The following is a 288,358-nucleotide window of genomic DNA, read 5'->3' as shown; positions in this document are numbered from 1 at the left end:
TTTCTGCCTCTCCTGTTACCTTTGTGTTAGTCACTGTCATTAGCCCCCACTTCACCCTACCCCTAACCTATCTGAGAGGCACCGTACAACTCTGTGCAGCATCTTTGCTCCACCTTTATCTACAACAAAATGCTTATTGCCTCATCGCAGGTATGTGTATGGAAGTAAAGACCTAAAGTACACATTAATAAAATCATTCCTCTTCCTTGGTATTGCATTACTTTATTTTTTGAAAAAACTTTTTTATTTTTAAAACATGTTTATTCTATTACAGTTGTCTCAATTTTCACCCCTTTTCCCCCCTTCACCCATCCCACCCCTACCCCCAGCTCCCATAGTCAATTCCTACTCTGTTGTCCATGTCCATGGGTCATTCATACATGTTCTTTGTTTACTCTCTTCCCCTTCTTTCCACCATTGTCCTCCTTCCCCATCCCGTCTGGTCACTTTCAGTCTGATCTATGCCTGTGGTTTATTTTGTTTGTTAGTTTATTTTGTTGAATAGATTCCAATTATAGGTGAGATCATATGGTATTTTTCTTTCACCAACTGGCTTATTTCACGTAGCATAATATTCTCCAGTTTCATCCATGCTGTTGCAAAAAGTAGGAGTTCCTTCCTTACTTCTTTCTTTTTAAATGCAGATTTATTTATTTATTTAAATATAAATGGAAGCATATACTGTGCTCATGGATTGGAAGAATTAATATCATTAAAATGTCCATACTACTCAAAGCAATTTATAGACTCAACGCAATCCCTATTAAGATACCAGTGACATATTTCACAGAAATAGAACAGACATTTCAAAAATTTATATGGAACCATGAATGACTCCGGATAGCCACAGCAATTTTGAGAAAGAAACACAAAGTAGGAGGGATCACAATACCGGACATCAAACTCTACTACAAAGCCACTATTCTCAAAACAATCTGGTACTGGCACAAGAACAGACCCATAGACCTGTGGAACAGAATAGAAAGCCCAGAAATAAGCCCAGGTCTCTATGGGCAACTAATGTTTGACAAGGGGCAGAAGCATAAAATGGAGCAATAATAGCCTCTTCAACAAATGGTGTTGGGAGAGCTGGACGGCTACATGCAAAAAAATGGAATTGGATCATCAGCTGACACCATACACAAAAAGAAACTCAAGATGGATAAAAGAGACTTAAATATAAGTCACAACACCATAAAAATCCTAGAGAAGAACACTGGCAGGAAAGTCTCAGATATCCCACGCAGCAATTTTTTTCACTGATATGTCTCCTAAAGCAAGGGACATAAAGGAAAGAATAAACAAGTGGGACCTCATCAAAATAAAAAGCTTCTGCATGGCTAAAGGAAACGTCAGCAAAATGAAAAGGGAGCCAACCGTATGAAAAACATATTTGCTAATGATACATCAGCTAGAGGTTTGATCTCCAAGATATATAAAGAACTCACTTGACTCCACTCCAAGAAGACAAATGATCCAATCAAAAACTGGGCAAAGGACCTGGGCAGAGGCTTTTGCAAGAAAGAGATACAGAGGGCCCAGAGGCATTTGAAAGGATGCTCGGCATCACTAGCCATCAGAGAAATGCATATCAAAACCACCCTGAGGTACCACCTCACACCGGTCAGAATGGCCATCATAAACAGATCCACAAACAACAGGTGCTGGCGAGGCTGTGGAGAAAAGGGAACCCTGGTACACTGTTGGTGGGAATGCAGACTGGTGCAGCCACTGTGGAAAGCAGTGTGGAATTTCCTCAGAAAGCTGAAAATGGAACTGCCTTTTGATCCAGCAATTCCCCTGCTGGGACTATACCCTGAGAACACCAAAACGCCAATACAAAAGAACCTATGCACCCCAGTGTTCATAGCAGCACAATTTACAATAGCCAAGTGTTGGAAGTAACCTAAATGCCCATCAGTAGATGATTGAGTCTAAAAATTATGGTACATTTACACAATGGAATACTACACAGCAGAAAGAAAAAAAGAACTACTAAACTTCGTGAGCATGGATGGAACTCGAGAGCATTATGCTAAGGGATATAAGCCAGGGGGGTGAAAGACAAATACCATATGATCTCACCTAGAAGTGGAACCTAACCAACAATACAAAGATGCAAGGAAAATAAGACCAGCAACACTGAAAGGAAAAGAAACCAACAGAGAAAAGAGGGAAGGAGGAAGGGGTGGGCGGGGGAAAAGGAAGGGAAGGGGAAAGTCAAGGAACATATAGCAAGGACTCATGGACAAAACCAAAGGGGACGGGTTAAGGGAGGGAAGGGGAGGCAAGGGAAAGTGGTGGGGGGAAGGCAGAGACAAATGTATTTGAAAAAATAAATTGAAAAATAAATAAAAAAATAAAAAACCATCATAAAATATTTAAAAAATTTAAATACATTGTAAAGTATCAACAATTAAAACAACATGACACCAGCACAGAAATAATCCAGTATATCAATGAAATACAGTGAGCATTCTAGAGACAAACATATATATCTCTCTAAATATGTAATATATGATTAAATTGATATATCAAATCAATGGAGAAAATAAGGCTTATTCAACAAATAAGGTGCATGGGCCACTATTACTTGAAATAAAACAAAAATAGAGCCCTATTTCAAACAGTATACACAAAATATTCAGGTGAGTTAAAAATCAATATGTAAAAATCTAAGGACTTTTAGGAAAAAAACACAAAATAATATATTTCTTGCCCTGAAGTAAAATATTCAAACCCAGAAGCTATGAAGTAAAATATTGACCATATGACTATATTAAACATTTAAGACTGTACAGTAATATATCTATAAAAAAAGTTAGAGGACAAGTAATAGAATAGGAAGGTATTTGCAACACATCTAAAAAAGGGTTAATAGTTTCTGTTTTTTTAAGGGAAAAAATTCTACAAACCTTTAATCAAAAACTGGATAAAGAATACCAAAAAGTCATTTAAAACTTTGTAAAAATAATAGAAATAGGCAAGAAATATACACAAACAGGTTTAGTTTCAACAAAAAATAAAGGAACAACTAAAATAACACATCACTGACACAATCAGATTAATAAGTATTAAAAGTATTGGTAATATCAGGTATTGGTGACTGAGAAAAACCAGGTAATCACAGACTCTTTTTCTTCATCTTCTTAAAGCAGTTCCTTTAGCATATTTTGCAGTGCTGGTTTGGTGGCGGTGTAGCCTTTTAGCTTTCTTTTGTCTGGGAAACTGCTTATTTTGCCTTCCATTTTCATTGAGAGCCTTGCTGGGCAGAGCAGTCTTGGTTGCAGGCCTTTGCTTTCCATGACTTGGAATATTTCTTGCCATTCCCTTCTGGCCTGGAGTATTTCTGTTGAGAAGTCGTCTGCTAGCCGTACTGGGGCTCCCTTACATGTTACTACCTCTTTCTTCCTTGCTTCCTTTAGGATTCTCTGTTTCTCTTTGATATTTGCCATTGTTATGATGATGTGTCTTGCAGTGGGCCTCACTGGGTTCCTCTTGAATGGGGTCGTCTGTGCTTCCTGGACTTGTGTGACTTTCTCTCTCCTCCAATTTGGGAAGTCTTCCATCATTAGTTTTTTAAACGGGTTCTGTGTCCCTTGCTCCTCTTCTCCTTCTGGTAACCCTAGTATGTGGATATTAGTACATTTCAGGATGTCCTGCATTTCCCTCAATGCCTCTTCATTCTTTTCGGGTCTTTTTTCATTTTTCTCCCTCTTTCTGGGAGCTTTTTTCTACCTTGTCCTCCAGCTCACTGATTCGATCCTCTGCTTCACCAAGCCTGCTTTGGATTCCTTCTACTGTGTTCTTCGAGTCAGAAATTGTATTCTTCATTTCCTCTTGTCTCTTATTGATAGTTTCTATGTCCTTTTTCATGCTGATATAGTTTGCAGTATGTTCCTCATAGTTTCCCTGTAGTTTTTGGTAATTCTCTCTGAGCTCACTGAGCTCATTGAGCTTCCTTAGAACCATTGTTTGGAAGTCAATATCTGATAGTTTCCTTGCCTCTATTTCATTTAGCTCTCTTTCTGTGGATTCTTCCTTTCCTTCGACTGGGGAGTGTTTCTTTTTCTTCCCCTTATTTGTGAGACTCTTCTTTTTTGCTTCTGCTTCTTAAATTGATCTGTCTTGATTTCCTGACTTTGTGGTGTGAACTTCTACGGTAGAAGACTGCTGTTTTTTCTTTCTGGATCTACCTCTGATGATGTCAGATGTGGACCCTGTCTGACCTTAGGCAGTCTGTTTGAGACTTCCAGGAATCTACTATCTGTGGCTGTCTCCTTCAGCTGCTAATCTATTCTCTGCACTCAGCAGGCCATCTTAGAGACACCACAGGGTGGGGCGGAGTCCCTCCTGTGGGCGGCACTATTGGGTCCTTTCACGCTGCTGCCACTCAGGGGAGTGGGCTGCCTGATCCAGATGGCTGGTGCCATATGGGGGAGGAGTCAGCACTGGGATCCTGCCAGTCACTCTCTCTGTTCTCTCCCCAAAGCCTTCCTCTCTGGTCTCTCCTCAAGTGTCTCTAGACCACTCTGTGCCCCCTTTAGCCAGAGATCTACTATCTGTGACTGCTGCTTTATACTCAGCAGTCAGGTTTGTGCACCACCTCTGGGCCTAGCCTCCTGGGGGTAGAGCTATTGTGTCCTTTCATGCTGCTACTGCTCAGGGGAGTGGTCTGCCTGAGCCAGATGGCTGCTGCTGTCTGAGGGAGGAGTCAGCACCGAGATCCCACCCGCTACTCTCTCAGTTCATCCCCCAAAGCCTCCTTCCCCAGTCTGTCCTCAGGCGTCTCTAGCTCACTCTGCCCCCACCTTTGCCTGAGACCAGAGTAAGGGGCTAAAAATAAACATTTATATGTTGACCCTTTAAGCAGCTCTTTGTGTCCCCAGCTGCCCATCTCTGGCAGAGAGCAATCCTGCCGCTTTTCACAGCTGGCTGTTATTTGTGTACTTTTTGGGCTCTGGTGTTGTAGGCTGGAGATCCCTGCTTATGGTATAGACCCCACTCTTCTCAGGGGGATCCCACTGGCCCTCTCACTATCCTCTGGTCTTGCCACCTGTGGGTTCCTTGCCTGCCTTCCCGTGTCTCTACCACACTCCTTACCAGTTAGGTTGTGCTAAAGCTGATTCTTCAGTCTGTCCGAGGTTATAAGACTCATCTCTTGCTATTGTTCAGTTGTTTGTTCCAGGTGATTTCTCCTCAATTTAGTTGTAATTCTAGATTGGTCCTGGAGGAGGTCAGTGTGACTTCTACTCACTCCTGTACCATCTTGATTCTCTCTGGGTATTACATTACTTTCAAAGGAGAGCTCATTATGCCCAATGGATGATTATGGTTGGAAATGTGAAGGCAGAAGGGAAGATAATTTGGGAAGTATAACTGCCTCTAATATAAGAGATCTATCATTATGGACTTAAAATTAGAGAATTCTTTCTCTGCCACACATTACTGGGTGCTTATTTTGTTCCAGGTTCTGTGTTAAGTATGAGGAAGGAATGAGAGTAAGGAAGGGGGCTGGAAAAATAACACAAGTAAGCTCACATGGAGTAGGGCAGCTACCCATCTTAATTTGTAATATTACAATTATTAAAAATAAAATTAAATGATTGATATAAAGTGACTCTGAATATAATATATATAACATTGAAGTGAAATCACATAAAAATAAACTATTGTTAAAGTGTGAGAAAAAGAACTAATTATAGTGTAAGGGTAAAAGATGTGTCAGCTAAACAGCTCCTCATGGAAGCACAAAGGGAGGGCATGATATCTTTCATCTAGGCAGAAGAGTCAGGAGTCATGGAAGTCTGCACAAAAGAGCTGGGATTTGCATTCTACTTAAAATGCTGAAAAGGATTTTATTTAAAATAAGGGAGGGAAGGAAACAAATGAAGGAGTAAAGGTGTAGAGGCTTGAAAGTACAGAGCATGTTTGAGCTTTATGATTGGAGTATGCCAAGGAGGACAATGTAGATAAAAGTTTAAAGATAGAAGTGGAATAGAAAGGATGCCTGTAGCACCAGACTAAGGGGTTTGGATCCTATCCAGGGGGCAATGGAGAGCCATCAGTACATTTTAAGCAGGGGAGTAATATGATTATTGTTTGTTTGTTTGTTTGTTTGTTTTGTTTGATAATTATAGAAGCAGTATGGAGGATTAGCTAGCTGGAGGAAGAGAGGCCTAGAAATGGGGAGACCAGATACAAAAATTTTAAGGTCAGAACTGAGTCAGTTGAATAGATAGGAAAGATATTTAGGCACTAGAATGAACAGAATCTTGGTAATATTCAATTGAGGTGTTTATCAGTCAGCTTCTGCCATACTAATGATACCTAACAATCACAGAATCTCAATGTTAGATAACAATAAGAATTTATTTCTCATTCCAATGTCTGCAGATCATCTGTGTTTTTTATTCATGTGGTCTGGGCTTGTCTTGCATTGACTATAGGGATGAGAAGACACGTACAATGCATAATGCCTAGCTTCAAAATTGGCACATTGTTACTTATGTTAACCTTCCAGTGGTTGAAGAAAATCGTATAGCCGGGCCTGGAGTCAAAATGAAAGGCACTATAATGTTACATGCCAATGGGTATGTATAGAGGGAAAGCTGAATAATTAAGACCATTAATGTTCTCAGTCAACTGCAGTAGGATCTGAATGATAGAGTGAAGTAGGAGAGATGGGAAATAACACAGGACATTTGAGAAACTAAAACATAAAGCTCGTATAGATGGACCACAGTGAGTGAGAGGGGAGAGTAGTGGGATAAAAAGCTGGTAGGGTCCAGAGAAGGGTTTTCATCTTTATTGTGAGAGCAAGGAGAAGCCACTGTAGAGTCTAAATCAGAGGAAGAATAATCTCTAGAATTTTAGTCTAAGCAGCTGGATAGATTATGGTACCATTCATTGACATAGGTAAATCTAGAAAAGCCTGGGCCCTTTTCCAGCCCAAGAGCCAAAAGTAGGTATATGGTAGATCTTGATAAGGCCCTACAACAAAGAATTATCTAGCCTAAAATGTGAATAATACTTGGGGTTTAGAAACCCTGGATTATACTGTATGTTGCTTTGTATAATGCAATCTTGTTTATAATGCATATCCATGGTTTTGTGTGCATTATACACGGGGTTATTATGCACATGGTATGCAATCATTACACCCATGTATAATGCATGTCATTATTTTTCCCTCAAAAATTTGGACAAAAAAGTGTGCATTATACATGGAAAAATATGGTATAAACCAGGGTTTCTAAGTCCCCAGGATTATTCACATTTTAGGCTAGATCATTCTTTGTCATGGGGCCTGTCCTGTGCATTGTAGAATAGTCAGCAGTATTTGTAGCCTCTCTCCACCAGGTGCCAGTAACAACAGTCTCCCCAAGTTGTAACTAAAAATGTCTCCAGACATTGTGAATTGTTTCCTGAGGGCAAATTGCCACTTGTTTAGAACCACTGGTCTAAACTAATCATGATGTTTTCATTTCCTTTGCCATTGATTGGATGGGAAGTAATATATTTTTCAGAGGGCTGGTAAACATCCAATACCCATTCTCCACTTCTTCCTTAGCAATAGAGTGCTAATTTGTAGCTTGGACATTGCTGCCAGATATATTTTTAAAGCTGTTTGTAGCAATGACAGTAAGTTTTGGCCAATGATATTTAAGTTAAAGTGTTATATGGGACTTTTGGAAACACTTTTGAAAAGGGAGAGGATGTATCTTCTCATTTATTTATTTCATCTTCCTTCAAGAACATGGATGTAATGACTATATCACCATCAATCATTTGGGACCAAATAGATATGGGGAATTCCCTAAAGATAACAGAACAGAGGCTAGAAGGATCCTGGATCTCTGATGACTTCATGAAGCCTCCACATCAGTCCTGGAATGCCTGTCTCTGTTCTACACAAAAATACAATTTTTATCATATTTAGGTCATCTGTTTTTTTTTTTTTGCTTGTATTTGTACTGTGTTGCTGCTAAATCTAATCCTAACTTCTAAAGCATAAAGCAAATGATGTAGCTCTTACCAATGACATATAAGAAGTCTGTTGTGGAGCTTCTTGGAAAAGCTTTTCCCTCTTTAAAAAGGATCAAAAGGGAGGATTGTTGTGTCTTTTAGTCTTTGGAAATGATTGTATGAAAACTTGACATTGTGCACTTCCACAGCCATCAAAAGGTGTATAGAGTAGACATATAAAGGACCTGGATCCTTGATGTTATTAAGCCACTGAACTGAACAATATTATAACTAAGCATCTCCAGATTATTTGTTAAAGACAATAAATGTTTATATATTTTATCATAATTCAACCCATTTTACTTAAATTTCCGTAACTTGCACCTTAAGGCCTCCTAAATGATACAAATTGGTTAGGAAAGGAAAATGATGAGTTAAGTCAGAGTATGTTAAATTTGGAAAAATATGTGACACATCTAGGTTTGTAATGCCCAACAGGCAGTTGGCTAAACAGTCTGAGCCCAGAAGATGTCATGAGACTGGTCTTAACACTGGGGAAGGAACTCTGGTCTTCATTGTAAGTGGAGGTTTGGCTATCCACTATGACCATCCCCTCATTTTTTAAGCCTGATATATTGGCAGAATCATAATAAGGGGACTCCACAGAGCTTCGGAGAAAGAACAGCAAGGAGCTACAAAAATGGGACTCAGCAGAATCAGTGATGATGTCTTCAAGGTTGAAAATTTGTTCTTGCATCAGCTAACCTCAGAATGCGATGGTAATACTCTCCATTTGTCACCCCTCACAGACCACATTCTGAGTCTACTTTATAGCAGTAGCTATGAACAAAATCCAAGCACCCTGTGGGATTTCCATTGAATCTGCTACCTGTTGGTCCCTGTCTCTATACTGCCATTAAAGATTGGGGCCTCCAGCTAAGGTCCTGTACATGTTAACAGCCACCAGAGGACAGTACAGTCTGGAACAAGCCTTGTCAGCCAGCAATGCAAACCAGTCTTCCTGGAGTAATTTATTGCCTGAATCAGAAGCCCTCTTACTATTTCCTTTAATTTTTGCTTGGCACCAAATGGTACTAGGAAAGGAGCCCAGAGGGACTGGGTTTTGAAAAAAAGCTCAACCACCTTGCCTTTCTCTTTTTACTCAGTTTCAGGCCTTGTGATAGAAGAAAGAACTCCCCATACCTCAGAGTATCATGAGTTAAAGCCAAAAGAAGCTGGAAGCACAAGCCAAGGGATATATTTGGAAGGTTGACTCTCCTACTCTTCCTCTGGAAGGGGCAGGCAGACCTTGGCTTTATGCCCAGATTACAGAACCACAGACTCAGAGCCGAAAGAGCCCTTAGCTATCATGCAGGGAATCTTAGCCTAGGAGCCTATGAGTCTCCTGAAATGATACACAAAATTGTGGCATCTGCAACAATTTCATCAGATTCTCAGAAGTTTGTGATCCAACAAAGATTAAGAAGCAATCCAATCCCTTTAAGATACAGAGGAGTCCCTGAGAAGAGTGGTGGGCAGGGTGGGGGGGGACTTTCAAATCCACAGAGTTGCTCAGGAACAGAATTGAGGCTAGAACTCAAGCCTCTAACACAAGAGCAGATACTCTTTGTACTATGCAATGATTTATTAAACATTTCTCTTCAAACTGTAGTTTAATGAGTACATTGAAGAAGTAAAGAAGGAAATGACAGTGGTAAGCTTGAGTAGGGCAGTAAGTGAAGCTCAGGCTATATTTGTAAGACATAGGACAGGCTGGAGAGGAGAATACAGTCAGTGAATCAAAAAATATGATGTGAAAATTACCAGAGTGCCTTATCCATGTCTCTCTGAGAACTCCCTTTCCTCCTTCCCTGAAGCTTCAGAATTGTATCTGCCTACTTCTCCTGACATTATCAATGAATAAGTTTCTTGGGGTTCTACTCCCATATACCCAGTTGAAGTTTATCTGTGGATTTCAACATGATTTTCTCAGCTTCTTCCTCTTTTTGCTTTCCCCCAAAGTAAGCATACAGGAACTTTGGATGTTGGTATTACTACTTTTGGGCCATGGGAAAACTACAATAACTAAAAATCTTACAGAATTTTGTGATTAACTGGCTTAGTTCTGTTACTAACATCAGAGGCTCATAGAATGTCAGAGGTGGGAGAGATCTTAGAAAGTTTAAGTCTAACTCCTTGATTATATTAATGGGGTTCTGTGACCCAGAGAGTAAAAAGAATGAACCTGCCATCACAAGAGTTAAAGAACTAGAACTGCACCCCAAATATATACGAATCCTAGCTCCCTTTAACATGCTAAACAGCTCCTAACTTTCTTTTGCCCTTGTGGGATGGTGCTGAAAGATTCATTATGAAGCCCTGGCCAGGAGGCAAAACTGTTAACTGGTGGTTTCTTAGGCCTCATTACTCTTCCTCATCTTGTGCCCTAATACAGGACACTCCCTCCTCTGCCAACAGGTAAACAATATAAGTAGAAAACACACACACACACACACACACACACACACACACACACACACACACAACCAGAGAAGTAAAAAGGAAAAATAATTTTCTAAAAATGAGGATAGTTTAAGGGACCTTTTGGACAACATGAAGCATAACAACATCAACTTCATATGGGTACCAGAAGAAAGAGAGAGGGAGAGCAAGAGATTGAGAACCTATTTAAAGAAATAATGACTGAAAACTTCCCTGACCAGGTGAAAGAAACAAACACCAAGAACTGCATTCCAGGAAGTGCAGAATAAGAGGATGAACCCAAAGAGGTCAACACATCATAATAAAAATGGCAATGGCAAAGAATGAATCTTAAATGCAACAAAAGAAAAACAGTTGGTAACCTACAAGGGAGCTCCCATGAGATTGTCAGCTGACTTCTAAACAGAAATGTTTCAGGGAAGAAGGGATTGGCATGAAATATTCAAAATGATGAAATGCAAGAACCTACAACTGAGACTACTTTACAGAGCAAGAAGTTTGTTCTCCAAACCACTATAGTATTATAAGAAATGTTAATGGGTCTCTTTGAAGAAGAAGAAGGAGGAGGAGGAGCAGGAGGAAGAGGAAGAGAAGCAGCAGGAAAAAGAGGAGGAGGAGGAGCAGAGGATGGAGACAGAGAAGAGGGAGAAGGAGAAGAAGAAAAGAAGAACATAATTAAAAGAATAAAATGGCAAAAACGTAAGTACCTATCAATAATAAATTTGAAAGTAAACAGCTTAAATATTCCAATCAAAAGATATAAGGTAGCTGAATGGATAAGAGAAAAGGACCCATATATATGCTGTCTAAAAAAGACCCACCTTAAAACAAAAGATACACACAGACTAAAATAAAGAGATCAAAAAAGATATGTCATACAAATGGAAAGGGAAAAAAAGCTGGGATAGTAATACTTATATCTGAGAACATAGACTTTAAAACAAAGTTTATAGTAAAAGACAAAGAAGAGCACTACAAAATGATTAAGGGAGCAATCCAAGAAAAGGACATAACCCTTATAAACAATTATGTAACCAACATATGTACCTAAATATGTAAAACAAATCTTGATGAACATAAAGGGAGAGATAAACAGTAATACAGTCATAGTTGAGGATTTTACACTCCATTGACATCAACAGATAGATCTTCCAGACAGAAATTCAACAAGGAAAGAGCAGCCTCAAGTGACACACTAACTAAGATGGATTTAATTGATGTCTTCAGAGAAATTCACCCCAAAACAGCAGAATATAAATTCCTTTAAGGTACACATTTTCTAGAATAGACCACAGTTTAGAACAAAAAGCAAGTCTCAATATATTTTAAAAGATTGAAATGATATCAAACACCTTCTCTGGCCATAATGATATGAAACTATAAGTCAACCACAGGAAAAAAACTGAAAAACACACAAAGACATGGAGGCTAAATAACATGTTACTAAACAATGAATGTGTGAACAACATGATCAAAAAAGAAAAAGAAAATACCTTCAAACAAATGAAAATGAGAGCACAACAAACAAAAATCTATGGGAAACAGGAAAAGCAGTCCTAAGAGGGAAATTCATAGTATTATAGGCCTATCTAAAGAAACAGAAAAAACCTAAAATAAATAATCTTACACTTAGAGGAGCTAGGAAAAGAACAAGAAACAAAGTCCAAAGTGAGTAGAAGAACGGAAATAATAAGGATCAGAGCAGGGACAAACAAAATAGAGTCTGAAAAATACAAAAAATCAAAGAAACCAAGAGCTTATTATTTTTTAAAAGAACAAGAAGATTGAGAAATGTTGAACCAGACTCATCAAGAAAAAAAGAGATAGAAGTCAGATAAATAAAATCAGAAATAAAAGAGGAGAAATAACAAGTGTCATGAAAGAAATACAAAGAATTGTAAGAAAATATTATAAACAACTATATGCCAACAAATTGAACAACCTGGACAAAATGGATAAATTCTTAGAAACATACAGTCTTTCAAAACTAAATGAAGAAGAATCAGGGAATCTGAATAGACATATTGCACCTAATGCAATTGAAGCAGTAATCAAAACACTCCCAAGAAACAAAAGCCCTTGACCAGATTGCTTCATATGTGACCAGTGAAATTGAAGCAGTAATAAAAACAACTCCCAAGAAACAAAAGGTCTGGACTGGATGGCTTCATATGTGAATTTTACCAAACATTCCAAGAAGAACTAACACCTCTTCTTCTCAAACTATTTCATAAAATTCATTTTATGAGGTCTGCATTATGCTAATTCCAAAAGCAGATAAAGACACTACAAAGAAAGAAAATTATAGGCCAAAATCCCTGATGAACATAGATGCTAAAATTCTCAACAAAATATTAGCAATCCAGATCCAGCAATAATTAAAAATATATACCATCATCAATTGAAATTTATTCTGGGAAGCAAGGTTGGTGCAGCATTCACAAATCAATAAATGTGATACACCACATTAATAAAATGAAGGATAAAAGACACATGATCATATCAATAGAAGCAAAAATGCATTTGATAAAACCCAGCACCAATTATAAAAACTCAGAAAAATGGGAGTAGAGGGAATACACCTCAATGTTATAAAGGCCATATACGAGAAACCCACAATCAACATAATACTCAATGGTCAAAACACACAAGTGGTTCCCTTAATATTGGAACAGGACAGGGATGTCCACTTTCACCACTATTTCTTCGGCCCGCAGAAATAGTGAATCCCTGGCCGAAGGGGTCACAGAGCTGCCCAGAGACTCTCAAGGAGAAACTGGAAACAGAGGCGTTGGGTAGTCCCGGTGCTGACTCTTCCCCAGTCCATGATCTCCATCTTGCTCAGGCAGACTACTCCCCTGAGTGACAGCAGCCTATAAGGGGACAATAGTCCCGCCATCAGGAGGCACTGGTCTGCCCTGTGGTGCCCAAGCCTGACAGACAAGGACAGAGTGACCAGATTGACAATCACAGGAGACAGACACAGACAGTAGATTTCTGGAAGGCTCAAACAAATGGTCCAAGGTCAGATAAGGTCAACAACTGACACCATCAGAGGCAGACTCAGAAGGAAAAATAAAGGGAAAACAAATAAACAAAAAGACCCACCTACTATCATAGAAGTTTAATCCATAAAGTCAGGAAATCTAGACGGATCAATTGAACCCAAAGCAAAAAAAAAAAAAAAAAAAAAAAAAAAGACTCTCACAAAAATGGGAAGAAAAAGAAGTTCCCTCCAAATGATGGGAAAGGAGGAATCCTCACAGAGAGAGCTAAATGAAATAGAGGCAAGTGAACTATTAGATATTAAATTCAAAACAATGGCTCTAAGGAAGCGCAATGAGCTCAGCCAGCTCAAAGAGAACTATGAGAAACTATCAGAAACTTACAGCAAACTATATCAGCCTGGAAAAGGACATAGAAACTATCAAGAAGACTCAAGAGGATATGAAGAATGCGATTTCTTATTTGAAGAACGCAGTAGAAGGAATCAAAAGCAGGCTTGATGAAGCAGAGGATCGAATCAGCAACCTGGAGGATAAGGTAGGAAAAAAAAAACTCCCAAAAAGAACAAGAAATGGAAAATAGACTCAAAAAGAATGAAGAGGCATTGAGGGAAATACAGGACAACCTGAAACAATAATATCCACATAATAGGGTTACCAGAAGGAGAAGAGGAGCAAGGGATAGAGAACCAGTTTGAAAAAGTTATGATGGAAAACTTCCCCAATTTGAGGAGAGAAAAAGTCTCACGGGTCAAGGAAACACAGAGGGCTCCATTCAAGAGAAACCCAATGAGGCCCACTCCAAGACACATCATCATTAAAATGGCAACTATCAAAGACAAAGAAAGAATCCTAAATGCAGCAAGGGAGAAACAGGTAGTAACATACAAGGGAGCCCCACTATAGCTAGCAGCTGACTTTTAAACAGAAACACTGCAAGCCAGAAGGGAATGGCAAGAAATATTCCAAGTCATGAAAGCAAAGGTCTACAGCCAAGGCTGCTCTATCCAGCAGGGATCTAAATTAAAATAGAAGAGTAAATAAGGAGTTTCGCAGAAAAAAGATGGCTAAAAGAATACATCTCCACCAAACCAGCACTGTAAGATATGCTAAAGGGACTGGTTTAAGAAGATGAAGGAAAAGAGTAAGAAAGAGAAAAACACAGGTACAAAGAGGAAAAAATGAATGTTTCTATCAGTAATAACTCTCAATATAAATGGAGTAAATACCCCATCAAAAGACACAGGATAGCTGAATGGATAAGAAAACATGACCCACACATATGCTGTCTACAAGAGACCCACTTCAGAACAAAAGACCCACACAGATTGAAAGTAAATAGATGGAAAAAATATTCCAAGCAAATGGGCAAGAGAAGAAAGCAAGGGTAGCAATACTTATATCAGACAAAATAGATTTCAAAACAAAGGCCATAAAAAGAGACCCAGAGGGACACTTTATAATACTTAAAGGAAGAATTTGTCAAGAAGACATAAATATTGTAAACTTACATTCACCCAACACAGGGGCACCCAAATATATAAGGAGAATCTTGGACAACTTCAAAAAAGATATAGACAGCAACGCACTGATAGTAGGGGATTTTAACACCCCATTGTCAAAAATGGACAGATCTTCCAAACAAAATATTAACAAGAATATTGTGGAGCTGAATGATGCACTGAATCAAATGGACTTAACTGAAATATATAGAACCTTACATCCCAAAGAAGCAAAATACACATTCTTTTCAAATGCACATTGAACATTTTCAAAGATAGACCACATGATAGGACACAAAGCAAGCCTCAGAAAATTCAGAAAAATTGAAATAATATCAAGCTTTTTCTTGGACCACAAGGACTTGAAACTGGAAATCAACCTCAAAGAGAAACCTCAAATACATTCAAACTCATGGAGACTGAACAGTACACTATTAAACAATGAATGGGTCAATAATGAGATAAGAGAAGAAATCACAAAATTTCTGGAAACACATGAAAATGAACACACAACAGTCCAAAACCTATAGGACACAGCAAAGGCAGTCCTCAGAGGGAACTTCATAGCAATACAGGCTTACCTAAAAAAGATAGAAACATTTCAAATAAAAGACCTAACACGACAACTTCAAGAACTGGAGAAACAATAACAAATAAATTCCAGAGCAAGTAGAAGGAAAGAAATAGTCAAGATTAGAGCAGAACTGAATGACATAGAGATGAAAAGAACAATTCAAAGGATCAACCAATCCAGGAGCTGTTTCTTTGAAAAGATAAATAAAATCGACAAGCCTTTAAGCAGACTCATCAAGAAAAAAAGAGAGAGGACCCAAATTAATAATATCAGAAATGAAAGAGGAGAAATAACAACTGATACCACAGAAATACAAAGGATTGTCAGAAACTACTATGAACAATTAGATGCCCAAATAAGTAATATGAGAAAAGAAAGAGGAGAAATTACAACAAATAGCACAGAAATACAAAGGATTGTATGAAATTACTATGAACAATTAGATGCCAAGAAATTTGAAAACCTCGATGAAATGGACAAATTTCTAGAAAAGTATAATCTTCCAACACTGAAGGAGGAAGAAACAGAAAGCTTGAAGAGACCGATAACAGCTGGGGAAATGGAAGCAGTCATCAAGAAACTCCCGGCACACAAAAGCCCAGGGCCAGACGGTTTCACAGGAGAATTTTACAAAACATTTAAGGAAGAGCTAACCCCTGTCCTTCTCAGACTATTCCAAAAAATTCAAGATGAGGGAAGACTCCCAGACTCTTTCTATGAGGCCAGCATCACCCTGATCCCAAAACCAGATAAAGACCCTACAAAGAAAGAAAACTACAGGCCAATTTCACTCATGAACATAGATGCTAAAATCCTTAACAAAATATTGGCAAACCGCATCCATCAATACGTTAAAAAGATTATCCACCACGATCAAGTGGGATTCTTCCCAGGGATGCAGGGATGGTTCAATATACGCAAATCAGTACATGTGATACATCACATAAATAAAAGAAAGGACAAAAACCACATGATCATCTCAACAGATGCAGGAAAAGCATTCGATAAGGTACAGCACCCATTTATGATCAAAACACTCAGCAAAATGGGAATAAATGGGGCATTCCTCAATGTAATAAAGGCCGTATATGAAAAACTTACAGCCAACATCATACTCAATGGGCAAAAACTAAAAACTTTCCCACTAAGATCGGGAACATGACAAGGATATCCGCTTTCACCACTTCTTTTCAACATCGTATTGGAAATCCTAGCCACAATGGTCAGACAAGAAAAAGAAATAAACGGCATCCAAATAGGAAAGGAGGAAGTAAAACTATCATTGTTTGCAGATGATATGATAGTGTACATAGAAAACCCTATAGACTCCACCAAAAAACTGTTCAACCTAATAAGTGAATTTGGCAAAACAGCGGGATACGAAGTCAATATTCAGAAATCAAAGGCATTTTTGTACACCAGCAATGAAATAGAAGAAGAAGAAATCAGAAAAAACATACCATTCGGTATACCAAGAAGAAAAATAAAGTACCTAGGAATAAATTTAACAAAGGAGGAAAAAGACCTGTACACAAAAACTATATAACATTGAAGAAAGAAATTAAGGAAGACACAAATAAATGGAAGCATATACCGAGCTCATGGGTTGGAAGAATTAATATCATCAAAATGTCCATACTACCCAAAGCAATTTATAGACTCAACGCAATCCCTATTAAGATACCAGTGACGTATTTCACAGAAATAGAAGAGACATTTCAAAAATTTATATGGAACCATGAATGACCCCGAATAGCCGCAGCAATTTTCAGAAAGAAACACAAAGTAGGAGGGATCACAATACCGGACATCAAACTCTACTACAAAGCCACTATTCTCAAAACAATCTGGTACTGGCACAAGAACAGACCCATAGTCCAGTGGAACAGAATAGAAAGCCCAGAAATCAGCCCTGGTCTCTATGGGCAACTAATATTTGACAAAGGTGACAGAAACATAAAGTGGAGTAATAATAGCTTCTTCAACAAATGGTGTTCGGATAGCTGGACAGCTTCATGCAAAAAATTGAAATTTCATCATCAGCTGACACCATACATAAAAATAAACTCAAGATGGATAAAAGAGACTTAAATATAAGTCGCAACACTATAAAAGTCCTAGAGGAGATCAGTGGCAGGAAAGTCTCAGATATCCCACGCAGCAATTTTTTCACTGATATGTCTCCTAAAGCAAGGGATATAAAGGAAACAATAAACAAGTGGGACCTTATCAAAATAAGAAGCTTCTGTACGGCTATAGAAAACATCAGCATATGAAAAGGGAGCCAACCGTATGGGAAAATGTATTTGCTAATGATACATCAGATAGGGGTTTGATCTCCAAAGTATATAAAGAACTCAAATGACTCCATTCCAAGAAGACAAATGATCCAATGAAAAATGGGCAAAGGACGTGGGCAAAGGCTTTCGCAAGGAAGAGATGCAGAGGGCTCAGAGACATTTGAAAGGATGCTTGGAATCACTAGCCATCAGAGAAATGCAGATCAAAACCACCATGAGATACTACATCACACTGGTCAGAATAGCCATGATAAACAGATCAACAAACATCAGGTGCTGGTGTGGCTGTGGAGAAAAGGGAACCCTAGTACACTGTTGGTGGGAATGCAGACTGGTGCAGCCACTGTGGAAAGCAGTGTGAGATTTCCTCAAAAAGCTGAAAATGGAACTGCCTTTTGATCCAGTGATTCCCCTGCTGGGACTATACCCTAAGAATCCCAAAATGCCAATTTAAAAAAACTTATGCACCCCAGTGTTCATAGCAGCACAATTTACAATAGCCAAGTGTTGGAAGCAACCTAAGTGCCCATCCGTAAATGATTGAGTCAAAAAATTATGGTACATTTACACAATGAAATACTACACAGCAAAAAGAAAAATAGATCTACTACACTTCATGACAGCATGGATGGAACTTGAGAGCACTATGCTAAGCGAAATAAGCCAGGGGGCAAAAGACAAATACCATATGATCTCACCTATAAACGGAACCTAACCAACAATACAAAGATGCAAGGAAAATAAAACCAGCAACACTGAAAAAAGAAAGTAAAGGAACCAACAGAGACAAGAGGGAAAGAGGGAGGGGTGGGCGGCGAAAAGGAAGGGAAGGGGAAAGTCAAGGAACGTTTAGCAAGGACTCATGGACAAAGCCAATTGGGGAAAGATTGAGGGAGGAAGAGAGGAGGGGGGGCAAGGAGAAAGTGGTGGGGGTAAAGCGGAGACAAATGTATTTGGAAAAATAAATAAATTAATTAAAAATATAATTAACACCTTCATTTATAAATAATAATAAACACCCCTTAGTATAAAACACATGTTTTAAATTTTTATTTATTTAACAAAAATTGATTAAATGCTTACAAGTACTTATCATGCTACGCTATAGAGAAATATGATGGACAAAAGAGATCTAGTTCCTGTCATCCTGACGCTTGCAATTTAATGGTCTATTTGTCTTCCTAGATTCAGATCCTGGAGGTGGAACTACTGAGTCAAGACTGCTTACAGAAAGAATGCAGTACTTTATACCTTTCCTAATAAAATACTAGGTTGCTCATTTTTCTGTATTTTCATCAACACTATGCCTTTTTGAGGTCTGAGTGGTCTCCTGATAATTTTGCCAGGAATGTGGAAATAGGTAACCACGAAAGCAAATTTGGGAAGGTACATCGTCTCTAGAATCTTACTACTGCTTTCTAGATTTGGTCGTGGCCTCTAGTCTCTAATTTATTTTTTGTTAGATGGTCCTAACAAATAGTTTCTTTTACCTTCTGTATTGTATACTGTGAACACTTTTGTTTATTAGTTTATTCATTTATTCACCCATTCCTTATTCATTACTTGGTAAGTGCCTATTTTGTGCCAAGCCCTTATCAATTTTCAGGAATACAAAGATGGATAAGACAAGGTACCTATCCTCCAAAGCTCCCAGGTTATTCCTCACAGGTCCTGGGATATAGTAAGTCTTTGACATTATATGGTCAACTTAAGTTTCTTGATGCTGCAGCTTGTCAGGTCTCTGCGCAATCTCTGTGATTGGGACATTAGTTTTGAAGCTCAGAATGTGTGTTGAGAGAGGTGGTTGAAGACTCGTTGCCTCGCTGTGGACCATCCAAGAAAATATCAAAGCCAATGTAAAGAATATTTCAGATATGTCTGGAGTCACTAAATGAGCACACTCACATAGTATGTATAAATAAAATCTTTCCAGATGATACCTTTAATAGTTTGCCACAACTCATTCCTTCCTCAAGCTTACCTTATTATCCTGTTCAATATTTCACCAATTGCTTTGTTGGGGAACTAAACAACATGCCAATCAAAATCACATGTGCCAAGAAACTGGGAAAGGGTGGGGTCAAGGGACAAGAGGAAGACATTCTCAGTCCAATGGGTTGTTGTGTAGACTTTGACCCTAGTTTACAGGTAACAAGATGCATTTATCTTATTCAAGTACAAAGTTGTGCACGTCATCTACAAAACCCTCCTGTAGAAGTCTATTTGACAACAGATACTGTCACAATGAAAACCTTGTAAGGAGCCATAGAAGTAGTTAGGGAGAGAGAAAATTATAGTCCAGTGTGGTAAATGCTACCACAGGGATAAATACAGGGCATTACATTGAGAAGGGAGAAAACTATATCCAGGTGGAAAGGTCGAGGGAATGTCAGGGATATGGCAGTAAATAATAGACAAAAATAATTGCTTTCATGTAGCTTACATTCCAGTAGAGGGAGACAGATAATAAACACAAAATAGTATATATTAAATATGTTATGGTGTAAATTAAAGCATGAAAAAGGCTGAGATAAGTGGGGGTGGGAGTGTAATTTTATATATGGTGTAACCACTGAGAAGGTAATATTTCAATAACCAGCTGAAAAAAGTTAGGAAGAGAGTTATGTAGTATCTGGAGGTAAAGAGTTATAGGCAGACTGAGTGACAAGTACAAGGACTGACACAGAGTTGTCATTTATCCACTTTACATAAACTGATTTGACTTTTCTTCCCCACTTGCTCTTGTGCCAGGAACTAGAGAGACAGAGATGAAGCAGATTAGGACCTAGCCCTCTAGGAGCTCCAAGTTTGGTAATAACAAGAATAACAGCAACAAAATAATCATAGCTACCATTCATGGCTCTTACTATGTGAAAGCATTTGAGCATTATATTTATGTATATCTTTCTCCAGCCTTTTACTTTTTACTACATCCTTTACTTTTAACAAGTCTTTACAATTAAGTTGGTTTTCTTGTGTTTTTTAAAGATTTTATTTATTTATTTTCAGAGGGGAAGGGAGGGAGAAAGAGTGGGAGAGAAACATCAATGTGTGGTTGCATCTCATGCACCCCCTACTGGGAATCTGGCCCACAACCCAGGCATGTGCCCTAGACTGGGAATCGAACCAGCGACACTTTGGTTTACAGGCTGCTGCTCAGTCCACTGAACCAAACCAGCCAGGTCTTTCTTGTATATTTTTAAAAATCCATTCTGAACATCTCTATCTATTAATTGATGTATTTAGGCCATTCACATGGAAAGAGATTATTGATATAACTGAATCAATATCTATAATGTTTGTAACTGTTTTCTATTTGTTGCATTTATTCTTATTTTCTCATCTAATTTCTTTTATTTTAGCAACTTTGTTTTTTATTTTTCTTGTATTTTTCCATTACTATTTATCCCTTCTATATCCTCTTCCTCCTCCAACAATGCCACTCACCCCTATAATCTCCACACTGTTGTTTGTGTTCATGAGTTTTTTCTTTTTTGCTAGCTCCCTCTACCTCCCAACCCCTCTCCTGAGCTGTCAGCCTGCTCCCTATCTGTGAGTCTGTCTCCATTTTGCATGTTAATGCAGTTTGTTCATTAGATTCCACAAACGAGTGAAATCATATGGTATTTTTCTAGAATAGGCCACAGGTTAGGACACAAAACAAGTCTCAATAAATTTAAGAAGATTGAAATCATATCAAGCATCTTCTCTAATCACAGTGCTATGAAAGGAGAAATCAAACACAAGAAGAAAACTTAAAAATACACAATGACATGGAAACATGTTAAACCATGAACAGGTCAACAATGAGATCAAGGAAGATCAACAGATACCTTGAAACAAATGAAAATGAGTACACAACAACCGAAAATCTGTGGGACACAAGGAAAGTAGTCCTAACAGGGAAATTCATAGTATTACAGGCCTATCTCAAGAAACAAGAAAAGGCTCAAATAAAAACTCTAACTTCACACTTAAAGGAATTTGATAAAGAACAATAAACAAAGCCTGAACTGAGTAAAAGGAAGAAAGTAATAAATATCAGAACAGAAATAAACAAAATGGATTCTAAAAAAAAAACAATACAAGGGATCAATGAATCCCAGAGCTGGTTATTTGCAAAGATAAACAAGATCAACAAACTTTTAACCAGACTTATAAAGAAAAAAAGAGGACCCAAACAAATAAAAACAGATGAAAGAAGAGAAATAACTGATGCCAAAGAAATACAAAGGATTGTAAGAAAATATTATGAACAAATATATGCTAACAAACTGATGATGTGGACAAAATGGATAAATTCCTAGAAACATACAATTTTCTAAAACTAAATTAGGAAGAATCACAGAATCTGAATAGACAGGTTACACCTAGTGAAACTGAAGCAGTAATAAAAAAAAAATTCCCAAGAAACAAAAGTCCTGGACTGGATGGCTTCATATGTGAATTTTACCAAACATCCTGAGAACTAACACCTCCTTCTCAAACTACTTCAAAAAATTCAAGAGAAGGGAAAGATCCTAAGCTCATTTTAAAAGGCCAGCATTATCCTAATTCCAAAGCCAAAGACACACACACAAAAAAAGGAAATTATAGGCCACTGCCCCTGAAGAACATAGATTCTAAAATCCTCAACAAAATGTTAGCAAACTGAATACAGCAATACATCAAAAAGATCATACACCATGATCAAATGGGATTTATTCTGGGAATGCAAGGTTGGTACAACATTCATGAATCAACAAATGCAATTCACCACATAAACAAAATGAAGAAAAAAAAACCCAACATGATCATATCAATAGATGCAGAAAAAGAATTTGATAAAATCCAGCTCCCATGTATGATAAAAACTCTCAGCAAAGTGGGAGTAGAGAGAACATATCTCAACATAATAAAGGCCACATATGACAAGCCCACTGCCAGCATCATACTCAGTGGGCAAAAACTACAAGTGTTCCCTTAAGAATGGGAAAAAGGCAGGGATGTCTGCTTTCCCTTCTATTAAGTATTTTCCTATGGGCCAGGACTATTTTAAGTACTAAACATGGATGATCTCATTTAATTTAATCTTCACATTTATTGGATTCAAGATATTATCTCTTCCTCATAGAGCTCTCACTTTGATGAGGGCAGGGAGACCACACTAACGCGCCCTGAGTTTTGGGCAAGTGAGGACTAATTACTTGGCATTGCAAACCATGTGATCCTGAATAGAGGTTCTTAAAAGGACCCAAGTTGGGGAAGGTGGACTATAGACCCCCCTTGATGGCGTAGAGGAGACAGCTTGGGGTTTTGACAGAAAGCATTATTAAAAAGGCCAGAGAGACAACTTGGGACAGGAAAGAAGAGGTGAGAAAAGAGGAAGAGAAGGGAAAAAAGAAGGAGGGAGAGGAGGAGTAAGGGAGAGAGCTAGTGTCTTCCTAGCCAGTGTGTAGAACTGGGTTGTCAACACATTCTCCTCTATAGCCTTTAATTTCTTGAGGCCCACAGGTATCCGGTGACTTGATTTAGAACACAACTTAATTTATGGGGTCAAGGTGAGAGTCAACTCCATCTCCATCACCCCTATATAGTGACCTCTAACTAATGTGGGGACCCCAGGAGGCTGAGAGAAACAATGAAGATAGCCTGCAGATCAGAAGCTTCATTTCTTTTCAGTGCCCTGAACTTTTAGTAGCCAGTTTCATCCTATATGACATTACCATCAAGTCCCAGTTGGCTGTCAATCAGTTCTTCCTATGAGGCCTGCTAATGAACCTTAAATTGTTCCCTTAACCCCTCTCAGATTACCAATAGTGTAATTTCAGGCTTTGGGTCAGGTGATGGGGAGATATAATACATGATCTGGAATGATATCATACAATAAAAATGGCACAATTCCTGCATTCAGTGCCTGTGTACAAATCACTAATTGATTATACCACTCTCTTCTACAGAACTTATGTACTGCCTCAGAATCATCCTCTGCCAATGAATAAGCATTCGAATAAAAATTTATTTACAGCCCTGCTTATGCCTATCACATCATATTAAGTAGGCAGTTATCTGCTTCATGTATGCAAAATCCTGTGGTTGAAAGCTGCATTCAGTCTATGGGGGTTCATTCGGTACATGTTCTTCTACCTATACTGAGCACTATCCTAGAAAGAACCAAAAGATATCACTGAAAATGTACTTAGATATCATTTAGTGTAACTGAGGCAATTATACTGCTTACACTGAGTTTAGTGCTTGAGCTTCCTTGATGCTAGAGGAAAAGGGGGAATGTAAGGGACTATATAATTTCTGTATTTGAGAAAGAAAAATGAGTTGTTTAGAGGAAGCAAAGCTTATCCTGGATTAAATGGAAAGGGAATTTATGCAGGAAAAAGATCTTGCATGCTTCTTACATTTTGATATTGTTAGGCCCCTTGACAAGCATTATTTCCTTTCAACTTGGTAAAGATTCTATGAGATAAGAAATATTAGTTTTATTCTGACGATGATAAAGTTAAAGATCAGAATGGTAAAGAATTTTATTTGAGGTCAATAGCTACTAAATGGTAGAATCAAGATTTGACCAAGATTTGATCAATTTAATTCTAAAGGACCTTTTCAATAGAACATGTTGCCTTCAAAAGTAACACAGAATGATATATGGAATTCCATTTATTCTACAAATATATACTCAGTCTGTCTTATGTCCTGGACCTTGTTCTAGACACTGTGAGAAACAAGATAGATGGTTTTGGGTTTTTTTTTTTATTCATGAAGTTTATGGTCTGGAGGCCAAGAGGTTAAGAGGGACACAGGCAGTACTCAAATTATTATTCAAAATATAATATAGAAAATTATGAAAATGTTCATAAGGGAAAATACAGGGAGCTAAGAAAGCATATAACTGAGGGAGTTTAATGTAGTCTGGGAGGTATGAGTTTAATCTATAGGTGAAAGACAGTAGGGAGAGTGCTACAACATTCCAAGCTGATGGAAAAGCTTGTGCAAAAATCCTGTGATGAGAAGACCTGAAAAAATGACAAATACATCAGGAGCACAGAACAAGAAGAGGGTAATGATGGGTGAAAAAGGCCCTGTAGGCCTTGATGAAGACTCTGTATGGTGAGCACACTATAAATTACATAGTTATCTTATTATAATTTATACACTTGAATTTTATGTAATTTTATTAATCAATGTCATGCCAATACATTATGTTTAAAAATAGTTTGGGTTTTATCTTATGAACAAAGGAAGCCATTGGAGAATATAAAGCCAAGGAATGAAATGATCCAATGTAATTTAAAAAAATAATTTTAGCATTATGGTGTATGGCAGGTATGCAGAAAGCTGCATAAAACTTATTTGCGCAATTCAATAAATATGTATAAAGTCAGTAAAAAACACATTGCCAAGACCAAAGAAACACTTTCATATGACCTTTCTTGATCATAATCCTCTCCTTTCTCCCAGAAGTAATAGCTATCCTGACTTCTGTGATATATATTTTTTGTAAACTTAAACTTCCTATTTTATGCTAATTGTAGATTTACAAGCAGTTGTAAGAAATGATTTAGAGAGATCCCTTCATCATGTTTCCCTCAATAATCACAACTTGCAAAACTACTGTACAATATCACAACCAATATATTGATATTGATACAGTCAAGATATAGAACAGTTTTGTCAACACAAGTTCCCCCGTGCTGTCCTTTTATAGCCACACTCACCTCTTTGTCCCCTGACCTGAACCCCGACAAACACTTATCTGTTCTCTATGTTCTCCATTTCTCTAATGTATTTCTACTTTAAGAATGTTATAATGGAATCATACAGTATGTCACATTTTTGGAATGGCTATTTTCACTTAGCATAATTCCCTGGAGATTTATCCAGATGGCTGAGTGTATCAATAGTTTGTTCCTTTTTATTGCATTCTATGGTACAGATATAGCACTGTTTGCTTAACTGTACACCCATTGAAGCACATGTGGGTTGTTTCCAGTTTGGGGTTATTAAGAATAAAGCTGATGTCCTGGCTGGTGTGGCTTAGTGGGTTGAGTGCCAGTCTATGAACCTAAAGGTCACTAGTTTCATTCCCAGTTAAGGCACATTCCTGGGTTGTGGGCCAGGTCCCCAGTTGGGAGCATGCAAGAGAAAACTGATCAATGTTTCTCTCACACATCAATTATTTCTCTCCCTTTCTTTTTCCCTCCCTTCCCCTCTCTCTAAAAAATAAAAATAAAAACTTTTTAAAAAAGAACAAAGCTGCTGTACGCATTAGTGTACAGGTTTTTGTATGAACATAGTTTTAATTTCTTTGTGATAAATACACACAAGTGCAATTTCTGGGCTGTATGAGAAGTACATATTTAATTTTCTAAGGTATTTCCAAACTCTTTTCCAGTGTATAATTTTTATTCTCACCATAAATGCATGAGTTATTAAGTTTACCATGTCCTCACAAGCATTTGGTGATGCCTCTGTTTAGTTTAGCCATTTTGATAGATGTGCGGTAATGTTTCATAGTGGTTTTTATTTGCATTTCTCCATTGTCTAATTATGTTGAACATCTTTGTTTGTGCTTATTTGTCATCTGTATATCCTCTTCAGTGAAGTGTCACCTCATGTCTTTTGCCCATTTTAAAATTGAATTGTCTGTTAACTATTGGTCTTTAGAATTCTTTATAGACACTACTTCTTGTCAGATTATATATATAATCATTTGAGTTGAATTTAATGTTGTTTTTTGTATGCTAATTGTTCCATCAATCTCTGACAGTAGGATGTTGAAGTTCTGTACTACAATTGTGGGTTTGACTATTTCTCCTTTCAGTTCTACCTTTTATTCTTGCATTTTGTGTTCTGATCTGCACACATTTAAGAATATATTTTTTGGAGTTCTGGCCAAGATGGAAGCATATAGATAGATATGCTTCACTCTTCACAAAACCAAAAGAAGGATAACCAATTTAAAAACAGAAAACAACCAGAACTTCCACAGGATCAAAATGCATGGAAATCAGATAACCAAGAGTTAAGGAAGAAACATTCATCCAGAGAGTGTCACAACTCAGTGAAGTGGGTTGCCCCACCCTGACAAATACCTAAAGCTCTGCCCTTTACAATGTAACAGCTGTGCCAAGACAAAGAAATATGGCTCAAATGAAAGAACAGGTCAAAACTCCAGAAAAAGAAAAAAGCAATGACGAGACAGACAACTTATCAGATGCAGAGTTCAAAACACTGGTAATCAGGATGCTCACAGGAATGGTGGAATATGGTCACAAAATAGAGGAAAAAGTGAAGGCTATGCAAAGTTATATAAAGAAAAAGACACAGGGAACCAACAAGTGAAGGGAAGAAAACCAGGACTCAAATCAACAATTTGGAACAGACGGGAGAGATAAACATTCAACCAGAACAGAACAAAGAAACAGGAATTCAAAAAAATCAGGAGAGGCTTAGGAACCTCTGGAACAACTTTAAATGCTCCAACATGCAAATCATAGGGGTTCCCGAAGGAGAAGAGGAAGAGCAAGAAATTGAAAGCTTACTTGAAAAAATAATGAAGGAAAACTTCCCCAATCTGGCAGAGGAACTAGACATGCAAGCCCAGGACGCTCAGAGAGTCCCAAAGAAATTGGATCCAAGAAGAAAACACTCCAAGACACATCATAAGTTACCCAAGATTAAAGATAAGGAGAGAATCTTAAAAGCAGCAGGAGGAAAGAAGAGAGTTGCCTACAAAAAAGTGCCCATCAGACTATCAGCTGATTTCTCAAAATAAACCTTACAGGCAAGAAGGGGCTGGAAAAAAAGTATTCAAAGTCATGAAAGGCAAGGATCTACATCCAAGATGACTCTATCCAGCAAAACTATCACTTAGAATGGAAGGGCAGATAAAATGCTTCCCAGATAAGGTAAAGTTGAAGGAGTTCATCATCCCCAAGCTCTTATTATGTGAAATGTTAAAGGGACTTATCTAAGAAAAAGAAGTTCAAAAACTATGAACAGTAAAAGGACAACAAACTCACAACTATCAACCACTGAACCTAAAAAACAAACTAAACAAACAACTAGAACAGCAACAGAATCGCAGAAATGGAGATCACATGAAGGGTTATCAGTAGGGAGGGGGAGAATGGCAGAAAAGGTACAGGGAATAAGAAGCATAATTAGTAGGCACAAAATAGACAGGAGGAGGTTGAGAATAGTATAGGAAATGGAGAAGCCAAAGAACTTATATGTACAATCCATGGACATGATCTAAGGGGTGGGGGATGCAGTAGGATGGGGGTGCAGGGCAGAGGGGTATAAAAGGGTGAAAAAAATTGGGACAACTGTAATAGCATAATCAATAAAATATACTTTAAAAAATATGTCTTTCTAGTGGACTGATCCATTTACCATTATGTAAAGTGCTGTTTTGTCTGTAGTAAATTTTTTACTCTGAAGTATACTTTATCTTATATCAATATGGCTTTTCCTGCTTTTCAAATTAATGTGTTCGTGACATCTTTTTATCCTTTTATCCTTATAATTTTAATATACATTTCTCTGATGATTAGCAGCATTGATCATCTTTTCATGTTTATTGGTCATTTCTATGTCTTCTTTGGAGAAGTTCAGGTCTTTTGCCCATATTTTTAATCGGATTCTTGTTGTTGTTGAGTTGTTTGAGTTTTTCATAAAATTTGGATATTAACTACATATCAGACATATCATTTGGGAATATATTATTTCATTCAGTGGGTTGTCTTTTCATTCTGTTGATGGTTTCCTTTGCTGTGCAAAAACTCTTCAGTATGATGTAGTCCCATACGTTTATTTTTTGTTTTGTTTCCCTTGACCAAGGTGATATATGTCTGAGATTTGACTGCCTATGGTTTCTTCTAGGATTTTTATGTTTTTGAATCTAACATTTAAGTCTTCAATCCATTTTGAATTTATTCTTGCGTATGCTGTAAGAAGGTGATCTAATTTATTTTTTGCATGTATATGTCCCATTTTTTCCACACCACTTATTGGCTCCATTTGGTGGTCAGTGGTCACAGCCCATCCTTGCAGCTGACTGACTTAGTTGAATTTCTCCCATTGAAGAGCCAATAGCAATCAAGGCTCAACTACAAGAGGACAGTGTGCTCATCCCAAACAAAGGGCACACTTTGAGTACTCAACTATGGTGAGAGGGGAGGATATTCCATGGACCGTACAGGACACCTATTACATTAGGCCATACTACTAAGACAGGGAGTCATAGCAGTTCTCCCTAATACATAGAAACAAATGCAGGAGGGAGGGGCGATCAAAATGAGGAGACAAAGAAACACAGCCCAAATGAAAGAGCAGATCAAAACTCCAAAAAAAAAAAAAAAAACTAAGCAAAATGGAGATAAGCAATTAATCAGATGCAAAGTTCAAAACACTGGTTATTAGGATGCTCAAGGAACTTAGTGAGGACCTAAACACCATAAAAAAGCTCCACTCAAGAAAAAAAAAAGAAATGAAGGAAACACTAATTGAAATAAAGAACAATTTACAGGGAAACAACAGTAGAGTGGATGAAGCTGAGAATGAAATCCATGATTTGAAACATAAGGAAGCAAAAAAAAAAAAAACCAAAACAAAACACAAAACAACCAATCATAACAATAAGAAGAAAATGGAATTAAAAAACAAAAACAAAAATGAGAATAGTGTAAGAAGCCTATAGGACAACTTCAAGTGTTCCTACATTCACATCATATGGGTTCCAGAAGGAGAAGAGAAAGAAATTAGAAATCTATTTGAAAAAATAGCGAAAGAAAACTTACCTAATTTGGTAAGGGAAATAGACATGAAAGTCCAGGGAGCACAGAGATCCCCAAACAAGATGGATATAAAGATGCCCACACCAAGACACATACCAATTAAAATGCTGAAGGTTAAAGAAAGAGAATCTTAAAAGCAGCAAGAGAAAAGCAGTTACCTGCAGGGGAATTCCTGTAAGACTGTCAGGTGATTTCTCAAAAGACACTTTGCAGGCTAAAAGGGAGTGGCAAGAAATATTTAAAGTCATGAAAAGCGGGGACCTACAGCCAATATTGCTCTACCCAGGAAAGCTATCATTTAGAATCGAAGGGCAGATAAAGACCTTCCCAGACAAGAAAAAACTAAAGGAATACTTCATCACCAAACCATTATTTTTTAAAATCATGTTTATTCTATTAGTATTGTTGCAATTTTTCCCTCTTTTCTCTCTTCCATCCATCCCATCCCGCCCCCCTGTCCCACAGCCATTTCCTACTCTGTTGTCCATGTCCATGGCTCATTCACACATGTTCTTTCCCTCTGGTTATGTCCAGTCTGCTCCATGTTTCCATACCTGAGGTTTATTTTGTTTGTTGGTTTATTTTGTTGAATAGATTCCACTTATGGGTGAGGGTGAGATCATATGGTATTTGTCTTTCACTTACTGGCTTATTTCACTTAGCATAATATTTTCCAGTTCCATCCATGTTGTCACAGAAGGTAGGACTTCCTTCCTTCTTTCAAAAAATGCAGATTTTATTTATTTATTCTTTAAATGTCAAAATCCATAATAAAATATTAAAAAATTAAATCCATTATAAAGTCTCAGCAATTAAACCAACATGACAAGAGCACAGAATAATCCAGTAGATCAATGAAATACAGTGAGCATTCTAGAGACAAACATATATATCTGTCTAAAAATGTAATATATGACTAAACTGATATTTCAAATCAATGGGGAAGATAAGGATTATTCAACAAATAAGGTGCATGGGCCACTATTACTTGAAATGAAACAAATATAGAGCCCTATTTCACACAGTACACACAAAATATTCAGGTGAGTTAAAAATCAATATTTAAAATATAAGGACTTTTAGGAAAAATGCAAAATAATACCTTTCTTACCATGAAGTAAAATATTCAAACTCAGAAGCTATAAAGTAAAATATTGAAAATACAACTATATTAAACATTTAAAACCGTACAGTAATATACACATAAAAAGTTAAAGGACAAGTAATAGAACAGGAAAGAATTTGCAACACATCTAAAAAAGGGTTAATAGCTTTTTTGTAATTTTTTTAGGGAAAAAATTCTACAAACCTTTAATCAAAAACTGGATAAAGAATACCAAAAAGTCATTTAAAACTTTGTAAAAATAATAGAAATAGGCAAGAAATATACACAAACAGGTTTAGTTTCAACAAAAAATAAAGGAACAACTAAAATAACACATCACTGACACAATCAGATTAATAAGTATTAAAAGTATTGGTAATATCAGGTATTGGTGACTGAGAAAAACCGGGTATTCACAGACTCTTTTTCTTCATCTTCTTAAAGCAGTTCCTTTAGCATATTTTGCAGTGCTGGTTTGGTGGCGGTGTAGCCTTTTAGCTTTCTTTTGTCTGGGAAACTGCTTATTTTGCCTTCCATTTTCATTGAGAGCCTTGCTGGGCAGAGCAGTCTTGGTTGCAGGCCTTTGCTTTCCATGACTTGGAATATTTCTTGCCATTCCCTTCTGGCCTGGAGTATTTCTGTTGAGAAGTCGTCTGCTAGCCGTACTGGGGCTCCCTTACATGTTACTACCTCTTTCTTCCTTGCTTCCTTTAGGATTCTCTGTTTCTCTTTGATATTTGCCATTGTTATGATGATGTGTCTTGCAGTGGGCCTCACTGGGTTCCTCTTGAATGGGGTCGTCTGTGCTTCCTGGACTTGTGTGACTTTCTCTCTCCTCCAATTTGGGAAGTCTTCCATCATTAGTTTTTTAAACGGGTTCTGTGTCCCTTGCTCCTCTTCTCCTTCTGGTAACCCTAGTATGTGGATATTAGTACATTTCAGGATGTCCTGCATTTCCCTCAATGCCTCTTCATTCTTTTCGGGTCTTTTTTCATTTTTCTCCCTCTTTCTGGGAGCTTTTTTCTACCTTGTCCTCCAGCTCACTGATTCGATCCTCTGCTTCACCAAGCCTGCTTTGGATTCCTTCTACTGTGTTCTTCGAGTCAGAAATTGTATTCTTCATTTCCTCTTGTCTCTTATTGATAGTTTCTATGTCCTTTTTCATGCTGATATAGTTTGCAGTATGTTCCTCATAGTTTCCCTGTAGTTTTTGGTAATTCTCTCTGAGCTCACTGAGCTCATTGAGCTTCCTTAGAACCATTGTTTGGAAGTCAATATCTGATAGTTTCCTTGCCTCTATTTCATTTAGCTCTCTTTCTGTGGATTCTTCCTTTCCTTCGACTGGGGAGTGTTTCTTTTTCTTCCCCTTATTTGTGAGACTCTTCTTTTTTGCTTCTGCTTCTTAAATTGATCTGTCTTGATTTCCTGACTTTGTGGTGTGAACTTCTACGGTAGAAGACTGCTGTTTTTTCTTTCTGGATCTACCTCTGATGATGTCAGATGTGGACCCTGTCTGACCTTAGGCAGTCTGTTTGAGACTTCCAGGAATCTACTATCTGTGGCTGTCTCCTTCAGCTGCTAATCTATTCTCTGCACTCAGCAGGCCATCTTAGAGACACCACAGGGTGGGGCGGAGTCCCTCCTGTGGGCGGGACTATTGGGTTCTTTCACGCTGCTGCCACTCAGGGGAGTGGGCTGCCTGATCCAGATGGCTGGTGCCATATGGGGGAGGAGTCAGCACTGGGATCCTGCCAGTCACTCTCTCCGTTCTCTCCCCAATGCCTCCATCTCTGGTCTCTCTTCTATTATCTCTAGACTAGTCAGTGCACCTTTTAGCCAGGGATCTACTGTCTGTGGCTGCCACTCTACACTCAGCAGTTAGGCTTTAGCACTACCAGGCAGGGCAGAGTCCTTCCTAGGGGCGGGGCTATTGTGTCCTTTCATGCTGCTGCTGCTCAGGGGAGTGGTCTGCCTCTGCAAGATGGCTGCTGCCATGTGGGGATGAGTCAGCACCAAGATCCCGCTGGTTACTCTCTCAGTTCATCCCCCAAAGCCTCCTTTCCCGGTCTCTCCTCAGGCTCCTCCATCCCACTCTGCCCTTGCCTTTGCAGGAGACCAGGGTAAGTGGCTGCAAATAAAAATTTATGCATTGGCCCTTTAAAGGCTCTTTGTGTCTCCAGCCTCCTGTCTCCAGCAGACAGCAACCCTGCCGCTTTTCGCAGCTTGTTGTTATCTATGTACTTTTTTGGCTCTGATGCTGTAGGCTGGAGATCCCCACTTTTGGTAAGACCCCGCTCTTTTTAGGGGGATCCAACTGGCTGTTTCAATACCCTTCTGGTGCTGCCATCTGTGGGTGCTCCATCCACCTTCTTGAGTCTCTACCATACTCCTTACCAGTTAGGTTGTGCTAAAGCAGATTCTTCTGTCTGTCTGAGGTTATAAGGCTCATCTCTTGCCATTGTTCAGTTGTTTGTTCGAGGTGATTTCTCCACAGTGTAGTTGTAATTCCAGACTGGTCCTGGAGGAGGTCAGTGTGTCTTCCATTCACTCCTCTGCAATCTTGATTTTTTTTTTTTTGGTTGCTCTTTATTTAGTTCTTTTAATTGTAAGGTTAGGTTGGTTTTTTTTTTTTTTTTGATATTTTTTTCTTTCTTGATTGGGGCATTTAAGCCATTTACTAATTTAGTGCCATTTTCTTCTTTTAACTATGTTTCTCTGTTTTTTCTTTTTCTTCTTAATGAAGACCCTTTTACATATTTTTTGTGATTCTGGTTTGTTGGTAATGACCTCCTTTAGTTTTTCTTGTCATGGAAGCTCTTTATTTCTCCTTCAATTTTAAATAATAGCTTTGCTTGACAATATACTCTTGGTTGTAGTTTTTTGCTGCTCATTACTGGCTATTTCATGCCAATCTCTTCTGGCCCGAAGTGTTTTTGTTGAGAAATCAGCTGACAGTCTTGTGGAAACTACCCCGTAGTTAACTGTCTTTCTCTTGCTGCTTTAAAGAGTCTTTGTCTTTAATTTTGCCATTTTAATTATGATGTTTCTTATGGTTAGCCTCTTTGGGTTCCACTTGTTTCGAACTCTATGCTTCCTTGGCTTGTGCGTCTTCTTCCTTTATTCAGTTATGGAACTTTCTGTTTTTATTTCCTCAAACAAGTTCTCATTCCCCTGCTCTTTCTCTTCTCCTTGCACTTCTATGATGTCAATATTGTTATGCTTAATGTTTTCCCAAAAGTCCTTTAAACTATCCTTATTTTTTTCAAATTATTTTTCTTAATTCAGGTGCTGACCAGTCTAAGTAGAATTTGCCTCATTGGGGTTGGGTACCTGCCAAGATTTCCCTTTGGATATGCTATTGGTGAAGCTAATTCAATCTTGCTTTTATATTGTCTGTTACTGACCACTGTCTGTGCTGGTTTTGAGGTTTATGGAGAGTGACTCCAGTGCAGTCCAATACAAGATGCTGCCTGTGACTGGATCTGGGAAATTCTTTGTAGCTACAAGGCAATCCACAGTTTCTGGCTACCTTTGTTCTGCCTGGCTGTGTTTGGGTAGGACCAGGCAGCTCACCAAGGCCAGTGTACTCTAGCACCAAACCTAGGGGCAGATCAGCAAAAGACCAAAGACACCACAAGATTAGGCTCTGCCTGCATTGTCCTGCTGGCTGCCTATTAGGGCCAGTCACTGGAAGAGCCTCTGGCAGCACTCAAGTTGCATGAGGAAATTTCTCAGTAAGTCACCAGGTAGCAGCAAGTTGCATTCGTGAGATTGATAGAAGTTCAAACTTGGTTCCAGTGCTAAGCCTGATGCTACTTAATAAAAATCCCAAGGTGTATGCAGACCCTTATTTTGGGGTGGCATTTCTGGAGTTGTCCAGGTTTATCAGGCTGAAACAGGCAGAGATTTCACTGTGTGAAAGAAGGTCTCTGCACCTGTCTGGCATGCAAGGGAAAAAGGACCCTTCTCTAGAACCACACAACTCAGTCTGTCCAAGAGTCTTTCAGGAACCTGACTTCATATTGGCAGGTTGCCAGCAGTCAGGAGACTGGGGCTAGTGGATCTCCTGCAAGAGGGAGGCACAGGTCTGGAGGAAAGTGAGAGTTGTAGCTCCTTCCAAAAGTCGCACAATTTAGTCTCTTCCAGATTCTTCTCAGACTTCCTTCCCAGGGAAGGGCCACCAGGTGTCAGAGGGGTGAGAACCTGGAGGGTATAGCTTGCACACCTCGGGTTCATGAAAAAAAATTATGACACTAGCTCCCACACCACAGCCATACAACTCAGTGACTGACATCCCTGAATTGGCTCAGACTTCTCCCTGGCCTAGACAATTGACTCCTCAGCAAGGCATGGGCTCCTAAGGGTAAAATGACAGGTAGACTAGAGTTTGGGGTTATTGCATTTCCCCCAGGCTGATGGTGTAATAAGAGTGTTCAGCCTATGAAAGATGACATCTGGGATGTGGGAGAGTGACTCAGCATAGTGATTCCAATGGTTGACACTTAAGCTTTCTCCTCAGAGCCACAGATCCCTGTCCCTCCCTACAGGACTCTAGTCCACTCTACACTCCTTCTGCTGGAGCCCAGGGTGAGTGGATGAAAATGAGATTTTATGTGTTGGTCTTTTAAGATGGTGCCTGTACCTTTTTCAGACCTCTGTCTCTCCCTGGCAGACAGAATCCCCACTGATTTTCACAGCCAGATATTATGTCGATGCATCTACTTGCCTCTAATGCCCTGGTCTGGGGATCTCAGCATTGGGTTGATACCCCATGCTCCTCAGGGGGAACATTTGCAGCTGGCATATCCCTTTGAAATCTCAGTGATCCATGGGAGCAGGGCCAGCCCTTTCATGCTTCTACCCTTCCTACCAGTCTCAACATGGTTTCTTCTGTAAATCCTTGCTTATAAGACTTCTGTTCAGCTAGTCTTCAGTTGGTTATTGAGGATAATGTTTATATATTTTAGTTGAAATTCCAGTTTTGTCCTCTGCAGAAGTGAGTGTACCTGCCACCTACCCCACCACCATTTTGGATTTCTTCGCCCTTCTTTATGTTTTTGATGTCATGTTTTATATCTTTTTTGCTTTATGTATCTCCTGATTATGTATTGTAGTTGTAGTTAATTTTGCTACTGTTTTCTTTTAACCTTCTTGTTAACTTTTTAGGTGGTTGATTCACTGTGACTACTGTATATTTGCTTTACCAGTGAGATATTTTCCCTCTCTTGTATTTTCTTATTTCTGGATATGGTCTTTTCTGTGTAAAGAAACCTGATAACATTTCCTGCAAGGCTGGTTTAGTGGTGGTGAACTGCTTTAGTTTTTATTTGTCTGAGAAATTCTTTATTTTTCCTTCAATTCTAAATGATAACCTTACTGGATAAAGTATCCCAGGTTGTAGATTCCTTTCTTTGAATACTTTAAATATCTCCTGCCAGGAGAGAGATTTTATTTATATGTTCCCATTACCAATGGACAAAATGAACTCATTAACTTACATTTTGAGCTCATTTTATGAGAAAAAAAGGCCCACAAAAAAGAGATTACAATCAAGAGAGGAATTGCCATATAGTTTATTGATCTTATTTTCTACTGGCATAAATAACTAATGCTCTAAATGCTATGTTTAACAGACATAAATAGGTAGTAGGTAGGTAAGCAGGTAGGTAGATAAGTAGATATATAGATAGAAATAGAGATAAAGATAGATGTTCTATAAATACATAAATTCATAATTATCCCCAGAAGAAAATATTAAATGTTTAAATATTCACAGTACAAAAGACAGGGAAGAAAACTCAGAAGTTAGATAATAATAAAATGTTAGGGTAGTAGGGCATCTAGACACCATCTGGCCACATTACAGATAAGGGCATTAGAGACTTAGATAGATTCTAACAGGGAGTGGGGCACAGCAACAGGGCCTAAGTCCTTGTTTGCTAAGGGATGAAACACGTAAGAAAAATTCTAGAATTACTTTCTTTTTGTGGCGTGGTGTTTCTTTACATTATTATCTCTAAGAACTCTTTCATCAAAGCCTTAGCAAATAAAAGTTAGAAAGTCTTCTACTTTAGGATAATATATTCAAGGAGGATTGCAATGTTTTGGGGAGATTCTGTAACAAAGAGAGGAAAAAGGACTTAAGAACATACCTGTAGATCTAGAACCCATGTCTCCTGACTAAAAGGCCAAGACTCTGTCCAGTCAGTCCTCGGTACCTGCATCTACTTCCCAGTACAATGGATCAGGAAAGCTATAATCTGAACTGGTTTTCTGAATTTCTCAAGGCTGAGGAACTCCTTCAGCTCAGGCAGCTTGGCTCCTCCATCTGGTTTCAGGTTCATTATTGAGCTCAGTACTGGTAAACTTCCCAGACCTGTCTGCAGCTCTTGGCTTCCCTACTTAAGAGCTCAAGGGAAAGGAGTAGTGAATCCCTTGGGGCGGCTTGGATTTGCAGGCCATATAGGAGGCCTGTTGGAAAGCTTGTTCCTAACTGGCCCTGGATTAAAATAAAAGAAGAAGGAGGAAGGGAAAATATAGACAAAGCAAAGAGGCAGAGAAGCAGGGGGTTGGTTTCTTTAGCTGCCCCTCCAAGCAGGTACTGGCCAGGACCATTAGGTCCAGCTCTTGTGGCCTCAGGGCGGGCAGCGATCTGAGGATTGCTTGCTGGCTGGGTTTTCTTTCTTCCCCCCTTATTTCCTCCTTCTGCTTCTTGGGTTATGATGACCCAAAACGTCTCTCACAGTGAGTTCTGAGGCGGCAGTGTCTGAGAATAACTCACAGAGCAACAGCAGTTTTCTCCACCCTTTGAAAAGACAGGCAGGGGAAAAACTGTGGCATATTCTGCCCACCCTGCCTCTAAGTGAGTTGGGAGCTGAGCATTGGGGTTTGGGGGAATCATGACCTTGTGTTCCTTGATGTTATTTGATGTTGGTTTTGGCTGCATTCAGGGAGTTAAAAAGCACATAAAAATGAAGCTAATAAAACTGCAGGGTTAGGGAATGCACCAGGCACAGGCTGTGGTTTCCCAGAACAGCTGTGACTGAACTCTCAGGCCTGGCTGGCCTATAATCCTTCCAAGGTGCAGTTTTGGGCCAGGCCACAGCCAAATGGCAGAAATTAGTCGACTTTGGTGGCCCATCTTATTAGAAACCCTGACTAGCTTCATACAAGGAAAGTGATGAGGGGTATATAAGGTGAACTTTTAGTTTACATTTCTGGCATCCATGGGTACAGAACTGAGGTTTCTTTCCTTGTAGGCATCATTTACTTCATCCAGGCTTGAACAATCAGGGTGCTTCTGCCAGTCTTCCTATCATGAAACTCAAGGCTAAGAATTAGAATGAGAGCTGGTCTTACCAGAGGCTAGTGGCATCAGTGTGGGGATAAGGAAATAGGGGCTCTGGTCCCGGGTCTCTGATTCAGGCAAGGGAAGTTACCTTATTTAGGCAGATGCTGAGATACTGAGGTCAATGAAAACGGGTGTCATAAGTACATGTTCCCTGATTACCTGAGGTGAGGCATGGTAACTGAAAGAATGGCTAGTGTGTGTGTGAGTGAAAGTCACCTGTAAATGTCTCTTCATTTTTACCACACATAGTGGTCTACATATATGTGAAACCAGAAGGGAACCTTTCCACACAGACCTGACTAAGGTGGAAGAAGAGAGTTATGCTTTCCCAGAGTTGTTCATAGTGGCAAGGACATTGGATTCGGAGCCAGAAAGCCAAAGTCCTGACTCTGTTGCTTCTTAACTACGTGACTTTGCATGAGTACATCACCTTCCTTTCAGCCTTAGTTTTCTCATCTGTAAAATGGTAATAGGTCTTTTGCCCTGATTAAATTAGATACCAAGTGTAATATATTTGGTAATGTGGCCAACATATGTTTAGCAGTTAACAAATTCTGGTGCTTGCCTCCTTGCATTTATTAAGCTAAAAGGACAAGTAGAGAGGTTTGAAGCCATGCAAACATGCATCCTTCCTAATATGACTATGAATGTTAGTACAAAGAATGGAAATCTGGAGACCTGGCAGAGCTCCACAGAAGATGGTTCCCATAGCTATTCTAATGAGTGGGAACAGAGGCAAAGAAGAGGAATAGAAGGAGACAAAGATTGCAGAGGGATTTGAGCCAGGTGTCAAGAACCCTAGAGGACTCAGAGAGAGATTGCTCCCACATGAGGGAGGTCAAAGACATTTTCTATTTCAGTGTAAATAGTGGTAAAGATGGGGAGCCATTGATAGGCAACCTCTCAGTTGCACTGGACATTCCTGTAGCTGCAATCTCTCCTCCACCTCAGTTTGAGAATAACCTTAACTATGGTAATTTTCAGTTACCCTGTCATCTATCCTATCCTCAACCTGGTCAGGGTCACCAGACCCTTGTTCCACTTGTCTAATAGAGGAGTAAGCATGCCCAATGCCCAGACAACCCAACAGCAAAGGGCAGGTGGTCCTATACTCTTGGGATTCAATGTATCTGCTCTCTAGTGGACAGCAGCAGAGAGTCTGAGCTTCATTAATTCACTTAACACTTGAGAAACCTCAAGGACAACATTGTGATATTATCTTCAATTTTCATAAGGGTGAAGTGAGGCTCAGAGTGATAGAATGACTCACTTACAGTCATCTGGTGATTAAACTGGGACTGGAACTCAGGTATGTCTGACTATAATAAAGACTTCTGTGGTGTCCCCATAAGAAATTAAATGGTGGGAGAAGCCCCCCCCTCCCATTTTGTATTTAAAACTTTCCATTTTGCCAAAGTTTTTGTGGGAGAAGTCATGGCCTCTATTACTGAAAAGGACAAATTCTTTCCTTGTAGTGACTCATAAGCACTCACTCTGTTAGAAAGTTCAGACCAAACTTCTGGATATAAAACTCAAAAACAAGTGTGCTTTCTCATTCCCCTTATCTCTAGTTGATTGTTGAGTGTGGCTCACTCTTTCTCTTTCACTTTTAAAGAAACATGGTTCCTTCTGGTAAGTTGGGATGCCACTACTAGAGTTCTGGTTACAACTGCTCCTCAGACAGCTCTTCCAACTCTGATTTGTTTATTACCCTTTCCAGTCCCCATGCCTGGTGTTTCTCCCAACACATGTCTTTTCAGACACCTGTACCACTATTTCCCACACCATTCTTATCTCACTCTTGCTTTAACCAGCATTGTTAAAGGCTTACTTTTCAGCCTTTCTTACTGGAACTCGATTCATTTCCTCCCCAGGGATTCCCAGTTCTCTCCCCTCAGCTGTCTTGATAACAAACTCTGTGCCCACCCCCGCCTCCGCTTGTTGGTTTGTCTTCATTCTAAGAAACATTTACTCCATCTAGACTGAAATGATCAAGGCGCTTCTGCCAGCTGACCTTCCAGGGGAGTTTAGGCTAAAGACAAGGCTCAATGACTCCATTATATTTGTAAGGATACTTATGCATTTACAATGTATACACGGAAATACTAACTTGCTATCAACAAAGCTCCCCCAAGTATATATGTACACGGGGAAAATGATATTCTGCAGACCTTTATGGAGGAAGAAGACAAACACTTCTAGTACTCTGGGACACTGAAAACAGACATAACAGGGAGCTGGGCCCTCCAGTGATTGACTCTCAGATCATGGTACAAGTGGGTGTGTGGCAATTACTGCAGTATGAAGTGTGTGTGTTGGAATCATTATGTTTCAAAATGAAATATTTGTATGACATTTTTGTCCTATTTCCAATAAAATTAAGAGCTTTGGGGTCTAAATGCTATAACCTTCAAGAGATACAGTCTGAGCTCAGCAGTGTTTGTCTATGCACTGGAATAAAGCTTATAAATTAGAATCTGTCAGTCAGAGTTCCCCATGGAAAGGTTATGCTGTACCTGAAAAATGTGTACTACCTAATTAATTATAGTCTGCACTGTGGCTATAAAAACAAGATAATGTGATGGTGGAGGAGACCAGGCTTAGGCCTTCCTTTAAGACTAAACTTGGATTTCTTCAAAATTCAGTTATAAAGGTTCCAGGCTTCCCAAAACCTTGGTAACATGGGTCTGGTGTGGAGAAAACAGCCTGGGGAAGACCATCTTGACTGCAATGTTAGGGCACAGTAGATATAGGTAACCTGGCAGGAGCAGGACAAGGCAGAAAAGAACTTCAGGCTACCTCACCACTTGCAGGGTGGTGATGAGGGATCTGGCTGTGGGTAACAGATGGAAGGTGTGGAAGGTTTAGCAGTGGAACCTTCTGCTTCAGAAGAAGGTTGAAGAGGAAGATGGCAATAAGCATGTGTCCATAACCCCAGGCCTAGAGCTACATGAAGCAGGATAACTAGGCAGGAAGCCAGGTTTACACACAGGGCGAGCATGAGGTGAGGGGAGAAAATACTGAGACTTAACTCCTACATTGATGTCTTTCTCTCTTTCCTCACCCACAAAGTGTCAGAAAAATGATAGAAATAATACAGTAACCCTATATCAAGTCTCAGGCCTGAGCAATGTAACTTCTTGCCAGGCTGCATTAACTGGAGGGGATAAAAATTTCTAAGATTCACTCTGTCTTGGTCAAAACTGTCTCAGGACCTGGGGCAGGAAAAAGTCTCAGAATGAGGTCAAGGGGATGGCAAATTTGGGTTGGAAAATTGGGCTGGAGGGAAGCTGGAGCTTATACCACCTGGTCATTCCTCTCTCTTACAATCCCTCCTTACACCCACCCCCTGCTTCTACACTGGATTTTAGCTCTAGGAGTAACTATTAATCATTTCCAGGCTGGTAGAGTAATAGCATAGACTTTGGAACAAGACACAAACCTTATTTATACATCTTCCTAGTATGCAACTTTAGTCATAATCTGTTTCCTTCCTAAACCTAACCTCTGAGTTTAGTTTCTTTGTAAAGTAGGAATAATAGCTCCTTCTTCTTACTTTTTTTTAGTAGGTTGTTGTCAATGAAATTAAGCACAATAAAATCAAGCATAATGTCAGATACATGTGATTGTTCTATACATATTTGTTGTATTAGAATATTTGAGGCAAACTTTGGGATTTATTTGAGGTAAATATGGTTTCTAGTATGATTCAAAGCTAACTATGTTCTTTAGATGGTTTGGCACAGGCACCTAGCAGGAATTGGTCAATGCTTAAAAGACAGAACTAGGAGGGCTCAGGGCTGAAAGCTGAAGATTAGGGGAAGGAGGGAGGAAGAGAGAGAGATTGGAGGGAAGGTGAAAAAATCTAAACTTGGAGAGAAAAATGGGTGTAGTAGAAATGAGAAAGAACAAGAGCATCAAGAGAAAGGAAAGCAGCCCTGACCAGTGTGGTTCAGTTGGTTGGGTATCATCCAGCAAAGTGAAAGTTCTCCTGTTTGATTCCCAGTCCCCTATAAGGGCACATGCCTGGGGTTAGGGGAAAGCAACACAGAAGTAAAGAAAAAATGGACAGAAAGAATGAAATGAAGGAAACAGGAGGAAAAGAAAAAGACAGAAAAAACAACTGAGAGGGAGGGAGACAGAAATAGGAAAGAGAAAGAGACAAAGACAGAATGAGAGAAAAATGAGAGGAAAAGAAAGATAAAGGAAATCAATGACTGCTTAGAATCAACCAAATTAAGTTTCCATTTGGCCATTTCTTACCCTTAGACCTCGAGAGGAGTTGGATGGCAAGTGAATCATAAGTGGTATTTTGGCAGAAGGTATAATGTAAGGTTCTTATCCATATTGTGATGTAACTTGGTGGTAGTAATCAAGAGAATGTGTTGCTCGCATAAGGACAAACATATAGAGCAATGTAATACAACTTAGAGTCAAAGAATAAATATTTATATTGAGTGATAATTGATTTTTGACAAAGGTGCTAAGAAAATTAATGGAAAAATAATAGTCTTTTTATAAAATGGTGCTGGGACAACCAGACATCCATATGCAAAATAATAAAGTTGAACTTCCACCTCATACCATATAAAAAATTAACTCTAAATGGATCAAAGATCTAAATGTAACTGTTAAAACTGTAAAGTTCTTAGAAAAAATATAGACTTAAATATTTATGACCTTGGATTAGGCAATGATTTCTTAGATATGACTCCAAAGACAAAAACAACAAAAGAAGTAATAAAGTGAACATGATCAAAATAAAGGACTTTTGCACTTCAAAGCACACCATCAAGGGATGGTTACCAGAAGGAAGGAAAAGGGGTATGAGTGAAAAGAGGATTACATTTGTGAGTTATAAAAATGTAGAATCACTGTACTGTACACCTGAAATATAAACAATATAAGATTGTATACTTACTATAGCTGTATATATTTTAAAAAAGAAAAAAAAAGAAAGTGAATAAGATATCCTACAGAATGGAGCAGGGGGAATTTTGCAATTCATATATCTGATAAAGGCCTTATATCTAGAATATATAAAGGATATTATATATATATATATATATGGCACAATAATAAAAATACAAATAACCCAATTTGAAATGGGAAAATAATCTGAATGGAAATTTCTACAAAGAATATATACAAATGGCTGAAGCACATGAAAAGGTGCTCAACATATAAGCCATCAAAGAAATGTAAGTCAAAATCACAATGAGATACTACTTATACCCATCAAAATGGCAGTGATCAAAAAGATAATAACAAGTGTTGGTAAGGATGTGGAGGAATTGGAACTCTCATACACTGTTGGTGGGAATGTAAACTGTTACAGCAATTGTGGAAAACAGGCTGGTAGTATCTAAAAATTTTAAACAAAGTTACTAATCTGACTCAGCAAATCCACTCTTAAATATATATTGAAAAATAATGAAAACAGATGTTCACACAAAATCTTGTACATGAATACTGATAATATTATTTATAATAACCAAAAATTATTTTAAAAAACCAACAACTGAGGGATAGATAAACAAAATGCATTATGGCCATACAATAGAATATTATTTAGCAATAAAAAGAAATGAGGTACTGATACATGCTACAACATGGATGGACCTTGAAGACATTGTGTTAACTGAAAGAAGTCAGTCACAAAAAACAAAACTTAAAATTCTATTTACATGAAATGTCCATAATAGGCAAATATATAGAGATATAAAGTAGATTAGTGGTTGCCCAGGGCTGGAGGAAATGGGTATGGGGAGACTGAAGGGTGATAGCTAAGAGCTATGGGTTTCCTATTGAATTAATAAAATGTGCTATAATTAACTGTCAATGGATGCACAACTCAGTGAATGTACTAACAGCTACATAATTATACTCCTCACATGACTTAAATGTGTGGTGTGTAAATTATATCACAATAAAGTTATTGAAAAATAAAAATCAGGCTGCAGGCTGGATTTTGCCCAAATGCCATAATTTTCCGACTCATGGCCTTAGCATATGGATCATTTCCAAAAATATTCTATATATACTTTAAAAAACATGTACTCTCCAGTGTTGTGTCTAAAGCTCTGCATATGACAAAAAAAAATACTTGCTTAATTTTGTTATTTGACCTTTTATTTCATTATTAATTTTTTTGATCTCCTTAATCTATCAACTCCTGAGTGAAATATGTTAACACTTCCCACTATAATATCAAGTCTGTTAATTTTTCATATATTTCCACATTACTTTTTTATATTTTGAAACTTTGTTATGAGAGGCATACAAATATAAAGTGATGTTATCTTTCTGGTAAACTAGGATTATTATTATCACAAACTTATTATCTATTTATATTAATGCTTTTAGCCTGAAGTTTATTTTTATGTTATTAATATAAATATACAAGTTTGCTTTGCTTTGTATTTGCCTAGTACATATTTTTACATTTTCTGACCTCCAAAATTTCTGGTTATTTTAACAATATTATGTACATATTTAAGTGTTATAATGCAAAATTCAACATCCATCCATGATAAAAGCTCTTAACAAATTAGGTATAGAAGGAATGTATCTCAACATAACAAATTCCATATATTAAAAACATATTCCCTACAAAATGAACCCACAGATAACCTCATACTCAATGGTGAAAGATTGAGAGCTTTTCCTCTAAGCTCAGGAACAAGGTAAGTGTACCCACTCTCACCATTCCTATTCAACACAGTACTAGAAGTGCAGAGCAATCAGTCAAGAAAAAGTAAAATAAAAGACTACTGAATTAGAAACAAAGAGGTAAAATTGTCTCCATTTCCAGATGATATAATTTTTATATAGAAAATTCTAAAGGCTCCACCAAAAACTTTTAGAGCTAATCAATGAATTCATAAAGTGTGCAGGACACAAAATTAACACACAAAAATCAGCATTTCCATATGCTAACAACAAATTATCTGAAAAAGACATGAAGATAATGATCCCATTTATAGCACCAACAAAAACAAAGATATTTAGGTGGTGAAAAGTCTCTACACTGAAAATCACAAAGACATTGATGAAAAAAATCTAAGAATTAATCTAAGTGAATTTATATATGTATACATATTTCCACATATAAAAGAAAGAAACCCTGATATTTGTGACAAAATGGACGGGTATTATGCTAAGTGAAATGAGTCATACAGAGAAAGGCAAATGCTGTAAGATCTCACTTACATATGGAATCTAAATAAAACCCCAAACTCCAAAACCAAACTCCTATGAGCAATCTGATTTGGAGGTACCAGGGGCAAGGAATAGAGGGTACTGAAATTCATTTGAGGTGTTCAAGAGGTACAAACTTCCAGTTATAAGATAAATAAGTATGGGAGATCTAATGTGCAACATGGTAACTATAGTTAACATTGGTGTATGGTATACTTGAAAGTTGTTAAGAGAGCAGGCTCAAAATTTCTCATCAGAAGAAAAATAATTTTTTTTCTTTTCATCTGGTATCTGAGATGATGGATGCTAATTAAACTTAGTGTGATATTCATTTCACAATATGTGAAGTCTAGTAATTATGCTGTATACCTTCAACTTACACTGTGATGTATGTCAATATATCTCAATAAAACTGGAAAAAAATAAACAACTGGATAAAAAATAAAATTAATGAATACATTTATATTTTTCCTTATCTTAATGACTTTACTTTTTAACTTTAATGACCCCTGTCAATATATAAGCCATTGTCAAATTCTTTAATTCTCTTATTTCCTCACATATTAGATAATACTATTCTTTTGTATATAGTTAATACATGTTTAGATTTACCCACCTGGTTACAATATATTTGCTCACTATTACCCATTAAAATAGATTTATTCTAACTTTAAAGATAGTTCTGCTAGGTAGAGAATCCTCTCAGTACATAAAAATTAATTTTCTACTGTCTTCTGCTATCATTATTATTGATAAGTTAATCTTAAGTGTAATAGCTACTTCTCTGTATATAATGTTTTGTTCTTGTTTTCCCCTCCTTGCTGACTGCTTTTATAATATTTTTGTTTTTTGGTGTTCTGTAAAATCACTATGATGTCTCTAGTGTGGATTTATTTTATTTGTATAGCATGGGATTTGTCATGATTCCAGGTCTTAAAGATTAATATCTTTCAACACTATTTAAAAATGTTCAGCTATTTTGTCTTTGAATACTGTCTCTTTCCTATTCCATGGCTGTGCTCTGGAAGTCTAGTTAGATATAGTAGATCTATATATCCTACCCCCATGTCTCTGAACCTCTAATATTTCCCATTTTATTGTCTTTCTGTGCTACCTCATGAATAATTTGTATCTATTTTTAGTTTCACTGATTCTTCAGTTTTGTATTTTATGTTTCTGTTTACCAATATATATTTAAGTATACTACTCTACTTTTTAGTTACAATGATTCTATTTAACTTTTTGAAATTTTTGATTGTTCTTTAGAGTCTCTTGTTCCTTGTTTATATTTCAGGCATTTTATAAGTCTTTTTAACTTTTGATAAAGCTAACTTTATATTCTATGTGTGATACTTTTACATTTTGTAGTCTGTGGGTATGATTATGATGTTTGTTGTTTCTATGGCCTTGTACTCAGGGTGTCTTGTTTCTTTCTGTGTTCTGTAACGTTTGACCATGAGATGCTCATTTTCTTTGGATCTTCATATATAGGAATTTTTCAGACCTGCATGAAAGTTGCATTCTTCCATAGAAAATTTGCCTTAGCCAATCACTTGTGGGAACTGCTAATCTGGGATCTCAGCTTTGAGTTTTTCAGACTGCGTTAAATATTTTTGATTAGGACTTACAAAACTATGAAGACCACCTATGGTTATTAATTCTGATGAGAATCTTATTTTTCCCTTCTACCCAGAGCCAAGTTTACTTACTATATCTCATTTTATGAGACAGATTTAATTCTTCTTCATGCTTACATTGAGAGTATGTAGAAGTCTTCTATAAGACTTCTCATCTTGGGCAAGCCTTAGTCATTATCTCCTTCTTTCCTCATCTCTTAGAATAATCAAAGTAGAAATTCAGTCTCCCAGGGTCTGGTAAAATCTTCAGAGCAAAATTTGGATTTGTCACTGAAGAATTTTGGCTTTCACTTCTGTTTTGGCTATCGAGTCTTTATTTTCATAGTAGTTCATCAATGAACTTTAAAATTTTGTGTTTTTATTGGAAGGGTCATTTATGGTATCTAGCAAGACATACTGCTAGAAATAGAAATCTCCATCCAACTTCTAAAATAACAATGCTTCTCTCCTGTCACATATTTAATTTGGATATTAATAATTCCTTCTCTGCTCTTCTTATACTGTTCCTGTGAGTTTCCAATGAGATAGTGGATATCATAGTGCTATAAAGTATAATGCTATATGTAAATGTCAGTGAGTCACTATTATAACTAACTGTAAGCCAAACTAGTGATTTGGGCTTAGGGGAAAGAGAATCAAAATTTAAAAGAGAGAGAGCTTATTTCCAATTGAGGCAATCAGTGAAAACATCTTGGAGTTTGTTTTTTAGTTAAGCCTTAATGGGTTGGAAGGATTTGTCTAGGCAGAAATGGAGGGCATTTCATATGAAGGTTACCACATAAACAAGGGGTAATGGAATGTATTGCCTTGTTTTGAAAAGGAGGCCTTTGATCTGCTCTTTTCCATTAGTGTTTCTCCAGTAGCATTGCCTATATGCTGGGTCTTGACCTACACAATTAATAAAATCCACACCATTCCCATCTGAGAGATTCCCCAAGAAGGCACAGTTGCCTATATTTATTTATTCTGGATAGGAGATACATCTAACAGGGTCTTTCGACCATATAAAAATTGTCCAGGTACAAAATGGCTCAAGAAACATTAGTATAAATATACTCTTATCGAGATTGAGAGGTGTGTATGAATGGTAGATGAGATGGCACAATTTTGGGTGGCAGCTGTTGTGGAACAACAAGCAATGAAATACTGGGTGTGTTGTCAAGGAGACTGGTGTCTCAACATTTTGAAGTAGAGCAAGTTCTATCATTAGTTTTTCTTTTACAATACATATTCTAAATTTTAGGAATAAAATTACTATAGTTTGGAGATAAAGCTGGAAATATGCAGATTGACAAAATTCTTGTTTTAGGAAAAAGTTTCACCGAATTTAAGAAGACATGTTAGAATAAGAAGAAACTAGCCCAGCTCATATCTCCCTTGTTCTATAAGTGAGGAGACTGAGGCTCAGAAAGGAGAAGGGGCCTATTGGTCAGTGGCAGAAACTGGTATCCTGATTCCTGATCCAATGCTCCTTTCCCTGCCTGACTTTATGGACAAATATAACTATAAATTCTCTGAACATTTGGTGAGCTGTTGTAACCCAGGTACCTCTAACCAGAGACAGGAAGGGAAAGTAAGACTTGGCAAGATTTGGTAAGATTGTATTGCTGGAGAAGACCATTTTTTTTCCTTCCAACATGACTTCTCTAAAATTTGGCGAGGAAGTGGTTGCTCTGTGGAAATCATTGGCTCATGTAAACCAGGCATTACTGTCACTCTTGGAGTGGGTGGTAGTGAAGACAATTCCATTGTGATATAGTTCCTTCTTTATTTCTATTTATAATGCTGCCTGTTTTTGAGACCCTTGGGATTCTTTGTAAAGATTAAGAAATTCAACCAGCTTTCCAAAAAATAATATATAGTGCAGTGATCAAAATTGTAGGCTTTGGCAACAAACATACTTTAGTTTGAGTTCAAGCTTTATTATTTAGAAGTAATCTTGAGTTTGAGCCAAAAATAATGCTGAACCAGAGCCTTAACTTCTTTATCTATATAATGGGAGTAACTGTGCTCAAATCATAGGGTTGATGTAAGGACTATGTAAGACACAATACAAAGAGCTTATTTTCAGTATAACCTGGCACATAGTAAATGCTCAATACATTTATTTTTTATTATTATTCCCTTGACTCAATCTCTGTGTCACACTTTATTATATTCTTATACAATATGTTTTAGCATAGCTTCTATTTCCCAAAACTAGTTGTGTTACAGCTTTGTTAAAAATAAACCATAATTACCTCAGCTGGTATAATGTAATCAGTTGTGAGGTATGGAGAGTAATTTGTTGGTAATATCTTAAACATTGAAGTTGGTGGATAATTTTCTTAAAATTATACTATAGGAGGTGCAGATTTTTTCTTTCAATACTGTTAGTCTCACTTGTATTCATATTAAGTGGGAGAAAAGGGGGCAAAGTGATAGTTGTGTGTCAGGAGTTGCATATAGCCCTGGAGGTCCCCTTCAAAGCATGTCACACATTACCATTATCTTTCACATGTGGCAACTGGGAATGATGGGCCTACAGAAGAAATTCTGTTTCTTATCACACAAACTTTTTACAGTGGGTCCTAGTCCAGACTAATTTTCAACTCTTTGTACCAAAGCAGAAACCATATTCTTTCCTGCCTCTTGGGCATTTATCCATGCTCTTTCTTCTGCTTTGGTTGCCTGCTCAGCTACCTTTCCCTCCTGTGCAATTTCATGTCATTGTTCAAGGCCAAAGTCTGATGTCAATGCTGTCTCCTCTAAGAAGATGTAATGTTGTCTCTTCTTCTCCAGCCTTTTTTGAACTCCTGTTCTGATGAAAGAATGAGGCCCCACAAACACAGAGCACCAACTTTGCTGGCTTCACACAGTCTGCACTACCTCTTAAGATGATGCTACTGCTCCTCTCTGGGATGCCCTTTTTACCATCCAGGAACCCCATGCTAGTGAGAGTCAGTTAAAAGCCATGGCAGGTACAGATGGGATAGTATGCTGTCACCACAAAGACTTTCAAACGCATTCCAAGAATTGTGCCAGATCCCGAGGTCTTTGATAAATTGGTCTAATGTGAGAGGCCTGAGACTGTGGATGAGGAGATTCTGGGCTTCCCATTTAGACGTAGGGCTACTAACTAACTATTCAGGAACAGCCTTTGGGCCAATTACTTTACCATGCTGAGTCTCAGTTTTCCTATCTGCATAATGAGCTTGATCCCTGGTCTGCCTGCCTTTTCAGGGTGTTATGAAGTTCAGATGAGATCATGTGTTCTGGGAATTGAAATGCTGGCAATAATTTCTATGGCTCCACATTCACCTTGAGATAAAGGCCAAACTCTGTTTTGTGACACATGCCTCACTGGCTTTGCTTGTGCCTCCTTCTCTGCCCTCCTGTTTTACAGGCACAGTCTTCTTTAAACATTTCCTTCAGGCTAAAATATTTGTAGTTTTCTCTACAAGGTTGCTGTCTCTTACCTAAAAATGAATGCTTTTCTTCCCACCTCAGCTTCATTTTCATTCAACTTAGGTCACAGATTAGACTTCTCTAAGAAGCCTTCCTTGAACTAAGCACTAGGCTATGCTAGACATCCTTCTTCTGCACTCCAACAAAACATTGAACTTCTTTTACCACAGCAGCAATTACATTATAATACAATTGTCTGTCTCTGTCTGTCTCTTCCCCTAGACTGAAAGGTCCATGAGGATAACAACCATGTCTGTTTTGTTTGTGTGTGGGATACATAATGGTTGCAGAAATAGTTATTGAATAAAAGAATGAACAAATGAATGAGGGGATGATTGGCTTTTGTGCCCATGTGAGTAGTCCCTACAATTTTTTGAAGTGGTGGGATTCTCCTACAAGATTAGTTCGTCCTTGGCTTTACCCATTCTTGGCATTGTGTATAAACATTAAAAGGGCTTGCTTCTTTTAGCGACAAGTGTCACTGTCCGGGTGGTAGGCAATGGTCTCTCAGAGCATCTGCCTGCTCTGCTGGCCCATTTTCTGCTCTGAGATTTGAAGTGATTCAGTGGGTATTGGGGGGACGTTTGCATACAGTTTCACTTAGCTTATTTGATATAGCCTTGCTGGTTGGCAGTCAGACCAAATTCTTCAAATAGCTTGCTTGCTTGAAGTACCTGGGAAAGAAGTTGAGGGAAGAGGGAAAAGTTGTGGCTTAAAAAAATAAAGCATGCATGGTAGTAGGAAAATCTAAGGGCTTGAATCATTTTCATCTGCCTGTTAAGTCAAAACATTGTTTTCATACGTCAGTGTGCTTTCTAAATGTTTCTCATTGTTTCTGTAATCTCTGATTTCTCTCCTTCTCTCAACCATTCTTGAAGTGGCATGCAAAAATCCTCTGGGAGTGGGTGGTAGGTGAAGTAGGTGCTGTGGGTGCTGTGTTAGGAGTAGAGATCTTTGGGCTGTATACATGGAAACCATAAGTGAGAAATGGAGACTCTCTCATCAGGGGTCTGGGCCAGTGTGCAAGTGTATAGTAGAGGTTCTCATGTGCTCTGCCACCATAGCATGCCACCTGCAGGCGCATAAAGGGTCCACGAGCTGAATGGTCTAGGGCTCGTCCCTTACTATGGGTCTTAAATTCACAATAACATTCAACAAGCTTTTTGGCCTTGTTTCCTCATGGGAAGAATAAAAAATTTGACTAGATGCTAAGATCCCTTCTGGTTCTAAAAGGCATCAAGAATGAATCAAAGGTTATTCCAGTATTGCCTGATGGATGGCTGTGATAGGTTGAAATCCTGGACTGCTTTGATCTAACACATTTAATAGGCTAAACTCACTGAAAGAATAGATTGTGACTTATTTAACTCCTATTTACCTCTTGTATTTTTGAGGTCATTTAAATATAAACAAATTATTTCATTTTTGAGCATTATCTCCACCCATGAAGAGGTTGACAGCATCTATTACAGAGAACTCAATTGTTGTTTTGACCCTGTAGGTGTTCAGTAAATTTTTGTTGAGTACAAACATGTAGATTTTAGTTTCAAAACTGTATATTCCAGGGATTAAAAAAAAGGTACTTTTCTTTTCTTTGACTGTCAGTGATTAAGAAAGGTGTTGCTGTTTGTAATAGCCATGGTGTCCACAATGAAAGGGTTTCCCAACTCTTCTAGTCTTATTCCATACCTTCAGATACTCATTTCATAAATGAGAAAACTAAGGTCCAGAAAAGGAAAGCGGGTTTCCCAGCATCATATCAACATGTCAGAATTGTAGTTATACACTAGAGTTCACATACAGGACTCCTACTTCTAGGCTCTTTTTAATCCACTAGGTGTCCTTGTCTCCTGGACCTGTGTGCTTTGCTACTCTTTGGGAAATCTACAGTGGATGCTAACTACTTTTTCAATTTCAGCAGGGGCTGAGTGGTAAATTAAACGAAGTAGGGTGGCTGTTAGGTCATTGTCAGTAGATCCAAGAGACGAGAACATAAACAATGATGGTCAGAGGGGCTCCTCAGCTGGCAGGCTCTACTTATACACACTCTCTCTCTCTCTCTCTCTCTCTCTCTCTCTCTCTCTCTCCTCCCCCCTCCCTCTCCTTTACTTAGACACATACAAACACATATGCCAAGGACCTCGATTTCCTCTGTCCATCAAGCACTGTTCTCAGGAAAATTTTGAGAAACCCATCAACTCTGAGGTGGTCAATGACAAACATGGCTCAATAAGGGATCCATCTTGGGGATTCCAGCATTTAAACAGGGAGCAGAGCCAGAAAAGTAAGCCCACCAGCTGGGTCACATACATTCTTACTGAATCCTCAACCCAGTCCAGCAGAAAGACAATGTGACAACCTCTATTATAGGTGAGGACACTGAGGCATAAAAAGCTTTCATATTATTCTTTAACATATCATATCTGTCTTACCTAATTGATGGCCTATATATCAAGCTCAGAAATTCATTTTGGAGCCTCATAACTATTCATACTGAGATGAAACAGGAGGGGACCTTGTTTGAACTTTTGGAAACCCAAAAGAATGCTGTCCCAAGTTGTACCTGGGTGGTCCAGGATGACATGACCCCTGAAAAAGAGTGAAGATGTGGACATGCCCATTCCTGATCTGAAGCTTGACAAGAACTGGGCAGTGAAGCCCGTACACATTTTGTACTCCCAGAAAGATGAAAATGGGGTGAACAGCTGGGTTTTGTGTGGCTTTTCCCTGGTTGGCAAGCTCAGGGTTTTTGATAAGAGGTTGTAATGGGCCACTTGTGTCCATCAGTACTTTCTAGCTCAGACCCTTTGATATTTAGTTGTCCTAGATCAACCTATGCTAAGGCCAACACAGATCAAATTTATAAGCCTTGTGCAAAGATTTTTTGGAAAAGGTGTATATGAAAATCAAAGTAGTATAAAAGGTAACTGGGCATGATACCAACTCTTGATTTCAATAAAGAGAGCCAATAAAAACAGCAAATTAAAAGAACTCTGATGACATTCATCTGAAATTTCAGATTGTTTTATGTTTTAACAAATTAACGATGGTGATAAGAGGGCATTAGCAGCTTTTCTGGAGTCCCTTTGTTAACAATAACTCGAGCTTGTATCCACAACAGGGGCTGTGGCCAAGTTTCAGCTGGCAGACCAGCAAGTCAGTATTTCACACAATGGATGACATTTCTGAAAGCCGACACAGAGACAAATCCAGAGTCACACATGTATTCCAACAAACAAGTTTCTGCCATTTTTAATTATATTTAGAGCAACAAAAGATTCCACGATTACAAAAAGAGAACAGAACAGTAACGCTTGGGGCTGGTCCTCCTGCCCTGTGGAGGCCAAGTGCTGCTGTGAGAACTGAAGCTCTGTTGAAACAAGTTTCAAGCAAAATCAATGTTTCTTTGGAAAAATCTTTATATGATGCTTTTTCTCTGTTTTTCTTGTTTTCCTCAATATTAAAATTAATTCTTACATCTGGTTATACAATCTGCATCCCCCTGCTGCCCAAATTAATCTCAAGGACAGGACAAGAATGTCATGTCTGAGGCACTCCCTAATCAATGTTCCAGTCTAGGAGAAAGCAGAAGGGTGTCAATGGGTGCTGAAGGGGCTCTTTTTTAGCTTGGGCCATCCCAATGGAGACTGCTCTCAGCACCTGAATGGCTTATGGGATAGGACAAGCCCACAGGCACCTCACTACTGGAAAGTTAGCAGCAAGGGATAAGGTTGAGAGAGACTGAAGTCTTGCCCTTTCTGTTGGGCAGGAAACACAGTCCTAAAGTATGAAGCATCCGACAAAGACGACACCACCTGAGAAGCAGCAACATTCCAGAATTTTCTGTAGGGTCTGTGTGTGTTCTGCTCTTTGGTGGCCAATGGAACCTGCAGCTATATGACATCCTTGTTAAGTAGTGCATATGGGACCTATTTTAGGCCACAAGGACCACTTAGTCCACAGCTTCTCATTTAATTCCATAAAAAGCTAAGGGACAAGTGGGATTAAGAATGGAACCAGTGCCCCTGCTATACTGAGTTGGGGCTGGAAACCAGTCAATATGTGTTTTTACTTTCTGGCCAAACCAAAATGGGGATAAATTGAAGCTGAGTCAAAGGGTGTTATCCCTTTAAGACTCTACCTGCTCAATTCAAATACTTACGATTCACTTTGGTGGACAGGAAAATTTCCAACGTTTTGTTATCTCAGTTGAAGTGTCTGAAGAGGGGTGAACAATGTGGATTTTTCTGCTTTCACCTAGAAATGGTTAAGTGTTGGGAGCCTCTGAGCAATGGACCCCAGTGTCAATCTCTGAATTGAAGAAAAACACCCCTACCTGTGGGCAGAGACAAACCTGTACCTACAGACATATTACTTCTAGTACATTATCAAATTGTTAACAGAGAAAAACAGATTTTCATTGTCAAAATCTTTATAGAACATACCCAAACCATAATCAAAGAACATAGACACCCAGTAGCAAGAGCACTTCAGTCGCAGGTCGGTAAATTATATGAAAGATGGAGCACTTGCCCCAGGTTCCCAAGTGTAGTAAACTGTCCTTTTCTCACAAGGATGGTGAAGAACAAAGAATGTCTTCCCTTATTCCAACTGCTCAAGTCCCATTAGGGGGCCACTGGCTAATTATTTTGGTGGGCCTTTGGCCTCAATTCTGGGACTTCCTTATAGTAAATCCCAGTCAGCTCCAATACCTTTTCACCATCCTTTAAACATTCACTAGTCTCAGGCTAGTAAAGTGCAATATATCATGTACCCTACCATTCCTCCCACCCTTGCTTCTTTGCAAGCCCTGTGGGTCAGACCCCAATAGGGACAGAGAACTCTTAGTTATCTGATTAACCAAGGTGTCTTTTACATTTTGAGAGCTTCCAAAATGTAACTGCAGCCTATCTCACAAGTACATGGTATCATTTGTGACCTGCAATGAAATATAAAGGTGCAGAGAAAGGTAAAGCTATCAGAACACATAATATTTATATACATAATTCAATTTTGAAACATGGATACAAATACTCATTTACAATATATTTCAACTGTCTTCCTTAAACCACAGAGGACTTTTTGTGTCTTCCAAAGTGGGCAGAAATGAAGATTTCTGCCTGCTGTCTTTCTAATGAGAAATCTAGTCCTTTAATGCTCCCTTTCTCAGCAAGGTATTCACATGTTCAAATAAGCTAACATGGGCACTAGCAAACACAGTGGCTGAGACAGCTCCATTTCCAACCATGCAATGGTGGAGCTTTAAAAATCTGCTCAACAACTACTGGAGAAAAGGAAAGCTAGTTCTGCTTATAAAATCACTTAGTGAAGAACCCATAATCTCATTTAAAAAAATACCTTCCACTCTTCTAAACATGTATATTGTGGTGGGGGGGGGTTGTCCCACAGATCTGTTATAAGTTAGTCACCAGCCAAGTCCTCTAATCTGTCTTTGGATAGCTTACCAAAGAGGCACTAATGTTTACTCCCTCCCTGATCCTAAAAATTTTCGTATCTTAGCAGATACAGTGTAATCTTTGGTTACATAATGTGATGCTCTCATCTCTTTGTCTTTTTTTAAACATCTTTCAAAGATTTTCAAAGAGATTAGTGATGAGAACAGAACTGCCTATAAAAGGCAGCAGGGGTAGAAAGTTCCTTTTACAAGAACTTGCACATGCAAAATGGCTTATTTTGACTTCAACTTTGGGATTCGATCCTGTGCTTTAGCAATCCTGATTCCCATGACTCCCTACAGGGGGTCAAGCATGAAGGCCACTCCCTTGGCTCAGTGCCTTTTCATCTGGACAACTGGCACAGGATAATTAGTAGTCAACCTCTTGTTTTCCCAGGGCTATGCAGGAAACATGCAGGAATAGTTACTGAGTTGTCTGGAGAGAATCTTATAAAGTGCAATTGTGGCACAAATTTGGAAAGGGGTAAAGGGAGTAGCTCGGGCTTTTGTGCCCTGCGAAATATCAAGGAAGAAAAGAAGGCAAGGCCAGGTCTGTGCTATGCCTAATGAAACAAACAGAAGCTACTTGAAGCTCTAAGTTAGGTCATTTGTGTAATGTCAATATCATGTGGATGGCAAAACTACTTTCTCTTGAAAAACAAATAGAATTCTTCTTGCTATATATGTATATATGCATTTAGAAATAAAGTATGGACAGAGAGGGACTCTCGCATCAGCACATTATTTCTCAACCCTTAGCAACTATCCAAAGGACAGAGGGACAGAGCAAAACTGTTTTTTTTTTCCTTTTTAGTGCCAGTGAACATATATAAAAATATATGTATTACTGATTTTTTCAGAGAGATATGACAGAATCCTTCAAAAAACCCCTTTCTCATTAAAAAAATAATAAGCTTTACAAGAAAAATGGCACTGTCTGCGGCATTGAAAAGCTATGGAACAAAGAATCCAATCACCATTTCAGCTCAGAGGCCACGCTTGGGCGAGCTGCCCAATGAACAAGAGCTGAAACTGCCACACGACTCTTTTCTTTGACCACAGCATTTGTGACCCTGGCAGCTGTCCACTGTCCACACAGACAGGGCCTTTTCCCTGGTGTTCCTTTTTTTCTCTCTCTCTTCCTCACTCTCCATCCCCATTGAGCACTACAAATCTCTTTGGAGATAGCCACTGTGACATGTCTGGTGAGTGATCTTCATTTTCCAGCTCACCAGGTGAGTGGTTCTGGGTAGCCAATCCTTCACAGGTAAGCACAGGGGACCAACCGTGTCAACTCTAAAGTTTCTAGAGCAGAGTGCATACAAAATGAGACTTCTGTCATTTACATTTCCTGGAACATAAATGGCCAAAAAAAAAAAAACACAAAACAAAAACAATTCCTTCTTTCATCTGTGGGAGAACAAAGCCAAGCTAAAATAGTTCTCATAGAATCCCCAGTGCAAAAACAGTAGGCCTAAAGCCTTCTTTAGGCTGTTTTTCCCTAGTCTTGCCATTTGGAAATGAGGAGTAATCCAGTTGTTATTTTTAATTACACTGATTTTTGGCTTTCACAAGTAAAAACATATATATATTCATATTCATAAGGACAAGAGTCACAATTAAGAAATCTCTAAAGATGAAAAATTTGGTAGTGAGAGAAATGGAAAAGAAAGACTCTAGTCTTTCCAAAGAGAGGTATTAGAATGATATCATGAAATCCATGTACCACAAAAGATTAAAATCATTTCAAAACAGATATAAAGGAATTATTAAAATGTAGCCTAGTTTAACTGAAAAGAGTGGTGTATTTTTTCTGTTTAGAATAGCTAAAAGTGATCCTGTGAGCTTATATGTCAAATGGCGTTATAACAAAGAAAACCATAATTTGTCTATCTTACGCCAGAAACAGAACCTGTCAGCTTTAGTTTTATCCAGCAGTCTGGGATTGGTATACCACGCATCTTAGGTTCCCCTCTCCCTTGTTATTTAAAGAAGCTGTTTTGCAAGTTCTTTTGGCTATTAATATCAACACAGAAATCAGGGGAGGAAACCCATGTAGATCATATCATATCACTCAGAAACTATCTCCTCAACAAGTAAAGTAAACCAACTGAAATGGGCAGTTTGTTGACTGCCTCCTAATTTCTTGAGTTTAGCAGTTGAATTTAAGAGCTAAGTTAGGAGGCAGCAGCTAAGATGAGAAACTAGGTGAACATTCCCTCTGTTCTTAGGTTTGGCGGACGAAGTCAACAGAACAGAGGTGTGCCAAAGGACTATATGAAACCAGTGTCCCAGGAACACAGCCTGAGTTCATGGGTGGCAGCCCACTGGAGCCACATCAACCAGACCTTTCCAAAGGAGGTCATGGTTCTGTAGTCTCAATGTTTCAGCTTCCCTCTGGCTGACAGGCAGCAACATAGGTGGGGAGTCTGAGTGAGTATGGCCAAAGTGAGAGCCCAGAATCAGCAGCAGAGGAGGAGGATGAGTAAACTCACCAGATGGCACCCATCTGGCTTTAAACTTTGCCTCTGAAGACTTTAATTTAGTAGTCAGTCTCCTCTTGGTTTCTTCTCTCTTCTTCTCATGACTTCTGCAAGTGGATATGCTGGGTGTCAAGGAAAGCACTTATAGGGTTTCTGGTTCTAGTGCCTTCATTCTTCCCAGCCTGGTAGTTGAAGTTTCTCTTTAACACTAATCTGGGTAGCCCTGTTAGCTGTTCTGAAGGAGAAAGTGGGCCTTTATCCACTTGGTAGGAAAGTACCATCTCTGGGGGACAAGGGCAAGTCGCCCAATTTGTCCAATCAGGTTGATGCCTTCTTTCCAGTTTGTCTAAGGGCTCCAGAGAAGATCTGATAGTTAATGAGAGATACTTGGTTAGAAGTCTTTGAGTCTATTTGCATCTAGAGATAAATGTTAAGTCTGCTTGCTTGCTAGCCTTCTTGGTTGTGAGGGCTCTTAGCAGAGAGTCTGTTTGAACATGCTAGAGAAGTAGACAAGCTTCACCACTGTGGCTGGTGAAGTTCAGGCCCACAAAACACTCAAGGGAGGTTGGAGGGATCTTGCAGCTGCATGGAGTCAGGTTGAAAGCATTCAGGTCTTTAAAAGATGTAGCAAAGTAGGATCAATTCTTCAGTGTCCTAAGTAGAGAAGAGCCAAGCCACCCATTCCTTTTCCTCTGACTGCAGCCCCAAGCTCCTCCTTGGCCCATAAATGGGAAAGCATACCTGTATCTTAATGGGGCCTTCCCAAGGGTCAGATCTTTCCTCTCCCTCGCTGGTCTGACGCTTCACTGAAAATGGCCAAGTTTTAGCTAAAGAGAACATGTGTTCAAAGTTCTTAGAAAAGCTATTGAAAGTCAATTTGAGGGTGGATGCAGAGGGTGAGAGAGAAAGAGATTGGGATGGGGGAGGCATTCACATGCAGACAAGTTTTCAAACAAGAAGGACATTTTCAGCACAATGAATTGCACTGAAGTTGAATCTAGATATCAGAGACCAACACTGTAGTCAAGTACTGGTGATTTAGCTGTCATCTTTGACTGTCTTAAATCTGTCTCTCCCCTCTCCCCAGCTCAACTCTGGGGTCACCCTGCCCTCTAATGGCAATAGCTATAGGCAGAAAATAAAGTCTGGGAGGAGGGTTTGGGAAAAAAGCAGTGACTTCCCATGGTCTTGTAATATTCACCTTATTCTAGTCACTGTTAGTTTCTTTTGGGGGTTTGTTTTTATATTTTTAAGAGGAAAAATATCCTAGCAAGGTTTTTTTTGTGTGTGTGTGTGTTTTTTTTTTTAGTTTTTTTTCTTTTCTTTTTTTTTTTTAGTTTTTTTTTTTAGTTTTTTTTTTTTGGTTTTTTTTTTTTTGTTTTAGTTTTTGTTTTCTCAGATACTCTTAGCTCTCTAAACTTCCCGTGGCATTAGATGAGTAAACGTTTGTGTGGTTGGCACACAGCACAGTGTGCACTTGCAAGTATAGCACTTGCTATAAACAAGTACAACTTGACACTGGGCCACATGAGGATCATCACAGATTTAAAGAAATACAACACCATTCAAAACACAGATAAGAGCCATGGCAGGGAGCAGAGTCTCAAAGTGCCATGGGAGGGTTAGACAGGGAGGGAGAAAAAAGAAAGAAGGAAAAGAGAAAAAAGCCTAGCAAATAGAACTCAGAAATAGGCTATACATCAATAGAGGGAATTCCCCAAGGCACAGCAGAGAAGTAGTGCAGCGTTATAACAGGCAGAAAATATCTGAAAAGGGAAGTGGGGTTGGGTGAAGAAATGGGGGCTTCCAAAGCTTCACTGAGTGTGGAAATAGATGGGCTTGACTTTTCCAGAAAGGATCTTGGGCACTTGCACAGAGATGATCTCTGCCATCATTTCTGGGAAGTCCACGCTCACCATATGAGACTTGATTAGCAGGTCAAAAGTGAACTGGTGCAGCTCTCGTGCAATCTGTAGGGGGGAATAAGAGAGGGAGGATACAAGAAAACAGGGTTGTCAAGGAGTTGGCTTAATCAGGCTCTTATCCCCACCTTTGATTTGCTCTTCTTTCCCTGTCTTTGGTCATGTGCATGCGCGCACGTGTGTGTGTGTGTGTGTGTGTGCACTAAATGGCCTACAGGGAGTCAGTGAGGGCTCCCAAGAGATCACTTACATGCCTGTAAGCTCTCTGACTCAGGACTGGGTATTCCTTTCCCCTAGGGCTCATGCTCCTGTTTGCCTTCTCTCTCTCTCTCTCTCTCTCTCTCTCTCTCTCTCATACACACACACTCACAAACAAGAACTGCTCACACACACAAACACTCACACATACAACTCAAGGAAGAGCAGAATAACATCTAGGTGTTTTGTCTGCTTAGAGAACTTATCTGCTCTAAGCCCTTTCCCTAAGTCCCAACTGCTCTGTTCTCAACTCCTCTACCTCTTTCCCAACATCCAGCTGGGACATTGTGACTTGTGTTCCTTTCTTCTCCCTTGCATTTTCTTCCTGGACCACATTCACGGACAGAAGATAATGGAAGCACCTCCCAACAGGTGGTGCCAGGCCCTAGAAGAACATATTATCATTTGGCTCTATCAGGCAGCTTTCTCTGACAAAGCACCCTCCATCATTTGCTTACAGGCTGCACAGAATCCAGGAGCTTGGTGAGCTGGTAGAAGCGCCTTGAGCAGGATGTGGGATTTTTTCTCTTGCATGCAATGATACGATCAAGTTCCTTGATGTAGTTCATTCGAAGTTCATCAAAGAATTTTTGATTTTTCAGCCCATCCACTGGAACTGATGTAGGATGAAGACAGAATGGGGAGGGGAAGCATGCCCACAAGGGGCATTAGACAAAGCACCAAGTTTTCTGACCACACACTTGACCCCCACCCCCACAGGGAGGGAATCATCTACTTGGTTTCCTGCAGTTGAAGTCTGAATGTCTTAGGGAAAAGGCTAGCTGGACTCAACTTGAAGGGCATCAAGTAAATACAATTTACCGAGCCTTCCTTTTTTCTAGTCTTCGCACATACACATTTCCTAGGAACTATGATTTTAAATTGTTCACAGTGCAGCCCTGATTTAGACAATTAACACACATGACTTTGAATATCAAATTTTGACTTGTTTTTCCCTCATAGAGGCTAACAAACCACTCTGCTTAGAAGAGATGTTAAAAACATTCCTTGACTGCTAAATAAACCCTGTATGAGTTACTTACATATACCTTCTCCTGTTGGTAGAACAGGAAGTTCCTTCTAGGAGGCAATCCCTTCTGCTCTACAAAAAATATAATGTGGTCCTTGTCTGTTTCTATGATAGAAGGTCCGAAAAAATTCAGAGGTCTGCTGCAATCAGCCAAAAAGGCTTTGTCCCAAAGGGAGCCTTGGGGTAGATGGAAATCTAATGGAGGATGAATTTTAGCAGTGAAATTGGTCTGTGGCTAAGAAATGTATCCTTGTTAGGAAAAATGATGCTAAGGAAGAGGGGAGCAAGAAGAGTGAATGAAGAAGGGCAATGTCCAGGAGCTGATAACCCTTTAATGAAAAAAGTGGCTCTTCTCTGAGATCCTAAGCCCCCAGGAGCATTCCCTACCCCTCTGGCCACTTACTAATGCTGAAAAGGAGCAGGGCCTTCATGCACAGGAATTCCTGGGGGGTGATTTGGAGCCATCCAAATTCTTGAGAGAGGTGCCTCATTCTAACACACTGGCTGTACATCCGGGACTTGTGCATGCGATACCTGAGAAAGAGACACACAGAGGAAGGACAGAAATGAGGGAAGGCTTACAATAAGCCCAGAGGATGTCTCTGGTTGCTCTCTCTTCCCCAAGTTCTCAGAGAGGAGCTTAATGTTTCTCTTCTGGTACTTCAGTGACAAGAAAAAGGTACCCCCTCTCAAATCCTGACATTCTGATAACTACTCATCTACCCTGGCCAGGATATGGGTTAGCACATGGAATTTCCAGGTCCCCCTGTCCCTCCTGTTTCCTGAGACAAGGACAGGAATGTCTAACCAAATGAATACAATGGGTCTGGCACATGGTCTCCCTGACTACATTTCTCATATCCCAGCTCCAGCCAGAGCCAGAACCTGCCTCCCAGGCATTCCAAATTGGAGGATTTCTAGGAGATAGGCATTAGAAATTAACACTTACGGGTGCCAGGATTCCCAAGTGACTACAGTAGTTCATCCTGTCAATTTCCTTGCCTCTTGACTTGAATGCCATTTCTCACAGTAGAAATTTAAATATTTCTTTAAATGATTCTAAGGAAGGAGATTCCTCATTGTCTCTTCCAAATGACTTACAATGCTTATAAAATCATCTGGGAAGTGTTTCTGAATGTCCAATCTAAATGTCCCCTGCTGTAGGGCAGCCTATTCCCTCATATATTGGCTGTTCCTTACTACAGTTTGGGAGTTACAGTGTGAGCTGCTTTCATTATAGTGACTTGTGAACTATAAATCACCATATTATCGCCTATAAATTATATAGGGAAGTGGCCAAGCCTTGGACAGCTTCTTGGGGGGAGCCAACTTTCTGTTCCTTGATGGGCTATAGCAAGTCTCTAAGAGGAGATACAACATCCTCCTGCTAGTAGTCTTTCCTGGTTTTCAGCATTTCACAAATTGTGTGTGTGTGTGTGTGTGTGTGTGTGTGTGTGTGTGTGTGTGTGTGTATAAAAGAGAAAGAGAGAGAGGGAGAGAAAGAGAGGGAGAGGGAGAGATAGAAATTGATATTATACCTTGTGGAGAAAGAGAAGGGAATTTGAAACAAAAACCTCCCAGATTGGGCATGAATGCTGTGGTTTAACATTTTGGTTCCCAAACCACTAGTGTAGTCCACAGCCTGAGCAGCTCTGGCACTGTGTGAATGGAAGCTCAACACTCTATCTCAGAGAGATCTTGGCTGGCCTGAAGAAAGAAGGAAGGAGGCAGATGGTGTAGAAATATTCAATTCAGACTGGAGCTCAACTGGAAAAAGGAAGTATTTAGGTAGTATCACAAGTCATTAGACCAGAACAGCATTGCTTCAAGCTCTTTCATCCTAGAGAATTTTTGAATAACATCTGCTGACCCTGAGGCCTGGGCCTGTTCTGGTTTCTGTTGTACTTCCATGCCTCTGTTGATGACAACACTGCAGTCTTTTTACTTACCATTGAAATCATACTCCTGACATGGAGGACTACTGTAACACTGCTGTAGGCACCAGGGTCAGAAAAATTAGGGAAAGATGGGGAGAAAACAGAGAAAAGCAACAGAAGAAATTCAGAAGAAAAGTGAACATGAAAAGGCAAAAAAATAGAGAGTTTCAAGGAAAGAAAGGGATTAGAGAGTGGAAGGTAGAAAATAAGAGGGCGGAATAGAATTCAGGAGAACAGAGTTAGATGGGAATAAAGGAGAGTAGATAACAGGGGAGATGAAAATTGAAGAACACTTAGTACACTGCCTGGCACATAGTAAGTGCTCAATAAATGACATGTAAGACAATGCCATTATCGTACTATTCATCATTCAACAGATGAGAAGATTGATATTCAAGAAAGTAAAATTTTTACCCAGGGTCATACAGCTAGAATTCAAGCTCATTACCCTCACATGTGTTTCCCTCAAAGAAGCCAGGAAGAAGGAAGAATGCACGGCTGATGATAGGGTTTGGTGTCAGAGAGATCAACAAATGGGTTGGCTCAGAGTTCCTGTCTCTCTTTTTGGGCTTCACTCTCTCCATTAGTAGTACCTTAGAAAGGTTAACAACAATTAGTGGCTCTCAACTGCAGAAGTACTGCCTCCCTATGGTGTGCTAAAAATATGTCAGGGCAGTTTAGGCTGTCACAGTGACTGGAATTCTATATGGTATTAAGTGGACAGGTGCCAGGAATGTTAAACATATTCCAATATGTGGGCACTTCCTATGCAATGAAAAACTATTCTTCCAAAAATGTCAACAGCATATCTAGAGAAATATTAGATGTTTGTAAGAATGCAAAGAGCTCTAACGTAGTGGGTTTCTACAGAAGAAGGGAGCACCTGTTGTTTCAGAAGCTCTGACACTTGGTGGGTCTAGGACCCTGTGGGCAGTCCTGTGGTACCTTTTGATGAAATCCATGAGAGTGGGCTAGAAAGCTGAGGGGTACCACATACATATGCAGAGTCAGAAAAGGAAATGAGAATTTAGAAACTACCCAATTATAATTTTACAAAGGTCTTAGGGCATTGGATGGGAAGGGTGTTGCAGGTGCCCAGGAAGTTGATTCAACCACTGGAGGGCAGCAGGAGGATGGGGGTGAGAGATGAATAGGAATGGGGTTTTTTAAGGCCTGCCCCAGAAGACAGCATCATGGGTAACTCTTTGGAGATCTGGAAACCACAAAGCAGGTCGTGCCAAAAGCCCAATGGTTATTCTTAGCTTCTGGCTATTAGGGCTGGCTGAGTTGGAGGAGGGTAACTGGGGATGCTTATTTTGCTCCACATGGCACTGCTGTACTAGAAGGAACTACTGGCCTGTAGAATTTATTTTAAGGTTCTTCTCAGTTAGAGGGCTGGAGGGGAGGGAAGGTCAATTCTTGTCCTGACCAAAGGGATTCTCTGTGGCGAGACTAGTTCAAGGTCCTTGGCAAGATATTTCTGACTGGATCCATTTACAATGCCATCAAGGGACCCCAAACAGAAGAAGTATAGAAGAATATCACCATTAGAGAGAACATTCGAAAGGTACTTCTTTTTTTTTTTTTAACTTATTGTCCATTATGGGCCAGATATTTCATACTCATTAGCTCCCATTTGAGCGATCATAACAAACCATTTGAAAAAGTTCTATTTTATTAACAGATGAGGAAACCGAGAGTCATAGAAATTAAAGGTCCTGCCCAGAGACAATGATGTAAAAAAATAACAAAACAGATTTTAATTGAGAAAAATGTAATTTCAAAATCTGAGCCCTTGGACAAATTCATCAAGGATAAATAGAATTGGTGGCAGAACAAGTATTAATTAAACCTGGGTTTAAGAGACAATAAGTGTCTGGGCCACAGTCACATGGTCAGCAAGTGGTGGAGCTCCTCCCCATCACTAGCTGCCATGAAGCAATATAAGAACTGAGAGACATATTTTGAAAATTGTCAGCAACATGTACTAGCTGTGTGACCTTGGGAGAGTCACTTTATTTTGTTGAGCCTAATTTTACTCATTCACTAAAATATTATCTATAAAAAGGGGAAATCAAATTTTCATGAGGACTCAATAAGAAAGAATTTAGAAAGTAGTATAGTCCTAGCATAAAGGAGCTGCACAACAAATGGTGACTGGCAGTAGCCCTTGATGTAGCAAAAGGGACCAAATGAACTTCAGTCCTCATAACTATAGTCTCTATGACCATTCCTTATGTTGCTCAGAGTGAAGAGGAAGTACTTTGATATGAAATTTTGAGATAAGCTACAAAGCAGGCCAGAAACATGGCTAAAATACCAGGGTTGGATCTTGTAGGGAAAGGGATAGCCTCAGGACTGAATCTCCTGACTGCCTACCAGTTAGCCTTCTGGTCAGGTAAAGGCATCTTAGATTGTACCGGCTCACTGGGGCCTCTACTGTCTTACCTATAGGTTAAATGGTCTAACCACCACTCTTATTACCATCATTACCATCAACCAGGTCTGGGCATGATGATGAATTAATGTGAGTTCTGGGCCTATGAGCACTTACTCATTGAAAACAAGGTCAGGGGCAAAGTAGAGCATCCTGGAGTTGACATTGGTGAAGGATCGCCAGCCCATGGCAAACACCATAAGCCCCATCCATGAGTACTGAATGACTGCCATCTGGTCATCCACGTGCAAGTTGCGGAAGCCTGCAGATAAGGAAGAAACAATAGTTAGACTGGGCAATGATGGGTTGGGTGAAGTCTGGACCTCTGCTGTCCTGAGAATCTCTGGCACTTGGGCAACCCAGGAAGAACCCCAGGAGCCCTCACTACATGGGAGCAGGGGGAAAACAAGCTATATGGTGGGAATAATATTCCTTGCCTTCTCTACCTCACTGAGTTTCTCAAATGAGAAGATAATGGGGGATAAGAAGGACATTGTCACTTGGAAAAGAATAATACAACACTGACTGCTTTCAGTGAATACACTCTTTCTAAGCATGTTACTTATATTAACTCATTTAAACCTCACGACAATCCAATAAAGTAAGTACTATTATTATCCCCATTCTGTGAATCAGTAATAGTGAGTCACAGAAAGGTTAAGGAACTTGTCTAAGATCATAAGGCTAGCAACTGGCAGGCCAGGGTCCAAAACCAAGCAGTCTGACTCCAAAGCCTGTGCTCAAGATCTCTATGCCTTTCTGAAGATGCAGTGTAATAATTATTTCTCTCACATAAACAACACCATTCACTTCACAAAGCTCTTTTCTAGTAATAATCTTTTTGATGCCCTAACTACCCTGGGAATGAGGTATTATTACAAAGCAGCATATGGTGGAAGTGTTTGACAGCCACTGCCTTCTTCATACCACTTTCAGGCTCTCTTTTCTCTGACCTTCTTTCTGCCTCCCACTTTCTCTCCATTATTTTTTGTTCAGCAAGTACCCTGGCCCTGATAGTTTCTGACTCTACTGCCATTCCTGTCCTATTGCTGTTATTACACACAAACAGGCTCTTCACGACCTGCTTCCTTAGACTAATTTCTTGCCATCTGCCTTCTCATAATCTAGGCTCTACATATTCTGAAAAACTTATAATTTGCTGAACACAACATGCTTTCTGATGTTTCTATATCTCTGTACAGGTAGTTGCCTTTGTCTGGAATGCATTCCTCCTTCCCTAGGCTTCCCATCTGATAAACACCTACTCAGCATTCAAGTCTTTACTGAAAGGCTACCTCCTCTGTGAATATTTTAACTCATCTAAGCAGAAAATTTAATAATTTTTCTTTTACTTTCTAAGTGAACCTTGTGGAGCCCCACCTAATTATAGTACTCATTACACAGTATTGGAATTTATCTATATACACATCTGTCTCTCCCACGAGCTGAAACTTCTCGAAGACAGGGATCATCTCTTATTCATCTTTTCTTCCCTAGTACATAGCACAGTTCAGATATTTGAGCAGGCATTTCAAAAATATTAATTAATGGACTAAGGACTATAATTTCTTTTCATTTTATAAGGTGGGATGATCTCTAAATTACCTCCCTTAAACTCAGGAAACAAAGTTTCCCAGATGCTACCTCTACAATACCACATAGGTATGACAGATATGGTTATGTTCTCCTGGAGGTCTCTGAAGAGTTGGATGCTTAAACCATCATCTCGGGGCTTGTCCTCTACCAGCATCACAATTCTATTCTCCCTAACAGATCCTGGATTATCTGTCTTGCTATACTTCGTTAGGAACGCTTCCATGAATTTTGATAATGCTTCTAACTTTCCTTTTGATAACCTTATCTGATCCTGACAAGAATCCTAGAGAATAAGCGATGTGACACTTGTTTTGGCAACAAAGGACCTGACGGCCAGAGAGGTTAACTGACTTCCCCAAGGTCATATATTTTATATATGGCTGAACTGGTACTGGTATAGAGGTGCTCTAATTCTCTTGTCAAGTGTTTATTCCTCTACTGCTGAAAGACACAGCTCAAGAGCTACCGAGCGCATGAGCTTTTCTTAGCCATAGACTCAGGCCTAAAGTCTACAATATGTAGACACACTGTTCTGTTTGATTGGTCCTTGCCCATTCACATACGCCATTTCCCTTTTCTTTTAGGTCCCAAGCCTATCAGACATCAGGTATTCTAGAGTCTGTCATATCACCATCCTTGGCTGCAATCTTAGCTCCCAGGCTTGTGTCTCCTGTCTTCCCTGTAGTGATATGCTGACAGACTAGTTGGTAGAGGAGCCTCAGATCCCACAGTGTTTTCTCACTGAAGCCCTAGGACAGAATTCCTGGTACTGACTCTTCCCAGTATGACATAAAATGCAGGGGCCAATTATAGAATATCCAGGGATCTCTTCAGGAGCGGACTTGAGAACTCAAACTCTGAATCTCTGGGGTGGGAGGCAATGGGAAACAAGTAAAGCCATGTCTGGAGAGTGTGTGAATGCAAAGATGAATAGGGGAGATGAGGATCAATCTGTATAAGTATCAAGGAAACCGTCTATACTGATGCTTTTTTCCTTCCCCGAGGTGCCAGAGAACTAACAAAGAGGAGAGAAAAAGAAAGCAGTTTAACACTCAAGTCTATTTACTGTGTGTGTACCAGCAATGAAGTAGGCTAATTTTCCTATAGGTCTGATCTGATTATAACACCTAACTTTGTTCTCTAGTGTCTAGCTTTTGAAGTAGCCTGCTCAGAGAGCATAACTATCAAGGGATGACTTGAGGAAACAGTAGCTCCAGCCTATAAGTTTCCTTCAGCACCTACACACTCAACACCTATTTGGCATTGTGTTAGGCTATTCTGAAGAAATACAGAGGAGTCACTTTCAGGTTTTAAAACACACAAAAAAGGTTTGAAAGTGAAGGCACTTTCTTTGAGACTCTGTTTTCTCATTATAATCCAATCAACATAATTTCTTAGCAATCTGGAGTGGTAATCTGTAGTCTCAGGTCTTGTCAGGGACCACAAGACCTAAGAAAGGCCAGTTAGGAAATCTATGCTGCTATAGTGAACTGGACAACCAACATATTCAAGGAAGACAATTCATCCTTGGGACCCATGCATGAGCTACTATGCAAGGCTGGTGGCAGCTTGAATTGATTTTAGTGAAAGCAATGGCTTACCACTCAGGCCTCACTGTAATGACCAACCATTTACAGAGCATCTACTATGTTTCAGATACTGTACTAGGTGCTCTTTATACAAAATTTCTATGTTGATAACAATTTTCAAGGTAGAGATTGTTCTACCACCTCTACAAATGAGGAAACAGAAGCACATGTAGGCATGTGATTTGATCAAAGTCAAGCAACTAGTGTATAGCTAAGATTTGAAACCAGATACACCTGATTATAAATATACTGTATACACATTATCTACTCACCCACCCTCAATCAATACTTATCATTTATTAATGTTCTAGGTACTCTTCTAGGCAATTTACATATATAACCACCACCACGGAAAGCTTACAACAAAATTTATCTGAGTAGGTACTCAGTATAGTGCCTTGCACAGGACAGGAACTCAATCTGTTGAATGAACAAATAACTTGAACTACTAGGTGATTACTGATAATATAACTAACAGGTCTTATGAACATGGTAACTGGCTTTTTCAAAACTATTCTTTTAAATGACTTAGGATCAGATATTATTTCATTGGATAAACTAGATGGTGAAGTGATATTGTCTTGCAGACTTGTTAATATTGGAGAGAACTTCCTATCCTGGGGGTTGGGCTAAGGAAAGTCAGTGACTCCTAATTATCCTAATTATATAAAATCTGCCAAAATAATTTGCACTACATTATTGTTAAGACCACCAAATTAGAAATCGGAGAGTGTGAGCCCAAGTTCTGGCTCTATTTGTTAAGCAACCAAATAGAACAAGTTAGTTAACCTCTCTGAGCCTTGTCATTTGACATGGAAATAACAGTCCCTATGATTCACAGGATTGCTATGAGGATTAAGTAGAATCATACATAGGACAAGGTTCTGTATCTCATAAAATTGGACAATTTAGGTGTTTGGCAACTGCTTGGAAAGATTAAACTGAATCTCTGTTACACAAATGACAACCAGCTAAATAAGTGAGAATTAAAGCAACTTTCTCTTCTTTTATTGTTGATCAATTACAGTTGTCCCTATTTTCACCCCATTGCTCTCCCCTGCCCCACCCCACAAGCTCCCTCAGTCAGTCCCCACCCTGTTGTCCATTACCATGGGGACTTTATACATGTTCCTTGACTAGATCCTTCCCCTTCTTTTCCCCATTTTCTCTCTCCCCCCTCCCCTCTGGTCCCTGTAAGTTTGTTCCTTATTTCCATCTCTCTGGCTCTATTTTGTTCATTTGTTTGTTTTGTTCATTAGGTTCCACTTGTAGGTGAGATCATATGGTATTTGTCTTTCACTGCCTGGCTTATTTCACTTAGCATAATGCTCTCCAGTTCCATCCATGCTGTCATGAAGGGTAGGAGTTCCCTCTTTCTGCTGCATAGTATTCCACTATGTAAAGGTACCACAGTTTTTATTTTTTGTATTTTTTTCTCCTTGTGTGAAAACTCTGTTTTGGCACAGTACATACACAGCCAGAGTCCTTGAGCCTTCTTCCCAGTGATCTTATTGGCTAGTCAAACTCAGCTTCCAGCTTCCCAAGCTGGGAAGGTGTTAGGGATGGTCTGGTGACTGCAACTGGGCCTTGTGAGTTGCAAAAACAAAATAGGGATTTGGTGACTAACATGCAATGTCTTCAAAGGCAGTTAGTCTACATTATGATCCAAGTGGCCTTGGACAAGGCCTTGGCCTCTCACTGTGAAGCCCAGGGTTACAGAAGTACAGGAGCACAACATTGACTATGGATGGAGTGGGATGAGGAAGGGATTTGGAATCAGGAGGGGACCTGGGCTCAAGTTCTGGCCCTGCTACTTTCTGACTGTGTACTTGTAGGCCAAGCATATCACTTCTCAGGGTCAGTGTCTTTTATCTATAAAATAGGGGGGGGGTGGCAAATCCCTACTTTATGGGATTTTTATTAAGATCAAATTGGGTAATGCATATGAAATTGCTCTGTTTTCTATAAATTTCCACCTGAATGGCAGTTATTATTAGAAGGCATGTTGATCTTTGATTCCATAAGAATTGGATTGGTTGTTGATGTTTCAAAAGAATCTTTGAATCATAGGACTTTAGGATTAGGAGAACTCTGGCAGAGCTTATGTTTCCACTGGTTTCCAAACTGTGTTTCTTGGAGTACTAAGATTCTGCAAGAGTAACTCAAGGCTTCTCTGGGGTTAGCGAGGGAGAGGCATTAGTTTTAAATCAACTAGCTCCATTTGTATCTGTGCATGATGTTTTGAGAAATAAGTTTGGTTGCTAAAGGAAAGTCTGTGAACACTTGGAGAGAGGATTGTTGAGCTCTAATATTTTAGTAATCAGTCCTATTCAAATAACAGATGGCCTAGGTAGGAAGTGAGTTCCCCATCACTGGGAGTATCCAAGCAGAAGTTAGACAAAAATTTTGTATTTCTTTGATTACCAAGGAATTCACTGAATATTTCCTCTTACTATGATTCCAAGGTATTTTAAAGAGCACTAAAGTTCTTTAAAGCAAAATTTGAAAACCATAAATTTAGTCAAAACCACACTTCACACATTATACAGATGGAGAAACTGACACTCAGAAAGGGAAAGGACCACACAATGATTTACAGGCAGCACTAAGACTAAAAGCCAAGTGTTCTGACTCCCAACCACATGTTATTTCTACCATACCATATCATATTACTCTCATTATATCGCTCCGAAAGGTAATATTGAATACAGAATATCAGTCAGGCTCAAAATTATCTTTGGGGTGAGCATATGTGGGCATATGGAGAAGAGCATCTTAAGAAATATAAAGGTTATATCTCTGTAATCTGTGATTATGGGAAATTTTTCACACTACATCTGTGGATTATACATGGTCACTGTGTGCCAATGTAAGATATATGGGACACTGTATAATGCTGCATTTCTGAGTTTCCTTATTTTTAAAGTGGGGATTATAGCATTCTCTACTCCCATAGGGTAATGGTAAGAATTGCATGAGTTAATTAGCAGGAAAAGACCAGACATGGTACCTGTCTGACTCAGGACATTCACTAAATATTATCACCCTTATCCCAATGTCCCCACTTTGTTTTCCTTACCAGGCAAGGCCTTGGCCCACTTTACTACATGTACAAGCTGCCTTTCACCCAGTTCATTGAGGCTAGACAGCAAGGCTGCGAAGGAGTCAGGCTGGTTGTTGTCATGTCCAGCGCACACCACGCCTGGCTCAATGGCTTCCAGGACATTCAAAAAGATAGGCTGACACTCATAGCCTTCAATATGTGACACTGACAGCTTCTGGGTTGGCTCCTCAGTGGGGCTGGTGGCGCTGGAAACTTCCCCTTCCTCCTGTAGTTTCAGATTACCAAGTTTCTTCAGCTTCCGAGCTATTGGGAAGAAAGGGAATCTTCGATTTATTATCAGTGGCCAAAAACACAAAGCACAGCTACCCTGTTAGAAAATCTACCTGAGCTAAGAAAATAAGGATGTTCATTCTCCCTGGTCAGAGGTTCTAAACTCCTTAAGGACAAATGCTCAGTTTTACCCTGGTTGAATAAATGATCCATCATCCCAAATCCCTACTAAACTCAAATTTCATATCTTGCTCTCTCCCCAGTCCCCTTGCCAGATAGACCTAGTATATCCTTGGATTGGGCTCTGCATAAATGCAGTCTTCAGTATTCATACCTTGAACCTTCAATTACATCATTTACTAATATAGTCACAATTCATTCATTCATTCAACAGAGATTCAATGTTCAGCCTTTTCTTCTGTGTGACAAAAAGGACAGAGAACATAACCCTGTCTGATACAGGAGAAATTAATACTCACAAGCAGTTAAAACGTCAAACCAGTAAATGTTACAACAAAGGCATTAACAAAAAAAGACAATAATCTCTCTGCAGAGGTGGGGTTGAGAAAGGCTCTATGATATCATTTGACCGGGACCTTGAAGAATGGTGACTGTTTCACCAGGCAGAGCAGAAAAGAAATAGCATAAACAAAAGCACCAAAGAGTGTTTGGGGGAAAGTTAGAGATCAGTGTGGCTGAATTATATATTGCATGTGTAGAGAGAGAGAGTGGCTATTTAGGAGGCTGAAAACAAATATGGGACCTGATTTTTAAAGGGCATGTATAACACGTTATGAAGTTTGGGCTTTGCCTTGGAGATCCCCAGAGACTCTGCCCCACCCAAGTTACAGGCCCACACAAGCTGCTTTTCATTATGAATGGCTGGTCTTGGCTCATACTGCATAACTTCCTAAATCCTCTCAAACAAGCAACAGCTGGCCTCAGTGAATCCCAGGCCCAGCACTAGCAACAGCCGGACTAGATTCACAGCTTGGCTTTGCCTGGGAATCTCCAAGCCCAGAACAAGTAACAGCCATCTCAGATTGCTTTACAGCTCAGGCAGGGTGGCCTGGAGCAAAACACAGGTTGGGGCTGACCTTGGCCTGCACCACCCAGGAAACCCCCCAGCACACCTGGTGGGCAGCTACAGACCATGCCAGAGCACCACCACCCTGCCCCTGCACAGCTGAAACTTCACGGAGGGCAGAGGTTGGTGGTCAACGGCCACAGTCAATCCTTAAAGCTGACTGGTCTGGGTAAATCCCTCCCATTGATCTGCCAACAGCAACCAAGGCTCAACTAAAAGAGGAGGGTGTATTCAGCCCACACAAAGGACGCACCTCTAGTATCCAGCTTGGAGAATAGGGGAGACTGTGCCACTTGACCCTATAGGACACCCACTACATTAGGCCACACTACCAAGATAGGGAGTCAAAGCAGCTCTACCTAGTACATAGAAACAAATACAGGGAGGCTGCCAAAATTAGGGGACAAAGAAACATGCCCCAAATGAAAGAACACATGAAAACACCAGAAAAAGAGCTAAACAAAATGGAGATAAGCAATCTATCAGATGCAGAGTTCAAAACACTGGTTATAAGGATGCTCGAGGAACTTAGTGAGGACCTCAACAGCATAAAAAGGACCCAGTCAGAAACAAAGGATATGCTAAATGAAATAAAGAACAGTTTACAGGGAAACAACAGTAGAGTGGATGAAGCCAAGATCAAATCAATGATTTGGAACATAAGGAAGCAAAAAACAACCAATCAGAGCAACAAGAAGAAAAAAGAATAAAAAAAAATGAGGATACTATAAGCAGTCTCTGGGACATCAAGTGTTCCTACATTCACATCATAGGGGTGCCAGAAGGAGAAGAGAAAGAGCAAGAGACTGGAAATCTATTTGAAAAAATAATGAAAGAAAACTTCCCTGATTTGGTGAAGGAAATAGACATGCAAGTCTAGGAAGCACAGAGAGTCCCAAACAAGACGGATGCAAAGAGGCCCACTCCAAGACACATCATAATTAAAAGGCCAAAGGTTAAAGATAAAGAGAGAATCTTAAAGCAGCAAGAGAAGAGCAGAGTTACTTATAGGGGAGTTCCTGTAAGACTGTCAGCTGATTTCTCAAAGGAAACTTTGCAGGCTAGAAGGGATTGTCAAGAAATAAGTCATGAAAAGCAGGGACCTACAGTCAAGATTGCTCTATCCAGCAAAGTTATTATTTAGAATCAAAGGGCAGATACAGAGCTTCCCAGACCAGAAAAAACTAAAGGATTTCATCATTACCAAACCATTATTATAGGAAATGTTAAAAGGACTTATTTAAGAAGAAGAGGAAGAGCAAGAGCAAGAAGAAGAAGAAGAACAACAACAACAATGAAACTATGAACAATAAAATGGCAAAAATACATATCTATCAACAACTGAATCTAAAAAACAAACTAAGAAAACAAGAAGAACAGAGACAGAATCATGCATACAGAGAGTGTTTTGATGGTTGCCAGATGGGAGGGGGTGTGGGGGAATGGGTGAAGAGGTGAGGGGATTAAGAAGTACAAATAGGTACTTATAGTATAGCCATGGAGAGGTAAGTACAGTATAGGAAGTGGATTAGCCAAAGAATGTATATAGGTGACCCATAAACATGAACAATAGTGTGGGGATTGCCTGAGGGGGTACTGTGTGGAGGAGGGAAATGGGAGAATCAGGACAACTGTAATAACATAATCAATAAAATATAATTAAAAAAAGAAGTTTGGGCTTTATCTTACAGATAATAGGCAAATACAGAATGTTTTAAATCAAGAGAGGGATGTGTTTTGTCTATGTCTAGCATATCTAGCAGATTTCTAGGTCAAGAGAATAAAAAGGCACACATAAGTCTAGAAGAACTAGACTTATATTTTTGGTCCCTAAGGGTACCAAAAAGTACAGTGACTTGGATATTAGTTCTCTCTCTGTCTACACACACACACACACACACACACACACACACACACACACACTTTGATAGTTAAAGCTCTCTGAACATGGAATGGTTGCTAGGCACTCCTGGTGTTTATTAGAGATGATCGAGCAGAGACTACATGCACAATGGTTAAGAATTCAAACATGAAGTTCAGATGGGAATGAGTTTTTAAATGGCCTTGAACCTCTCTTCCCATCCTCAGACTACCAAATTCTAACAGCTCATGTTTTTGCTAAAGAAATAGGAATTTTCTGGAGTTGCAGCATTTCCCACTAAACTCTGTAATAGCCTCAGATATTGTCAGATATTACATCCATAGTGAATATACACTGCAACACATATTGATTTTCTTCTTTAGCAAAGGGGTCAAGGGGAAGCTGAAGAGCTGAAATCTCTAACAGTAACAAAGAAATAATAGAATTTTCTTGCCTCTAATCTGTCTGTAAAATAGGAACCATGCTAGGCGGCAACCACTAGAAAGAATGATAAAAATAACATTATTTAAAACAACAATAATCCAAAACTCAAACCTTATAAACCATCCTTCCCCCATGCTCACACACACACACAATTTAGAAGTCCTTGGGCATCCTAATGTTTACCTCCCTAGCATTTATACTGGCACAGATATAAATAATTTAAGAGGCCATAACTCTGAGGCCTAGTGTAGGCAGATGCACTGGGGCAGACCATAAACCACTTTATCTTTAATCCCTTTAAAATAATAATAATAATAAATTCAAAAGGATATAAAAAAAGTGGATTGCTCGATTTAAATGGATAAATACAACAAAACCTGCTGCTGATCTCTTTCTGGCTCCTGTGGAAAAAAGTACTTATCTGAAACTAACTTGCCGGTCTAATTAGAGAAATAAGTCCTTCAATGCAAATTCCAATCATAGTGTAATTCAATTCAAGAATGGATCACATGTTTGGATCAACAACTAGGAAAGAGGACGAAAAATGGTGGAGTTGGTGGTTCAAGAGGAGCATAGAGTAAACTTAGGATAAAATAAAATAGTAGTCTGGAAAATCAACCCAAAGTGCAAGATGACCTATTGCTGACATGAGTTCTTGCAGGCAGCTCTACAGACTGGTAGTGCTTACTGGATCTGCCACCCTGGCACAGATTCTAGAAGCGGACCCCGTCTTTCCAATTATTGGCACTTTCTGGCCTTGAGATCAGGGATTGCCTGATCATTTAGTCCTTTTCAAGTCTGGGAGAGAACAGAGACACAATTAGCCCTATGCCTGAGGTAACAACAAGAAATAAAGATAGCCACTTTTTCAGGGCTTTCTATGTGTCTCACTCCATGAACACATTACATCATTTAATTCCACAATAATCTTCAAAGGTTAAGGACATTTCCAAACCTTTTTTTTTTACAAGTAAGTAAACTAAGGTTAACACAGCTAGTAAAAATTTGAACCTCATAATCTGAACCTGGTCTGCTGACTATACCACCCATGTTCTTTCTAGAATCATGCTGCCACTCCAAGGTGTATGAAGCCCTGAACCTTACCTCTAGCCTTAATGACAGAGTTGAAGAATAAGGCTGGGGTTATATCTTTCCTGCTTTCCATCCTCACCTTTTACTCCAAAATTCAGTAACTAGCATCAAATCTAGAAGAGTAGAGGGAGGAAGCTATGAGAATACTTTAGTCATGTGTCCAAATTAGAAACAGGTTTGGGGCACTATAATAGCCTATATATTCACAGCATGTCAAAAGAGGAAGAGTCCTTAGAAATCAATTCATCCAGGGGGTCACAGATTCAATATACCTTCAAGATCTATACAGATAATACAGTGTGTGTGTGTGTGTGTGTCTGTGTGTGTGTATCTGTGTGTGTGTATATGTGTCAGGGAGAGAGAGAGAGAATGGTGGGAACTCTGGTGAACTGAAGTGAATGCCTTAGTGCCTTCTTGCTCATGCTATGTACTTGCATGTACATACACTCATACACAAACCCATACAAGGCATTCATATAATATTTAAATAGTTTTCTGAAACTTATCTGTATTCTAAAGTTGAATTTAGTCCTAGTCACAATTTTGGGACTTCTGACATTAATCCAACCTTTCCAAAGATAGGGAGGCTGAGGCAAGACAGAGTGAGGTTCCTATATCACATCAGTTCTCTTTTTGACTGATTTCTATTCTCTCTTAGTAACTGCCCTCTGACCTCCTTCTATATTTGTACTGTCCAACACAGTAGCCACTAGCCACATGTGGCTATTTGAATTTAAATTAAAGCTAAATAAAATTTTAATTTCTTAGTCTTACTAGCTACATTTCAAATGCTCAGAGGCCACATGTGGCTAGTGGCTATTACATTGGACAGCACAGATATAGAACATCTCCATTATCACAGAAAGTTCTACAGAATAGTGCTGTGAATCCAAACTCCTCTGGGACAGCTGTCCCATTTGTCAGGACTGAATCATGCTATTGGTAAAGAAGAAAAGCAGCCAAAGAATTTACACAGATGAATCTCTGAGTTTTTCTAAGAGGCAGACATAGAGCAATTGGTGGTGGTACAGTTAGTGAAGTAGGTTCTGTCACCTTGTCTGTACCACCAATAACTCAGATCTCAGTGGGGCGATGACTTGTGGACCTAAACAAACTCATTACAAGCAAGACTAATATGTGCAGAGACTGGGGAGAATCCATCAACATGAAATAATTCCCTTTCTCTGCATAGTGCTAATGAGAATTTGGCTGGTATTTTCACATCCTCCTCCTCTTAGACCTATGTGGCATCTGCTTAAGGAAGAGAAGCTGCATTCCCACTTGTCTCCTGGACCTGGGTAGTGTGTTATTCCTGTGGCCACCATAGCTCAAACGGCACCAGGTGCTCTGGCCTCTCTGCCTGACGAGGGTAATTGTACTGAACATAAATGAAATCAGATTCCATTCGTTCTGCTGGGGGATCCTCTGTTCTCTCTCTGCAGCAAAGGCCAGCATGTTGCTAGACGGCTTCAAATGCTGGACAATGAGGCTTGCTATTCTTAGCTGTTATTCAGTGCCCAAGACCTTGTTTTCTTCTATGAAGGCCAGCCCCACACACCCTTCTGCCTCGTGCACCTGAGCCCCAGAGGCAGTTCTAATTTTTCATGTGATATACAGGCCTGCTGGCCCCTGTGTTGTGGCAGAGACCCATTAGTTTACTTAAATTGAGTGGTGAGGCCAGGAAAAAGGAGGCAGTAAAGGTGGACAGTTCTAATAGTGTGAGTTTGCATCTCTTCTCTGTCTTTCAATCTCATGTCAGAGCAGTGATGAGAAAGGGCCACTTTCAAGGTACTTCTCCATTCCTACTGGCTCTTTAGGGGATTGGAGTACCTGGAAAGATGCCTGGATCCTATGGGGAACTCACTTTTCAGTTGTGTGACATTAGACCCCTGTGAAGGTTGCCTCTATAGCACCAGAGAAGATTTTTCAAATTTGGATTCATGATGCATCCTTAAGGAGAGTTAGATGTGATTAATCTGTAAGTTTTAGAGCCACTGTGACTTTCAGGCACTGTTGTAGCCCCATTCTTTACCACCTCAAGATACAGGCTTCCTCATCCATAGCAGGAGAGGGGGAAAGGTGAAGCGAAGTTTCCAAAGTCTTAGAAAAGTTGAATCCCTCTCTCTAAGGTCAAGGATGTTCTTCTTCCTCACGTGGAGCACAAAGGAATCTCTTTCTGTGGTAGGTAGATTTCTAAGATAGCCTCCAAGTTTCCCATCCCATGGCATGCAAACACCTTCCTTCAGTTATTTAGTCAAATGTTAATCAAGGAGCTGTTATGAAAGAATTGGGCAGATGTGATTAAGACCACAATTCAGTTGAATATTAAGGTTTCTTATCCTTGATAGGCCTGACTTAATCACATGAACATTTAAAGGGAATTGGACTTTTCCTAGAAAGACATTCATGGAGTCAGGGGGATTTAACATAAAGAGGATTTTCTGTTGTTGGCTTTGAAGGTGGGGGGTCCACATGGCAAGAAATAAGGGCAGCCTTGAATAGCTGAGAGCAACTGCTGGCTGACAGCCAGAAGGAAACAGGAGCCTTAATCCTACAAATGCAAGAAACTGAACCTTGCCACAATCACATGAGCTTGGAAGAGGACACTGAGCTCCAGATTAGAATGCAGGTTGGCCAATACCTTGATTTCATACTTGTGAGATACTGAGCTGAGAATCCAGTCATGCTGTGTCAAACTTTTGACTTACAGAACTATGAGCTGATAAATGCGTACTGTTTGAAGCTGCTAAATTTGTGATAAATTGTTAGGCAGCAATAGAAAACTAATACAGATCCTCATAGAAGTGTGGTATAGGGCTTTGGAGTCAGAAGATCTTGGGTTCAAATCTTAGCTTTGTTAGTTAACTAAGTTAATAACTCTGAGCCCTTTGTTTAGCTTCTCCGAGATCTAGTTTCCTCATTTGTAAAATGGGGATGCCCCCACATAGCTCTTAGAATACTTTGGTGAACTAAATAAGAGAGAAAGCCTGGCAGATAGTGAACTATCAAAATGGTTTCTTCACTCTCCATTCATTTCTAAAGAATAGACAGTGAGTGGCTTGCAGGTGACCTAACTCAGGCATGGGGCAAAGGGGACAGCAAGATTAACAGAGAACCAGAGAGAGTAGAGAAGGGAAGGGAAAAGTAACACATTATGAAATGAAAAACAGTAACAGAGTTTCTTCCGGACATAGCTGGCTATAAAATTGAATTCAGATCATGAGTATAATTTTAAATATTACCTGAACATAAAGGTATGTATGGTGCAGGGCTGAAAATACTTTGTAAAAACAAACTAGGCTGTGATTATGTGAATGTACATGAGTATGTGTGTGCAGGTGCTTATATAGTATAATGCTTAAATCTAGGGGTCATAAACTCAATACCTTCATTAGTCGGGCAGATATGTAAATGAGTAAAAGTGCCTAGTGAACACAAACAGAGTGGGCTGCAGACAGTAAAAGTGATTAAAGTCCTGCCTAGGAGCAGCCTATGTCAATTTTCTAAACAACTGTGCTGGACAAATAGAATTTTGCAAGTGAATTTTGGCCTGGGAAAAGTCAGCATATGGTTCTGGTTTGAATCATGTCAGCCATCTTTTCACCCATAAGGATTAGACTCAGGGCATATCACTGTATAATTTAGGCTTAGAAAGTCAGAAGAACACTGGATTAGGATCCAGGGGAGTTCACTGCATGACCTCAATATCATCTCTTTCCTTCTTTTGCTCTTAATTTCCTCATATATGTTTAAAGGGTATTAGTTAAAAGAAAAGAATCTGGAGTTAAACTATCTCGGTTGTGAGCTAGGCTCCACTGCTTAGTAGCTGTGAGAATATGAGCAAGACTTACCCATTATCTATCTCAATTTCCTTTTGTGAAAAGTGGGGATAATTAATGAAGATGTTAACAAGGAATATAGACACTATGGAGGTGTCTGAAAGTACAGGGAAGATTCTACACCACCAGAAGGACTTTCTAAGACTGAAGCGTAGTGAAAAATGCACTGAACTTAAGGGAGCAAAGTGTGATAATGACATCAAAGTTCTAAAATATTACTCACAATAAAGAAAAGGTGGTGGCATTCAGTGTTATGGGATGCATGGCCTTGAACATATCCTTTAATTTCTCATAAACTTCAGTTTTCTCCTCTGTATAATGGTGACAGTCTGGCCTGACTACTGTGTAGGACTATTAGTAGAAGGAAATTAGATGATCTCAGTTAAAGTGCTCTGAAGTCTGTAAAAGTGTATGCCAATGGGAAGGTTGTGATGTTTTCCAAGAACGAATCTCTAGCTAGAAAACTTTCTGAAAAACTGCCTAAACTGGTCTGAAGCTAAAGGTTGAAGTATAACTGACAGGTTTCAGAATCATAAGATAATAAGATCTACCTCACAGAGTTGTTGAAATTTTTTCCTAAGAGAATGTTTTATACTTAACATAGAACAAATTCTGTAGGTAAATAAGTGATGTCTCTTACTCTTGCTAGTTGCTAAACTCCACACTGTTCCACTTCATCCCCTTTATCTTAAACAAGTAAACCTCTTTCTGGAAAATCTAACTGATGAAACATATGATTTTCACAGGAGTTGAAATTAATTACAGGAGATAATCAGGGTAGGAGGGTCTCCAGACATTAAACTAGTGTAGTAGTAGTGCCCCAAGAGTTCTACAAGTTTCTTTAGGGCCCCTGAGAAGAGATAAAGTGGGCCTGAATGTACACTTCCAATAGCCCCACCTTCTTTAAAACCAGAACAGCAGTGCTTTATATTGTATGTACATTTGGGAATGTCAGATTTCATTTGAAGAATAGGTTACATTGTCAAGAAAGTGTTTGAAGGCCCCAAATCTTGTGTATTCTGGATCTTCCAACCAACCCAATCCTTAAACAAGATGAGTAAGCTGAAGGCCAATGCTAAGTCTTGCCCAAGTTCACACAACTAGGTAGTAGCAGAGTAGGAACTAGAACCAGCTACCCTGACTTCTAGGGCAGTACTCTTTGCACTTCATCAGGTTTAATAGCATGTTAGTGGGGAAAAGGATCAGTTAGAGATGAGTGTTGTAGAACTAGGACAGAAACAGGAGACCAGGAACAGAGCCAGCTGTTGGCATGTATGGAGGGAGACATTAGTTAGAAGTACACTGAAGTCTAAGTATACACTAATAAGTGTAGGTCAAATTCTCTCAGGCAAGAAGGCTCCTTGATCTTCCCAACACAGCCCCATTATCAATTCTGAGTCAAAGGAATAGCCAGGGAAAAGAATATCAAATTTTATCTTTCAAGGTTTATGTTGGACTATTTAGTCTAATGGTTTTTAGTTCATGGAGTAAATATAATTAATAATAGAATGATATGTGATGTTGCATATTCTTGCCAAAGCACAGGATCTGGCAGAAACTATTTCCAAGTCTTTCTCTGACTACTGAGCCAGAGAAAAGGGGCTTACTGTCCAGATGCCATCCTGGGTGAGGGGCAAATGATCATTACCAAAAACCTTGGAAATGCTTTCACATACTAAGCTTTTCCACTGGAAAAAGTAACTTCATGAATTTAGAGCATACATGCTTTTACAATTACATTTAAACTGACATAAAAAACAAATGTGAAACAGTCTAAGCTGAACAGGTCAGGATGACCTGGAAAGCAAATGAGAGGAAAAAAAAAAGAAAAAAGAAAAATAAAAAGAGGCCCAATGTTAACAGCATTAATTCTGTCAGTCTGTTGTAAATAAGAAAATACCATTGGTGTATTAATGGTTTTATTAAAGGAAAATCTACTAGCAGAAATATGCAACATTCAAACAAATAGAAAGCAGTTAAAAATAAAACACATTAGACTTTCTATCCACCTTAGGGAAACTCTTGCTGGCCTAGAGATTAAAATTCTGCCCCTAAGAGGGGGACTTCCCTTCCTCCTGAAGTCCTTTCTTGGCTTTTCTGCAGAATGTTACTAAGGAGAAAGAGAAGGAGAGAGGATAGAGGAGAGAGAGAGAGAGAAAGAGAGAGAAAGAGAGAGAGAGAGAGAGAGAGAGAGAGAGAGACGCTCTGTGTGTGCGTGCGTGTGTGTGTGTGTGTGTGTAGACTGGAGAGAGAGGGTTGAAAATGCAAGCCCCAGGAAAGGCAGGGAAAGTGCTTCTGACTTTTATATTTGACTACCTCTGGACTTACAGACTCCATGTACACTAGAATGAAACTGGTTTTATTTTTTTAATTTTTATATGTTTATTGATTTGAAAAGAGAGAGATGTGAGAGAGAAATATCGATCAGTTGCCTCTGATGCGTGCCTCAACAACGAATTGAACCTACAACTCTGATTGGGAATGAAACCCCCAATATTTTGGTGTATGGAATGACACTGCAACCAACTGAGCAATCCGGCCAGGGTTGAAACTGGTTTTAACATGGAGGTTCTGGGACAGAGACAGTGTAGCAAGCTATTTCAAATTCTAAGTGCCTCTCCTCTTATGTCAATGCAAAGTTTGAGTCTGGCTTGGCAGAGGAACAAGGCCTCACACCTGGTGGAGAGGCAAGTATATGATATGAGTGAACATTGGAGAAGTATGGAATTATGATAGCTAGAAACAAGAAGTAAAGCCCGATCCACTTTCTTCCATCATCCTAACTTCAATAGGAAACAAGAGAAGTAGGCATTAGTTCTTAGATTTTGCCTTCCTCTATCTGAAAGGGCCAAGTGTCCTTTCATATAGAGGAAGTGTCCAAAACAGAGCCATCCTGACTTTAGGAATAGTGGGGGAAATCCATCTGACTCTAGTCTCCTACTTTGTTTCAAGAGGGCTGGCTGGCTTCTTGGGGGGGAGAAATGGGGCTCTTGTTTACTTGACTTTTGCGGACCAGCTATTACCTTCAGCTCAGTGATGGGGCCTGAGGTTAAGATCTGGGTACTTGGCAGTGGTCCAGCAGAATGAAGGTAAGGGGAAATTCATGTATTGCCTAATAGTCAAGTGAAAAATGGTCACAGGAGCCTCAGATAGGCTTCTTGTTAAAGGTAATACCTTCAGTTCCATCAGCAAAGGTTCTTCCCAGCAACACACTGTGGAAAGCAAGCAACTGAGCCACAGCTTCACTGTATTTACTTGAGTCAGTGTTTGGCTGCCATTAAATATGATAAAGAACAACCAAAAAGCACTCTACTAACACCAAATCATATTACAGAAAACAACAACTGTGATACAACTACATAAATGGTAATTGCCACTACTTCTAGAGCTAGTCCTTAAAACATCCCTGTGAGGTACAGAAACACCATCAGTCCAATGGGGGAAAGTAATCAGCTAAGAGGGTAGCCTCCAGCGCGAGGTTGTTTCTGGGATAGAAACTCTAGAACCTTCATTCTTCATGAGGCAGATTGCGTTTCTTTAGTGTCTGGTCATTTTAACATTCTGACTGTTGTCAACCTGGAATTTTTCTAACATGAAAAAGAAACTGTTGAAAGTAGCAACTTAAAGGTGGGCTTGCACCTAGAAGGCCTGATTACCAGATGCATGAGTCAGTTCCTCTGAAAGGAGACAGCATGCAAAGCTGGGGAGAGCAGGTGGCTGCCATTTTGGATTGAGGGTTTCCTGTTCTCTTTCCTACCTACCTATAAAGACAGAGGTGAGATGAGGTATGGAAAATTCTTTACTTGGAGTTGTTTTCCCATTTTTTTCTGCTTTATTGACAAATATACTACAGAAATTGCATATATAGTTGTGTTTGCCTCTCTGTATACAGTGGGTAAGAATTAGGCAGGGAGTGGGGAGAGGAAGGATGTGGATGAAGAGAAGGAAGGTAGAATTTAACAGTCTCATTATAGACTCTCAGAGCCCAACAAAGACTCTCTATTTGGTCTTCTGAATTTCTTACAGCAGCCAAACAATCCCATAATATTACAAGCATTATTACTCAGCTTGGAGATGAGAATGCTTCAAAATTAATGTCTGTGTGCCTAACAGCTCACTAATCAAAGCTTCCATGCCTCATTTTCCACCCTGGGGAGAGTCCTCAGTCTCTTTCAGTTTTATTGTGGCCAGCATGACATACCACACTGTGCAGGCCGGGGCTGGTGACCTTTTGTCTTGGCCAAGATCCAGATTTTCTTCTTAGTTCCGAATGCCAGTCCAAGTTTTCTGCAGGTGATTTCTTCAGGATTGGTGCTTACATTTTTTGTAATTGCTGACTGCTAGAAGGCTGAAATATCCCTCAACAATCAATTTTCATGTCAGCCACAGAACCACTTGTCCAATGGGGGTACTAAACAGGAAAAAAGACATTTCTATGCCTAGCTTAAGAGATCTAAAAAGTATAGCAAAGATTAACTGGACTGAAGAGAATGGAACCTGATTCCAAAAGAGATGATTCAGGGTAGCAATGTCATTTCCAGTTTACTTTCTACATATATCTTATCATGGAAATATTATCAATAATAAACAATCTGAAAACTCTACTGGTTTCTGAGTGGTTGTATATTTTTCCCTCTAGTTCTACTTAATACAAACATACTCCCAGAGAACGTGCAAAAGTCTCTATAAAAGCATCTGCTCAGGTAAACTGTCTACATGTAAGTTCAGTATAGTAAAAAAATGTTTTACACACGTTTGTGATCTTAAGGAATACATCCTACTATTTGTAATAACAGGTGGCACACTTCTTAAATCAAAGTAAAATGTTTTTAAACAGTTCAAATGAAGCTTTTTTCCCTGAATTGTTATACGTGGAAAATACTTGCTTTTGTATATATGACCTATTGTGTGCTGTGTACTTTTAGCTTTCTGCCTACTACCTTTGAAATATATTGCCTATGATATCATTTTACTCTTTCAAGAGCAACTAAGGGATTGTGGAGCACTCACAGCAAAAGTAAACAACCATAAAATATTTCTGATGCAATTACATTTTAAAATCTCAAGGATTTTAACAAGCAGGATACTCAGTCAAGTACATGATATGGGGTAACATCAATTTTGAGGATTACAAGAAACTATTTACCTCTAACCATAGTTCTCTGAAAGCACAATCTCAGAAATATACAACAACATATATAATATGCTATCCAAGATAGTTTGATTTGGAGAAATTAAGAGATACTCTCTCTATCTTTCCATATTCAAGTTCACTTGACAACTACAATTAGAGAAGTATACCTTTTTCCCTATAATATGTCATCAGATATGTACATAACCAACTGGAGGATGGTGATCTAGAGTTGATTCAAGGCTGATTCAGAGACTATAGAACAAAGAATGAGTACCTAAAGTCATACTATAATAGCAGAGAGAGAATAGGTCCCAGTGGTGACTGGGAGCATGCATATGACAGTGACCAAAGGGGAGGGAGGAGGGGGATAATGGGGGAAAGAAGGGGAAGGGTCAAGGAACATGTATAAAGGACCCATGGACAAAGACAATGATAGGGGGGAAGGATTGAATGTGGGGGTGGGTGGGGCAGGGGAGAACAATGGGGGAAAATTAAGGCAACTATAATTGAACACTAAAAAAATTAAAAAAAAATTTGCCACAAGCACTGGCTAGTAGGGGGCAAACTCTACTGTATTACAGAAAAAAAAAGTGGTGGGAATAATGATGTCTATTGTATGCCTATATATATCAGTTTTTTTACAAATTTACAAGACTTCAAGGAAGATTTAATTATTATCATAGTGTGGTTGGAGAAACTGGAGTAACAGAGATTTAATGATTTGCCCAAGGTAACCCAGATAGTAAGTGGCAGAGCCAAGACTAGAAAAAAGGCCTATCTGTACTCAAGTCTATCATGGTATTTCTATTATACAACAGGACCTCTTTTTTAAAAACTCAAAATAAACACAAAAAACAGAGGTTTTAAGTGTCCACTGACAGATGAATGGATAAAGAAAATGTAATATATGTACATGTACACACACACATGCACACACACACGATGGAATATTACTCAGCCATAAAAAGGAAATCTTGCTATTTGCAAAACAAGGATGGGCCTAGAGGGTTTTATGGCATGTGAAATAAGTCAGACAGAGAGAAAGAAAAATACAGTATAACCTCACTTACATGTGGAATCTAAAAATAACTGAACTCATAGAAACAGAGAACAGGTTTATAGTTACCAGAGGTAGAAGTTAGAGGCTGGGTAAAATGGGTGAAGGTGGACAAAAAGCACAAAATTACAATTATAAGATAAATTACATTTTAAGGGTGCTATGTACAGCCTCTGACTATAGTTAACAATATGGTATTGTATACTTAAAAGTTGCTAAAAGAATAAACCTTAAAAGTTCACATCTGAAGGAAAAACCTTTTGTAATCATGTATAGTGATAGATGTTAACTAAATCTATATTATTGTGGTGCTATATATATATGTATTTATGATGTTATATATAGTGATATATATATATAATTATTATGTTGCATATCTTTAATGCAATGTTATATGTCATTATTTTAATGACAAATTAATATCAACCAGATATCAAATCCACAACCTAGGTATGTGACCTGACCAGGAATCAAACCCACTGCCTTTTGGTGTACAGGACAACAAGGTGATATTCCAATTATCTGAGCCACCTGGCCAAGTCCAATTTGTACTTCTTAACCCTTTCACCTTTTCACCCAGCCCAAAACCCCCTCTCCCTGGCAACCATCAAAATGTTGTATCTATGAGTCTGTTTGTTTTGTATGTTTGTTTCTTTTGTTCTTTACATTCCACATATTTTTCATTGAATTTATTTTTATTGTTGACACTATGCAGATGTTCCTATTCCCTGCCCTTTGACAACCTCTACCTAGCTCCCACCCTCAGGTAATCACCACACCATTTCCTGTGTCTTTGAGTATTACATACATGTTCTTTGCTTAATCCCTTCACTTTCTTTCATTAAGTCCTCCATCCCCATTCCCCTCCTACAGCTGTCAGTCTGTACCATGTATCCATGCCTCTGAGTCTCTTTTGTTCATTGGATTACACGTATAAGTGAGATCATATGGTATTTGTCTTTCACTGACTGGCTTATTTCACTAACACAATAGTCTCCAGGTCCATCCATGCTGTTGCAAAAGGTAAGATTTCCTTTTTGACATGCACATCTGAAAAGTGGATGAGCCAGATTAGATGTATTGTCTGCCTAGTATTTATATATACCCAAGTTTTCCAATATTTATTCCAGAATGCAGTGCTTTTGTAGGAGATTAACAGGTATTATGTGAAAAAAATGGTTCTGTGGTTGAATTAAATTTGAGAATCCTGATTTACTAAGCTCCTCACTTTATTGTGGTACTTGAGGTCTGTGAAATGCAAACATGCGCAGTAAATCTTCTTAAGAAGGAGCCTAATATTCAAGTTTTCCTAATTTATTTGACCATAGAAATCATTTTTTGTGGACCATGTCATGGAACTAGTTTTCTCAGAACCCACATGGGGAAACACTGGCCTATATCAAGGCCAAAGGCTTATATAAGGGAAGGATTCATGTAAATGGTCAGTACTTGCAGGTATCAACACAAATGGAGAGAACTTAACCCCAGGACCTAGGGCTGCAATCCCAGGTGTTTAGCAAAGTTAATGTTACAGATTTCTCTGTCTCTGCCTGCCTCTCTCTTTCTCTCCCCCTGCCCCAGCCAACTATCTTTTTTTCTAAAATTCAGTCCCTCACATATACAACATTCATGCTACCATTAATTATCTTTAAAAACAAATAAGCAAGCAAATAAATAAAATGATATGTGAACATGTCTTTCCAATGTCATAGATCTTCAACTGCCTGAAGTCCAAACTTTTTAGTATAATAACCACATCCATTTTCAATGTGGTTTAAGCTTGTTTTCTCCATTTCCAAGATCTAACCATTTTCCACTTGCTATTCCTCAAACCTTCAATGCATTTTTTATGTTTCTGCACCTTTATTGAAACTGTGCCCTTTGCTTTGAATGCCATTTCCTGTAACTCTCAAACTCAATATCTTCTAGTCAATAGATTAAGCTATATTAAGATTAAGCTATATTCATTATCACTATCTTTCTTCTCTTGTTTAACTTTAAGATTAAACTATATTCATTATCACTATCTTTCTTCTCTTGTTTAACTTTTTGAGGGCAGGGATCATATCTTATTCATCTCCAATCCTCCAAAATGCCTACTATCATGTCTAGCACATAGTTGGAACTCAATAAATATTTGTTGAACAAGTACATAGATGAATGACTAGATGGAAAAATGAAAGGACTACCTTGTTGGCTTGTTAGAAGGATGGATGGATAAACAGGTGGATAAAAAAATGCAGTGAAACTTGTCTGCTGAACAACCGTTCCATGAATAGTACTTCAGCATTGGAATCACTCTCTTGTGTACAGGACATGTGATCCAGAAGTATCAATACTGGCCTGCTCTTGAGCGTGGAAAATGATGAAAGGGCCGATGCCAAGACTGTCTTTAATATTGGGAATCAAAGTATCCATAACAACATCAGACCATGGCCAAGGGCTCTCTAAGCCATACTCTCAACTAGAAAATCGTGGAGGTTGTTAAAACCTGCAGACCTGTTCACAGGTTTAAATCTCAGATGTGGAGTTCAGTCTCCTAGTAGAAAAGACAATTCTCAAATATCATAGAATAACCCCTGAAGAAAATGGTGCACACATCAGATTATCACATGATTTAAGGATCCATGTTTCTTCTCCTATTTTGGGGTTTGGCTGCCGCCTGAACGTTTTAAAGTATCTACCTTTTTCCTTGGTCCAAGAAAGGAGAAAGTGGCAGGGACCAAATACCATTTATTGAAGGCTGAGAACACAGGTGTTGCAAAACACAGAAATAAATAGTGTGGAGAGGGGATTAAGAAGGAAAGTGAAAAGGAGGGAAGGGTCAGGGGAGAAGATGGCAGATAAGACCAATTCTTTCTTTCTCATCCCATCTTGGAAAGTGAGAGCACATCCTTAAGAAGTGCAGAGAAAAGTGAGAGATGGCCGTGCATTTATTCTAAGTATAGGCTGTGAAAAAAAACACAACTAATTTACTGGAGAGAAGGTCCTTTTCAATACAGTTGTATTTATAACTATTTTCTTAAAAGAAAAGTAAGCAAGGGGGTTAGATTTTTGAAGGAGTTAGGAATATATGATTTTTCAAAGGCAGCCAGCAATGAACTATGTACAGAGAGGCGTGTCCTTGTCATGGATGGGCAGCTGAAAACCTGGAGGTAGTCTTCAAGGAAACCACCCTGAGAATACAATCACCTCTAGGTTCTTTTTTGAAAAAAATTTAAGAAGATTTTATATATTTATTTTTAGAGAGGGTAAGGGAGGGTGAGAAGAGGGAAAGAAACATCAATATGTGGTTGCATCTTGCGCGCCCCCCTACTGGAAACCTGGCCTGCAAACCAGCCATGTGCCCTGACTGGGAATCAAATCAGTGACTCTTTGGTTTGCAGGCCAGCACTCAAACCACTGAGCTATACCAGCCAGGACCACCTCCAGGATCCTTTCATAAAAGTCAATAGGTACTATGAGAAAAAGCAATAAACAGGTAGATAGGCCTAGAAGCAGGAAGGAAAGGGCTATGTGCTTTAGGTATTTCTGAGTTTCAGAGATCTCATCACCAAATAGTAGACAGAACATTTATAGAGAAAACCAGATTAGAGATCTTGAGTCCTGAAGACCAAGTAACCATCAGTTGCAGAGTACCAGACACCCTAAAATAGAATGACAGCCCTTCTGGTTTCCACTCCCTCAATAATCTATCCAGTTTACTCTTAGACACATACTATATCTTATTTTGGTATGACTTGAGGTAGCTAAAATTACTCTGCAGGTTAAAGCACTAAAGTCTAGACTATCTATACTTCTAGAAGAAGTTACTAGACAATCCAAACAAAGAGCTAATAAACTTAAAATCCTTTCTCTGTGACTTAATCACAAATGGTAGTGACAGAAAGGTTCCTGGTGAAGCCCACTATGTCAATTTTATGATGGGAAAACTAAGTCTCAGAGGAGAGAAGAGACTTATCCAAGGCCACATCCCTAGTTGCCATTTTGGAATATATTATACAATTTAGAGCTGAGTGATGGTAATAATAAAAAAGAATTATATCACTTCTCCTTCAAGGTGATCAAAATGTCTATGCTAAATCCAAATATTATAAAAAATGAAGTCTATTGCTAAACAATTTAGAAAGGCGACTCTGCATTTGTGGTTTATTTTTTTCTATTGTTTGAATAAAGGTGTGATATACACTGAATTTGAAAGTTAACACTAAACAAGTGTTTGCAGGAGGGAAGCAAGGAATGTAGACAAAAGTTTAGCAAAGTGGAAGGGTTTGTTTTTTCAAACAATGGTGTTTAAGAGGGTAAACACTTGGGTTCTTACTGCATGGTATTTGACCATAATATGAGGTCTGTCCAGAAAAAATCCAGCCATTAATACAATGAGAACAATTTGTTTGGCATTAATGTAACCAACAGCCAAGGAGAGTGAACTAGAAGGCACACGCATGAACAATGATGACTTCACTGTACTAGTCAGAGGGGGTGGTAGACACTGTTGAGTGAGCATATATACTGTATGGCCACTGCATTCAAAATGATTGAGCATGTAGAGCAACGAATCTGCATCCAGTTTTGCATTAAGCTTCAACATACCTCTTAGGAAATGATTCGGATGACTCAGAAGGCCATAGCTATGGGCAATTGGTGATTGGCAGCTTCATCACTACAATGCACCAGCTCATGCATCCCATCTTGTGCAGAGATTTTTTGTGAAACATCAAAACATCCAGGTGACTCAGCCGCCCTACAGCTCAGATTTGGTGCCCTGCAACCTCTGGCTTTTCCCCAAACTAAAATCACCTTTGAAAAGGAAGAGGTTTCAAATTGTCGATGAGATCAGGAAAATACGAAGGGGCAGCTGATGGTAATTGGGAGAACTGTGTGAGGTCCCAAGGTGCCTACTTGGAAGGAGACTGAGGCAGCATTGTCCTATGTACAATGTTTCTTGTATCTTGTATCTTCAATAAGTATCTCCATTTTTCATAGTGCGTGGCTGGATACTTTCTGGACAGACCTCATCTATGTTTCTCTTAATTACTAGAATCACCTCCAAAAAATCTTATTGGTACTTTTGGTTTGAAGTGATCAAAGAGTAGTAATGTTCTGCCTGTTGGAGCTATTACATATCATAGGACATGCCAAATAACTCAGAGTAAAAGCCAACTGGGAAGTTCTGTGAACATCTTTACAACATAAATCACTAGTAACCGCACTGTCATAATAAACCCTCACATTTGTCTAGCACTTTGTCATTTACCAAGGATGTTCACATTTATCACTTCATTTGATACCCATTATAGCTCTGTGAGAGTATTTCTAACATTACAGATGAAGATATTGAGGCTTAGACAGGGTGCAATAAGTAACGGAGCTGGGCCTTTAACTTAGATATGCCTGACTCCAAAGACAAGGCCATTTACATGACATCAAGAATCCTTGTATCTTGTAGACATCTTTTGATGTTTGCCAGCCTGAAGCTCTGTTGTCTAACATGATGGCTTGTACATAGCAGAAACACAGTAAATATAGAAATGGAGCTGAAATGAAATCCACCACAGAGCTTTTCAGCTTCTTTTCATTGTGTTGACCAAGCCTATTCAAAGTTGAGGACTCTATCCAATAAGTCAATCTGTAAATTTACCATACTGCTCTCAGAAAAATTTATAGATTTATGCCTATCTATTGTAAGCAGTAGTAAAATGACCTGTGATACACAGACTCCTTTTCAAAGGGATTCACTGTAATCATGCCATAGTCTGCTTTATACTGGAGGATGTTGGCTGAGACATGAAACTAATTTTAGTATTTGGACCCAAATGTTATGAGGACTTGGTTTGCCATTAGGCTTTACCGGCATCAAAATGGGCATATAATTCATATCAGCAGATGGAAAACCAAGGCATTCTCTACCTTGAGCCCCCATCTCTTACACACAATTCACAGCTAAATAATTGAGAGTTCAGCATATCAGAAACCTCACATGGGGTCATAACATTCGTATGTAAAAACTTCCTTTTGTCAATCATTTTGGCTTCCCTTCTGCACTCCCCCACCCCAGTCTTATTACTTCCTCCCCACTACAATTGTGATTTATCTGGAGTAAGGCAAGCAAACAAGAACAAGGTTGATTTTTTTTTCAGATATTTGAGTTTCATTTGATGTGGCTGCCTGGAAAACCACTCACAGAACATCTGTGTGCGATGTCTGGGAATACTAGACACTACTTGAGATGCTTCTGTTAAAACCATCTCAAATTGAACTTGGGTCAATTTATTTGTAGTACTTTGGTCTGTTTAAGGACTATTACTGGTCTATAAGGAGGGGAGGATACAGTTACCCACATGAACACCCAGACATGGTTAGAAAACAAGTTGTTTTTTATACATATGCTCATAGGCAGACAAGATATTAAGCATGTTGCAGAAAGCCAAAGATGGACAAGTGCTTTAAATTAGCCTAGAGATGGGGAAGGGAGAGGGCAGGATTCTAGGTGATTAGGTTTTCCAGGCTGATAATGGGTAATCAGGTATGAAGGTACAGTTTTAGGCATTCAGAAATAGGTTTGTCTTTCCTCAAGTTCCATTTTGAAATCAAAGTAGGCTAATGAGCTTGCTTTTCTCATGAAAGGTGCATCTTTCTGGAAGCTACAGGCAGCACAGAGGACTCTGGCATTAAGCTGATAAAAACATGAAAAAATGAGAAATATTCTTTTGGGGGGGGGAGATATAAATGTTAGCTAAGCCTTTCTGGAATGGTGACAGTGCTCATGATAGACACTGACTAGGGAACAGAGAGCCTTATGATGGGGTAGGGTCACCCTTGAAAGAGCTGTATCTTACCTCTGTCAAGCTACTGTGCTACCAAAAAAAGCCTTTGGAAATGATCAATAGATTTGCAAAGAAAAGGAAATGATTAAAAGGCCTGTTCATCCCTAGGAGACGTGGGATAGGAAATTGGCTCTGCTTGGCAGCCTAGTCATAGGTTCCAAAGAGAAGCAGCTTCTCTTTCCAGGTGGCCAACCCTACAATATTGGCAGCAGATAACTGAAGGATATTCTTGGGTGTTCAAAGCCAGTCTGCGCCTGGGTCATCCTGCACCTGTGATTGTTCTGGATTCCTTAGTTTTCTCATTCTAGCCACTGTTTATCAACATAAGGCCAGTACCATTATGTCCTCTGGGGAAGCTTTTATGGTCAAGTCCACACTCACTCACCCTCTGATGGGTCCTGATCTCTGCTTCACATCTCCTGCTCCTATGCCTGGCCCCAGAGTGGGATATGGCATGGTTAATAATAAAGAAGGGCACCAGATGGCTGATGGTCATGTTGAATATGAAGGGGTCAGCCTCTATCTAGAGCATGGCTGGCCTCCTTGGAATGATCAAAGAGGAAAATCTAGTTTAAAGACAGAATGAGAAAATGAGAGAAGGAGAGGGAAGAGAAGAAAAAGAAATAAAAGTATCATACCTCCCAGAGTCATCCCTGCTTCATAGCATTTCCGGAGGCGACAAGATGGACAATTTTTCCTTCGGAATTTATCGATGGTGCAATCATTTCTGCTGGCACAGAGGTACTTCTGTTTTCCTGGGAGAACAAATATAAGAATATATAGCCCCGTTAACGTCTTTCCAGAGTCTCTCTCCTTAAGTATTTGTAGGCAGAAAGGGCATGAAGATACACCCTGACAGATGAGAGAAGGAACAGAGAATGGCACCAAACAATTTGATCATGCAGAATATAACTATTAAACCAAGCTGATTTAATTCAATGCTATAATGTTTACTTTTAATAGGGATGAACAATTCAGGGCCTGATAATATCTCCTTTATCAGGACTGCTGACTGGTTTTTTAAGTAAGGTGTTCTAGCTACCTTTATTAAAGCCAAGACTGCCCATGAGAAAATGATCAATGGCAGAAATTGTTACTCCTTTAGTATGACACAGTAGAGAGTTGGGCTCAGGTAATGTTTTTTTTCCTCCTGACTCCTGTAATCATGCATGGGATCATACTCAAACTAATAACATTATTTTTCATGATACAAATACAGGTAAAACTTCTATAAAAGAGAACTCCATGGGATTTCTAGTTCTTTTGAAATTCTATCTTGCAGGTTGTAAAAATCAAACAGAGATAAGGCCCACTGTTTGTGAAGGGAATCACATCAAGTGAAAGGAAGTCCTCTGAAGCTAGAACAAGAAAAATGATCACTGTCATACACACCTGGAGCTGTCACAGATACAAAGAAACATACATACACAAACACTCAGAAATCCTCAGGATCACAGCTTCTGAAAGATAAACATACAAGTTCACTTGAAAACATATTTTATTCAGTACTTTGCCTCTCTGTTCCTAACACAGGCCTGGCACATAGTACGCCCTCAATAAAAATTGATTGAACGAATGAATACACAAGTGGAATGGAGAGATCCACAAACATACAGAGTCAGCAGCAGAAATAGACAGAGATACATGCCCTGTTGCTCTACATCACAAAGAACCTCTTATGCTTGCCGCCCTGCTCCAACCTGAGCCTGAGCATCCCCTTACTCTGCCCCTTTCTTTCTTCAAGCCCCTGGTGGTTTTTCTCTCATTTACTGCTGTGCCTTCTTTAGTTTATAGGATATACTGGGATTTTAGAGATTATTCTTTTGGCAGAGGAGGATTGTCTGTGGTAAGGAAAGGAAAAAATTGAACAGTAATGGCTATTTGATAGCAGGAATCCACTCCCCACCCCCCCCACAACAAATTCAGCTACTGCTTGACTTTCCTCTCCCTTCACTTAAGCTAAAATGCATAGATAAAGCACAGAAAACATCTATTACAGTAGGTTATTTCATGTAGAAGAGTCAGTAGTAACCATGCCAGCAAAAATTTCCTTTTCCTTCTCTCCTTTTCTTCTTTCTTTCCCTCCCTTTTTTCTTTCCTCCTTCCTTTAATTTCCTTTGTCAAGTGACTCCAAAATTGTTGGGCTTGAAGGAAGTGTTAAAAATCCTCCAAGTACAGCTCTTCAATTTCAGGGATGACTTTTGAAGAGGTCATGACTTGCCTGAAGAAGAGTGAATTGGAGGTCCCTGAAGGGAACAAAACCCTACCATTTAATAGGCATCTCTTATGAAATAGCCTTATGTTAAGGGGTTTAAATATGCTATAATAATGAAGCACCTCTGCAGTACTTTGAGGTAGGAACTATCATCACCTTCATTTAACAGATCAGAAAATCTAAGTCTTCTATGCCAGTACTTGTTCTACCATACCACAGGATTTTATGAGTATAAATAGAACATAATTTATTAACAGCTTTATTTTCTCCTGCAAACTGAGGACTGTAATGTGTACACAGAAAGGATGGTGCAACGAGTGCCATTCACCTCATGGGATACCCTTACTACAAAGGTGCTGCCACAGTTCTCAAGTGTAGTTGGTTACATTGATTTAGTGAAATAGGGTCAAGTGAGGAATACTTGACTCCTTTGAGGAATCTCTACTTCCAAAGGAAAATATTAGCCACGAGATGACAGTTTTCCAAGGAATGGTTGCATGGGCAATGGAATAAGTATACCAGAGGGGTTCTAAATTCCACTTCTGAAAGTGAATCACCCTGTGAATGAGGGAGGAAACAGTGGAAAAAGAATGAAATTGTTATGTTCAATTTGGAACTCAGATAATTTCCCTAGCTATAGTTCACACCTTATTCCACAGTGTTTCTTGGTCTGGAACAAGGTGACATAAAATGCATTTATCCTTAATGATTTATCCAAAGTGCAAACATGAATGTGACCAATGCCATTGAATATTAATTTAACATTAATTTGGTCTCTATTAGGGGCCAGGCACTGTAATAAGATTTTTAAATTATATTTTCCAATTACAGTTTACCTTCCATATTATTTTATATTAGTTTCAGGTGTACAGTGTGGTGGTTAGGCAATCATATACATCACAAAGTGTTCCTCCCTATATTTCCAGTACACACCTGGCACCATACATTGTTATTACAATATTAATGAGTGTATTTCCTATGGTATACTTTACATCTGTATGAATATTTTGTGACTACCAATATGCACTTCCTAATCTCTTCACCTTTTTTACCCACCAATACCCTCTTTGTATCTATGTTTGTTTCTATTTTGTTTATTTAGCCTGTTCTTTAGAGTCCACATATAACTGAAATCATGGTACTTGTCTTTCTCTGACTTACTTCACTTAGCATAATGTCTACTCATGTTGTCACAAATGGTAAGATTTCCTTTTTTATGGCCAAAAAATAGTCCATTGTGTATATTGGTATCAATGCTTTTTTTATCCACTTGTCTATTGATAGCCACTGGGTTTGCTTCCATAGTTTGGATATTGTAAGTAATGCTGCAACAAACATAGTGGTGCATGTATTCTTTCAAATTAGTGTTGTGGGTTTCTTCAAATAAATCCCCAGAGACAGGATATCTGGGTCATAAGGCAATTCCATTTTTAATTTTTTGAGGAAACTCCACACTGTTTTCCACAGTGGCTGCACCCGTCTGCATTCCCACCAACAGTGCACAAGGGTACCCTTTCCTCCACAACCTGGCCAGCACTTGCTGTTTGTTGATTTATTAATGATAGCTATTCTGACAGGTGTGAGGTGATATCTCATTGTGGTTTTAATTTGCATCTCTCTGATAGCTAGTGAGGTTGAGCATGTTTTCACATGTCTATTGATCAATCTGTATGTCCTCTATGAATTTTTTAAATGAATTTCTTGACTGATCTAACAAGCAAAACAGATAGACTCATAGATGGAGAACAGATGACAATCATGGGGTGGGGGTTAGGGCTGGAGGGATTGAACAAGAAAAGAAAAAGGACTCATGGACATGGATAACGGTGTGATGATTGCTGGGGGAAGGAGGGTATAAGGGGACTAAATGGTAATGGAAAAATATAATGAAGATTATATCTTTAAAAATAAATAAATTGAATTTTTTTTGGTGTTGAGTTATATGGGTTTTTAAAATATATTTTGGATATTAACCCCTTATCATATGTATTGTATGACTGGCAAAAATCTTCTTTCATTTAGTCACCAGCTAGTAAGTGGCAGAAGCAGGATCAGAAGACAGGTCTGAATGAACTTCAATATTGCCCTTGTGAATACAATATCTCTTCCTAAATGGGCACCGAAACACTGTGCTTCAAAGACAGAGTCAGTGCAGAATAGTAAAAGAGCACAGAGCAGGAAGGAGGAAGACCTGAGGACCAGCCCTGCTCTCTCACCGAATCACTATGTGAACTGGTGCATATTTCTACTTCCCTTTTCACCTTGGTTCTCCCGATCTATACCTAGAAGGGAATGTGGTAGGCATGAAGAGAACAGCAGCAACCTAAGGAAAGGTAGGTTTAGAGGTCTTCTATTCATATTATAGTTTCTGTTGGAAGTCTTAAGAGTCTACTGAGTAAAACTAAAGGAAGAAAAAAGCCAGTCTGTATCTGTTTTTCCAGTCTCAACTTTTTTGACTCTAAAGGCTTCCTCTGGGGGAAAAAAACGTACCCCACTAAAAGGAGTAGCTGAGTACTTGTTTCCTGAGTGACCTGGACAGGAACAAGCTCAAGGGTTATTTTAAGGTCATATATCCTATAGATATAACTTTCTCTGTGATTCAAGCAGCCTAGAACCTCTGGTCTAATCACCCAAGGGTCTCTTCTTTGAAGAGCAATCCCAAACACTTTTGATTCTTATTAAACTTTTTCTCCCAGGATACTGCTCTTAGACCTGTGGAACAGGCTAGACAACTCTAGGCACACAGCCTGTACCCTGCCAAAGGGCAGATCTTCTGTGAGAAGGCTGTATAAAGCAGCAGAGTTCCTATGATTCCAAAAATGCGGTCATTCCTCCACTTGTCCAGTCCACCCAGAAAGACAATGGCAGTTAACTCAGTATCATGGGTGGGCCCTCAGCAAGGACCCTCAGGTGCTCTACAAGGTGGCTCCTTCGGAGTGGTTATGAAGCCATGATAATTCATGTTCCTTTTGACTTTATGATGAGCTCTAGTGAGAGGAGGCAAAAATCAAGCCCAGACTCCTTTTCTTGGCTATAGGTACTTTCCATAATCTTCCCCAAACTTCATAATATAAAAATGTAAAGAGCACTGGACTGGCAATGAGAAAAGCAGGTGTCAAATCCCAGCTCCAATTGGCCTTGGGCAAGTCAGAGCCTTGACTCCTGATCTAAACAATGAGGATAAAAATAAGGGGATTGTCTACTTCATAGAGTTATACAAAACAAATGATACAGAATGCATGTGAAAGTGATCTGTACAAGGGAAAATATTTGACACATTAAGAGAATTATGAGTGACTCAGCAATTCCATTCAAAGACACATTTCTTGCAGGGGCAGTGCTCCAAGCACAAGCAACGGCTTTTCACAGACAAGCTAAATTGGCATTGAAGAGCAAGGCTCTTGGCTTTGAGTTCAAGATGGCAGAGTAGGAAGATCCTGACTTCACAGCCTCTCACTGACACCAAAACTACAACTACATATAGAATAGCTGTCTCTGAGAATGACCTGAAGACTAGCAGAACAGATTTTCTACAACCTCAGATACAAAGGAAAAGCCACATTGAAATAGGAGAGGTAGAGACTATGTCTAGTCAGGACCTACCCTACACTCCACTACCTTATGTGGTCATTCCCAAATGGGAAGGATATCACTGCTGTGGAGGTCGTCCCCAAAGAGCAAAGGGTCTGAGCCAGGAAGAGGAACCCCATTACATCTGGCTTTGAAAACAAGTGGGGCTTATGTCTGGTAAGTGGGAGACTCCAAAGTGCTGCAGGAAACCCAGATTGTGCTCTTTTTTTGAGACCCAGCACAGAAGCAGCAGTTTGAAAAGCACCTAGGTCACATGTGAAGGTGATACATTCACTAATTTTAGGGTGTGTGCTGGAGGAACAGGGATCTGTTGAAACTTTCTCCTGAGTCAGAGGTGCTGGCGGATGCCATCCCCACCCTTTTCTTTAACCTAGCTGGTATGGCACTAGCAGGCACCAATTTCTGACACTCTTCATTAACCTTATTAACATTGTTCACACCACTCTGTTGTTTCCCTGAGGAATCACCCAGGCTAGCACCCCTCCAAAGCACTTCCTGCCCTGCCACATTCAGTGGGTGGCCTCAATTGACACCAGCACACAGAAGTGTGCCTGCAACAGTGGGGCGGGGCCTTGTAGACAGCCACACTGAAGCCTTGTCCTGCACACCAGTGATCCCACAACAGTTGTGGCCAGGCCTCTTAGCCAGTGGGCCAGGGACCAACATTGCCTACCAGTGTGCCCACAGAAGTTGTGGCCCAGCCACAATAGGAGGCCACACTAGCCTATCCTCTAGAGCACCTGATTCTGGGACAAGGGGGATTCCATCACTGGGCCCCACAGGACACCTTCTAAATAAGGCCACTTTTTCAAGTCCAGGAGATTTAGCTGACCTACATAATGCACAGGAACAAACAGGCAAAATGAAAGAAAAGAATATGTTACAAACAAACAAATAAGAAAAAAAAGCAGGACAAAACCCCCCAGAAAAAGAACTAAATGAAACTGAGGTAAGCTGTCTATTAGATGAAGAGTTAAAAGTAATAGTCATAAAGATGCTCATCCAACTCTCCAGAAATATGGATAAACGTAGTGAGAACTTCAACAAAGAGATTAAAAAAATATTAAAAAATACCTATCAGAACTGAAAAATATAACAACTGAAATGAAAAATACACTGGAGTTAATCAATAACAGATCAGATGACACAGAAGAATGCGTCAGCAATCAGGAAGACAGGGTAGTAGAAATTATCGAAATGGAAGATCAAAAAGAAAAAAGAATTGAGAAGAATGAAGATAGCATGAGGGACCTTTGGAACAACATCAAGTGTACTAACATTCAAATCATAGGGGCTGCAGAAGGAGAAGAGATAAAGAATTGATAGAAAATGTATTTGAAGAAGTAATGGCTTAAAAATTCCCCGACCTGATTAAGGAAACAAACACCCAAGTCCAGGAAGCACAGAGAATCCCAAGCAAGATGAACCCAAACAGACCCACATGAATGCACATTATAATTAAGTTGTTGAAAGTTAAAGAGAGAATCTTAAAAGTAACGAGAGAAAAACAACCAGTTACATACAAGAGTATGACCATAAGACCATCAACTGACTTTTCAACAGAAACTTTGCAGGCCAGAAGGGAGTAGCATGATATATTCAACATGATGAAAGGAAAAATCTATAATCAAGAATATTCCTCCCAGCAAGGTTATCATTCAGAATTGAAGGACAGATCAAGGTTTTCTCAGACAGGCAAAAACTAAAGGAGTTTATCACCACCAAACACGCACTATAAGAAATGTTAAAGGGAATTCATTAAGTGGAAAACAAAAGGCCAAAACTAGAAATAAGAATATATGTGAAAGAAAAAAATCTCACTGGTAAAGGCAAACATATAAAGTAAAGATACTAGACCAAATTTGTATAAATTTAGTATGAATACAATTAAAGTGGCAGTAAGTACATACCTATCAATAATTAGTGCTCTATTGAAAAAAACTAAGGGTGACTGAATAGGTAAAAAACTATACTGCTACATACTGCCTACATGAGACTTCAGGTTAAAAGACACATAGAGACTGAAAGTAAAGGAATGGAAAAGATATTTCATGAAAATGGAAATGAAAAAAAAAAGCTGGGATAGCAATACTTACATGAGACAAAATAGACTTCAAAACAAAGGCTATAACAAAAGACAAAGAAGGGCCCAGCAATTCCACTTCTGGAGGCTGATCTGAAGAAAGTGAAACATTAATTCAAAAATATATATGTAGCTCTATGTTCACTGCAGCATTGTTTACAATAGTCAAGATATTGAAGCAACCTAGGTGTTCATCAATAGGAGAACTGATAAAGAAGTGGATATACTCATACAAGCGTGTGTGGGTATACACACACACATTGGAGTATTAGTCAGCAATAAAAAAGAAGGAAATCTTGCCACCTGTGGCAACATGGATAGACCTAGAGGGTATTATGTTAAGTGAAGTAAGTCAGAGAAAGACAAACGCTGTATCATTTCACCTGCATGTGTAATTTAAAAAACTAAAGAAATGAACAAACAAAATAAACAGACTCATACATACAGAAAAGCTGATAATTGCCAGAAATTTAGGTGATGGGGGTATAGGCAAAAAGGTAAAAGGGATTAACAGGTACAAACTTATAGTCATAATAAAAATAAGTCATGGGGATGTAAAATAGAGCATAGGGAATACAGTAAATAATATCACAACAACTTTGTATGGTGACAGATGGGTAGACTACTTTTTGTGGTGATCACTTTGTAAGGTACATAAATGTGAAATCTCACTATGTTAAATGCCTGGAACTAATATAATATTGATGTCAACTGTACTTTAATTCAAAAGAGTTTTACATTCCAGAATAAAAATCACACATGAAAAACGAAGAGTTATGTGTGATGTTAGTGAGTCTGTCTTATTTTCTATTTCCTTCCATCAGTGACTCTCTTCAGAGTATGCTGCTCTCCTCATCCCTTCCCTCAACACACACACACACATATACACTTCTATGCTAAAGAGAGCCCTGTAGTGTGCAGCTCCAGAGCACTTTTCAAAGGTCCTGCATTTCATATATACCTCTTGCTTCAAGAGGACACAAAGTAGGAAAAGGTGAGACTTACAAGTTAGATGGTGGCTAGGTCATGAATAGCCTTAAATATGCTGTGCAGTTTAAACCTTAACAAAATGAAGTATTTAAATCAATCATTGAACTCAACCATGGAAGATATTTAATAACTATCTTCTGATACTTAAAGCAGTGGTCCCCAACCTTTTTTTCAACCTTGGGAAAGAATCTCTGATGAGGTGGCATTTGAGCTGAGACCTAAATAATAGGAACCAGACTTTTAAAGAGCTAGGGGAGAAACATTCCCAAAGAAGGAGCACCAAATGTAAAGGATTAAAGTCATGAATGAGTTTTATGTGGTCTTGGAACAGCAAAGTGGCCAGTGTGGCTGGCATAAGATAAGGGAGGGGAGTTGGTAGGAAAAGTTGACTGGAATGCAGAACCAAGTAGTGCCGGACAGTAATTCTCCACATTAGCTGCAAGTCAGAGTCATCTGGGGTGGTATTACAAACTATTGATGCCTGGTTTCACTCCAAGTAGTTCTGATTCAATGGACTGGGGTAAAGTGTAGGCACTGTGCTATTTTCAATGTTCCCCTATTGCTTCTAATGTGAGAACTGCTGATATTGCTTTTTGCAATTGAGTTGACTAAATTTATGGAATTTTGCAGCAGACGCTGGATTAACAGGATGAATGTTTGACGATACAATGGAATTTGACAGTCCACAGAGTCCCTAGCTTGTTTTGTTTTCTTATTTTTTTTTCTCTTCTGGAGACTAGTGAGGTTGAAGCCATTCAGGTGAGTGGTGTGGGGAGCACCAGATAATGTTCTTCAGATGGGATTTGGAAAAACCATCCAAGAAAACTACAGGTTCCAACCTCATCAAGTAAAACCGTATGAGGAATAACCAGCTCACTTATGCTAAGGTTATTTGACATTTGGTCAGAACCAAGTTTTATGTTCTTAAGCTTCCTTCCTTTAGCTTCTATCCAGTGTTCTGCTGTACTTGGCTTATAGTGACTCATAAAAACCGATTTTGAGCATCTCTTCCCAATTTCACATTCAGTGCTATCATATTAGTAATTTGAAGCTGATCCTGATAGGGATATCTACATCATGGGAACTAGCAAACACTACAAATATCAGGGCTCCCAGCTGCACCTTGCCCCCGGCAGACAGAAATACAATTTATTGCCACAGCACTGGTTCTGCCCTTGTGGTAGGTTTACTTCTAGCTAGGTCTGATCCCCTTGTTCTTCTTTCTCTGCACTTTCATTGAAGCATACCTCTGGGGTTTGGTAATGTGATTGGAACCACAGCTTGTATTTCTCAATTGCATTTTAGAAACATATTGCCATGTTCTCATGCTTTTCTCAGATGTGTTCCTGAACAGTAGTCTATAAATCACATTTCTTTAAAATGAATTATCATTTATATGTACAGTGGAGAATGGCCATTTAAAGAAACTGTGTTGAGTACTTCTGTAAGGTCAAGACAATAATTCTTTGTAAAATAAACAGTAAAAATAGAAATATTATCAAATCCAAATTTTGCTTAATAATAATCTTACAACTTTTGTGGAGAACAATTTGGCAAAAATTGCAAAATTAAAATTTGCATTGCTTTGACCCAACACATTTGGACACGTGTGACATGACATATGTACAGGAAAATTCACGGCAACATTGTTTATAATAGCAAAAGACTGAAACATAAATGTCCATTAATAGATACAGTCATACAATGTATCCATTTAAAAAATAAAGCAGTTCTATATATACTTAAGTGGAATATCCAAGATACATTTTAAAGTGGAAAAAAACAAGATATAAAACAATCCAGAACACCAGTTCTGTGAATACAATTGATATATTTTCTGTATATGTTTAAATGCATATACTATGTTTACAAGGGTACACAAGAAACTTTTAGTGGTTGTTTCAGACAAAAAAAAAAACTACATGCCTGATGAATGGGGGGGTGGAATTATTTTTTCACTTTTTAACCATTTGTGATTTTAAAATTTTGTTTTGTGTGCATGAATTACCTACTCTAATATATATATTATGTTAACATAGTCATAGATCTGTTATAAACTTCCCTGTGACTTTGAGACAAACCCTTTCCTCTATCTAGGTTTCAATATCGCCATCTACACAACAAGGGGGGTTAGACTCCATAATACTTCAGAGCAAAAAACAAAGGGCTCTTCCCAGCACATTCTATTGAATAGTTCTCAATTTGTAGAGTTAGCATTCACAACAAGTGGTTGCCTGTTCACCATATGGTGTAATAGGGAATCTGCACTTCTAATAGTATCAGAGAAAGTGTCTCTCTTAGTAACAAAACAAATACCTACTGAAAACCCAGTGGGGTCCAGCCCTGTCTTGAAATCTGTAGTAGAGAAAGATTAATCATAGCACTTGCCTGTTAGGAGCTTGCAATCTAGTGGGAGATAAATACTCATGAAGCAGCAATAATACAAGAGAATGTAGGAGAGTTCTGGTCTGGGCAAGGAGGTGTAGGTCATAGCTTGTCCCCAACGGCTCAGGATGAGGCTTCGGACAAATCACTGCTTTCCTTTGAGCCTCAATTTCTTCATATATAAAATGATGGGCAAGGATGATGAAGAAAATTCAATAGTCTTTCAATAAATTAAAATTCAGCCCAGAGATTAAGAGACTATCAGTCATGGACTATGAAACTTCTATTACCTGTTCTTGTCTATTTGTTAACTGGCAAAGAAGCATGATGTGGTGGCAGGAGCACAGATTTAGGAGTCAAAAGGACTGGGCTATGAATCCCAGCAATGTGATTTACTAATTGTGGCAAATAGTGTAACCTCTCTGAATATGTTTCCTCTTTTGTGAAACGGGGATCATATTATCCACTTTTGCAGAGCCATGGGAATCCAAAATTATGTATGAGAAGCATCTACCAGATTTTTGTTACTTGGTAAACAAGAGCTATTTGAATGGTGCACATTCTCCTGGAATCATGTAGAATGTGGGAAGAGCTGATTAAGGCTGAAGTCACTTCCGAAACCTTTATTGTGTAGCACTTAAGAACTGCCTTTAATGTTATTTATTTATCAAGTGCTCTACTTAAATAAAGAGCTTTAATCAAATCATTCAGAATTTTTCTCTAAATAGTTCTAGAAAAGGACACCTGGAATCAAATTTGAAAATGGAAATTTAGTCTGCAGCTCAGACGCACACCTGCATTGTGCTCTCCTTCTGAGTGATTTTCTGATTTTATATCCTGAAAATTCAAAACCTCTTATCAAGATGATTATAGTGTAGGCCTTACCAAAATACTTACATACTTTTGACTAGATTAAAGACAGAGAGAGAGTGAGAAAGAGCGAGGGAGAGGGAGTAAGTGGAGGAGAAAGGGAGGGAGAGAGAAAGAGGAAGAAGAGAAGGAAAGGAGAAGAAATAAGAGAGGAGGGGAAAGAAGAAGAGGAGAAGGAGGGGGAGAAAGGAAGAGGAGGGGGAGAAGGGGAGAGGAGGGGGAGGTAGAAGGGAGGCAGTGAGGGAGAGAGAAAAAAATGAGAAGAAAATACAAAGAAAGGGGAAAAAAGAAAAAAGCACCTAGAAAGAGAAACTCAAGCCTGAGTCCAACTCAGGATCTAATGAGATATACAACAGCTTCAATAAAAGCTGGAGTCAACATTGTCTGTGGTGTCATTGTCATCCCTACTGAGGGTGGAAATATTCCTGATTGGAGGAGGAGAGATGTGCGCCTTCATTTCAATGATTTCATAGCTACCTTCTCTAAATCTCTTCCAAGGACTCTTTTGAGTGATTCACCCTTAGGGAGTCACACTGTTAGGGACCCAGAGCACTAAGCCAAAATTCTTTTCTGACTCTAAGAAAGCCTCACAAAGGGGCCAAAAGATGAGATGGGGCATGCATAGAAGAATCAGTGGAAACTATAGAGAAAGAATGAGACTTTGAAGTTCCACATTTTGTATTCAAATCTTTGCTCTGCCTCTTACTTGCTGGACTTAGAGCAAGATACTTGACTTCCCTGGACCTCAATTTAGTTCTCTGTAAAATATAAATAACTCACAGGTCTGCTGGGCCATTGAAATGAAATAATGTGTGTAAAACTACTAATACAATGTCTGGTCCTGGTAGGCATTCAGTAAATATTGCAAGAAAAAGAGAAACAGGGAGGAGTAAATGAGTGAGTTTTTAAATATAGGACCTAGGAGAAGATGTATAAAGAATTACACAAAACAGAGTAACTGCTGTTATATAATGTCATCAGAGGACAAAACAAAATGACAATAATCTTTACTGTAAGAGAAATGTGAACAGCCTGCAAATGTTAAGTTAAATTCCTAAGACGCAAGAAGAATTAGGAAAAGTCAAGAACCATATGATTTTACTCATATGTGGGATATAAAATTTAAAACAACAAATAGTACAAACAAATAAAGAAACACTCATAGACACAGAAAACAGTATGTGGTTACCAGAGGAAAAGGGGGTGTTGGGGAAGGTAGTAAAGGTAAAGGGGGTCAAATATATGGTAACAAAAGGAAATTTGACTTTAGGTTGTAAACAATGAAATATACAGGTGATGCATTATAGAATTGTATACTTGAAACCTATATAATTTTATTAACCAATGTTCACTCCAATAAATTTAATTTAATAAAAGGAAAAATAAAACAAAAAGAAAGAAGAGTTAGGAGAAAGTTGCATTCACAGAATCAGTATTTTACTTAGTGAACGAAGCACAAGTACAGCATTCCATGCAGAGAGGGTGATATATTTGAAAAAGGAGGTCAGAAAGAGGCAAGATTGGTGCATAAAACAGGCTGTGAATTTAACGATTGGTTGGCTATCAAAAACTTTAAAATATTTAATCAGTCTTGAATACACACATTGATTCTAACCATGTTTCTCTCTCCTTTCTACTAAGAACAAATGTTTCCTTTTCACAACTACCTTAGTACAGCCAAACAGATTTGACTGTTCCTTCGTACAACCTCTCCTTTGGCCTGCATTTTGGTGATTATTACCTGAAAGGCCAATAGCTGGAACTGACCAAAAGTCATGACCAGGAAAATGACCTCTGGAGGCTAGTGGGACAGAAGGAAGTGTTGACATGCTGACTGCTTATTTAAAGCACTCCAAGGCTTTACCTTCCAACCATCAGAGGAGAAGAGGTCAGGGAGACTACATCTACTGAGAAAGGTCCATCCATTTGCCATATAGATAATGTATTTTCCTGCTATGCACTTGAGTTCCCCAAAAGAATTGTCACCAAAAGTCTTGATATCAATTGAATTATGAACAAAAATATGGACAATGACAAAATGAGAATTCTCATTAATCTTAAAATTCCTCTATAAAGTAAGACCTAAGAAATGTAAATAAATTACTCCATTCTGTTTGTGATTTGGAATGTCAGGAGAACTAAACAGTACATGTTGCTAGGCTTTCCTTAATGAAAAACAACAATAACAATAACAACAAACACCCTGGCCAACTTGAGGAACATCAGCTGACAGGCAGATCTAATTTTATCTGTTCTTTCTTCATTGTCCCTAGGGTCCCTAGGTAGCTGAGGGTCTATGCATTTGTAAGTACATTTTTAGTACCAATGGCACCAGAGATTTTCTTGGAAAACATTTGTCATCCTTGGCTCTAAAGCATCTAAAACAGCAATAATTCTTAGTAATCCAGAATAAGGAGACTTGCAAAATTCCAATTTTGAGAAAGGCCTACTCTCCATCATCAGAAATGTAAAATTATCTTCAACTAATGACAGGCAAAGCTGATGTCATTCAGGCTTGGCCATTCTTATATTAGTGTGTTCCTTCTTTGTTCCCTAAATACCCACTGGTAGTAATCAGTTCATATGTACGGTATTTATCATCTTTCCAAATCATAAGCTTTGTATCACCTTTACCTTGCATTTGTAGGTAGCTTTACAACTTTCATATAGTGTCCCCATACATTATATTCTTTGAATCTCACAATAACATATGAGCTGAAGGGCAGCTATTATTACCATTTTATAATGATGAAACTGAGGTTCTGAAGGGTTATCAGAGTTGTCCCTGCTCACACAGTTAAGATATTAAATTATTTCAACAACCAAGTGTTCTGACTCTTATTCTCATTCTTTTCTGCATAGATTTTCAAATGTCAACAAAAAGTTAAATTACAGTTACTTTGCTGTGTTCTGAAAGGCATGCAAACCATTTTACCTATTCCATGAAAATATATATATTAAAATCTAGAGTTTCTGGAGATCAACTGTCTAGGAACTTCATAAGTGAAACATCTCATGTACCTGACAATATTGGATAAATAAAGGGTTAGAAATGGGGCATCATATTCACTATGTCATTCAATGAAAAATTATTAAACACCTACTCAGTACCAGAATCTATACTAGACACAGCTTTGTATACTCATAAAACCAATAAAATATTAAAACAGACCAGTGGATTTGCTAGGGGAGGAAAGGTTACTGTGGGTGCACCCTTGCTTCCTAAGTTTTGTCCCTTGCTAAGCACCTGGAGCTTTCCACCCTGGTGACCTTCCGTACATGGCCTGTCGTCCCTGCTCTGCTCATTTCTAACTGCCTGGACCCTGGAAATCGACTGCAGACAGAGGTTTCAATCTTAGTGCCACAATCTATTCGCTATGGAAGCTTGGATGCTACTGCCATAATGTGAAATTTCTCCAACATGAAATTAATAAAGGGTTATCAGAGTTGTCCCTGCTCACAGTTAAGATATTAAATTATTTCAACAGCCAAGTGTTCTGACTCTCATTCTCATTCTTTTCTGCATAGATTTTCAAATGTCAACAAAAAGTTAAAATACAGGTGTGTGCCACATACCTGGCTGGTATGGCTCAGTGGATTGAGTGCCAGCCTGTGTACCAAGGGCTGCTAGTTCAATTCCCAATCAGGGCACATGCCTGGGATGTGGGCCAGGTACCCAGTAGGGGGTGCATGAAAAGCAGCCACACATTGATGTTTCTTTTCCTCTCCCTCCCTTCCCCTCTCTCTAAAAATCAATAAATAAAATCTTAAAAAAGAAATTAATAAAGAATGATATAAGAGCTAGATCTCCAAGATCATGGCCCAGGTAAACATGGCTCGCATCCTTTCACAACCACATCAAAATTACAACTAAACTACAGAACAACCATCATTCAGAACCATCAGAAATAAAGTTGAATGAAAATCAGACAACTACAGAATTAAAGAATAAACTGCATCCGTCCAGACTGGTAGGAAGGGCAGAGACATGGAACATGCTGGTCCCACATAAATGTGTATTGATAAAAATTTGGAGGAATATCTCAGGAGCAAGGCATCCCAGCCCCACACCAGGCCCCCCAGCCCAGGGTTCCAGTGCCAGGAAGATAAGACCTTATAACTTCTGGCTAAAAAAAAGCCAGTGGAGATTGAGTTGGTGGAAGAAACTTCTGGATTCCCAGGCAATTCCACTAAAAGGGCCTGCATACAGACTTACTCAGACTCATTCCTGCTGAGCCCCAGCACCAGAGTAGTGCCTTGAAAGGCACCAACAGCATACAGGGAGGAACTGAAATGTCTGGCATCAAGGCGAGAGCTGGGGGACAGCTTTTTCCCAGACAGAAAGGTAGGGAAAGTCCACTGCTCCTCTTTGAGCCCTCTCCTCACAGAGCCACAGAACATGGCAGGTACCGTATCTAAGGCTCCATAAACCTAGCTCACACTGCTTTCCCCAACCTGGAGATCCCCTGAGACTTTACCCCCCCCCAAATTACAGGCCCACTCAGATGGTTAACAATGGCTTTTCCATACGAATGCCGTGTCTTGGCACATGCTTCTGATCATCCTAAATCCTCTCAAACAAGCAGTGGCTGGTCTCAGCAACTGCCCATAACTTGATAAGTGGCCCCAGGCCCCACACTAGGAGCAGATGGTCTTGGTTCACAGCCTGGCCTTGCTAGGGAACCTCCAAGCCCAGCACAAGAAGCAACCAGCTGCTGATCACTTTATAGTTTATACCAAGTGGCCCCAGACAGAACACAAGCAGGTACCAGAGCCCTGCTGAAGTAAACCATGTTCTGTGGAGTGGGCCCCTGCACAGCTGATTCTCCACAGAGGGTGGAGGTTGGTAGCCAGTGGTCACAGCCAGTTCTTACAGCTGACTGGCCTGGGTAAATCACTCCCCTTGACCTTCCAACAGCAATCAAAACTCAACTACAAGAGGAGGGTGTACTCAGTCCACACAGAGGGTGAAACTCAAGTACTCAATTTGGGTGGTAGGGGAGGCTGTGCCGCTAGACCCTCAGAACACCTACTATATTAGGTCACACTACTAGGACAGAGAGTCACAGCAGTTCTACCAAATACATAGAATTACAAACACAGGGAGAATGCCAAAAGGTGGAGACAAAGAAACATGGCCCAAATGAAAGAACAGATCAAAACTCCAGAGAAAGAACTAAACAAAATGAAGATAATCAATCTATCAGATGCAGAGTTCAAAACACTGATATAAGGATCCTCAAGGAACTTAGTGAGGAACTCAACAGCATAAAGACCCAGTCAGCAATGAAGGATACAGTAATTGAAATAAAGAACAATTTAAAGGGAAACAACAGTAGAGCGGATGAAGGCGAGAATCAGATCAATGATTTGGAACATAAGGAAGCAAAAAACAACCAATCAGAACAGTAAGAAGAAGAAAGGATTAAAAAAATGAGGATAGTATAAGGAGCCTCTGGGACTACTTCAAGAGATCCAACATTCATATCATAAGGGTGCCAGAAGGGGTAGAGAAAGGGGAAGAAATTGGAAATCTATTTGAAAAAATAATGAAAGAAAACTTCCCTAATTTGGTGAAGGAAATAGACATGCAACAATCCAGGAAACACGGAGAGTCCCAAACAAGATGGATGCAAAGAGGCCCACACCGAGACACATCATAATAAAAATGCCAAGGTTAAAGATAAAAAAGAGAATCTTAAAGGGAAAAGCAGGTAGTTACCTACAAGAGTTCCTGTAAGACTGTCAGCTGATTTCTCAAAAGAAACTTTGCAGACTAGAAGGGATTGGCAAAGAATATTCAAAGTGATGAAAAACAAGGACCTACAACCAAGATTTCCCTATCCAGCAAAGCTATCATTTAGAATCAAAAGGCAGATAAAGAGTTTCCCAGATAAGAAGAAGCTAAAGGAGTTCATCATCCCCAAATCATTATTATATGAAATGTTAAAAGGACTTATTTAAGAAGAAGAAGATCAAAACTATAAACAAGAAAATGGCAAAAAATACATATCTATCAAAAATTGAAGCTAAGAACCAAACTAAGCAAACAAGCAGAAGAGAAACAGAATCATAGACATGGAGAATAGTTTGGTGGCAGCCAGATCAGAGGGAGAAGTGGGGGAATAGGTGAAAAGGTGAAGGGATTAAGAAGTACAAATAGGTAGTTACAGAATAGCCATGAGGATATAAAGTACAGTATAGGAATAGAGTAGCCGAGGAATTTATACGCATGACCCATGGACATGAACAATGGTGGGGGAATTGCCTGAGAAAGTTGGGGGGGTGCTGGGTGGAGGGAGAAAAGGGGACAACTGTAATAGCATAATCAATAAAATATAATTAAAATATTAAGAGAAATCTGGACAGAATTAATTAATCATTCATTAAATACCTACTCTATGCCAGACAGTGTTTTAGGTGCTTGTGATATCAATGAACAAATAATCAAAAATCCCTACCCTAACATCCATTTTAATGTGCATGAAGAGAAGATGCAGGAGGGAAGGAAGCAAATAATAAACACTAACCCTAACAAATTAAATAATTAAATGGTATATTAGAAAACAAGTAGTATGAACAAAAAACATGGTAAAGGGAATGAAGTACTGGGAAAGTAATTTAAAATTGAGTGATGACAGTAAGCTTCATTGAAGTAACATTTTGGCAAAAATTTGAAGGAAGTGAGCAAGTAAGCCACATAGATATCTCAGCCAAAAACTTTTGAGGCAGAAGGAACAATTGATATAAAGGCTCTGATGTGGGAGAATGCGTATCATGTTTGAGGACCTGCAACAAAACAAGTGCCAGTACAAAGACACGTTTTTGTTTTTGTTTTTTTAAAATGAGAGTAGTTTAAATTCAGGTTCAGAGAGAACAAAGAGAAAAAAAACAGAAGGAACAAATATACAAAATACAAAGTTACTAGATTTAACTTGCTCGTTTTAGGTCTTGGGTATTTTCCTACTCCTTCATTCATTCATTCAACAATGATGTATTACTACTATGTATCAGATGCTGTCTGTACAGGTTGCTGAAGGTGGAATGACGACTTTTATTCTGACATAGGGAGACACTAGAGGATTCTGAGTAGACGGAGAACATGGTCTGGCTTATATATATTTTTAAAGATTTTATTTATTTTTAGAGAGAGAGAGGAAGGGAGGGAGAGAAACATCAGTGTGTGGTTGCCTCTTGAGCGCCCTCTACTGGGGACCTGGCCCACAACCCAGGCATGTGCCCTGACTGGGAATTGAACTGGCAACCCTTTGGTACACAGGCCGGCACTCAATTCACTGAGCCACACCAGCCACAGCATGGCTTATATTTTTATATGAATAACATGCAAAGAACTACATTATTCCTCTTGCTTGTTAAACAAAACAAAACAACATTGGGGTGAGTGGCCTTAGGAATAGCAGGATCCTGAAAAGTCAATTAAATTTCAGGGTAATTTTTCTTGAACACTTTATATATTCAACTTTTAAGGCTGGGGAGTACTAAACAAAAATATCTTAGAGTGAACTAATGTCAGAGAAAATTCTGGAAAAAGGAACTTCTAAAATTCTCTCCTCTATAAAAGAAATAAGAAAACTGGAAAGAAATGGTCAAACATTTTCAGAGCTCTAAAAAGTAACCAAAGCTTGTAGTAACCTGGGGAGCATATATTCAAAGCTTTGTGATGTTTAAACTTGCCTTATGTCCCGTCAACCTTTCCCCAGCTCCACAGTAAACATGAAAGCCAACAGCCTGCAATGATGGCAAAAATCAGCATATTGGAGGAGGCAGAATGAGGTTGGAACTCCTTTGAAGCTTCTTTCTCAGAGAATTGTCATTATTTGACCTTTTGGGAGTTCTCTGAAAGACTTGACTTTCAAGGCTGTGTTTACATAACTTGAGTCAGAGTTTGCCCACTGTGAACAATTTTCTTCTTGGGGGAGTTTGTAGAAAATAATCAGAGGCAAATGTTGAACACCTAGGCTGACTGAGTTGGTGGATAACAATTGTGGCAAACAATAAGCTAACCAAGAAGTTTTCTTTTAAAAGTGGTGAAATTGGATGCCCACAAGACACTTTCAAAAGCTTTGTCATGTTTTGGAGCTTTTGGAATTATTTCAAAAAAATTCACTAAACAATCTAACAACAGCAAACAGCAACAGCTACAAACCACGGGATTTGGCAGGAATAAATCCAACCTTATAAGAAATTATGTTAAATGCAATTGGATTAAACACTGATATAAAAAAAAACCCAGAAAATTTGCAGAATGGATTTAAAGAAAAAACACCATGAAACAACCACATGCTATTCTATAAGAGACATTAGATTCAGGGACATTCATTGAATGTTAGTGAATGGAAAAAGATATTCCATGAGGACAGTAATCCAAAGAGAGCTGAAGTGGCTATACTTAACATTAGACAAAACAGATGTTAAGACGAAAATTGTGAATAGAACAAAGATGAACATGTTATAATGGTAACAAGTTGAATACATTAGAAGACATAGAGTTATAAATATTGAACATTGTGTTGGATGTTCTAGCCAGGGCAATTAGACAAGAAAAATAAACAAAAACATGCATCCCTGGCTGGTGTGGTTCAGTGGATTGAATGCCAGCCTACAAACCAGAGGGTCACCGTTTTGATCCCCAGTCAGGGCACATGCCTGTGTTGCAGGCCAGGTTCCCAGTGGGGGGCATGCAAGAGGCAACCACACATTGATGTTTCTCTCCTTCTCTTTCTTCCTCCATTCCTTTCTCTCTAAAAGTAAATAAATTTTTAAAAAGTTAAAAAGTGGGGAAGGATTGAAGGAGGAAGGTGGGGAGAGGTGGGGGAGGGGAAAGTGGTGGTGGATAAATGGAGACAAATGTATTTGAACAATAAAAATTAAAAAATATTTGTTACAGTTTGTGAAAAATTAAAAAAATAACTAAATTTAATAAAAAAGACATGCAGATGGGAAAGTAAGATGTAAAACTATCTTTATTCACAGATGACATTATCTTAAAGCAAATTTTGAAAATTCTTTAAAAATGCACAAAATAACAGAGCACATGAATGAATTCAGCAAAGATGTAGTACAATAGACCAATAGACAAATATTAATTTTATTTATAGACTAGCAATCCAAAATTTGTAAGAAGCTTACAAAACTCAACACACAAAAACCCCAAACAATCCAAATAAGAAATGGGCAAAGGACCTGAATAGACAGCTCTCCAAAGAGGACATACAGATTACGAATAGCCATATGAAAAGATGTTCAAGTCATGAATTATCAGAGAAATGCAAATTAAAACCACAATGAGATATCACCTCACACCTATCAGAATGGCTATCATCAATCAACAAACAACAAGTGCTGGCGAGGAAGTGGAGAAAGAGGAATTCTTTTTCACTGTTGGTGGGAATGCAGATTGTCCAGCCACTGTGGAAAGCAGTATGGAGGGTCATCAAAAAAATAAAAATGGAACTGCTTAACACCCAGCAATTACATTTTGGGGAATATACACAAAGAAACCCAAAACACTAATTCAAAAGAATATATGCACCCCTATGTACATTGTAGTATTATTTACAATAGCCAAGATTGGGAAGCAGCACAAGTGCCCATCAGTAGATGAGTGGATAAAACAACTGTGGAACATTTATACAATTAAATACTATTCAGCCATTAAAAAAGAAGGAAATCTTACCTTTTGTGACAGTATTGATGGACCCGGAGAGTATTATGCTAAGTGAATAAACCACTCAGAGAAAGGTAAATATTGCATTATCTTACTTATATGTGGAATCTAGCAAACAAATAAACTAATAAGCAAAATAGAGAAAGACTTATAGATAACAGAGAACTGACTGACAGCTGTCAGAAAGGAGGGGGGTTATGGGCTGGGTGAAAAAAGTGAAAAAATTAAGCAAAGAAAAAACCTGATAGACACATAGAAAATTCTGGTGATTACCAGAGGGAAAGGGGTATGGGGAGAGGTAGAAGAGGGTGAAGGAGGGGTAAATGGTGATGGAAGGAGACTTGGCTTGGGGCAGGAAACATACAGTACAATGTACAGATGGTGTATGATAGAATTCTACACCTGCAGCCTATATAATTGTGTTATCTAATATCACCACAATAAATTCAATAAAAATGATAAAAATATCCAAAATTAAATGAAAGAAACAATTCCATTTACAAATGCATGGAGAAAAAAGAATAAATTTAAGAAAAGTACTCCAAGGCTTGTACATTGAAAACTACATAATTGTAAGAAATTAAATAACTAAATAAATGAAAAGATATCCAGTGTTCAAGAATTTGAAGACTAAATATTGTTAACATGACAATACTTGCCATATTGACCTACAGATTCAAAAATTTAGGTGGAGAATCAAGATGGTGGAGGACTGAGTGGAAGTCACACTGACCTTGTCCCAGGACTAACCTGGAATTACAACTAAATTGTGGAGAAATCATCTGGAACAAACAACGGAACAATAGCGAGAGGGGAGCCTTGTAACTTTGGAGACAGAAGAATCGGCTTTAGTGCAACGTACTGGTAAGGAGTGCAGTAGAGACTTGAGAAGGCAGGCGGGGCGCCCATGGGTGGCAGCACCAGAAGGATATTGAAACGGCCAGTTGGATCCCCCTGAGAAGAGAGGGGTCTAAACCAAAAGCGGGGATCTCCAGCCTACAGCACCAGAGCCCCAAAAGTACACAGATAACAGTCAGCTGTGAAAAGCGGCAGGGTTGCTCTCTGCCAAAGATGGGCACCTGGAGATGCAAAGAGCAGTTTAAAGGGCCAACACATAAATTTTTATTTGCAGCCACTTGCCCTGGTCTCCAGCAAAGGCGGGGGCAGAGTGGGCTAGACACGCCTGAGGAAAGACTGGGGAAGCAGATTATGGAGAGAGAACTGAGAGAGTGGCAGACAGGATCCTGGTGCTGACTCATCCCCCATATGGCAGCAGCCACCTGGTTCTGGAAGACCACTCCCCTGAGCAGCAGCTGTGTGAGAGGACACAAAGCCCTGCCCCCAGGAAGGCCTCAGCCCCACCCTGTGGTGTCTCTCAGATGGCCTACTGAGTGCAGAGTGACTTGATTAACAGCTGAAGGAGACAGCCACAAACAGTAGATTCCTGGAGGTCTCAAACAGACTGCCTAAGGTTAGACAGGGTCAACATCTGACATCATCAGGGGCAGATCCAGAAAGAAGAAAACAGTGGTCTCCTACCATAGAAGTTCATACCACAAAGTTGGGAAATCAAGACAGATCAATTTAAGAAGCAGAAACAAAAAGGAAGAGTCCCACAAATAATAGGAATACAAAGAAACAACCCCCCATCGAAGGGAAAGGGGGAATCCCCAGAAAGAGAAATAAGTGAAATAGAGGCAAGTAAACTATCAGATATTGAGTTCAAAACATTGGTTATAAGGAAGTTCAATGAGCTCAGTGAGCTCAGAGAGAATTAATAAAACTACAGGGAAACTATGAGGAATTTACTGCAAACTATATCAGCATGAAAAAGGACATAGAAACTATCAATAAGAGACAAGAGGAAATGAAGAATACAATTTCTGACTCGAACACAGTAGAAATAATCAAAAGCAGCCTCAATGAAGCAGAGGATCAAACCAGTGAGCTGGAGGACAAGATAGAGAAAAGCTTCCAGAAAGAGCAAGAAAATGAAAAAAGACTCAAAAAGAATAAAGGGGCATTGAGGGAAATGCAGGACCACCTGAAATGTAATAATATCCATATAATAGGGATACCAGAAGAAAAAGACAAGGGATAGAGAACTTGTTTGAAAAAGTAATGATGGAAAACTTCCTTAATTGGAGGAGAGGAGAAATCACACAAATCCAGGAAGCACAGAGGGCCCCATTCAAGAGGAACCCAGTGAGGCCCACTCCAAGACACATCATCATTAAAATGGCAAATAGCAAAGACAAACAAAATCCTAAAGCAAACAAGGGAGAAAGAGGTAGTAACATATAAGGGAGCCCTGATATGACCAGCAGCTGACTTCTCAGCAGAAGCACTACAAGTCAGAAGGGAATGGCAAGAAATATTCCATGTCATGAAAAGCAAATGCCTGCAGCCAAGACTGCTCTACCCGGCAAGGCTCTCTCTTCCAATGGAAGGTGAAATGATGGGTTTCCCTGACAAAAGAAGGCTGAAAGAATACATCTCCACCAAACCAGCACTGCAAAATATGCTAAAGGGACTGCTTTAAGATGAAGAAAAAGAGTCTATGAATACCCAGTTCCTTTCACAGTCACCAATACTTGATATTACCAATATTTTTAATACTTATTAATCTGATTGTGACAAATATGTGTTATTTTAATTGTTCCTTTATTATTTGTTGAAACTAAACCTGATTTTGTATATTTATTATCTATTTCTACTATTTTTAAAAAGCTTTAAATGATTTTTGGTATTCTTTATCCATTTTTAGATTAAATTTTTGTAGAATTTTTGCCCTAATATAAACCAGACAAAATCATTAACCCTTTTTTAGATGTGTTGGAAATATTTCCCTATTCTATTACTTGTCCTTTAACATTTTTTATAGGTATATTACTGTATAGTCTTAAATGTTTAATATAGTCATATTGTCAATATTTTACTTTATAGCTTCTGGGTTTGAATATGTTACTTCAGGGTAAGAAAAATATTATTTTTTATTTTTGCTTAAAACTCCTTACATTTTACATGTTGATTTTTAACTGACCTGAACATTTTTTGTATACTGTGTGAAATAGGGCTCTATATTTGTTTTGTTTCAAGTAATAGTGGTCCATGCACCGTATTTGTTGGATAAGCCTTATTTTCCCCATTGATTTGAAATATCAATTTAATCATATATTACATTGTTAGATATATTTGTTTCTAGAATACTCATTTTATTTTACTTATCTACTTGATTATTTCTGTGCTGGTGTCATGTTGGTGTAATTGCTGAGACTTCATATAAGATTTACATTCTTTAATATTTTATAATGGATCTTGATATTTTAAAAAATAAATACATAAAATCAATCTGCATTTAGGGGAAAAGGAAGGGAAGGGGAAAGTCAAGGAACATATAGCAAGGACTCATGGACAAAACAAAAGGGGAAGAGTTGAGGGAGGGAGGTAGGGAGGGGGTAAGGGAAAGTGGTGGGGGGTAGGCAGAGACAAATGTATTTGAAAAAATAAATTAATTAATTTAAAAAAAAAGAAAAAGAAAGAAGGAACTCTTACCTTTTGCGACATCATGGATGGAACTGGAGAATATTATGCTAATTCAAATAAGCCAGTTGGTGAAAGACAAATACCTATGACCTCAACTATAAGTGGAATCTATTCAACAAAATAAACTAATGAACAAAATAAACCACAGGCAAGTAAACATGGAGCAGACTGAAAGTGACCAGAGGGGATGGGGAAAGGAGGACAATGGTGGAAGGAAGGAGAAGGAACTAAGGGAAGAACATGTATGAATGACCCATGGACATGGACAACAGAGTGGGAATTGACTGTGGAGAGGTTGTCTGGTGAGATGGGTGGAGGGGGTAACGGGGGAAAAATTGAGACAACTGTAACAGAATAAACATGATTTTAAAATAAAATCTTAAAAAATCCAAAAAATGCATAATCAATAAAATAGACTTAAAACTAAAAAGAAAAAAAGAAAAAAATTTAGCTGTCAACTTTCCTGAAATTGACAAGGTAGTCCAATATTTCATATGGAAATGCAAATATTCTAGAATAGCCCAAACTATCTTGAAAATGAACAACAAATTTGGAGGACTCATACTGCCCAATTTCAAAGCTTATTTTTAAAGCTACAGTAATCAGGACACTGTGGTAGCTGCATAAGGATAGACACATAGTTCAGTAGAATACAACTGAAAGATATTCCATGTATGTATATATGTATGTATGTAATTATTTATAAACTGTCACATATTTATAATTGTTTTTCAACAAGGATACTACGATAACTTTATGGAGAAAGAATGCTTTTTTCAATAAATGTTGTTGGGACAGCAGATATTTGCATGTAACATAATAAAGCTGGACTCCCACCTCATAGCATATACAAAAATCAACTCAGAATAGATCACAGATCCAAATACAAAAGATAAAACTACAAAATTCTTAGAAGAAAGCACAAGTGTAAATTTTTTGTGTCCTTGGATTGGGCAATGCATTTTAACATATGACAGCAAAAGACAAGCAATAAGAGGAAAAATAAATAAATTAGACTTCATCAAAATGAAAGGTTTTGTTCTTCAATGGATGCCATCAAAAATAAAAAGAGAACTTCCAGAACAGGAGAAATTGATTGCAAATCATGTATCGAGTAAGAGACTTGTATCCAGAAGTCATAAAGAATACATGTTAAGTCAATAATAAATCAGTGTTATTTTTAAAGGAAAAAACTCAAGAATTATGAATGGTGGTGTGCTATGCAAAACTGTAAAAATTATAATGTATCATGTTTAAGACAGTACACTTAATATATGCTTTATTTGTGCTTATATTTAAGATAGTATATTAGGTCCCTATTACATTGGAACCTCATTATGATACTATCATCAGGATCTATGTAGAACAACCTTATACAACAATACATTGATACTGAGGTCCCTCTGATTTCTGTTTCATCTGAAATTTTTTAATAAAAAGGAAGAAGGAAGAAAAGAAGGAAGGAAGAAAAAAAAAGAAATAATCCAATTAAAACATGGGCAATGGGTATGAATAGTCATTTACCTATAGAAGATATACAAATTTCCAACAACCATATAAAAAGATGTACATCATTAGTCATTAGTGAAATGTAATCAGAACCACAATGAAATGCCACTTTCACACCTACTTGGACGAGAATAACAACAACAACAAAATAAAGTTTTGGCAAGGATGTGGAGCAATTTCAGCCCCCATATGCTGCTGATAGGAATGTTAAAACTGCAGTCTCTATAAAAAACAATTTGTCCCTCAAAAATTAAAATGTATTGTTAACATATAATCCAGCAATTATTACTCAGGCAGAAAAATGAATGAGGTACTGATACATACTAAAACATGGATTAACCTTGAGAACTTAGGCTAAGTGATAGACACAAAAATCACATATTGTATTATTCCCTTTTTATAAAATGCCCAGAATTGAAAAACCCATAAAGACATAAAGTATAGGGTCTGGCACAAATAACACCCCCTCTTTATATAACAAAATCTTTTATTACAAAATCATAAGCATGCAATTCTGTAACATGACAACATCACACTCAAGCACATCATGTGACATTTTAGGTGAAATGTTCAAATTAAAACTATAAATTATTACATCCATACTATTACCCTATCAACCACACTCAAGCAAACCTTACTTCTGTCAGACCCTGAATATTAGTGGTTGCCAGAGTCTAGGAGAAGGGGATATTGGGAATAAGTGCTAAAGTGTAAAATTTATTTTTTTCAAGATGATGAAAATGCTCTGGAATTAGTCGTAATGTTTCTGCAACTTCTTCACCATACTAAAAACACTGAAATTGCAAGCTTAAAAAGGATGAATATTGTGCTAAGTGGATTATATCTGTAAAAAAATCCTAGCATGCCTATTGGCGCCAATAATTCTTAGTCTCTGGGAAAGGATCCAGAAAAAGAAATCAAGAGTGCCCTATAAGTTGTAGCATAAATGATCTAATTTAAAAGCACACAGAGGACTTTAAAGATACTCCAGGTAATTAATGAAGGCAGGTCTACCTTTACAAGGTCCTAATAGCAATCTCATACATTTATAAAATATGTTAACATTAGCAAATCCCTTCCTATACATGATCTCACAATATACTCATGAAGTATAAATGGCAAATAGCATAATATTCAAGATTCATCCACATTGTGGCATGTATAAGAATTTCCTGCTTTTTAAGGCTAAATAACCTTTCACTGTATGTATATACCACATTTTGTTTTTCTATTATTTTGACAATGAATACTTGGGTTGCTTCCACCTTTTGGCTGTTGTGAATGATGCTGCTGTGAATATGGGTAGTACAAGCTTTCAATTGTTTTGATTATATACCCAGAGTATATAATCATTTGCAACTTTCTTTTTTTGCTGTGTTCTGATTGTTATATTCATCCATGTTAATATGTGTAGTTTTAGTTCACTTGCCTTAATTGCTGTGTGATATTTCATTGTGCGAATATTAAACAATTTGCTTTCCATTCTCCTGAAAAAAAGGAGGGGGCAAATACCATTTCACAGATTTGTAGATGCAGAAACAAAAGTCCAGAGAGTTTCAGTGACTTGCCTGGGGTCACATGCTTTCTTTTTTCTACTAGCTGTTTTACTCTGCCATGACACATGCATAAAGTAGACTCTTCTAAAATAAAGTAAACTAACCCTATTCAATTTCTCATTGTATTCATTACATTCTGTCATCCATTTTCTTGCCTTCAATGGCAGCAAGATTCTGTTATCTGCGGTGTCATATGGTGACATTTCAAAACAGTCCTTTGAAATTGCAATCCCAGTATTTCAAACTGGAGCCTTAAGAGTGGCCAGATCCATACTCAGTCCTTCTACTCTTGTCCTCTCTTCATTTTTCAATCATTCCTTTGTGTTATTACCATGTGAAGATATACAGCAGTATAGGAAATGTTATAGATCATTATAAAATGGAACGAATGACTATTTTCCTCATTAACTTGTGAAGGAGACAGAGATAAAGCTTACTTGTCATTCCAGTGTATGGTACAAAGAACACTCTCAATATGCATGAGCTGAATGCATGAGAGAATGAATGGACAATCTTCTAATATTTTGTTGGCCAAGAAATCTCTTTGTAAGTGCTTAAGGAAGCAGCTCAGATCCCGAAGATCATGAGATTTTTGATAGTTTTCTAAAGAAGAGCAGTATCTTTTGGAGAGAAAAGGATCACCATAGTTTAACAAACGCTAAGTCTCATCCTTTTCCTTCATAATGGCTGTTTGAAATCCTGATTCCCTTTCAGTCCTTAGTGAGTTTGGTGAGGCTAATTTGTAGAACACTGGCTTGGAGACTCTTGGATGATGAAATGAAACAGGTCGGTGAGGTCAAAGGACAAAGCTCAGCTTGCTGTCACCTCACTGTTAGCCCACAACCACTTCTGATGCTGGCAAGCTGGGCATCAAGAGAAAACAACAACAACAACAACAACAAAACAAAAACAACAACAACAACAAAGACCTTGGAAACAATTTCACAAGGTTCATGTTTTAGCAAGGAAGGAGTGCCCGGGAGCTCAAAGCAAGCATATTAGGTAGGGAGACAGCTCCATTGGACAAAACAGATAAAACTTGAAGGTGATAGAATTTAAAAAAAAATATGTTGATAATTTACAACATATAAGTTCATTCCAATAATATTCCCTCTCTTCCTCAATTTTTATATAGAAGCTTAGGAAATGGTCTTGTGACCAAATGCCAGATGAAAGTCATGGCAGCTTGGGATTAAAAACACTAGGCAATGAAACAAGAGTTTGCTCTTGGAGCAAGTTGTCTCTTTGCGATAAACACTGCAACTTATTTGTATAGACTTTTATTAACCTTGCAAGTAAGGCCCAATGCTGAGCTGTATGAGAAAGCACTCCTCATGGCCTCTGTTGGTGATTTATATGTCACTTGCTCAGAGATAATAATTATCTCTATAAATAAAATTATATATCTGCCTGCCCCTACATCATAAAAAGTAGTTGGACATGTTGATAGTCAATTTGGTGGTTCTCTTTGCAGTAGACTATTTTGGACAGAGATAAAATTCACTTTGAGAAGCCCTGAGAGATACTTCAAAGAAGTAGTCATTCTGATATGCCTTATATATTAACAAGCTGTGTACATAGAAAACATGTAAATCATTGAGTGATTTGCAAGTGATGCTGATTCCCCCATAGGCAATTCTGTGCAAAGTCTTCCCAGGTGTTTAGAAGCAACTATTTATTTAATAATAGCAATGATTCTCTTGAATGATTTTAAGGAGATCCCATAGAAACTAGAAACAAATACTAATATATCACTTTGCAATTTATATACGGTTTTCAAAAGCATCACTTTATTTGGCCTTTTTAAACCACTATATTATCTCTGTTTTAAAGATGAGGAAACTGAAGCTTGGAGAGGTCAAATAAATTTTCTAAGACCTAATATACCACATATTAACTGCTTTAAACATCTCTGATGCTAATCAGAGGAGGCCTTATGTGTACTATTCATTCTCTGTGCATATGCCCTGGTAAGAGTAAGCAATCTTTGGAGTTATACTTCCTAGAAATGTGAATGTGAATGTATTCTTGAGGCAAAAAACCAATCACAGTCTGCTCCAAAGAGCAGTCAGGTCACTCACTGGTGGTCCTAGCAACATGAATGCCAAATGTTCACAGCATCACAAAAGGGTCTGTTTTAGAGAATAACCTTCCTCTAATGGAATGTGTGTGTACCTTTTTGGCATTTTTCTAGGAACCCATAGGAACATAGTGGACTGGTTATCAAACAAGGAAGAAGGGTTATCAAGTGAAGATTGGGCCAAGTTGACATGGCTAAAATGCAATGACCGTAAAGGAAGACATCTTATGCCCAAAGAAACTTTTGTTTTATCTGGGATTCCATGGAATAGAATACTACTATTATTTTCTATACTGGATTTCCAGTTTTTTTTCCCTCAGTATTTACTAATGTGAATTTTGCTAAATGAGAGCTCATCTTTATTATGTTCTAGGAACCCAAACATTGTATCTATACTTATACTCAGGGTGAAGAGGTGAAAAACAGTGAGTGGGTGGTAGTAGTAGGAACCAAAGTAAGAGAAATTGAGTCCCAAGGGGTATAAGGAATTATGGGACAGAGCTGGAAAATGATGTCTAACTTATCCTCAACTGCACAGTGTTCTATGTTTTATTCTGACTTGGGAGGCCTATTTCTTTTTCCATATAGAATTCATAGTTTTGCAATAGATGGTACATTCTCCATGTAAACAAGAATACCTGAGCACCTGGAAGCCACGTCCTCCAAACCATGTCAGTAAAGTCAACCAGTGGGTAAACACAGCCACCTTCCTCCATCCAATTCCTTGAATGAGCCTGCAATTATAAAAAATCTGCCATATGGGAAGGGGCTTGGGAGGCTAGGTGAAAAAGATGAAGGGATTGAGAAGTACTAATTGGTAGTTACAAAAGAGTCATGGGGATGTAAAGTACAGCATAGAGAATATAGTCAATAATATTCTCATAACTATATATGGTGCCAGGTGGGTAACTGAAGTCCTGGGGTGATCATTTTGTAAGTTATATAGATCTTTAGTCACTATGCTATACATCTGAAATGACTGTAATGTTGAATGTCCCCTGTAATTAAAAAATAAGAAAACAATTACATTTTTTTAAATCTACCCATCAAACAGGTCAGTGGCAGCTGGCCTCTACCCCGCATCAGCAGATACAATCCTGTATGACAATGTGTATGAATTTACTTTTATGTGCTGAGTCTGCCATGCCGCCGAGTTTTGCCCCTGCTGGTTTTCCAATATCCCAATCCCTCATGGTTTTCTGATGTTCATAGAACCTTATTGGACCGGGACATCCCCTCAGGCTTTGACCACTACAATTCTATCTAAAGCCAACTTTTGGTTGCCCAGAACTCATTCAGCTCTCTGATTATAAAATGATCTTGCTGCTTCTGTTATACCCACAAACCCAACACAATTCTAACTCCTGTTAAATAGGTGAAACCTGTTCATCTCTTTCCACAGCTCTTCCCCTGTATCCCTCTTAATTTGATCCTTGGCTCCTCAGAGCTTGCTACTTTGATGCTCTACCAAAACCTTCTTTTCCAGATAAGTACCTTATGTTCAGAACCTGTCTTGAATCCTCTACCCTTTCAAAACTTATGAGATTTGTGTTCTACTCTTCCAGAGTCCAGCCAAAAGACATACTGACAACCTAATTTCCAATAGTATTTCTTTATATTATAATTAAATTTATTGGGATAACATTGGTTAATAGAATCATACAGGTTTCAATGTATATTCCTATGATACTAGATCTGTATATTGTAGTCTGTGCCCAGCACCTATAGTCAAACCATTTTCCGTCACTATATACTAGGCCCCTATTATTCTCCCACCCCCTTCCCTCTAGCAATCACCACTTTTCTGGCTGTGTCCACAAATTTCAGTTTTATATTCCACATATGAGTGAAATCATATGGTTCTTAAGCATTTTCTGATTGACTTATTTCACTTAGCATAATATTTTCAAGATCTTTCCATGTTGTTGTGAATGGCAGTATCATCTTTCTTTTCTTACAATTGAGTAGTATTCATAGTATATATGTACTACATGTTCTTTATCCAGTCCTCTATTGAAGGACACTTTGCTTGTCTCCATATCTTAGCTACTGTGAATAATGCTGCAATCAACATAGGGGTGCATATATCTTTGTGAATAAATGTTTTCAAGTTTTCTGGGTAGATATCCAGGAGAGAGATTGCTGACTCATACATTAACTCTGTTCTTAAATTTTTGAGAAATGTTCAGACTCTTTTCCATATTGGCTATACCAGTCTACATTACCACCAGCAGTGTTGACTGGATATGTCCCAAGAAGAAAAGTCTTCCAAAACATTTCCACATATGATGGAAGTTTCAGACACTGTGACAGACCATGTGTGGCAAGATACTTTCAAGCAGAGGGGCCTTTCATAAATTTTTAAGTCATAGCATATGATTTTGGATATTTATATAGCCACCTGCCTCCCTCAAATTCCTTGAGTGCAACTGCCATTCATAAAGATCTACCCATCACTTGCTCACACCACCATGCCCTGCTTTTAGCCTAGTATTTCCAATGGTAGAAAGGGGTCCTAAGAAAAAAATGCTTAAAGAAAAAAAGAAAGTAATGTAGATAAATGTAACCTGAGTCCATGTCAACAATAAAAATATCCAAAAATAGAAATATGAGGAAACAAAAAACTGCAACTCTATAAATCATGCATGCATCAGGGTAAGACCTAAAGAAGATGAAAAGATAATTTTAGTCAATTATTGCATTAAGATGCTGGGCTTTAAAAAATCCATTAGTAGAAAGAATAAATCTCCAGATAGGTGATATCATTTCATGTTTAACATTTAAGGTTGAAGCCCACCAGGCACAATACAATCCAGAAGAGGTTTCCAATGCATTTAAAATAAAATCATGTTTCAGCAAAGTGAACCTTCTACTAAGGAGCTCAGTCTATTAGAGACCAAAAAAAAAAAAATATGGGTAAGTACATTACTGAAAGATAAGGGAGGGAGAACCATGAGAGAGGCATCCATGAAGTGCAGTAGCAGTACAGGACAAGGTGGTGTGCCTTTCAGCATGGTGAAGGTCTCATGGAGGAAAGGGTCTTTGAGCAAGGCCTTGGAGGGAAGTATGATTAAATGATATGGATATGTGGAGAAAAAGCACTTGAGGCAGAGGGAGACACCTGAGTAAAGATGAAGAAGGTGAAAGTGGGTGCATGCAATGGGATAACGGAATGATTTAACTATGGTATATTGTGGTACGGCCTACTGCTGCATTTTGTCATCCTTGGGTGGGGGAAAAATACTGATAATACATTTTAGGAATAGAACGATACATGGAAAACAATTAACCAAGCTGAAATGAAATTAGATAACACCTATTTCAGAACTTTGACTTAAATCAATTACTTTCTCCATAATTCTTAACAGAATTATTTCTTTTGTGTTTTGATTCAAACCAATCAGTTTCTGCATAATCTCTGTCCCATTTTGCAGTTATTTCTCTTATGACACTTACCACAGCAGTATTTAATTTTTGGCCTCCAAATAGATACTCCCATTAAACTTTGAGATCTGTGAAAGAAGGACTGTCCCTCATTCATCGCTGAGTTTCCAACATCAAGCAAAAGGTGTGGAATATGCTTGCCTAATTGTGTGCTTATCTGTTGCTTCCTCTTGACTGAGACTGTTCCCTTCATCTCTTTCTCCCTAGCACTAAGAACAAGGTGTTTCATATAATAGTTACTGAATATTTGCTCAAGTTAGATGAATTAGTTCCCTTTCTATTCTCTTTGTCTTCTGTGCCTTGGTTTCCTCACTGTAAACTAAGAGAAGTAAAAGTATCTACTACTTCATAGGGTTGTTGCAAAGATTAAGTAAGCACTTAATAACTAACACATAGAAAATGTTCAGTAAATATTAGCTGCTGTGATTATCATCATCATTATTGTTTGTTGCTGTTGTTGGTAGGGCTTACAGAGCTGCTGACAGTGGTAAGCCCCTCAAACTGTGCCTTGGTCATGGCTGTTCTTGGTCATGGAGAAGGGCACTGTGTCTGTATATTTCTCTCTCCTACTACACTTGATACTCTGTGCAGTGTTATAAGTATAGATGACCTTGGAAGGCATGCCCATCAGATTTTGAGATTCCTGAGGTCAGGGCCAGCTAGTTCATACTTATCTCTGGGCCCACAAAAGGCCTGACATAGTACATGCTTGTTGAAAAAATGAATGAGTGAAAGCTACTTACCTCCCTTCTTCCCTACCAGTAGACTATGAGGATACAAATACCTATAGTCTGAACTTCCCTTTAACTAGGAGACAGAGCCCAGGAAGCTCTGTATTGTCCAACTCTGTGGTGCCCACAATCCCTTTAGACAACTTATTTTAGGTCTTTGTACTTAGGAATGAGCACATCTGTAAAGCTGAAAAACTGTTATATTCTGAATTACCCCTGAAATATGTCATCTGTCTGAAAATAATTACTATCAAATTATTCATATAAATAGCAAAGGCAGATTATTTAATTCACACTAGTATTTCTACAGTGAAATCATGGGACCCTTGTAAACATGCTGTAATTTGATGAAGGGCTACTTTTTCATTTGTGTCAGCAGTGTTTAGTTCATTTTATTTTCAAAAGTCTGCCACTATGCAAGGAAACTTTTAGTTGCCTTATCTCACATAATCCTTATCACTTCCCCAGGGGGTGGTCATCACCATTCCCACTTTATATGTGAGAAAGCTAAGGCTGAAGGGGACATCATTTTCCTCAGGTCACACAGTTAACAAATGTTGGACTCAAATCAAGCCCTTTACCACTATATCAACAGGGCTTCTGGGTATAGACCACTTTAATATTTTTGTAGAGCTCAGTTGGTATGTGAAAAATCATTCCACATCTATACACTCCTTCCTTTTGTTCCTACATCTCTGTTCCCATGGAACCATATAATATGGACCTAAACTTGTTGGCTCCTCCTCATCAAGTTGCAAAAGAGATGAAGAAAACACTTTCCAAGTGACACAAGCTACAGAGGACTTTTGGGGGAGTCACGGAGGCTACACAGCTCAGGTGGCAGAAGAGGTCCTACAGGAGTGTGGGAAGTAGGAAGCCTCTAGTCATAAGCAACACTAATGAAAGACCAACACTGCCCATTTTCTGAAGCAGAGCTAAGCAACCTTAAGGATGGGATACCCACCTAATGATGGGCCCTTGGGGTCCTTGGCAGGGTTCTAACCCCCCTCTCCACATTGGGTTTTGTATAAGATCTGAAGATGATTCAAATAGGAGTCAGAGATAAACAGTATGCCACATGCTGGTTTTGGCTGGTAGGTTTTTGAAAGGTTCAAAATTGAAAACAGGGTTGGGATGAAGAGATGTAAAGCCAATCTATGTCAAATGGAATGAATTTAGTATATCACCAGAGTTCCATTTTAAACACAGTAGCATCATAGGCCATACCTAATCCTGTTTTTGAAAGAACTGCCTCCTCTCCCTCCCCAAAAATCAAACAAAACAAAATCACTACAACAAAACTACATTCCTCCAAGGGGTCCAAAGCACTAAGAATGTAAGAGACAGCACTCTTAGATAAAAGATAATCTGGCTTGGTTTTAAAAAATAGCCATTTGGCTTCAGGAAAAGAAGCCTTAAAATTTATTTACACAGGTGCTGGCTCAGGTTTCTATTGAATGTGGCCTTGTACTTTAAGACACGCCTCTAGCTGGACAAGGGAATCCAAAGGCTGAAGAACGTGAAGGATAATTTATAACCTTTGTTAGCTTTTCTCTCTCTCTTTTTTAAATTAATTAATTTATTTTTTCAAATACATTTGTCTCTGCCTACCCCCCACCACTTTCCCTTGCCCTTCCCTCCCCCCTCTCCCTCCCTCAATCCTTCCCTTTTGGTTTTGTCCATGAGTCCTTGCTATATGTTCCTTGACTTTCCCCTTCCCTTCCTTTTCCCCTGCCCCGCCTCCCTCCTTCCCTCTTGTTTCTGTTGGTTTCTTTTCCTTTCAGTGTTGCTGGTATTATTTTCCTTGCATATTTGTATTGTTGGTCAGGTTCCACTTATTGGTGAGATCATATGAATTTGTCTTTTGCCCCCTGGCTTATTTCACTTTGCATAATGCTCTAGAGTTCTCTTGGCCTGTAGCTGTGGACCTGAATTTACCAAAGAGGTCAGAAAAATCTTGTTGAGGATGAAGACATACAGAGAGCTCTGACTCCTTAAATTGCAAAGCCTGGAATTCAGGAAAGGCAATGAATCTATGCTTGCTGGGCTGTGTGGGAAATGTTACTCATAGTAATCTTGGAGGTGAAGAGGAAAGAGAAACAGATTTGCCTTGCTATATTCTTATACAAATGATATTGGTGCTTCTGATCACTAAGTAACACTGAATAGAAATGGTTGTCTGGGAACCTTACACCCAACCTAGGCCCTTTTTAAACCAGGGGACTACTATAACTATCTCCTATCTTTTCTTTCTGCTTCCTTTAGGGGACACAATAAATGTATGTGTGTCAATGACCAAGGTTTCACTCTGGGAGAAGAAACCAAAAGATATTGTGCACCAGGAGCTGTGTTACACATCATTTAGTTCTTATAATAACCCTGTGAGCTATTGCTATCCTCACAGAGGCACAGAAAAGTTAAGTGACTTGCTCAAGGTCACATATCTATTAATTCTTGGAGTTCAGGGTTGAACTCAAGTCTGCCTATTCCCTAAGGTTGATATATATAAAGTGAACCACTGGCCAGTGCACACATCTGAAGTATCTAAAATTTTAAAGATTTATTGTTAAAGATTCAGATTATTATAGATTTATTGCTAAAATCTTTGAGATAATTTAGTCCAACCATTTTATTATTCAGATGGAACCTTTGAGGTGCAAATAGGGAATGAGACATACCTAAGGCCATATGGTAAATCAATGGTAGACCCAGAGCCCAATTTGGTGCTTTTGTACTGCATCTTGTTCTACTACCTAGAGAGAAGCCTGCTTCCAAAAATCCCAGATAATAGAGTTAGGACAGTAATGCACAATTCAGTATGGAGGGCAGGCAGACAAAAACAAACAAACAAACAAACAAACAAACAAGAACCCTGATTGAAGGCAGGTCAAGAGATCTGCTACATCTGATGAGGTTCCCCTTAACCACCTCTGGACTCCACACAGTGTTTCTCAGATAAGCTTCCTGCTTTCCTGCAGTCCTGTTTTGGGCAGATTCATAACTCAGCGGGCCACCTGGGCCTTACTTTCTATGAGACAGAGTTTTTCTATAACTCTTAGTACCACAGTTCCCTTCCTCTTTACCACGTGGAGTATTTGTGGCATCAATCAAAATTCACTTGCATATATTTCATCATTTTCCACATGCTTACAGTACTAAAGTATAGAAAATGGGTGAATTTTCTTTTTCTTTAAGATTTTATTTATTTACTTTTAGAGAAAGGGGAAGGGAGGGAGAGAGGGAAATATCCATGTGTGGTTGCCTCATGCATGCCCCTTACTGGGGACCTGTCCCACAACCCAGGCATGTGCCCTGACTGGGAATGGAACCAGCAACCCTTTGGTTTGTAGGCCAGCACTCAATACACTGAGCCACAGCAGACAGGGCAAAATGTGTGAATTTTCAACTTCTCTGGGTATTGCAAGGAGGAGTGATCTACTAGGTCATCATAAAAAAATATTCTCTTACAGCATTCTTACATGTGTTTATTTTCCTCCTGTTTATTAAAAAAAAAAAAGCATGACATAGAGGCCACCAAATCAGGAATTCTCGGAAAGCAAGACATGCACCTTTTGTCTGGTTGACTCAGAAGAATGTTTAAAATTAGATAACTTATATGGTTACTAAATACCAGGAGACCAAAAAAAAAAAAAAAAAGTGAATTTTACCATGCAGGCTTGTAAGCACAGGAGAAACCATCTAAAGCACAAGACAGCAAACTATAGTCCATAAGCCAAATCCAGTGTGCCACTTATTTTTGTGTGGCTCAATAGCTGTGAATAATTTTTAGACTTTAAATTGTTGAAAAAACCTCAAAAATAGTATTTAACAGCATGTACAAGTTAAATGAAATTCAAATTTCAGGGCCCATAAAATTTTATTGGAATACAGCCACACCTATAAGTTTACATATTGTTTAAGGCTGCTTTCCCACTTTCACAAACGCAGAGCTGAGTAGTGGAGTCAGAGAAGATATGGCCTGCAAAGCCATTAATATACAGGGGAGGGCAAAAGTAGGTTTACAGTTGTGAGTATGCAAAACACCATTTATTCTTATATTATTACTTATTGTATTATTTATTTGTATTACAACTATAAACCTACTTTTGCTCACCTACCCCGGTATTTATTACCTGGCCCCTTACAGAAAGTTTGCCAACCCCTGATTGAAAATCTGGCTATCACATTTAAGAAAACCAGAAAGAGATAAAAGATAAGAGGAGCTTTGTGAAAACATCACTTGGCCTTGTGCAATCAAGATCAGTCAACTCCTTGGCCAAAGATACCTGATGAAGGCTCTGTTGAAGCTGAAAGTAGATCCTCCTAGCATAGTTAAGTTGCCTCTGGGAAATGTTACCCAAAAAGTCAGGGAGTGAAGAGGACACTGATATGCATAAAAATTCTGTGCAAGATTCCAAACAAGAAGTAACATTCAATTCCACATGAGTTGAGGTGGGAAAGAGTGGATTTAAAGGACAGAAAGAGTTCAATAAGGGTTCACTTACATTTCTTCCCTCACAAAAACCTGGGACAAGAGAGAGAATCAAAGCCATACTTACATAAAATTTGCCAAGGATACTAAATTGGGACATATTGTAAACATCAGTGACGATGGTGTAATTCTTTGAGTTCAGAATGTAAACTACAGTTTCAATTTATGATGTGTACCAAACAGTGCTCCATGTGTACAAAACAAATGGATGTCCAATCTCCAATGTTTTACTAGAAAATGTCTGAAAAATAGTAAATCCTTGCGCACATAGTGCACACGATGAATTAATTAACTCTCTTTGAAACATGATGAAGTAGAGATGGGGATTCATATCCTGATTTTCCAGATGAGAAAATGGAAAACAGTGGAAGTTACCCAGCCATGGTCACAATGTGGGGGGAAGAGGGAATCTCAGTCATGAGTTTTAACTCAGTCCATGTAGACTGTACTCTCTCAGCTGACCCTATCCCTATATGAAGGTTGATTTTTCAGAGCATGGAAGCTAGGATTTGTCATCTACAAGGAAAGGAAAACCAAAAGTACATAGAGGTACAAATGCATATGTGTTTGCTGAAATAATAATGATGTTTGTAAATTGTAGAATTGTCACCAAAGTTTTAAGCTGGAAGAACATCTTTAAAATATCTAGGTTAACTCCTTTATTTCACAGATAGGGAAAACTGAGGTCTAAAGGGGGAAATTTCATATCCAAGGTCACAAAACTAAAGCCTCTCTGAGCCTCTATCTCTGAATATAGACATAACTTTCCTCAGAATTCATGGCATTTTAGATAGCATCCAATATGTTTTCCCCCTTTCACCTCCCTGCTCATCCCACCCACTTTACCAGCTAGCTGATTCTCCTCATGACTATTTCTAGCTCTCACAAATTCCCCCAACTGCCTGTGTGTACGCACGCACAAACACTTTCACTCTCTCACTAAGTTTCCATCAACCAGATTTTAGTTATTTTACCCCAATGGTCTAGTACCATTATCTTTTACCTCAAAATGTTCAGATCCTTCCCTGACTAGCCTCACTCTCACCCAAAACTCCCAGTATTACTGACCATGAGAAAATGTGGTGCTTTCTCTTCTTTTGTCTCAGCAGGAAAACCTGGCTATATTACAATCGACTTTGTGCTAAGCCTTGCACCAATGACAGCATTAAAGCCTCATGCTTTATGAACTACCAAAGCTAGAAATGGATTTCTGTCTGACATGCCAGGCTTTTAAGTCTTGTACCTGTGCCCAGTCCAGAGATTTCTGAAACCATGAATAAAGTGGTAATCAACACTACGAATACTCAGTCTGAGTTAACTGACACTGACAAACAAGTGGGGAAGAGAAAGATCTGTGCTCCCACTCTCAGCAACACACGTGGAATTCCAAGTTTGAACAAGGCAGATTCAGAATCACCTTCAGAAAAGCCATCTGGGAGATAAAGATGCATTGTAAAAACAGAGAAAAAACCAAATCAATAAATGTTCTCTGAGGGTAATAAGACAGCACCCTGCCTTCAAATAGAGATAATGATGGCAGTAAACTCTAGCCACTAAGTTTTACAGAGGAGAGGAAAATAAAAACATCAATAATTTTTCTTTGTTTTGTATATTTTGTGTGTGTATTTTTAAAACCACCTTATCCTGTCCCTCAAAAGGCTCAGAACTGGAACTTGGGGTCCACATTCTAAAGGAACCAAGGTGCTTCATAGTTTTGCAAGAAATCCATTGGTTATTTTTCATACATCAAGCAGTCAAGATAATTTGGTCCCATGAACTCACAATGGCTCATTTTCTCAAAGAAAATATAACCAAGTTCTCTAACTTAAGTGGTTCTAGGGACTGGAGCATTTGAGACTTTACTGGATTTCCAAGCGTTCTGTAAGTTGAGTGATTACTCCTCCCCCTCTTCTCTTCCTTTTTGTCAAACAGCCCAATATTCATATCAGAGTTCCTCCCAGACAGCCCTACCAGCTGCCCTTCTGCCTGCCTCCTTCCTTCAGACAACTTCTCCAGAAAGCTCCCATGTGGAATATGTTATGACATCAAAATCTTCTCTTTCACAATATGGTTGATTATTTCCCATTTTCCAAAAACAGAAATATCATGACCCAGATTTATAAAACCCAGAGGCAGCATCAAATGCAATCTAATCTGTCTATTGAATGTACTTGTTTTCTTGCTTACTTGAACTCTTTTGCTATCTGATATGACTATGATTGCTGTGGTGCTCGAGCTTAGTAACACAGAAGCTGTAGACATGTTCTGCCTCATTCTTTGTACTACAGGCAGGGTCTACTGGATGACAGGGCACGGGAAAGAGGCAGGTACTCACCATGGAAGGAAGAGGCATATGAAATCTTTGGAGCTGCTTCTCATTTCCTTTCCTGAAGTAAAGAGTACTTTAAGAGTAAGTACTCTTAAGAAAGGAAGGCACTGCTCTCTGCGTCTCTTTCCAAACTGCATAGGCCTAGGCACTGAGGCCCCAGACCTTATACAATACTAGCCAATATAAGCAGTAGCAATGGGCCACTCAGGGGTCTGCATGCAACATGTTTTCAGGAATAATAAATGCTGCCTCCTTGTTGCTTTGGGGACTGTAAAAAAATAACAGCTGTCCATTTTATAGGTATCTCTGCCACCTGGCCAAAATGATGGAAATCCAACCATCATTCCAACTTTCTACAGTTTAAAGGATGCCCACTTTCTACATTTTCTCTGAATTCCAAGAACTCTCTGATGTTTCTGGTGGGTGTCATGACATTCCTGACAAAAGTTGTGGCTTTTTGTAGCTGTCACTTTCAAAATTGTCCACAGGTTTTGTAGTCCTTACATAATGAAAGACTGTTTGTGTTCTGACACTGGAATTCAACATTTTTAGGCCAGTTATAGGGAAGAAAAAGGTCTTGGAAGGAAGTACATCCTTTGTGGAAAGTGGGGGAAGGAGCAGATACCGGTATTTAGCAACTGGGTCTGCTCCCTGAGTAGAGCATCACTGTTCACAGGCTGTTTATTCATCAGTGTGCCTTTGAGAAGGAAGCTACTAGTACAGGATGGAGGGTGAAGTGTATAAAAGGCTTAGGCCCAAGTTGACTTGGAAGGAAGGAGGCAATAGCATATATACAAGGTTGGGAAATGGGAGTTCCTGCTATAGAATGTAGGCTGAGCACCTCTGTTTGCTGACCAGACATGAGTTTTCTTATATAAATAAGACTAAGAAGCCAGGGATTCAATCCGCATAGCCAAACAGAGCTTGCATCTTAGCTTGGGGCTCTGTACCAATGGACAGGCTCTCAAGGGCCGGTTTTTGGAGAGAAGAATGTGTTTCATCACTCTGGGTCTTTTCTACCTGGAAGCTATTTATGCAAAGGAGCCTCAAGGAAGCAGCAGCAAGAAGGAGCAGGTGCACAGAGTGATGGTCTGTTTAAGGTGAGAACACTTCCGTTTTCGGGCTGAAGCCAGGGAGACTTTGGTAAGAAACAGTCTTGTATTCACCATAAAGTATAGGCTGGGGACTCAGTTGGGGTATCTCTACTTCTAAATTCTCTAATAAGGACAACTTTTCCCTCATTAGGCAGCAGAGTGGAGCACAAACAGAATGGAAATTAAATCTTTTCAAATCATTAATTTTTCTTTCGTTCCTAAGAAAGACCAAGGTCCAATCACCAGCTGGTACCACTTTCATTGCCTACATTGTCCGCACCATCAAGGCTGCCAAAGCCATGGGACCAGCAAATATAAAATCTTGCTTCTTTAGGCTCTTAGATTCTTTGAGGGGCCCTGCCAGTGACCTTGTCCCTGAGATGATAAAATCCTGGGCCCTGGAAAATTGTTGCCTCTCTCCAGAAGATAAAGGAGAAAGGGAAATAGGAGTGAGTGTTCAAGACTATTTACCTTCAGCAGCTCTTTTAAAGAAGACTTTGCAGCTTCCACAAGTGAGAGCTCCATAATGACAGCCAGAAGCTTCATCCCCACAGATCAGGCAGGTCTTCTGGGGTGGAAAGTAATAGTCAATGGGCAGAACATGGTCCCTGGAAGTCTCCAAACTGGAAAGACACAAGAGAAATAATACAATACACCTCAGTACCTGGCAGAAATAGGAGGGTAGAAGTCTGAGGTCTTGAGGAGTAAACTATATGTGTACATTATTATTATTCATTGCTTAATAGAGCCAGTGTGAAGCTGAATTTTCCTGGGAATTCTCCTAGGGATGATATTTGCAGGGTTCCCTGTTACATGGACAGAATCTTTAGCTATCCTGGTAAGGAATTAGACAAGTTCTCTGAGATCAGACAATCTTATGCATTATGTCTACATGAGGGAAGGATGAAGGCAGAAACCTGAAGTTAAGGCATCTAACTTACTATGATGGTCAGACAACAATTTCAGAACAAATAAATGGTATGAACCCAGTCTTATGATGTTACCTTATCCCAAGAGAGACCTTTGGCCAAACCAGATCAAACATCAAAGCAGTTTGACGTGTTTTGTTCTAGTCTCTGAGCCTCACTTTCACCTGAAAATAAGAATAACATCACCCGTACTACTGAGCTACTGTTGTGAGCAATGGCATAAATTAGGTAAAAGAATAAAAAGCCCTTGAAATGAGTACACAAGGGAGGGATCATAATTAGTATTATCATACCAGTCTTCTTTGGTCTTTTTTTCCATTTCCTCACTTTCCTTAGGTGTTTCTTTAGATCACATGGATATGTCCCCAGCACCCATCTACAACATAAAACAGCAGAACCCCCATGCCTGAAGCTTTTGTTGAAAAATGAAGGACAGTGATTCCAAAATCACTTAGGCTACCATCTCAACACTTGGCCAATACATTACTCATAGATTCTTTGGGCTAGGATGAAGCTTATGAGGTCACAAAGTCTAGCTGTCTATCTCTAAGAAGATCAATGTCTGAATCCTTCTAGAAGGATGTGAAAAAAGAGGACCAGAAAGCCAGTCCTAAAACATTAATGGAATGGGTAGTTCTTAGTCTCCCATAGTAATTAATTAAAGTTTAAACATGGTTCTTACTACCATAAGGTTATTTTTTCTTTTTTACGTCTTATATTTAAGCATTAAACAAAACTTTACTGACCTCTTGGATTATTCTGCCTCAGGTAGACAATAATTGTCCATATTCTCATCTACAGGAATGCAGCTACTACTTTTTATGATTATTTCTTCCTCAGTAAGGAAGGAAAATAAGCCCTAATGGCAACCTGTTTGCTGTGTTGGGTGATTCAACACTGCAAAACAACTCTGTGAGATGTTTTTTTTTCTCCTTGTATCAGATGAAGAAAGTCAGACTCAAGAGAGAAGTCCAGGACTATTTGACTACAAGTCCAGGACTAGCTTTCTCCAAATCCAACTAAGATTAAATTACCCTATTGACTTTTTGCTACTCACCTTCAGTTTCAACCTATGGTTCTTTGGTAATCATGTTTAGCACAGTCCTCAGAATTTTTTAAAAAAGTATGAAATGATTTCTTCCCTTCAATATACCAATGAGCAGCCCTGGCAGGGCAAGGGCAAAGAAAGCTTTTAGTCAGGCTATACTTGACAATCATTTTATCTCTAAGACACAAATATTAGCCTTAATTCAAGGTCCAAGTAAACAAAAAACAATCAAAAAAGTTCTGAGCATATGCAAATCCAGCAGCTGGCTATAGTGGCCTGCCTTTGCTCCCCATAAGCCTTCCCTTTCCTATCCTAACTGGAGAGCCAGCAGGAGTCTGTCCACCAAACCAAGACTAACAAGGTGACAAATTCCACAGGGAAAGAGTTTCACTTCCCATATACTAATGAGCCAAATGCTAAAAATATCATTCCTTTGGCTAAAAATGTTATTTCTCTGGGTAAAAATTGTACCCCCCATTCATATTCATGAAATAAGGAGAAAAGCAGAAGTTTTTGTTTGTTTCTCTTTTCTTTTCTTTTTTTCCAAGTGGCTTCAGCTTCTTCCCACTTTTTTGACATCTGTAACTAATGCAGACAGTTCAAATAAAATTAGAAGAACATGCATTTAGGCACTGTATGTGCCAGGCCATTTCATATACATAATCTCATTTAGTCTTCCCACCAACCCTGTCAAGTAGCTCTGCATCTTCCCTTTTTTTGGGACAGGGAATATATATGCAGGAAAATTAAGTGAACTAAGATTCCATCCTAGGTAAGTCTGACTCCAAAGTGTGGGCTAATCATCTTATGAAACTGGAGGTTGAAATTATATTGATTCAATTCAACTTCTAGAACCTAGCCATATAGACTAGGTAGGTACAGGACTAGGTGATGGGGATATAGTGTTGATTAAGATATTATCCTTGCCTCTAAGCAACTTACTCTCTAGTAGAGAAGAAAGAAATGAAAAAAGGAACTGTAAAATAACATAGTAGATAATATAATAAAGCAGAGTACAGATTGCTACAGATGACAAAGCACCTCAAAGACATGAATGTGTTTTGAAAGGCATAAAAGTATATATGGGTAAATGAGATAATGAGGATGATAGTGACTTTATCATCATCAATTATTAGTATATAGTTGCAAAATAAATATTAGATAAACAAAACTTAAACCTACATAAAGTAAATAAGAGGGCTATTTGAAAAGAACTTTTAGGAAACAGAAATTTTCATCCATGCTAAAATTTAAAATACAGTTCAAAACATTTAAAAGAACTACTAAACTTCGCGACAGCATGGATGGAACTGGAGAGCATCATGCTAAGCGAAATAAGCCAGGGGGCGAAAGACAAATACTATATGATCTCACCTATAAACGGAACCTAACCAACAATACAAAGATGCAAGGAAAATTAGACCAGCAACACTGAAAGGAAAAGAAATCAACAGAGACAAGAGGGAGCGGGGCTGGGGAAAAGGAAGGGATGGGGAAAGTCAAGGAACATAGAGCAAGGACTCATGGACAAAACCAAAGGGGAAGAGCTGAGGGAGGAAAGGAGGGAGGGGGCAAGAGAAAGTGGTGGGGGGTAGGCAGAGACAAATGTGTTTGAAAAAATAAATTAAAATAAAATTAAAAGGGTATTGGGAAAAAACATTTAAATATATAATCAATGCTTAAAGACTGAAGTCATCAACATTTTTATTAGATATGAGTTTAATAAAATACATCCTGCACAAAATAACTATAAAGTGGGAGAAAGGAGAAGAGAAATAATGAAGATGATTTTAGAATCTGAACTTTTCCTAACTATAACCCACTTGGATCAGAGTTCTGTGATATATCCTGACCTCGCCAGGTCAATTTCTGCCTACCTCCCTCTTCCTCTCTTTGGCAAAATATTTTAAACAGTACTCTCACTGACCATGGCCTAGTGTGGACAAAGGGTACATTGCAGTTCTGACTCATGGGCTGAACTTTGGACATTGGACATGAAACTTCCAAGTGCAGTCCTTCTCCCAGGTTTATATTCTAGAGAAGCTCATGCACATTTGTACCAGGAGGCATGTGCAGAAAGGATGAGAGCAGCCTTGTTTGTAAAAGCAGAAGTTATAAACATCCACTGACAGGAGAGAGGATATAAATCATGGCACAGTCATTCAATAAAATATAGCTCAGCAATGAACAGAATATAGGTATACATAAGTGAATATCACAAGCTAATGTTGCTTAAAAGACATAACTCATAAAAACACACATACATACAAGTCAATTACATAATGTTCAAAAACAAGTAAAAGTAAAGAACATATATGCAAGAAAAACAAAAATGCAAGGGAGTATTAAATCTTAATATAAGATAGTTGTTTCTTCTGAGGAGAGGCTGGGGCTAATGATATAAAGAAGGAGAAATCAAACTGATTCATGCATACATTTAAACATATTTATTAAGCTACTGCATACCAGGTATCATTCTATGTCCTGGGGTTAGAGCAGTAAACAAACAAACAAAAATACAAAGCAAACAAACAGTGTCAATGTTCTTTAATCAGGGCTCACGAGTGTTCATTTTATTATTATGCTGTATAACATGTTACATGTATTCTTTTGTATTGCTATCACAGCACATAATAAAAGGAAAACTAAGCAAGAAAACGTCAGAAGTTTCTAACATCTTCCTAACTAACATCCTAACTGCAAGTACACATAGGTTTGCTTGGATAACAAATTTAGAATTTGCGTGAGACATCCTGTTTATTCCTGCCTTCCCTGGGTTACACTTTCACTTATTATCCTGATGCAGGGCATTCAGTTTTATGAATCTGAAGCAAAAGCACTGCAGCATAGAATGGAAGTTTTCCAAAACAGAACAGCACTTCCTATTTTTCCAACAGTTTTACAATTAATTAAATAAAAGTGTATTACAAATGCCAGTTCAATCATGAGAAAGATGGGTTTAGAAATCCTCAGCACCCAGCCTGGGCTGGGTGGCTAAGTTGGTTGGAGCGTCCTCCCATGCATCAAAAGGTTGTGGGTTCAATTCCTGGTCAGGGCACATATGGGAGGCAACTGATCGATGTTTCTCTCTTACATGGATGTTTCTCTCTGTCTGTCTCTGTCTCTGTTTCTCTCTCTCTGTCTCTGTCTTTCTCTCTCTGTCTCTGTCTCTCTCTCTCTGTCTCTCTGTCTCTCTGTCTCTCTGTCTCTCTGTCTCTCTGTCTCTCTCTCTCTCTCTCTGACTTCGGGATATCTTCAAGCAGCAGTCTGCAACTTTTTGGCACCAAGGACCAGTTTCGTGTAAGACAATTTTTCCAAGGACCAGGATAGGGGGGTTGGGGAGACAGGAGGCTGACCTCAGGAGGTAATGTTAATGGTGTCCACAGATCAGGAGGGAGGTTGGGGACCCCTGCCTTTTGGTCTAACTTAAGCATGTCCCTCAATGATTATTAAAGCTGGGTGAAATGCAGAAGCCACAGACCAGTTTTCCTTGTTGGTGTGAGGAATATCAATTCCCCAGGAATTTGGAGCCAGCTCAACCTGTTTTAGAATCCTGCTTCCAACTCGAACCTTGGGCTCAGTTATTAGGGTTCTCTGAGCTTCATTGGCCTCACCTGGAGACTGGAGATACTTTCTACCCTAGAGGGCTTTTCTGAGACTTACATTAAATAATATCTCTTAAACCCTTTGCTGTGTTTCCATATGGTAGTTGTCTTCACCTTTTGTCTTACCATAAAAAAGGGGAAAAGGGAAATATATAATATATTTTAAATAAGAAAGACAACCATTCTTGGCTACCCAAGCTTTTAGGGAAAGGTAAGTACAAGTGAAGAGAGAAGGAAAAAAGACATGATGTGTAAAAACATCTCCCTTTCATACATACCTCTGTACTTTTCAACTTTTAATGATGCCTTTTGTTGAAGTGAAAAGATATATAAGTAGAAGAATTGGTTTTCATGCCAATCTCTGCCACTTTCTAACAGAATGACCTTAAACAAGTCATTTGGCTTCTATTTCTTTTTTTTTCCCCAGGTCTAATGTGCTAGGATTTTTTTTTAAATTGTTGTTCAGGTTCTTCACATGTAAAATACAGAACTCACAAGACTGCTAAGGGGATTAAATGAGATTTTGGAGGTAAGGCAAGCCACACCGTTGATGGCACAGTGCTAATAAATGGCCATTATTATAATAATCTCATGAGAAAATGGTAGCTGTGAGAGCTGGGAAGAGAACTAAGATCTAAAAGCACCTTTAAGGTAGGTGTCCCTATTCTTACTTTGAAGATATGCAAACTGAGATTTAGTTAAGGTAAATGACTTGTCTGAATCTCTACAGTTAGTAAGTTGCAAAGCCAGATTCATACCTGGGGATGTTTTCCCCAAATCCATATTTTCCCACTCTTCTAACCTGCTAAGAAAATATTTATGTTATGTCCTAGTTTTAATTTAATTGGGCTATTTTAACAGGTTTATTGATATATAATTCATCCATCATAAAATTCATCCATATTTGCATATTTGCATTTAGTATAGCAAAAAAATTTAGAACATTTTCATTACCCCAAAAAGAAACCCCATACCCATTAGCAGTCACTTCCCATTCCCTCCTCCTCTCACACCTTGACAACACTAATTTACCTTCTGTCTCTAAAGATAGGCCCTTTTATGGGCTTCTGGCTCAAGATGGTAATATAGGAAGATCCTGAACTTACTTCCTCTCACAAAAATACTGAGTCTACAGCTACATATAAAACAATTTCTCTTAAAGAATAAAAACTAAAATCTGTCTGAGTGACAATTAAATGACTGTCAAATGAGAAGACCACATTGAGGTGGGTAGGGTAGGCTGGGAAACAATCTCGCTATTAACCCCATCTTGGTGCAGCATCCCACAACTAGGGGAGAACTCTCAACCTAAAGCTTCACCCTGAGGAGTGAAGGGTTTTAATGCCATATCAGGCATCCCAGTTTTTAACATATACATTGAAAGATAAGCCCTCAAAACATCTAACTTTAAGAACCAAAGGAATTGGGTCCTGAGATCCACAAGACTGTAGCGATGTGAGAAACCACTGTTAATGGGCTTGAATCCTTGTACTTACCCACCCCAGGGCACAGCTCAGAGGCAGTTAATTGTGCCCAGACTTAAAAGTAAAGGAGACTAACCTGTTTACGTTAAAGCAGCAGACTGAGGACAGGCATCTAATTTAACATACAGATCTAGGAGCCTGCTGGAACACTTTTATGAGAGTGGTGATTTGTGGGCACCATCTCTGTGCACTCCCTTTTTCCATGTTCTAAGCAGTGTCTTCTGGAAGGGAGATTTTTAGATGTGTTGGGTGCCCCAATTTTTGTAGCTACAGCTTAGGGGGTGTCTCTTGATTGCCTGGCTCTGGAGGTCAGGGGATATTTTTTCCTGGTCTGATTGGACTGTAATAATTGGTGTTACCCAAAGAGGAGCTCATATCCTTGCCTGGTGCCTTCATTTTGTGACTTCTGCAGGGACACTTGGTTTGGTGGCTAGTAGAGCTTATGTTCATGGGTAATACAGGTCTGGAACCAATGGATAAAATGTTCTTAAAGAGCTACCACCTCCAGGGTGCAGCAAGAGGCGACAGACCCAGGAGTTCAGTCTTTTTATAAAGGAAGCCTGTTAGCTAATCATCTTGACTGCAGTGGGGCAGGTTACTAATTAAACACACATCTTGGGGTTGATTGTAAGTCTTTCCAGAGATCTTGGAGGGTGGGTACTATTTTTGTGCTCACCCTCTGCCATGTTTCAGAGAGTCAGTGTCTCCTCCAGGGGATCTTTACATGTGCCCCTTGCCCTGGTTTTTATGCATGGTGTCTGCTTTTTCTTTCTTTCTTTCTTTCTTTTTTTTTTGGCTGATGCCCTGTGGTCAGCCTTTAATCCTCAGGATTTGGTGGCTGGGGAGGTTTGGGGCTTGCATTCCTGGGTGCCACAAAACTGTGGTAATTAGAGAGATGTTTCTTGACAGAATACTACCCATAGGACACTGCACAGAGAGCAGACTGTGGCACACCCATGGTCTTTCTGTGAAGGAGGCCTGCTTGTTTGTCCTGGAGTTTCAGCATGAGGGGAATACTTCAGATTTGGCACACATTTATTGGCCTATAGAGCTGCTCTCAAGGAATGTAGGCTGGGGATGCCATCTTGGTTATCTCCCTTTCCCCAGCTTGCCAATATCACCCAGAAAAGAGCTATGTACTCATCTGAAACTGTCAATTGCTCAGGGTACACCTCCAGATCACCTGGCTCTGGTAGCCAGCAGAGTTTATGCTTGTGGTCCCACAGGACTGTATATATTTCAATCTAGGTGCTGACTGAGATCCTTCCCTTTAGGACACGGATAGGTCTTGGCAAATACTCAACTACTGGGAGCTATAAAGTTAATAGTAGGCTGCTTGAACAAGCACAAAGATTTGAGAAACAACCAATAGTTAAGGCAGGGTTGAATGGCAAGTTTGATCTCCTACACAAAGCCACTCTTTTAAGACTGGAAAATCTGGTTGTTTTATCCAACATATAGAAAACAACACAGAGAGTCAAGCAAACTAAATAAATTGATGAATATGTTCTCAAAATGAAAGAATAAGAGAGTAGACAAGTAATTTACCTGATAGAGAGTTCAATGTAATAGTAATAAAGTTGCTCATCAAACTGGGGAGAAGAATAAATGAACACAGTGAGAAATTCAACAAAGAGATAGAAAATAGAAGTAAGTGCCAAACAAAAATGACAAAGCTGAAGAAAACAATACTGAACTAAAAAATACACTTGAGGGGTTCAACAGGCAACTAGATGAAGCAGAAGAAAAAAATTAGTCAATTTGAAGACAAAGAAGTGGAACTCACCCAACCAGAGCAGCCAAAAAGAAGAAAGAATGAAAAATAGTGAGCTAGGTTAAGGGACTTATGGGAGAGCATCAAAAAGACTAGTGTTTGAATCAAAGGGCTCTCAGAAAGAGAAGAGAAAGGAGCAGAAATCGTATTTGGAGAAATAATGGCTGAAAACTTCCCTATCATGGGGAAAGAAACACTCATTCTGTTTGAAGAAGAACAGAGAATTCTAAATAACAGGAATCCAAAAAAATCCACACCAAGACACATTATAATTAAAATGTTAAAAATTAAAAACAAGAAAAGAGTATTAAAAGCAGGAAAGAAATACAACTTGTTATATACAAGGGAACCTCCATAAAAACATCAGCAAATTTTTCAGCAGAAATTTTACAGGCAAGAAATGATTATTAGCACAATATATTCAAAGTGCTGAAAAAAAACCAAACTTTCAACCAAGAAAAGTCTATCCAGTAAAATTATCATTCAGAAAAAGAGAGATAGTTTTCCATGCAAGCAAAAGCTAAATAATTTCATCCCCATTATACCAACCTTACAAGAAATATTAATGGGACTTCTTTAAGCTGAAAAGATAGGGCACTAATTAGTAACAGGAACACACATGAAAGAATAAATCTCACTGGAAAGGTAGATGACAGTAAAAGTAGTAAGTGAATCCTTTATAAAGGTAATGAAGAAAAAAGTAGTGAAACTATGATTATAATAAAAACTTAAGGGATAAGCAGATAAAAAGATGTAAAATGAGAAATCAAAAACATGAAATGGGGGAAAGTAATATTATTAAGCTTTACAATGGGGTTAAACTTATGTTTTTATCAACTTAAAATGGACTATTATAGATATGTTGTTGTATGTTAAGATTCTCGGTAACCACAAAGAAAAACCTATAGTAAATAGAAAAAAAAAATAAAGATAAGAAAAAATTAAGACCTGGGCAGACGCTTTTTCAAGGAAGAGATACAGAGGGCCCAGAGACATTTGAAAGGATGCTCGGCATCACTAGCCATCAGAGAAATGCAGATCAAAACCACCATGAGATACCACCTCACACCGGTCAGAATGGCCATCATAAACAGATCCACAAACAACAGGTGCTGGCGAGGCTGTGGATAAAAGGGAACCCTAGTACACTGTTGGTGGGAATGCAGACTGGCGCAGCCATTGTGGAAAGCAGTGTGGAATTTCCTCAAAAAGCTGAAAATGGAACTGCCTTTTGATCCAGTGATTCCCCTGCTGGGACTATACCCTGAGAACACCAAAACGCCAATACAAAAGAACCTACGCACCTCAATGTTCATAGCAGCACAATTTACAATAGCTAAGTGTTGGAAGCAACCTAAGTGCCCATCAGTAGATGATTGAGTCAAAAAATAATGGTACATATACACAATGGAATACTACGCAGCAGAAAGAAAAAAAGAACTACTAAACTTTGCGACAGCATGGATGGAACTAGAGAGCATTATGCTAAGCGAAATAAGCCAGGGGGTGAAAGACAAATACCATATGACCTCACCTATAAGTGGAACCTAACCACCAATACAAAGATGCAAGGAAAATAAGACCAGCAACACTGAAAGGAAAAGAAACCAACAGAGACAAGAGGGAAGGAGGGAGGGGGGCGGGGGAAAAGGAAGGGAAGGGGCACGTCAAGGAACATATAGCAAGGACTCATGGACAAAGCTAAAGTGGGGAAGGACTGAGGGAGGGGGGAGGAAGGGAGAGGGCAAGGGAAAGTGGTGGGGGGAAAGCAGAGACAAATGTATTTGAAAAAGTAAATTAATTAATTACAAAAATAAAATAATGTGAAAAAAAGAAAAAAATGTAAGCATACCATAAAAAAGTCATCAAACAACAAAAGAAGTGAATATGAAAAGAAGAAAGGAACAGAGATGAACTAAAAATATGCCAGAAAACAATTAAAATGGCAATAAGCATATAATTATCAATAATTACTTTAAATTTAATGAACTTCTCTAGTCAAAAGATGTATGTGGTTAAATGGATAAAACAATATGACTACTGTATATGCTTCCTATAAGAAACTAATTTTATATGTAAGAAAACATACAAAGTGAAGGGATAACATAATATATTCATTCAAATAGAAACCAAAAACAAGCTGGAGTAGCTATGCTTTTATCAAAAAAAATAATAGACTTTAAAACAAAGATGGCAATAAGAGACAAGAATGGTGTTACAGGATAAAGGTATCAATCCAATGAGAAATTGTAACATTAATAAATATTTATACACCCAACATAGGAGGCACCTAAATATACATGGCAAATATTAACATACGCAAAGAGGTAAATACATAGCAATGCAGTAATACTAGGAGACTTTAATATCCCACTTACATCAGCTTACAGATCATCCAGGCAGAAAATGAACATTGACCTTAACAACATGTTAGATGTGGTAGACTTAGATATTTACAGAACATTACATTCAGAAGCAACAGAGTTCACATTCTTCTCAAGTGCACATGAAACATTTTCCATGATACATCATATGTTAGACCAAAAAACAAGTCTCAACAAATTTAATGAGATTGAAATCATTTCAAGCATCTTTTCCAACCACAATGGTATAAAACTTGAAATTAATTACATGAAGAAAACTGGAAAATTCACTAATATGTACAGATTAAAAAACATGCTACTGAATAACCATGGGTCAAGGAGAAAAATCAAGAGAAATTAAAAATAACTTTACACAAATGAAAGTGAAAATGTGACATACCAAAATTTATGGTATGCAGCAAAAGCAGTTCTAAGAGGGATGTTCATAGCAATAAAATGCCTGTCTACATCAGGAAACAAAACAAGTCTCAAGAGGACAAAACCAAAGGGGAAGAGCTGAGGGAGGGAAGGTGGGAGGGGGCAAGGGAAAGGGGGGAAGGCAGAGACAAATGTATTTAAAAAGTAAATAAATTAATAAAAAAAAAATAAATAAACAGTTAATCATATAAAAATAAAATAAAAAAATAAAAATTTAGTAAACTTAAAAGTAAAAGTTTAAGAACTTCCAAAAAAAAAAAAAATAAAAAAAAAAAAAAAAAAAAAGAAAGCAACCTAACTTTACACCTCAATAACCTATAAAAAGAACAAACAAAACCTAAAGTTATTATAAAGAAGGAAATAGCAAAGCTTAGAGCAGAAATAAAATAGAGACTAAAGAGACCATAGAAAGTATCAATAAAACTAAGACCTGATTTTTGGAAAAGATAAATTCACAAACCTTTAGCTAGACTCACAAAGAAAAAAAGAGGGGACTCAATGAAATTAAATCAGAAATATATAAAAGAGGTGTTACAACTGAAACCACAGAAATGCAAAGGATCATAAGATACTACTGTGAATAATTATATGCTAACAAATTAGATGATCTAGAAGAAATGATTAATTCCGAGAAACATACAACCTAACAAGACAGAATCATGATGAAACAGAGTATCTGAATAAATCAATAACTAGCAAGGGGAGTGAAACAGTAATCAAAACCTCCATGCAACAAAAGTTCAGGACTAGAGTTTCACCTGTGAAATCTACCAAACATTTGAAAAAAGAATTAATACCAATCCTTTTCTTTTTTTAAAATTTATTGGGGTGACACTGGTTAACACAATTATACAGGTTTCAGATGCACAATTCTACAACACATCTGTACACTGTATTGTGTGTTCATCATTCCAAGTCAAGTCTCCGTCCATCACCATTTATCCCCCAATACCCTACTCCACCTGCTTCCATCCCCGCCCCCTCATGGTCTGTCTGTGTCCATGAGTTTTTTCTCTCTTTCTTTTTCCCTCAATCCCTCCAATCCTCCCCACCCAGCTCCCTGCCTCTGACAGCTATCAGCCTGCTTTCATCTATGAGTCTGTCTCCATTTTCCCTGTTAGTTCATTAGATTCCACACATGAGTGAAATCATATAATACCAATCCTTTTCAAAGTCTCCCAGAAAAAAAAGAGGAAAAACTCTTATAAACCCAATTTATGAGGCCAGTTTTGCCCCGATACCAAAACCAGAGAAGGATGTCACAAGATAAATATAGGCCAATATCCCTGTTAAACATAGATGCAAAAATCCTAAAAAAAAATTAACAAATGGTATTAAACAATAAATGAAAAGAATAAAACACTATGATCAAGTGGGATTTACTCAAGTGGTTCAATATCCACAAATCAAACAATGTGATACACCACCTTAACAAAATGAAGGGTAAATATCATGTCATTTCAATCGATGTAGAAAAGGCATTTAATAAAATACAATATCCATTTATGATTAAAAGAACTCTCAACAAGGTGTGTATAAAAGGAAAGCACCTTGATTTAATAAAGGCCATATATGACAAACCCACAGCTAACATAATATTCAATGGTGAAAAGCTTAAAGCTTTTTCTCTAAGGTCAGGAACAAGACAAGGGTGCCCTCTCTCACCACTTTTATTAAAAATACTACTGGAAGTCCTAGTCAGAGAAACTAAGCAAGAAAAAGAAATAAAAGACATCCCAATTGGGAAAGAATCAGTAAAACTTTCACTATTTGTAAATGACATGATTATATATTGAAAATCCCAAAGACTCTAACTAAAAACTTTTAGAACTGATAAATGAATTAAGTAATGTTGCAGAGTATAAAATCAATACATAAAATTTGTTCTGTTGTGTTTCTATGCATTAATAATGAACTATCGGGAAGATAGTTGGAGGAAACAATCCCATTTATTCTCAAATCAAAAGAATAAAATACTTGAGAATAAAATTAACCACAAACGTGAAAGTATTATATATGAAAAACTATGACATTAATTTTAAAAAATTAAAGAATACACAAATAAATGGAAAGATATTCTATGGTCATAGCTTGGAAGAATTTACATTGTTAAAATGTTCATACTGCCCAAAGCAATATACAGATTCAACACAATATCTATGATAATTCAAATGGCATTTTTCCTAGAAATAGAGCAAATAATCCTAAAATTTATATGAAACCACAAGATTTCTTATGAAAGCAATCATGAGAAGGATGAACAAAGCTGGAGAAATCCTTGATTTCAAACTATATTATAAAGATATATTTAATTAAAATAGTATGATATTGATATAAACAGACACAATGTAACAGAATAAACAACCTAGGAATCAACCCATACTTATAGGATCAATTAATTAAGACAAAGGAGCCAGGAATAAACAGTCTCTTCAATAAATGGTGTGGCAAAAATTGAATACCCACATGCAAAAGAGTGAATGAAACTGGACCATTCTGTGATACTATACACAAAATAACTCAAAGTGATTTAAATATTTGAATGTTAGACCTGAAACCACCAAACTCCTAGATTAAAATAAAGGCAGCAAACTCCCTAACATAGGTTTTACTGATAAATTTTTGAATTTGGTGTGGAAAGCAAAAGCAACAAAAGCAAAAATAAACAACTGGGACTACCTCAAAATGAAAAGCTTCTGTATAGCAAAGGAAACCATTTACAAAATCAATGGGAGGAAATATCAGCAAATCATATATCTGATGAGACTAATATCCAAAATATATAAAGAACTCATACAATTCAATAGGAAAGTAAACATTTTTCCAAAGACAGATGACTAACATGTGCATGGAGAGATGCTCTACACTATTAATCATCAAGGGACTTCAAATAAAAACTACAATGGAGTACTAAACTTTGCGACAGCATGGATGGAACTGGAGAGCATCATGCTAAGCGAAATAAGCCAGGGGGCGAAAGACAAATACCATATGATCTCACCTATAAGCGGAACCTAACCAACAATGCAAAGAAGCAAGGAAAATATGACCAGCAACACTGAAAGGAAAAGAAATCAACAGAGACAAGAGGGAAGGGGGGGGGCAGGGAAAGGGAAGGGAAGGGGAAAGTCAAGGAACATATAGCAAGGACTCATGGACAAAACCAAAGGGGAAGAGCTGAGGGAGGGAAGGTGGGAGGAGGCAAGGGAAAGAGGTGGGGGGAAGGCAGAGACAAATGTATTTAAAAGTAAATAAATTAATTAAAATTAAAAAAAGTAAAAATAAAAAAAATAAAACATTAAAAAAAAGATAAAATGAGAATATAAGAGGAATTTAGAAATTACCCCAAATCATAGATTTTGGACATTTTCAAAAACTGCAAATACTCTAAAATGTCTAATACCCTTTTTTCAAATGCAAGCTTGACCTGCCAATTTCTGTGTTAAAATACAAAAACAATATAACTAAAGTGAATTAAATAGTAGAAATAAAAAAAAAACTACAATGGGATATCACCCCACATCTTTAAAATGAGGAAAGTGATAGTGGAAAAATGGAGACAACTGTACTTGAACAATAAAAAAATAAATGAAAAATAAAGCTACTTGCAGTGATTAAAAAATGGCTAGTATTACAAAGACAAGAAATAAATATTGGCAATGATGTAGAGAAATGGCAAGCTTTATGCACTATTGGTAAGAATATAAATTGGTGAAACCAATATGCAAAACAGTATAGAGGTTCTTCAAAAATTTAAAAATAGAACGTCAATATGATCTAGCAATTCCACTCTAAGTATTTATCCAATGAAAACAAACATACTAATTCAAAAGGATACATGAACTTCTATGTTCACTGTGGCATTATTTACAATAGCCAAGATATGGAAACAACCCAAGTACCCATCAATGGGTATGTGGATAATGAAATTGTGGCTGAACATATTTTATGGCAGAATATGTATTCAGCCATAAAAAATGAAATCTTGCCATTTGCAACAATGTAAATGAACCTCTAGCACATTAGGATGTGTGGACTCTAAATACACACACACACACACACACACACACACACACACACACTCACTCACACATACATATTCACACAAGCTCATAGGTACAGAGAACAGATTGGTGGTTGCCAGTGGCAGGGGCTTGGGTAGGATGGTGTGTGAAAATGAGAAAATTGTTTTTGTTTTATTTCAGTTTAAATAAATTGAAAAAAGATTTGAACATTTTATGGACATTTAATATACATGTAACCATACAATACAATCTTTTGTGACTCCTTTTTTTCATTTAGCATAATGTTTTTAATATTCAACCACTTGTAGCATGTATAATTAATTCACTCCTTGTTATTACTGCATAATATTCCATTGCATGGATATACTATATGTTGATTATCCATCGGTCCACTGGTTGGACATGTTAGTTGTTTTCACTCTTTGGTTATTATGAATAATGCTGCAGTCAACATTTGTGTACAACTTTTTGTGTGGATATATTTTTCCATTTCTTTTGATTATATTTCTTTGAATGGATTGCTAGAAGAAGTGGTAACACTTTAAGAAACTTCTAGGCTATTTTCCAAAGTGGCTGTACCATTTTACATTTTTACAAGCAAAGTAGAATAGATTCAGTTCTTCCACATCCAAACTATTTTTTGTCATATTTACTATAGTTATCTTAGTGGATGTGAAGTGGTATCTCATTTTGTCTTGATTTTCATCTTGCTAATGAATAATGGTGTTGAGCTTTGTTCATTTGTATATCTTCATTGAAGAAATGCCTCTTCAAATCCTTTGCTTGTTTTAAATTTGGGTTACTTGCTATTTTATCATTCATTAAATTTTAAGAGTTTTTAAAATATATTCTAGAATTGATACCCTTAGCAAATATATGATTTGCAAATATTTTCTCTTATTTTATGGGCTAGATTTTTACTTCCTTGATGGCATTGCAACATAATTTCAAATTTGATAAAGTCTAATTTGTCATTATCTTCTGTTGCTTATGCCTTTGGTGTTTTATGTAAGTACATATATATCAATATCCTAACAAAATATCACAAAGATTTACTTCTCTATTTTCTTCTAGGACTTTTATTGTCTTACCTCCAGGATTTAGGTCCATGATATATTTTGAGATAATTTTAGTGTATGGTATAAAGAAATGGTCCAACTTTCATTTGTTCACTTCACATGTGGATACCCAGTTGGCCTAGTAGCATCTCTTTAAAAAAGTGCTCTTTCTCCAATTGAATGGTCTTAGCACCATTGTTGAAAATCAAGTGACCATAAATATAAATGTTTATTTTTGGTGTTCTGAATTTTATTCCATTGATCTATGTATCTATCATTATACCAGTACCACACATTCTTGATTACTGTAGGTTTTAGTAAGGTATGGAATCAAGAAGTGTGTGTCCTCTAACTTTGCCCTTTCTCAAGATTGTTTTGGGTATCTTAGGTTCCTGTATTTCAATATAAATTTCAGGGTCTGCATTTCAATTTTTTCTAAGAACCCAGCTGAATTTTAAAAGGAATTTCCTTGACTCTATGGGGAGTATAGCCATCTTAACAATTTGAACCTTCTGATCAATCAACATGGATTGTTTATCCATTTATTTATATCTTAAATTTTTCTCCACAATGTTTTATAGTTTTAAGTGTATAAGTATTGCACTTCTTTTGCTAACTTTATTTGTAAGTACTCTATAATTTTTATATTATAGATATACTAATTTTTATCACTTTCAAATTGTTCAGTTAATGTATAAAATATAATTGATTTCTGCACATAAATATTGTATTCCACAATCTTGCTAAACTCATGTATTAGTTTTAACAGTTTATTATAGTTTTTATTTTAGCATTTTCCATACACGAGATTATATCATATTACTTCTTATTTTCCAACCTGGATGTCTTTTATTCATTTTTCTTGTCTAATTTCCCTGGCTAGAATCTCCAATACAGGGAAAGCTTTAAGTTTTTCACTCTTAAGTACGATGTGAGTTTTGAGATATTCATAGATATTCGCTATCAATTTGAGTAAGTTCCCTCTTATTTCTGGTTTGTTGTTTTAGTCATGAAAGAGTGCCCAATATTTTTCTGAATCTGTTGAGATTATCATGGGGCGTTACTTTCTTAAATGTTGAGTATTATATTAATTAACTGATTTTCCTGAGATAGGACTCACCTGGAAAGCTCTCTTGGACCTTTTGTTTTTTTTTTAATTTTATTTATTTACTTTTAGACAGAGGGGAAGGAAGGAGAAAGAGGGAGAGAAACATCAATGCGTGGTTGCCTCTCACGTGCCCCCTACCGGGGACCCAGCCTGCAACCTAAGCATGTTCCCTGACTGGGAATTGAACTTATGACCCTTTGGTTTGCAGGCCAGCACTCAATTCACTGAGCTACACCAGCCAGGTCTGGGACCTTTTTTATTAAAGCACTAATCCTATTCAGGAGCATGCCCCACTCATGACCTACGTTCTTCCCAAGAACCTACCTCCTAATACCATCACATTGGGCACCAAGATATCAACATATGAGTTTCGGGGAACAACAACATTTAGACTGTATCAATAGGCATTTAAAGCTATGCATTTCTCTTAAAGTACTGCTTTAGTTTCTCTGTATCCCAAAGGTTTTGGTATGTTATTATTTTTGTTTTCATTCTTTTCAAGTATTTTCTCATTTCTCATGTGATTTCTTTCTTGATCTTGTTTATTTAAAACTGTGTTGTTTAATTCTACACATTTGTGAATTTCACAGAAAAAAAAAACAAATTTCCCTCTGCTAATAATTTCTAATTACTTCCACTGTAATCACAGATTATTCAGCAGTTTTTCTTGAATAAATGCCTCTCAGATTTTTGTAAGCTTTTGGTTTTTTTTCTAGAGTTCTGGAAAAGTTGATTTTCACAATTTTTGCTAGTGTGTCTGTTGCTTTTATGAAAGGTTAGATTTATGGCAGTCTTCACTATACCATTTTGGAAGCCTTGTCTTCTGAGTCAGGTTATATACTTTATGTGATAAAAATATTACCCCCTTTCCTAATACACACACATTAATCCTCATCATGCATTATGAAGGGAGGAAAAAGAAAGGTTGCTCACACGTTTCAGTCATTTATTGATCCATTGAAAAATTCATGCCATTCATAAATTATAAATGGGCTGCTGTGCTACATGATAGGTATGTTAAGATGAGAAAGACATAACCCCTGTCATCACAGAAGTTTTTATGGGTACATTTTGGACTATGACAAGTGCACAAATGTTCATTGCAAACTATATCAAGTGAAATGCTATAAAGGGGGCAAAGATGATGATTACTCTAGGAAGCAAAATTGAGTGTTTTGCCTGGGGAGGCGAGAGAATGCTGCCCACCATGTACTAAGTCATATTACTAACCAAGTGAGGTGTTTTACATACTTGTCAAATATTTACTCTGGAAAAGACCAGATGGAGACACCCATGGCTCTAATACACACTCAAGCCACAAAGCTGTCATGCAGAAACTGCTTTACACAATACACAAAGGTGAATAGAAAAATTACTTGTCACTATGCATCAAGCAATTATAGACCTATTAGTGATTCCCATTTTCCTGTAGTTTATTTCACTGACAAACATGCTAAGGCAGCTGAACAGGTAGTAGCAAGACTGTTTTTATCAGTGTGTCCTATCCAACATGACAAAGCTGTCCTTTTCCCCTATAATCACTCTTAGAAATGAGGACAAACAGATGAAACCTTCTAACAGTCATGTCCTTGCATCTTCCAAGCCACATCTGTGGAATTCTGTGAGCCAAAACCTTTCCAATGGCTTGTTAGCCATCACAGCCAATTGGCCACGGAGTAACTAGCCAGATTCTTTTCTCCAGCGTCATCAAATTTGAGGGCTGTGAGCTGTTTCCACATTCTTTGTTTCCGCAATCAATTGCCAAGAAAACGGGAAATGAGAAAACAACTAGATTTTAATTTACTTGTTAAATCTTAGTGCATCAATATTTTCTCACATTCTGTATTTGAATTTCTGATACTAAAAAAGAATATTTACTGAGGGATTACTATGTGTTTACTATAGGTACTTAGTCCCTACAACTACTACTACAGGGCATGCAGTATATCACCAATCTACAATGAAGAGCCAGAGGTACAGAGGCACTGAAAATTTCTTCAAGATCACACAGCTAATAAAGTAGCAGAGTCATGATTTAAATGCATGCCTAGCTAACTCCAAATCTATGCTTTGTGCACAATGCTATATGGTATTACATGTCATTGAATGTTAAGGATGGATGGCCCTCAGAGATCATCTAGTCCATTGTTTCCCACCCTTGGATGCACAGTAAAATCATTAGAGGAGCTTTCTTTCTTTCTATTTTTAAAGATTTTATTTATTTATTTTTAGAGAGAGAGGAAGGGAGGAAGAGAGGGAGAGAAACATTGATGTGTGGTTGCCTCTTGTGCGCCCCCTACAGGGGACCTGGCCCACAACCCAGGCATGTGCCCTGACTGGGAATCGAACTGACGAATCTTTGGTTCACAGGCTGGCACTCAACCCACTGAGCCACACCAGCAAGGTCAAGAGGAGTTTTCTTGAAATACCAATGGCTCTCTTTACCCTCCCAATTTTGATTTAATTGAACTAGGGTAGGGTCCAGGCATCCACATTTTTAAAACCACCCCAAATGACTTAAATGTCCAGTTAGGACTGAAATCCACTGACCTAGTCTAAATCCCTAATTTTTCAAAGGGGAAATTTCAGGCCCAGAAAACAAAAGAGAATTTACCAGGAGAAAGAATTTTTCAGAGGTGGGCCTGGGACTGGAACCCAGGTCAGTCTGTTTACTAAGTTCTCTTAGTGCCTAGAATCTGGAACAATCAAGTGATGAATAATCTATATAGTGGCCAACATCAACCACTCAATTATACCCCAGGATGCTTGGAAAAGAAGATAATATCATTAAACAATATAGAAGCTACCAAAATGGGTCTCATCCATTGTGGAAACACCCTACTGCTGAAAAGAAATCAGCATCTCTTTACTGAGTGCCCTAATATGTGGTGGAAACTGTGTCTTCCCTTAGACTACATTAAGTACCCAAAGATACAAATATTGCCATTTCCTATACTAAGTCTGGTCTGAGGAGATTTACTGTCATACAAAGCAGAGGTTATACAGAGAACCATGTTATAGATGAGGCAAATGAAGCCAGAGCTAAAGGCATTTTCTGGTAAGTTGCATTGTCACAACTGGAAATAAAAAAACAAAAACTTTGGAAGCAGAGAGACTCGGGTTTGAAAGCCATTATTATTGATCACTAGTTCTGTAATGCTGGGCAAAAGATAAAAGTAAACTCCCTACCATCAGCTGCTTTATCTACAAAATGGGGAAAATAATATGTAAGCCTCAATGATTTTGTAACAAGAGCATCAGATAATACATGGAAAAGGACCTGGCACATGCAAAATAAATGGTCATTTCTCCCCATTTTCCTCATTCAATCCCAACTTCTCTTTGGGACTAGAGTCCAGAGCATCTGGCTCCCTGCCCAGTGAGCTCTGCAATATACAATGCTGCCCCCTCCTCTGTCAAACACTACTGGTTAAAGCAGAAAAGCAACAGCCACTACCATCCCTTATACAAAACTTGTGAAAACACTGGGAAATAAAGCAACCCTATCTTTGAAGTCCTTTTGTGACTTTGTCTGAGGCAAGGAAAACACAATGTAGCTTAAGAAATGTGAGAAATGTTCAGTCAAGTGTCTAAGGACTTCAGAAAACCAAAGAAGGTGATAGCACCATGTGAGCAGACACTGCTTAGGAGCCGTGAAATGCTGGTGAGATTGTAAGTTCAGTCCACAAACACTGCTTGAGCAGTCCCTGTTCAATTCTTTCCTATTTCTTTTCTCCTCCATTTATTGTCAAGCCAAAGAACAAGTTAGAAAACTGCCACGTTGCCTTTCAAATAGCATCTTAATGTGAAGGCCAAGATGAACCCTGAGCAACTTTTGAGTTCTACTTAGGACACTGCCAAATTATATCACATAAATGAAAACCTCTATTTAAAAATTCCTAAGATTTTGCAATACATTTGACCACAGTACATTTCACATCCTGGCCACAAATTTTTCCTCATAACTAGCCTACATCCCTCAGATAATTTTTCCTCTATCCTCAGTAGAAACAGAGAGTACTTGCTTGACATACTCTTACCTTGCCTTATTCTCTTCCTATATTACAGTTAAACACATAATTGAACAAAATGTAATCTAGGATAAAACCTGAGAAGGAAAATGTGTCATACTTGGCATCTTTTTGAACTAGGTAAAAGTGAAGTGGTAAGGAGCTGGTGGAACTTTCAATGATAGATAACCATATTGATAAATTGTTCAACTTGATGAACAAGCTCTTTCCATTCTTTAAAGTGATCATATACTCTCTGGCATAATACCTTCCTAGTTCCCTTTTGCCATTATGATGAAGAGACGAGTTGCAGCCAGACAGAGCCTGTTCTCCCTTATCCCTGGCCACTGTCGACTTTACTCCACTGTTTCCTCTCTGGAATCTGCCTTACTATACTAGACTAAGGGTTGGGAGCTGAGATTCCGCTATAAATTCTAACATTACTTGCTCTATGACCAGTCACCTTTTTTTCCTGACCTTTTGTTTTCTCATCTTATAAAACCTTTACTTGCAGAGGACATAAAGCACGTTCACATTAATTTATCTCCTAGAATCTGCTTAATTACTTTGTGAGACAAACAGATGAGTCGGGGAAGTTTGGTGAGGTTAAGTAACTTGTCTAAAATGCAACAGCTAGAAAGCACAAAGATTGTTATTTGAACTATAGTTTAATTTCTGATCCAGCATTCTTTCTAATATACAAAACTGCCTTCTGGTATCTATAAAACAAGGGAGCTGGACTAGAGATTTTTAATTTAACAACAATTACATGTAAAGAAATTCATAAAATTTTTAAAGATTTTACTTATTTATTTTTAGACAGAGGGGAAGAGAGGGAGAGAAACATCAGTGTGTGGTTGTCTTTCATGTGCTCCACACTGGGGAACTGGCCCACAACCCAGGCATGTGCCCTGACTGGGAATCCAACCAGTGACCCTTTGGTTTGCAGGCCAGCACTCAGTCCACTGAGCCACACCAGCCAGGGCCAGAATTTCATACATTTAAAAACACCTTCACATTCATTATCATCTGTTTTGTCAATAAAAATGTATGCAATACCTACCATTCATCAAGCACCATTAGACTAGCCTAGGGATATAATGATGTACAAGTTAGACAAAGACACTGATTGCCTTATGGAGGCTTCCACTTTAAGAAAGGTACATGAAAGAAACATATAAAGAATCAAATATAATTTTAGCCCTGGCTGGGTGGCCCAGTTGGTTGGAACATCATCCCATACACTAAAAAAGTTGCGGGTTCGATTCCCAGTCAGGGCATATGCCTAGATTGTGTGTTTGATCCCAGGTCAGGGCACAAATGGGAGGCAACCAACTGATGTTTATCTCTCACATCTCTCTCTCTCGCTCTTCCCCCCCCTTCTCTCTAAAATCAATGAACATATCCTCAGGTGAGGGATAACAATAATAATTTTAGATACTGATAAATATAGGAGGATAAGGGCATAGAGATTGACTGAGAAGTATCTTATTTACACTCCCTAACACCCCTGCCATGTAGAGATTTTTATTGATCCCATTCTCCAGATAAACTAAAGTAGGTAGAGAAGGTAAGTGTCTTAGAAGAGTTGGGCCTCGACACTATACCTTCTGACTATATGGCCCATGCAAATTCCATTACGCTGCCTCACTTCTGGCACTAGTTTTCAAGGATCCCATGATTTAGTCTACAAATTACTGATTCTTGAGTATTTGCTTCAATAATGCCCTATCTCTGAAGTAAGATTAGACTTAGGCTAAATGCTCTGTGATCATATGATCAGGAGCTCCAGACATTCAGCCTTCAAAATAGAACCAGGGTGTTTGCTAGTTTACTTGTTTACCTTTATCCTTTCCTTGAGAGTAGCAAGAACTCTGTTTTGTTCACTTTTTTATCCCCAGCTCCTGGCGTATGGTTTGGCTCTCAGTGTTTGTTAAATATTTATTGTATCTATGCAAGGAAGAAAGAAAGGGGGGGAAGGATAGAGGAAGGAAGGAAAGAAGGAAGGAGGGAAGGAAGGAAGGAAGGGAAGGAAGGAAGGAAGGGAAGGAAGGAAGGAAAGAAGGAAGGAAGGAAGGAAGGGAAGGAAGGAAGGAAAGAAGGAAGGAAGGAAGGAAGGGAAGGAAGGAAGGAAGGAAGGAAGGAAGGAAGGAAGGAAGGAAGGAAGGAAGGAAGGAAGGAAGGGAAGGAAGGGAAGGAAGGAAGGAAGGGAAGGAAGGGAAGGAAGGAAACCAAATGAGAAAACAAATTAACACAGACTGCAGAAAGCAGGGCCAGTGTATTCCTGGCAAAAGGAGCTAAACTACTCTCAACTTCCCACGAGAAGCAAACTTCAGCTTCTTTCTCCTAGGAACAAACAGGCATAACAAAGTGACAAGTGGGGACTGGCATCTGAGGTGGAGAAGAAGGGAAGATCACAGTGAGCAAACAGTTGATCTGAAATACTGTTGTTTTTGCTCTCTGCACAGTTTCAATGCTGAAAAGAATTATGTTTTATCTAATGAGGATTAGAGTGGTCTGGGGACCTTTCATGAGGCTAAGTAATACTGGACCACCTGGGGTCCTGTGTTTCACTTTCATTAAATCTCCTAGTCTCAATTTGCCTAGATATTTGTGTTATACACATATAAAAACAGAGTGGTCTCTGAACATCTATAACTGACTTGGATGGAGAGAGGGAAAGTACCCATGGAAAGGAAGGAAGGTAGTATTTATTTAACACTCACCACACACCAGCACTGTGATACCTATGACCACACTTACTGAGCAACTACAGTTTCTCATCTTTGAGGTGGGGATATTCACAATATCTACCTACCTGGCTATTGTGTGAATTAAGTAAGTTAATCAATTGCAGGAGTTCTGCACAGTGCCTGGCATGTAATATACAGTGAGTAAGGAAATAAGCTGCCATCATCATCATCATCATCACCATCATCACCTATATGCAGTATATATTTTTGGTGTTTCATATAAATTGTCATAATTCATCATTTCCACAATATTGCATAGTAGGGATGACAGATGAGGAAACTGAAGTACAGTGACACATAGTAGCTTGTCTAAGGTTTTGCTACTAAGAAGAAACAAACAACAAGCAACTACATTCATTTGACTACTCTGTCACTGTATCACACAGGGCCAAGACAAAGCCTGGCAATTAACGACTAGCTGTAGATATTTGGAAATCCTGATTGGTTTACATTAATTCCATCTGCACACCAGTGTTGGAAGCAAATGTAGTTATATATTGAAACCCCATGTTAAGTCCTTGATAAGCTAGGGGTGGAGGCTAAAAGCTGAAAAAAAATCAAGAATACTGGTTGGAATATGAAAGGGAAAAAAGGCATACCTTATGAAAATGTAAATCAAAATTCTGAGTTTTAATACAAGGTAATGCTCATTTATGCTAACAGAATAACCATATTTTCTACAACAAGTCCCTTTAACCATGGAACAAGTCTCTTGCAGATGTGCATATAGATAACAAAATTGCCACATTCTATATTTGCTACAGCTTATTGTCTTTATCAAAGTCTTCACACTCATTCAAAATGCAGCAACTGAATCCTTCTATGGGCCAGCGACACAGGAAGGAGCAAATCCTGTCTCTTGGGTTCATTATAGGCAAACAGTTATTAAAATGTAATTTGAAAAAATCGTAAGTGAAAATAATGCAGAGTGATGAAAACATGGGGGAGCATGGTTGTTTTAGCAGCTTTATTTACATACCATGAGGTTTACACACTTGAAGTATACAATTCAAAGTTCTTTTAGTATATTTATAGAGTTTTGCACTTACCGCCATTACCTAATTCCAGAACTTTTCATCACTCCCAAAACTTAATCACATTCACATGAGCAATCACTTCCCATGCTCCTCTCCCCAGTACCCCTGTGAACCTCATCTTCTTTATGTTTTGATAGACTGGCCTATTCTGGACATTTCCTATAAAGAAAATCATACAATATTTGGCCATTCATGACTGGCTTCAAGGTCCATCCATGTTGTAGCAAGTATCAGTACTCCATTCCTTTTTATGAATGAGTAATCTTACATTATATGGATACCACATTTTATCCATCAGTTAATGGATGTTTGAGTTATTTCTACCTTTTAGCTAATATTACTAAGCTGCTACAAACATGCACAAGTTTTCTGTCAGACATTTGCTTTCAATTCTCTTGGATATGTACCTAGGAATGAAATTGTTATATACCTATACCTGTATATAAATACCTACAAGTGAACTGTCATATTTAGCTATTTGAGGAACTTCCACACCAGCTGCAACATTTTACATTCCCATCAGCAGTGCATGAGGGTTCCAATTTCTCAACATCTTGCCAACACTTGTTAGTTTCATCATCATCATCATCATTTTTACCATCCTACTTGGTGTTAAGTGGTATCTCATTATGGTCTTAATTTTCATTTCCCTAATGTCTAGTAATATTGAGCATCTTTTCATTTGTATATCTTCTTTGGAAAAATATCTATTCAAATCCTTAGCCCATTTTCAAGTTGGATTATCTGTCTTTTTATTATTAGTTTGTAAATGCTCTTTATATATTCTGCATACAAGTCTCTTATTAGATACATTATTTTCAAACATGTTCTGCCATTCTATAGATTGGGTTTTCACTCTCTTGATTGTAAAATTTGCAGCACAAAAGGCTTATTTCCTATCATATAGTCTACTTTGAAAAGGATTTCATGTTCACTTGAGAAGACTATGCGTTTTGTTATTGTTGTGTAGAGTGCTTGACAGATGTCTGTTGGGGCTGGCTGTTTTATAATGTTATTTGAGTCTTTATTTCCTAGATCTTCTATCTAGTTGTTCTATAAAATTAATAGAATTTTTCAACTATTATTGTTGCACTCTTCTCTCTGTTTCATTTATTTTAGGGCTTTGCTTTTAGGTGCCTATATGCTTATAATTGCCATATCTTCTTGACAGATTGATTCTTTATTAGTAAAACTTGTCCATTATCTTTAACAATAGTCTTAAAATCTATTTTTTTGAAATTTGTAGGAGTCACTTAGCTCTCTTTTGATTACTGTTTGCATCAAATATTTCCCCTCCCATTACTCTCCCCTGCACTACTGACACTCCACCTTCCACATTCAACCCCCACACCTGCATTGTCCTTATCAATGGTTCCTTTATACATGTTCCTTGGCTTGACCCTTCTCTTTCTTTCCCCTGTTTTCCCTTTCCTCCTTCCCTTCTGGTCACTGTCAGTTTGTTACTCATTTCCATGTCTCTGGTTCTAGTTTGCTCACTTGTTTCATATGTCTCCAGGGTCTCTGTGTGTCCTCTTTTGAGAAATGTCTGTTCAGGTCCTTTGTCCATTTTTTTAATTGGACTATTTGTCTTCCTGGTGTGGAGTCATGTGAATTCTTTATATATTTTGAAGATCAAACCCTTCTCCGAGGTATCACTGGCAAATATATTTTCCCATATGGTTGTTCCTTTTTCATTTTCTGATGTTTTCTTTAGCCATGCAGAAACTTTTTAATTTGATGTAGTCCCATTTGTTTATTTTTTCCTTTATATCCCTTGCTCTAGGGGATTTATTGGTGAAAATATTGCTGTGTGGAATATCTGAAATTTTCCTCCCTATGTTCTCCTCTATGACTTTTATGGTGTCACAAGTTATAAGCATGAAAAATTTTTTTATCCTTTCACTTTTAACCTTTTTGTGTCTTAGAATATAAAGTGAGTCTCCTGTACAGAGCATATAGTTGTATCTTGTTTGATTTAGCTATGCTAGCAATCTCTACTTTTGTTGTTTAATCCATTCTCATTTAATGTTATTAGCTGTATAGTGAAAGCTACCTATTCCATTTTGCACTTCGTTTTCTGTATTTCTCATTATTACTTTTTTCTCTGTTTCTCCTTTACTATAGCCTCCTTTCTTTTTAAAAAAAAACAAATGATGATTTTATTTATGTATTATGTTTATGTTAATTATATTTACCATTTTTTATTTTTTCACTTCTTTATGTATTCCATTTACTACCTGATACCATTTCCTTAATCTAACTTAGCTTAATGCCCATCCTCCTCATTTGTATTTTATGGTCAAATATATTACGTTTCTATATATCATAGATCCAACAATACACTTTTACCAATATTGTTTTATGCAATTGATTCTTGTCGACTTAACAGAAAAAATAAAAATATGTAATTATACTTTTTTATCATCTTCATAATTCCATTTACTGTATCTCTTTGTTTTTTCACGTGGATTCAAATTATTGTTTGATGTCACTTCCTTTCAGTACTTCTTACAACATATGTCAGCTATCAACAGTTTCTCCCAGTTTTTGTTTATCTGGGAATGCCTTGATTTCACCCTCACTTTTAACATAGTTTTGGTGAATACTTGACTGTTGACAGGTTTTTCTTTCAGCACCTTGAATGTGCCATAACAATGTCTTTTGCCCTCTGTTATTTCTGATGAGGTCAGTTGTTGATCGTATTGTGATTCTCTTCTCATTTTTCTTACACTGATTCGAAGATTTTCCCTTTATATCTGGTCTCAACATTCTGACTATGATGGGTCTGGGTGTAAATCACTTCGAATTTTTCCTGCTTGGAGTTTACTGATCTTTTTTGATGCATAATGTTTTTCAAAAATCTGGGAAGACATTACCCATTATTTCTTCAAATAGTCGTTCTGCTCTTTCTGTTCTTTCCTGATACTCTCATTTTGTCTATATTGGAGTACTATTAAGGTGTCCCACATTTTTCTGTGGTTCTTCTTTTTTCTTCATTCACTTTTTTTGTTCTTCAAAATGCATAATCTCTATTGATTTTTGTTCCAATTTGGTGATTCTTTTCTTCTGCCAACTCAAATCTACTCTTGAGTGAATTTTTAATTTCAATCATTATACTTTTCAACTCCAGGTTTTTCCATTTGGTTCTTCTTTATAATTTTATCACTTTATTGATATTCGGTATTTAGTGAAAATTGTTCTTGTACTTTTTGGTTAGTATTTTAGAAATTATTTCCTTTAGTTCATTAAGTATATTTAAAGTAGGTTAATATACTTAAAAGTAGCTTTAACTATATTACCTTCTCTAGTAAATCCAGCATCTGGGCTTCCTCATGGCCAATTTTGTTGACTGCATTGTTTCTCCTATGTATGGGCCATACTTCCCTCTTTCTTTGCACACTTCATAATTTTAGTTGAAAACTGGAGTCTCTGAAATCTTTGCTCAGATGTTTTCTAGTTTTTGTCTTTTACACTGGGTTCCCATAATTCAACCTTGGACCTACAAAAACTACTTCTTATTGAAGGTTTCTCTTTAAGCCCCCTTACCAGTTAGATTGGCACCCTTTACTATTGGATGTGCATGTTATTTGAAGCATACTTCACAGTTCAGGGAGTTTATGATTTTGCCCCATATTCATCCAGGGACAAGTATCTCAGAGGTTCTCTGTGGTCACACTTCAGAGGGTAGATCTTTAGGCACAGTTTTCCATTCCACTAAAGACAAGCATGATTTTATCATTAAGCCTCTTAGCAGGAGTTGTCCCAGGGTCAGAGTAGCATATTGTTCAGACAATGTTCAGTCAGAGATTGTGCGTTAAGTACCTTCAGCCTTACACCTTCAGTATTTTACCGATACATCTGTGTGTGGTTTGAGAAATGCTTTAGATTCGGCCCCATTTCTCCCATTTCTCTTTCATTTCTCCTTAGTGGGTGAAGCCTAGCACACATATACAATACTGCACGGACTGAGAAAAAGTTTGACTTGATAGGGCCTCTTTTTGGATATTTCTTTTCCTTCTTCTCTCTGGTAACCTTTTGGCTGGTCTGGTATTTTGCTTGTTGCTACTAGCATGATGGCACTACCAGTCCCTAATTAATCACTAATTTCAAATATCACCATTGTTTATTAGCTTGATTTTATTATTGACACTATTACAGATGCCCCCATTCCCCTCTCCTTTTGCCTACCTCCATCCAGCCCTCACCTCCACCCCATTCCCTCTGGCAGATCTCCACTGTTTTTTATAATGTTCTTAGGCAGGAACTTCTCTATGCTCTGTTTCAAATAATGTCAGTCCCCTCAGGCAGACCTGTGAAGCTCTCCATCCTAATGGTCTGCCTCCCACACTTCCACAGAGGCAGAACCTCTGTGTCACTGCAGTGGAGTTGAGGGCCAAGGAGAAAGTGATCTGTTTCTCCCAGAGTGACTCCTATTCTCCACAAGCGGACCCTGTGGAGTGATGTGTAGCCCATGGTCATCTTGGTTTGCCTTTCCTAGCATGGAATCTTCTTCACTCCATATGAGCTGGGGCAGGCACAACCAGTGCCACAGTATTCTTGGCTTAAAACTGCTGGGGCAGAGCTCTCATGAGTGGAAACTGAGTGATGGAAAGGATTTCTTGTCCTCTCAGCTGTGCCTACCTAAAATAATGCTTCTACAATATAGGGCTAAGAAGTATAAGAGATGTTGATGGTCTGCCCCTCTGGGAGTGAAACTACAGCCCTACAGTAGAAGTTGTGGGGAGCAGGATCCCTCATCTTCTTGACCATACCTGTATGAAGCAAAGCTTCTAACAAATGGAGCTAGGGGTGGGGATGACTAAGTCATGGTTCAAATGCCACAGATTCTTGTTCATTTTATCAAGATTTAAGAAAATTTTTGAATAAATGTTTCTCTATTTGCTGTATGGCCTTGAACAACTTCCAGGCATTTTAAATGGCGGTTTTTATAATTTTACCAGTTCAATGGCTGTTTTTCTAGCCAAAGGATCCATCACGATCCTTGAATTAACACGTTAGAAGTCCTGCCTATAGGAACACTTAGTCTTGGAGTAGAAAGATAGGAAAAGGCTTCACAGAAGTAGCAGAAATAATGTTTAATTATATAGTTTTTTTTTCAGGCAGGAAAACAGCATGTACAAATGGAAGTGTGGATAAGGCTGAATGAAAGACTGCATAGTTGCTAGGGACAAGCGGCTACAGTGAGTAAGCTAAGGTAAGGAGCCATGAGAGGACTTTAGAATGAGGAGTAACATGGGTAGATGTGCATTCAAGACAGGTCACACTGGCTAACGTTCCAAACAACTTAAAAGGAATTAGATTTAATCCCAGGGTTTACTAAAGCCAAGGAAAAGAAGCTGAGAATACACTTAGCAGCCAAGCTAACACTTTTTAGTTCTCATATCTCTTAAAACAAAAGTCTACTTAATTTCTATTAAAATAAATCAACATTTCACACTTATAACTAAAACAATTAAGAAGGTAAAAAAGATAGATATGCTCCTTTGGTTACAATATCTGCACATTCGTTCAACTAAATGTCTAAAAAATATACATGATTTATGTTTAACAGAACATATGCTAATATTTCTCTAAGTAAAAATTAAGCTGAAAAGCAAAAAAAATCTTTGTTTTAAAATGTGTATTTGCTTAAAAATTAACTCTATTTTTGAATTGCTTAAATGTTTCTTTTTTAAGTTAAAAAAACTATTTTTATGAAACAATCTGGTTAAACAGAATGATCTGGAACCCACAGTTCTAGTCTATATTTTTACCATTAGCTTGTTGTGGAAAATAAGACTCCATTCCCTTTACTGGGACTAAACTTCTTTTCCACTACAAAGAAAAATTCAAAAGATATGAAGACAGACAGACATATTGAATTATGCAACCTTTAAGATACTTTCTAGCTCTTACATCCATAGCTGAGTTTTTTTGGCAAAAATACTGCCAGTGCATGATTTAAATCAAGCTCACCTACGAAGACTTTTCAAGCATGACCTCCAAACTCAGGAGCCATAAAGGAAAAGAATGATTAATTTAACTATATAATTCAAGACTGCTGGACATAAAATCATATAAACAAAGTTAAAAGATAAATTAGGAAAACTATTTGTAACACATATGACAAGGAGCCAAATTCCTTTATATACAAGGAGCTCTAATAAATCAATAAGAAACAGATGAAAAGCCAGACAGCAACAAATGGGCAAAGGCCAAGAACAGGCAGTTCACATGGAAAGAAATATAAATGGCCAATAAACATGTGAAAAGATGCTCATGTTCACTCATAATTAAAGAGAGGAAACTTAAAATAATGATAAACTTTTTTTTATCTACTATATTTACAAAAATTAAAAAGTTTAGTAACATCCAATGTTTGCAAGGTTTTTTTCTCTTTCAGCAGGGAAAAAGGTAATATCTACCATCATTAAAAATTCATATATACTTTTACTCAACTATTTAACAACTAAGAATTTATATTTGAAAAAGGAAGCTATTAAAGGATTATGATCACATTAATTAACAATTGTTACACTTTCCATGTGCCTGGCACTTAATGTATAAATATTTAAGTTTTTAATGTGTATTGTTAACTCATTAAATCTTCCTAACAGTCTAATGCAACAGAGACCATTATTATTTCAATGTTTTCAAAGGAAGACACTGAGGCATAGAGAAATTAAGTAACTTGCTCAAGATCATACAGAGTTGTGGCACCAATACAAGGATAAAAATCATCTGTCTCCACAGCCATTCCCCTTAAGCACAACAATGCCACCTCTTGAGGGTATTAATTGCAGCATTACTTATCACAAAACTTAGGGGGAAAAATTGATATCTATCAGCAGTGGGAAATTACAAAATAACTTATAGTACATCTGAACAGCCTTTAAGAAAATTAATATATACTGTATTATACATATACATATGTAATATATATACACATATGTATTTATATATACACATAATGATATAGAAACATGTATGAGATCTGTTAAGTGAAGAAATCAACTCGCAGAGCATTAATTGTAGTGTGATAACATCTGTGAAAATAATATGCATGTATTTAACTACATAAATGTGTTTTTATATGCACAGAAAATCTCTGGAATCGTACACAAGAAACTATTAACCATCCTTACCTCTGAGGAGTGAAACTGAGGGGTGCAGAGAATAGGTGAGGTAATGAGTAGAACATTTCTCATTTCATGGTTTTTTGCATTATTTGCTCACTTTACTGTAGGAATGTATTACTTTTATTAGTTTAAAAAAACTAATAAAAACATCAAGTCAACTTTAAGTATTCTACCAAAAGTTCCCATTTGCTGCTTTTCCTCCTATCAAGAGAGGGGCCTTTGAGAAACTAGTGTGATGTATGAAATACTCTACTTAGCTGCAAGTCTACTGATTTCTCTTTTTGGTTGCCCAGATCCAAGTCCAGGACCTCAAATGATTATGGACACACTCCCTATGAATTAACACAAGCATATTCTTTTGGGTGGTTGTCCCAAGATGTTCAGATGTGCCTTAGGTTGAGGAAGCAACCAGGTAACCTTAAAAATCTTTGAGCCTAAAGATGTCAAGTCTCATTATAGGTTAGGGAATTGGGAGAACTTAGAAAATAATGTCTGTACAAATTTATATGTCTCCTTTCTGGTCTGTAGAAATTTATTTTTCTCCTGCATTTCCCAAGAGTTAAATGTCCTTTATTGAAAAATGACTTAATTTTCATTGTCCCTTTTTATGACTCTTTAAGTTAACATTTAAAAGTGGTATAAATTTCAAAGATACAAATAGTATAAAAACAATCTTAAAATAAATTTAAAACACTTCTCTAGGGGAAAGTCAAGGAACATATAGCAAGGACTCATGGACAAAACCAAAGGGGAAGAGCTGAGGAAGGGAAGGAGGGAGGGGGCAAGGGAAAGTGGTGGGGGGTAGGCAGAGACAAATGTATTTGAAAAAATAAATTAATATAAAATTAAAAACAAACAAACAAAAAACACTTCTCTAGCATTTTGGAGGATACATTAGGATTATATTGTGTAAAAACCAAAATTTTAAAAATATATTGGTGGAATGTTTTATATATATTATTAATAAATTTCCTTATTATTCAAATGGATAAGGAAAATGCCAAGAAGTTGAAGTATAAGCGAGGAAAGATAAAAATATACAATTCTGTGCAAGAAAAAGTAAAACTAGGTAGGAAACCAATATCATGACCAATAATAAAAGGAAATGCAAATTTCATCAAGCATAAGCTATATTTTAATGAACAACAAGGTAGAATAAAATTTTAAATCGATAATGTTCAGTGTTTTTTTTAATATATTTTCTTGATTACGCTATTAGAATTGTCCAAATTTCCCCCTTTTGCTCCCTCCACCTGGAATTCCACATTCCCTCTGGCAATCTTCCCTTCCCCCCTTAGTTCATGTCCATGGGTCATACATATATGTTCTTTGGTTATTACATTTCCTACACAATTCTTAACATCCCCCTCTCTATTCTGTACCTACCAATTTGTACTTTATCCCTGCTCCTTTTCCACCAGTCTCCCCCTCCCCCTTCCAACTGATAACCCTCCAAATGATTTTCATATCTATGATTCTGTTTCTGTTCTTCTGGTTTGCTTAGTTTGTTTTTTAGATTCAATTACTGATAGTTGTGAATCTATTGCCATTTTAATGTTCATAGCTTTGATCTTCTTTTTTTTAAGTAAGCCCTTTTAACATTTCATATGATAAAGGCTTGGGGATGATGAACTCCTTTAGCTTTACCTTGTCTGGGAAGCGCTTTATCTGCCCTTCCATTCTAAATTATAGCTTTGCTGAATAGAGCAATCTTGACTGTACCTTCTTGTTTTTCATCACTTTGAATACTTCTTGCCATACCTTTCTAGCCTGAAAAGTTTCTGTTGAGAAATCAGATGACAGTCTTATAGGAGCTCCTTTGTAGGTAACTCTTGGTTTTTTTCCTTCTGCTTTTAAGATTCTCTCTTTATCTTTAAACTTTGGCATATTAATTATGATGTGTCTTGGTATGGACCTCTTTGTGTCCACCTTGTTTGGAATTCTGTGCTTCCTGCACTTGTATGTCTATTTCCTTCACCTAAAAGGGAAGCTTTCTTTCATTATTTTTTCAAGTAAGTTTCAATTTCTTGCTCTTTCTCTTCTTTTTCCAGCACCCTTATGATTTGAATATTGGTACATTTGAAGTTGTCCCAGAAGTTCCTTCATCTATCCTCATTTTTTTTATTCTTTTTTCTTCTTATTATTCTGATTGAATATTTTATTTCTTCCTTATGTTCCAAATCATTGATTTTATTCTTGGCTTCATCCACTCTGCTGTTGAAACCCTGTAAATTTTTATTTCACTTAGTGTAACCTTCATTTCTGCCTGTGTATTTTTTACAAAAGATCTCATTTATTTATTTTTAGGGAGGGAGAAAGAGGGGGAGAGAGATGTCAGTGTGTGGTTGCCTCTTGAGCACCCCGTACTGGGTACCTGGCCCACAACCCAGGCATGTGCCCTGACTGGGAATCAAACCAGTGACCCTTTGGTTTGCAGGCCGGTACTCAATCCATTGAGCCACACCAGCCAGGGCTACCTGTGTCTTTCTTACACTGTTGAATTGCTCAAGAAGTTCCTTGAGCATCCTTATAACCAGTGTTTTGAACTCTGCATCTGATAGATTTCTTATCTCCATTTTGTTTAGTTCTTTTTCTGGAGTCTTGATCTTTTCTTTCATTTGGGCCATATTTCTTTGTCTCCTCATTTTGGCAGCCTCCCTGTGTTTGTTTCTATGTATCAGGTAGAGCTGCTTTGAGTCCCTTTCTTAGTAGTGTGGCCTATTGTAGAAAAGTACATCAGTAAGTTGGATGGGGCAGAGCCTTAGGTAATTGCCAGGGTGGGGCAACCCGTGTGAACCAGGTTGGCGGAATCTCTGGTATGTTGTTGCTGTTCTGTGGCTCTGTGTGAGAGAGGGCTCAGAAAGGGGACAATGCCACTGCCTGGCCTCTAGAGTTTTCTCCAGGGGGAAGCTGTCCTCAGGCACTCGCCCTGATGCCAGACCCTTCAGTTTCTCCCTGTATGCCACTGGTGCCCTTCCAGCTGCTGCCCTAGTGCTGAAGCTGAGAGGGAGTGAATCTGCGTTAGTCCTAAGTTCCTTGTGGGCCTTTTAAGACAAGACACCTGAGAATCCCACAGTTTCTTCTACTTCCCCAAATCTCACTGGTTTTTATAGCCAGAAGTTATGGGGCCTTATCTTCCTGGCCCTAAAACCCTGGGATGGGTAGTCTGGTGTGGGGTTGGGATCCTTCGCTCCCAAGGTGACCTTTCACTTTTTATCCATTGCACATGGGTGAGGCTCCCTGTCTCGCATCTTTGTATCTCTGTGAATCACTGTGCATCTCTACATCTCTGCCCCTCCTATCTGTCTGGATGAGTGTGACTTCTTTAATTTCTTAGTTGTCGGACTTCCATACAGCTCAATTTTCTGATGATTCTGGGTGATAGTTGTTTTGTAGTCTGGCTATAATTGTTGCTGTGGTTGTGTGAGGAGGTGAGCTGTGTTTACCTACATCTCCGTCTTGTCTGGAAATAGCGCCCAGTTTTTTTTTTTTTTAAACATAGACATTAGTTACCATTTAAAAATCAGGAGAATTCACATAAAAATCAGAATTTTATACTCTTTTTCAACCATTAGAAGATCTGGGTAACCTTGGTATCCTTGCACTGCAATTATCATCTAGGGATGAACAGCAGGTAAACACGGAATTCAGTGTTATTTGATTGCAGTGCAACTAGTTTTATCATATGCTGCTCAAAGCACTTTAAATTGATATAAACCTTTTTGAAGAAACTATTGCAATACACCTCTTGTTCCCCCCCAAAAATTGTTTATATTTTGACCCCAAAATTCAGTTTTGACACTGATTCTAAGACATAATCAACCAAAGCAAATATTTACATATATAGATATATTTACTGTCAACTTATTCATAATATTTAAAAATGAAAAATAATTATCTGCCCAACAGCAGAAAAATGGTTTAGTACATTATGGCATGTTGCTTCTATGGCTATGTTTTCAACAGAATTCTTGTGTTGAGTGAAATATTCCATATGTTCCAAAACAGTAGCTACTAGACATGTGGCTATTGAGCCCTTGACTTGTGACAAATGATATTGAGAAATTTGATTTAATGTTAATTAATTTTTTAATTAATTTATTTTTTTCAAATACATTTGTCTCTGCCTACCCCCCACCACTTTACCTTGCCCCCTCCCTCCCTCCCTCCCTTCCTCAGCTCTTCCCCTTTGGTTTAAATTTAAATAAAAATAGCCACAAGTATTGGACAGTGCCCCCATGTATATTGAAGAACAATTAAAATGGAAAATATGATAATATAATACATCAAAGAGGTAGAGAAGGGTATGGGGGGATAAATGGTGATGGACAGAGACTTGATTTGGGGTAATGAACATACAATACAGTGTATAGCTGATGTGTTGTGGAATTGTGCCCCTGAAACCTGCATAATTTTGTTGACCAGTGTCACCCTAATAAATTCAATAAAAAAGAAAAAAGGCAGAATATTAAACAATAAGTCATGATAAAACCATATTTTATATAAAGATACAAAAACACAGGTACATGGATAAATATAGAAAATAAAAATGGTTAAATATAGAAACATCAGGCTTCCGACCAAGATGGAGGAATAGGTAGATACGCTTTGCTTCTTCATACAACCAAAAGAAGGACGAGAGTGTAAAAACAAAAAATAACCAGAACTGCCAGAAAATCAAACTGTATGGAAGTCTGACAAACAAGGAGTTAAAGAAGAAGCATTCATCCAGACTGGTAGTAGGGGCTAAATGGGCAGCTGGGGTGGAGAGGCCATGCAGCAAGGTAGCTGCAGGAAGACCGGGTGGTCCCACACCTGTGTCAGATAAGGTGGGATAAACAACTGGGGAGGGAGACAGACTGCGCAACACAGGGTTCCAGCATGGGAAACAAACCTCAAAACCTCTGGCTACAAAAATCTGTGGGGGTTGTTTCGGTGGGAGAAACTCCCAGCCTCACAAGAGAGTCCATTGGAGAGACCTACAGGGTCCTAGAACATACACAAACCTACCCACCCAGAAATCAGAACCAGAAGGGCCAAATTTGCTTGTGGGTAGCAGAGGAAGTGACTGAAAGTAGGCGGAGAGTCCAGCAAGTACCATTGTTCCCTCTCAGACCCCTCCCCCACATATAGCACCACAGGGCAGTGAAGTGGGTTGCCCTGCCCTAGTGAATACCCAAGGCTCTGCCCCTTAAAATGTAACAGGTGCACTGAGACAAATAATTATGGCTCGAATGAAAGAACAGATCAAAACTCCAGAAAAAGAACTAAGCAAATGAGGAGACAGACAACCTATGAGATGCAGAGTTCAAAACACTGGCATCAGCATGCTCACAGAACTGATTAAGTACAGATGCTAAATAGAGGAATAAGTGAAGGCTATGCAAAGTGAAATAAAGAAAAATGCACAGGGAACCAACAGTGAAGGGAAGGAAACTGGGACTCAAATCAACAATTTGGAACAGAAGGAAGAGATAAACATTTAACCAGAACAGAATGAAGAAATAAGGATTTAAAAAATGAGAGGCTTAGGAACCTCTAGGACAACTTTAAATATTCCAACATCTGAATCATAGGGGTGCCCAAAGGTGAAGAAGAGCAAGAAATTTAAAATTTATTTGAAAATATAATGAAGAAAAACTTCCCCAATCTTGCGAAGGAACTAGACTTCCAGGAAGTCCGGGAAGCTCAGGGTCCCAAAGAAGTTGGACCAAGGAGGAACACAAGAAGACACATCACAATTAAATTACCCAAGTTTAAAGATTAAGAGAGAATCTTAAAAGCAGCAAGAGAAAAGGAGAGAGTTACCTACAAAAGAGTTCCCATAAGACTATCAAGTTATAAGAAATCTTACAGGCAAGAAGAGGCTGGAAAGAAATATTCAAAGTCATGATAAGCAAGGATCTCCACTGAAGATTACTTAATCCAGAAAAATTAATTTGAATGGAAGAGCAAATAAAGTGCTTTCCAGATAAGGTAAAGTTAAAGGGGTTCATCATCACCAAGCCCTTATTATAGGAAATGTTAAAGGGACTTATCTAAGAAAAAGAAGACGATCAAAACTATGAGCAGTAACATGACAACAAAAACTCACAACTATCAACAACTGAACCTAAAAAACAAAAGCAAACTAAGCAAACAACTGGAACAGGAACAGTATCACAGAAATGGAGATCACATGGAGGGTTATCAGCAAGGAGGGAGAGGGGAGAGAATGGGAGAAAAGGTGCAGGGAGTAAGATGCATAACTGGTAGGTACAAAGTAGACAGGGAGAGGTTAAGAATAGTGTAGGAAATGGAAAAGCCAAAGAACTTATATGTACAACTCATGGAAGGCAGGGGGACTGCTGATGGGTGGGGGGGGGGTGCAGGATGGAGGGGAATAAGGAGGAGAAAAAATGGGACAAGTGTAATAGCATAATCAATAAAATATACTTAAGGGAAAGTGGTGGGGGGAAGGCAGAGACAAATGTATTTGGAAAAATAAATAAATTAATTTTAAAAAATCATGAAAATTTTTTATGGTAAGATGTTTAGATAACCAGTGATATAGTTACTTGTTTTAAATTTTCTTTGATTATTATTCAATGTTAAAACTTTTTTAAAGATTATATTACAGGTTGGAATTTTAATTCTTATGGCACAAAATTCTCAAAAATGCATTAGATTCATTAGTACTAATTCATCAAGTCAGCCAATAGAACATTTCATTAAGTGATTTTAATCTTGTATGCCAAGAGCAAAGAGATAAGGAACCAGGCTCTTCCCAACCTTCTTGTCCAGAAAAATAACAGTTTGAAAATATGACATGGACCATGAAACCCAAAAGCCAGACTATCTTAGGCTAGCTCCACAAAAATTAAAATAAAAAGTAATAGAGAGGAAATGACTATGTAACTAGGAAGATACTTATGTTAATGAAATAAACAATGGGATAGAAGGGTTTGAAGACCTTTTTGTCTTAGAATTTCTAGGGTGGGAGTGGGAGCTGCTCTGATTTTTCACCTCTATCCTCCATCTCAGAGATACCAACGACAGAATACCCATGTGGCTGTAAACTCCACTGGAAACAGCAAACTGTCATGTGTGTCTGCCTGATAGGGTATTTCCACTGACCACAAGCAATATGAAACTAGATTTACAGATCATGCCTGGTGTCATGGTGATTGCTGTCATTCTGCTGGGCATAGAACTTGAAGATTGATGTGTATGGCAAATTTGAATGGAAGGCAATGGGGTTTCTGTGGAGCTGGGGACTTGTACCCAAATTCAGCATGCATCTGGCCAAGTATCTGAATCTGAGCACAGGGCTGGTGACAACTCATGTAAAATGGGTATTCTGTTCATCCCACAACCAAAATTTGACAGGGAAGAAACCAATGTTTAGAATCTTTTGGTCCTATTTGATTTTGTCATGTGTGGGAATCTAACCTGTGAAAATCAAATGGAAATTCGTATGCATAGCTCTGAATGAGTGCATGACTCACAGTGGAGACAGAACATCTGGATGTAGAATTAATTGTTGTCTTTTATTATTTTTATTAATTCTTAACATTTGAATCACACTTTAAAGTTAACAAAATGCTTTCAAATTCATTGTTCCATGTGATGTACATAACAGCTTTTCGAAGTAGACATGGTTCTCAGTACATTAAATAACAACAGCTGCCTCAAGAACCAATAGTTGTATAGCACAATGTCTTTCACATGTATTATCTCAAGTGTTCACCATAACTTTAGAAAGGAGCTAGGAAGTTTCAGACTCCCATTTTGTTGTTAAGGACACTGAGGCTCAAAAAGAAGATCAAGATTCCTATGAATTCACAATTAGTTATGCAATAGTTCCAGGCCCTGAGCTGTAATGTTTTAATTCCAAACTTCAAGTTATTTCAAAAACACTATGTGGTCTCTTTGTATTCATTTGGTAATGATATGCACAAAGAGCCAATAGAAGGCCTGGAACTTTTCATTCAAGTTATACATTTACAATCCCTAGAACCATTCAATAAACATACTCTCCATCCTTTTCTGTCCAGCTACTATGCAATTTAAGCAATATTCTCTTGAATGCTTTCACTACCCCTAGTTTCACCACTTTTCATAGCATTCCCAGGTCTCACCTCTGGTTAAAATTCTGCTAATGACTTACAAACTAATGACTGCCAAGCCTCAGTGGGTGATAGTTAAGTAGTACATAATGTGTAGCAAATTCTTTTTTGAAATCTTTCTAAGACTTTGTTCACCAGAAAAAGTTAAAAATCTTCAGGATGACATTCAAGCTCTTTTGTAACCAAACGTAGAACATTTTCAACTACCTGCATTCTGCTTAAGCAACACTGGACTATTTGCCATTTCCTCAAACTCAATGTACTAGCATGTTCTGTGCTAGTTCCTCTGTGAGGTGCCTTTCTTCCCTCAACTTGACCTCCTCTGAGAACATTTCATTATCACTCTCTTCCTTCAGAATTAATCACACATTTTCAGTACTTTATATTCACATACACTATGACATTTTTAAAATAGCAATTTGTTTATATATTTGTGTTCCCTGTGACATAAAAGACACCTAGAGAACAGAAATTTGTTTCACCTTTGTTAACAGAATGCCTAGCACAGTGCCTGGCACATGGCACGCATGAATTTGCTTCAATGAAGGTATACCAATGATCTGTCCATTATGTTACCTAAAAAAACAGAATATCCCCTGTCCAGTTTAGGGCAAATATAAACCAGTAAATCTCAGATTTGATGTTCTTGTCCAGTTCCGAAAATGTCTGGGAAGATGGAAGGAAATAAGATGGTTTCCCTGAGTTACCCCTCTGCTGTGTGACAGCTGTAACAATAAGAAGGTAAAAACTGCTTTTCTCAGACAAATAAAAAGGCCAAATGACCATTTCATAGCCTGCAGAGTGGCTGTAAAACAAAATGGTAAACTACTCAGCAAATGCTTTCTCATAAAGAACACTCTAGAGTGGAATGAACACATATGCATGCCAAGCTGGTCCTCCAGAGAGTCTGTCCACAATGAAAGTGGAACCATCAGGTCAAAAAGGTGAGTCATCCAACAACCATGCACACATATTTTCTCAAGACTAACAAGCAATTCCAATGGTATCCTCTGTAACATAGGCCACTTGGAGAATCCTTTGGGAATGCCTGAAGCTGAGACTTTGGTGTTTTCCAATGCCTAAGATTCTTACCAAATTAATTCCCAAAGAAGAAAATGCTTTCCCCATTATTTCTGGATTTTAGTTAACCAGCTCCAAACCATAAAATTCCCTTTCACGGTGGTCACTGAGGGGACTAAAGTGAAGGAATCTGTTCCAAGTATCCCATGACAATCAACATTGGAAAGAAGGTTCAAAAAACATACAGTTCCATATTTAATTTTTCAAGGACACTCCATACTGCTTTCCACAGTGGCTGCACCAGTCTGCATTCCCATCAACAGTGCACAAAGTTTCCCTTTCTCCATGTCCTCACCAACACTTGTTGTTTGTTGTTTAATTGATGATAGCCATTCTGACTGGTACAAAGTGACTTAAAATGTGAAGGAATTTAGAAGCACAGATTGGTAGTTACCAAATAGTAATGGGATGTAAAGTACACCACAGGGTATATAGTCAATAATATTGTAATAATGATGTATTGTGCAAGGTGGACACTGGAAATATTGTGGGGGGACACTTTGTAAACTATGTGATTGTCTAACCACTATGCTGTATACCTGAAACTAATACAAAATAATATTGAACTTAAACTGCAATTAAAAAAATTAAAAAAATAAAACGTAAAACAAAACATAGAGTTACCATCACCAAGTCAAGCCCCTTATTCTGAAATAAACGAAGGTGGTCTGCAGTGAAAACTATTCTACTACCAATATAAAAGGTTCACAGAAGAAGGAGAAATGTAAATAAAATTTTTTTTCAATTTCTTTTAAGGTCAGGACCACATTTCTTCAGGCAGTGGTTGAATATACTAATATTAATGTTAACTTGGTGTGATCATGTTACAGTGACAAGTTGTAATGAGTCAAGAGACATAATTTTCAGTGACAGTAGTGTGAACAGAAAAAGAATTTCTATGGAAAGTAACCTCACAGAGTGATTTGAACATGAATTCCTAAGTGGGCAGGACATGGTGGGTTGTCATACCCCAAGCATATAACTTCTTAGTAAAAGGTTTATCTTTGCCTTAAGCAAGCCCTGTCTATTGTTTCTGTGCATCTAGGTTACTACATCTTTCAAATAAGATATAACCACCCTGAAGAAAGCACAAAATCTTGTTAAGTTTCCTTTAATACAATCCCTGCCTTGCTTTCTCCTACCTCCACATAATGTCTTACCTTCCCTTAATTTTAAACACATTTTATGCAACTTTAATGCAAAACACAATTTTAAATGCAAACTGTTATTCTCTGGGGCATTTCAGATCTTGCTCCCCAACCTGTGTTGTCAGTTTGGCTCAAATAAACTCATAAAAATTTTCTACGTGTTTGGATGTTCTCATTACATTGACAATAAGGAACCTTACTCTCATTGTTTAAGTAAATGGTCTAAACTGATAATTATTGAACAGGGTGGATGCAAGAAGATATATATCATAATCTTTGGGAGATGTCATTCAGAGAAACATTCAATACCATAATTGCTTTGATTATTCTGGCACAATGACTTATTTATTTGGGGATTTCAAACAACAAATAAAAATAAATAAAACAAATATTTTACATTTACCAAAAAAAGAGAGATACTTATTATAAATATTGATTTCTGCTAAGCCTCAATGAGTCTGAAATAGGGCCTAAGAATTTGAATTTGCAATGGACACACCAGAGAACTCTATACAGGCAATCCTGGGATCACATGTCAAAAATCCTACCATAGACTATCTGAGAAGTCTCCCAACTCCCTATCCTGTAAGTGTTATGTATTTCCCAGTGGATTAGGCTATACATGCCAGTTCTAAGAGAGAGTGACAAGCAGAGAGCTAGCAAACCTTTAGAACAGACTCAGAAGAAACAAATGTAGATTTCAGAAGTAACCTTCAGGCATTGTGAAATGGCCTCTTCCTATTCTCTCAGAGGACAATGACTGTAGAACGTGTTGGTGCCCGGTGAACTGATCCAAATCTCTAAGGTTTCTTCTTGGAGTAGGTGAGTGCTGGTGGCTCAAAGATTCCACTGCAGTGGCTTTGGATAATAGGCTCCCCATTTTCACTCCTAAAAGCACCACATGCACACACATACACATACATACACATAGACTTATATCCCATTGCAAGTCTTAGCTTCAAACAAAAAGCAGTTCTTATATCACACTGCATAGAAAAGGGCTCTTTTCTCTGAACATTCCTGTTGACCACCTTCTCAGGAGTGAACGATAACCATTAAATGAGAGCTCTACAGCTAGACTGTCTGGGTACTATGCTGACTCTGATATTTCTTTGCTGTTCATCTTTTACCTATCTCAGCACCTTACAAACCTCTTGAGCTTTGCTTTTTTTTTATATTCTATGTTCATTTTACCTCTGTGGCTTCCCTAACACATTGTCCTTTTTCTTTTTTCCCTAAACCATTCTCCTAGGTGATATGTTTATTATCTCTCACTTTTGTTCCCTCATAGTAGATCTCCCTGTCTCATTACCCTTCACATTTCACCACCAACCCTTATCCACATTGCTGCCATACTTTTCTTTTTAAATCACAAATCTGATCACTTTACCCTCCTATTAAAAACCATATGATAATATCCAATATCCTTAACCTAGAAATCAATATATTTTATAATTTGGCCCCAACCTGTTTTTTCAAACTCATTTCCTATTACACTTAAGCATCCTATACTTCAGTTATACTAAACTACTGGTTATTCCCCCATGTGACCTTTTAGGTTACACTGTCTTTGTGTTCTTCCCTCTAGCTGAAATGCCTTTCTTTCTCTGTCTTCTGGTATTCAAATCCTAACTACTCCTGAAAGTCCAGTTCACAGGTAATCTCCTCTGAATTCTTACCAAACTTTATTTTTTTCATTTCAAGGCATTGAACATTTCTTATCTCAGAATATTTTAGTGTGACCCCATATCTTCTTTCTTCCACTGCATTTTGTGTTATTTGTAGGCAAAGGCTATGTCTGATTCCTTTTCCCTTGGTACCACCTACAGAGCTTACTATAGTGCTAGGTATATTCTCAATAAATATGTGATGCAAGTGGAGCATTTTCCAGACTCCATATTTTCTATGTGGCCTGGTTATCCTAAGATTAAATTGTAGGAAGATCCACTTAGGGCCAAATTATATTCCTTTACCTTTTTAATTTTTAGTAAAAATGATTTTATAGGCCATGAAGAATCAAAGTTGTTACTGGCAGTACCACCAAAATTAATAATACATGTCTCCTATTACTGTGGATGCCACATTTCAGAACTACAATTTCAAAGCAGTATAAGGTATTTTCATTATGACAGTAGAAAGGAAACTGAGGCACAAGAGATTTGACAAATGGCATCCCTTATATAACAGAGTGCTGTGTTCCTTCAATTGCTGCATAACAAATTATCACAAACTTACCATCTTAAAATAACACAGATTTATATCTCACAGTTCTGTAATTCAGAAGTTCTGGTGGGTTCAGCTGGGTTCTCTGCTCAGGGTCTCACAAGGCCAAAAACAAGGTCTTGACCAGACTGATCTCCTATATGAAAGTTATGAGGGAAAAATATACTTCCAAGGTCAATGGTTGTTGACAGAATTCATTTCTTTGTAACTGTAGGTCTGGGGTCCCTGTTTTCTTGCTGGTTTTCATCTGGAGATCACGCTTAAAGGCAATTTTCTATGTGGCTTCCTCCATCTTCAAGCCAGTATTGGCATGTAAAATCCTTACAAACTTCAAATCTCTTTTTATTGTTACCAGGTAAATAAAAGTATCTTCTTTTAAAGTGCTTGTGTGATTGGACTATTCTTAAAGTTACCCATGCTAATAATGGGAATGTCCTTATATTCATAGGTTCTACTCATACTCAAAGAGGAGGGTATCATACAAGGATGGGGTCACTGGGGTAATTTTAGAATCCTACCTACCACAGTAAGTTATTAGTGAAGCTAGAATTTCATCTAAGTGGGACAGAGTTTAAAACATGCTTAAAAATATATAAAAATTCAATCTGGGTGAAATAATTTTGTACTAAAATGGGCCATAGAGAGATGGTTTAGCTCGTTATTCTAAAACAGAAAGATAAATACGAAATAAGGATTATCATTTCTAAATATATATTGTTTATAGTCATGTAAAAAGTCTAGAGAAAACTTTAAAAAGATCATGATCTTGTTTCCAATTTAACCCTGCAAGAATCACTCAGTTCACCTATCTGTAAAAAGGATGTTGGACTAAATCATCTACAAGCTCCCATTCATTTGAAACAGTTGATAGTTCTCCTTCTCAGTCATTGTATTGCTCTGTACTATACTTCTGGGTTAATGGTAAACTTTTCAAGAATCTATATTTGTTGATAGGAGCTGAAAAAATGGAAACAATAGAACCAATCAGGTACACATTTTAATGTTCTTAAAAGAGACTTTTTTTTTTACAGTGTTATGCAGGTCTATAAATAATAAAGTAATAAATCCCAAAGTGCCCACTATACAGTGGGGCTTTAAAAAGTCTCCTTTTTGAGGGTGGGAGGTGAGGGTGGGTGGGGCAGGGGAAAGTGGTGGCAGGAAAATGGAGACAAATGTATTTGAACAATAAAAAGTAAAAATGTCTCCTTTCTAAATTATTAAATAACTACATTGTTTAGTGTTTCTCACTGCAAGGGAATTACAAATGTTACAAGACAGAATGGACTGAGTAGATGGCATTTAAGATTTCTTTGAAACACGAAATCCTAAGATCTAAATACAAGACACAAGATATAAGATAAGAGATACAAAGTTTTTACTATCAATCAGCTTACAACTGTGCTGGAGAGACAGATATTTGGGAAGTAAAAGAACCAAAAATGTGTTTTTCTTCCCCAGTTTATGAGTAAACAATAAGAAAAGGTACAGACTGTTAGATGCTGCATAACCGCTTATCCCATGTGTTTTATGGTGATCTGGCTGAAATTATCCATTTAATTTACTTTAAAAGCACATAGAATTGGAGTTTGGCTCAGATAAATTCTTATAAAAATTCAAAAAAAGCACACACAATTTACACTTGAAACTTTAAAAAGCATCTTTTTACCAAAAGTTATAATATGTGCTGTTAGAAAAATGATAAGAACTAAGCAGAGTTCGTTGAATAATCTTATTTTTCAAGTGACCATTTCTGAACTGTGTCCCCACACTATCCAATTTAATTGGAGATGGTTTTCCTCCTAATTACTTTTGCTTTGCTTAAGACTTGTAGTGAACTGCTCTATTGTTAGTACCAAAATTTAAAAATAATTGTCTAAATACTTACAAAAGTAATGCATGATCAATTTTTATTTGAAAAAAAATCAAACAATACAGAGCATATAAGGTAAAAAATGAGGCCCAACCATACTCTATGTCACTCCCCAGGAAGATCCACTTTTAACAACTTGAGGTATATTCTGTCAATGTTTTTCTATATATATATATATATAAACATATATCTATATATATGTACATCCAAACATAGTGATTTTGTTTTTACAAAAGTCAGGTGATACTAAACATATTGATTTGAAAGTTGCTTTTATCACTCAACAATAAAGTATGTCAGTATATGCATGCCTGCCTGATTTAATGATTGCATAGTATTCCATGTTATAGGTATACCATAATTTATTTAACAGTTTTTATAGGCAATAAAATGTGAAAATCATGTTTGAGACAAAATAAATAAATAAAACCAATTCATAATTCAAATTTGTCATTTAGCTTTATACTTATTTTGAAATAGTATTATAAAATCTCTGAAAATCTACTTGTAGTTCTAAGCAGTAAAAATGCCTTTTAAATTATATTTATCTGTCAAATAATAAACTTTGTGGATACCTATTGTTTTTACTGTAGAATAAATATTTATTGAGTACCTCTTTGGTGCCAGGCATTGGACTAGGCACAGGGGCAGAAGGAGCAGTATAAGTTCAGAGATTAATAAAACACTTGCCTCCCTCATCAAGGATCTTACATTTTAGTAATTGTAAGACAGATATAGGCTCTAACATTCAAACACAGTGTTAGTGATTTAAAAATCACTCAAAATGGGCTTTCTGAACTAAGTGACCTGAATCTAGTTTCCCTACCCAGCCATTTAAAGCAAACCCATTCTCAGGGTCTAATTTCAGTGGTGAACTCACTATGCTGTGAATCTTTCCACTGAGCATCCTGTACTTTGGATGTAGCAAAGAACCAAATTGCTTGCCATTGTCCTGTACTCTTATAGATGAATAAGTATACAGTCTACATGGCTAAAATTCAATACCTACACAGCACCATTACTGTTATAACTTAAAGTTGAAACTATATCCACCAAAGCCACAAACAGGTAAAAAAGCAGAGTATAGAAAAACAAATAATGTCACACATACTACCCAACTCCTTAACTATAAATAAACTTCTTCTCTAATTAATACCCATTTCTGGTTTGAGTAACTTCCTCTAGTTACTCCTACTCTCTCCCTCACACCTCTATTTGAACTAGTGATATTTAGTATGTTCCATAGTCACATGTAGCTAGTGGTTACCTATTGGACAGCATGTATCTAGACTGAGCTATCTAGAGACCAAGGATTCTACTCTGTTCATTATACAATTAGGTATTAAGGGAGTTCTTGATAAATAAGTTATCATCATGCTTGTCTAAGCATCATAAGAGAGCATTCTTTGCCTCAAACTTTGCTTTGAGTGGAAAAATACTGAGGTGAGGGAAGGAGTAAGGAGTGGCTAAGAAAGGGGTTGTGACTCTAGTTGGATCTAAGTAATTTCATATTACTAAAATAGTATGTGAGCTTTAGAAAACTAATATTCACACATTATTTTATTTTACCTTATTCTAGATGAACTCAGCAAAGAGCCAAAGGTTACTTTTCTAATCAGAATTAAAAGTAATTGCTACAAAGTGCTGCAAAAATGCAGTAAGAGGCACTTATTTAAAGAGTAGATTTTCAGCACTTTTGACCACTGCCACAGTGACACACATCTCAATCTTTTCTCTTCTTTACACGTGGTAGTGCTGGGCTATTTCACATCCATTATCTTCTTTAGTTCTTAGAAGAGGCCTAAGGGGTGATTAATATTTTTACCCCCATTACAAGGATGAATAACCTAAGGCTTACAGATGACAAGTAACTTGTCTAAAGCCATTACCACTGTGATTAACTTGGTAGTCAAGGCATCTAGGACTTCGACATCTTGTCCAAGTGTTCTGTGCCTTGCAACAAGCTTCCTTTCATCAAAAGTCTTCCAAGATGTATTTTATCCAGAAAAAAAAATCCGTATTCAATTACAAAGTGATAGTTGGATAATTATATTTGTCATCTTTTGACCAACACTGCTCAAACACATTTACCCTAAAAGTGAGAGATGTATGTAATTTTTATGCCATGACTGACAGAAAGCTCTGTATAGGAAGGGTAGGGCACTCACTCACCTGGAAAATAGCTATCAGGGCAGTGAGAAGAAATAGTCATAGGTCAATGTAAGCCAACTGTTCTGAATACGATATCAAATACCCCTCTGGAAAGCCTGTGTCCAGCTTTTGTGAAGGTGCCAAAAGTGGGGCTAGAAGAGAGCAAATCAGTCTGAGAATCCCAGTGTTATAAGTCTGTTCTTACTAGAAATATCTAATACAAATTTTTTTAAACTTAGTTATGTTCGCAAAGGGTGAAAAGAATGGCAGATGGAGATACCAGGCAGGGTCATGGGACCTTAGGAAATGTTCAAGAGTAGGAATGGACAAACTAGAGCTCACATGCCAAATACAGTCTGCTAAATTTTTGATTGTTGTATTGGAACACAGTCACACCAATTTGTTTATGTATTATCTGTAGCTGCTTTTGTGATACAACAGCAAAGCTGAGCAATTATAACAGAGATCACATGGTCCACAAAGCCTAAAATATTTACTATCTAGGTCACTGCAGGAAAAGTTTGCTGACCCCTGCTCAAGGGGTTCCTAGAAGCTTTTCTTACAATATGATAAAATGACTTTTTAAAAAAGATTTTATTTATTTATTTTTAAAGAGAGGGGATGAGAAGGAGAAAGAGAGGGAGAGAAACATCGATGTAAGAAACACGGACGTAAGAAATATCTATGGTTTGCCGGACACACGCACCTGAACCAGAAGCTCAACCCACAACCCAGGCATGTGCCCTGACTGGGAATCAAACCAGCAACCTTTTGCTTTTCAGAATGATATGCAACCAACTGAACCACTGATAACATAACCTTTTGAAGACATTTTCATACTGAACATACTACTTCCTAGCTATGTAATTTGGGGCCAGTTACTTACCTTTCTGTTTCTCCCTCTGTAAAGTGGCTATGATGTGGCTGTAAGGCACAGTATAAAACCTAGCTATTATTTCAGTGCATAGAACAATACATGGGAAAGAAGGGAGAGGGGTCGTCAAGGAACATGTATAAAGGACGCATGGATGAAGCCAGAGGAGGGTGAGATCAAGGATGGGAGGTGGGGACAGGTGGAGAATGGGGAGTGGTGGAGGGAAAATGAAGACAACTAATACTTGAACAACAATAAAAAAAAGTTTGATTCCCAGTAAGGGCACATGCCTGGATTGCAGGCCAGACCCCCAGTAGGGGGCGCACGAGAGGCAACCACACATTGATGTTTCCCTCCCTTCCCCTCTCTCTAAAAATAAATAAATAAAATCTGTTAAAAATACTTGACATATGGTACAGAGAGAGTGAGAGGGGGAAGGGGACATGCAGAGGAAGGAGAGACCAGGACAACTGTTCTTAAAGTAATTACTTTTCAGTACACATTAAGGACCACTTCACTGTTTAAACTGCCCGAGAAAAGATCCACACATGTGGATTTTCAAGTGATATTTCTGCAGGAATGATATACCTTTTTCTCTACAGAAATGGAGAAATAGAGAAAAGTGTGTTGCTCACTAATCTATGTATGCTTAAAATGAGTGTGTGAAGATCACGTGGCATGATAATCCAATTAGCCATCTGGCTAGCTTCTTACAGGGCTGTATGGGGAAACCCAACGCACATAGCCTAAACACAGCCAGAATCCCTTGCAATATGCTTAAAGTGTGTGTGTATGTTTTGTTTAATTTCATATGGAGGTTGAGGTAGACTTTTTAAACAATTTTTAAATCAGATACAAAAGTAATATAACTGCACAAAATAGGTTTTGAAAGGCTATATATATTAATTAAAAGTAAAAATTAATTGAAAAAACAAAGTAAATAAATATATCATCTGGATGGTTACACAAAGAAAAAAGTGGATAGGAAAGAGACCATCAAGAGGTTTCAGAGATTTATAAGCTCTTAATGCTGGAAAATTCTTTAAAGATCATGTAATTCAATCTATCATTTTGCAATGAGAAGACTGAGGCCCAGAGAAACATTAAATGACTTGGTGGTTATGTGGTAGAGTTGAGGTTAGATTCCAAGTTTTTGAGATTCTGTTATACCAGGGTTTCTCACTTTCCACACTGTTGACATTTGTGGCCAGATAATTCTTTGCTGTTGAGACATGTTTTGTGCATTATAGGATGTTTAGCAGCATCTCTGGCCTCTACACTAGATACCAAGAGCACTGTCCCATCCCAGATATAATAAAAATACCTCCACGTGTAGCCAAATGTCCTGGAAGTAAAGAGGGCAAACTTAACCTCAATGAAAACCACTGAGTTAATAATAGCTCCCCACCCCGACCCTCTATCAGCTTAACTGAGATATAATTGACATATAACACTGAATGTTTAAGGTGTACAATTCAATGATTAGATACACTTATTTATTGTGAAATGATGACTACAGTAGGATTAGTTAACACCTCCATCACCTCTTGTAATTATTACATTTTTTGTTTTGCAACATTGAAGATCTATTCTTTTAGCAACTTTCAACTAATAATACAGTATTGTTAACTATAGTTACCATGTTATACATTAGATCTCCAGGACTTATGCTTCTTATAACTGAAAGCTTATACCCTCTGATTGATATCTCCCACCTCCCCCACTCTCCAGCCCCTGGCAACCACCATTCACTCTCTGTTTCTACTAGTTCAGCTTTTTTAGACTCTGCATACAAGTAAGGTCATATGGTATTTGCCTCTCTCTGTCTGACTTATTTAACTTATGCTACTAGTAACTTAATAGTTTTTTAGTCCCCTTTATGTTTTGAAGAAAAATAAAAGACATTTTTAAGAACCAGAGTACCCAGAGCAAAACAGGGAAAAGAGTGAAGGTAATCCTAGCAATCCAGATTGCTAGGATTAGTAAAGCAAGAAAAAATATAAAATTTTATATAATTAGAGTAGACAGTCTTTCACTGTTTGAATTTAAGTGAATAGATAGAACTGTCACCTCTCTGAAATCCATCACCAATTCAAAAATTTCATGACCTAATGAATTCAGAAGTCCTTCCAAAGAATTTTGTTAATTCCATGGGAAATATACAATAAAATAATAAACAGAGGGAAAATCATTTAAATTTAACATGATCTTCAACTGAATTAGACTGAAGTATGAAGATAGCTTTAAAAACCTAAGGTTATATCATTGTACAGTACTTATAGATCATATCATCCCATAACCTTTGTAAAAAAGTTTTAAATAATCAGACTGTGGCAGGCTATGATTCTTTTCCCCAAGCTCATTTTACTCCAAAGATGTCAATATTCAGTATAAGGGTTTTCTAAATCTTGAATTACTAAAGAAGCATTAGCTGTGACGCAGCATGGATCAACAATCTTTCTACTGTACTTTAAGTGTTCAAGTTGAGATCTTTCAAGTAATCTGTTTGCTTAGAATCTTTTAAGAGAGTCATGTTTAAGCACTATTGAAGGTCATTTTAACTTAACACATATTCTACTCTAAAATCAAAGCCCCAACTTGTGCAGAGATGAAATGGTAACTGAACTCCTTTGGAATCTATAGAGTTCTATAGTGGGAAGTTTTTTAGGAATTTAAAAAGTAGGGAAGATTTTAATTTCCTAATTATCAGTAGGTAGGAAGAAGCAGCTGAAGAATGAATTAATCCCATAATCCAATATTTTAAGTTTCTCACACCAATTTGAATCAAAGTTTGTGGAGTAATTTTCTGTCATGGTTTAAAATAAAACTACCATGACTGTAAGACTTTTTTTCTCTGGTTTGTTTTGTTAGTGATAACCTACAAGTGCTTGTCTGGTTAAAATATTTTCTGCTTTTTTCATTTTCATTAAATAATAATACTATAAAGACCTGCATATTTTGGGGACAGGTTGTTTACCAATATGTTATGATAAAATAGCTCCAATTATCCATAACTTGTCTATTACATGGGGAATGGTTCTCTTTCAAAAGCTTTAACACAGACAAATCATTCTTCAATTCTCTCTAAGTAAAGGCTTGTGATATCTGGAGGTAAGTGAATAGGCAGATAAACAGTCACCGTTATTAGAAATTAATTAATTACTTCCTTCAGCATATACCGTGCTCATGGATTGGAAGAATTAATATCCTCAAAATGTCCATAGGACCCAAAGCAATTTATAGATTCAATGCAATCCTTATTAAGATACCAATGACGTATTTCACAGAAATAGAACAGACATTTCAAAAATTTATATGGAACCATAAACGACCCCGAATAGCTGCAGCAATTTTGAGAAAGAAACACAAAGTAGGAGGGATCACAATACCAGACATCAAACTCTACTACAAAGCCACCATACTCAAAACAATCTGGTACTCGCACAAGAACAGACCCATAGACCAGTGGAACAGAATAGAAAGCCCAGAAATAAGCCCAGGTCTCTATGGACATCTAATATTCGACAAAGGGGGTAGAAGCATAAAATGGAGCAATAACAGCCTCTTCAACAAATGGTGTTGGGAGAGCTGGATGGCTACATGCAAAAAATTGAAATTGGATCATCAGCTGACACCATACACAAAAATAAACTCAAGATGGATAAAAGACTTAAATAGAAGTCTCAACACCATCAAAGCCTTCGAGGAGAACATTGGCAGGAAACTCTCAGATATCCCACGCAGCAATTTTTTCACTGATATGTCTCCTAAAGCAAGGGACATAAAGGAAAGAATAAACAAGTGGGACCTCATCAAAATAAGAAGCTTCTGCACGGCTAAAGAAAACATCAGCAAAATGAAAAGGGAGCCAACCGTATGGGAAAATATATTTGCTAATGATACATCAGATAGAGGTTTGATCTCCAAGATATATAAAGAACTCCCTCGACTCTACTCCAAGAAGACAAACGATCCAATCAAAAAATGGGCAAAGGACCTGGGCAGATGCTTTTCTAAGGAGGAGATACAGAAGGCCCAGAGGCATTTGAAAGGATGCTCAGCATCACTAGCCATCAGAGAAATGCAGATCAAAACCACCATGAGGTACCACCTCACACCGGTCAGAATCGCCATCTTAAACAGATCCACAAACAACAGGTGCTGGCGAGGCTGTGGAGAAAAGGGAACCCTAGTCCACCCTTGGTGGGAATGCAGACTGGTGCAGCCACTATGGAAAGCAGTGTGGAATTTCCTCAGAAAGCTGAACATGGAACTCCCTTTTGATCAGTGATTCCCCTGCTGGGACTATACCCTGAGAACACCAAAACGCCAATACAAAAGAACCTATGCACCCCAATGTTCATAGCAGCACAATTTACAATAGCCAAATCTTGGAAGCAACCTAAATGCCCATTAGTAGATGATTGGATCAAAAAATAATGGTACATATACACAATGGAATACTACGCAGCAGAAAGAATAAAAGAAGTACTAAACTTTGCGACAGCATGGATGGAACTGGAGAGCATCATGCTAAGTGAAATAAGACAGGGGGCGAAAGACAAATACCATATGATCTCACCCCTAAGTGGAACCTAACCAACAATACAAAGATGCAAGGAAAATATGACCAGCGACACTGAAAGGAAAAGAAATCAACAGAGACAAGAGGGAAGCGGGGGGCAGGGAAAGGGAAGGGAAGGGGAAAGTCAAGGAACATATAGCAAGGACTCATGGACAAAACTAAAGGGGAAGAGCTGAGGGAGGGAAGGTGGGAGGGGGCAAGGGAAAGAGGTGGGGGGGAGGCAGAGACAAATGTATTTTAAAAGTAAATAAATTAAAGAAAAAAAAGAAATTAATTAATTACTTCCTTCAATTACTTTCTAAGATTAAAATCACCTATTAGTTGCAAAAATGTGTTCAATGTTATAAAAATACTAGTTTAATTTTTGTGAAAAAACATTTATAACAGAAAAAAGTCATATGTATTTTCCATTTTTTTGTGAAATGACATTTTGTTGCCTGTTTAACAATGTATTCTGATCTTTTTTAAATATCAGATTACTTGGCTATTGTAAATTGTGCTGCTATGAAATGAACATCGGGGCACATACATTCTTTTGAATTGGTGTTTCAGGATTCTTAAGAGTATAATCCCAGCAGTGGAATTGCTGGGTCATAAGGCAGTTCCATCTTTAGTTTTTTGAGGACATTCCATACTGTTCTCCACAGTGGCTGTACCAGTTTGCATTCCCACCAACAGGGTACTAGGGCTCCCTTTTCTCCCCATCCTCACCAGCACTTGATGTTTGTTGATTTCTTTATGACAGCCATTCTGACTGAAGTGAACTGGTATCTCATTGTGGTTTTAATTTGCCACTCTGTGATGGCTAGTGGTGCTGCCAAGTACTGGAAGCAACTTAAATACCCATCAATAAATGAATGGATAAAAAAACTATGCTACATTTTCACAATGGAATACTATGCAGCAGAAAGAAAGAAGGAGCTCCTATCTTTTGCAACAGCAATGATGGAACTGGAGAACATTATGCTAAGTGGAATAAATCAGGTAGTGACAAATACTGTATGATCTCACCTGTAAGTGGAACCTAATCAACAAAACAAAGAAGCAAGCAAAATAGAACCAGGGACATTGAAATAAAGAACAAATAGTAATGAGAGGGGAACAGGGAGGGGGATAATGTGGAAAAGAAGCAGAAGGGTCATCAAGGAACATGTATAAAGGACACATGGACAAAGACAATGGCCAGGGAGGATTGGCTGTGAGAGGTGGGGGTGGGTAGGGCAAGGGAGAGAAATGGGGGGAAATGGGGACAATTGTAACTGAAGAACAATAAAAAATAAAATAATAAAGATTACTAAGTAATCACTTATATAAACTTATTACTGGAACCTATTATAGAAGACCCAAAGCTATTAGTCTAAGAAGTCCAGAAAGTCAAGTAAGGGAAAAATAAAGAGAAGAAGCTAAAGATAAAAAGCTACTTCAGGGAAGATGACTTTGGCTTCAATTAAAAAGTAAAAAAGCTTAAAAAATCAAATATGAAGGAGTGTAACTAAGGGAATTTAAAATGCTGTGCATTTTAATAACTAAAGGGAGAAGTAAAACAATAATCTTAACAGTGATGAAACAGTGGAACATTGATTCCTAAATTGGCTGGGAATGAACTGAAGTACATAGAGTGAGAATGACATTATCAAAGGAAAAGAGTTATATTGTAGACTTTTGGGATAGTTATATTATATTATTTTTCCTTTGCACTATTTCACTTTTAAAAAATAGAAATTGCAGAGGGGTATTTCCTTGGGCTTTCTTGGTTTTCCTTTTATTCACACTGCTATGCTGTCAAAACAAGAGGCACCAAAGCCGAGTTGTCAGCGATAACTCAATGAAACAGTGTTGGTAGAGGTAACTATTCATTTTAAGATCTGCTCAAAGCTCTACAGTGATAAGAATATCACAAACATTTTATAACTAGTTGATACTGGCATAATTTAAATAAGTGCATCTTTAGTCTTACTGATCATTCCTGGTAGATTAAAGTTTTCTCTAAGAACATTGATAAAATAAGATATCAACAGGAAACATGATGTGATACACAATCAATTTATTTTACAATCTCTAAAGAATGTGAAATATACAAAGGGAAACATTTCCTCTATAAGTTCCAGAATTATGTGTTTATTATACAATACTTAGAGAGGTAAATTTATCTGAATCAAACCATATTTGAAATGTATTCCATTTAATAGGAATCTTATTTCAAATCTTTTAAGAAAATGAAAATAAGGATAATGGCTACCTAATTCCTTTTATACATAGAGTGTACACTCTTACTTAACGTTTAGTATCTCTGCCAGCTCCAACATGCAGTAGAGGCTAAGGTTGGTGAACACACAGATACTCACATATCCATATAAATTTAAAGTGCCCAATTTCAATTAATACCCAAACCACAGGTTCTTTATTAATACATTTATACTCAAATAGCACAGGAGGGTTTCCAATGGGCTCCGCATCAGCGAAGCATTACTCTTGAATATATCACTTTAGTTTCACACTTAGGTATAATATTGTCTTTACTTTTTTTATTTTTTCCCATTACTCTCCCTTGTCTTACCCCCACCCCCACCTACCACAATCAATCCTGAAGCCCTGTTGTCTTTGTCCATGAGTCCTTTATACATGTTCCTTGACTTGACCCTTCCCCTTCCCCCCCTCCGCATTATTCCTCTTTCCCCTCTGGTCACTGTCAGTTTGTTCTTCATTTCCATGTCTCTGGTTCTTTTTTGCTCACTTGTTTGTTTTATTTATTAGGTTCCACATATAAGTGAGATCATATGGTATTTTTCTTTCACTGCCTGGCTTATTTCACTTAGCATAATGCTCTCTAGTTCCATCCATGCTGTTGCGAATGGCAGTAGCTCCTTCTTTCTTTCTGCTGCGTAGTATTCCATTGTGTAAATGTACCATAGTTTGTTGATCCACTCATTTACTGATGGACATTGAGGTTGCTTCCAGCACTTGCCTATTGTAAATTGTGCTGCTATGAACATTGGGGTGTACAGGTTATTTTGAATTGGTGTTTTGGGATCCTCAAGATATAATCCCAGCAGTGGAATTACCAGGTCAGAAGGCACTTACATCTTTAGTTTTTTTGAGAAAGTTCCATACTGTTTTCCACAGCAGCTGCACCAGTCTGCATTCCCACCAACACTGAACAAGGGTTCCGTTTTCTTCACAACCTCTCCAGCACTTGTTGTTTATTGATATCTTTAAGATGGCAATTCTGACCTGTGTGAAGTGGTATCTCATTGTAGTTTTAATTTGCATTTCTCTGATGGCTAGTGATGCTGAACATCCTTTCACATGTCTCTGTAGCCTCTGTATGTCCTCTTTGGAGAACGGTCTGTTCAGGTCTTTTGTCTACTTTTTAATTGGATTGTTTGTCTTCCTGGAGTGGAGTCATGTGAGTTCTTTATAAATTTTGGAGCTCAAACCTTTCTCCGAGGTATCACTAGCAAATATATTTTCCCATGATTGGTTCCCTTTTCATTTTGTTGATGTTTTCTTTAGTCATGAAAGATTTTTAATTTGATATAGTCCTATTTGTTTATTATTTCCTTGATGTCCCTTGCTCTAGGAGACATACCAGGGAAAATATTATTGTGTGGAATATCTGATATTTCCTTCTTATGTTCTCCTCTAGGACTTTTGTGGTGTCATGACTTATATATTAAAGTCTTTTATCCATCTTGAGTTTATTTTTATGTATAGTGTAAGTTGGTGGTCGAGTTTCATTTTTTAAAGATTTTATTCATTTATTTTTAGAGAGGGGAAGGGAGGGAGAAAAAGAGGAAGAGAAACAGCAATGTGTGGTTGCCTCTCACAGACCCACTGCTGGGGACCTAGCCTGCAACCCAGGGATGGGCTCTAGACTGGGAATTGAGCCACTGACCCTTTGGTTCACAGACTGGCACTCAGTCCACTAAGCCACGACAGCCAGGGCTCAAGTTCACTTTTTTTTTTTGCATGTATCTCTCCAGATCCCCCAACACCATTTGTTGAAGAGGCTATTTTTCAAACATTTTATGCTCCTGCCCCCTTTGTCAAATATTAATTGAACATAAAGACATGGGTTTATTACTGGGCTCTCTATTCTGTTCCATTGATTTATATGTCTGTTTTTATGCTAGTACCAGACTGTTTTTATTATAGTGGCATTGTAATATAGTATAATATCAGGTATTGTGATCTTTTACTTTGTCCTTCCTCAAAATTGCTGATGTTATTCAAGGTCATTTATGGTTTCATATAAATTTTTGACATATTTGTTCTATATCTGTGAAATATGTCATTGGTATTTTAATAGGGACTGCATTGAATCTATAAATTGCTTTAGGTGGTATGAACATTTTAATGATGTTAATTCTTCCAATCCATGAACAGTGTATATGCTTCCATTTATTTGTGCCTTCCTTAATTACTTCCTTCAGTGTGGTATAGTTTTTAGAGTAAAGGTCTTTTACCTCCTTAGTTAGGTTTATTCCTAGGTACTTTATTTTTCTTGTTACTATAGCAAATGGGACTTTATCCCCTAATTTCTGTATCTGATATTTCATTGTTGGTGTAAAAAAAAAGTCTTTGGTTTCTGAATATTGCCTTTGTATCTTGCAATTTGCCAAATTCACTTATTAGGACAAGTAGTTTTTTTTGGTGGAGTCTATAGGGTTTTCTATGTACACTATCATGTCATCTGTAAACAATGAGAATTTTACTTCCTCCTTTCCAATTTGGATGCCTTTTATTTATTTATTTTTTTGTCTGATTGCTGTGGCTAGAACTTCCCATACTATGTTAAATAGAAGTGGAGAAAGTGGACACCCTTCTCTTGTTCCTGTTTTTAGGGGGAAAGCTTTTATTTTTGCCTGTTTAGTATGATGTTGGCAGTAGGTTTCTCATACATGGCTTTTAATATGTTGAGATATGTTCCCTCTACTCCCTATTTTCTGAGTGCTTTTATCATAAATGGGTGTTGTACTTTGTCAAATGTGTTTTCAGCATCATTGATATGATAATGTGATTTTTGTCTTTCATTTTATGTGATGTATTACATTTATTGATTTGAGAATTTTCTACCGTACTTGCATCCCTGGGATGAATTCCACTTCATCATGGTATATGATCTTTTTAATGTATTGCTGAATGCAGTTTGCCAAAATTTTGTTAAGGATATTAGCACCTATGCTCATCTGTGATATCAGCCTATAGTTTTCTTTCTCTGTTGTCTCTATCTTTTTTTAGGATTAGGATGATACTAGCCACATAAAAAGAGCTTGGGAGTCTTCCCTCTTCTTGGATTTTTTGGAATAGTTTGAGAAGGATAAGGGTTAGCTGTTCCTTAAATGTTTGGTAAAACTCTCCTATGATACCATCTGGTCCAGAGCTTTTGTGTTCTAGGAGTATTGTGATAACTGCTTCAATTTCACTAGCTGTTATCAGTCTGTTCAAGCTTTCTTCTTCTTCCTGATTCCATTTTGGAAGATTATGTTTCTAGAAATTTGTACATTCCACCCACGTTTTCAAATTTCTTGTCATATAGTTGTTCATAATAATTTCTTACACTCCTTTGTATTTCTGTGGTGTCAAATGTAATTTCCTCCTCTTCCATTTCTGATTTTATTTCTTTGTGTCTTCTCTCTTTTTCCTTGATGATTGTAGTTAAAAGCTTGTAGGTTTTGTTTATCTTTTGAGAGAACCAGCTCCTGGATTTATTGATCCTGTGAATTTTACTTTTAGTCTCTATGCCATTTAATTTTGCTCTGATCTTGACTATTTCCTTCCTTCTTCTCACTCTGGCCTTTATTTGTTGTTGTTCCTCTAGTTCTTGTAGATATTGGGTTAGGTTGTTTATTTGAAATATTTCTATCAGGCCTGATTTGCTCTGAGCTTCTCTATCAGGACTGCCTTCGCTGTGTCCCATAGGTTTTGGGCTGTTGTGTGTTCATTTCCATTTGTTTCCAGAAACTTTGATTTCTTCCTTGCTCTCATTGTTAACCCACTCTTTGTTTAATAACATTTTATTCAGTCTCCATGAATTTGACTGTTTTTTTTTTTTCCTTGAGGTTGGTTTCTAGTTCAAGCTGTTGTGGTCCAGAATATGCTTGATATGATTTCAATTTTCTTGAATTTGTTTATGCTTGTTTTGATTCCTACCATGTGGTCTATCTTTGAAAATGTTCCATGTGCATTTGCAAAGAATGTGTGTTTTTACTTCTTTCAGGTGAAAGGTTCTGTATGTATCAATTCAGTCCATTTGATCTAGTGCTTTGTTCAGTGCCACAATATTCTTGTCGATCTTTTGCTTGGAAGATCTATCCATGGCTGATAGTAGGGTGTTAAATTCCCCTATTATAGGTGTGTTGCTGTCTATATCTTTCTTGAAGTCCTCCAGGATTTCCTTTATATATTTGAGTGCTCCTATGTTGGTTGCATATATGTTTATAATACTTATGTCTTTTTGATGGATTCTTCCCTTGAATATTATGAAGTGTGCTTCTGTAACACTTCTTATGGCCTTTGTTTTGAAATCAATTTTGTCTGATATAAGTATTGCAACCCCAGTTTTTATTTTGTCCATTTGCCTAGAATATTTTTTTTCCAGCCCTTCACTTTCAGTCTGTGTACGTCTTGTGTTCTGAGGTGGGTCTCTTGTGGGCAGCATATGTGTAGGTCATGTTTTCTTATCCATTCAGCATATGTCTTTTGATTGGATCATTTAATCCATTTACATTTAAGGTTATTACTGATAGGTACATATTCCTTGACATTTCCCCCTTTGTACCTGTGTTCCTCTCTCTCTCACTCTTTTTCTTCATCTTCTTAAAGCAATGCCTTTAGCATATCTTGTAGTGCTGGTTTGGTGGAGGTGTATTCTTTTAGGCTTCTCTTGTCTGGGAAGCTTCGTATTTTGCCTTCCATTTTAAATGAGAGACTTGATGGGTATAGCAGTCTTGGTCGCAGGCTTTTGCTTTTCATTACTTGGAATATTTCTTTCCATTCCCTTCTGAGTTGTAGTGTTTTGGTTAAAAGAAATCAGCTGTTAGCCTTATCAGAGCTCCCTTTTATGTTACTATCTGCTTCTTCTTTGCTGCCTTTAAGATCCTCTCTTTGTCTTTGAATTTTGCCATTTTAATTATGCTATGTCTTGGAGTGGTTCTCACTGGGTTCCTCTTGAGTGGGACTCTCTTTGCTTTCTGAACTTGTGTGACTTTTTCTGTCATCAAATTAGGGAAGTTTTCTGCCATTATTTTTTTTCAAACAGGTTTTCTACCCCTTGTTCTTCTTTTCCTTCTGGTATCTCTATTACAAGACCGTATTACATTTCATATTTTTCTACAGCTCCCTAAACCCCTCTTCGTTCTTTTTTGAGTCTTTTTTCCTTTTCTTGCTCTTTCTGGGAGCTTCTTTCTACCTTGTCCTTCAGCTTGCTTGTTTGATCCTCTGTTTCACCTGGCCTGTTTTTTATTCCTTCTTGTTCTTCAATTCAGAAATTGTATTCTTCATTTCCTCTTGGCTCTTGTTGATTGTTTCTATGTCTTTTTTCATGCTGATATAATTTGCAGTGAGTTCCTCGTAGCTTCCCTGTAGCTTTTGGTAATTCTTACTGAGTTCATTGAGCTTCCTTATAACCATTGTTTTGAACTCAATGTCTGATAGTTTACTTGCTGTTATTTCATTTAGCACTCTTTCTGAGAATTCTTCCTTTTCTTTTGATTGGGGTTGTTTCTTTGTCTCCCCATTTTAGGGGAGACTATTTTTGTTTGTCTCTGCTTCTCAAATTGATCTGCTTTCACTCCCTTTGTGGTGTGGATTTCTTTGGTAGGAGAAGAACTGAATCACACAGGTGATTCAGTGGTGCATTCTCCTTGATCTTCTGAACTTGATGCACTTGGGATGCCCTTTATGCGGTTTATGTCAGCTCTCTGGATGTAATTGGGTTTTGATTGTTGTTGGGTCATTCTTTGGTGTGTCGTTCCCACGAGCTGGCTGTGGAGGGTCTCTCCACACACCACATCTCTTATGCTGTTGTGCAGGTGCACTGTTTTTTCTTTCTGGTTCCACCCCTGCTGATGTCCGGTGATGTCTCAGTCTAGCTTTAGGCAGCCTATTCGAGAGGACCAGAGATCTACCACCTGAGGCTGACTCCTTCAGTTGTTAATCTAGTCACTCTGCAATCAGGAGTCAGGATTAAGCACCATAGGTAGGGCAGAGTCCCTCCAGGTGGTGGAGCTATAGCTTCCCCTCAGGCTGCTGCCACTAGGAGGGGAGTGGTCTGCTGAGCAAGATGGCTGCTGTTGTATTGGGGATGGCTTAGCACAGGGATCCTGGAGGCTGCTCTCTCTGTTCTCTACCCGAAGCCTCTGTCCCCACTATCTCCTCAAACATCTCTAGTCCATTCTGCCTCCCCCTTTGCCTGAGCCCAGGGTAAGTGGTTGCATATGAAAATTTATGCATTAGAACTTTAAACGGCTCTTTAGGTCTCCAGCTGTCCATCTCTGGCAGAGAGAAACCCTGCTACTTTTTGCAGCTGGATGTTATCTGGGTACTTTTTGGGCTCTGGTGCTGTAGGCTTGGGAGTCCAGCTTGGGGTGGGACCCTACACTTCTCAGGGGGAAACCTCTGGCTACTTAAATGTTCCTCTGGTGTTTCAGCTACCACCTGTGGGTGCCCAGCCAGCCCTCTGGGGTCTCCTCTGCACTCCTTCCCAGTGAGGTTGTGCTAAAGCTGATTCTTCTGTCTCTTTGAGGTTATAAGGCTCCTTTCTCGCTATTGTTCAGTTGTTTATTCCAGATGATTTCTCCACAGTTAGTTTCAATACCAGATTGGTCCTGGGAGGAGGCCTGTGTGACTTCCACTCACTCCTCCACCATCTTGGATCCCCTCTGTTACTTCTAAACTCATTTTTCTTCTTATGTGTTTTTTTTACACTCAGCTTTATAGATACATGTATTCTGACCCTATTCTCTCTACTCTTCCATGCACCTAGCCAGCAAAAATTTCCACCAATTTATCTCACTTTTATTGGTGTCAACTGTGACAAGTTGACAGGTCACTTTTCTAGACCCAGAGTTCTGAGCCCAAATTCTGTTTTTAGTAGCATACTTTCTTTTTTTCCTGCAATTTTGACTTTTTCCCCCTCATACTACTTTATTTCAGGCCCATAACCCATGAAGATACACATGGATGGCTTAAGTTTGATCTGATACCTGGAAGAAACTCCACCATAAAATGCAGAAGCAGGAGAATTCTGGGATAAGTGTGAGATTGCAGAAAAGGAAATCAAAGGTCACAGTGACCATTATAGGCTGTTACCACAAGCAAAAATAGGGTTCAAAACCTAGCCAATTTCTTGTCATTTGCATTATACTATTTTTTTTGAACAGTGGTCGGACACCAGAATTTAATTGTGGAGCACTATCTCCAATTATACTTTAAGAGACATTATGAACACTGATGAATTCTGGATTTCTTCTGTCTTCAAAGATGATTTTCCTGCTTGGACTAATCTGGAAGGGTGTGGACAAGCATAATTTACAAAGTCCTAAACTAGAATAGAGATGAATTAGGTGACTTTTTAAGTTTTTTAGATCATAATATCATTTTACCATTTACAGGATGCTTCTCCATTTTTTATCTGACTTAATTCTCTCCCTACTGAGTTAGTTATCACCATCAACCCCTGTAAGGTAATAATTATTATCCTCATTCCATTTTACAGATCAAGAAAACCGAAACTCAAAAGCATTAAATACATGTCTGAGATCATGAAATGGTATAGCCTGTCCTTGAACCCAGATCTTCAGATGAGAAATTCTGAGCAACTGCTATTGCAGCAAAGAATTATTCTTTGCCAGTGATACATATAATCATTCAAAACTTTCACTCTTGAGTTCTAAGTTCTTGTTTTTGTTTAATTCTGAAAAAAAGAAGCCTTTGCTTCCCAACCCCAATTCCAACCTAGTCCTTGAGTTCCTATATTGTTTTTTGACCTAAACCAAACACCTGGCTCTGTACCTGCCCATGGGGAGCGACTGTGAGGCATTTACTGATTATCAAAGATCTGGGAAGTGAATAAAACAAGAAGAAAAATGAATAAAACTCTTAGTAGTTTAGAGGCATGGGAACAAGGAACAGACTGACAGTAACCAGGGAGGAAGGAGGGGGATAAGGGTGGAAAGAAGGGGCAGGGCCTAAAGAACAAGTATAAGTGACCTATGGACATAGACAACAGGGTGGGGAATGACTGTGGGAGCAAGAGGTGGGCTGGGTGGAAGATGGCAAGGAGGGAAAAACTGGGATATCTGTAACAATAACAATAAAGTATTTATTTAAAAAAGAAGAAGCTGTAGCTTTTAAAAGCTAAAAAAACAGCTTGTGGTTAGGGGAGGTTTCTTTAGGTCTCCAGTTTACAGTTTTCTTTTTTTATTAAATTTATTGCAGTGACATTGGTTAATAAAATTATATAGGTGTCAAGTGTACAATTCTGTGATACATGATCTTCAAATTGCATTGTGTGCCCACCACCCAAAGTCAAATTTCCTTTTGTCTCCATATATTTGACCCTTTTTACCCTTTATTTCTTCCCACCCCCTTCCCTCTGGTAACTGCCATACTGTTCTCTATGTCTATGAGTTTTTTGTTTATTTTACTTGTTTGTTCACTTGTTTCTTTCAGTTTTATATCCTACATATGAGTAAAATCATATGGTTCTTAACTTTTTCTGTTTTATTTTGCTTAGCATGATATTCTCAAGGTCAATCAATGTTCTTGAAAATGGCAGTATTTAACTTTTCTTATGGCTGAGTAGTATTGAAACTTCAAATGAAGCTGGCAACCCAAATGTGTTCAAAGCCTCTCTACTGGAATATCAAATATTCACCCAGGGTCCAGCCAGGGTCCAGTTCTTCTCCCAGAAGCTCAGCTACACCCCTAAACAGTGTAATAAGCAAGGGAGAGAAAAGAGGAGAAACTGGCTGCCTATATGCCATCCACCTGTCATGTCTAATCATAGGCCTCTTTGACTTGAGAGCATTCCTAAATTCTCTTTTTAGCACGGCACAGGTAGTGATCTGTGGGACCCAAATGGGAAAGGTTCAACTCCAAAGTCAGCCTGCATCAAATGTGTGTCAATGACAAATTTCCTTTTATGGGACTCCCAAAGGATACCAATGTGAATGCAAGAGAAGAGGACTCTACTGGCAGGCAAAAAACCAATGCAAGTCTAGTTTCAAATCCAAACCAAATAGAAGGCCTAGGAAAGAGAAGTTCATTTCATTTCTTTGCAAGGCCTTGAGCTAAAATTTGCTCTGAGGGATACGGAAACAAACAAGGTAACCTACAAGTGGGGGGAGGGTGGTTGGCTGCTTACAACCAAGGCAGGAAATAAGATACCAGCAACATAATTCTTAAATACTTATTAACTTACAGTTAACAAACATTCTGAGGGTTTACTGTGTGTGCATGCCAAGCACAGGAAAGAGGTGACCAAGACAGACATAGCCCTTGCTTCCATGAATCTTATTGGAATAAGAAATTTTGAACAAGTAGTTACAAGTGATTTGAGTGTTAATAAAGGGAAAGAAGCCCAGGCTACTATTGCAGCTCCACTTCTAAATCTTTCTTGCTGTAATTGCTATCAATTGTAATGATAGTATGGAATGAGAAAGGTGCAAAGAATAGGGATTTTTGTAAAATGACACACTATCCACCCCTTGGCTGACCTCCTCTTGAGAATATGCTGGAAATGGGGAAAAGGGAAAAACAAGAAAAAATGTTGGAAGAAGAACAGAAGGGGGAAAATGAGGTGGAGGACAAAAACCAATTGTCAGGCCATGCTTATTGGATCAATGTCCTGAGGCATCACCCTGGCATTAGCTTGGCACCATCACTTTCTCCTTTTTGATAGAGGTAAATTCTCCTGAGCTAGTTATTTGGGTGAAATTTGAAGAGCCAAAGGCACTTCCATAAAGGGTACATAGGAAAACTGCCAGCTAACATTCCCTTCCTCTCTGCTCTTCCAATAAAAACAGGCTTGATGATGCCAGGCTGGGCATAATTAATGGCAAAGTGTTAGGTGGCAGCTACTGCATTGGCTTGTGTGGCCTCAGTGCTTGTATTGTTATCCTGCAAAATGCTTTGGGGTACCTTGAAGATGGAAGGTGCCACCAACCACTCAGATTCTAGTTCATATAAATAAAGTTCGATTTAATTTGACATGCAACCTTTTAATCAAATGGTATAGGGACAAGGGCGGCTTGAGAATCTACTCTTTGGACAAGTCTGAGCCTTGTCTTTTAACCCTTGAGATGGATTTGGGTACAAGAGGTAGTGCAATGCATGGTGCATATGTGGGCCCCAAAACCTGAGTGCACCTGCATATGATGCATGCGAAGAGCAATTGAGAGGGATGACCAGATTAAGCAACAGCCTCTGATACTCTACGGAACATCTTTTACCTGCCCATTTGGGGAGCCCCGTAGAATTTGGGGGTGGGGCAGAACATAGGGGGCCTTTGAAGAAAGGAAAATAGTCCTTGAAAGTTGTGAATTTCAGCATGGAGCAGTATGCATATTTCTAAGTGTATGCCTGTGGGTAACTAATGGCTAAAAGGACAGAGCTGGGGTGAGAAGGAAAGTGGTAATATTTACTAAGTGGCTTCTATGTGTTTAGTGCTGGATCTCATTTTCATTCTCACACAACTGCAACAAGATGGGGTTGTTAAATACAAGTTCAAAGGATAAGATAACTGAAGTTCAGAGAAGTTAAATAATTTGCTTAGGGTCACACTATGAATGACTATAACTCAAATCTAACCAGTTCCAAAGTCCATTCTCCGTTCTTTTTTCCATTATACCAGGCATCCTTCTCAGAAACATTCTAGTAAAATACCTTATTATGCCAAATGTGGTAATGATGCTCAAGATGGTGTCTCCATCTAGGAAAGTATTCTAGGAACCACAAATATTATCAGAGATTTTTTTGGAAAGTATCCATCCACATAGATGTAATAATGAATGAAACCTAGACTAAAGCCATCTTCCATAACCAAGAAGTGTGTTTTTCAAACAGGCAGCCTAACTTTGAATGAAAGCATCCAAACTTTATGGCTGTTTGTCTGCTCTTGTCAGCTTGCCTTGCCCCTAGGAAGCATATGGGTATGCAAATAAATAAAACAAACATTAATGAATACTTATAAAGCATAAATCATGACTGCCTTCCGGCAAGGATGTATACATATAGGCAAACGTCACACATGGTACTCCATTCCTCACCTAATTTTTCTGCCTACTGACTGACCCAGTGTGGTCCAATAGAAAAAGCAATGGACTGGGAGCTAAGAAGACTGGGTTAAGCTCATGCCTCCTCTACTTCCTAGCTGCATTATTTTAAGCAAGTCATTTAACCTCACCGAGACTCAGTTTTTTTCTCTGGGAAATGAGAATACTTATTTCATAGGGTTGTTCTGTGTACTAAATAAGATAATTGGTAGGGAAGAATTTTTTAAATGACAGAGCTACAGAGAAGTTCAGCAGTGTTAACACATTAGTCCTCCATTATCCATGGTTTCACTCTCTATGGTTTCATTTACCTGCAGTCAATTATATTCTGAAAATATTAAATGAAAAATTCCAGCAACAATAGGTTGCATGCTGTTCTCAGCAGCATGATGAAATCTTGTACCATGCAGCTCTGTCCCACCCAGGTCTTAAATCATCCCTTTGTCCAGTGTATCCATGCTGTATACACTACCTGCCCGTTAGTCACTCAGTAGCCTTTTGGGTTATCAGATCAACTGTTGTATTTTTTGTGTTCAAGTCACCCTTAATTTACTTAATAGTTGCTCAAAGCCATTTACATAACTTTTATTGTAGTATATTGTTATACTTGTTCTATTTTATCACTTACTGTTAATCTTTTACTGTGCCTAATTTATAAATTAAACTTTACCATAGGTATTTATGCCTAGAAAAAACTTAGTATATAAAGGGCTCAGTACTATCTATCAGCGGTTTCACGCATCCACTGGTGGTGTTGGAACATATCCTCTGCTGATAAGGGGAGACTACTATATTCTGATCAGGCAAGCCAAGGAAATCAACAGATAAACTGAAATTAACAGTGGTGAATTCCCACCATCTTAATAAGGCATAAAATAGGGCAGTGTCATTTTTTTGTTCCACACATCAAAAAGAGGCAATCCAGCTTGGATCAACTCTGTAACAACTGGTTCTTGAGTGTGCTTTACCATGTGTGGGGACAATCTTACACTGCACTCAACATAAAGAACTATGTAGCTCCATGATGCCTTAAAAATAAATGGTCTGTATATGCACTTATAAACCATGTTCATCCTCCAAAATTAGTTTTCACTTGATTCTCCTTTTTAGAAGGAAAACTGAGAGCTTGAAAGGGTGACTGTCATTCATTTGCTCAACCTTCAAACATTTACAAAGTGTATACTATATTCTAGGAGCATGAGACCCAGAGGTGAAGATGGCAATTTGTTCCCTCACAGAGGTGAAATAGATGAGTGAGTAAACTCAAAACAAAAGGAGGTATGATAAGTTGGCATGGCTAAGTAAAGCAACATTTCACTGTGATTTTTCCACATGAAAAAAAAGAAACAGGCTTCTAGGCCAGCAATTTTCAACTGGTGTGCTGCAAGAATTTTTTCAACATGTGATACCTGACTATTGAGTCAAGGGCACTGATCCCTTATCCTTTAGACTGTCAAATAAAAAAAAATGACAACATCCAACACAACAATAGCTGATGTGAATGAATGAAAATTTTACCTATTTTTTGTCAGATCAGCAAAAAATCTATTTTAGGTGTGCTACAGATTTTTAGTAATTAATTTATGTATGCCATGAGATAAATAAGGTTGAAAATTGCTGTTCTAGGCAGAAGGAACAAAACATGCAAAGTCTCAGAGATGAAAGATAATAGAAGTTTTGTGTGGCTGAATCATAGAACTTGTGAATGTGTATTTGTGGGAGGGAACAGTTATTGGCAGAAAATAAAATGCTCCTATATAGAGGTAGAAGACGCTATCATCTCCACTCATGATTTGAAGGGTACATGGAAGATTCTCCTCTCCCTATCTACCCTCACTCAGTTGCTAGTTCCTAAAATTCCAGCTTTAATATTTCATCTTTTAAAGCTCTAGTTTTGTGTTTCCTTCAACAGTCCCCTATTAAAATACAAGTACGCTTAGGAGAAGCCATCAGGAGCCACATCAGGAATAGTGGATAGTCAGCGACAGGCAAGGAGGACTTGCAAGAAAGTAATCAAGGAAAGAGTGTAGAGATCTGATGGAAATGTGTGTAGATACCAAAAATGCCTTTCACTAGCATTCCCAGTTTTTCACAAAACAAGCTCTGATACAGAATTACAGTTTTTGTTATTATCAATATAGGATAGGTGGTGATTCATGTGTTTTCAGAGCTGTACAACAGACTATACTGTGGGCTAATCATTGGCCAATGGTTTCCTTGATGCATTCACACCATATCCTCATGTCAAAACACTTGGGACCATTACTGGTATGTGGTTTCTAAAGCTACTTCCTGGTGGTGGCAGGAATACATGGTTGCCATAGAGCAAAAGAGGAATGTGTGCCTCAGGAGGGACTCATTAGCCTTGACTGACACTGGCCTCATTAACCACTGTACTGTAATCTCAGTGCTAAGTAACTTCAGACTTCTTACTCCAGGGATATGCCTTTACATGTAACATGAACAGACCAGGATAGTCATATCATTCACATTAATATTCACCATGGATTACCATGTGATTATTAGAGTTCAGGTAACTGATAATGTTTATAAAAGTCAAATGACTAGTTATATCACCCCATGATCCATTTCACTGTTCCATCCTACAGTAACTCAATCCATATTCTGTATTGTTGTTGCAAATAATGCTGATAATAACCAATAAAGAATTTGAAGACCCCTGATGTTGATAGATATTTTGTGATCAACACTTGTACTTTTTCACAGGGAAGAAAATTTCTCACTGCTGGAGTGACCCCAGTGAGATTACTATGAATTCATGCCCTCCAAAGTCAGCTGAGATCTGGAAAATATTGCTGCTTGAAGTATAACTCCAAAAGGAGTATGGCCACTTGAGAATGATCTACTCTACCCGAAACAACTGCATAATCCAGCCTTGCAAACAGAGTAGCTACGAGAGTTGGAAGATAATATGAAAGACTACAGGACTATGCCTCTTTGTTTCTTACATGTTCCCCAACCTCTCTACTTCCTAATTCCAGAGAAAGAGCAAATCTACTTTTCTGGCCCTAGCTGGTGTAGCTCAGTGGATTGAGCACTGGCCTGCAAACCAAAAGGTCACTGGTTTGATTCTCAGTCAGGATACATGCCTGAGTTGCAGGCCAGGCCCCTGATTGGGGGTGTGCGAGAGGCAACGGATCAATGTATCACACATCAACATTTCTCTCCCTGTCTTACTCTCTCCTGTCCTCTCTCTGTAAATACATACATACATACATACATACATACATACATAAAATCTTCAAATCTACTTTTCTGTAATGGTATCTCCAAAAGTCCTTATTCAATATTTCCTCCACAGTCTATCTAATTCATTTTTGTCTATGAAGACCATGAGTACTCTTACTTCAACCTTCTCTTACACCTTTTGCTTTGAAATCCAACTCTATTCTTTAAGATGTAGTTCAAGTTCACCATTCTCCATGAACCATCCCCTGGGTCTATGAATGTGGAGAGTGATGGAGAAATGAGTTTCTAAGTGAGGAAGAGGCCTGGGTGAATAGTGGGCAGTGACACTATGTATCCTCCGGTATCCCCAATAACTAGCTTCTGCTAGAGAGTTATTGAACACCCAGCAAATATTCATGGAGTGATTGGACAAGAGAATTGATCTCTACCATTTGTTTTATATCTGTTAATTCATTTCTCTTTAATCCTGGATACAAACTAATCACATGCTTTGTAGTTGCTATACAAATAGGAAGAAACCAGTGGTAATATATTGGCATATCCTAAACTTTAAGAAATCAAACACCAGGAAAATTCCACCATGGTGCCTAAGGGTCAGGCAATACCTCAAAATGTACAGGTCTCACGTGCATCCTCCAATTATGCCTGCCACATGTAAGACACAGCTATTGAACAATGTACTGTTCTCCACTCTTCCTTGGTATTGGAGAGTTACATACCACCAAAAACTACACTTTGACACACTACTTGAGCATTAGTTGTTTTCATTTTGGGTGTTAAATATATTTTGTACATACCACAATTATGCTACCAATTACATAAGGACTTGAATTTGAGTAGCTATTTATCTAAAGGAGAACCTGATTGGTTAGCAAGTGACCACTGGCAAACACCATTCAAAATCAACCTTTCTGAAGGGAAGGGGAAAGTCAAGGAACATATAGCAAGGACTCATGGACAAAACCAAAGGGGAAGAGTTGATGGAGGGAGGGAGGGAGGGAGGGGGCAAGGGAAAGTGGTGGGGGATAGGCAGAGACAAATATATTTGAAAAAATAAATTAATTAATTTAAAAAATAAAAAAATAAAAGATATAGGGATATAGGGAAGTCATTTGTTTAGGCAGAATATTATAGAAAATCTCACTGAGAAGGGACATGGATAATACCTAAACATGATGATGAGTTCTGGAGCCAAGAGGATCTCTGAGGAAGATGTCCCAGGCACAGGTAACAACATACACAAAAGCTCTGAAGTACAAGAGCACTTGGTGTGATAAAGACACCATGAAAGAGATTTAAATAAGGTAGTGGCAGCGTCTGATTAGTATTTGAGAAGGGAACCTTTGTGGGATTTGAAGAATGGAAGGGAAAGCTCAAGAATGGAATAGAAATGCAATCAAGATGGTTTTGTACAATTCAAGGTGAGATGATTATGACCAGAACAAGGATGATGGCATTGGAGATGGAGTAATATAGTACAATTTGGATGTGCCAGCAACAGGCTATACTGTTATTGGCTATGATGAGTTAAAGAAGGAGAAATCATCAATAAATAACTTTTCACTAAAAAAAAACAGCCCCCCCTAAAAAAAACCAGAATCAACCTTTTGATTTACGGTGGAGGCACATCTCCCAAATCATTCTATCAGCATAAACACAGAATCATCCATCAACAAGCACCTGCATATTTTTGCAGTACCATGACAATGTGGAAGTTGTACAAATAACACAAATCTGTTGTAGCTCTTTGTTGTAGAAAATGCTCCATTTTAATTCTATGACTCCTGATGATTTTTGTAACGAATCTGGAGATAATTTCTAATTGCTGAAGTGACCACAGTGGGACTACTATGGGTTCATGCCCTCCAAAGTCAGCTGAGAACTACAAAAATATTGTCATTCACAGTCTGACTCAGAAAGGAGTATGGCTACTTGAAAAAGGTCTACTCTACCTCAAAATAATTACATAAGCCAGTCTTGCTCTTTGGAATTTTACTTGAGGAATTCAGGTATTTTTACATAAATCAAATTGAAATGGAACATTTAAGCAGAATGTGATTGTTCTGGATATATCTGGAATAGAAAAAGTTCCACAGCAGTCTATGGTTTGGAATTAAGTCGCTTTCATAATTAAGCCAGTCTTTATAAGTAGAGAGGTGTACCAAGGGTTCTACACAAAGGAATTCAAAGCTGTTGAGCACTATCTCTTTTTCTTTACCCAACTATTGGCACTGTTATTTGCTGCATCCAATGGTAAAGTTTCTAATTCTCTCCTTGGAAAAATCCAAGTTTTAGCTGCTCTCATATTTTTGCAAGTTTAGAGCAAGTTCTAAGTTACCTCCATGTGTAAAGTCTTCATTTCCTACTGATCTTTGTATATTCAAATCTTTATCTATTTTTCAGGACCAAACTTAAATGCCAACTTAGGGAATTATTGCTGGGGGTGGGGGACTGAACAAGTTCAAATACAGGTTTTCAATTATAGCTTTATATCGAATTTAATCAGTAAAGTTTAAAAATATACATTCCTGGCCTTCATTCCAGGTAGAATGAATCAGAATTTCCAGGGATAAGAAATCAGTATACTTATTTTTATTCCCTAGCAGATTTTGAAGCATTCATGACAGAACAGAACCTTCAGTTTTATATAATTGACCACAAAGTAGATGGAGAGTTCTAAAGTGTCCACCCCTCGGCTACATGCAAAAAATTGAAATTGGATCATCAGCTGACACCATACACAAAAATACTCAAGATGGATAAAAGACTTAAATATAAGTCGCAACACCATAAAAGTTCTAGAGGAGAACATTGGCAGGAAACTCTCAGATATCCCACGCAGCAATTTTTTCACTGATATGTCTCCTAAAGCAAGGGACATAAAGGAAAGAATAAACAAGTGGGACCTCATCAAAATAAGAAGCTTCTGCACGGCTAAAGAAAACATCAGCAAAATGAAAAGGGAGCCAACTGTATGGGAAAATATATTCGCTAATGATACATCAGATAGACGTTTGATCTCCAAGATATATAAAGAACTCACTCACCTCCACTCCAAGAAGACAAACGATCCAATCAAAAAATGGGCAAAGGACCTGGGCAGACACTTTTCCAAGGAGGAGATACAGAGGGCCCAGAGGCATTTGAAAGGATGCTCGGCATCACTAGCCATCAGAGAAATGCAGATCAAAACCACCATGAGGTACCACCTCACACTGGTCAGAATGGCCATCATAAATAGATCCACAAACAACAGGTGCTGGCGAGGTTGTGGAGAAAAGGGAACCCTAGTCCACTCTTGGTGGGAATGCAGACTGGTGCAGCCATTGGGAAAGCAGTGTGGAATTTCCTCAAAAAGCTGAAAATGGAACTGCCTTTGGATCCAGTGTTCCTTTGCTGGGACTATACCCTAACAATACCAAAACGCCAGTACAAAAGAACCTATGCACCCCAATATCCATAGCAGCACAATTGACAATAGCCAAGTCTTGGAAGCAACCTAAATGCCCATTAGTAGATGATTGGATCAAAAAATAATGGTACATATACACAATGGAATACTACGCAGCAGAAAGAAAAAAAGAACTACTAAACTTCGCGACAGCATGGATGGAACTGGAGGGCATTATGCTAAGCGAAATAAGCCAGGGGGCGAAAGACAAATACCATATGATCTCACCTATAAGTGGAACCTAACCAACAATACAAAGATGCAAGGAAAATAAGACCAGCAACACTGAAAGGAAAAGAAATCAACAGACAAGAGGGAAGAAGGGGGAGGCAGGGAAAAGGAAGGGAAGGGGAAAGTCAAGGAACATATAGCAAGGACTCATGGACAAAACCAAAGGGGAAGAGCTGAGGGAGGGAAGGAGGGAGGGGGCAAGGGAAAGTGGGGGGTGTAGGCAGAGACAAATGTATTTGAAAAAATAAATTAAAAGTAAATATAAAAAAATTATAAAATCTTAATTTAAAAAAAAAATAAAGTGTCCACCCCTTCATGAGGACCTGGGCATGAACAACAGCAGAAAAAGATGAAGTCAAGGTCATTCTATTTACTTAAGAGTTCACAAGCTTTCCTTTACAGAAGCCAACACACATTCAAGTACTCTTTTCCTATGTAGAACATATGACTTGCTCTTTCCTATTAACCAGGAAAAGTCCTCATTCCAGGACTCTGGAAATGTCAGGTCTTCCAATCAATGTGTTGCGGAGATAATGTTAGAGACAAAAGCTCTAATTATCAGCCAAAAGACTAAGGGACAAAAAGGAGGAATCTTACTCCTTGGATTAGTAAGCATATTGTATCTTTATTCTAAAGAGTCCATCACATTTGCCCAGCAAAGAAACATAGTCAGAATAAGAAAGACATCATGTGTGTGAATGTGCATACATTTATCACTACAGGTTTCCAAAATGTGATACTAAAAAGTTGTAAGGAAAGTAAATTTTAACTGAATCTGATCTTGACTTAAATTACAAAATTGGTAATGCATTCCCATATGGTGGGGGGAGGATCCTTCAAACAAATGAGATGAAAGTTTGGGGTAGCAAAAGGATTAAGACAATAGTCTAAACCCCAAGTGAAGCCAGGTACTTTGACACTCACTTCCATAGATGTGAACTGTGCCCTTACTATTCTCCCTTCCAGTCCTGTAAAATTGGATTATGTCTTTAACAATTGTTTTTATTGCCTCTACTGCACAGGGTAAGAAAAGGGAAAACTTCATAGAGGCTGCTTTTTTTCTCACATCCCCCACCCTTTCCCCTTGATGTCAATCTAGCCTTAGCCACTTACTAGCTATGTAGGCAAATCTGAGATCAGTTTCCTCATTTAAAAAATGGGGATAATATTAACTATTTTGCAGACTGTCTGATTGATTGTGAGACGAGGATTGATTTTTATTGATTGACTGATACCAATATTCATTGAGTGCCTGCTATGCGCTAAACCAAAAAATAAAAACAAAAACATTGTGAGCTATTATCATTTCCACTTTACAGATGAGGAAACTGGAGGCAGAGAGAAATAAAGTGACTTGTCTAAAGTCAGCCAGCCAGTAAGTTGATTTTACACTGTTTAATAAGTGGTTTTTAGCCTTAGCTATGCATTAGAGTCATTTATGGTCCTTTTAAAAATATACATGCTCAAGTTTAGACCTGGAGATTATGAATGAATAGGTTGGGATGGCCTTAACATTGTTTTAAAGTTCTATTAATATTCCCTGACTGGTGTGGCTCAGTAGATTGAGCACTGGCCTGAGAACCAAAGGGTCACCAGTTCGATTCCCAGTCAGGGCATATGCCTGGGTTGCAGGCCAGTTCCCAGTAGGGGGCATGTAAGAGGCAACCACGCATTGCTGCTTCTCTACCTTTCTTTCTCCCTCCATTCCCCTCTCTCTAAAAATAAATAAATAAAATCTTTAAAAAAATAAAAAATTTAAGTTATATTAATGATTCTCACATGCAACCACCATGGCAGAGATTTCCTGGCTTAGACTTATTCAGTTAAGAGTGAGAAAAAACATGAATTCTATGTTATGATTTATTCACTCAACAGATATTTTCTATGTGCCAAGTACTATGATCATGCTGGGAATGTATACAGCAGTGATCAAAGACCATGGTTCCACTCTCAAAAAGGTGACAATGTGATGGGGAATATAGATAATAAGTAACAAAGGAAACACATTTATAATGAGAAATTGGAATAGGTGCTTCAAAGGAAATAAACAAGATTGTAGGGACTGATGAGAGAGCCAGCTTGGAAAATAGTGATCACAGAAGGAACCTCTGAAGAGGAAGCTTTTAAGCTGAGTCCTATAGTCAGAAAGACCAACATGGGAATAGTCAGGTGAAGATGACGTCTTTATATTCAGCAAAAAGTACACTGATTGTTCAGGTTATAGATTATTTAGGGAAAACACACTGTTGACCAAGAAAAGGAAGGTACTTACCTAGAAGGCCTCTGGGTGCCTGATTGGACTCAAATTTATAAACAGAGCCTAGCAGCCAGTGCTGAAAAGGGGCCTCTCATACTACACTTCTGGGAGAAGTCTGCCTTTCACACTGAACTGCCTGGCTGTACGGTTTTTGCCAGCTGAGCCAACCCTTATAAAGGATTTTCTGAAATCACATTTCAACCAAAGGGACAGAGACTTTCCCCATCCAGTCAGAGCTGGGCAGCTAAGTCTTCATTAGCATCTTCACCTACCAAACCAATCAGAACAGTGCATTTTTTGACTAATTAAACTGGGGATTTGGAGCCCTTATTAGCATGTGAATAGGCAAATCAAGGACCAGGTGTAGGGAATTCTCTCTGTGTAAGTCAGCTTCCCTCAGGCTCTCAGAGCTCACTCTCCCTTTCCACTGAAGACAGTGTTACTCCAGCTAGACCTGACTGCCAAAGTTGTCTCACTAGACCCCAGTGGAACTGTTCTATTTCAGTGGATTGGAGCACAGCAAGGTATCAGAGGGGGCCAAGCTGCAATACAAGGGTGGCCTTGCACCCAGGCCACCTCACTCCAGGTGGACACCTCACACCTGGGCCGTCTCCGAGCTTTGCTGTCTATAGTCATGATGTATCACAATGGAGCTGTAAAACGATTAAACTGACTCACAGCTTATCATGAGCTGTATCATGATACAGTTCAAGCTGTATCATGATTGAACAGTTCCACAGCCATGCTAATCTGCAGCCGAGCTGACCACAATTCAGCTGTTTGCGCTGAATAAAATTTCCCCCTTCACCAAAACCCAAACTGGGGATTCCTGCTGGCATTGAATTGGTGCCAACGACCATTGGTTGACACCTCCATTCTTCGGCCAGAATAATAATTACACTTTAAAGGCAATTTTATAAATTTCAAAATTGAGAGGTAAAATTATTACAAAATATTTACAGTTGTTTTAAATCCATAGTTGAGTGATGTATAATAAATTAATCCAAAACTCTGTATATTTTTGAAAAAAGATATCACTAGTTGTTATTCATTATTGTATATAATATAATTATTATTACGTTATACATTTCCCTTGTAAACACAATAAAAGGCTAGTGGAAGGAGAGTTTTTGGTTAGCATTTAGGAGAAAAAGTCTGCCAAGGCTGTGATGCACTGAATTTTTCCTGGAGACATATTTTTTTCCCTTGAGGATCTTCATGTGTGAGCACTACTGAGTGGGGGCTGAGGGGGCTTAGGAAAAGGCAAAAAAGCCAAAAAAATGGCCATGCTGTCTTTAGTGTCAGGGACATGTGCCACCTGGATGAAAGAGAACCAAACTGATCACCTTTGGCACTACTTGCTGAAGGAATCAATCCAACTTTTCCAATCTCCTGGGTGCTGCCATTTTGTTTTGCAAGAAGCTGAAGTAACAGATGAAAATGTACACGTTTGCACTGATGACCATCTGAATACAAACAAACCTACCTGTAACCAAAAAGAAAGAGAATGAGTGCCAGGGAGACTGAGAAGAAGAGAGAGAGGTGAGAAAGGCAGGCAAGAGCTAGTATGGAGCTCTAACCAGATTAAATATGCTTAGTTCAATAGCTACGTAGAAACATGAAGCTAATAAATTTTCCTTCATGTGCCTTGGACTACATATAATTGCAGATTTATGAACTTTGTTTTGGAAATTTATAACAGTATCTTCTACATTATACAAAGTTTGTTGAAATAGCATTCCAAGGACTGGTTGCTGAGCATTAATGAATGTAATTAAAGACAATAATCTACCATATTATTTACCCATGTTTACAGTCCTTCCGTCATTCAAGTTGTCAATTTTAACTTCACTACACTCTTGTGAAGTAATGCTTTTAGGTAATACAAAGTAGCCTTACAAATAACTTCAATAGAATACCAGCCCTAAAAGTAGGGCCTGCATACCGAGTCTCCTGCAGTCCTTGCTACAGATTTCAGTGTTCTACTGAAGGCAAAGCTGTTCATCAGGGCCACATGAATATTTAATATATCAAGTGACAATGCTATAGGTACCCTAACAGACATGGTATCATGGAAAATCTTGCCCAAGGTAAGCCACTGAAATAAACTTCAAGAAAACAAGCTGATAAAAGAATACATTCCCACTATGCATGACTTGATGGGAAGAAAAAGAGTTATGTTAGGATATTAGACCTGAGATCTGGTCTGGGCTCTTTTGCTGGACTGTTGTGTGAATTTAGGAAAGTTAGTCAATGTGTCTTGGCCTTAGTTACTTCATCTTAAAAATGGAATTGACACTGACTACGTACCTGCCTTAGAGGATCTTTTTGAGTAGACAGTGAAATAAAGGGCAATAAACACTTGTAAAGACAAAAAAGCAGTCTGTAAGAGATTATTGTAAGAAATTTCTATATAACTATAGTCTATTCAAAAATCAGATAACCAGTAGAAGAAGCAAGCTACCAATAGCTACCTAGATAAAGATGAAAATAAATGCTCCAAGTCCTTTCATTTTCCCAGCCCATTCTGTCTATGGACTCCCTGCTACCCCTTCCAGATTAAACTATACCATTAATGTTCAGTTTCCTATTAATAAACCCACTTGTCCCTATCCTCAAACAGAAAAATACTAGTTAGCTTATTGAGCACTTATATGAAGACACTTTATGTACATCATCTCATTTAATTATCACAATAATTTGAGAAGGTGAGTTTTTAGATGCTTCACCAATCAAGAAATGGAGACTCACAGAAGCAAAGCAACTTGCACAAAAGCATGCAGCTAAGAAATAGGAAAAAAACTATTTGAAGTTCAGGTCTGTGGGATTTTAAAACTTGTTCTTCTTACATGGAGATTCATGATTTTCCACTTTGTGTTATTTTACTACTAAATTGCCAATATAAATTGCTAAAACAAAAAGGGGGCTATTCTTCAGATCTGTTGTTTCACATACAGTACATTAAGCCCATACATAAAGCACATATACTTTTCAGTAAGTTTTATCGCTACTTATAAGTATCCCAGAGCTCAAGAAGAAAGATTTTTTCACCTCATTGACCCATCACACAGGCCAACATGAATATGCTGATCTAGATAAAACTTAATTGAAATTTTCAGTTTCATGTGTGCTTCCTCCCCTGTTCCTGCTCAAGTCTGCATAAGGCAAAACAAAAATAAAAGGTCTCAAACCCAACCAAGCTAAAGTAAAACAACAATATCCCCCAAAATACAGACCTTTAAATGTAGATTCTCCTTGTCCCTGATAATGGTGGGGGTGGGAGCTTAAATGGTAAACTTTTGATACATTTCTGATTAATTTCTGTTCTTGGGCTGCATTCTTCTCAGAAAAGAAGCCAAGGTCACTCAGATTCTGTTGGCATTCATAGCTGGCAAAGCGGCTAATGCAGCTAAAATAATGTAATGCCAGTAGAACTACACAAATCCATTTAGAAAACATCATATAATTGCAAAGTATCATCATTAAAAAGGCAAGCATCTCCAAAATATATTTTAAAATCTTACAACTCAATAACAAAAAGACAAATTAACCCAATTAGAAATGAGCAAAAGGATCTGAATAGACATTTTTTCAAAGATACTCAAACAGCCAGTAAATACATTGAAAGACATTCAATATCATTAGCTATCAAGGGAAATGGAAATCAAAAGTACATGAGACACCACTTCACACCCATTAGTATCAATAGTAAAAAGAAAAAAAAACTTAAAAAGGACAATACAGTGTTGTTTAGGATGAGGAGAAACTGGAAGTCTCATATACTGCTGGTAGCAATGTAAAATGATGCAGTTGCTTTGGAAATGTCTGGCATTTCCTTAAAAGGTTAAACACAGAATTACCATATGACCCAGCAATTCCATTCCTATGTATATACTCATGAGAAATGAAAACATATGTCCATAAAAAACTGGTATACAAATTTTAATAACAATATTTAAAGTTGCAAAAATGTAGGAAAATCCAAATGTCCAATAACTGATGAAAGGATAAACAAATGTGGTATGTTCATAAAATGGAATATTATTTAGCTATAAAAAGTGATACATGATACAATGTGGATAAACCTTGAAAACATTATGTCAAATTAAAGAAGACAGATGCAAAAGACCATAAATTCCTTGATTCAATTTATATGAAGCATCTAGAATAAACAAATCTATAGAGGTTGCCTTGGGCTGGAGGGCATGGAGGGAAATGGGATGAGACTGCTAATGGCTATAGCGTTTCTTTTTGGGGTAGTGGAAATATTCTAAAATTGATTTTGGCAATGGTTGCACAACTCTGAATATACCAAAACATACTGAATTGTATGCTTTAAACAGGCAAACTTTACAATGTATAAATTTTATATTAATAAAGCTATAAAAAGGCAACCTGCTTCATATGAAAATCTATCATCATTTTTCCCAGAGAGAGAATAAAAATAGAAAAGAAAATAAGGATTACACAGCCAGGTGGTATAAGGAGTAAAGAACTACAGAAGGACTGCCATTTCCACCAGCAGTCCTTTAGCATATCTGCCTAAGAAGAGCCCTTTCTACAGGTGCACCAGCTCCAAAAATCAAACTTGTAAATTAAAATCCTTCACTGCTAGAGGGCATTTTGCTGGAAGCATGACGTCTGAGACTTGAGACTGGGCTATCTCAACTTGGCTAAGTGTCAGGAAGAGGGTGCACGTCAGCCTGTTTTTCTACCTTTATGTGTTTTTCTTTTAAAAGAGAAGTTTCATTAAGTGGGGGAAACAGCAAGTTTTTAAACTGTAGCTCCCAAGGCACCTACTCATTCTTTAATTTACAAACACAGTTCTGTAGTCTTATTGTCCATGTACACATTGAATATGGCAGCTCATCCACAGGCAGAACAGATGGATGTAATGCCAAGGAAGTTAGGGCTGGGTTCAAGTAACAGTAAACTTAATTTGTCAAGTACACAATGTTAACCAAATGGGGGCGTTGTTGTTACCACTCTTAGCACCAACAATCAAAGGAAAAAAGAAAAATTATGGAAGTACCACTGAGGGCATGAATGAAAAGACTGCTCTAACCAGAGATTCCAAAATACCCATATTTCAGATTGCCAATAGGTCTTCACGGTTCGCAGTCATGCTGCGGACACAAGAGTACAACCATTTGTTTTTCTGAAGAAAGTACACTTTTTGATACACATTCTAAGTTTCATAGCTTCTATGATTTCACAACCAGCTGACAGAAAATCATTCTGTGCAATATGCATAAAACCCCAGAGGTTTCTTGGAAATTGCAAAGACATTTCTTTTGTTTCTAAATTAGAAATACATTTCTAATTTTTTGTTTCTTCATTCTGTTTTGACAAGGTGTTTTTTCTCTTTGCCTACTCATGTGAAACTTAAAGTTTTATTTGAAAACTGCAGCTGATATTTATCAAAAACAACACATCAGTTTGCCATGCACACAAAAGCAAACCACATGCACTGAATGGTTAGTACCACAGGTCCACCCCAAGTAGATAGTCCAAATATAAGAGGTAAAGGAGATAACATCTCAAGTTATTAGCAAGCTAAGATGTTGACAATTACAGTTCTGAGATGCTAATGGGGATTTTCATGTTATTTTCAGTCTGACTTATAGGGAGGGGAGAGATGGTGGTTCTTCCATATTGTTTCTCTATAGCCATAAAGTCATTTCAGTACCTCAGTACCGAACTTAAAGTTTGAGTTTCTGAAAGTCCTTACTGCCTTCTTTGAGGTTCCTGACCACAAGCATTTTATTTCTTCTTTTAAACCAAAACACTAGTACTTGTAATGCTATTCCATTCAATAATCCATGGAGTATTTGGAATAGCCACATAGCGTATAATTGCAAATGAATCCTAAATGCCTTTCAGTGCAAAAGTTCTAACCACAGCCAAGAGCTAAGCTACCTACAATTTCTACAAATTTCTACATCCTCTCAATGTTTTGCAATAGAAAAGAGAATTCTCCGACCTCTACAATTGTCAGGGGGGAAAACACTTATCATTTTTAAGAAGTCAAGGATTTCTAAGGATTTTTGGATCTCTTTCAAGGTTTATTTTCAATGGATAGATGGCCCAGTTTTTCCATCTCTCACTCCCTCTTCTTTTAAAAAATAATTTCAACTATGTATTCCTATTCCTATCCTGCTCCTTTTCACTGTCCAGTAGTTATTTTATGGAGCTTTGAAAATGTGGTAATTCTTGGCCCAGTTTTCATGCCTTCAGCAAATATTTCTCCTCTACATACATTCAATGCACTTGAAAGTAGGTTTAAATTCCATTAAAAAAAAAAAAAACAACCCTGTGAGTGCAATTAGCAGAGATCATATAAGCTGTCCACATATTTCAGATTAAAAAAAATAGTTCCCTTACCTTTCCAACCAGTTACTAGTCAGAAATTATCCCCAAAGAAAGAAATAAAATCAGCTTTGTTGTTTGGGTTGATCTTTATGATTTCCTTATTTTTGCTTAATATTTTTTGTTGCCACCAGAAAGTCAGAAGCTTAAGCTTGTAGTCTTTAATCTCAACTGAGAAGTAAAAAATCCTGCTTTAATTTTTGCTAGTAAAAACATAATCTTAGGCTAATTGCTTCCATCCCAGCAGTTGCCACACATGTGTGAGGAAGGAAAGCTCTGTTGACATCTCTTCTTTTACTTGGATTAATTGTAGCACTTCTGTAAGAGTGTTTATCTTTTAAATGCTGAGAAGAAATTGGACAATATCGAGAAACACTACATTTGATTCAAGCCTTTTCAATTCAATACCATTGCCAAGGTTCTGGGGATAAGAGCCTCTGCTGAAAAGTCAGTGAAGGAAAACTGAGAGACAATAAAGTCAGCTATGATAACAGACATTTCCCATAGGTCTCAGGGCTGGATGACATGAAAGTCCTAAGCAATGTAGGGAGGGGGACTAATCAAAAACTAGGAGCACAGAAACTAGCTATGTGTCCAAAGTAGTCCAATGGGTTATTAGAGTACTTGAATATATTTCCATGTTGACAAAAGGGGTTTTTAGAAATACAGTCTTTTGGGAAAGTATATAAATGAGTGCTGCACTAGTTGAATGTTTATTTCTTCTTTCTGCTCCAAATCATTGATTTAAGTCCTGGTTTCCTTCCCTTCACAGATGGTTCCCTGTATATTTTTCTTTATTTCACTTTGTATAGCCTTCACTTCCTCCTTTATTTTGCATCCATATTCAATAATTTCTGTGAGCATCCTGATTACTAGTGTTTTGAACTCTGCATCTGACAGGTTGCTTATCTCCTCATCACTTAGTTCTTTTTCTGGAGTTTTGATCTGTTTTTTTCATTTGGGCCATATTTCTTTGTCTCGGTGCACCTCTTATGTTGTAAGGGGAGGAGCCATAGGTATTCCCAGGGCAGGGCCACCACTTTGCTGCGTTGTGGCACTGTATGTGGAGGAGGGGTCCGAGAGGGAACAACACTGGTTGGTTGGCTCTTGCACTGCTTTCAAGAGACTGGCAGTTTCTCCTGCCACAACAAGCCCCTCAACAGGTTTTTACAGCCAAAGGTTGTGAGGTCTTACCTTGCCCAAGCTGGAACCCTGGGCTGTGCAGTCTGTCTCAGTTCCCAGTTGTTCCTTCTGGTTTATTCGCACACAAATGTGGGATGGCCCAGTCCGCCAGCTGTGACAACTGCCACCTCACCCACCCAGTCCACCAGCTGCCACCTTGCGGTGTCCTCTCCACTCCAGCTGCTCATCTCCACCCCTCCTACCATCCTGGATGAATGTTTCTTATTTAACTCCTTGGTTGTTGGCCTTCCATACAGTTCATTTTTTTTAGCAGTTCTAGGTGTTTGTTTTGTTTTTAAATTGGTTGTTTCCTTCTTTTGGTTCCGTAAGGAGGCAAAGCGTATCTACCTATGCCTCCGTCTTGGCCAGAACTCAAAGATCATCTACTTTTCTAAAAATATTTTATTTATTTATTCTTTGAAAGAGGGGAAGGGAGGGAGCAAGAGAGGGAGGTAAACATTAATATGTGGTTGCCTCTCACACACCCCCTACTGGTGACCTGGCTCACAACCCAGGCGTGTGCCCTGACTGGGAACTGAACCAGTGACCTTTTGGTTCACAGGCCAGCACCCAATCCACTGAACCACACCAGACAGAGCAAGATCATCTAATTTTATCTTTCCCACACTTCTATCATGTTTTTCAGGTCAGGAAAATAGGACCCAGAGAATGGAAAGGAATTTTATCTTCTTCAGTAGCTATAAGACCCAGAGCAATGTTTCCCCAACTGTGAAATATATACTACTTGTGAAATGATGACATGAGTTCAGGTTGGCACTACAGTAAACTATTTTTTAGTAGTTATGCATTTATTTTAATCAGCACTTTAAAAGTATGGCTTTTCACAGACTGAGTATTAGATAGTATTTGGAAATTATTTTTTATTTTTTAGGTGAGATGATGGTTTTATGGTTCTGTTGAAAGAATGTCCTTACCTGTTAGAGATACACATACACCAAAGTATTCACAGGTAAAATATATATGGAATTAGCTTTAAAACACTGCAGCAAGGAAAAAAGTGAGTGGGGAGTAAATGAGAAAAGAATTGCAAAATGTTGATAATGGGGGTGCATTATGTTGTTTTAACTTTGTGTATTTCTGAAATTCTCCATAATTGTTTTTTTTAAGAGGGGAGGGAATTCTCTTTTTTCATTTAAAATACTGATGTAAAAGTTTGTTTTGAAAATAAATGTAAGTACAAAAGGCAAGAGAATATAAACAAAAATGTAAGTACAAAGCAGTATATATGGTGGGCAGAGAATCAAAAATTATGAAGGTAAAGTTTATTGAGAATGACTGAAGTTCCAGAAACACTGCTCTAGATCAACAATCCAAGAGAATTATGAAATGAGAAAGCATTATTGACAAGGACTAAGGAAAAGTTATCTTCAAAGTGCTCTTAGATGACAAGAGCTAACTTTAATTGGATCTTCAGTCACCAATTGGAGCAATTGTTTTTTTTTTTTTAATTTGGAATTTTTATTTTTTTAAATTTTTATTGTATTTTTCCATTACCATTTAACCCCCTCATACTTTCCTCCCCTCTGCAATCACCACACCCTTGTCCATGTCCATGAGTCCAAGGAGGGATTGAGAAAAAAAAGGAGCAATTGTATTTTAAGTGCTATTTCTAATTATCCTTTCTAAAATTTTCATGATAAACTAAAATGCCAAGATAAAACTACCTATCCTACAAATTCAAAATTGGTATTTACTAGGGTAATAACTAGCTATGTGATTCTGGGAAAGTTTCTTTGTCACTCTGATCCTCAATTTCCCCTGATATACAATGAGAATGTGTTAACACACCCTGAAACTATAGGTCAAAGAGTGGGGGGCAGGAGCCTCAGAGCACACACCCAGTGGGTCAGCTTGCAACACCGTTCTATTAGTCACAAAAGTAAAAGAGATGGTATCACAAAGGCTTAAGATAAGATGATATTGAGTAAATGTCACAGATTTGAAGGGTCTGAGGAACTTTCATAAGTCCATTGGTGTAGCCTTCCACGTGATATCTCAGAATCAATCCATCTGTGCCAAATCTGTTGTCCTCAAAAGGAAAAACAGTATGGGGCTATTCAGAACAAATAGGACTGTTGGCCCAGACTTCAGAAGAACAAGATAAATAAATACCAATGCAGAGAAGAACTGGTTCCTCCATGTTACTCCACCTTTCTCACTCAAAGCCAAATTATCTAAGGTTAAATGTTACACAAGTACTTTCTGAAGGTGTATTTCAGTTGTCTCCGCTTTCCCTGAACTTGAGCACTGCTACAGGCCCTCTGAAAATATAGATACTTCATTTGAAATGCTTTCCAGTCCCTGCTTTGTAGAACGTTAACCTCAAAGAGCAGAAACCATAATTGGTGAGCAGACTTCCATAAAACCATAAAAAAATATTTATAGGGAGATTGCTATGTGCTAGGTTGAAATCCTTGCTTTATCACACTTTAGTAGTAGTACCCTGGCCAATTAATTTATGCCTTTGAGTCTCAATATCTTCTATATAATGGGCATTAAGATTCTTACCTACCTCACTGGGCTGTTGTATTAGAATGTCAGAGTACTTTATGCGTACATAACAACTTTGCTATAGATAAGGTATGTTAGTCCTGGAAAACATTTAAGGACAATGGAACAAATTTTGGAATGCTGATTTAGGCATATAAACTTTTTTACTATCCATAATATATTGAACTAGCCAAATACATGACAGAGTTTCCTACTTTAAAAGTGATTTGATAGACTGGTTTGATTACTTTTGTTCCTCAAGGCTCGAGGCTTACCTTGCAGTCTAATGATCAACTTACAACTTGAAATCCAGCTTCCATCATACTAGTCAAACAGAAAAAATAAATTTGAATTGATGTTTCATAAAAAATTACAATAAACTCCAAGAAGCTGTCCTTTTCTTTTAAAAACTAGAATTTTGAAGAATAAATTGGCAAACATTTGGTACATCCATTCTTTCAGATGATATAAACAGGTTCTTTATAATAAAATCTGTTGTAATGCTATTTTACCTGATGTTTTGATTTGAATTTCTTTTTTTACAAAAGATTAAAAGGAAAATAAGTAAGTCCCTACACACCTTAGGTCATAACAGCTGTCACGTAAATATTTGTTGATTAATAAAATTGGACATTTTCATGCCACATGTATAATACACTATTTTTACCATTGATGTATTATATCAGCAAAATAAGGACTCTCCTTTTATAAAATACTCTACCTCTCTTCCCCAAAATGGCAGAATCAAATCTGTTCAATGTTTTTCCAAATAAAACAAAATGGCCAGTGTTTGCTGCAAAAGACAACCTCAGAATATAATTTTAACTGAATAAATTGTGTTTTATGGAAAACCTATCTATCATCCTTACTTTTCTTATTTTTCCTAAATAAATAAAAAGTTGATTTATCTTAATCATATATTGTTAGACAAATACATATGTTTGTCTCTAGAATGTTCATTATATTTCATTGATCTACTTGATTATTTCTGTGCTGGTGTCATGTTGGTTTAATTGCTGAGACTTTATAAGGGTTTTAAATTTTTTAAAATAATTAACTTTGACATTTAAAATAATAAATAAAATCAATCTGCATTTAAGAAAGAAAGAAAGAGAGAGAGATGAAACTGCTACCTTTCGTGACAACATGGATGAAACTGGAGAATATTAAGCTAAGTGAAATAAGTCAGTTGATGAAAGACAAATACCATATGATCTTACCTATAAATGGAATCTATTCGACAAAATAAACTAATGAACAAAATAAACCACAGGCAAGGAAACATGGAGCAGACATAAAGTGACCGGAGGGGATGGGGAAAGAGGACAATGGTGGAAAGAAGGGGAAGAGACTAGACAAAGAACATGTATGAATGACCCGTGGACATGGACAACAGAGTGGGAATTGACTGTGGGAGTGGGGGCTGGGGGTGGGATGGGTAGAGGGGGGTAAAGGGGGAAAAACGGAGACAACTGTAATAAAATAAATGTGATTTATAAGTTAAAAAATAAATTTTTAAAAAAGTTGTTTTATGCAATCATGTGGTTGCTACTGAGGCAGCCTTTTTATGACCATTATATAGATGAGAAAACAGAGGTCTTTATGTCCCCTAGAGCAAAGGACATAAAGAAAAGAATAAACAAATGGGACTTCATCAAAATAAGAAGCTTCTGCATGGCTAAACATCTGCAAAATGAAAAGGAAACCAACCATATGGGAAAACAGATTTGCCAATGATACCTCAGACAAGGGTTTGATCTCCAAACTACATAAAGAACTCACATGACTCCACTCCAGGAAGACAAACAATCTAATTAAAAAATGAGCGAAGGACCTGAACAGACACTTCTCCAAGGAGTACATATACAGGGTCCAGAGACATATGAAAGAATGCTCATTATCACTAGGTATCAGAGAAGTACAAGTTAAAACTACAATGAGATACCATTTCACATTGGTCAGAATGGCCATCATAAACAAATCAACAAACAACAAGTGCTGGCAAGGTTGTGGACAAAAGGAAGCCCTAGAGCACTGTTGGTGGGAATGCAGACTGTTGCAGCCACTGTGGAAAACAGTTTGGAATTTACTCAAAAAGCTAAAAATGGAACTGCCTTTTGACCCAGAGATTCCACTGCAGGGGTTATACCTTAAGAACACCAAAACACAATTCAAAAGGACCTATGACCCCAATGTTCATAGCAGCACAATTTACAATAGACAAGTGCTGGAAGCAACCTAAGTGCCCATCAGTAAATGAGTGGATCAAAAAACTATGGTACATTTACACAATGGAATACTACACAGCAGAAAGAAAGAGATACTCTCCTCCGCGACAGCAAGGATGGAACTAGAGAGCATCATGCTAAGTGAAATAAGCCAGGTGGTGAAATACAAACATGATATGATCTCACCGATAAGTCAAATCTAATCCACAAAACAAACAAAGAAGGAAAATATGACCAACAACATTGAAAGAAGAAAGAAACTGACAGTAATGAGAGGGAAGAAGGGAGAGGGGTAACTGGAAATGAAGGGGAAGGGTCAAATCAAGGAACGTGTATAAAGGACCTATGGGCAAAGCCAAAGTGGGAAATGAAAAAGTGGTGGGGGGAAAATGGAGAAAAATGTATTTTAACAATAAAACAAATTTTTTTAAGTACAAATTGGCCCTGGCTGGTGTGGCTCCATTGATTGAGTGCTGGCCTGTGAACCAAAAGGTCACCGGTTCAATTCCAAATCAGGGCACATGCTTGAGTTCTGGGCTGGGTCCCTGGTGGAGGGCTCATGAAAGACAACCACACATTGATGCTTCTCTCTCACTCTTTCTCCCTCCCTTCCCCTCTGTCCAAAAATAAATAAATAGTTAAAAAAAAGAAATACAAATTGGTAGGTAGAAAGTAGGCGGTTAAGAGCAGTATAGGAAATGGAGTACCCAAAGAACTTACATGCATAACCCATAGACATGAACTAAGGGAGAGGATTGCTGGAGGGAATGGGGGTACCTTGCAGAGAGGGGCAAAAGGGGAAAATTGAGATAACTGTAATAGCATAATCAATAAAATATATTTAAAAAAACAAAAATAAAGAGAAAATCGAGGTCTGAAATTATCTTGGTTGGCTGGAATGTGGAGCTCAAGTACCAACCTCCATATGCTGACTGAAACCAGTACCACAGACTCAAAACAACAAGAAAAACTCACCTCAACTGTCCGAGTTATAAAATAAAGATAGATTTCACTGCTGGGTTTTGTTATTTGAGCTATTTTACATTCAGTAATACAAGCTAAGTTAAAAGCATCTGCTTTATAAAACAGATACAGTTATTTAATCATTATATCCATTTATCTAAATAGTGTGTCTGGGAGCTTAATCATTTTTATTCAAAAATATTTCCAATAGCTCTCCTACAATCTTATAGAAAGATTAGATTAAGATGCTCATGGAACTCTCTTTACTGATCTTAAAGCAGTTGACTTCTAGACAGATGTTCCCTTAGAACAATACCAAATGAATTTCCTACATCTAGATAACTTAGATATAGTGACCACTTCCTTCTCAGGGTCTATCATAGCTGAGAAGGAACTGTACTCCATAGATTTCTGAATATACAATAGACAAATGAACAAAAAGTGACATCAGAAAAAAATGTAAAATACGGTGTCGGAGGAGATCACTATGGATACTCTGGACTGCCAGAAAGATGAACCAGTAGGTCCTAGAATAAGTCTGGAACATTTTTGGAAGCAAAAATTACAAAACTGAAGCTGTCCTACTTTTCGCATGTCATAAGAAAGCAAGAGTTCCAAATATTGAAGGCAGCAAGAAAAGAGGAAGACCAATCATGAGATGGATTGATTCCATAAAAGAAGCCATAGGCATGAGTCTACAGAAGCTGAGCAGGGCTCTTGAGAACGGAACATTGTGGACATCACTCATTCATATAGAGTTCCCGAGAGTCACAGCTGACTCAACAGCATAGAACACACACATATAAATGTTAGCAACATTTGGATATTTGCTTTTTCCATTGACAAAACAAGAAACAAAAAGGATCTATCAAGCCAAAAATGAAAAACTAAAAGAACTTAGGTTTTAAATACAGGTAGTAACCTTCCACTAGAAAGAAAAAACTGGCTTCCTCCTCCTTTTCTGCCTTCCTTGAATGAACACAGCAGTACAGTTTAAGGAAAGATGAGATCCCGCTAAGCTTCTTTCCATAGCTTTCATCTAGCCCTCATCTGTCATTTCCTGTGAACTCCATTTTGAGCCCTCGGCTGACTCCATATAGTTGAGAAACAGGTCCATTCCGCTGTTGCTGTTCATTCTCCATTGTGTCTGTACTCCTTGTGCTCTAACTTCACCTCGGAGCCATTTGTAATAACTCTTCAAAACAAAAAGCAAAATGAAACCAGAAAAGTAACACCTTCTATCCCAGTAATGAACATCCAAAATAAGACTTCACAGTACAGATAGATAACTTCCCTACCATCAATATGTTGTTTCCCTAAGAGAATATACCTTACGCAATCAGTCTTTTCAAATTTAATTCAAATGAAATTAACATGAAAAGATTTACAATTTAAACACCACTCATTTCCCCAAAATTGTCCACACGCAACAGCCCTGTTACTAAAGATACCATGTACAATTCTTAATGGACTCTTTTGACATCATACATGAATAATTATACACATCTAATTACCAACAGAAACCCAAGTACCATGGTGGCCAGCAAGCCAGAAAATAAGCAGGGAATTAAAGATATCTAAGGTATCTCAAAAAGAATCCAATGGATTCCTCAGAAAGCAGGTGGGTTTCTTGTAAGGTCAACAGACACATACGCACAGACATATAACCAACAACACAGAAAAAAAGCAAACACAAAGAGACCGTTGTATGGAAATATCTGGTTATAGAGAAACAGAGCAATGCATGGCCCAGCACACATACCTTCAGATACACACACAGAGATACACACAGAGATAACCAACCCAGCTGATTACAAACATAGAGAGCTCTTCCCAAACTTGATTGATACAAAATGAAACCAGAAAAGTAATACCTTCTATCCCAGTAGTGAAAATTAAAACTATGACTTCACAGTACAAATAGATATCTTCCCTACCACCACTATGCCATTTCACTAAGAGAATATATCTTATGCAGCCAGTCCTTTCAAATTTAATTCAAACATTAAAAGGTTTACAATTTAAACACCACTCATTTCCCGAAAATCATCCACACACAACAGCCCTATGACTAAAAATACCATGTACAATTCCTAATGGACTCTTTTGACATCGTAAAAGAGATGTGCACAGAAAAATAAAGAGGCTAATTCCAATGGATATGTACACAAACATATATAAGACAAAAGTTATGAAAGCCCAAAAAAGCAAGACACAACGATACATGGTAAGAAAAACATGAACTAAATAAGTAGAAGCATGCACCAAAACATACACAAAGAGAGACACATGGAGACAAGGACACTAGGGGCAGGGAGAAAGACACACAGAAGGGCAGACACACAAAGAAGGGCTAATACACAAACAGAAGTAGTCATCCAAAAATACATAAATAAAAACCCAGACATAGAAATCCATACACTGACAGAAAGAGATATACACATAGACCTCGTGGCACATGGGCTTGGAGTAACAAATGTCCACAAAGAAATTAACATGACCAAGTACACTGTTGGTGGGAATGTAGACTGGTGCAGCCACTGTGGAAAACATTTTGGAATTTCCTCAAAAAGCTGAGAATGGAACTGCTTTTTGACCCAGAGATTCCACTGCTGGGAATATACCCTAAGAATCCCAAAACACCAACTCAAAAGAACCTATGCACCCCAATGTTCATAGCAGCACAATTTACAATAGCCAAGTGCTGGAAGCAACCTAAGTGCCCATCTGTAAATGAGTGGATCAAAAAACTAGGGTACATTTACACAATGGAATACTACGCAGCAGAAAGAAAGAAAGAAAGAAAGAAAGAAAGAAAGAAAGAGATACTCCCCTTTGCGACATCATGGATGGAACTGGAGAGCGTTATGCTAAGTGAAATAAGCCAGGCTATGAAAGACAAATACCATATAATCTCATCTATAAGTGGAACCTAATCAGCAAAGCAAGGAGGCAAGGAAAATATAACTAGCAACATTGAAATAAAGAAGAAACCGATGGGGATAGGAGGGAGGGAAGGGGGGGTAGTGGAGAGGGGAAGGGGAAGGGTCAGATCAAGGAACAGGTGTGAAGAGCACATGACCAAGCCAAGGTGGGGAAGGATTGAGGGTGGGAGGTGGGGATGGGTGGGGCAGGGGAAAGTGGTGGTGGGTAAATGGAGACAAATGTATGTGAAAATTTTTTCAAAAATAAATGAATTAATTAAAATAAATAAATAAAATAAAAACAGTGTGAGTCCACCAAAAAAAAAAAAAGAAAAGAAAAGAAATTAACATGACCAAACCCAGAGGAAAAATACAAGAAAGCACAGAGACACACAAGGACAGAAGAATGGACAGACAGAGACAAGGGTACATTGATATAGCATGACACATGAATACATAGAGATACAGGTGCAAAAAAGACAGAGGAGAAAGAGATTTGTTCCCACTAGCAAAGTACACAAAAGCTGAAAACTGGAAGACACCAGGTATGTTGTTTACTGGTACGTTGGCAGGAAGGCCAATGTGCATGAGAAAAGCAGACTTGGTTTAAGAGATTAAATGTATTTTTTTCATGTTAATAATGAAGAACTACTCAAACCCTCCCCACCAACACCACAATCATCCACCCATATTGAAGTCTGTCCTGAACCACTGAACTCTGAAACAGCTTGAACAAGCAAGTTGGTCTATAGGCCTAATAGATAATGCTATGGCTGCATCATATAAATCACAGTCCAAACCTTAAAACACTTACCACTAAATTCTAATTTTTCAATCAAAGAACCACCCGACTTCTGAGGCCAGAGTATCATGTGCAAAAAAGTAACAAGGAAAGTCAGGATCGCTCTTAAATTCATTCCCCTGGTGCCCTGTACAAAATCCTGTTCAAAGCACGCCTCCAACACTTTGAGGGCAGGCTTTTGTATAGGTAGGAAGATGAAGCAGATGACTCCTGTGGAATTGCTTTGTTCTCAGCACATACAGAAGAGAAGAGATTGGCAAATAAGAGCAGATAAACCTTACTACTATGCACAATGAGAGAAAGGGATGCGGGCAGGTAAGTAAACATGTACTCCCCATGTTAATCCTTTCTTTGTTAATTAGCAAAATTCACAAATGCGATTTTAATGGAGTGGTATGAAACTATTAGATGTAATCACACTCCTCCATCTGCCAGACTCCTAAAATAATTAAAGGGAAGGAGAGGACACAGATTCCCACTTAAGTCAGAGCTAGGATTTCAGATACTATTGTCCCCAATGTATAGTAGAAAGGGTCAAAATCATGGTTATCACAGAACATCTGAGTTGGAAGAGGCCTTAAAAAGCATCTAGTACTGACCTGGGAGTATAAGTCCTTTGATTTCTAATCTGAGTGTGCCATGATGAGTTTTGTAAACTTGGTCTAATCCCTTTTTGTGCCTGGATTTCAACTGCCCAAGCTGGACAAAAGGGGCCTGACCGTCAGGTTCCTCTCTAAATTCTGACCATCTCTGGTTCTTTGGTATGAGTTTGTCCCCTTTCAGCTCACTGTTTTGAATTCATGTCTAGTGGAGAAGCATAATTAGCTCTTGGAAATGGAAAGGAGAATAATGTTTTTTACCAGGTCAACAAATTCTTATTATATACTAAGAAGGGGAAATAAGCCCAGCCAACTATAGACATGCCTACTTGAAACAAGCCTCAAATGTTAAGTTTGAATAAATCAAAGGGGTTCTGGAGGGGTAACTGGAGGGTCTACTCTGCCTGCCATCTCCTGAACCAGGGTGTATAACCCTCTTTTCACACTTTCTCAATACATAATTAGCAGTCCACTTCCCTCACCCCATAGTTACTGCAATTGTACAGGGGACAAAGTCCCATCCCTTAAGCCACACATGTTCAGGCTTTTAGGAAAAACAGGACAAAGTTACATCACTGAAGCATAACATTTATTTTGTGATTATAAGAAAAGCAACCCTTTAAATCTTTAAGCCTTTTCTGAGTTTACAAAAACACTTTTCAACTTATCCTTTCATATATGAAATTAGAATTTATGGTCTAATTTACAGATAAGGAAATTTTGACTCACAACTGTTAACTTGTCCAAGGTTACAGAGATAGTAACCAACAAAGTCTGGACACAAACCCTGTATTTTAAGCACACATTCACTGCTCTTTCATGTATCCCAGTCTTCCTTAACTCATGGTCCTGCTAAGGTAGTCATTCAAATTCTTCTTTCACTTTGGTCCAAGCAGAGGGAAAGAAAACCATGGCATAAACTCAGGGCTAAAAGGAACTCTTTATCTAGCTCCCGCCTCCATGTCTTCACAGAACATAGAAAAGCAGGAGTGCGTGCGGCACTTGGCTGAAGCACTCTTGTAAAGGAAGCCTTTCCCCATCATCCTCATTACTCCTAGTTCTCAAGGGACATTCTGGATAAGTTTATGAATCTAAGAAAGTAAAATAGAGATGACAAGTTGTCCAAATTCACATCCTAAACTCATTTCTCCTGAATTAGCTGTGACTTTAATTTTCCATTTTATAGTTATCCAAGGCACTCAAAAGCCTGAATTAAGGTTCTAGGCCACAGTGCCCATGAAGGCTATGAAAGCTTTTCCAAGGATTACTTAAATACATGCTAGGGAAGAATCACGTTGAAGGGGGACAAGAAGCTATGGCTAATGGAGGGTACTCTTAATGGCCACTATGAAAAATAAAACTGAAGTGGTGTGCAACAATGAAAACTGCAGTAAGGCCAGATGACAAAAGAGTCAAAAACTGAAATTCCACTTGGTCCACATTCACCAAATTATACACTGTATGTATGACCTTGAGCAAGTCATAAGTCTCTCTGAGGTTCAGTTCCTCACCTATAAAATGCAACTAATAATAACTGCTGAGGGTCATATTAAAGATTAAACAAGAAAATACATTGACAACATCTAAGACAGCACCTAGCACTGAGAGGCAGATGCTCGAAATAGTAATATTTGATCAGAAACAATTTACCCATGCTAGAAAAGAGCCTGGGGTATAGGTTATTAAAGCAAGTAGAATAGGGTTGCTCTAGGTCTGCTGACCATTTACTTGGAATCAGTCTAAGATCAGCTCTTATGCAATAATCCTTGTCACCTCAATCCTCATACAATACATACACAAAGAATTGGAACTCACTAGGACTACGTAAGACCCCCATAGCTCCTACTTAGCAATCCTCCAGCTCCCAACTACCTTTAAATACCCTTCTCTCTCCACCCATCTCCCTCTTTCTCCCCCTCTCTCCACCCATCTCTCTCTCTCTCTCACATACTCACATATACACACACCCCCACCACAGGCTGCAACTTTTCATTTCTGTTTTCAGTAAGACAATATTCAATTTAAAAGCAATTACTCATATCAATGTACCCAAAATAAAAGATTTCCTCATTTTTATTTTTTAAAAAAAATTTTAAGCTTTTATTTATTTTTTAGAAAGGGGAAGGGAGGGAGAAACAGAGGGAGAGAAATATCCATGTATGGTTGCCTCTTACGCGCCCCCTACTGGAGACCTGGTCTGCAACCCAGGCATGTGCCCCAACTTAGAATCAAACCAGTAACCTTTTGGTTCACAGGCTGGCGCCCAATCCACTGAGCCACACCAGCCAGGACAAGACTTCCCCATTTTTAGAAGAGCAATTCTCACTGTGCAAAAGGGATATGCTGAGATTTTGTTAATGGCATTTCATAAGCAGCTGCTCTTATGTTTACTGTTGAGATGTCAGTCCCCAGTCTGTGAGATCTTCGAGACCTGAGATGATGTCTTATTTATTTCTCTTTGTATCCTCAGAATCCAGCACAGGATCTGATACAAAGTTGGCACACAGGAAAGGTATAAGTGAATAAAAGAATGAATTAGTGAATTTACCAGATTAATATTGTTGAGAAAATCATGCTACACAAAAGGAAGAGTGAATCCTTATCTCAAAGTTGGAAATAACATTTCCAAGTTAAGCATGTACTCATTTATTCATCTATTCATTAAGAAATCTAAAAAAAGGCCTATAACCAAAAATTCATGTTCCAAATTCTGATTCCTCCACTTTTTGTCTAAATTACTGTGGCATGTCCCTTAATTACCACTGGTTTCAGTTTCCTTATTGATAAAATGGTGATGTGGATCCATTCAGTGTCTAACTCTAAATTGGTTTGAGAAACAAAGGAGATACTGTGCCTGAAAGTACTTGGTGAACTTTCGAGTACTTTATAATTCCCAGGAAATGAAATCATTTAGTCTCGAACATGTTCAGTGGCTCCACTCCCATTTTCCAGTCCCTCCACCATTTCTCCTATCAATTGACTATAACAAAGCAAGCCATCATATCCTCTGCAAACCATCTAAAAACTGAATGCAAAGGGGAAAGGATATACAAATACTGAAGTATGTAGTACACCTGAAATGAATATGTTATATGTTAATTATATACCTCAGGAAAAAGGAGGGAAAGGGAGGTAGAGGTCTACATCTCCTGCAAGATTCAAGCAATTTCTGCCTTACCTGATTTGTTCTAGGTCTTGGATGTGGCTGCCTGAACAAGTCATTGCTGCCATAGATAAAATATCTTAATACCAACCTTTTAAAGTCATCCAAGTAGCATCCTTTTTGGATCCACTCTGCTTCTCTGCCCAGAAGTAGTTTCAGCAAAGTGGGGGGTTGTGAGGAAGATTTTCATGAGAGGGATAAAGCATGGTCAAAATGGAGTGGAAGGCTGTGCCAGTCATGGGAGACAGGCTGAGGAACTAAAGGTAGAAAAAGTAGATGAAGAAAGGCAGCAACTAACAAAGAGATCAGTTGCCTTGAGAGAGAAAGGAGCTTGGAATCTATAGAACAGGACCAAGGAGAAACTCAAGGCTTTGTAAAATTTCAGGACTAAATAAGCCCCAATATGAAGCCCCAAGACGAATCTTGCTAACTGCTAACTAATAAATTAAGAAGTGTAGTAGAAAAATACAATTTAAAAATATATATCGCTTTCCAGAAATTGGCATGTGCCATGGTAACAATGCCAGTGAACAGAAACTGAAAAGGGAAGACGGAAACATTTACATCAAGCTGACACTTTCATGCTACTCCCAGCTACCAATAGCAGGAGCATTACAATTCCAGGCAGCTGACCCACTGGTAGAAGTGTTCCTTCCATCTCACTCTTACTCTTCCATAAACTGAGAAGGAAACCAAAAGCGATAAAATAAAAAGTCTGAGTAGATTCTGTCTGGAATCCTGGGGGCTATAAGTGGGTCATCTTTTTCATCTTTATAGGAGAAAACCGTGTAAATTTCACCATTTTACTTACTCCTCCATAGACTAGGGTATAGTCCTTGCCTCTTGAAATCTGCCAGCCTGCTTTGATGACTCAGCAGATCTTTAAATATACCCAGGCAAAGAGTTGCTCTAAGACAAAATGAAAGAAATATTTCAATCTGTTTGGGCTGTTGAAAGATCGTCAGGAAGGCACTTTATTAATGTGAGGTTCCCAAGCAATTCAGCACTGCTGTGCATCTCTTCTCTTCCCTTCCCTTCCCTTCCCTTCTCTTCCCTTCCCTTCCCTTCCCTTCCCTTCCCTTCCCTTCCCTTCCCTTCCCTTCCCTTCCCTTCCCTTCCCTTTTCTCTCTCTCTCTCTCTCTCCCGCCTTTCTCCCTCCCTCCCTCCCCCCCAGAGCCTCCCGCTCTCTCTCTCTCTCTCCCCCTCCCCCAGCAAGTGGCTTGTTTTTATTCTGCTGTCTGCCTTTTACCAGCTTGTATGGAGCACAAGGATGAGAAGGGAGATGGTTCCAGGACAGGAAAGGGGTCAAGGAAAGGAAATTCCTGCCCAGTGATTCCATGGGGGAAGGAGACAGAGGTGTGCATTGCAGTGACTGGTTTAAATGTAGGGGCTCCTAACTCACCAAGGGCCCAGACTTTGGACCAGGTCATTCTGTTCCCTGTGGAGGACCATGACCTCTGGCTGAGAGGAAGTGTCTTCTCACTCTCCTTCTCTTCTCAGACCAGCTCAGTCTTGCACTTTGAAACAAGCACCAACTAGTAAAAGATTTCAAATGGGCTAAGGGAAGTAACTTAGTAACTTGCCTTACCAAAGCAATTCACACTCCCTATTATCTTCAATGACCTCACTCTTACATTCCAGCCAAAGCATTTCTGAAACTTGGAGCTTTGTGGAGAAGAGAAACAGACAGCAGTGGCCTGGTGAAAGACCTGCATACTTCATTCTGAGTCTAGCTGTGTGTTTTCCCAAGATCTGCCTATCTGGTCAATTAATAATAGTAGTAATAGGACTTCTGGTCAAGATGAAGGTGTAGGTAAACACTGCTCACCTCCTTGCACAGCCATGGCAAAAATTACCACTAAATTACAAAATAACTATCACTCAGAATCATCAGAAAATTGATTGTATGGAAGTCTGACAACCAAGAAATTAAAGAAGTCACATTCATTCAGATGGGTAGGAGAAGCAGAGATGCAGAGAACATGGAATGTGTAGTTCCACACCTATGTGTGGTGAATAAAAATCAGGAGGGATACCTCAGGAGTGAGGGACACCAACTCCTCACCAGACCACCCAGCCCAGGGTTCCAGGGCTGGGAAGATAAATCCCCGTAACTTCTGGCTGTAAAAACCAGTAGGGGTTGGGGTGGCAGCAGAGAAAACTACAGGATTCAGATGTCCTGTCTTAAAGGATCTGCATCATAGTTAGGGCTTATACAGACTTGCTCCCTCTGGGCTCCAGCACCAGGGCAGAAGCTGGAAGATTACCAGTGGCATATGGGGAGAAACTGAATTGTCTGGCATCAGGGTGAGTGCCTGGGAATAGCTTCCTCCTGGAGAAAACTCCAGAGGCCAGGAAATGGCCATTTTTCCTTTCTTGAGCCCTCCGCCACACTGAGCCACAGAGTGGTGACACCACATATAAGACTCCATCAACCTGGTTCACATGGGTTGCCCCCCGAGGCAATTACCTAAGGCTCTGCCCCATCCAACTTTCTAGTGCACTTTCCTACAATAGGTCATGTTATTAAGACTGGGATATCCCAAAATGCCAACTCAAAAGAACCTATGCACCCCAATGTTCATAGCAGCACAATTTACAATAGCCAAGTGTTGGAAGCAACCTAAATGCCCATCAGTAGATGATTGGATCAAAAAATTATGGTACATGTACACAATGGAATACTACGCAGCAGAAAGAAAAAAAGAACTACTAAACTTCGCGACAGCATGGATGGAACTGGAGAGCATCATGCTAAGCGAAATAAGCCAGAGGGCGAAAGATAAATACCATATGATCTCACCTCTATGTGGAACCTAACCAACAAAACAAAGATGCAAGGAAAATATGACCAGCAAAATGGAAAGAAAAAAGAAACCAACAGAATCAGTAGGGAAGGAGGGAGGGTTGGGCAGGGAAAAGGAAGGGAAGGGCAAGTCGGAGAACATGTAGCAGGGACACATGGACAGAGCCAAGGTGGGGAGGGATTGAGGGAGGGAGATGGGGGAGGGGGCAGGGGAAAATGGTGGAGGAAAGGCGGAGACAAATGTATTTGAACCAAAAAAATAAATTATAAACAAACAAACAAACAAACAAATAAAAAGGACAGGGATTCAAAGCAGCTCTACCTAATGCACAGAAACAAATACAGGGAGGCTGCCAAAATGAGGAGACAAAGAAACATGGCCCAAATGAAAGAACAGAACAAAACTCCAGAAAAGGAACTAAACAAAATGGAGATAAGCAATCTATCAGATGCAGAGTTCAAAGCACTGGTTATTAGGCTGCTCAAGGAACTTATTGGGTACTTCAACAGCATAGAAAAGACCCAGGCAGGAATGAAGGTTACACTAATTGAAATAAAGAAAAATTTACAGGGAATCAACAGTGGAGTGAATAAAGTCAAGAGTCAAATCAATGATTTGGAACGTAAGGAAGAAGAAAACATTCAATTGGAACAGCAAAAGAATAAATAATCCAAAAAACCCAAGGATGGGATAAGGAGCCTCTGGAATGAAGTCAAATGTACCAACATTTGAATCATAGGGGTGCTGGAAGGAGAAGAGAAAGAGCAAGAAATTGAAAACTTATTTGAAAAAAAATACTGAAAGATAACTTCCCTAATTAGATGAAGCAAATAGACAAACAAGTCCAGGAGGCACAGAGTCCCAGACAAGACAGACCCAAAGAGGACCACACCAAGACACATCTTAATTAAAATGCCAAAGGTCAAAGATAGAGAATCTTTTCTAAAACAGATTTTTAAAATTTATTTTTACAGAGAGGGATAAGGAGAGAAAGAGAGGGAGAAAAACATCAATGTGTGATTGCCTCTCATGTGCCTCCTACCAGGGACTTGGCCCACAGCCCAGGCATGTGCCCTAGACTGGGAATCACACCAGCAACCCTTGGTTTGCAGGCTGGTACTTCATCCACTGAGCCACACCAGCCATGGCTAAAGAGAGAATCCTAGAAGCAGCAGGAGACAAACATATAGTTACCTACCAAGGAGTTCCCATAAGACTGTCAGCTGATTTCTCAAAAGAAACTTTGCAAGCTAGAAGTCTTCAAAGTGATGAAAAGCAAGGACCTAGATTGCTGTATCCAGCAAAGCTATCATTTAGAATGGAAGGGCAGATAAAGTGCTTCCCAGACAAGGTAAAGCTAAAGGAGTGCATCATCACCAGGCCATTATTATATGAGATGTTAAAGGGACTTAATTAAGAGAAAGAAGATCAAAACTATGAACATTAAAATGACAATAAAATCACAACTATCAACAATTGAATCTAAAAACAATCTAAGCAAACAAGTAGAACAGAAACAGAATCACAAATATGGAGATCATCTAGAGGGTTATCAATTGAGAGGAGGAAAGGAGAGAATGGGAGAAAAAATGCAGGGATTAAGAAGTACAGATTGGTAGGTACATAATAGATGGGGGGATATTAAGAACAGTATAGGAAATGGAGAAGCCAAAGAACTTATATGCATGACTCATGGACATGAACTAAGGTGGGGGATTGATGGAGGGAATGGGGCATACTGGGTTGAGGGGGGCAAAGGTGGAAATTGGGAAAACTGTATTAGCATAATCAATAAAATATATTTTTAAAAACAATGTAAAAATAATAGTAGTAATAGTAACAATAATAATAATGAGTACCATTTATCAAGCTTTTATTATGGGCCAGGCACTTGTCAAGATATTTTACACTTACTATCTCACTTATACTCACAAGAACCCAATGAGGGAAATATAAGTATATTTATTTTAAAAATGAGGAACTGGGAAAGATTAAGTAGCAGAATATGCAGTTAGTAATTCTCAGAGCCAGGATTTAAACTGTCAGATGTCAAAGTCTATGCCTGAATATCAACAAACGATATTTTAGCCCTGACCCCAACTTCTTTCCCAAGAACCCTCAGCCTCTGTTGTTTATTAAAAATACCTAACTCTGCAAGGTACACCTAAAATCATCCAAATGGACATTTTGGAGTCATTTACAGGCTTTTAAATTATTAGGAAGCAACTGTGGAAATCACTTACTAAGGGTCCAAACCTCTGCCCTATATACATGGTTGAAAGGGTGTGATGAATAAGAAAAGAACTTATTATTACTAATTAAGATTATTAATTAATATTTCAGCATCTACTAAATGGCATGCCCTCTTTATGAGTTGTTTTACTTAGTCCTTACAACAACACTGTGAGGAGAACAGTCTACAAATAAAGAAGCTGAGACTCAGAGAGGTCAGATTACTCACTCAAAATCATACAGTTGGTAAATGGATGCACCAGAATCAAAAACCAGGTTGGATCTGATTGTGAGGTTCCTTGTATTTTCCTTTAGTCCCTCCTATATGAGGTACAAAAACCCTTGCAGTAAGGAAAGCTCTCAAAATTTGCCTATGTCCCTGGCTCTGACAAGGATGGTGAATTCAAATGCATGGAAGAGTCAAGTAATTTAAGGTTGCTGGTGTCTAGGCAAAGTGGGAAGTACATGCCCCTTCTAGGTGAGAAGCAACTGCTGGTTTATTACTCACAAGAATTTTACTTATATATCCTTGCTTATATATTAAATTCAAAATTATTTAAGTCTGGTGTTTGAAGCTTTTTATTATCTGGCTCATTTTTCCAGCCTCAGTACATTTAATTCCCTTTCAAATATCTTAAACACCATCCAAATGGATTTAGTCGCTGTAACCTTAATCACCCCTACTCCTTTATTCTTTCAACCTGTTATTTTTCCCCATTATTCTTTGGCTTTGAAGGCTATCCTAATTTTAATAATATCCACTATTCTAAGCTTAGCTCTACTACAGTCTCCTACAAGATGAAATTTCCCATCCCCCTCACCCAATGAGATGTAATGTCTATGACATTATATGGTTTCTCCGTAACATGATATGGTTAAAAAAATGTAGGTTTCAATTTCCTCACCTGTAAAGTAAGGTTAGAAATCTCTTGTTTGTAATATTTTCTGGAGAGAGGCTCAGAATACCTGATAATGTTAGGTACAAGTTAAAAGTCAGTGCTTAATATCTTAGATTCATACATTTTTATTTCTCCATTAATAGGTACTGAGTTCATTAAATTATAATTATTTCTATGCATGTCTTATATGTCCTCCTAAATTATTCCCTCCTTAGGGTAAATATTGTTTCATGAATATCTTTGTGTAAGATATACAAAGTACATAGCTTAGAGCTTAGAGAAGTTAATAGAGCAAGACTGTCACTTCATTTAATCTGAATCCTAATTTTGTATTAATGGAACTCAGCTGTTTTGGCAGTCACTTAATACTATTGACTCAGAATCACTTAATAAAGAAATACTTATGGAATACCTACTATGTACCAAACTCTAAGCTATGTACTTTGTATATCTTACACAAAGATATTCATGAAACAATATTTACCCTAAGGAGGGTATAATTTAGGAGGACATATAAGACATGCATAGAAATAATTATAATTTAATGAACTCAGTACCTATTAATGGAGAAATAAAAATGTATGAATCTAAGATATTAAGCACTGACTTTTAACTTGTACCTAACATTATCAGGTATTCTGAGCCTCTCTCCAGAAAATATTACAAACAAGAGATTTCTAACCTTACTTTACAGGTGAGGAAATTGAAACCTACATTTTTTAACCATATCATGTTACGGAGAAACCATATAATGTCATAGACATTACATCTCATTGGGTGAGGGGGATGGGAAATTTCATCTTGTAGGAGACTGTAGTAGAGCTAAGCTTAGAATAGTGGATATTATTAAAATTAGGATAGCCTTCAAAGCCAAAGAATAATGGGGAAAAATAACAGGTTGAAAGAATAAAGGAGTAGGGGTGATTAAGGTTACAGCGACTAAATCCATTTGGATGGTGTTTAAGATATTTGAAAGGGAATTAAATGTACTGAGGCTGGAAAAATGAGCCAGATAATAAAAAGCTTCAAACACCAGACTTAAATAATTTTGAATTTAATATATAAGCAAGTGGGGAAGGGCTGCAATTTCAAATATGCGTACATAACTGCTCAGCAAAACTTCCTCTGTTTTAAGCATTGAAAACAGATAGAGTTCCAACCCTCAAGGAGCTTATAGACAAATGAATGTTTAAAGGAGGATACTAACAATATTGTAGCTGAACTTTGGGAACATTAATATGGTGTGATGATTACAACATGAATCACTGAGCAGCAGAGAGGACTAGAGAGAATGGGCATGAGCTGACTGCACTAATCCAGGCAAGAGCTGATGAGGATCTCAACTCAAGTAGAGGGTATTACTTAGGAGGCTTTGGAAAACAACACATAGCTTCACTACTCTAACTCCTAAAGCTTTAAGAGCAAGTTTTCCAGGACATTGTGAGGTCAGCTCTGATAGAAAACTTTGAATCTGGAAGAATATTGATGTCCCCAAAGAAGAGCCCATCCTGTTGGCCTGCTATATTAAAGTCAATCCAACAGCTCGGCAAGGCTCAGCAAGTGTCCAAAGGAAATGACACATCATCTGACAATATGAGTATGGTTAACATTTTTGGTCTATTATTAGGTAGTTGGTGACTGAAATATCTCAGTCTAATTTGGTCTTTTTTATTTTAAAAACTGATCAAACAGGTTTTTCAAATGACCAGGTGGAAACTCCCACAGACTACATACTTGCTAACCTTTGTATTTTTAAACAAAGATGAAACAGAAGCAGTAAACACACACAAACACATGTTTTGGAATCCTTTATCACCCAAACATCAGGCTTTCCATCTTTACTCCCAACTCACAGTTTATGTGATTCCTTCATCTAATTAGAGGTTGTACAATGCTTCAGAGATGTACTCCAATATGACAAGTTTAGAAAGATTCTTTTTATGTAATGCCAATTTTGAAAAGAAATATCTAAGTAGTTGTTTTTGTGAGTGGCAAGATTGCACCTTCTTTTAAAAAAAAAATCTGGAGAGAAGCAGAATTTCCTAGTAGGTTACTTCCATTACCACAGTAACAAAAATGTCATCTGATAACCACATTCATGACTTCCAATGGAATCCTGCACAGCCAATTTGAGCCCAGAAGGACAAAGGTAACATCTGGTCATACTGGGAACTTCCCCTTCTTATTTAGGGCAAATCCCATATTCTGAGATTTTTTTTCCTGACATTTTTCTTAATTTGTCCAATTATCTAGAAAAAGATGGATTTTCTGACCATTATTCCCATTCTCTGTCCAACATTGTTGATGGAGAAAGTTATCTTAAAAAAAGGTTAGGGATTAGTGTGATACACAAGGAGAAATAGAGGGAGACATGTCAGTGTGAGAAGGGAGCCAGAGTGACAGAATGAAAAGAGGCCTAATAGTCTGGAGTCTCAAATCAAGCTCTGGCTCTCCTAATTACTCACCATGTAACCTTGGTTAAGTTCATTTCCTCCTAAGAGACCTTAGAAGAAGCTGCTGTATTTTAGGGATTATAGTTGCCAAATGTTTGAAGTTCAGGTACAATGTTTTTGTATTAGAAAAATCTGCAATAGGAATTGCACTCCTTTCCATAAATGTAGTGGAAAAGAATCTATTATGGATCCAGACTGCCTAGAGTCTAATATATGCTCTTCCACTTACTCGTTCTACAACCATGGGAATGTTATGTCATTATTCTGTGTCTGCTTCCTCACTAGTAACATAATAGTACCTAACTCAGGGAGTTATTTTCAGGATTAAATGAATTAACATATGTAAAACACATAAAAGAGCTCTGAACTCCAAAATATCAGCTATTTCATTTTTCTCACCTTGATAGCTCTCTTATTTAAGCAGACATCATATTGCCCAGGTTTGTAGTGGGGCTCTGAGATTTTCAACCACCTTGGGATCTCTAGGCATTTTTCAATAATTTCTACACTTTTGCTTTCCAATCTCTATTGTAAATGATCAAATGTTTCCACCCTCCTCTTTGTGTCACTCCACCTCTACTTTAATCCCCAGGCATTCAGCTATTTGGTGAGGATCAGTAGACTATAATAGAATCAGTGCACAATGAGGTCACCCCAGTCACCGGTCTTTTGGGATGATATAGGTAAACAGCTGGCTAACTTGAAATGCTGCTGGTATTTTACAGTGGTTAGAACCTCCTAGTTACATGTCATACTTCCTGGATGTGCACATATGCTTTGCTACTTTCTAGCTGTGAGATCTTTGGGCACGTTACTTAACCTCTCTGGGTTACCTATTTACTAAAGTTGTTATGAGAATTGAATGAGTTAACCCATGTAAAACACCAAAATTTGGCAAACAGTAAGTGCTATCATTATTATTGCTATTACTATAATTATCTGTTCTGATCGAGGAATCACTTTTCCAATATAGACTTTTTCAAGGAAGCAACGGATAGCTTAACTCTCAAAATAGGTTCTGACTAAAAGACACTCACTTTCTGTTAGATTTTGTTCACGTTTCTTTCCATCTGTTTGTCTCAGGCACCTCATCTACAAAACAGTCTAACTGGACAAGATAGTCTCCCAAGTTCCTCTATCATCCTACACTCTCAGGCCATTTCTGTTAAGATTCTCAGTATCTTTTAGCTTTGATTTGGTTACTATGTTTTTCATGGATAAATTATTTTTGCATGTGGTTCAGTAAAAACATAACAATAATATTGTGGTTTGGTTGGAGGCAACAGCCAATCTGCGTGTTGTTTCAGTTCTTTTATTCACTATTTAGTTTAATTACGTGGTTTAAAGATTGAGCAAGAAGGAGAGACTTATTCTTTCCCCATAATGAGGCCTCAGAATAACACTGAGAAAAGAAACATCAAGTTGGAATCCAGGAGAACTGAGTTTGTGCTCTAGTTCTGTTGCCAACTTGTTTTACCATGGACAAGACACTACCCTTTTCTAGGCCTCTATAAAGTAAAAGGGGAGAGGAAAGACGGTACCAAAGGCATAGGTGATCTTTAAGGTTCCTTTTAATCATCTTGAAGAGCTGAGAGCTCTGCATGAAAACTGAAAAGAATCTATCAGAATGTTCACCAGATAATTCAAACTTTACACATTCTAAACCAGACTCTTGATTTATAACCACCCACATACCTATTTACTCTGCCTATAATCCTCACCATTTTAGTAAATAGTAATCACATTTTTTAAATTGTTCACATGTGAAATTTGACAATAAACCTTGACTCCTCTCTTTTTCTCACAAAGAATATCTAATTTGTGAGTAAATGCTGTCACCTCTACCACCAAATCACACTCAGAATTCAACATCTTCTCATCTCCTTCAGCAAGACCACCCTGGCCTAAGCTGCCATCATCTTTCACTCAGATTGCTGCAGTAGTTTCATATCCTTGCTTCCCTTTTGCTCTTACAGCCTCTTTGTCACACAGACAATAAGTAAACAGACCAATGTACAAAAAAATCAAATGGTACATGACATGAAGAAGGATCGTGCTAAAATGTTGGATCACATTACTCTTCTGCTCAAAACTTTCCAATGGTTAAGCCATATCAAAGTAAAAGATAGAGTCCTAACAAAAATTTGTGATGTTCTTCCTTAACTATGATCTCATTTTTTATCACTCCCCATTTACTTCAACCAGCCTTACAGGCCTCCCTGCTACATATCCTTCATCACACAAACTTCGTTCCTTCCTCAGGCTTTTTGTAGTTATGGATGCCTGTGTCTGGAATATTCTAACCCCAGATAGCCCTATGGTTCACTTCCTCACTTTCTTCAGGTCTCTGCTCAAATATCAACTTCTCAGTAAGACATTCCCTGATGGACAAATAAAAAGTGGTCCCTGACACTATTAATCTGTATCCCCGCACTGTGCTAAGCTATTCTTCATGACACATCGCTCTTTGATATATCTATATGTATCCTCTCACTAAACTGTAGAGTCCACAGAAGGAGGGAATTTTGTCTGCCTTACTCATTGCTGTGTCACCAGTACCTAATATAACATTTGGCATATAGTAAATGCTCAATAAGTAGTTGTTGAATAAATGCAGACTATGAAGTAAGATGATAAGGTTATTGGCACTCAGAACTCCCATACAACATAATCCATCTACCTGGTTAGTAAATAAGAGACCCAGACGCCTTAAGAGCTCCACCAGTTTGTATTATTGATACCAGTTAAGGGTTTTTGCCTCTCTGAATCTCCCATTTTAAATCTATGAAGTGAGAGGGCCATGTGATAAATGAAAGAGGAACACAATTTAAGGAAGAAAGAATGGGGCTTAAATCCCAGCTTTGCCACTTTGAAGCTGTTTCACTTTAGACATGTTACCTACCTTCTCTGAACAAAAAATTTACAATGGGAATAACATTATAATAATATGAAGAATATTATAATACCATGAAACCTGGCTACCAGCATAAGGTAGAAATGAGAATTAAATGCAGTAACAGAATATCAAACTGCTCTGGAAACTGTAAAGTGCTACTGGAATGTGTCCGATGTCACTCTTCCCTGCACCACATCTGGAAAAGGTATCAAAGAGTCAAACAGTATTACTAAAAATGTTTTGCACTTTGAGAAAGAACATCACAAATAAAAAAGTAAGTACTACCATAGCTTATTTATTGCCAGGTACTAGGGGGTCCTGGCTCAAGTTAGTCTGTGATGTGTTGAAGCCACCAAAGGAGGCCAACAATTGCTACGAAAATTCTGCTGCAGTCAAAGAGCCTATATGAAAGACGTATGGACACGGACAACCGTGTGGGAATTGGCTATGGAAGTAGGGGGCTGGTTGGGTGGAGGGGGGCAGAGGGGAGAAAATTGGGACAACTGTAATAGCATAAACAATAAAATATTTAAAAAGAAAGAAAGAAAGAAAATTCTGCTGCGGGACATTTGCAGTCCCCCTAGTGGTCATATGGTGGAACTACAGTTCCATAAGCAAGTTAATTCAACCTGCAGAAAACAGAGCCCATGATTAAAGAGCAGGTCATTTCAAAAAGCTACATAATCTAATTTAGCAAAGCCCTTACAAAAATAGTTTTCATGCACTTCTTACTCTAAGAATTGTTTAATTTTCCCTTGCTGGTGTAGCTCAGTGGATTGAGTGACGGCCTGAGAACCACAGGGCTGCTGGTTTGATTCCCAGTCAGGGCACATGCCTGGGTTGGGGGCCAAGTCCCTGGTAGGGGGTAGGGAGGCGTGAGAGGCAACTACACATTGACGTTTTTCTCCCTCTTTCTCCCTTCCTTCCCCTCTCTCTGAAAATAAATATTTTTTTAAAAAGAAGTGTTTAGTTTGTCTTTTCACTTCAGTCGCTTAGCCAACAGCCTGAAACCCCATTTATACAGAACCTTTTCTTTCTTTTTTTAACTTTTTTTATTTTTAAATCATGTTTATTCTATTAGAGTTGTCTCAGTTTTTTCCCCCTTTGCCCTCCTCAACTCATCCCACCCCGTCCCCCTCTCCCACAGTCAATTCCCACTCTGTTGTCCATGTCCACGGGTCATTCATACATGTTCTTTGTCTAGCCCCTTCCCCTTCTTTCCACCATTGTCCTTCTTCCCCAACCCCTCTGGTCACTTTCAGTCTGCTCCATATTTCCATGTCTGTGGTTTATTTTGTTCATTAGTTTATTCTGTTGAATAGATTCCACTTATAGCTATTTGTCTTTCACCTCCTGGCTTATTTCACTTAGCATAATATTCTCCACTTCCATCCATGTTGTTGCAAAAGGTAGGAGTTCCTTCTTTCTTTCTTTCTTTTTTTAAATGCAGACTGATTTTATTTATTTATTTATTTAAGTGTCAAGATCCATTACAAAATATTAAAACATTTAAATCTATTATAAGGTCTCAGCAATTAAACAAACATGACACCAGCACAGAAAAAATCAAGTAGATCAATGAAATAAAATGAGGCCATTTATACAGAACCTTAAAGCAAGCCACCATGTCCGAAGGAAACCTTGAGAGCAGACTAGTAATTCTTGATCTGATCATCACACTGGGCATCTTCATTGGCTCTCAAGCCAAACATAGACCCTTTAATCCCCTTAATTTAATTAACTCCTCATATATTGCAGATTTTTATAGTCAAAGACATCAAAACATTTTTCCAGCAAGGGCAATGATATAGCCAAAGGAACTGAGAAGAGAGTAGTAACTAACTTGAGTGGGGTGGCACTGTTAAAAAAGCAGAAATAGATTTCAACTGCTTAGTCGAATTCATTCTTACTATCTTTCCCAGGTTATCACCTTCTGGTGTTTGAAACTCATCAAGACCTATAGTCTATTGCTTGAGTTTAATCATGACCCCATCTAATCAAAAAAGGATAAGAAGCAGACACAGGTAATATTGTTAACCGCATCAGCTGACTTTGATTCATTTCTTTTTTGAAGGCATACATTTTAAAAACCCATAGCATACGATCCAGTATCTCATTGTACTGACAGAATGGTGCTGCCTTTATGTTTTTTTAATATATAGTTATAAGCTCATTGAGGGCATTGACCTTAGGATTCTCCCTGAGTTGTGTCCCCCATTATCCTGGTCTCCTCCTAGTACACAGATAGGCATATAGCAGGTGCTTAATGAAAAGTAGTGGATTGATGGATACATTTTTTAAAAATAACTTTATTAGGGTGATCTCTAAAGACATCTAGGTTGCAGTAGGACATTTTGTCCGGTGGTCTACAGTTCACTTAACATTATCAGGACATAATAGCTGTAGCTGATTAGATATGCCTTTAGCTTAGAGTGTTAATGAGGCAAGAGTTTAGTTCCTTTATAGGTGAATTTTATCTGTGCTTCATGGTTATAGAGTGAATTTCTGAAAATAAGCCCAAATTATATAAAAGTAAATGAACCATTTCCTCACCTAGAAATACACACGAGAAGGAATCGTGGCATTTACTTTATCCAAAGGACAACATATAAAAACAAAATTATGACTCCAGCTGTTTACATAAACCTAAACATAAGCCAAACATAGCTAGTGATTTCTTTGGCCTAGTTTGCATTTCTTATCTTTGTGTCAGTTTTCTGTATAGAAATGATTAGTCCTCATCCCCTCGGTAATAGTTCCCAATTCTCCCTAAAAATAAGACTGTTAACTGAATAAACTTTATTAGGTTTCTTTCCTACTGTTCTCTAAAGACCTGAAAATTTTAGAGACACACTTCTATTCATCTAGGAAGGGGCTGTCATTACCAATTCCAACTCACAGCTGAGAAAAACCAAGAGCAGTGTCTCTAAGAAGCCTTCACACAGGACAAAACAAAGTATGCTTTAACTTTCAACACAGCATCAAAATCCCTCCACCTCTTAAATCCTAGAGGAGTTCAAAACTCAGGTACTTTCAGCAAAGTTGCAGGATACAAGGTCAATATACAAAAATCAATTATATTTCTAAACACTGTCAGTGAACAATTATATTTCTAAATATTGGCAATGAACAATTTAAAAAGGATATACATATCAAAACCAGTTTGAGATATCACATTCCACTGACTATGATAGTTATAATTAAAAAGACAGATAATAACAAGTATTGGTAGGAGGTGGAAAAATTGGAACCCTCATATATTGCTGGTGAGATTATAAAATGGTGCAGCTACTTCTGAAAAACAGTTTTGAGAGTTCCTCAAAAGGTTAAACAGATTATCATTTGACCCAGAAACTCCACTCCTAGGCATACCCAAAATAATTGAAAACATATGTTCACAAAAAAATTCCTATACTTGATTGTTCATAGTAGTATTATTTATAAGAGTCAAAAAGTAGAAAAAAGTCAAATGTCTATCAACTGATGAATGGACAGATGAATTGTGGTACATCCATATAATAGAATATTATTTGGTTATTCAAAAGAATGAGGTACCAATATGTGTTTCAACATGGATGAACACAGAAATTATTATTCTATATGAAAGAAGCTAGTCACAAAAGACCACATACTGTATGATCCTATTTATATGAAATGTTAGAATAAGCAAATTCATAGAAACTGCAAGTAGGTTGGTGGTTGATAATTGCTCTGGATTGGGGAAGAGGAGTTTGACTGCTAAGTGATTAAAATGTTCTAAAATTGATTTGGGTGATGAATATACTAGAATATACTAAAAAGTGATTGTGGTGATGGCTATACTCTAAATATACTAAAATCATTGAACAGTACACTTTAAATTGCTGTATTATATATATTATAAATTATGTCTCATTAAGCTGTCATTAAAAAATAAAACTGAGGTACTGCATGATATAAAATGGCAGCATTCTCAAGTAATCAGCACTTTAGAGCTATAAGCTTCTCTAGCTGAGCCACTCTCAACCCTGCTATGGCCTACAAGTTGGCAGCAGGAATTGGTGTGAAAGAGAAGGGTTGACAGCACCCATGAGTGTGCAAGGAATTGTGCATAATTCAGTCTATCATCTCTATGCAGCAGCCATTGAAAGTAGCTGTTATAGAGCAAAAATCTAAAACATTATCTGTCAGGTGGGAAGCATTGAGAAAAAAGCTGGAAGGGAAGCTTCAGGGAAAAAGCTGAAGTGCTGCTCTACAAAGCTTTCTCCACATGGTAAACAAATATAATAGAAAATGCAACTATTTGTACTTATCAACTGGCAAAAGGTTATTCACTAAGCACCCTCTGGCCTGCTCAAATCTACATTTGATTTGTAGAATCTACATTTGAGTGCTACATTTGATTTGTAAATCCACATTTGAGTGCTAGTGAATAAACTGGAAGACAACTGGGGCTTTTCTCTGAAAAGAGTGTAATATAAATATGAGCTTTCATAATTCTCTTCAGTATGATAAATACCAATCAATACCAGTTAACTCTATATAACTTTACAAGCAATGAAAAAAGTCATCTTTGTGTTTGGGATGAGGATACCTTACTCTGAATTCAGTATCTCAGAACTTGATAGAATGTTGGCAAAGGAAGTCTGAGGTAGAGTAATTTCTTTCAATACCTTTCTTTGTTTTCAAATGATTAATTTACATCTGTGTATAAGACCAGCCAGACATTAATACTAAGCACCCTCATGCACATTAGGTACTTTTTGTGAAAGTGCTATGGTGATCTGACCCAGGCAGAGCTGTCTCAAAAGGGAGAGGGTCCAGTGCTTCTCAAGGTTTGAGAAAAGGTTGCCAAAATGGCCAGTAGACACAAAGAAACAAAATAAAGATCAAGAGAGAGACAGAGACAGTAGCCAGCAAAATACTTCAGTAAATTGCCAAGTCCTCGAGCCATCTAGTTTAGCTCTCTCAGCTACTGCTGAATCAAGTTCTAACCTCAGCTATTCATTTTGCTATCCCCTCAGGTCATCTAGTCCTAAAAGAAATTGGGGTTGATCTGATTTGTTATTCTCCAGATTAAAAAAAAAATCTTTAAGAGCACTCCACAAGAGTACTGAGAAAAACATCCTGAAAAGTAGGAAGAAGAGTCTACATTTCAATGTCAAAAGCATGAAAGGAGTGGAAAGAAAGAAAATCAGGGACAGGCAGGCAGCACTTGAAGAAGCTGCAAACAAAGAGAAAATGGTGGCAGTAAGGGGTGGAGAGAGATTTCCTTCTTCCTCTCCTATCAACCTCACAAAACTTGACTTCTGTTTGTTTTTTTTTTATTTTTCAGAATCATGATTTCAGGTTTGGGTATAAAATCAGCCATTTACTTGTTACACCCAGCCGGCTTTAAGCTCCCTCTTGGGTAGAGTTCTGAATGAAACTGGTGGTCTCGATAGCACCATGGCAAAAAAATAAAAATAAAATTGTCTATGCTCCTAACTCCAGTAGCCACATTAGAAGTAAGCACGAGGAAGCCAAGGAATTCTTTGTTTTAAATGTGTATATGTATAGCAGATGAGCAAATTACTACAGGTAGGAAAAACACTTAAAGAAAATTAAATGTGCCAGCAAATTCAATATATTACATTAAATTTTACAGGTGAAAGAACCTAAGCCTGATGAGGTAAAATTAGCACTGGCAAGAAAGCACCACAAAGTGACCCTGAGATTGGAAGGCTGTAAGGTTCTTCGAAAATATCCCTCACTGATGTTAACCTTTGGCCGAGCTGAGAGAAATCCTCTGTGGACAAAAATGAGAAGCCTTCCATCGCTACATCTTGCACATATTTCAAAATAGGATACCAGCCAGTGTGGCTATTTCATTCTCAGCTTTTGATTATTGGTACCCAGACAGAACTCACCAGCGATTTGCTGACCATGTAGAAAGGATTTTTTCCCAACATATTGATCCTCAAGGCCCACAGACAGAGAGTTAGTCTATCTGGATCCCAAAGCAAAATTATGCTTTACAAAATAAACTGCTTCATTAAAGGTCGTCATAAAAAGTTGCTTGATAACTGAGGAAGTGAAAGGAGATGAAAAGGGGAATTAATAAAATGACTTATTTCAAAATAACTAATAGAGAAAGACAGTATTTGCCAATCTCAAAGCACTACTCAAATATTAGTTATTATGAAGACCGGAACCAAATACCAAGAGAAAATTTAAATTCTCTCTTTGCACCTGGATAATTTACCTAAACCCCAATTCTAATTCCTGGCTCCCTTGGATCTTAACTACCAAGAATAAATATTTGTCATATTATTGTTCTGTTTGCCAGAATATAAAGGACACTACTTTTGTTAAATGAGACAGTGGTCAATTAACAAAGCTGTAGTCTTGTTTGATCTCTGAAAGAAGACAGCTCCATAAAATGTCACCAGGGTTGCACGTAAGCCCCATCACTTTTTATGATTCCTTCTGTTCAAACCACATGGTAAATTAAGTAAGAAAATAAAGACCGCCTTCAGCCTTTCTTCTCTCCCCAGAAACATTGTAAATATATAAAAACATAATTATGCCAAAAGTTACTAAAGTTTTACAAATTCCCACCTCTACAATTAACTAATGTGTATGAACACACCAACACAGTTGGAAAAAGGGGAAAATCCAATACGTTATTGGAGACCTCTAGAATTTTGAGATTTTTAATGCAAAGGTGGCATGCAATACAGAGAAGGTGGAAGCTCTGGGTTTGGCTTTTAAAAAATACCTTGCTTTTTTACTAAATTGTGCCTCTACAAAGTGAGGGGAAGAAAGAAAAGTAAGAAAATATTTATCTTTAGATTGGGATTGGTTGTACTCTGATGAAGTTGGTATTTCAAAAAACTGACTCAAGAATTTTCTATATTTTAGGAATGAAAATTTTTTTTATCAACTCACAAGATAGGAACACCAGTTTTCACTCTCACCAGACTGTTATAACCAGTGCAGCAGTCAGAAACCAGGGAAGATTCAATAATCTTATACTTTCTTTGAATACTGAAAAGTTCTCATCACTTAAAGTCATTGATTTAAGCAAGTCTAATAGAAAACTTTTTCTATTAAAGCCTGGGATAAAATCACCTATCTTAACTACACACCTGATAGTAAGAACATTTTGTTCTCGATAACCACTTCCTGAACATTTCAAGTAATTTCTTGGAAGGTACTCATTCCTTAACAAATAAGTGGAATCATTCATTTCCTCCCTGTTAACTCAGTTTGTTGGAGGGGGCATGCAAAAGAGGGAAGCTTCCCGTGGATGGGTTTAGCCTAATGGTAGGTCAAGAATAACTTTTGATATCCCCTGCCCCAGAAAAGTTCACAGCAGAAGAGGGCTTTGCTGACTGGCAACAGCCTTTCCAAAAAAAAAAAAAAAAAAAAAAAAAAAAAATTAACCCTACCAAGTAAATCAGTTCTTAGAAAATGAAAAAGACCTTTTATCCCACAGTGTAAACACCTCGCAAAAACACCATAAATGAACCCTTTAAAAATCCTGTAAGTCAAACCTTAAAACCATAATAGGATGTAAAGCTTGGTAGGAAGATGTTTTTTTCAATAGCCCAGAAAATATTTTATGAAATTTTATCCTCCTCTCTCTTTTCTAATCCCATGCTATCAACCTTCCAAGAACAGAAGCATCAGTGACAGGAGGTAAATTGTTCGATTTAAGTTACCAAAGATGCTAACACTAACAATGAAATTTGAAAAGTCACAGATAAAAATAACACAGATATAGTCAACAACAGTTATAGAAATGCAGAACAACACACAAGTCAATAGGGACATCAGCATCCAGCAAACTTGAGGAGTTAGTTCCCCAGTCAATATAGTCCCTCCCTCATGGAGATAAACTAATATCTCAGTTTGTCAGGAAAAAATTATCAACATGGCCTGCAAGAAAATGAACAGCTGTGGTAAGGAAGAATTTTTAATAAGCAAGACGAAACTGACTGCCTCTTTTCTCATTTTCTATTTAAAACTTTTGGGCAAGATTATAGCTTATAGGTCCCTAACAGTTCTTATTCAATTTGTTAGAGGTAACAGCTCATGTTTGAAAACATTCTTAAAATAAAGGACTATATTGAAGAGCCTTACTCCTTCCTCCCAAAAGCAGATTTCTGAGCACCCTGGACTAGCAGGAAATCCTTTAAAACTTTTTCCAACACTTTTATAAATCAGACTCAAGTCTGGCTAAAGTCTTTATTTAAAAAAAAAGTTCTCTCTTTATAAATCTGATGCAAACCTGAAGTAGAGGACTGAGTATCTGTTAAAATCCATAGAGAAAATAAACAATTTACAAGAAAAGAAAAAAAAAAAGCAGCTACTTCCAACATAGTTAAACTGTGAGGGTAAATCCTGCCCAGTGTTCACTAACAAAAGTGTCCTTAATCGTGCCTGGTTGGATTCTCCGTGATGACCTCCAATCCCAGGGCAAGATCTCAATTGTTGCCAGGGAAGGAACTTCACCCCTTTTTCACACAGCGGTCCCTTAGAACTCAGACCACCTTGTTTCGTCTAATTCCACGCTCCATTTTATCTCTTTGAAGGAGGCGGGCTGACAAAAGCTGGGGCCAGTCTTTTTGCCTCTCACCTGCCAAGACTGGTCACAGGCTGGAGGGCAAACTTTAACAGACTCTAGGAGAAACTTCCCATATTTTTCCATGTTCACAGATTTGGGAATGGAGGAGAAAAATTAGTGGAAGGATTAAGGGCTTTATTTCCGACAGTAGCCCTTGCAATTGGATTTAAATTTGGAGACCTGGGGAGTCAGGGAGGATTTTAGGAGGCCGGGAGCAGAGAATTGTCAAGGAATTTGGAAAGGCAGGAGCCCGCACCCAGGGTTTTAACGGCAGTTATTGGGGCGCAGAGTGAGGGTTCGGAACCCTAAGGTATAATCATAAGTAGGCCTAGAGTCCAGGTAAAGTTCCTGGTTCAGGACAGCCCTTTCTACGGAACCCCCTTGGGCTCACCCAGCAGCAGAGTGTTCACGCGGGGAGAAGATATACCGCAGGACACAGACTGACTCAAGGCTTAAAGACATTTCTAAACGGAGAAACTTACCGCATGTCCCCATAAGATCCAGAGTAGCTCTCCATCCAGGGGCTCATCTCGCTTTTGACACAATTGGGACTTGAATACGGCACTCTACTCACCATGCCGCCGGGATACCACACATCAGATGGGGGGAAGTCGCCCTCCTGACCAGCCAACCCCTGAGGTGGCCGGTTGTAGCCATAGGGGGCTACAGCCCCGGCCTCCCCTGTGCTGCCGCCACCACCACTGCCACAGGGCCCATACAGCTGGCTTTCTTCACCCGTGAATAGAGTGTGCCAGGAAGAGGAGGCAGCTGAGGGTGAGCCTGAGCTGGGTCCCGCTGCACCCCCGCCGTGCAGGCTCGCCAGGTCCCCGTATCGGCATTGCGCCGCTGCCGCTGCCCAGGCGCTACCATAGTCCAGGGAGTTCTCTAGCTTGATACGGGCTTGAGGATGGTGAGGCGGCGGAGGGGGCGGTGGCCCGGACAGGGCTAGTGAAAAGTTGTAGTAGTCGCGACTCTGATAAGCCGCTGCCTCTTCCAGTGCTCCAGACTTGTAGAGAGACAAGGTGGATGGCAGCTCAAGTGGTCCGGAGACTCCTGTTTCAGCACTGCTAGGGCAGCCCAGGGTCTCTCCTTCCAGCCCTTTGGGGTAGCCTGCCTTGAATGGGGAATACTCAGAAGTCTCTTCGCTGCCCTTGCCTGGGCCATCATCCAGCAGAGAACCTTTGCATTCGGCCAGCTGGGCGCAAGGAGTGGGACGCACAGGGGGTGGACCTCCCAGGAGCGGAGCATACATGCAATCACCTCTAAGCTGTTCCCCAGGACTCAGATGCTCCAATGCCTCAACACCCAAGCCCATAGATACCGACACTGCCTTACACAACTCCTTGGCGCTGTCCGAGATAGCAGAACTGCCCCCTAGGTAATTGTCCTTGGAGGACGTTGGAGCCCCAGCGGCCTCCCTCGCTCTCCCGCTGCTGCTGCTGCCTTCAGATACTATCTCCTGCTGCTGTTGCTGCTGCTGCTGCTGCTGCTGAAGCAGTTGCATGGTGCCGGCCTCGCTCAGGATGTCTTTAAGATCGGCGGAGCAGCTGCTTAAGCCCGGGAAAGTGGGGCCCAGCAGGGACAACGTGGATGGGGCAGCTGAGTCATCCTCGTTCGTAGGTGCTGGCGGCTGCTGCTGCAGCCCCTTGCCGGCAGCCGAGGGGGCTCCGGGCTCCGGGATGCAGCCACTCTCCCGGTGGCCCTCGGAGGCTGACTGCTGTTGGGAAGGCTGCTGTTCGTCCTCCAGGGCCAGGTAGCCTGTGTGGCCTCTGCTCTGGGCTTGGGGAGATCCATCCTCACCCTGCTGCTGCTGCCGGGCACTGGTCTCCTGTTGCTGCTGTAAATGGGCGCCGGGAGGTGCTGCACTCGCGGCCTCAGGGTGCCGGGGCCCCGGGGTCTGGATCACTTCGCGCACGCTCTGGAACAGGTTCTGGAAAGCTCCTCGATACGTTTTGGACGGCGGTCGTGGGTAGAGCCTCCCCAGCCCTAACTGCACCTCCATCCTTGAGCTTGGTTGAATCTTCCACCTAATTCCTTTATCCTGTTTCCCCTTCTCTTGCTGAGAAGAGTTCAACAGGCTGTGATGCGGTAGTCACTGCAGCTAGCTACCCACCTGCGGAAAGCTTCTGGGAAAGAAACTTGCAGGAATAACCACACGAAATTTCTCTGACAGCCTCAAAGTGTTGTGCAGAGGAAAACACGCGTTAGACAAAATCTGCCCTGCTAGGCTCAGTCTGTTTCTGAATACTTGGACGGTAGATTCAATAGATGCTCAGATCTTGAAAGAAAAAAAATAAAAAGAAAACTCTCCGTCTTCCAGATTGTGTTCACTGAAGCAGGTGCAAATAGGAACCGGGTTATTGTTTTTCTTCTCCCCTCCCTTTGGTTTTGTTCGGGTTTGAGTGGGGGTTTTCTGTTTGTTTTTGGTTTTGGCTACTGAAGACCTGATTGCCTTTTCATCCTTTGATCTTTGGTCCCGAAAAATGGCTGGGGGGGCGGGGGCGTGCAGGGTAAGGTGGAGAGGGAGTGAGGAGAACTTAGGGGCTCACCCCGCGTGCCGCCTAACCAGCCAGGTCCTGGCTCCAGAGTTGAAGCGTGTCCGAGATCGCGTAGCTTCCTCAGAGCCGTCTTCGCAACGCAGAGCTAGCTTGTCTGCTCGCAGCCAAAGGGAGTTACCTCTCTGCAAACTCGGGCTGGCCGCGCTGGGCCGACTAGAGTGGAGGGGAAGTGTCGTGGGGGGGCGGTCAGAGGGGAGCGGGCGGAGGCAGCAGCAAGAGAGGAGCCCCAGGAAGGGGCAGTGGGGTGGAGGGGAGGAAGACAAAGGCAGCCGTCAGTCCTACCGGTTACTTTCCTCGCTTCCTCCGAGTCTCTAGCAGCTTTTAAAAACTTCACCGAAGAGAAAAGCGTAGCTCCGGGGCGGCGGCTTCGAAGCCGCTGCGCTGCAGGAGGCGTTGGCAGCCGCCAGAACCCGGCTGGGGCTGACGCGGGCGTCCCTTCGGCTCCTGTCCCACACTGGAGCGGCTAGCTTGGTCACTTTCCCTCCGCTGCTTCCTCTGCCTCCAGGTTTGCTTGGGACCCTTAGGCTCTCCCAGCACGTTGGCTCCCTGAGATCTCAGAGGGTGAGCTGGGAAGTGAAGAGCAAATGCAACAGTTTGCGAGTCGGGTCCCGCCCCCGCCGGGCCGGCCTCCTTGCCTTCCCACCTCCTTTCTCCCTCCCCTCCCCTTTCCTTCTCTTCCCTCCCCTCTCCTCCCCACCCTTCCCTTCCCTCCCCTCCCCTCCCCTCCCCGCGCACTAATGCCGAGTGGCTTCGGAGAAACAAGTGCTGGCGCAGCGTGGGTGAAACAGAAGAGGATCGCTCTAGCCCAGGAAGACCCTAGCTCCCTGGTGCCTCCTGCTTTCCCGGACCTGTTTTTAGGCTCCAGGGCTGAAGCTTTAACCCTGAGCTTTATTTGAGGACAGGGCTAGCGGAGCTCCCAGAGGTCAACACTTACAGCTTTGGTTCCGTAGTCCAATCTCAAAACAGACAGTGTGCGTGCGTGGGAGGGGTAATAGGAGTATAAACTCCTATGGCTTAGGGACTATATTCAACGTAGACTGAGAAGTGCGGACTGGAGGGTCTTCTACAAGCTGAAGACAAGCTATTGCCAAGTCAGCAGATACTTGTTGAAATCTTTCAGATTCCTCCATAGGCATAGATGGGGTTTCGTGGCATGGTACCAGTTGCTCTAGGAACCCTCTGCCTGGGAACCAGAAATCGGCTCTGTCCTCTCTTCTTCCCCTTTTCCTTTCTGGAATTGCCTCCAATCACACATTTCTCACCTATCCAAATGTGCAAAGGCAAAATTGCCCACACAAACAGGCAAACACACAAACACCAAAAACTCATGTCGTATGCACAGGGACCTCGATTTTGTTCGGGGGTGTTGTGGACCTTTGTTACAGGCATTTCCATTTTCAAATTGCCTTTGTATATTGTAACCTTACAAACTGCACTATTCAGAGACTGGAACTTACATAGGGCTGCTTTTCTTCTCCTTTTCTTCTTCTTGGTGGACAGCCAGTAGTGGAGGGTGACACGAGATACTGCAATTGCTCTTCTGTGGAGGAGGCCCCATAGTCCCTGTGGAAATATGGACAGGCAGGTGGAAATGAAGTAGTGGAGGAAATGGAAAGGTAGTTCTATAGAGAAAGAGTTTTCCTTTGTGTTGAGAGGGATCCTGTGCTTCCTAAGCTTTTAAATTCCTTAGACCTCTAGGTCTGCGCTGCCTCTATCTGTCCCAGGCTTGTGGAGATTTTAATCTCGTCCTCTTCTACTTTTTTACAAGCGTCTACAAAGTCTTTATATTGTTCACAGCCAAGCATCATAAGTATTTATTTACCCTGACCACAGGAGATAACTTAATCCTAAAGGCAGAGAAGAAAAGGGTATGATCAGATCTACTTTCCATATGAAGACATTGAAGCAAGGGCACAATTTTTTCTATCTTCTATATTAGCAGAACCTTAACTAGTATTCCATCTCATTGCTATTTTAGCTAGACTCATCAATGTCAAGGACACTTGGAAAAGGGCTATAAATGAACTTTATAGAATTCAAAGGCCTGAGGAGGTGAAACATTATTCCCAGGGATTTTAATGGTCCCGCCTTTACCTGGACATATCCTAAATACATTCTCCTTTTTTGGTGAAGAATCTCACTAACCACTCCTTATGGTAAAGAAGCAGCCTATTCATAGAAATGTCTAATTGTAACAAGACTCATCCTCAATTTCTTAATGTAATGAGAAACAGGAATATGTAATTGAAATGCAGATATTTTGAAAACATATTTGAATAGATGGAACCTCTAGTTTCACCAAAGCTGCTTTTTTCTTTTTTTTGAGAGAGAGAGAAAATCATGGATTTGTTGTTCCACTTATGTATGCATTTGTTGGTTGATTCTTGTGTGTACCCTGACAGTTGATTAAACCCTCATCCTTGGTGTATGGGTTCAACACTCTAACCAACTGAGCTACCCTGGGTCCACAAAAGGCCCACAAAAGCTTTTAACTAAGGTTGTTCAGAAGTAATTGAGTCAGCTGGGCTGGTGGGAAAGTAGAATGGAAATAGCATAGGTCTCAGAGCTAGGAGAATTGTTTGTCTACAAACTATTAATCTTCCTCTCCCTTAGCTTAAGTTTCTTGTTCTGTGAAATGGGGAGAAGAGGAGGTAGAGGCTGTACCACATAGATTTTCTAACACTTAGAAATTTAGAATGCTGTGACTGACTTGAGTTTTCTTATTTACACCCAGTAAAGGGTGGGTATGGAAGGGGTTGCTAATGGTAGTAAAATGACCAATGGACAGTGGTGACGAGGGTAGTTATAAGCAGAGTAACCTGAAAAAAAAAAGATGAGAAATAATTCTCTGAATAATTGCCCATTGAATAAATGACAGCCAGACATTTAAATCCAGGTCTGAATTATTCCAAAATTCACGTTGCTTCCATAGCATAAAAATTGTTTTCAGTTTTCTCATCAGAAAATAGTGACCGATAATAAATAATCTCAAATGTCTGATGTGATAATTAAAGGAGGTCATGTATATGGAACAACTTTGTAAACAAGAAAACATACAAATCTGAAGGGTCATTTGTTATATTTTATTTTTAAAGGTGGTGTTATAAACATTTAGAACATAGACAGGAAAGGCTAACTACTGTGACATAGTGAGTGCATGTAGTCCTTGATTTTGAATTTAGAACTTTTATGTCCCATCTCAAATCTCATTTTCCTGCCCTTGTTTTAAAATCAAGAGGCCCTGTTGAATAATATTATATAAATTATGTGCTTGTACATACCATCTTTCTTCTTCTCTTTCTTCTTTTCCTTTATATTCTTTGCATTTATTTTTAGCAAGTCAGTAACCAGTGATGTCTTCTCAGGACATGAGAGTTAAGGGTTTTTGCCATGGAAGTCCTTGTTAATTTCAAGGGGACTTTGTTAATGGAATTTTCCGTAGCTCTTTGGTCTGAAAAGCCAGAATGAACTGACCTTTAGAATATGGTGGACATTCTCCAGATCCTGTGGATTTTATTTCCTGTGTATATCACAAATTTTTCCACTTCTCTTCATTTTTGCTACTGCCAACCTAGTTCACGACACTGGCCTTTCTCAACTGGACCACTGTAAATAGTCTCTCTCTCCCACTTTTACTTTTTTGGAGTGAGCTCTGCATTGAGCAGAGAGAGCAATTTTTAGAAATCAATACTTAATTTTTTAGAGTAGTTTAAGGTTTACAACAAAGCATAGGTGAAGACACAAAGATTTCCTGTATTCCTCCTGACCCCACACATGCATAGCTTTCTCCATTATCAACATCTGCCAATAGAGCAGTGCATTTGTAATAACTGGTAAACCTATACTGATACATCAAAATACCCAAAGTCTGTTGTTTACATTAGTGTTTCTCTTGGTAATATACAACCTATGGGTTTGTACAGATGTAAATGATGTTATTCCATCATTATTGTATCATACAAAGTATTTCCACTTCCCTAAAAATCTTCCTTCCTGTGCTCTGCATATTTATCCCCACACGCCGCCTGGCAACCACTAATCTTTTCTGTCTCCACAGTTTTACCTTTTCCAGAATGTCACATAATTGGAATCATATAATATGTAGCCTTTCAGAGTGGTTTTTCTCACTTACTAATTTGCATTTAAGTTTCCCATGTTTTTTCATCCCTTGATAGCTCATTTTTTTAAGTACTGTATAATACTTCATCTTCTGGATGTAATTTATTTATCCATTCATCTACTGCTGGACATTTTGGTTGCTTCCACATTTGGGCAATTATGAACAGAGTTGCTATAAACATCATGTGTTGGTTTTTGTGAGGACATAAGTTTTCAGCTCCTTTGGGTTGAAATACCAAGAAGCATAACCATTGTACTATATAGTAAGAGTATGTTTATTTTTTAAGAAACTACCAAACTGCCTTCCAAAGTGACTGTACCATTTTGCTTTCCCACCAGCAATGAATAAGAGTTCCTGATAGTCTACAGCCTCACCAGCATTTGGTGGTGTCAGTGTTTCAGATTTTGGCCATTCTGGTAGTAGTAACTCTTTTTTTAATTTGCATTTCCCCGATGACATATGATATGAAACATCTTTTCATATACTTATTTGCCATCTAAATATCTTCTTTGGTGAAGTGTCTATTAAGGTCTTTGGTCTATTTCTTAATCAGGTTATTTGTTTTCTTACTGTTGAGTTTCAAGAGTTCTTTGAATATTTTGGATAACAATCATTTATTGATGTATCTTTTGCAAATATTTTCTGCCAGTCTGTGGCCTATCTTCTCATTCTCTTGGCATTGTCTTTTGTAGAGCAGAAGTTTTTAATTTTAATGAAATCTAGTTTATTAATTATTTCTTTCACGGATCATGCCTTTCGTGTTGTATCTAAAAAGTCATCACCACACCCAAGGTCATCTAGGTTTTCTCCTATGTTGTCTTCTAGGAGTTTTATAGTTTTATATTTTACATTTAGGTCTGTGACTTCTTTTGACTTAATTTTTGTGATGGGTGTAAGGTCAGTGTCTAGATTCTTTCTTTCTTTCTTTTTTTGGCCCCTGGATGTCCAGTTGATTCACAACCATTTGTTTAAAAGAGTGTCTTCGCTGCATTGTATTGCCTTTGCTTATTTGTCAGTGATCACATGAGCCTATTAATGTGGGTCTAGTCCTGTTCCAGAAGGATTTCTAAAAAACAACCTTAAGGTATTTTTGAGATACAATAAACTACATATATTTAAATTTGAACAAATTCATAACTTTTGACATATGTATGCATTCATAAAACCATCATTCATTAAAGAGTGAAAATATTCCTCACCCCGAAAGTATCTTTATTGCTCTTTTTTACTTCCTCTCTCCACCCTTTCCCACACTCCCCTTCTGGCAATCAACAATCTGCTTTTTATCACTGTAGATTAGTTTTCATTTTCCAAAATTTTATATCAATGGGATCATCACCTTTTTTTTTTTTGTCTGGCATCATTTACTCAACATAATGCCCTTGATATCCATCTAAGTTCTTATGTGTATCAGTACTTTGTTTTTTAATGCTAAGTAGCATTCTGTTGAATGAATGTACCACAGTTTGCTTATCCATTTGTTTGTTGATGATATTTTGGTTCTTTAAAATTTGAAGCTATTATAATTAAAGCTGCTATGAACATTTATAAATGCATCTTAGTATGGACACATGCTTTCATTTCCCTTGGCTCTATACTTAGTAGCAGAATGGGTGGATCACAGAGTAAGCATATATTTACTTTTTTAAGTACTTACAAATTTCTCTCCAAAGTGATTGTACTATTTTGCATTCCCACCTGCAGTTTTTGGACATCCTCACCAACACTTAGTGGAGTCAGTCTTTTTATTTTTTATTTTTTAATGGATTTATTAAGGTGACCTTGGTTACTAAAATCAAACAGGTTTCCAGTGTACAACTCAACAAAATATCTGCATACTTTATCCTATGTTTACCACCCAAAGTCAAATCTTTTTCCATCACCACTTATCCCCACTTTGCCTCTTTCACCTCCACCTACCCCTTTTCCCTCTGGTAAGCATCATACTTTTGTCTCTGTTTATGAGATATTTTTTGCTTAATTCCTTCACTTTTTTCACCCAGTCCCCCGACTCCCTTCCCATCTTCACAGCTGTCAGTCTGTTCTATGTATATATGATTCTGTTTCTATTTTGTTTGGCAGTTTATTTTGGTCATTAGATTCCACATATAGGTGAAATCCCATAGGACTTGTATTTCTCTGACTGGCTTATTTCACATAGTGTAATACTCTCCAAGTCCATCCATGCTGTTGCAGAAGGTAAGATTTCCTTCTTTTTTATGGCCACATAGTATTCCATTGTGTAAATGTACCACAGTCTTTTTAACCACTCTTCTGCGGATGAGCACTTCTGCTGCTTCCATGTCTTGGCTATTTTAAATAACACTGCAATGAACATAGGGGTTCATATATTCTTTCAAATTAGTGTTTTGGGTTACTTTGGATACCTTCCAAGAAGTGGGATTGCTGGTTCATAATGCAGTTCCATTTTTAATTTTTTGAGGAAATTTCATACTGCTTCCCACAGTGGGTGAACCAGTCTGCATTCCCACCAACAGTGCATTAGGGTTCCTTTTTCTCTGCGTCCTCGGCAGCACTTGTTCTTTGTTGACTTATTGATGATAACCATTCTGGCAGGTGTGAGATATCTCATCCAGTTTTAATTTGCATTTTTCTGATTAGGTTTATTTTTTTAAATTTACCATTCCAATTTGATGTGTAGGCATGTCTCATTTAATTTGCATCTATCCAATGAATAATGATACAGAACATATTTCATGTAATTATTTGACACTTGTATATTTCTTTTGACAAAGTCTTTGCTAAAAAATTTTACCTATTTTTAAGTGAGCTGCTTGCATTTAATATGGAGTTTTTTTTTATTATTTGTATACATGTCTATTATCAGAAATATGATGTACCAATATTTCTCACAGTTTGTAGTTTGGCTTCATTGTCTTAATGGCATCTTTTTAAGAGTAGAAAAATCTAAATTATGATTGAAGTCTAATTTATCAATTTGTTTACTTATGGATTGTGTCAGATATAAAAACAATCTTTTTCTAACCCCAAATCACAAAGCATGTTTTATAAACCTGTGGGGTTTCTTTTTCTGAACGTTGTATATTTTCAGTTTTACATTTAGGTTTATGATAATTTTGAGTTTATTTTTATATATAGATATCTTTTTTTAATGCTTTTATTTTTAAATTATGTTTATTCTAGTACTTTTGTATATAGATATCTTATTGTTTCAGTACCATTTGTTGAAGAGACTATCCTTTCTCTTCTTATTTGCCTTTAGACCTTTGTTAATAATCAGTTGTCAATATATGTTTGTATACTGTGATCTTTTTAAAAGTTAAGTCTGTTCATATCATTACACTACTTAAATTATGTTTCTGGCTAACTATAGTTCTTACTATAAATGTCCAAATCTTTAATCAGACACTACATGACCTGGCATCTCTCTGATTCTCTGATTTTATCTTGTACCACTTTCCTCCTGCTTTCTGATATCTGTCCAGGCTCACAATGGCCTTTATTCAGAGTTCCTCAAATGCCAGGTAGTCCCTTCTTCTTTCTTTTGCATATGCTGTTTCCTGTATCTGAAACACTGGTTCATCCGTTTGATCATTTAGTTAATGTCTATGCATACAGCACTTGCATGAAGACTTTCTGAACTTCCTAGGCTAGCTAAAGTCCCTCACACACCTACCTTTTTATGTGTTTTAACAATAGCTAGTGTTTTCCGTTTTTAGAACTTCTCACAAAAATCATTAATATTAATTGTTTATTTAGTTGGTTAACCTGTTGTCCTCACTAAACTATAAGTTTGTTTCTGAGGACAGTGTCCATATTGATTTTTTTCATCATCAAATTTAATTCTTAGGACTCAGCCTGGTGTGCACATACTCAGTGCTCAATATATATCTATTGAATAAATGGATGGATTCTATTTTTTCAGGCTTAAAAATTATATTTCAAAAATGAAAGTTTGGCTTTGAGGTTTGCAAACACCCCTTTGGTTTCAGAATGCTTAGGAATGTAATAAACCTTTTATCCACATAAAAGTAAAATAGAGAAAAGCTCAAATTCATGCTTTGAATGAGTACTTATTAAGCACTTACTGCTTGCCAGGCTCTGTGCTAGGCACTGGGGATTCACTGGTGAATAAAACAATGTGTACTCTATGTTTGAGGAGCTCATTTACAGACAAGGAAGGAAAGTGAAGAGTCATTTAAATAACTAGATTTGAGTGGGGCTGGAAATGAAGAATGAAGTTTATGAATAAATCCTCAGAGTTCTTCCCTCTGTTGATTTGTGGATGTTTGCTATTTTCTCCACATAAAGGATTATGAAGGACGACTTTTCCATCTCGTACTTTCTTCTTGCTACTTACTGTTGGGTCCTCCATCTCATCTTATCCTTTTTCACAGCTACAGCCATAACTTCTCCCCTTACCACCCTTTTGTAGGCTATCTTTAATTTAATGAAAATCATTGTTTTTTTTTCTAAAAATATAACTGATAGCATTGCATCTTTGCTTTATAACTTTCAATTGCCTGTACCAGGGGTTTCAAACACAAATGCCTTCTAAGTAAAAAAAAAAAAAAGTGGGTGAAGATAACCTGGCATTACAGAAATAAAAGGGTGTGGTGGTGGTGGAGGCTGTGGCAAACTAAAGAACAGATAGATGCTCCATCTTAAAAGGGAAGCCACCACTCAATTCCAAGTGGTTGTTGCCAGAGAAAAATGTCCCCTCACGAGTTCAGATGTTCCATTATTTTTAAGAACAGCATTCCAGACTTTAATGTGAAATCTCCTAAAAAAATAAACATGTCTCTGGACAAAAGTTAGTTCATGGGCTGCCAATATGAAAACTCTGGTCTTCAGGTTCAAGTCAACATTCCATAGCCTAGCCATTAAAGTCTGTCAGTGCTATGTCCTAATCTCTCTCTGCAGCCCCTTCTTCCATTTTATTCTCCTGCCAACCACTCACGTTTTCAACCATGTCAGACTTCTTGGGCTACCTCTAAGTACAGCTTACATTCTCGGGCCTGCCTAACTTTGGGTCATGCGGTTTGCTTCTACTGAAATGTTATTTTTTCCCTTCCCTCATGACCAAATTCAACTTATCTTTTAGAACCTAGCTCAAACATTGAGTTCTCTGGAAAGCGTTTCTGGATTTATTAATCCTAATTATATACCTCTTTATTGTTATCTCTTTTAAAACACTTAGCACAACATGATTCCTCCTCCATCAGGCAGAATCCCCTCATGTTGTATATTACTATTTATTCATTTTTCATTTATTCAACAAAATGCGTGGAGCTCCTGTTAGTGCTGGGCACTCTCTAATAGGTACTGGGACTAAGAACTCTAAACGTTCCATTTAACCAAAATCTAATGTTAAATGCAAGCAGATTACAAAAGTAGTATAAGAAAGAGAGATTTGTCTTCACCTCTTTTATTTGACTGTTAATAATGATAATTCATTAGGAATCCACTGTGATACACTGGTATTACAAGACATTGATAATTACTTAATTTTATATAAGAAACCAGGTTTATCTCTAATTTGTAAATAGGAAACTAAAACTCAGAAATATTAAGCAATTTGTCCAAGGTCACACAGCTGACCAGAGGTAGGGTTAGTACTATGAACCTAGATATTCTATCACAGAACAACTGACTTCTCACTATGCTTCATCTGCCTCTCCAGTGCTATGGCCAGGTGCTTTTTCCATCCATAATATGCAGACAAAACATTAGATGAGCAGGGGTAGTATTGAATCTATGGCATAGCAGGGCATTTTGTAACAGGTTTTACAGTTATAGTTACACTTGATGAAAAACAAAACAAAATACTTTTTACTCCTCTTTATGTGCTATGTGACCTCTGGCCCTCTCTTACTTTTTTGTAAACTAGAGATTATAATACCTTTCTTCTTCACAAGTTAACATGAAAACCAAAAAATAGAAGAATTCAAAAGAAATGTGTAATAAGGATTAACATAATAATGTGTCCATTATGTGCCAAGGGACGTACTGTTGTTTGTTATTATTTCCATTTTAAAGATAACAATATTGAGGCAGAGCTAGAACTTGAAGCCTGCTCTGTTTGATACAAAACAAAATGTCATATTACCTCTCAGGCATTAAGCAACAGTTAATTACTGGTATTATCTATATAGCGCTATTTACTTTTCAAAGTACCTAAGGATATTTGACCCCGAGTTCACGAGCCAGGGATAACATTTGGGATTCAAAGTTTAAACTCCACATTTAAAAGATTTCAAAACATGAGAAGCAGAGGTCAACAGTTAGAAATCATTTCACCAAGGTCCTTCTTTCTACCCACCCATATCTCACCTTTCCCATCAAAAAGGCCCTGTCCCATTAAACTCTAGAAATGCCCTTGGCAGCATTTGTTGCTTTAAAAAAAAAACACATTTGTAGATGACAACATACAGGGAATCTTGGCTCATATTTGTTTTGGCTTTACCAAGTATTGAGGAGAGAATCAATAACTGTCAGAATGGAAAAGAACCATCAATCAGAAAACATGTCAGAAAATGGAAAAAAAAGTCACTCCTAGACCTTTAAGAATAGAATGTTCCAGAGAAATCAGAATGAGGCCAAAAGGTGCAGTTGAGATCAAGTAGCATAGCCTCCCTGTAGAGTTCAAAGCTAGTGGCTCAGTGAGCCACTAAAAAACTGCCGTCATATCCATGTTATTTCTCTGGATTAACAAAAAAGGGGGTGTGACTTCACCAATGTCGATGGTGTTTCTGTAGCTTCATATCCTGACAGCAATGACCTTTGCATAGGACAACGTGGTTCACAAAGAATATTTGCATATAATACCTCAATCAGTTTTCATAGCAACTTTTGTAATTAAACAGAACATGCACAATTAGCTGTGTTACGCAAAAGAGGAACCTGCCCTCTGAACCTAAAGTGACTTGCCAAAGGGCATTTAGCCACTCAGATGCACAGAAATTTGTGGCCAGAATGCTTATTTGCCAGAATTCTTTATTCTGCACCAGAACTTTCAGTGATTAGCTCCCCTCAACAAGTGATCCTCTATCCCCAAAGACACATTATTTGCAGCTAACTGAAAACTTTGGTTAAGGTTAAACTAGCTCTATTTTAAAACTGAGACAAATTCTTTGGAGGTACAGTTTCCTGGCATCCTCTGTACATGGGAAACAGTGAAATCACAAAGGGGTAGACATGAGGGTGTATAATAGACAGAGTCTTACAATCGCTTGCCACTGCTTTCCTCTACAAATCTCCCCCTCAGAGAAGTATAACCTATCTCACAAGTCCTTGAGAAAAGGCCCCACTCCTTATGTTCCTTTCCTACCGAGAACAGCTAACTCCTAACTCCTAAGAATATCACAAGTCAATTTTTGAACGTCAAAACTTTAAAAAGTAGATCAAAAAACTATGGTACATTTACACAATGGAATACTACGCAGCAGAAAGAAAAAAGAATTACTACCCTTCACGACAGCATGGATGGGACTAGAGAGCATTATCCTAAGTGAAATAAGATGGGGGTGAAAGACAAATACCATATAATCTCACTTATAAGTGGAACCTAACCAACAAAACAAACAAGCAAGGAAAATATAACCAGCGACATTGAAAGAAAAAAGAAACCAACAAAGTCAAGAGAGAAGGAGGGAGGGGGAGCAGGAAAAGGGAAAAGAAGGGTCAAATCAAGGAACATAGAGCAAGGACTCATGGACAAAGCCAAAGTGGGGAAGGATTGAGGGAGGAAAGTGAGGGAAGGGGGCAGGGGAAAGTGGTGGGGGGAAGGTGGAGACAAATGTATTTGAATAAAAAATAAAAATTAAAATAAAAAAATAAAAAAATAAAATTATTCTCACATGTAAAAAAATAAAAATAAAATTTTGTCTGAGTTGAAATAGAAATCTATGAAAAGAAACAACATCGTCTCCTACTTTTGAAAGAGGAAAGTTATTAGTATGAATTCTTATACTTTACTAATGAATTACATGCAGTGCTCTGATATTTGTCAGTTGAAAATCTGTTGCTTTATTTAGATAGATGATTTTAAGCTTGTGTATACTGGAATTATGAAGTATTGTGATCAAAACCATAGAGAAAAGCAAATGGTATTTTCCAGCATATCAAAACTGATCATATTCTCATACAATTGAAAGAATACCAACCCTGGTTGTTTTCCTTTCTGAATCAACTTAAACCTGGAATTCAAGCAGATTCAAATAGAATAATCAAATATTAGCTTATTAGCAATAACGGCTTTGTCTCCCATCGCATATTACCATTCCTTAGTTACCTGCTTTCCAACAGAACCCAAAATACAATTGCTTGTGTTATGTCAGTGCCTGGAAAACTTGTCTGCAAAGCTGTAAATGGCAGCCCCTGTCACAGATAGGAAGTGAGGACAGAGATACAGACATGAAAGTAATACAGTATTGCAAGGACATTTGGATTGTGGAATCAGATTGAAACAAAAACATCTTGTGTACAAATAACTAGGTTGAGATTCTCTTATCACCAGAGTCTATGCAATGGACTGTAGTAACAACTAACATTTATTAAACACTTATGTGCAAGCCATATTTTTAAGAGCTTCACATGAACTAACTCATTTAATGCTAAGAGTACTTACATTGTGCTCAGCTATTCTTCTAATAGCTTTATGTAAATTAACCCTTATAGTTCATACAACAATCCTATGAGAAAAGTACTATTATTACTTATTTTACAGATGAGAAAAGAGAAGCTCAGAAAATTCAGCAACTTATCTCTAGTCTTACAGCTAGTAAGTGATAGAGTCATGTTTAGAACTCCTAAAAGGTGCCTCTGTAGCTTATACTGTCCTGATTAGTAAATGGCATTTGCATAGACATGCATGGTCCTTTTCTCATTAGAAAAATGCCAGAAACTCTCAAAGAGTAGCTGACCTTTTCTCATCAACTACCATGTTCTAGGCACACCCTCAATAGAAAAATAGAAGTTTGCAATAGAAAAAAAATCAAGCCCATCATTTTCAATGTTAATGGAATGAACTTTTATTTCATAAAGAAATCAGAATGATTAGGACATGTTCAACATTTCAGAGTTTTCAAAGCTTTTCCCCCCATCTAATTCTAACAAAAACTCTATGAGTTCAGCTAGGACAGTATTTCTATTTTCATTTCACAGATGAGAAAACTGAAACTCAGAGTTTAAGTTACTTGGCTCAAGATTGCCCAGTTTGAAAGTTATAGAGACAAGATTAAAAGATTAAAAAATCTTCTGACTCTACAAATTGTGATCTCTTAACTACTGCATGAAATGAATGCTTTAACCACCTTAGATTCAGAATGACTATGCTCAAATTGTGTAACAGTGTCTTTGGGCTTATAGGTTCTGTCACTCAGGTGATTAGAGGAAATATTCTAGCTTTTTTTTTTTTAACCTGACATCTCTATCAGTAAGAATAACTAGTACAAAGCCAAGGCCTCTTATCTTGGGATGAGACAACAGTTTGTGAATAATCTAAATCATAGCACCTTGATATGTGCTCTAGTTCTGACAGTAAACCTTGATAAGTTTTTGCCTTGCTTTGTGCCTAAGTTTCTATAGGTCTCTTAACCAAACAAATAGCACCTGTCCTATAAGTTCTGTCACTAATACAATCATATGTTATCAAATAATAATATATAACAGAAAATAATTGTACAATGGTAGGATTGCATGAATATAAAAGCTCATTAATGACTTGCCTTTGGTTTTGGTGTCAGGCTTTACTAGTTAGGAGTTATGGTTGCAAGTAATAGAAATCCAGCTGATCTTATTAAGGCAAAAAGAGAAATTAAATAACTTAGTTTATAAGGATGTTTCCTGGAATCAGAAATCTGCCGGACCTGAGAAACAATAGAAAAACTGACTCCATGCTCTCTAGACTCTCTCTCCTTCCCTCTATCATTTCTAGTTCTCTTGGAGTATCTTCTCCTTTTCCTCTGTCTGGACCATTTTCTCCATTTTAAGTCCACACAAGAGAATATGGTCACTGATAACACCTCTACAGTTAAAGTTAGGAGCCAAACTGGACTGGAATCTTTTAGTTTAAAAGCATAGATAAGGACTCTGATTGTACAAGCTTGGACCACATGCTCATCTTTTGGCCAGTTAATTGTTACTGGGGAGTGGGATCACATTGTAGGAACATAGTACCTCTCAGCAACCATGTGAATGGGGGGAGTGTTTCTGGAAAAAATGAAAGGCAGTTTCCTTCAAAGAGGGTTCCTGGAAATACAATCAAATTACTGGGTTTCTTCTACAGAGACAAAAGAGTGCACATGTCTGCAGCCTGAGAACCTTACTGGTGAGATTTAGAGATGGGTTTCCCTGCATGTGCAAACAGATCTGTGTCTTCCCCCAATCCTAACAATGGTTCATGAAAAAGTAGCCTATGCTTTTAGGCTACTAAAAAGGATTTCCAGAGATATTAGCTATCACTTCTGCAGCCTCTTTCATTCTAGAAGAATATTTGAAAAACTAGGATTCTAGGAAACATACTTTGAGAGGTATTTTACCTCTGACATTTTATGTCTCTATTACTGGTAAGTCTCCTGTAGTTGGACCAGTCTTCAACCACCTGATGTGCATTCAGAGGAACCTAAGCTTTATTGATATTCTCCAGATTTCTACCATAAGTGTTCAATTTCTTTGTCTTAAGGCCCAATTCAATGCCCCTTTCCTTGGAATTGATCATTAATGAAGGCTTTACAGTCACTGGCATACTGATATGAATGAATTGACCATATAATTTCTTTTTTAAAATTAATTAATTTAGTTTTTCAAATACATTTGTCTCTGCCTTTCCCCCACCACTTTCCCTTGCCCTCTCCCTCCCTGCCTCCCTCCCTCAACTCTTCCCCTTTGGTTTTGTCCATGAGTCCTTGCTATATGTTCCTTGTCTTTCCCCTTCCCTTCCTTTTCCCCTGCCCTCCCTCCCTCCTTCCCTCTTGTCTGTGTTGATTTCTTTTCCTTTCAGTGTTGCTGGTCTTATTTTCCTTGCATCTTTGTATTGGTGGTTAGGTTCCACTGATAGGTGAGATCACATGGTATTTGTCTTTCGCTCCCTGGCTTATTTCACTTAGCATAATGCTCTCTAGTTCCATCCATGCTGTCGCGAAGGGTACTAGTTCTGTTTTTATTTCTGCTGTGTAGTATTCCATTGTGTAAATGTACCATAAGTTTTTGATCCAATCATCTACCGATGGGCATTTTGGTTACTTCCAAGACTTGGCTATTGTCAATTGTGCTGCTATGGATATTGGGGTGCATAGGTTCTTTTGTACTGGCGTTTTGGTATTGTTAGGGTATAGTCCCAGCAAGGGAACACTGGATCCAAAGGCAGTTCCATTTTCAGCTTTTTGAGGAAATTCCAGACTGCTTTCCCAATGGCTGCACCAGTCTGCATTCCCACCAAGAGTGGACTAGGGTTCCCTTTTCTCCACAACCTCGCCAGCACCTGTTGTTTGTGGATCTATTTATGATGGCCATTCTGACTGGTGTGAGGTGGTACCTCATGGTGATTTTGATCTGCATTTCTCTGATGGCTAGTGATGCCGAGCATCCTTTCAAATGTCTCTGGGCCCTCTGTATCTCTTCCTTGGAAAAGTGTCTGCCCAGATCCTTTGCCCATTTTTGGATTGCATCGTTTGGAATTGACCATATAATTTCTTTAGAACAGATTCACTTACAGGAGGGAGTAAGAAAAAAATTGGAAAGGCAATGGGAATATGAGCTTCCAGGGAAGTAGGTAAGTTGAATACAAAAAGTAATGAATAGAGGCACAAAGACAATGGCTTTCTCCTTCACTATTAATAGAGTCAGACCTCTCTGGCTGTACAAAGTGCCTGTGCCTCCAACAGCTGGGCTTTTATGTTAAAGACATTCTCATATTCACTCTAATATGGCCAGTCTCCTCATCAGTAAATTGTGATAATATGCTCTCTGATGCTTACAGTTAGCAACTCATGGTTTTGAGCCCCTTTTGGTATCAAAGACTTTCACCACTATTAATTATTTCACCAGTACAATAATTTACAGTTCACAACAATGCTTCCGTGTGCATTATCTAATCTGATCCTCACAACTTCCTGCCAAAGTATGTCAGAAAATGACTATCATTTCATCGAGCAAACAAGTTCAGTGGAATTAAATATTACAGGCACATAATTAATATATGTCAAAAAGCCTTGGCTTGTACATCCTACAAAAATAAAGGTCTTGCTTGCTTTGCTCATTGCCGTATCTCAGGCCCCTAGCACTGAGTCTGACACTTAAGAGGAACGCAATTGCAGTTCATTAAATGTATTTTTTCATTTGAGTCCATATTTTCTCTGACTTCCAAACCTTTGCTCTATAATGCCAGAGAATCAAACAAGAATGGATATTTGAGGAATACTCCAGATCATATATATATATATATACACACACACACACACACACACACACACACACACACACATATATATACAGACATATTTTATTTAATACTCATCAGAATTCTGCAAAGTAAGAGTTATTCTTTTTTTATTTTTTTATAATCCTCACAGAGGTATAAGTTCTTACAGATAGGAAGTGGCAGAGCTGAGATTTTAACCCAGGAATCTTGGTTTCACAGTCATCAAGACTGCTTTCACATAGAACTTTTATATCAATTCTCTTCATTTCTCAGAGTCAGAGAAGATGAATCCATGCAAGTCACTGAAGGGATCAAAGAGCTGGACAAAATGAGAGATGATAATTATTGTTGCTGGTTCATTCTGTCAAAATTTATTTATTTTTCCTTAATAAAAATTCACTTTCCCCATAACCCATTTCCTACAGGAATCTCACTTTAAGTGTGAAAGACCAACAGTGCCTCAAGTTACCCACCTCCTGAGTCAGGTCATAATAATGTCATAACACTATGAGAAGAAAGAGGGTTTTTAGTTTGTATATTTTCTTTCCTTGCCTTTCTTGGCAAAGCTTATGCCTTTGACTGGTTTATAGAAAGGACTGCCATTCAGTGCTGAAACTCAGTGATTATTAAATCAAATCATTTACTGTGCAGTAGAATAACAATAACAATACTTTTAATCATTGTGATTTGCACTGTAATTTAGAGTTTGTAAAGTTTTGTCACTTCTAGTAACTTATTTCAGGGCTTTGGTCTCCCACTCTCATACCTCTTTATCACCTTCTTTCAATTCTCAAAGCCAGCTGGGTTTTCACTTATCACATTTTGCTCAAAAGTTTGTTTCTTACTGTTGGTACAAACCAGTGATGCCCAACCTAGTCTTGCAACACCTCGGGAAGTTTTTGCTCATGTTATTTCCTCTCCTTGAAATATTCTTCCTCTTCCCCCTTTTCTCTTTATCAAAATCTTACTTATCTTCCAAAGCTACCTCAAATCTCACCTTTCCTTCGAAGTCTTCCAGGCCCACCTCAAGTCACAGTGCTCCTATTTTTCTCAGGAGGCTTAGGTCACTCCTACATTCACTTGAAACTTAACAGACCATGCCTAACATAATTAATTTTCATGAATACATCAAAGTTTTGTATGCTGTATGTATATCCAGAAAACAATTGGTACTCTATAAATATTTCTTGATCACGTTGTTAATACTGCCAATAATATACCCTCAATTTTCCCAAATGTATAAAAATAAAATTTATTTTATTTCAATTCAGAAACATTGACCCTGGCTGGTGTGGCTCAGTGGATTGTGTGCCGGCCTGAGAACGAAAGAGTTGCTGGTTCGATTTCCAGTCAGGGCACTTGCCTGGGTTGCAGGCCCGGTCCCCAGTAGGGGGCATATGAGAGGCAACCACACATTGATATTTCTCTCCCTCTCTTTCTCCCTCTTTTCCCCTCAGTCTAAAAATAAATAAGTAAAACCTTTAAAAAAAAGAAACAGTGAATGCTTACTCTAGGGAGATATAACATGCAATAAAGAGAACCTTGGATATAGAATGTCAAGCCTGAGTTGGAGCTCTAGAGCAGTCATTTTTCAGCCATATGAACTTGAATAATTCCTTTTACCTGACAATTTTTCCAATTTTCTCATCTGCAAAAGAGGCTAGAAATACCTTCCATGCACAGTTCCTGGCAGGTAGCAGATCCTCAATAAATATTTTGGGAAATAGGGAATCAATATTTATTTTATAGGGTGAGTGTGGCTGTCAAATGGAAGCATGTATTCAGGAGTGCCTTGCCAACTATCTCTGTAAAGAAAGTAATCAGTAATCACAATTACACAAATGAAGACAGTTTTATATGAGGGCCTGCTAGACAAGCTGCTTACAAGCTCCTCCAGGGACATGAAACCAACACACAAAACATAAAAACTAGAAAAAGACTAGATGGGATAGAGTACAATTAAAATATTTGATTATTTTATGGGACATTAGCAGAGAAGAATAGAGAGCAAGCCTCAACATAAAGAAAGGTTTAAAGAGGTGTTGAAGATGGTATGGGTGGGGTACATGGTACAAAGAAGGTATCCTGTAGAAAGAAGAAGATGTATGAAAGAAGGCTGAAGGAAAAGTTTGGCTGGATATAACAGGAGCACATTGTAGAGGTTTTTTTTTTTGTTGTTGTTGTTGTTGTTGTTGTTGTTGTTGTTGTTTTGGTTTTTTTTAGTGGTTTGGGCAGAATAAAGTGAAATTGCTATGGAAAAGGACAGGAAGCTATTATATAGTTGTGAGCTGTGGAGTGACATGATGCAGGTGGTCTCCAGGTAGATAAAATTGGAAGATGCAGGGAAAATGGAGCTAAGACCATTTAGACAAATCTTGATTTGGCCCAGAGCTAAGGTCTTTGCATTTCAACCATAAAATACTATATTCTAATTGTTGCTTTTCTTGAGTCCTGAAAAGAGTCTTAGTTGCCAAAAGTTTGAAGTATTGGACTGGGTCCTGAAACATTCAACCTAAGTAAGACCCAGATAAAGAGCATTACCACCCACAAACTTCCACCAACTCCCATTAATGACTTTCTGTTTCTTCATTCATCACTAATTAGGTGTTAATAGCCCCGCCATTAGCTGCCAGAATCCTGACACCATCACATGCTGCTAATTGTTGCCTCTGAGGAATTTTAGAATGAGTACCTGTGTTTCTGAAATCTTATGGTTTATTCATCTGCAAAACCGAATGTCATAGTATAGTAGGAAGTAAAACCATTTTGTAATCAAGGAGAACTGGGTTCAAATTCAGAGTTTTGCATTTTAGCTGTGTAACCTTGAGTAAGTTATTTAAACACTTTGAATTTCTACTGTAAAAATGAAGATAATACCTTTCTTAAATGAAGAGTGATTACACATCTAATATGTATTTAGCTCTTTGGTAAGTTCTGGAGATAAAATGGGGAATGTATTAGTTATGGTAAAATAGTTGATATAACAAACAGATCACTCAAATTTCTTTGGCTTAACAGTAAGTTTATTTCCTGCATACATGAGAGCCCAATGCAGATATTCCTGCTGAAGAGACAACAGTTTTTTACAACATTTCAGAGATCCAGAAAGTCATCTTTAGGCAGGGTTCTCACCTTTGGCTAATCATTAGAATCTCATAAGGAGCTTTAAAAATACTGGTGCCTGGGTATCCATTTAGAGGTTTAACTGGCCTGGTGTAGAGGTATCAGAAATATTTAAGTTCCTGACTGATTTTAACATTCAGTCAAGTTTGAGAATCACTGCTCTAGGGCTTCAGAAACATTTGCACAGAGGCAGAAGTAGAAGGAGAGGATACAGAAGACATGGCTGTTTTTAAATGTTTTGGCTCCAAAATGGCACATATTACTTGTGTTCATATTGCATTAGTAAATGCTGATCATATTGTCAACTTTACCTTCCATGGAATGTTAGGGAGGATGAAAATATGGGACAGCCACTGCTCAACAATTTTATATTACAGAGGTATCATAATCAGATACTGATGCCCATTCATATAAAATTGCAATTATGATAAAAGGAAAGGTAGCAGTGCCATGAGTGTGTAACTGAGAAAGAGAAAGAGAGAGACAGAGCTCTTTTCATTCTGAGTGAGTTCAGAAGTGTCTCTTAAATATCTTTCTCAGTATTCATCTATCACAAGGACTTGGCATTTTTTTTTTTATTCTAGACACCAGTATGTTGTCATAGCCTCTGTATTTCTCTAGGAGATAGAAATGTGCACCATAGGATAATAAACTTTAGACATTTAGATTTGGAATGGGGAAGAGACTGATGATCTTTTAGGAAATTGGTTGAACTAATATATTGCTTGGAACGCTGATGCACAGAAATAAGAAAAGATGGCTGTAGTCAATGAACAGCAGGAAAAAGACTGGACTCTCTAGCCCTGTCTCACTGCATCCTCCTCCTCCAATCCCAATTGGTGACCTTACTACCACATTTCACAATTAAACTCTTTCAATGCTAAACTGATTAGAGCGGTACGTTTTTAACTTTCTATGTCAACCAGTTTGATCCTTAGATTTTTCATACAACATTTATTGAGTACTGACTATGTGAAGCATGGGGAATGTAGAAATAAATAAGGTACCATCTTTATTTTCAAGCAACAGCTCATACCAAATGATGAACACTCAGGGGAAAAAACATTCCAACACTGTATGATGAAAGCTATAAGGCATGAACAGGGTGCTATGGGGAGACGGGAAGAATAGAGTAACTAACTATAGGTCAGAGACAGCATCAGTGAGAAAATAATACTTAACCTTGCTCTCAAATAATTATTATGAATTAACCAAAAAAAAAAAGGTAAAGAACAAAGGAACTAATTAGGAATAAGGAATAGCATCAGCCTTCAATGAGTGGAAAATAAAGGTTATGTGGCTAGAGAAAGGAGTGAGTTGAGAATCAAAGTTCAGGCTAAAACAGCTTGAAGAGAACCAAACCAATGAATTCTGGCTTTATTTTGTAGACTTCTGGGAAAACATTGCACATTTTAAAGTTGTGACATAGATTTGTTTATTCATTTATACATTCATTGCACTCCAAGTGACATTTCAATTGACAAGTTTTTCCTGTCTAAAACTCCTAAATGGCTCCCTATTGTGTTTAGGATATAAACTAACTTCCTTAATGTGACATCCAAGACTCCCATGACAACTTCCCTACCTCCCTTTCCATTCTTAATTCTCACCACTTTAACTTTTGTACTTAGTAAAACTTTGTTTCCTAGCTCTTCAGTTGCCTGAGAAGTGAATGTTGTTAAACAGTCCTTTGCCTTTGCTCCTGTTCATTCTCTGACATTTATCTCTCACATTTTCTCTCTAATTCCTTTGAACCTTAGCTCTTGACCCCTCCTGTAGAAAATCTTCTCTGATGCCCCTAGGCTGGGTTGGGTGCTCCTCCTCAGTGCTTTCAAGCATCGAGTTCTCATTTCTTGCCTTTCATTAGTCACATTTTATTGAAATCCTGTTTGCTCCTCTGGCTTTGTAAACAGGCTGTGAACTCCTAAAGAGTAGGATTTAGGCCTCAGTCCATTTTGTACCCCCTATTTCTTAGTAATGGCCTATCACAGAGTGATTGGTTCCATAAGTGCATGTTGAACTGTACTGAGTGTTGGCTAACCAGACTTTGGTAGCTTATCTAGGTTTCCATGACTCTGAAATTAATTCAGGTCTCCAATGCTTGAGAGCCAAGGGTGTCAATGTATGACCTTAATCCATGCCTGAGGTTCTTCTGAAATCAGATTATTTTAATAGAATTAACTAATTTGGGTTAAGGTAAGGCTGGCTGCTGAATTTCAACAATATGCAGGCAGTCAGACACAGTTAAAATCCTGGAGCTAAAGAAACATCATCCTTCCCTCACCTTTGCTCGACACTAGCCTCAGCGTGGCCTGGATTAGCCTGGCCTACAGTCCACCCAGGAAGCAGATTAGGGACATGGGACCAGCCACAGGGTTGATTGGAAATGTGCCCAGTATCAGACTTGGGTTGATACTGAAGGCCCAAGCCAAGATTAGCCAAGCCAAAGCTAGCTTACAACTGTTGCACATCCCCACCTCCAGGGTGCTAGTTCAAAGAGGGACACTTGAGCAGCCCACAGTTATACATTATGAGGGATTAAAAGCATAGACACCTTGTAACTCCCTTTCAGGTGAGGGAGTAGAGTCCCCTGAGAAGCTCTGGAGAAAATAAACTGAGAATCAAGTGTTTTATTTCTCTGCAACTCTGACTTCTAGCTACGGACTCCACAGGACCAGAATAACAGGATAGAAAATGATAACTAAATCAGTTATCTAGCCCGAGAAACCAAATGTATGTGTAAAATTACTGTGATTACTATTTTCCACCTGTGTCTGTTTATTTTTTCCAGATTTCAGTCAAACCGGTTTCTGTGTATAGACAAAGTCTAAAGGCCAGCCCACAGACTAGGTGTTGCTGAGTACACTTCTATTAATAAAATGAAATGCATTCCTGCTAAGAACCATCTTCAGAGTATGGGGTGTGCATGGGAAGAGAGGGAGTATGTACTGAGGGCCAGCCAAAGAGAGAAAATAGCCAACACCAACACTTTTCTCCTAAAGCAACCCAGGCATTCGGTATTGGACCTGGACAAAATCATATCAGATGATATAGCCTCTTTATTTGGCTTTTGCTATTTCACCAAAAGGGAAGTACAGCCAGCCACTCAGCTACCACAAATCTGTCAAAGATCATATTGTGTGGTAGTGGCAGTTCTGGGAGGAGGCTCAGACCCCACAACTCCCTGTTCTATACAAGGCCAGTAAAACCCATCAAAATTTTCACCTTCAAAGTATTTTTTATAACTATTAACTAGAGAAGGTTCTGATACAAGTGTGTGGGAGGAGAGCAGCAGTCATACACTGGTCTAGGGAATAAATGTGAAGTGGCAAGAAGCCAACATAGGCTGTCAGTTTAGGTAAAAAGAGATCCTAGACTTTGTCAGGGAAGGTCAGTGAGAGTCACAGAAATAATATCCTTTTAAAAGACTGATGAAATTTCATTAAGTCAATTCCTTTGTCTTTAAGAGGTCATCATCTAAACTAGTTAAGTCCTTCGATGGTTCTTTGCATCATTAGGAAACTTGGATTTTCTCTTCCTGTAGCATTCCACAATGCAATCATCATGTACGGGATTATAGATTAACTATTAAATATATCAGGTTTTCTGCCAAGGGATAGTTTGAATTTGAGAACCACCAATGTGCTCTGGTCTCTGTGTAAACAGGGAACGATGGCTTTATGAACACATGACCTGTGGAGTTGTACAGGGCCCCATAATTAGAAGAACCCTCAGCTTGGTTTAATGATCTGCTATCCCCATCATGAAATTTTAATAATTATAACAAAAGGTTGCACATTTTCATTTTGTACTGGGCTCTACAGATTACATAGCCAGTCCTGGAAGCTTCATATCTTCCTTGACCCTTCACATGTCTGAATTTTTGAAGATATACACTGCCAATTCTGAGCCCATCTAGCATGGAAAATACACAAAGTGGTATTATGAAACTTTAAAGATATATCTAAGGACATTGAAAATCTGAAACTCCTCTCCCAGACTACATGCTGCAACGTGAACAGGTGTTAGGGATTTTGATTTACACACAACTCAGGGAACTTATGACCAGAAGTGAGGATCTATATATATAAAAAAAAGGTACCCTAGTACCTCATATTTAACCTCTAGTCATTCCCACTTTGAATCTACTCATGGTACATATTGAAACAAAGAGAAGTACCTAAGTGCCAAGCTTCCAGGCTTCGCCAGGTTTGTGAAAAGCACACACAACTCTTTCCCCTTTGTATTCTCATTGGTGGAAAAGGTTCTAGAAACTGGTGTTGGCAGGGCTTTGGAGTGATGCAGGAGCCAGAACCCCGTCCAACTGTGTCTTTTCACAGCTGTCCTGGCTCCTGACAACGGCAAAAATTACTTTGTCAAGTATGAAGCTCTGACTGCAAACAGGCCTCAGAAGAAACAAGGCCCTGGGAATTCAATTGCATAGTGTTCAGTTCCTAACCACAAGGTTCCTTGATGGTTCATAGTTCTTAATCAGAGGATGTTCTTTCTAAATTTGACAATTAAACTAGTGCTTCTTGGCTTGTTACCTAGGGTAACATATCAGCAGCATGAGAAGCTAGGAATAAGACACATTTAACTCCTATGGAGGTTTAAAGGCATTCTCCCATTTGACTGTACTGTACAGGCTGTAGTCCATGTAGAAGAAAAGTGGAGGAAAGTCAATGAGCACTTCCACAACTTTCATTGTTAATCTCCCTTAACCTACAGTTTTTCTATTTACAAATTTGTCCTGCATAATGTTGAGAGTCTTTTCTGATCATGCCCTCAAACTAGCTGTAAAAATATAATCCTGAGAAAGTACAACGATGCTTAAAAAATCCCTGAGTCCAAACCCAGGCTTTTCTGTTTTGGTTCCAGGCCTAATTTCCATAATTTTAGAAAATCTAGTGTATGGTAAGGGCTCTGGGATAATCTTGACAATGGTTAAGTGAAGAGAGAAACCTTATTTCTGTTCATGTTCCAGATAGAACGGAAGGGAAAAACAGAAGACCAGGCTTGGGTTGGACTAAATTGTACTCCCCTACATAAAACAAAAGTCTACTAATGATGCAAAGATTTTACTAGTTTAGATGATGACTTCCTAAAGCTAGAGGAATTGACTTAATGAACTTTTATCAATCTTGTAAAATGATATTATTTATATGACCCTCATTGACTTTCTCTGATAAAATTCAGGGTCTCTTCTGACCAAAATTAACAACCCATAGCAATGATGTGACTCTTCACCTTTTAAACCTCAACTTTATTATCTATCAAATGGGGATGCTGATCCCTGTTCTACTTACCACACCAGTAGTTGTGAAGATCAAATACTATCAATATTTTTCAATAAATATTTATACCTGGTTGTACAAGATACTAGTTTGGAAAGAAAGGGGCTAACGCTAAAGAATTATACAAAGAGTTATGAGGCTTCACAAGAGGTAGAGCTTCCTTTCAGCTGCAAGGATCTTGGAAGGTTCCGTGAGCAGGGTTATCAAGTTGACATTATAACATTGAAAAATGGTCAAATTTACCGAGGAGGAGATGGGGGGAAGTGGAGACTATGAAAAGAGCAGGCCTAGACAAAAGCTTCAGGAAAGCACAAACTGTGTGTGTGTGTTGGCTGGGGGGGGGGAGAGACAGACAGACAGACAGACACACACACACACACACACACACGAGTTCATATTGAGTAAAGCACAAAGTGAACGGTCAGATCTGATAAGTCCCAGAGAAAATATATGTCAGAGACCAGGCAAAAGACCAGTTTTCTTTCTCTGGTTGTGTGGATCCCTGGCTTTAGGGGAAAATGTGAAAAAAAAACAGTAATCTTGTACCATCCCATAATTCCTATTGTCATCAGGACTTCCCTTGTCTGTTTCTGGCTACTATGCCCACAATGAGGCAAAAACCCAGGTTGGGCAGTAAGATCTATAGTTTCTTAACATCAAGTGAAAAATGGACATTCACTTGCAAACAAGAAGGGTCTCAAAAAACCACTGGTTTCTTCTCAGCAGGCTTGGACCGAATGTCATCTTTGGCATTCTCTGCAGATGTTAGTCCTATACAATTTGTTCCAATCCTGCCTCTAATTCATTATGATATCTTGGGCAGGATACTTTGCCTTCTGGGTCTTTTTTCCTCTCATCTGGAAATCAATAGTATTACTAAAGTAAGAGAATGGTTAAGAGAAGAATTCCATTAATATCTAAAGGCAAAGAATCTGTCAGTACATAAGAGAATGTGTGTATAAAACAGAATAGAGGCAATAGCAGTGGAAACATGAAGTTCAGTTTAACCTGTTACTACTGAGTCTTGGACAAGTCTCTTTTCCTCTCTGAGGCTCATTGTTTCCATTGTAACATTGGAGTATGGGTGGGGTGGGGTGGAATAGAGAATCTCTAATTATCTCTAACCACTGACATTCTATGAATTTGTATAATCATATTAAATGGAATAAGTAGATTATAAAATTCAAATACGCAAATAATTCTTTAAAGGTGTATGTGTGGGAACCATCTAGAATAAGAGGCGAACCTGACTTAGATAACTGTGTCAGAAGTATTGGAGATTTGTTTCTACTAATTGTACAATAATAAAATTGAATAATATGGTCAACTTTCTAAAGGTTTGCTTAGTTCTGATATTCTAGGATTTAATCTTATATTTTTTTGGTTAAAAATAACTTGTCAGTATGCCTATCTCCTCATAAGTTTTTAATGTCTCTTCTACCTTAAATCCATTTTACTGTTAGACTTAAAACAAAACTTTTAATGAAAAAATCCAGGGGTTGGCAGACTTTCTGTAAGGGGCTCAGTTATAAATATTTTCAGCTTTGTGGGCTGGTCAGTCTTTGTTTCAACTACTCCACTCTGCCAATGTAGCTCAAAAGCAGCCAGAGACAATATGTAAAGAAATGAGTGTGGTTGTCTTCCAATGAAACTTTATGTATAAAAAGAAGTGATGTAATTTGCTGAAACAGTTGATAATCAAATCCAAAAATATAAAAGTTAGCAAAATGTTCAATATTTATAAATACCACCAATATCCTTGAGTTTTTAACATTTAAAATAGACAATATTCTGAATGTCTAAAACTGTGTGCTATCAAAATGCAAATGTAACATCATATTGCCAGGGCCCTATTCTCTCCTGGAAAAAAATATAGAGCACAATAATTTAATTCATGCTGGAAAATAATTCCATTAGCACAGATTTACTTTCAAAAACATAATAAAATGTTGACTTGGAAGTGATCTCAGTCCATATCTTTTGAAATGTTCAACTTTTCTTATTTAGGCTGCAAGTACTTCTAAAAGGTGTATTTGGTGCTTATATAAAACTTATACAAGAAATCACTATATTTCTGTTAAGCACATCATTTTCAGCCAGGCACAGTTTGATGTGAATTATCTTGAAAGACCAGTAAGTGGCATGACTGTGGACAATAAAATGTGGAATATATAAGTACCTTTGAAAACCAATGACTCTTAAAGAGCTGGTATATCTCTCACTTATCTTGCAAACTCAAGTAATGTTGATGTCTTGCACAAAGTGATATATTAAAGCACATGACTGACTGCCATGGGTATTTAAATGGCGCATATATATGTGTATAGAGAGAATAAATATATTTATATTTCTTTATAGTTTCCTTCTGAAAATTGAATTTGAATGAACTTCTATACTTTCCTGTTTTCATATATCCTTACTCTGTCACATGCCACTAACCTCTAAATGGAATGCTCTACTTCTTCCCTTGTTCTTTTTAGTTTTCCTTGACATTTTACTAAATTATATTGTTCTTTTTTTTTTTGAGGGAAGAATATTTTATTTTATTTCACTTGGTTTAATAATACCAGCAAATAACAACCCTGAAAAAAGCAATCAAATGTAAAACCTTATAGGTTTTGATGTTTTGTTTTGTTTTTTTGATATTTTGTATCACTTTAATATATTTGTATGGTTTTTTTTATTTTTTCAAATACATTTGTCTCTGCCTACCCCCCACCACTTTCCCTTGCCCCCTCTCTCCTTTCTTCCCTCAGCTCTTCCCATTTGGTTTTTTCCATGAGTCCTTGCTATATGTTCCTTGACTTTCCCCTTCCCTTCCTTTTCCCCGCCCCCCCTCTTTCCCTCTTGTCTGTGTTGATTTCTTTTCCTTTCAGTGTTGCTGGTCTTATTTTCCTTGCATCTTTGTATTGTTGGTTAGGTTCCATTTATAGGTGAGATCAGCTGGTATTTGTCTTTCGCTCCATGGCTTATTTTGCTTAGCATAATGCTCTCCAGTTCCATCCATGCTGTTCCTTTCAAATTCAGAGAAATACAAATTTATTAAATTAGAGTATTCTCAAGAGGAATGTAAGTATTCCATTATATTTCAGTAGGCACATTTATGGGACTTCCCATAAAATCTTTAATTTTTATAAATCAAAGAACCAAGTAATAAAATACCTTATTTTCCATAAAGTAGGATATACGCACCTATTTCATCATTGGTAAGCTCATTTCATCTTTCCTGAAGACATCAATAATCTATCAGAGTTGTTTGTGGTACACTAAGGTTTCTCAATGCCAGCATGTGAAGCTTATGCAATAAGGTAACAGATGAAATGTTCAGACTGTTATAGTCTTAGGTATAAAAGTAAAAAAAAAAAAAAAACATGAATTTACAACACAAACAACATGGGGATAATTTTTCAAATTACATAATGATCTCACTGTGTAAAAATAAAAACTACAACAGCAAAGTAGAAATAGATTTCCTTTAGATTGCAGATACTCTGGCTTAATTAAAGAGGAGTTTAATTTTTAAAATTTCAACTTGTATATAACTTCGTAAAAAAAACTTCGATTCAGTGAGGTCAGTAGACATGTAAGACATCATCATTAATACCAAACATGTTTGAAACCCTTGGTACTGTCCTAGATTCCATAAAATTTGTTACTGTGACAGTGTCCATTCAGTAAGGATAATAAATCAAACTAAACTTAATAATTGGTGTTCATTATTCATAACATACCAATAATTAAATTTTGATTTCTTTTCAAATTTACATAGTGATTTCTTGTATAGTCCGTTTTAACTATAATATGAAGTACAATGTAATAGATGAGAAGAGTGGAGTTTGGAGAAATCAACTCAGTTACACAATAAGGAAGGTTTTCTAAGTACAAGTTTAGTATTACTTATGATAAACATAGTGATGGAATAATAAGCTATGTAAAAACATTTATTTTAAATATATTAATATAATATTTGATAAATAAAAATATAAATTAAAAAAAGAAAATATTCTGAATGTATAGTTTATAGACAATTCCACATTTTAATAAAGTTCTCTGCTGACAAAATTCCCCCACAGCCATGAGGTGTAATTTATAGTATAGTTTGTACACCCATACCTGGTTTTATCTGGTGTGTCACAATCCTTTTGCTATTGCAGTTTTGGCTTATGTAAGTTACACAGAATGCCAAGTGTAAGTAGAAGAAAAAATCATTTTTAAAAAGCTCTTGATAGTTTGTGGTGTCCATTCAGGCAAATTTGAAAAACTATACTTTATAATTCCTGGTGAAAGGTTCACCTGAGCCAACCTGAGAAGTGACTTGTGAACTTATCCTCAAATTAGTTAAAATAGGATTATCAATGCATTTCAGTCTGTATGTATCACAAAAGTTTCTTGCCACTTTGGCTATAAGAGAAAGAGTTTCTATGTGGTTTGACAGAAGTGGTTTGGATGGTAAAATACTTGAATTTCTGTCACATTTCAAGGGTTTACAGAGATATCAGGCCAGACATTTGCAATAAGGATTAGCCTGAATTCCTGAATTCTAGTGACACTGTTTTTACATAGTTTCATATGTGTTTGTCTTTTTCCCTTTAACTGGCTATAGAAACTTTGAAGGCAAAGATTGTATCTAATGCTTCTTTGATCCTTAATATATTAATTAGCATGGTGTGAAGCACATAGTGGGTGTTCAATATTTATTTTGGAGTTTATTAAACACCCAAACTATTCCAGTGCCTGACCCATAACTCGGGAAGTTTAGAGAGGCAATAGTTAGATAAGAGCAAAGACACTAAAGCCAGACAGTCTGTGTTTTAATCCTGTCTCAATCATTTCTTCGCTGTGTATAACTTACACGAGATAACCTCTCTTGCGCCCAAGTTTTCATATCTTTAAAAGGGGTACAATAGTAGTATTTGCCTCATAGCGTTCTTGCATGAAATAAATAAGTTGATATACGTGAAGTCCATAGAATGGTATCTAGAACATAGTAGATGTTATATGTGTTAGTTATTATCATTAGTATTTGTTGCATAAATAAAGAATGGATAAATGAAGTTTCTACTACTTATGGACTGGAAAACAATTCTATAGAAATTTATTATGTGATGGACTTAAATGTTACTCTAATCCACTTAACACTTAAATTCATCAGTGAGAAAGATCCTTGGATCATTCAAGACTGACTTATGTTTCCATAACCCAGACTGTGGCCTGTTGAGAAATAGCAGATAAAATGAGGGGAAAATGAAAGTGTGTGTGTCTGCGCGCGTGCGTGTAGTTCTTGGAACCCAGGCATCAGCAGTTCAACTGTTGAAAATGTGTTCTGTGAATACCTATGGCTGGAGACTAAAAGTTGGTCTTCCTATATGCTAAAAAGACAGGAGACTTCCCAGTTGCTCAACAGATATTCTGTTCACTCAGGAAAAACACTAATTCTTGAAAGTAGTATAATTTTTATCATTTGAAGGATAGGTGCATGTGTTTTCTCTCTCCTTTTTCTTAATGGATTTTTAAATGGCTATTTTTATATCTGCCAGAGGGACAGTGTGGTTTAATGGAAAGACCATGGGTTCTAGATTTGGGTTTGAATCCCAGAGCTATCACTTATTGTCAGTTACCAGGAAGTCCTTGTGCTTTTTAAAATTTTATTGTTGTTCAGTTACAGTTATCAACATTTTCCCTGTGTCACTCTCCCCTACCCCATCCAACTCTCACTCCCAAAGACAATGCCCTCTCCATTGTCTTTTTCCATGGGTCATTTGTACATGTTCCCCTTTCTTCACCCATTATCCCTGTCCCTCCTCCCCTCTGGTCACTATCAATTTGTACTTTATTTCCATGTCTCTGGTTCTTATTTTGCTAATTCGTTTGTTTTGTTGATTAGGTTCCATTTATAGGTGAGATCACATAGTATTTGTCTTTCACCGACTGGCTTGTTTCACTTAGCATAATACTCTCCAGTTATATCCATGCCATCGAGAAGGTTAGGAGCTCCTTCTTTCTTTCTGCTGCATAGTATTCTATTGCGTAACTGTACCACAATGTTTTGATCCACTCATTTATTGATGGGCACTGAGACTGTTTCCAGCACTTAGCTATTGTAAATAATACTGCTATGAACATTGGGATGCATGAGTTTAACTCCTCATATTACAGAAGAAGGAAATGGGGCCCAGAACATAGAATTTTGAAGGTAAATACAGCTCGTTGGTGGGATTGCTGAGACTTGGATGTAGGTGTTCTGACTCCAGTATAATGTCTTTTGTGTTATATCAGGTTAGTTTATAGCAATTTCACTGTAAAATCATGTTTTCTGGTTTCCATATCAAAGTTATCTTTCCTGCATTGCATTACACCTATTATGAGCAGGGTCAGCTTGATAGCAAGATAAAATAGACAGCTGTCCATGAGTGCTTTTAGATAGTTAATTTGTTCCTTTGCCTCTGCCCTCCCTTAGGTTAATATAGTTCTCAAATTACCAAAATTGGTGCTTCGTTTAAAAAAAATCTTGTAATAGTATGACGTCCTCTGTTGAAAGTCAGGATACATGAGATAATTTTATTTCAGTCATTAAAATTTAGGCAGTAAAGGGATTAGTCAAAGAACATATAGGAAGGACCCATGAACATGGACAACGG

At 38.2% G+C, this 288,358-nt stretch overlaps 1 protein-coding gene across 1 annotated transcript; it reads right to left on the bottom strand.

The window, feature by feature from the left end:
• Positions 1 to 53,547: 53,547 nt before the first annotated feature.
• AR (androgen receptor) lies at positions 53,548 to 257,739 on the bottom strand. The gene is made up of 9 exons (XM_054574253.1): positions 257,715 to 257,739; positions 254,705 to 257,346; positions 136,840 to 136,991; positions 94,404 to 94,520; positions 72,170 to 72,457; positions 66,023 to 66,167; positions 61,935 to 62,065; positions 60,960 to 61,117; positions 53,548 to 60,291 (listed from the first exon to the last, which is right to left on the bottom strand). The coding sequence occupies exons 2-9, from the start codon at positions 256,222 to 256,224 to the stop codon at positions 60,136 to 60,138; spliced, it is 2,667 nt and encodes an 888-aa protein (XP_054430228.1). The 5' UTR covers positions 256,225 to 257,346; positions 257,715 to 257,739; the 3' UTR covers positions 53,548 to 60,135.
• Between the last annotated feature and the right edge of the window lie 30,619 nt (positions 257,740 to 288,358).

This window comes from Pteronotus mesoamericanus, unplaced genomic scaffold (genome assembly GCF_021234165.1).
Source record: "Pteronotus mesoamericanus isolate MK-2021 breed Mesoamerican mustached bat unplaced genomic scaffold, CSHL_Meso_final contig_256, whole genome shotgun sequence".
In the NCBI taxonomy this organism is placed as follows: domain Eukaryota; kingdom Metazoa; phylum Chordata; class Mammalia; order Chiroptera; family Mormoopidae; genus Pteronotus; species Pteronotus mesoamericanus.
This window is presented reverse-complemented; position numbering and strand designations above follow the sequence as displayed.

Coding starts and splice junctions, on each gene's coding strand:
- AR (XM_054574253.1), bottom strand. CDS start 256,224: ATGGAGGTGCAGTTAGGGCTGGGGAGGCTCTACCCACGACCGCCGTCC. Junction 136,992..254,704: donor GGATCTTATGGGGACATGCG/GTAAGTTTCTCC, acceptor GTGTCTTTCCAG/TTTGGAGACTTCCAGGGACC. Junction 94,521..136,839: donor CTTTAAAAGAGCTGCTGAAG/GTAAATAGTCTT, acceptor TTGTTCTCCCAG/GAAAACAGAAGTACCTCTGT.